This window comes from Corythoichthys intestinalis, chromosome 9, assembly GCF_030265065.1.
Source record: "Corythoichthys intestinalis isolate RoL2023-P3 chromosome 9, ASM3026506v1, whole genome shotgun sequence".
NCBI lineage: Eukaryota > Metazoa > Chordata > Actinopteri > Syngnathiformes > Syngnathidae > Corythoichthys > Corythoichthys intestinalis.
In genome coordinates this window covers 6,734,621-6,985,603 of record NC_080403.1, presented here as the reverse complement: position 1 = coordinate 6,985,603, position 250,983 = coordinate 6,734,621, and the positions used below count along the sequence as shown (strand labels likewise).

At 39.6% G+C, this 250,983-nt stretch overlaps 3 protein-coding genes across 5 annotated transcripts; 1 reads left to right on the top strand and 2 right to left on the bottom strand.

The window, feature by feature from the left end:
* Positions 1-5,887: 5,887 nt before the first annotated feature.
* On the top strand, positions 5,888-31,505 carry stau1 (staufen double-stranded RNA binding protein 1). 2 transcript variants are annotated; one of them, XM_057846716.1, is made up of 15 exons: positions 5,888-6,093; positions 8,164-8,402; positions 11,789-11,910; positions 12,001-12,145; positions 12,262-12,412; positions 12,496-12,667; positions 14,312-14,407; positions 14,486-14,698; positions 25,727-25,870; positions 26,322-26,468; positions 26,552-26,627; positions 26,705-27,024; positions 27,104-27,226; positions 30,617-30,696; positions 30,793-31,505. In XM_057846716.1, the coding sequence occupies exons 2-15, from the start codon at positions 8,216-8,218 to the stop codon at positions 30,878-30,880; spliced, it is 2,064 nt and encodes a 687-aa protein (XP_057702699.1). In that variant the 5' UTR covers positions 5,888-6,093; positions 8,164-8,215; the 3' UTR covers positions 30,881-31,505. The 2 variants fall into 2 exon arrangements, with proteins under 2 accessions (XP_057702699.1, XP_057702698.1); XM_057846715.1 differs by having other exon boundaries at positions 12,001-12,157.
* A 3,913-nt stretch (positions 31,506-35,418) lies between these two features.
* Positions 35,419-48,986, bottom strand: rdh20 (retinol dehydrogenase 20). The gene is made up of 5 exons (XM_057846931.1): positions 48,439-48,986; positions 37,741-37,839; positions 37,495-37,640; positions 35,886-36,017; positions 35,419-35,818 (listed from the first exon to the last, which is right to left on the bottom strand). The coding sequence occupies exons 1-5, from the start codon at positions 48,889-48,891 to the stop codon at positions 35,698-35,700; spliced, it is 951 nt and encodes a 316-aa protein (XP_057702914.1). The 5' UTR covers positions 48,892-48,986; the 3' UTR covers positions 35,419-35,697.
* Positions 48,987-68,473: 19,487 nt separating this feature from the next.
* On the bottom strand, positions 68,474-242,246 carry kcnb1 (potassium voltage-gated channel, Shab-related subfamily, member 1). 2 transcript variants are annotated; one of them, XM_057846929.1, is made up of 3 exons: positions 241,940-242,246; positions 235,824-236,478; positions 68,474-84,099 (listed from the first exon to the last, which is right to left on the bottom strand). In XM_057846929.1, the coding sequence occupies exons 2-3, from the start codon at positions 236,397-236,399 to the stop codon at positions 82,186-82,188; spliced, it is 2,490 nt and encodes an 829-aa protein (XP_057702912.1). In that variant the 5' UTR covers positions 236,400-236,478; positions 241,940-242,246; the 3' UTR covers positions 68,474-82,185. The 2 variants fall into 2 exon arrangements, with proteins under 2 accessions (XP_057702912.1, XP_057702913.1); XM_057846930.1 differs by lacking the exons at positions 235,824-236,478; positions 241,940-242,246 and adding exons at positions 111,005-111,059; positions 111,201-113,519.
* Positions 242,247-250,983: the final 8,737 nt, after the last annotated feature.

Below are 250,983 nucleotides of genomic sequence, written 5' to 3'. Positions count from 1 at the left end.
GGTCTGAATAGCACTGTCTATTAGTGTGAGTTCGCGTCGACATATAATCACGTCAGAAAAGCGCGCCGAAACCCAAATAATCAGCTGCACTGAATCGCCAGCAGAGGGCGACATTACGCCACATAACATATGCAAGTCACACCCAAGCGCCAGCAGAGGGCGGAAAAACTCCATAAAACACAATTAACAAGTTGGCCTTTCACTGTACTGACATTTAAATCTGTCTGAGCGGGCCTAGTGCGTTAATTGCGTCAAATATTTTAACGTGATTAATTAAAAAAATTAATTAACGCCCGTTAACGCGATAATTTTGACAGCCCTAGTTTTAATATAACATTTCTATAACTTGTACTAATATTCATCTTTTAAGAACTACAAGTCTTTCTATCCATGGATCACTTTAACAGAATGTTAATAATGTTAATGCCATCTTGTTGATTTATTGTTATAATAGACAAATACAGTCCTTATGTACCGTATGTTGAATGTATATATCCATCTTGTCTTATCTTTCCATTCCAACAATTTACAGAAAAATATGGCATATTTTATAGATGGTTTGAATTGCGATTAATTTTTAAGCTGTAATTAACTCAATTAAAAATTTTAATCGTTTGACAGCCCTAATATATATATGTATGTATATATATATATATATATATATATATATATATATATATATATATATATATATATATATATATATATGTATATATATATACACACCAGTGTATGGCGGAAAACACTCAGTTGACTTAAAGTTCCGCTCTGAGACCCCCAATTTGGCCAAATTTCAAAATTTTCCTATATGCATTTGTGATACATCATTGGAAAGCCTAAAATCTCAATTTTCTGGGGGAAGAAAAATTTTGAACAGGAGGGCATTAAAAAAAAAAAAAAAAACCTAACTGGAGGTGAGAGCATGAAAGAGCATAATTAAAGACTCCATGATTTTAACGAGATATTATCGCGTACTTACCTTGTTTCGATCCAAAAAGTCCATGTAGCATGTATCACCGAGAGTCACACAAAATTACACAAAATTAGTCACTTGCATATTTTAAATTTTTAAACAAATAACATCACAATGAAAAAAATGGTATCTGTAAAATGGATATCTACCTCATAACTATCGCTTAGCTGTATTTTTTTTTTTGTTTTTTTTTTGTTACTGTCGCATTTTCTCCGATATGTTAGATGATAAATAATCGATCCAAACAAAGAAAAATTGTTTAAAAGAGTAAATATATGAAAAAGAAAATCTCGACCACTCCTTGATGTCTGCGATTTCTGCATCGCTACCCTTGTTATATTACCATGTTTCACCCATAAAATCCCCCTAAAATCCAGCTCTGGCCATTCACAGCTGTGTCTTGACACTCGGTAATACAGTGGGGAGAACAAGTTTTTGATACACTGCCGATTTTGCTGGTTTTCCCACTTGCAAGCCATGTAGAGTTCTGTAATTTGTATCATAAGTTCTCTTCAACTGTGAGGGACGGAATCTAATACAAAAATCCAGAAAATCACATTGTATAATTTTTAAATAATAAATTTGTATTTAACTGCATGAAATAAGTATTTGATACATTACTAACTAGTAAATATTTCGGTTCTTAGTTCTTTTTTAAGAACCCATCCTTTTCTCCACTCATTACCGGAAGTAACTGCACCTGTTTGAACTTGTTACCTGTATAAAAGACACCTGTTCACATGCTCAAACAAACAAACTCCAACCTCTCCACAATGGCCAAGACCAAAGAGCTGTGTAAGGACATCAGGGATAAAATAATAGACCTGCACAAGGCTGTGATGGGCTACAGGAAAATAAGCAGCTTGGTGAGAAGGTAACAACTGTTGGAGCGATTATTAGAAAATGGAAGAAGTTCAAGTTGACGGTCAATCTGCCTCGTTCTGGGGCTCCATGCAAGATCTCACCTCGTGGGGCATCACTGATGATGAGGAAGGTGAGGGATCAGCCCAGAACTACACGGCAGGACCTCGTCAATGACCTGAAGAGAGCTGGAACCACAGTCTCGAAGAAAACCATCGGAAACACATTACGCCGTTATGGATTAAAATCCTACAGCGCACGCAAGTTCCCTCTGCTGAAGCCAGTGCATGTCCAGACACGTCTGAAGTTTGCCACTGACCATCTGGATGATCCAGAGGAGCAATGGGAGAAGGTCATGTGGTCGGATGAGACCAAAATTGAACTTTTTGGTCTAAACTCGGCTCGTCGTGTTTGGAGGAAAAAGAACACCATCCCAACCGTGAAACATGGAGGAGGAAACATTTTTTGGGGCTGCTTCTCTGCCAAGGGTACAGGACGACTGCACCGTATTGAGGGGAGGATGGATGGGGCTATGTATCGCTGACAACCTCCTTCCTTCATTGAGAGCGCTGAAGATGGGTCGTGGCTGGGTCTTCCAGCATGACGACACAAAGCACACAGCCAAGGCAACTAAAGAGTGGCTCCGTAAGAAGCATCTTAAGGTCCTGGAGTGGCCTAGCCAGTCACCAGATCTGAACCTGATAGAAAATCTATGGAGGGAGCTGAAAGTCCGTGTTGCCCGGCAGCAGCCCCGAAACCTGAAGGCTCTTGAGAAGATCTGCATGGAAGAGTGGGCCAAAATCCCTGCTGCAGTGTGTGCAAACCTTGTCAAGGACTACAGGAAACGTTTGGTATCTGTAATAGCAAACAAAGGTTTCTGTACCAAATATTAAGTTTGATTTTTGTGATGTATCAAATACTTATTTCATGCAATTAAATGCAAATTTATTATTTAAAAATAATACGAGATTTTCTGTTTTTTTTTTTTTTTTTTGTGTGTGTATTAGATTCCGTCCCTCACAGTTGAAGAGAACTTATGATACAAATTACAGACCTCTACATGCTTTGCAAGTGGGAAAACCAGCAAAATCGGCAGTAGAGGTGTGCATCGACACTGCCCTCACGATCCGATTCGATTACGATTCGGAAGGCCACGATTCGATTTGATTCGATTCAGAGGGTCACGATTCGATTCGGTTCGATTCGGCAATGCATTGCGATGCATTAAAGCCTAGGATGCATTTAAATTCTAAAGCAAAACATTTTTCGTCAATCATGAGCCAACACAAGCGGACAGACATTAAACAACTTTTTATTGGCTCTTGTGTCACTCCTGGTTGAAGTCAAATGAAAATAGTATACTTTCATATATATATATTTTTTTTTTACACACAGTAGCAGCCTTTCACACAGTGCAACATCTGAACTCCTGTGCAAAATCAGTAATAACAGTCACTGTATTTTAGTCACAACGACCCATCAATAAAAATATTCAAGTAAATATTAAAGAAAACGACAAAGAAAATATTGTAGTGCAGCAGCATCTTTATCGCAATATCAATCCAGGGATCAGTTCAGTTGCAAACAAAACATCAACTAAATTGCAATGTAGAACAAAAGTAAAATGTAGGCCTAGCCTATCTTATATCTATAATATTTCTCGCTCCTTCTTTCTCCGTTTCAGCCATTGTTATGTTATGTCCTATCTCTCTGCTCTCTCGATTACAACTGCGCTTGTCTGTGACGTTACTCCGGTAAGGAAGCGGATTTGGGTTCCTCCTCCCCCCTGCATAGAGGTTAGATCTTGTGCCCGAACCCGACCCGACCCGAAATGTTAAGCATTCACGTTTCGGTGGGTCGGGTCGGGCCGCCGCGCCGGACTAAAATAAAAAAAAAAAAATGCGCAGAGGGCTGTTGCACAGCCCTCTTTTTCTTCTTCTCCTCCCGTTATTTTGTTGTGTGAATGCTTTTATAAGTCTCATAAAAATATGTAGACTATTTAAATATTGAGTAAACTTGATTTTTTTTTTCTGCCAACTGAGAATTCGTTACGAAAGACACTTTTATTTATGCACACAAAGGCAAATGTGATCCTTTCGAATCTTCTCCTCTGTGTGTCTGTAAAACCGTGTTTTTTTTTTTTAAATATTAAACTTTCCAAGAGTTATTTTGTTGAGTAAATGCTTTTATAAATCTCTTAAAATTATGTAGACTATTTAAATATTGAGTAAACTTGCGTTTTTTTGTCTGCCAACTGAGAATTTGTTAGGAAAGACACTTTTATTTATGCACACAAAGGCAAATGTGATCCTTTCGAATCTTCTCCTCTGTGTCTGCAAAACCGTGTTTTTTTTTTATATTAAACTTTCCCAGCGTTATTTCGTTGTGTAAATGCTTTTATAACTCTTATAAAAATATGTAGACTATTTAAACAGTAAGAAAACTTGAAGAAATGAAAATAAATGGCTGCTGCTGCTGCGTTTTTTTTTTCCGCATCACTCGGCTCAGGCATGCAAATCTATTGTTAATTGATCTGGCCGGTCGGGCTTCAATACCAGCGGGCCGTGTCTGGCTGGGCTGGAATTTTTTGGGCCCGATCTAACCTCTACAGCAGGGGTGGGCAAACCGGTCCTCAAGGGCCGTAGTGGGTCCTGGTCTTTGCTCCCACTGATCCAGCAAGGACAGTTTAACCAATGAAGTTTCTGCTGAAACAAGAAGCACCTGCCTGTGATCAACAGATTGGGCCTGCAAGACACTAGATTGGTAAAAAGGTTTCCTCTTGATGAGTTGGAACAGAAACCCGCACCCACTGCGGCCCTTTGTGGAATAGTTTGGCCAACCTTGCTCTACAGGCTTGCTTTGAATGTAAAGTAGCTCTCTTTACAGGTAAACATGAGAATAACAATACAAATGGGGAAACCAAATCCATTGCATCACCGGAATTGCGCAGGGAAGATTTTTGAACGTACTTATATATTTTAAAATGCGCTAAATCGATTCAGCGTGTTGCCCGCATCTAATCGAATCGTCCCCGCCCCGCATCGGGATGCATCGCCGCATCGATTATTGTTGACACCCTTAATCGGCAGTGTATCAAATACTTGTTCTCCCCACTGTACATGCTACATGGAGTTTTAGGATCGAAACAAGTACGCGATAATATGTCGTTAAAGTCATGGCGTCTTTAATTCTGCTCTCGTGTGCTCTCACCTCTAGTTAGGGTTTAGTTGTTGTTGTTGTTTTTTTTTTCTTTTTCAAAAATGCCCTCTTGTTCAAAATGTTTCTTCCCCCAGAAAATTGAGATTTTAAGCTTTCCAATTATGTATCACACGTGCTTATCGGACAATTTTGAAAGGTGGCCAAATTTGGAGTCTCAGAGCGGAACTTCAAGTCACCTGAGTGTCTTCTGCCATATATACGCTATACTATGTATTCTTACAGATTGAAAAGTTATGTCAATAAGAAAATAATACAAAAAATAATAGTGAACTAATTTTCTGTTTATTATATACAGTATGCCCTTGAGCTGTTTGTCAGTCTGGAAGCTGAAGTGCCATAAAACTTTGGCCTCGTTGCTCTCAGCCACCCTCTGTGGTGCAGCCCATTGAGATCTGGGCACTTCTATGCCATACTAGATACAGATGTTCCTGCATATACTATCCCAGACATTTGGTTTTGCATCCCCATGTGTGCTGATTCAGCTTGCATCTTACATCCTGCTACAATGTCTGTCTGCGGAGCATCTTTGCACAGCTTGCACCTCGGGTCTGATCTGCTCTGTTAAATCTTGACCTCTAGGGCCCTTGTACTTAAGGCCTATTCTTGTGTGATGGAATGACACAATTCCTTGAATATAGTAACATATTATTCAAAATGACAGTGGATTTTGGAAATGTGTTAGTCAGTTGCATTTCATCATTACATCAAATCTGTAAAGGTGTGGTGTTCTTGTTCCTATCCAGTCCAGACAGTTTGGGACTCGCACGTGTCCGTTATTTTGAAAGCACTTTGCTCTTTAGAGCGAATTCTTTTGGAAGTAGTTCCTCTTGCCGGTGCGACGTCACTTCCGGAAGCGGACTCAAGCCCAGGCCATTCTCTTTAGTGTTTGCCCTGTCTCCCCATGGTCATCTCCACCGCCCACAATTTGATGTAAAAGAAAATGAACAAATAAGCCCTGGAAAGTGGCCATATTTAAACTGGAACAACATTTAAATACTGCGTCCTATTGAGCAACGTCAATCTTTCCACGAGGACGAAAGGTGAGGCGCTGCATTGTGCAGACTTTTTCTAAGCTAATGTAGCTAAGCTAAAATTGTCGTCGGCTGTCCGGCGTTGTCGAGGAAAAAAACACGACTATTACCTGTTTCGGTGGAAAACAATGCAATCTGCTGTAGCTTTTTGGATGGCAGTTCTTTGCGTTGACACAATCCACCCATTTTATCATTCGACAAATGGTGTATTAAACAAAAGGCGCTGAAGTGGTTACCTGCGCTAGCGGTACTACTGAATAGGTAGCTCAGACGTGGTCTATTTGGAATTCATTACTATTTTACACACGCAGTGACAATATTTGTTTATCGTGATTTAAAGTAGACATTCGTGCTTTCAAAGACTAGTATTTGCATGCAATTGAATGAAACGGAATGTTAAAACGTTCTGGGTAGCTCGACGTCTCCAGAACCTACTCAATGACCCTCCCCCCAATTTGAGTTTTTCTTAAGTTTAAAAAATATCAGAAGTTTAGGATTTCTTAGGATTTTACAGCAGCTAAAGATTGGTCTACCCCAGCTTCCCAGAACAAAAACTGAACTCCATGTTGTTCCCTTCTAAAAATAACTAGGTGTTTTTGTTTACAGAAAACACGTTAGTGTGTGTGCATATAGTATTTGTGGTGATTTTGTCGGTACATATGGGATCGGTTTGGAAGTCCAATTGAAACCACGGAAGACCAGACTGACTGGACATGTTTCTTGTCCATGGGAAAGTCAAGATTGCTTGCCTGGCGATGTCAAATGCAGATTATGGATCAAATTAATGAATGACATGACTGTTTTTTGATGTTGTGTTCAGGGGTGGAAGTGGCAAAATTTTATTTATTGGTGGCAGGTGTCAAACCTCCTATATCCACTGAAATGCAAAGAAAACTGCTTTTGGCATAGTTATACCTAGGGGTGAAAGTGGGCCGGCCGGACCAGCGTTCTGGCATGAAATTCGGAGGCGGAACGCCATTCCCTCATATGGTGCTTTGATTCCGAAAATATGACGGCAACTTTCAAAACCCCGTGTTCAAAAAAAACAAACAAAAAAAAACAACAACTCTGCAATAAGAACAATCTACTAATGTCAGATTTACATAAAAAAAAAAAAAAACCTGGGCACAGCTGTCTGTTCAATTGGCTGACATACTGACATGTGATCAGCATGGATAGTTAGCTCTGATTGGTTCAAATGAACATGAATTTTTTTGGAATAACCAATAGAAGGGGGGTGGGGCTTGTTGAATTAAAGGGAAAATGCAACGGAAAATTGATCACATCTTTAAGAGAAAGGATGATGAGGTTTAAAACTGTGCCTAAAGCAGTTTTAGCATTTCAATGGTTTTAGGAGGTTTAAGCCCCCCTCCCCCCAAACCCCCACCTGTCAGATAAAAAAAGTGGGGGGTCCGTGCCGAACGTTACTTAGGGAATTCTGGCAAGAAATTCTAGCCACTTTCACTCCACATTATGCAAAGTGGATCCCTTCAGGGATTTGTTTTATTTCCTCTTATCAAACAGTTTGCAGTGTCTATCGGCTTGACCAGGCTGTTGAACATGTAGTCAACATTCTTGTCATGCTCATAAAATTTGCCACCCACTTTGTTTACAGATTTTGAGGGGGAAAAACATGCTAAAAAGTGGCATAATTCTGTTTTGAATGATGTTGTATTGTACATATTTAGAACAAACACAGCATGCAGAACTACAGGTCAGGCAAGGTGACCTCGGCAAGATATTTGTGACTTGGAAGTACATACCTCAGGTCAAACTCAAAATGTTTTGGCATGTTGCTAAAGCACTTTCTTTACAACGGATTTTTCACTGTCTCAGTGTTTGGTTTCATTTAGAAACCTGTTAAATATACAATGTGAAATTGATTGTTTCCTATCTAGAATGTGTTGGTAAGTAGCTACTCCTGAAACGTAACTTTTTTGTGTTACATGATTTTTTTTTTTTTTTTTTTATCAATGCCCTAAGAGAACTGTGATTCCTCACTTCTGTGTTAGAGATACTCTTATTTCTCATATATAGAACAACTACAACTGTGATTATCTATCCCTTTTCCGTCAACAGTTCCCTACATTTCCTATCAAAGGCATCCCCCGACAAAGTTAGAAAAGCAAGGATGTCTCAGTTCCAGTGTCCGGCTGGTCCCATGCCTGCCACCCCTGCTCCACTGCAGCTGGGGCAGCCTCAGCCAGGCTTTAGCATCCCCTGCGCTGCAAGCACGTTGGCATCTGAGAGCGCCAGTCAGCCTGTCAGGAGCTCCGCTCTCCCTGCCGGCTCAGCCACTCCCTACTCTACAGTCAATGGTTTGTTTGCATTTGGTTTACTCAGGAAGAATTTTTTTTTTTCATTTAAAATGATCCAAGTCAAAGGCAAAAGTTGCAATTTGCACACATTTCAAAATGTAATACAAACTATACTTTAAAGAATATTTTACTTGTACAAAAAGATGACCTTAATTTTATTTTCCTTCATCAATAAGTGACAATGGGCAAGGGACAACTTGAAAAAAAGTACTAACATGATTCTTAAAAAATTGGGACGCGACACAAATTTTGAATGAAACCTGAATGCAATGATGTAGCAGTGCCAAATTTCAATAGTTTTAATAAAACTGATGACATTTCAAAAGTTTAAACTGGGAAAATGTATAATTTATGAGGAATATGTTGATTTTAAATGTCATGGCGTCAAATAATCTCCAAGAAGTTGGGACAAGTGAAAAGAGGCTGGAAATGTCAATTGCATGTGTATATAACAAACAGCTTAAAGACCAATGACAACTAATTAGATGGCCAATGAAGCTTAGCTTTTGAGAAGCTCCGACCCACTTGGGCAAATTGCTTCGAAAATGGGTTCAGTACAGGAAGCTTCATTACCAGGGACCTCTCCTGGCAAAAACATAAACTGCATGGGCTCTTTATTCATCTTTCCTTAGAAGTTTAATGCACGTGGAAAACTGATCTTGGCAGTCAAAACTACTGAAATGCAAAGATGACTGTTTTGGTCAGTTATGTCAATAACACATACAAAAACTGATTTTCATTCAAAATTGTATTTTTTTCAATGATTTGCAAAATAAAAGTTAACAAAAAAAGCTACAACCCCAACCTCAATCTCCTAATTTTTATTTTCCCTCATTTCCTCACATACTAAGTGCCAAATCTCAATTTTAACTACCTAAGAACATAGGATGTATATTAAAATTGAAGATAATGTAAACATCTACTTTTTATTGTTTTTCAATAGCAAAGATATACGTAACATACATTCAGAAAAATAAGTACAAATGACATATTATGCAGAGTGAAATGGAATATATTTTGAAAATCGTGCAAACATTGAAGAAATGAATAAGGAAATGAATAAGTAGCCTAACATAAATTAACAAATACAAGTCCAAAGTGCAAATTGACAGCTAAGATGTTCTGAACCTCCCCATCAGAGCAAATAAAACTAAATATGATAAATAAGCCACCTTAACTCTTTCCTTGCTCTTAAATATTTGATCCATTTTCTGTTGCATTGCCTTTTTTTTTTTTTTTTTTTTTTTTTTTTTCCTGTTTCAGAAAACATGCACATTAGAACCAATCAGAGCTAACTATCTGTGGTGATCACATGTCAGTATGTCAGCCAATTGAACGGATAAACGAGTCCAGGCGTTTTGATTTGCTGTGTGCTTTCGCACACTGACGTCAAGGGCGTAGGCTGCATAGGGACAGTAGGGACATAACACTACCAACTTTTCAGGATGCTAAAATGATCCCCAACAACTTTTAAACAACCTTATTTGCATTATATACTGACTTCAGTTCTATCAATCATTTAGATTGTCTTCCTATATGTTGTAAGGATAGAACTGATCCTACCATTATTAACTGAATTACAGTACTTTCATTATGTTCAGACTTACACTGACTCCTTTTCACTTGCTGAATGTGCCAGTCCATTTTTTCCCCCTCAAACGCACGTTTGATTGGCTGATGACTTGAACCCCCCACATCCCCCCCCCCCACACACACCCTTTCACAGCCCGACAGAAATACAACATGCCGCCTCCCCCGTCCCCTTCAAAGACGAGGGATATTAATTTTTTTTTTTTTTTTTTCGCCAGTGGCAGCCACTGTAAGTAATGTAAAAAGACGTCAATGGTGGGGAAAACTCTACTAATTTTGCTACTGCTACTGTGCTTCAAGTCGATTTTACTCGGCGATTTCTTGAAATAAAAAAAGCTAGCTGAAAATAAGCTTAACAGACTTATTTTAAGCAAAAAGTTTGTATATTTAATCTTAAAAGAAAAACTTGTTGGTCAGAAATGTTTTTAATTCAAGAATATAGTTCAAACCATTATTTGAATTTTTTTTTCTTAGGTGAAAAAATGACCAACTTTTAGATGTATGGGCTCAATACGAACAAATAGTAATATTAAAGTAAGTGGAAGAATCTGACACATGAATCTGTTAACTAGCCTTTAACACTCAAAAAAAGATTAAAGGTAAAATTAACCAAAAAATTATTAGACTAGATTTAACAAAAACTATCAGATTAATACGTTATAAATTTGCCGTGTGAAAGTTAGTATAGGTCAATACAGATTTATTTTTGCATTAATAATTAAGCCTATCAATTAATTAGGTTCATATTGGCGAGAAATGTAGCCCTGACCCCCATTCACCAAATATGTTTGGTCTTATTAATGTCCCGTCCCCAGCAAAAAGTGTACATGCAGGTTATGCTGTTATATAGTCCCTACCAATATTAAGACCAAACCAAACCTTGATTGACGTGACTCGTCATCGTCAGACTCTGATAACTGCTGTAGCTTGGGAAACCTCCATGCCGTCCGTGGAATAAAATAAATGATAAATATCGGTGGAAACGGATTACGCTACACAAGCACTTTATTATGCTTGTTGTTAACACTTGTGTATGTAAAGCTGATGTCGGTAGATTGTTTTCTTCTTGGAGATGAAATGCATCTGTGGCAGCTTTGTATTTTTTTTTTACATAGCGTTTGGCCGTTGCCGTCATATTTTCGGAATCAAAGCGCCATATACGGGAACAACGTTCCGGCCCTGAATCTTAAACCGGTACTACGTTCCTGACCGTTCCCGCCCACTTTCACCCCTGCGTATACGTCACAAGTCACATGATTTGAGGCAAGCTCCGGAGCAGTGGTTCATTGAAAATATGTCATCGATTAGACGCAAGTTTTTACGTTTCAGTTTCAAGCTGCCATCACAACTGATTGGCAAAATGACTGAGTTTGAAAAGAGTTGGTCAGAGTGGCATTGTTGCTCAGAAGCCATCAATCCCCCCAACGTTGCACAGAAAGGTAGTGCAGCAGTATCAGAAAAGTGTTTCCCAGCAAAAAACAATGCAAAGTGTTTGAAGGTGTCATCATTCACAGTGCATTACATAATCCAATAATTCAGAAAATGTAGAACAGTCTCTGTTAATTAGAGTCTAGGCCGAAAAACCATACTGAGTGCCCGTGATCTTCGAAGCCTTCAACGATGCTGCACCACAAACACGAATGGTACAGTAAACAAAATCCCAGAATGGGTTCAGCAATACGTCCAGACACCATTGTAGGTTGACGCAATCCACCGTGCAATATGCCGTTGGCAGGTGAAACTACAGTGCAAATGGAGATTTTTCAATTGGCTATTGTTTTTGCTTTTTTTTTCAGTATCTAACATGGCAAACCCTAAAGAGAAGACTCCAATGTGTTTGGTGAATGAGTTAGCCCGTTTCAACAAGCTCCAACCTGAGTATAAGCTACTGAGTGAACAAGGACCAGCTCACTGCAAAGTATGTTAGGAGAATTGTTCGCCATCAAGCTTAATTTCTAAGTATTGTAGCATAAATGGAGTTTGCCATTATGTTGCTTGCCCCTGACAGATTTTCTCAGTACGGCTCACGCTGGGAGATCAGCACTGGGATGCCGAGGGGACCAGCATCAAAAAGGCCCAGCATTCCGCTGCCACATCTGCCTTGGCTGAGACTGTACTTCCCAAGCCCACCATCAGGACACCACGTAACACAGGCAAGAAGCCAGGTGGACATTTACCACTGCACTGATGACAAATTTATCAATTCCTATTCTTGTTTGTTGTGTATACTGCATGTCAGGATTGATAGTTTTTTTTTCACCCCTGCCAGACGGTATGATTCAAATAATGGAGTTAAATGCATTATGCGCAAAACTTAATAAAAAGCCCATATACAAACCCTTCGACCAATACCCAATGAGACCACCAAACATGAATTACGGTGTCCGTATCCCGGGGCCCTATCAGCGCTCTATGCACCAGTAAGTTTGGCCTGTCCTTTGTCCATTTTCCTCCCTCTATTTCATTAATATCTTTTTTTAAAACATGTTAATCCACTCTCCAGTTACTACTACCCGTTTTCCGCCATGGGACCAATGTTATACCACATGGAACTATCTATCGGAGGTCAGCGCTTTGTAGGCAGAGGGCGCACGCGACAGCTTGCCAAACAGGATGCTGCTGTGAAGGCTTTAAGAGTCCTACAGAAAGAGCCTATATTGCAGCAGATGCCAGAGGTGAGAAGCGTGCACTCAACATTCTAGTTGACAAAGTCTGAATGTACAGTTGTATGAAAAAGTATCTAAACCTTTTGGAATTCCTCACATTTCTGCACAAAATCACCATCAAATTTGATCTTTGTCAAAATCACACAGATAAAAATACAGTGTCTGCTTTAACTAAAGCCACGCAAACATTTATATTTATATTTTAATGAGGATAGCATGCAAACAATGACAGAAGTGGAAAAATAAGTCAGTGAACCCTCTGCCTAAGGAGATTTAAAGAGCAATTGAAACAAATTTTAACCAAACATTTTAAGTCAGGTGTGTGCCCAATCACTGATGAGTGGTTGAAAGCTGCCCTGCCCACTATAAAACGCACACCGGGTAAGAATTGTCTTGATGAGAAGCATTGTCTGACGTGCATCATGGCTCGGTCAAAAGAGCTGTCTGAAGACCTGTGATCAAGGATTGTTGATTTGTATAAAGCTGGAAAAGGATACAAAATCGACAGTCAGAGAAGTTGTCTACAAATGGAAAGAGTTTGGCACTGTTGCTTCTCTCCAAAGGAGTGGCCGTCCACCAAAGATGATGCCAAGAGTTCAGCGCAGAATACTCAGAGAGGTAAAAAAGAACCCTAGCGTGTCTGCTAAAGACTTAAAGAAATCACTGGCACAGTCCAATATCTCTATGCACACATCAACTATATGTAAAGCTATGGCTAACAATGTTTTTCATTGGAGGACTCCACGGAGAAAGCCACTGCTGTCTAAAAAAAAATTGTTGCTCGTTTAATGTTTGCAAAAAGCTACTTGGACACTCCACAGACGTTTTTTTGTGGACTGATGAAACCAAAGTTAAATTGTTTGGGAGTAACACACTACGTCATGTGCGGAGGAAAAATGGAACCGCTCACCAACATCAACACCTCATCCCCACCATGAAGCATGGTGGAGGGAGCATCATGATTTGGGGCTGTTTTTCTGCTTCAGGGCCTGGACATCTTGCAATCATTCACGGAAGAATTAATTCAAAAGTTCATCAGGTTATTGAGCAGGAAAACTTGAGGCCGTCTGTCAGATAGTTGAAGCTAAAAAGAGGATGGATGCTGCAACAAGACAATGATCCAAAACACAGAAGTAAATCAACTTCAGAATGGTTTCTAGAAGAACAAAATGCACGTTTTGGAGTGGCCAAGTCAAAGTCCAGACTTGACCCCCATTGAGATGCTGTGGCATGACCTAAAGACAGCGATTCATGCCAGACAAACCAGGAATCTGACTGAACTACAGCAGTTTTGTAGAGAATAATGGGCCTAGATTAGTCCTGATCGATGTGCCAGACTGATCTGCAGCTACTGGAAGTGTGTGATTGAAGTTATTGCTGCCAAACTGGGTCCACAAAGTATTAAATGTGATGGTTCACTTACTCATTTTTCCCCCTTCGGTCATTGTTTGCATACTATCCTCATTAAAATATGAAAACCTATAAATGTTTAGGTGGTTTTAGTTAAAGCAGACACCGTTTTTTTCACCTGTGTGATTTTGAAATGTGATCAGATCACATTTGATGGTGATTTTATGCAGAAATTTGAGAAATTCAAAAAGGTTCAGATACTTTTTCATACCACGGTATATTCATTGCTTTCACTTATTGCAGGTGAAAGAAGAGCCTGAGGAAGAGAACCTCAACAAATCAGAAATCAGTCAAGTTTTTGAGATGGCATTGAAGCGCAACCTACCTGTAAATTTTGAGGTACTACATTTTTAACTGGAGGCTGATAACCAAAGTGTTGTTCGAGCGCCTTGCAACTGTTGATGGTGTGTTGTCCAGGTGTTAAAAGAAGAAGGCCCACCACACATCAAGAGCTTTGTGGTGCGTGTTGTAGTGGGAGAGTTTACTGGAGAGGGAGAGGGTAAGAGTAAAAAGATTGCCAAGAAGTTGGCAGCTGCTGCTGTGCTCGGTCATTTGAAGAGTTTACCTCACATACCCAGCGTGGAGAAGACGCTGCCACGTATCAAGAAGAAAACCAAATCCATCATCAAGGTACTGCACAAATGGGAATGATTTTAATTAGTGGCGTATATATGGACCGATTTATATCACGATTGCTATACAATAAACATACTTGTCAATATTGTTTGTCTCATGCACAGATGACAAACCCGATCCTAAAAAAGGGCCGTAGTGGGTTCAAGTTTTCATTTCAACTGACTCAGCAGTTTAACAGACGAGGTTTCTGCTAAAACAAGCAGTATCTGACTGTTCTCCACTGATTACACTTGTAAGACAACAGAGGGGTGAAAAGGTTTCCCTCTTGATTGACTGGAATGAAAACCGAAACCCACTGCTACCCCTTGTGGAATCATCATGTGTCCTGTAGTGCTAAGTTTAAAAGTGATATTCAGTATTGACTGTTACTGTATATCAATCATTTATAAGCCAATCAATGGCAATAATGACAAAACGGTATACAGTATGTAAAAACTATTATTATTTTCATTTATGTTTCACTAATATCATTAGTCGTAGTAGGGTCTGGTGCATTTAAGTCACAAGCTGTAGTAGTATATTCCTTCTCATTTGGAGTGGCCAGCTAAAAACACATTGCAAAAAAGTCATTGTATATTAAGATATTTCTTCACTGTGAGTGCCTGTTCATGAATACACTGAATATAACCAATAATATTTTCACTTTCACTTACCAAACATCTATCCAGGAAGTAAACAAAATTGATGTGAGGTGACATTTTAAAATGCCAGAACTGTTTTAACCAATCAAATGCAGGTATTTCAGATTGTATGTCAATGCTCATGACGTGAGTTACACCAAAAATTTCAAATTTCCTAGGCTTTTGCGATGGCGAAGTTGTTTACATGCGAGTTGACACTTGAATGAGGAAAAATAAATAGCGAATGTTGTGTATTTTCTTGCTCTCCTGTAGCTGTAGGTTAATGTTACCGTAGCTTGTAGCATATCTGCAGCTTCCAGTCTGCTGCTCCGCTGTGTGAGTATGCTCCCAGTTGCGTAGTGTAAAGTTCTTTCGTACACTAATTTCATATGCGGATTTAACCCTGGGGGGGGGGGGCAAAGGAAAGGGGAAGGCCGATGTCAGGAAGTTTTAACGGAAAAGAAGTAATTCAGGTGACTTTAGTTTGCAGCTAGCATGTGTGTAAATCTGTCCAACATAAAGACTGGAAAGTTTGCTGTGACAAACCTAAGCAGAGCTGACAGATGTTTTTTGTATGCACAGCTTTGTGATACTCTTCTCCCTGTAGCATGGGGTTGGGTGAGCAGTGGCTTATTTGCATGGGATAGGACATTAGACAGTGGGGTACTCATTTTATTTGTGAAAAAGAAATGTTATTACAAAATTCACAAGTATTAAATGGGAAACTTGGTTAAATTAGAGTAAATGGTGATGAATCATGTTTAAACCCAAAAAATAATACCGCTTGCAAACACAGCCATTGTGTGACTAATGTGTCGTGCACACAGCACAAAAATGCTGATATTCAAAACAGCTAAAAAAAAATAGCTAAGCAAATAGTCACACACTCTTTATAGTGTGCAATAAAAAGTTCACGTGTTATTGTACCTTTGCAATCTGTCTCGATCTTTCTTCATTCCCGGTGTGGGATTTAGGCGAAGCCAACTTGACTTCCTGGAGCCATTAGAGCTTGTTTCTCCAACAGTGGATAGCCAATGAGTTATGGGTAGGTAGGAAAATCTTAAATACTTGCTAATGATTGGCAAAAATAGTATTGGCATTTAAAAATTTCTGACAACAGATATTCTGGGAAATATGGGCTTTTACTGATGTTTTTCATAATACACATATTTTTCTTCAAATTGGTAAACAAGATTGCTTCCGCTGGTATGCCCTTGATTTTCATACATAAGGAGCATCTGATTAAGGCGCATTTAATGCATCATTTTATAGCATTTGTCATTTGGTCTTACCTTTTTAAATTGTATTTGTTTCATTTATTAAAGTATCATTTATATTTTTGTTGTATTTATGGTTAAATGCTAAATGATGCATTTTACTTACACTTTTGCTTCAACAAAATAGGTTCGAGTTCATTAAGCACAACTTGAATTCACTGCATTCATTACCGAATTCACTACATTCATTACCGAATTCACTCAAAAGTCACACTGTTACACTGTCACAAAAGTCACGCTGTCAATTAAAAAAAAAAATATATATATATATATATATATATCAGAGGTTGCGGTAGACATTTTCGTTGTCTGTCATTTTGACTGACAGGGTCATAAAAATCCGGTCATAGTCTATTTTTACCCGTCACTTAAATTTTTAAAATGATAATGATGACATATTCAATAGTATTTAGTATTCATTCATTTTTAATTAATATTGTAACGCTTGCTTGGCGGCGAAAAATTAGACACGGAAGTCGTGGTATTTTTCTCCCTTTTTACTCTGCTTACCGCCAACAACTCCGCCCGCAAAGAAAAAGAGGCAACGATATAGACCCCAATCACCAACGTCACACAATGATCTTAATTGTGGTTGTCAGCCCAAAATCTTCTAAATATATATTAAATGCATCTTACCAGATATAAAAAGACTACTACATAGTCTGTGGTGATCGTTTGGTGCCCAGATTTCTTGTCGAATTGCAGCAGTCCATCTCGCTCTCATCTTCGGGTCTCTCAGAATACGGTAGAACTTCAAGTCTCTCCGTCTATCTTCTCTGTTACAGCAACCAACCGCCACACACGCCTTCACCATTTTGATTATTAATATTAACGAGCAGAAAAACACGCCGTAATAGGAGGCATGTACGTAGCGGTAATGTGTAAACATGACGAGCTGACACACAATATGGCGGCTCCGGTCAGGGGGGCGGAGTTGTGACGTCATGTGATTGGGGTCTATACACAGGCGGCACTCTTGTCCATCAATTGGATGACGCGCTGGCACACCGGGTGCACCAATAGGAACCTCGTGTTGATGTGTCAATCAAGGTGCCGGTGTAGGTGCACTATCCTCATCCCCTCACTATCCACTCGCGGGGGCCTGCGCTTGTCAATGACGTTCCTTATTCTCGCTATATGTTTATACAACTTTAACATTTGTTAATAATACGCTCTGTGTGGAGTATCATCCATCGTTTTTGCTTTTTAAATGGGCACTTTTAAGCGAACGCAAGTAGTAACAACGGGAACATTTTTAAACAGGCATTTCACGGGACAGCATTACACGGGACAGCATTTCGACTCTTCAGCCAATCATATAGCGAGAGCGGGCGAGAGCGAGTGGATAGTGAGGGGATTAGGATAGTGAACCTACACCGCTGCCGGACCCCGGTGACGCTACAATATTCTGACAGAAGAGCCAACGACGTCATTAAGAGAGACAATAGCTAATTAATATGCTAACTCGCCACCCTGTGGTCTGGGGTGTGAATTGCAACCTGTCAAAATGACGGACGGACTTCAGTTTTTTCCGTCACCGTTTTAAAAAACCGGTCAACGACGGAAAATATCCGGTTAACGCGACCCCTGATATATATATATACATATATATATATATATATATATATATATATATATATATATATATATATATATACTGTATATAGATATATATATATATATATATACTGTATATAGATGTAAATATGTCCACACACACACACACTAAATATGATTAAATTATCGTTTAAGCAAAATGAAAAAAGAAACTTGAAATGTCAGAATGGAAAACGAAGCGAAACGCATGACTCCAGGCTAAATTTCCTCACGTTCAAGTGCACAAACCAAGTGTAATAGAATAAAGTAACTAGAGCATACTGATTCTTGATGAGATGTCAACACGAGAAATAAAGCAGCCAAGTAACAAGCAGTTCCGTCCCACTTGGTCTGTGTTGTAACCTAGCATTTACTGTGTGCTAGGCAATTTTTATGAAAAAAAAAACAAAATTCTGGTAATTAACTCATTAGCTGCCATTGACGGCGATAGACGTCAAATCCATTTGAACCTGGAGGGTTTGCAGCGAATGTGAAAGTATTCACTGCAAGCCCTCACAGGTAAGATGAATTGGGCGTTAGGCCTGAACGATATATCGTTTAAACATCGCCATCACGATGTGCGCATGCGCAATAGTCCCATCGCAAGGACGTGGGATAGTTTTTTCATTTCATTTTTTTAAATCCACAAACGTTTGTTTTGAGCAAGGAGCGAGAAAGAGAGTGCAGTCTCTCATTCTCTCCAGCTCGCAGTCATCGGCTCCTCCCCCTCCCCTGCTAGAGCGGAGTGGAGGGAGGAGGGGCCGAACAGCAGAGCGGAGGGAGGAGGGGCCGTTTTCAAAGTGAAAGCAAGCAATCAAGCAGCACGTTGAATAGGGAAGACTGTCTCCAAAAGGAGTTTTGGAAGTATTTTGGCTATCGACAAGAATATAAGGAACAAAAAACAGCCCTGTTGACAGTGCCTCGCCATGGTTGCCTCAACAAGAAGTAATCCGTCGAACATGTGGGACCATTTAAAACGCAGGTATCTATGCATTCCTGCTACGAGCTTCCCATCAGAGGCTTTTTAGTACAGGTGGGAACATTGTTACGTGCCAACGTTGTTGTCTCAAGCCTGCAATGGTGGATAAACTAGTAGTCTTGGCCAAAAACCTATGAGACCCAGTTGAGAATTGCTGAGCAAGGAAGGTGGACGATATGCAGATAAATACATAAATTTGGGAGTTAAAATGGTTCTGTTATTCATCAGTTATTTGCTGTTATTCAGTTCAATTATTTACAAGTTCAATTGAGTTTCTGTTTCTTTTATATTTAAATTAACTGTAAATCGTATTTTTCAAATAACTATAGTACAGCTGCACATAAAGTTTTGATACTTAATATTTTTTAAATATTTTTACAACTTTGTTGCAGTTTTGCAGTTCTATATTGTTATATTTTGTGTAAACAACTCAGGGGACTAATGCACTTGCACTTTTATTTGACAGATTTAATATTTAAGTTCAAATATGTTGACAACTTTATTGTTTTACTGAGGTTCTTATTTATTGTTATAGTTTGTGAACAACTCTTATTTGTCATATTTAATATTTTTGTTCAAATATGTTTACAACTTTGTTGTTATTTTACCGAAGTTGTTATTTATTGTTATATTTTGTCAAAAACTCAGGGGACGAATGCACCTGCTCTTTTATTTGTCATTTAATGTATTTGCTGCTGTTGAAGTGTCAAATATTGTGTTCAAGAAATTATCTATTTTGTGCAGACATGGCTTCCTGGATCCCTTCATAATAATACAGCAATCTTAATCATTCACAAATGAAACCGTATTATATGAATACACTGTGGTCACGGTGTGTCATGCAAAGTATTTCCAAACAGCTATTCAAGTCATCTAGTGAATACTTCTTTAAAATTATTTATTATTATTATTTTTTTTTACTATCGCAATATAATATCGCAATATATTGCACACCTAAAAAAAATCGCAACAATAGTTTTTTCCAATATCGTTCAGGCCTATTGGGCGTCCATTAGTAACTTTTTAAATTCAATTTAATTTCACTGTAGAATGATGAAAGCGTGTCATGATTGGACGTCAATCATCGGCACTGAAAGAATTGGGGGGAAAAAAAGGTGACCTATCAAGTTTTAATTGAAACAACTGTTTTTTTCTGTCAGTGGAAAGCTTTATCATCTTTTACCCAAAACATTTCTTTAAAGTAATTACCGTATTTTCAGCACTATAAGGTGCATCGGAATAAAGGACGCACCTTCAATGAATGGCCTATTTTAAAACTGTTTTCATATATAGGCATGGTACCCGCGGGTTATTAAAAGTATTAAAAAAGCATTGAATTTAGTTTACCATTATTTAATGTATTAAAAGTATTAAATTAGCTGTTGTAAGTCTGGATTTTTTTTACTGTGGTCTTAATTTTCAAGAACATCTCAGTGCAACCTGAATTATATCGGTGACGAAGTTTTGAAATCCATATCGAAGATGACGCATAGAATTTTTACGATGCACTGCACTACAAATCGAAATGCAACTCGTGCGTGCCAAATGGATAATCGATCCACCTCTGCATCGGGAATGCGTCTATTTGTCAGTGGAACGAAAACCCGGCAGCTTGAAGTATTGTGGATTCTGAACACCAAAACAGTCCACCATTCATATACTTGAAATGAGTCCATTGGTGATCTGTTTCGGATATTACGTCATTTTTGGTCGGCATCGGCTGTCACAATGTTGGTCATATTGCGTTTTGTTCCAGAGGGAGCGTTCCCGATGTCATAACTGTTTTGTAATAAATTTTCAGTTGGCAGGCAAAAAAACGCATATTTTCTTAATTTTTAAATAGTCTACATATTTTTATTATCATGCATTTACACAATGCAGGCATGAAAATCTCTCACCCTTCGGCGAAATTCGCCGTTTTGAAGTCAAAAAGGATGACCTACGTGAATCGTGTAGATCCGAGGAGAAACTTTTTAAAGGTGGTTGGGGGGGGGGTCAGGTGTAGGCATGTGCCGGTTACCTTCACGGTTTACCATGCTACGAAAACGTCGCGGTTACAAAACCACTAAAATTTTCTGTCATACAGTAGTACGTATTCGTTATTTTTCATGTGTCAAAAATGCAGCCAGAAGTGGCTTGGCGCGGCAGCGCGTATCCCTTCCCGTTTGATGCTGCGTGTGTCAGTGATGCTATTCCAGCAAACCCCAAAACAAACACTCCAAACACAAGGCGTACTTTTCTTCAATTTATTGAGCTCTCAAATCGTGGTAACTGAAATATACCAAATGAATACATTTAAAACTTTGTACAACCGTATTTTCAACGTGTGAGTAGCTTCAACAGTTTAGCTTCATGAAAAAGTTCGCTAAAAATAAAACACACATTTTCCTTTCAAATTCAATACACAAAGTTACTAAAAACTTACAAAGACGAATGATAGGCAAGGCTTAGCTAGCCTGGTACACCAGACTCAACGCTGTTCCAGCTATTGAGTCTGGCCACCCTTCCCACGGAAACAATTTCCAGGGCGGAGCAAGCCACAGCATACAGACAGCGGAGTGGACCAATCAGCGACGGGCAGACGTGACGTTAGTAAAATGGCGACTTCAGGATGACGGACTTGCGCGCGGAAGTAAACATATGAAGAGAGCGGAGTTTATTCGACATGGCTAGCGCGAGACAGATTGTTGTCAGTGACTCGTGTCGATGTGTTTTTGGTCATTTAAAACTGATTTTACCGTGGATTGGAACATATTCTCGGCTCTGCCGTTCACCGTCTGTGTTGCTGAAGGGACGACTTTCGACGCGCAAGAGTGACGTTGCTCGTGAAGAACACGTCACGCAAATAAACGAATCTGATTTGTCGATTGATTTTGTATCTGCTCGAAAAGGCCGTCAATGGGATGGGTCCCAGACTATTTCTCTCTGTTTGAAAAATACAGGGAGAATAGTCTGGCAGAGCCAGGCTAAGGCTTAGCTAGGAGAGCAACTTCATTGAGGTTAATCACAGCCGCTGAGAGAGGAACAGGAAAGCAGGGGGGAAAAAAAGAGAGCGTCAAAGATCGCTAATTGCGACAGATGATCTTGTCCTAAGCACAAAATCATGTTCGCTGGACGAGGGGAGGTCTCACTCCCAATTTTTTTTTTTTTTTTTTAGATCATTTGCCAGCATATTGAATTTGGCGAGTAATGGTTTCAATCGTTTTCATATTTTGCGGTATGACAGCTAGCCAAATCTTCGGTGAAAAAATAGCTCCTGTTAAGTTAGCGTCAAGCTTGTGTATTTAACGGTAATATAAAAGCAGTGTTGTCAGTAACGCGTTATGTGAGTAATGCGTAGCTGTAATCTGATTACTTTCAGTAAAGAGCAATGTAACGCGTTCATTTTTCTAAATCAGTAATCTAATTAAAGTAACTTTCCTTGATGCCTGTGCGTTACTATTTTGTCATTGCCCCATTATGTATGTAGAAAGAAGAATACTGTAGTCATGGGAGTGACATCACATGTCACATTTTCTAATCGGGGATGGAAAAAAAACGGGTCACGTGTATTACCATGATGCGTGAGCCATGAGCGCTGGGAGTTTGCGGCCAAAACAACATAGCCTTGCTACCTCGCCAAGATGCAATGAAATAGGCTGGAGATACACTACAAACGGCTGCATTTGCACACTGGAAACACAGCCATTACTTCACATTTTTGTCCAGTAAAGATGACAAAAATATCTCCGTGCGCTGCGAACTTTGCGCTGGCTCAAAAAGACCGTCGACCGCTAAAAGCATCCAATTCAAGCACCACTTGGAATGACAGAACAACAGGTAACAAGACAGTCAGGACTTTTTGATACTGCTCGTGCTCAATCCTCTGTTCAAGCTCAGTTGATGTTGAAGGTTTTGAAAGCTTAGGTTTAAAGAAATTCTAAATATCCATCTTGCCTCCTCAGCTGTAGTTTTGGCTAAGCAAAGCAAACGGCTGTCTCTAAGGTGTTATAGTCACATGATCTGTTCGAAAAATAATTTGGACCCATTATGAAATACTTTGAACAATTCTTGTTCATTTCATTCATTTTTGTTGTTTTATTGCTCTAAAACTTTTATAGACGAGATTTTAATGGCCATATTCAATGGTCTTTCTTTTAAAGGGGAAGTTCAGAAATTTTTACATTAGGCTTAATCTTTGAGTTAGCCGGGGTTTAATTAGTCGTTGGAGTGGATTTGAACAAATTCTGTGCAGTTTGCATGTTATTTGTTAGTTTCAGGGCTCCGGAGTGGCTAAGCTAGCACGAGTCAATGGTGGTTGAAATCAACTCAACTAATTAAACCCCCACTAACTCGAATAATAAGCCTTATGTGAAAAATTTAAATTTTCAAATTCGCCTCATGTAGGACGTTTTGCCGACGGAGGACAATTTGGCAGAACGCCGGAACATATTTCCTCGACACCCTACTCACCTTTTTAACCCCTGACCCATTTTCATGCCTGACAATGAAATAACGCTGGAAAAGTTTGTTAAACATAATGTTGGTCAAATACTAATACAATTTAAGCTCATCAAGACTTTAAGATAGAGGTAAAATCGGGCCTAAAAAATCCAGCCCGACCCAAACTGGTCCGCGGGTATTCAAGCCCGACCCATGTTTTGTGTGATAACATTTGTGACAATGTCTGTATAAAAGCCTGTCTTTTATAACGAATTCTCAGTTGACAGAAAAAAAACGCACATTTTCTTAATGTTTAAATAGACTACATATTTTTATGATCATTATAAATTCATTTACACAACGAAATAACGCTGGAAAAGTTTGTTAAATATAAATAAAAGATGCGGTTTTGCGGACTCGCAGAGAGGAAGATTAAAAAGTGCGTATAGGCACGCTCTGGCTCTGCAATGACCATACAGCGCCTTCTTTTTTATCAAATTATTTATTTTATAACAAGTATTCCTTAGTTTATCATTCATACATCGTTAATATATAGTTTTTCAAAAAGTTAGCGAGAAAGAACCCTGGCCCGGCCCGACGTAATAATTGACATTTTCATTTTGGTCATGTTTTCAGTTTCATTTAGCGGTTTCCAGCTTGCTATGTTTATAATTACGATGTTTGTTTACCGCTTTTCCTCTTACTGCGAAGAAGGAGGAAGTTACATCGGCCGCCGCTATGATATTTAAGTCATCAGCCATCTGCTGTGACCCGGGAATTAAACACCTGCTTTCACCCACACTGCTTCCCATGTCGGTCGACACGGGAAATTGTTTTCACATACAACTGCTGCACTGTTAAGTCCCGCGATATTCCCGTTGTTTTCGAATATGTGATAGGGGCTCAAGTTACATCCAGATACTTTAGGTTGCAGTTTATGGGTCATGCGAAGGCAGTGGACCTGCTTAAACATTTCGGTTTGCCTTTCGAATGAATGTGAATTTCGTCGTTTTAACTCAAGAGTTAGCCATGTTCACTGGAGTCTTGGCAGGTGCACTAGTGGCTAGCCTGTTACAGAAGATGGCTGGTCTGAGTCCTGTCCTCCTCCTCTTTTTGTCCATAATTATTGTGTGCGTGTGTGTTTAAAAAATTCTGATAGAGTTTATAATGTTACTTTAAATTTGTTTTAATTGTATCTTCAATATATGTGCATTCTTTTGTCAAACACGCTTAGTAATTGAGGTTAAATTTGATGTTCAGTGCTTTATTTAATATGATTCAATATGATCTAAATAATGGGTGCGAGAAAAGTATTAATTTTCAGTTGAAATGGCATTAAAAAAAGTTTTAAAAGTCTTGAATTTAGATTTATCAATCCTGGGGAGACCCTGATAGGGCACACCGCGTTATAAGGCACACTAGTAGTTGTTGGGGTTGCATCAATATGCATCCACTAGATGAAGCTGCGCTAAAGGGAATGTTATGCCATGATTGACCAATACTGATCCATATATAAGGTACATCGGATTGTGAGGTTTACTATCGTTTTTTGAGAAAATTGAAGGCTTTTAGGTGCGCCTTATAGTGCACAAAATACGGAACCTCACATTGCCCTTTTACTAGGGCTATCAAACGATTAAAATTTTTAATCGAGTTAATCACCGCTTAAAAATTTATCGTAATTAATCGCAATTCAAACCATCTCTGAAATATGCCATATTTTTCTGTACATTATTGTTGGAATGGAACGATAAGACACAAGACAGACATAAACATTCAACATACTGTGTCCACTTGCATTTCTCTGCCTTTTCGCTCTCAGTGTCCTTAAACGGCGTCATTGTAAACTGTTTGAGGAAACACATGAACGGGTCATTCCATCCATGCGTTAATTGCGTCAAATATTTTAACGTGATTAATTAAAAAAATTAATTACCACCCGTTAACGCGATAAATTTGACGGCCCTACTTTTTATGTTACGTGACTTTGGCTTTCCTTGCCAAGTTGTGCAGTTATTTTATGCCTGGTATTGCATCAATTCATACTGACAAGATTACTAAAGCTAAAAAAAAAAAAGCTTCAAGTGAAACTACTGTAAGTCATAAATGCACATGTTGCTGCTTACAGCTGCAGACCAGCCCAGAATACGGCCAGGGAATGAATCCCATCAGCCGTCTGGCCCAGATTCAGCAGGCCAAGAAGGAGAAGGAACCAGAATATACCTTGGTGATGGAGAGAGGGCTGCCGAGGCGTCGTGAGTTCGTCATGCAGGTTAGTACAGACCTCAGCTCTCTGCCTTGGTAAATTAGCTTCTTTAAATGCCAATTCCAAACCTGTTTTTAATGTTGGGAGAAATCATACTGCTTTCGCAGTTCACACAAGTCCGCAAATTTCTTCCCAAATATTTTAAGCGAAAGATTAAATTTCAAAGAGCTACCAATCAAGTGTCATTTCTTTCAGTCGAAATTCATTGGTCCATCCAAAGGTTTCGGTTGGTGATGACACTAGATTTTTTTATTTTTTTTTTTTAAAACAACTTTAAGATCTGCTAAGCCTTACATCCATTTTGAAGTTCCCCTCCACACTTGCGTGTTCTGCATAAACTCTGTACAGTTTCACCGTCAGACGTAACCTTTTTATATCCGCTATCATCTCACATTATTTGTGCCAATAAATTTGGGATACCTGCTGATGCATGCCGCCTACATTGCCTGTCTTACAGGTCAGCGTCTGCGGACAGTCTGCCGAGGGTATGGGGCCCAGTAAAAAGGTGGCCAAGAAGAATGCAGCGGAAAAATTATTGGAAATACTGGGATATAAAGTGCCTCAGCCTCAGCCCCCAAAACCGGCACTTAAAACTGAAGAGAGGGTATTTGTTTGACCTTTTTAGGTAATGCAAAAGCGCAGTCCTGTTTGTATGTTTAATCTTAATGTCAATTGTGAAATCTTCAGGCCCCAGTAAAAAAACCTGGTGATGGGCGTAAAGTGACATTCTTTGAGCCCGGTTCAGGGGAGGAGGTACCACTCGGTGGGTTGTAGTGGTTGGAATTTACAATTTGTTTATCCCTTCCTCTTTAAGTCACATCCGCTCATCATATCTCCCAGGTTCCAAGGACGAGGAGTTCCGCCTGCCTTACTTGAGCCACCAGCAGCTGCCTGCAGGCATCCTGCCTATGGTGCCTGAGGTGGCTCAAGCGGTCGGGGCCTGCCAAGGACCACAGGCCAAGGACTACGGCCGAGCAACACCAAACCCAGGCAAGGCCAACGTCACTGCCATAATTGCCAACGAGCTATTGTACGCCGGCACGTCCCAGACGGCTGAGGCTATCCTTAAGAACAAAAATATCCTGAACCAGACGCCCCACGGGCCCCTCACCAGGTCCTCGGAGCAACTCGCTTACCTTGCATCTGTGCAGGGTCTGCAGGTAGCCATTTTCAATGCTTTCGACCACCCAGTCCATTTTTTGTCGCGTGTGAAGACTGAAAAAAATGATTTGCTTGCAGGTGGAATACAAAGATTTCCCTAAAAATAATAAGAATGAGTTTGTATCATTGATTAACTGCTCTTCTCAGCCACCACTCATCAGCCATGGAATGGGAAAAGACATAGAATCCTGTCATGATAAGGTAGAGAAATCAATACATTGCATTCACATGCTAGGGCTTGTACAGTGGAACTTCCAAGTTTAATGGTCAATAGAGGAACACTGACAGAGTTGGTTGCATAATACTCTTTAGCTGAAAACACTACATGTTCACAACTGCATTTTCATATTTCTAGTAGCATTTTTTATTGAATTTCCTTCAAATTTTAGTCTGACTGCCGTTATTGATTCTGTGGGTTTAATCTGCAAAATAACGATAGAAAATTCAGCTGTCAAAGGATTTATGCATTTTTATGTGAAACCCTGTATCTTTATCAAATGATGTGCTGGGCTGTGACTAAGTGCGACGTCATCTCTCAGGTAGCAATCCCAGGTTTTGGCTTTGCGGTCTAATCTGCCGTGTCAACAACCTTTGAATCTTGGTATTATATCCACTGCGTCATATATTTTGTTAGCGCATGGGAAGCTTTCTAACCATTTTTATTTACGGTGCTGTGCCATTTTGTCTTCCTCACTGGCCCTGTTATTCCTGTGACTTTAGGGCTTCTCATCAAAAAGAGACCCATTACTGCCATCTAGCAGCTGTAGTTCATAATTTTTGTACTTTGCCATTTTATGTTAAATGGCTAATGGCCAAAAATCTACTCTGCCCAGTAATTTATACACATGGCGGGAAGTTAATATGGTAGCGATTAGGTCAGGGGTCGCGTTAACCGGAAATTTTCCGTCGTTGACCGGTTTTTTAAAACGGTGACGGAAAAAACTGAAGTCCGTCAGTCATTTTGACAGGTTGCAATTCACACCCCAGACCACAGGGTGGCGAGTTAGCATATTAATTAGCTATTGTCTCTCTTAATGCATGACGTCGTTGGCTATTCTGTCAGAATATTGTAGTGTAACCGGGGTCTGGCGGCGGCACCATGATTGACACATCAACGCGAGGTTCTTATTGGTGCACCCGGTGTGCCAGCGCGTCATCCAATTGATGGACAAGATTGCCGCCTGTGTATAGACCCCAATCACATGACGTCACAACTCCGCCCCCCTGACCGGAGCCGCCATATTGTGTGTCAGCCCGTCATGTTTATACATTACCGCTACGTACATGCCTCCTATTATGGCGTGTTTTTCTGCTCGTTAATATTAATAATCAAAATGGTGAAGGCGTGTGTGGCGGTTGGTTGCTGTAACAGAGAAGATAGACGGAGAGATTTGAAGTTCTACCGTATTCTGAGAGACGCGAAGATGAGAGCGAGATGGACTGCTGTAATTCGACAAGAAATCTGGGCACCAAACGATCACCACAGACTATGTAGTAGTCTTTTTATATCTGGTAAGATGCATTTAATATATATTTAGAAGATTTTGGGCTGACAACCACAATTAAGATCATTGTGTGACGTTGGTGATTGGGGTCTATATCGTTGCCTCCTTTTCTTTGGGGGCGGAGTTGTTGGCGGTAAGCAGAGTAAAAAGGGAGAAAAATACCACGACTTCCGTGTCTAATTTTTCGCCGCCAAGCAAGCGTTACAATATTAATTAAAAATGAATGAAAACTAAATACTATTGAATATGTCATCATTATCATTTTGAAAATTTAAGTGACGGGTAAAAATGGACTATGACCGGATTTTTATGACCCTGTCAGTCAAAATGACAGACAACGAAAATGTCTAGCGCAACCTCTGGATTAGGTAGATACGTTTTTAATGATTCACTGGTACTATTGTAATGACGAGCCGGGAAAGAATTTTAAAGGTATTCACACATTGCTACCTTAGTAGAAAGGATGTCAGTTTGAGAAGCAATGTTAGATGATGGATCAGTATGTATGGTTTGATATTCTATTCTTAAAACCTATTTGTACTTTTAGAATGCAGCATAGTGCCAGTTAGAGCTAGTTTCACTGACTCACCCATCTTCACACATTCGCTAATCACCATGCTCCTGATCTGCTCTGTTGATAATGGTCACAAAAGGCTAAAACATTACTCTGTTTCAAGAAAGTAATGGCGTTGTCCTGATAACGGTGAAAGCCAAATTCCATTCCTTGTTCGTTATAAAAACTAGCCAGCCACTGGTCAAGCGAGCATAATCTGCCAAATCTTTCATCATAACCTCTCCGCCGTCTCATCAGACCATAGGACATGGTTCCAGTAAACCATGTGCTTTGTTGACATGTCTTCAGCAAACTGTTGGCGGGCTTTCTTGTGTACCGTCTTCAGAAGAGGCTTCATCCTGGGGTGACAGCCATGCACACCAATTTGATTTAGAGTGCGGCGTATGGTCCGAGCACTAACCGGCTGCACCCCCCCCCCCACCCCCACCACCACCTCTTCAATCTCTGCAGCAATGCTGACAACACTCCTGTAACGACTCACGTGACATTTTGAATGGAAAATGACAAGCAGTACTGAATTTGGACATTTAGAGATGTACGTAGTTTCAAGGGGTGTACTCACTTTTGTTGCCAGGGGTTGGGTGTACTCACTTTTGTTGCCACGGGGTTTAGATATTAATGACTATATTTTGAGTTATTTTGAGGGGAAAATAAATTAACTCTATTATATAAGCTGCACACAGACTACTTTTCATTGTGTCAAAGTGTCATTTTGTCAGTTTTGTCCCATGAAAAGATATACTTAAATATCTGTATAAATGCGAGGGGAGTACTCACTTTTGTGATACACTGTATACATGTTTTGTTTCTGAATTGGTACTAACTCATTTTACATCCTTTACTCTATTGGTACCGTTAGTTCTCACTGAAAGTGGCAGCATCGTACGTAGCATACAGAGCTGTGGCAACATGGACAAAGACGAAGAACTGATCTCGTAATTGGTTAATGCTGGAGGGCAGAAGTGGGCATCCGTTGTAAACAATGAATCAAAACCGTAACAAATTTGCGCGTCGCAAAGGTCTTTTAAAATGGGGAAATCTCGGTTTAACCATTAAGATCCGTGTTATATATTTAGTTAGCGTATTGTGTGAATGTGTATTCCCCCAAAACATGCTTCTTTTTAATGTCTATTGAAGTAATAGGGCCATTAAATGAATAATTGAAGTGCAAATCTTACATATTGCTCCTGTAAAGAGTGTTGAAGGGGTAAAACTAGTTCAGTAATCAGAGGTTTACTGTAATTGCACTGTAATAATGCACTGGATTATCAGATCCTTTCCTTGCTGTAAACATCATCTGTGGTTGTTGGCCTTCTGTCCTCGCCATTCTTTCATGGCATCATGAAAAAGCAAAGGAAAAATGACTACATAATCACAATGTTAATAATTTTAGATGCTTAGGAGCTTCCACTGCATAAGACAACTACTTGAATCCATTGTGCTTGCTACATTTGCTGGTAACCTGCAACTAACAGCATATCGTTTAAATTGCGAAACTGTTCACCTCCACAGGCTGCACTTAATATATTAAAACTGCTGTCTGAGTACGACCAGTTGTCAAATGAGCGAACAGGAAATGGAGCAGCTTCTGGGTAAGACACCTTTCTTTATACTGCATGTAGTCTGACTCAGTCATTTGTAAGTAAACCACTCCGGTCATACTCATGAACTACGCTCCTTTTTTACAGGTGTGGCAAACAGGATGTTGAGGGCGAGAAGCACCCCAAACCGGGTAATTCAAGCACAATGGCTTCGCCCCTGGACGGTGGCATTTAGACCATTATATTAAATTGACTGTAAAAGCACTAGTGAAAACTTGAAGACACTGTTCCAGATTTGCTGCAAGACATTTTTTCGTGGCCATTCAAGCGTCAGTCATGCTAACCGTTGTACCCTGCACGCAGTTAAACAGGATTGAACTGAACGTTTTGGTTTTGCTTTTCTTGATGTTGTTTAATTGTATGTTCTTTTGTTGCTCCCTAGTGGGAATAGCTGCATCCTAGTTAGTGATTCGGGGCTTCACTTGGATATAAAAACTGTGAAAAATGTCATTTTAACTCTTGTTTTTAAGTATTACTATGTTTTACTAGCCAATTGAGGTTATTCATTTAAAACAAAAAGTCCCATATCTTTTTTTCAACTTTGTCTAGGGTGCAGCTTTGGATGTTTGAGTTTTTTTTTTTTTTTTTCCCCATTAAAAAAGTGATGTGTTACCGACATTTACCATGCAGACCTGGGAAGAAAGTATGTTACTTTAAATGTAGCGTGTAATGTAACTTGATGTTGTCGCCACTGTAGGTGGTGGAGCAGTCTTAACTCCTTTTCCCTCCTATGTCGGCCTCTCATCTCTCTCTGCTTCTCAGTAATTAAACATGCGTGTTCCTACGCTATCAACAAACAATTGACATATCGTCTTTTTGTTAGTCAGTGACTGAAAATGATTTTTTTGGGTCAATGGACAGCAACCAAATGGAAAGAATCCTGCGTACTCATTTTAACAATTAAATGTTATTTTTTCGCACATGATAATGAAAGAATTGTTGGGTTTGCTTACTGTGTATAAAACGTGTATGGAATACTCCAGCATGATTAACACCGCAAGGTGTTGCTACAGGGCAGTCCAAAAGGCTGGAAAATACAAGAGTAGAAAAAGTTTTGTTAAAGGCCACTCCACTCAGTTTCCAATATTTTAAACGGTTTCATGCGTACGGTACTATAGGTCGAAATGGGAGTGTACCCTTGGTTGAAGTGTTATCCTAGTGTTAATTAGATTTATCACAATTGCAATCCTGCAGAAGCTATACATATATATATATATATATATATATATATATATATATATAATATACACGTCACACTTCAGACATTTATGCAAGTACCCACCTTCTTCATATGTCACACCCACTATTATCAGGAGCACTTAGCGATCTGGAGGTTGCCACTACATACGGTATATAAATAGTACATTATTTAAATCCATACCTGTGCTATTGCGGTGTTTTAGTGCAATACTTTGATTGCACGACCATTTCCTGTTACTGTCATTTTTTCTTCCCATGACCTCAATCCCTCAACGCTCTCCGCTATTTATCTGGCTGAGAAGCACCTGTGCCGGTGTTCTGTCAAGGTTTGCACCCCATCAAAAATTGTAACTTTGTGCCTCTGCGCATGCACGTAATGAAAAATGGAGCAGTTCCAAATTAAACACAACAAACTTTCTTTAAAGAATGGAAGACTTACTTGCGTTTGATCATGGATGGACATGTAGAAAAGTTCTCAGACACATCCTGCAATATTAGCGGTACAAAACAACTGCACGCCGGTCTGTCACTGTTAAGGTCTTCGCCGTGTCCCTAAGCATTATTTTACGCCATTTTCATGTTGCACAAGTATGTTTATGATGTAACTTATTTATTTAGCACCCTTGGATAACATTGAGAGTCCAAGTGAATGTAAAAAAGGAATTATTCACCTCCGCAAAATATTAGGGTAAAAAATTATATAATGAGAGGTATGCCCATATGATGGGAATCCTGATGTGTTCGAACACCGGCCTCCATGCCGGGATGGGTGTATAGCCCCCCCCCACACCCCCCGTCGCTTCTGCGACGTGACTTGGAAGCGACCGGCGGCCGGTATTTTAAAACATCAGGATGCCTGTCATATGAGCATACCTCTCATTACAGCGCATGCGAAGAAGGAAATTGTACATGAACTAGCTTTCCATTCATCATGATGAAATACCGGAGATTACGGGGAAGCAAAATAATAATTTTAACAATTGTTTCATGCTACATTTGATTGTATACATTTTTTTTTTAATTTACTTATAAATTCTTAACACTTTTTTGCCCAACGTATCACATTTGATACACCTAAAATTTCATGATTTTGAGACTCAGAATTTTGACAATTCTTTTTGGAAAAATGATGGATGCAAGTCAACACATGCACCTGCAGGTTCCATGAGAAGAACAGACAGGATTTAGCAAGGGTTGTAGATATCAGAGCACTTATTACACATATTCGTTTTGACTTTTCACAAATTTTAAAAAAAGGTTTCATTAGGAACTTATTTTTCAAATTTTGGGATTCTCTAATGATTGCGTCATGTTGCAGGTATTTAAGGGTTAAATGACCCACCTAATCAAACATCGTAACATACATAGAATGATACTGTGGTTACATAAACTCGCACAATAGACATAGTTGTCAGAGTGGCATGCTGGTATGCTATTCTGATAAAGTATGCTGGTCTGGCAGAACACCGGAAGTTCAGAGCAGAAATGATCAAAGATGGCGCCGCCCATGTTTCACTCAGGAAAACTTGTCTGTAACCAGGAAGGCGTAGTGAAATCTGGCGTCCTGACTGAAATACACCTCTCTGCCCACACAGAACCCTGTTGAAGCCAGAATTGTAAAGTGAGTTATTTAATTTTGTATAATTATGAAATGTGAAGCTTGGTGTCATTATCAGAATATTGTAGTTCGCATCTCCATGATGTGTAAGCCACCAAACGCATTTCCAACGCTCGCAAGCTTCCGACTGGCACACCTCCACCGACTGCCAATCAGAGCAAAGAGTATACAAATTAGCCCCAGTCAGCAGCAGATTAGTGAGAAACAGGATTTTTGTAGAGGTACCAGAAAAGGACCACCTATTATGGTTTAGAAAAAGACATTCTGAGCACTTTCAACGCAAATTGTCACGCAAACCTGGTAATAATAATGTAAAAAAAAAAAAAAAAAAAAAAACTAAAGTGTATACTTTTTACAACTTATATTTTCCAAAAGTGAATCAAGAAAAAAATAATTCTTGGAGAAAACCCATACAGGTAGGAGGAGAACATGCAAACTCCATACATGAAGGCCGGAGCCCAGGTTTGAACCCTTGATCTCAGAACTGTGAGGTGGGTGTTCTAACTACTCACCATACATACTATGGTGTTAAATCAAGGCAAAAAGTTTTGTAATCCGAAAAAAGAAACAAATGAGAAAAAAAAATTTGAAACAATGTTTAAGTTTTGTTCTTGAATCTTTCAAAAGCGAAAAAAAGTTTAGATTTTTTCAGTTACAAAGTTGGTATTTTCGGGTTCAAAAATTTTTTTTTCACATTGAGATCTTATATTTTCAGTTTCAGATCCTATTTTTTCAGTTTCAATTTTTTTCACATTCAAATCTTTTTTTCACTTTTGAATCTTATTTTGCTTTCAGATTTTTTTTTCAAAACTTTTGGCTGTGTTTTAACGTGGGGGGGGGGGGGGCGTGACCTCGACGAGAAAAAGATTTTGAAAGATTCAAGAACAAAACTTAAACATTCAGTTTCAATTTTTTTTTTTTTCTTTCTCGTTTCTTTTTTTCAGATTACAAAACGTTTAGCCTTGATTTAAGACCATACTCACCCACCCTGTTGTCAATATATAGTATTGATAATTGAGACCTAGGCCAAGTTTATCCAGAAACGATCTGAAGCAAAAGTGCTGTTTTATTTGTAACTGAGAAGCATGTTCTCTGATGTTTTAGGTGCTGATTCTCTTCCAACATCTTCACACTCTGCAGCGAACCGTTCCTGTGACAGTTGAGGATTGCAGCTTGATGAGGTGAACAAAACTACATCATCTGCAAAAAGCAGAGATTCAATACTGAGGCCACCAAACCGGACACCGTCAACACTTCGGCTACGCCTATGTTCTGTCCATAAAAGTTATAAACAAGTGGATTCAGCAGTCACTGGAAATGAACCAAGTTAACTGCTGGCTAAGCAGGCCAAACTTTGGCGCAAAGGTCGTACAGGCGGGATCCGGTACCCAATACTCCTGAAGTACACCCAAAGGATACGGTAAAACGCTTTTACCAAGTCCAAAAAAACACATGTAGACTGGTTGGGTGAATTTTCATGCCTCCTCGAGTACCCTGCTGAGAGTATAGAGCTTGTCCACTGTTCCATGGCCAGGAAAAAAAACAAACTGACGGACACTCCTCTCCAGTACCCTTGAATAGACCTTGCCAAAGAGGCTGAGGCGTGTAATGCCCCTATAGTTGGATCTTGGAAGATACCCGCCAGTCCACTCTTAAAACAAGGGCCATCCCGGTCTGCCAATCCAGGGACACTGTCACTGAATTATTCCGTTAATAATAGTAAGCATCCCTGAGACAAACATTTTTTAATCAAAAATCTTACTCCGAGGATCGATGTCTATACATGCATAGAATATGCCAAGATACCTACCATTCTGAACGATCCACGATTAACAGAGGAGTAGCAATTTCCCTGCCTAAGAAGAGCAACAATGACAAAGTGTGGGCATTTTAAAAGAAAATCACAATCACTGTTTTAGACACTAGAGGCCACTTTAATTGGATGAACACATACACAGCACTTAGTTGTCATTTCTTTTTTTCTTTTTGGTGATTGAACAAAACTGCAGAGATTATAACCACTTGTCTGAGTCGTCATGTCACCTGCATTTGTTCGGACCCTCAGTGTTTGAGTGAATCATGCAAGAGCTGTTGTTTTGTTTGTTTAATTAGACAGTGCAGAAAGACATTCCGTGTGAAATGTGTTATATTTTTATCTTGCCGACATGAAAAATCTATGCAACCGAGTTGACACCATTTAACATGTGTTTCTTCTTGGCCTCAATGAAGGGATACATGCACTTGTCAGAGCCCATGAAACGATAGGAAACGACATTGGATTCCCATGGTAGCAACCTAAAGGATGAAAAATATGTATCAGCAGAGTTCCAATAGTACGAATCAGAAGATATTTTATACTGACGCTCTGAAGAGGACAGGCAGGTAGGTTAGACGTGGTATGCACACTAGGGGTTGGTCAATAAGGATGGCGTTCATTGCTTGCTCTACGCAGTACTGAGGCTCCAAAGGGGGCAGGACCAGCTCCATCTCCTCTCTGCAGTCACACAATTTAGTAGGAAATAATAGAATATGCGCATATCACAACAACCCATGGCTTCTATAGCAAGTCAAATACTATAGGAATGTAATCGAGTGGTGACTTGAGATAGTTTTATATTTTTCCCCCCACTGAAATCATATTTAAAAGATTAATCTGTTTGCTCCCTTGGCCCTACCCCAGAAAGTAGGTATTTTATACAATATGAGAAAAAAAAAGGAATATAGAACTTGTCATAAATACAATCAAGCCCTTTGTACATCAAATTAATTTCATTCTGGTGCGTAATACTTGGCCACAATTGGCAGCATTATATAGTAAAGTGGAGAATTACTGTAAATTAACAACAACGGATGATTTTGTAATCTGCGCAAATTTTAGTCATTCGATCTACAGTACATGTGATCATGCATTGTGAGTTCAAATATTTTTTGCTTTAAGTGTAATCATACCGCCTCATACAGTGCTGGCCGAAACACGCCTCATTCAATGCAACACATATGATAGTCTCAACCGCATTGATAACGCAAGAAATTCCAGTAATAACCAGAGAAGTGTGAACCATTATAGGTGACAACCTCTCGAAGCTCATCAAGGGACTCCCAGGGGTTTTCAAAGCAGTAGTCAGAGCAAAGGGTGGCTACTTTGAAGAAACTAAAATATGAAACAGTTTTCAGTTATTTCACCTTTATTCGCCATGTACAGTATGTAATTCGACGCATGCGCATTCATAGTTTTGATACCTATAATGAGAATCTGCATTCTAAATAGTGAAATTATGAAATCATAAAAAATAAATAGAAATTTGATTTCGTTTTAGTCAGCAAATGTAAATGAAATTCAATCGGTCACTGAGCCATTTTGCCATTACGATGGTGCGAGGTAGATGCCTCTAGCTTGCTTAGTTTCTCACCGATTGTAATAATTGGAAGGCTTAGTCATGATAAATACAACTATGACTATTCTCCAAGAAAGTATTGGTTAGTTCATGCACAGAGTTAATGGGTCACCCTCTGCTACTCCACATCAGGCTTATTGGCGCACCTCTCCTAATGGAGTCAGTGTACTGGACGTCAAAATTTGGAACGGTGGCTTTATTTAAACTGTGCCAAAATTGGGCAAAAATGATGAATGGCAATGAGAGAAAGTAAATATTATAGTTGCATGACATTTTGATACATTTTGACAAATTATTTTGTTGAGCGAAAACATGGGTTAACTTTAAACAAACAGCCTAACACTTAAAGTCGACCAATAGTAAACATTTGAAAATTTTATTACTTTATGGCGTTTTGTTTTTCTTGTTAGTGTTAATACAAGTGGGCAAAGATGTGTAGTTATTTAAAATACACTAATTATTGTAGTTTAATGTATACTTTGGCTGTCAATTTGGACTGGAGACAAACAACAATTGGGTTACTCATATCTTGAGACACCACTGTGCACTGTTGTAAAATGAACTATTTTGCCTAACCTTATCTTGCAGCCTTCAAACATCCCTGTGTCCACAATGTAAGGACACACTAGAGTGGTCTTCACCCCCTCCACTTTCTCAGCCAACAGCTCATGAGCCAGCGATTCATGGAAACCCACTGCAGCAAACTTACTGGCGCAGTAGTCCTGTCTCAGGTAGAATAATCACACATTTACGTTGGATTTGTCTGGACATACCTCTCAGATTGCTGTATTTTCTGTTATAAGAAAACTGCACTGGGTTCACCTCAACGCAGCCTGTGCTGAAGAGCCCTAGTACGCTGGCGATGGTCACAATGTGACCGTGATCTTGGGCCTTCATCTGAGGCAGGAAGGCCTTTACTGTCTGGGGTGAACACACAAATGCACACACACAGAGTGACGTTGGGGTACGTAATGTTGAACTGTGACTCAACAGAAAGTTGCTTAACATGAAGGACGCTTTTGTTCTGTTACTGAGCAGTAAGAAGATTGTGAGCAATGCTGGAAAGTAGATCGTGTTAGCTTGCTTTATTTATTTTTAGCAACAATAACATGCTGTGTGCTAGTAGCTGAGGATGAAAAAGCTTAAAAATATAAAATGAAATACTCTGGTCCAACCTTACCCAATTCTCAACACCACGGGAAACAGAGTTTTCAGTCCCTCTGCTCCCAAACTCAAAACTTCTTACATTTTTTTTTTTTAAATACTTCATGGTTCTTTCATATGCATGGATTAGTAAGCTGTTCTATTTTAATTTGTGTGTGTATATATACTGTATGTATATGTGTACAGTATATGTATATATATATATATATATATATATATATATATATATATATATATATATTAGGGCTGTCAAACGATTAAAAATTTTAATCGAGTTAGTTCCAGCTTATAAATTAATTAATCATAATTAATCACAATTAATCGCAATTCAAACCATCTATAAAATATGCCATATTTTTCTGTGAATTATATATATATTCTGTAAAATAAATTGTTGGAATGGAAAGATAAGACACAAGATGGATATATACATTAAACATACGGTACATAAGGACTGTAGTGGGTATTTCACTCTACTGTCATTTAAATCTGTCTATGCTGTCCTCACTCCAAAGCGTCTACTTTTTCCAAAGCTAGACAGCTAGTGAACGACGCCTTAATAATCAGACTTCTTCCTTTTTCATCTGATTTATTAATAAAATGGCCTCAAACCATTGTCCTCTTTAGACCGTCGTAAAGCTACAAAAAATAAGTACACAAGCATTGCATTAGCAACAACGTTAGCTTAGCACGCTATACAGGTTCACTAAACATAAACAAAAAGCGTCTCATACAAAAAATATAACATTTCGCTTACTAACATAATATGTACATTCTTTACAACAACCATACTTACGGACAAATCTTGTCCAAGGATCATATAAGCACAACATTACAACGTAGGCGTCAGCCCGAGACGTCGTGCAAGCATATTGAACTGGCAAGAAAACAATGAACCATGTCGCAAAAGCGACCACAAGAGTTCGCTGTTAGACAGCACAAAAAGCCTTGCTGTAAAATTTACCAAAAGGCAGAATACTGTCTGAGCGAGACATGTGCGTTAATTGCGTCAAATATTTTAACGTGATTAATTTAAAAAATTAATTACCGCGCGTTAACGCGATAATTTTGACAGCCCTAATATATATATCTACATCTATATATATCTATATCTATATCTATGTATGTATATATATCTATATATCTATATATCTATCTATCTCTGTTGACCGGGTGCATGGCGTTATGAAGTCTGAAGACTGCCAAGACTGCATAATGTACGGCCCAGCATTAGAAAGCTGGGTATCCCTCAGAGGTCATGGGTCTTCCAGCAGGACATTGACCCAAAACACACTTCAAAAAGCACTAGACAATGGTTTGAGAGAAACTCTGGAGACTTCTAAAGTGGCCAGCAATGAGTCCAGACCTGATTCCCATAGAACACCTGTGGAGAGATCTGAAAATGCATGGCAGTTTAGAGAAGGCACCCTCCAAATCTCAGAGACCTGGATCAGTTGGCCAAAGAATAATGGTCTAAAATTCCAGAAAAGCATTGTAAGAAACTCACTGATGGATACCGGAAGCGGTTGTTCGAATCGCAGTTATTTTGTCTAATGGTTGCGCTACCAAGTATTAGGCTGAGGGTGCCAATACTTTTGTCCGGTCCATTTTTGGAGTTTTGTCTAAAATGATAGTGATTTTATTATTTTTTTACATTCTCTTTTGTGTTTTTTTTTCATTGCAAGCAAAACAAATGAATATATTGCTACCAAAGCATTTGTAATTGCAATCATTTTCTGGGAGAAATTAAACATTATCTGACAGAATTGCACGGGTGCCAATTCTTTTGGCCAGCACTGTACTGTATATATAAATTTTACATGTAAAGTGACCACTGGTCTAAAATAAAAATAAAACATTATTATTATTATTATTTAATAATGGTGACCAGCCTGGACACCTACCTCTAAAGCTATGGTAGCTCTAGCGTTACTGATGGTGGTATAAATACACATGAGTTCAAAAAGCTTTGTGTTGATCATAGAACTCTTAAAAACGAAAAAAATAAAACATGTCAACAGTAGGATGTGCTCTGAAGTTCCTAACATCTTCTTTAATACAGTTAAATAAAGGACTGGCTGCTTATTTTGGCTGTTGACTAAGTGTTTTGAAAAATGTCAGCAAATTATGTTTCTAAATGTTGTTTATTTCAGAATATAAATTTATGTTAATAATTCAGAATACCATAGTCAATTTAATTTAGGAAAAATCCAATTACTAGCTAAAGTACAAATTAAAAGTCCTGATTTTCAAAATGATTTCTCATGTAATGTAATATTGTAATTTCTCGACTACTTTGTAAAACAACTTCAAGTCAAAAAGTATGTATATTCAGTTATTCTTGAATACCTGTATATAAAACAATATTCTTATTTAATTGTGGTGATTGTTTTTGTTAGCTCTCAGCTGTAGTTGCCAAACTATAGGAAATGAAATAATTAACTTTTCCACTGTGTTTGTAGTGATTCTCTGACACCATGCATGAACATTAAACTTTTCTACAGGTTTCCAATGTATCAATAGCAAAATATATATTTTTCCCTACTAGTGATCAGTGAAAATAAGTCTGCACCAGTTATGTTCAAGTACCATATTTGTTGCAGAGATGAAGTCAGAAATGTGCCTAGGATGCTCAGTTTAAGACCCAACAGAGAACATTTCAAGTTTAAGTGTACAAGTTTTTAAAAAAGCAAAAGAATCCAATTTTCACAGACGAGAAGGCACTTTCAATTAATGCAGTATTAACTGTTTTTAATTGGATCGTCTCGAAGAGTCACTGCTTCAGGAGCAAGGAAGCAATCGTACATAATATGCATCTCAATATTATTTTGACATTCGCATGTCAGGACCTTTTGTGATTGGCAGCGTAGATTCCGGTGGCATTTAAACAGCTTCTCAATTATAAAAGGCCATTTATGGATTTATGGCATAACAATTCAGACTGTGTCTGCTGTTTTGGTCTTCATTCTTAATCTCCTAGAAAAGCTAGCAAACTCTTAATATTGCATCCCTAAAAAGATTAAATAGTATTTTTGCTGATTCAGTTCACATGTCCGTCCTTAATTACGGAGTAAGATTCTCTAAACGACCATTTTAACATGTAAGCATGCTTATGCTTTAAAAATATGATATACGGTACATATGTATATTTTAAATACTTATTATTAGAGATGTCCCGATCGATCGGGTCCGATCACGTCATTTTCAAAGTATCGGAATCGGCAAAAAAATATCGGCCATGCCTTTTTTAAATTATATATATATATATATATATATATATATATATATATATATATATATATATATGTGTATATATATATGTGTATATGTGTATATATGTGTATATGTGTGTATATATGTGTATATATATATGTGTATATGTATATGTGTATATATATATATGTATATGTATATATATATATGTGTATATTTTTTAATTCGTTTTCTAATTGTATTTAACGTTACAGACATAACATGTTACACTCATTCAGAGTCTTTAGTTTAGGCTTTAGGTAGGGTTATCAAATTTATCCCGATAACGGCGGTAATTAATTTTTTAAATAATGTATCACGTTAAACGCAATTTTAATGCAATTAATGCATGCGTTGCACGACCCACTCATGCATTGTCGCGCTCAATCTGTAATGGCGTCGTTTTACCTAAATAGAGAGATAAAAGGCAGCGTAAAATGAGTAGAGTGAATTTTGGCAGCCTTTGGAGCCTTTTTTTTAGTTGGCTAAAGCCTTACAATCCCTCTCCCTACGATTAGAAATATCATGGGAAGCAATATGGGGAAGCAAGGTAGCAATTGATCTTTTTTTTAAAACCTTATGTTATTTCCCAACGCAGAGAAGATATATCAATGGCGTACCGCACGCAGGCTATTTTTAGACCGTGACGTCGCATCGTAAAGCGGAAGTAAAGCCGAAGTGGGACATTATAGACCCGCCCTTGCATAGACCCAACGTAAAAAGTGCTACTTTTCGCCGGTAATCTTTCAAAAACCAACATGCCGATCACGCATTGCTTTTTTGGAACTTGTAGAAACGACTCTAGACATTACGACCATGAAGGATGTTTTCTTCATACGTTCCCGGAAACCAAAAACTCGGGAGGAAAAAATGTGAAGACCGAATCAACTTGCGCGGACTTTAACACCAGCTCGGCGAATCCATTCACGTTTCATATGCAGTAAACATTATGTTGGGTTGGCATGGTCTTTCAGAGGACAATGAGGTAAGCCATTTTTATATTTTTAACTTATTTTTTTAGCGTAACGTTGTGCCGTACTGCTTCTGTCTGACAATGAATGACCTGAAAATAATTATAATGGTATCTGACTGCCACTGTTACCGTTTCTGTTATATATATATATAAAAACAACTTTAGTAAGGGGGGAGTGTAAATAAATTATAGGATTAAGATGTGTTATCAATGAAAAAATAAAAGTGTTCGTTGGCTGTCACTGAGTAGCATTTGCGATCGCTACACAAAGCTAACTAAATTACCCCCAAGAACGGTAAGAGACGTAGGACAACCAGAGGATATGTAAGAAAGACAGGGCTGATGGTAAAGGATAGCTTGTTGAAACGGGAGAATGTCATTGTCAGTCGCGTCGATAAAAAAGCTAAAGCTATGCTTAGGTCGGCTCGTTTTTTTTTCGTCTTTTTCAGCCTTCGACACTAAAGCCATCTCTTTAACTGAATATTTTTATGTTCTTCCACATCTATGCCAGTCAATTTGGCACCAGGCACATCATTTTCGGAGAGAATTGGTAGGTTTAGCGCTGTAAACATCTCCTTCGTACAGGAGTTCCATTCATTTCCTATTAGGGACAAACGATGGCTTGTCCTCGGTTAGCAACGGTAGCTAATGTCATGAATATTAATGAGCGGAAGTGACGTGTTGCTTGCGGTACGCCATTGGTAGCACTATGCAGAGTCATGGTTCCACTTCCCATCATGCATTTGGGCATGGCTACAGTATCATTTACTGAAAGCTCAACAAATACACTAGATGGCAATATTTAGTCACAATATACAAAGTCACAAGTCTTTCCATCCGTGGATCCCTCTCACAGAAAGAATGTTAATAATGTAAATGCCATCTTGAGGATTTATTGTCATAATAAAAAAATACGGTACTTATGTACTGTATGTTGAATGTATATATTCGTCCGAGTTTTATTCATTTTTTTCTCAATGCATTGCCAAAATGTATATGATCGGGAAAAATTACCGCGAATGATTGGAATTGAATCGGGAGCAAAAAAAAAAGCAGTCGGATCGGGAAATATGAGGATCGGCAGATACTCAAACTAAAACGATCGGGATCGGCTCGAGAGCAAAAAAACCTGATCGGCACAACCCTACTTATTATGACTATTATTAAAACGTCTAAAAATGTCTAATTTAATGGAAAATTGCAGTGTGTATTAAATTTCCAAAAGATGCGGTTAATGCCAGGGAAATCACTGTAGTCTTGCCGTAAAACTTTATAAGATGTGTATTTGTTTTATCAATGGCCGTGCACTAATTACTAGAGTTTGGGATTAATATATGTTATACGATACATTGTCCGCAACCATAGTATATGTCAGCAACTTGAGTTATCGCCACGACGCCATTTCCTGGTTATTTGCAGTTGTAGAAGTGGGCAGGGATATGCAGAGATGGGGAAGTGTTGAATTTAATCAAAAAATAATGAAAGATGGTTTATTTAAGAGTTGATTGGCCTCTGATTAAAATATAAAAACAGTGCCCTGTTCAAAGTACGGATGTGCCAATATATCGAAAAGGTAATATATTGCAGTACTTTGTAGCCCAACAGGTTATCCATATGCTCCCACCAAGAATCGATAGATCGTTTTAAAAAGATGTCACCGATTCCTTTTTTTTTTTTCATTTAAAGGAACGAGCAGGTTGCTACCAAAATCTTCCATTAGAATAGTGTCAACGTTAGCTCATTCGTTGCCATTGACGGCGCTAGACATCCAATTCATTTTGACTAGATTGGACATTTACGGCCGTTAATGGCAATGAAACTAGAGCATTCACAGCAAATCTTTTGTGGGCATTTACAGATCACTTCCTGTTCACTTTAGGGCATTTATAGGTTACTTCCTGTTGATTTTGAGTCGGTTCCTATTCTTCTGGGAACATTCTTGAGTCATAAACTTCATAATATATTGACGGGGCGCGGGGCTGATTAATAGGGGGCCTATCTCTGTCAAAGCTGACTGAGTGGGAACACAGAAAAAGAGCTTTTTACGGGGAAAATTCTTTTGAATGAATTCTTAAATCCCTGAATTCTTTATCGATATGGACGTGAAAATGTCTTGATTCTTGGTTAAAAGCAAAAAAAAAAAAACGAGCTGTTAGCTTTTATTTCAAGTAAATATGTCGAATGTGCTGACTTTAAGCCTCTGTGGTGCCACCTTATCACCACAAAGAGCTTTTTACGTTGAAAATTCTTGTGAACAAATGCGTAAATCCCTGAATTCTTTATAGATATGGACGTAAAACAGTCTCGATTCTATGTTAAATGAGCAAAGAACTGGGCAGTTAGCATTTATTCTACGTAAATATATCGAATGTGCTGCTTGTCTTTAAGCCACTGTGGCGCCGCTTATCACAGCAAAGAGGTTTTTACGTTGAAAATTCTTGTGAATGAATGCTTAAATCCATGAATACTTAATAGATAAGAACGTAAAACAGTCTCGATTATTGTTTAAAAGCAAAAAAACGGGTAGTTAGCATTTTTTTGTAGTTATGTCATATGTGCAGTCGAATGTGCTGCTAGTCTTTAAGCCACTGTGGCGGCAGCCTTACAAAAAAGAGCTTTTTACGTTGAAAATTCTTGTGAATAAATGCTTAAATCCTTAAATTCTTTAAATATATGAACGTAAAACAGTCTCGATTCTTGGTTTAAGAAACAAAACAAAATAAAAACCAGGCAGTTAGCATTTATTTTACGTGAATATTGTAAATTATGATGCCAATGCCGTAGTGGTTAAATGCCAATGCCGTAGTGGTTAATTTCTCCCATTGATTTTTTTCACAACATTTCAAAATGCATGCATAGTACGAAAAATATAATAATAGCCTTGAATCCTTGAACAAATCACTCCTGAGACAATCCTTCCTGTTTGTATGCGTTACAACTTTTGGACTTTTTCAACCTAAATCCGGCGTTGGATCGCTGCATGTGTTGAATAACTGCGACCTACTGCGAATAACGGAAGCGGAGTGTGGGATGGCCCCCTAATTGAAGGTGTGGTGCAGTGTCTGTGGAGTGTGTCCCGTCAATATAATTATGAAGTCTATGATTCAGTCGATTCCTTTCCTTTTCAGTAACCGAAAATCTACAGCAAGTGACCCGTAAATGCCTCAACAGGAAAAGGAATTGACCGAAAATTAAAAGGAAATGGCCAAATATTAACTCGTTGCCTGGCATTGGCTGCCTCTGACGGCCATAGACGATGTTCATTTGCTGCGGCCCTCACACTTCAAATGGATAGGACGTCTCCTTGTGGTAAACTCATTCCAATTCACAGCAGAAGGTTGAAAAGAGCTTCTTTCTCTCTTCATTAGTTGTTTTGTGGAATATCCTAGAATGATTTCCTCACCTATGTACGTATCGATAATTGTTGTATCACCATATCGTGAGATAATCGTTATCGTGAGCCTTGTATAGCTGATCGAATCGTATGGTGAGGTACCCAGAGGTTTCCTGCGAAAGTCTGCGAAAAGGCTTTCTCATTAGGGACAATAGGGGTCAAAGCACATGAGAGGTGAAAAAAATAGTGGTCTGTGGCAGCAGCTGTGTTTACAGTCAAATAAAATGTTTTTTTTTCTTCATCAGAAATTGTTGCAACATGTGTTGGTCTTAAATGATATTTTTAAGTTCTTAAAAATGTCTTAAAAAGCATTAAAGTTGACTTTTAAAAGAGTGCAAGAACCCTGTAACTATAGCAACAACAGAGAAGTGCAAGTCGCATAATGACAACTGCTGAGGGCTAGTTGTCTAGGCATTATTATTGTGGTTAAAAAAGTGATGACTTCTTTTAACTCAATAAGGACATAAGTGACGCTAAAATGTATGAATGGAAGCATATTGATTAGCAACTTGAGATGAGTTTAATTAGTTTCTCGAATTTGTCTTACAATTTCTCTTCTTCATTAAAATGAACACAAATGTCATTATTCTATCGTTTTATGTCTCCGTGTGATGCTCTAGCTTTTGTATCATTTATTTGAAAATTTATAACACCATGAAACATGCCACTAACGCTACTCGTTAGTTAGCATTATGCTAAACTGGCTTTCATGAGGCAAAGTTATGTGGATACTTCAAATGCACAACATAAAATTTGCAATCTCTTATGTTTAGTTGACAGTACATTAAACTGGGGGTGGCAATAAACCGCTAGAAGCCTTTTATTAAACAATTTTTCACCCTGAGCAAAATTTATGCTTTTTGTGAAGTCAGAGAGTTACAGTACCTCCACTGCCATCATTAAGCATTTGTATCTAAAACATTTCCTGTCCTGGCAAAATAAATTCTCTAAACGAATACTAGTATCTTGCAAAAAACTCAAGACACTGCAAGGTACTACTGTCCTGTATGTACAAACCCTAGCAAAACGTATGGAATCACCAGTCTCAGACGAGCACTCACCCAGACATTTAATCATGTAAAACAAACTCAGATAAAAAACTTTAAAAAATAATAAATTAATTCAAAAGTGCAACTCTTTAGCATTCAGAAACACTAAAAGAAATGAATAAAAACATTGTGGTCAGTAAATGTTACTTTTATAGAGCAAGTGCAGGGAAATATATATGCAATCACTCCATTCTGAGGAAAAAATATGGAATCATGAGAAACAAACAAAGAAATAGCAATCAAAACACATCTAGTATTTAGTTGCACCACCTCTGGCTTTTATGACAACTTGCAGTCTCTGAGGCATGGACTTGATGAGTATTCTTCATCAATTTGGTGCCAGCTCTCTTTGATTACAGTTGCCAGGTCATCCTTGCAGGTCGGAGCCTTGCTGTGGACCATTTTTTTTTTTTTTTTTTTTAATTTCAAAGGTTTTCAATAGCGTTGAGATCTGGGCTATTTGCAGGCCATGACATTGACTGGATGAGTCTTTCTCCAAGAAATGCTTTAACAGTTTTAGCTCTGTGGCATGATGCATTGTCAACTTAGAAAATAACATGTTTTTAATTGAAGTGATAAAAAAGCTGTCTAAAATTGAAATGTTAACTTGTGCATATATTGAATATTTAACCACAGCCATATCCTCAGTGCCTTTGCCTGAAGTGCAGCCCCATATCATCAAGGACTGAGGAAATTTTTATGTGTTCTTCAGGCAATAATATTAGGTAAATCTCACTGGAACAGCACCAAACCAAAGTTCCAGTATCATCACCTTGTCAAGAGTCAAGAATCTGCATTGGACAAGGTGTCAAGAGTCATGAACATGGGGATGGTGTGGCTCAGTGGTAGAGTAGTTGTCCCCCAACCCATAGGTTGTGGGTTCGATTCTCTGCCCTGATGAACTCGCCTAAGTATCCTTGAGCAAGATACTGAACCCCACATTGCTCCTGGTGCTGCGTCACCAGTAGGTAGATGGCGATGTAGTGTAAAGCGCTTTGAGCGCCTTAAAAGGTGGAAAAGCGCTATATACGTAAGTGTAACACCATTTACCATGAATCTGCATTGGACCTGCAAGGATGATCTGGAAACTGCAATGAAAGAGAGCTGGCACCAAACTGATGAAGAATACTCATCAAGTCCATGCCTCAGAGACTGCAAGCTATCATAAAAGCCAGAGGTGGTGCTACTAAATAATACGGATGTGTTTTGATTGTTATTTCTTTGTTTGTTTCTCATGATTCCATATTTTTTTCCTCAGAGTGGAGTGATATATTTCCCTGCACTTACTCTTTAAAAGTAACATTTACTGACCACCACAATGTTTTACTGTATATTCATTTCTTTGAGTGTTTATGAATGCTAAAGAGTTGCACTTGTAAACTACTACTAATTCATTATTTTTTCAAGCTTTTTATCTGAGTTTTTTCTACATGATAAAATGTCTGAGTGAGTGCTTGTCCGAGACTGGTGATTCCATACTTTTTGCTAGGGGTTGTAGTTTTGTTTTCATGGAAAACATGACATTTTCTCAGTGATCCCAAACCTTTGGACAGTAATCCAATCTTATAGAATTAACAGTAAGTAATGACAGCATACAATGACCTGTTATTTCCTGCCCAATGTTGTATGGACTGATTCAGAATCGTGTTAGGAATCATTTTGGTGATTTGATTTGAGATGTATCTCACCCAGAAAAGTGCAAGGCAGTTGACCTTCAAGGTCTTCTCGATGAGCTCGTCTGGACAGTCCAGCACTCGTTGGCCAGCCACCACTCCGGCATTGTTCACCAACATGGTGACATCCCGGCCCAGGTCCTTCCGCACCTGATCCGCGTTCTGATACACGTCCTCTCTTTTCGTGACATCCACAGTGTAGGTGTGCGCCTTGCCTCCCAATTCGCGCACCCACTTGGCTGTGCGTTCATTGGCCGCAGTGTCCACATCCCACAGCACCACCTCGGCACCTTGCTTTGTAAACTCCTGGGCGAAGAGTCGACCTAGGCCTCCTCCTGACCCGGTGATCAGCACCAGCTCGCCATCAATGGGCTTGATGCGTGGCCGCAGCACGATCCGCAGGGTGTTGCGCAGGATAAAGTAAATCATGTCCAGCAGCATCATCTGCAGGTCCATGAGGAATATCATGGTTGCTCTGCTTTACTGTTGCTGATGTTCACGGACTGCAGAAGTTCATACAAAGAGCCCAGCTCCTGTTTGAGCCATCTGTGGCCCTCGACCTCCATCATGCCGGTTTTAAACACTCTCTTGCCAGATTAGAAGAAATACTTTGAGCTGCTCATTAACACTGCTCTAAGCTGTCAATGAATGCACTTCTGCCACGGTAAATAACCTGAAAGTACATGTACGCGGAATGGAATGGAAGTCTTTGTAAACAGGAGGTAACCCCATTTTGAGTGTATTTGAAAAACACAGTAAATTTAATTTACTTAAACTTAATTAACTCACAGGCTCACAGCAAAACCAGGGTTTGTTCCCGTTCATGTGACGTTAAAATAAGCAGGTTCTAACCTGTATGGGAGAATTTCTCCGGAATCATGTTCTTCGAGACTTACTTCCTCCTGTCATACATACATACATACATACATACATACATACATACAGTGGGGCAAATAAGTATTTAGTCAACCACTAATGGTGCAAGGTCTCCCACTTGAAAATATTAGCGAGGCCTGTAATTGTCAACATGGGTAAACATCAACCATGAGAGACAGAATGTGGAGAAAAAAAAAAAACAGAAAATCACATTGTTTGATTTTTAAAGAATTTATTTGCAAATTGTGGTGGAAAATAAGTATTTGTTCAATACCAAAAGTTCATCTCAATACTTTGTTATGTACCCTTTGTTGGCAATAACGGAGCCCAAACGTTTTCTGTAACTCTTCACAAGCTTTTCACACACTGTTGTTGGTATTTTGGCCCATTCCTCCATGCAGATCTCCTCTAGAGCAGTGATGTTTTGGGGCTGCTGTTGGGCAACACGGACTTTCAACTCCATGCACAGATTTTCTATGGGGTTGAAATCTGGAGACTGGAGAGAACACATACTCCAGGACCTTGAAATGCTTCTTACGGAGCCACTCCTTTGTTGCCCTGGCTGTGTGTTTGGGATCATTGTCATGCTGAAAGACCCAGCCACGTCTCATCTTCAAAGCCCTTGATGATGGAAGGAGATTTTCACTCAAAATCTCTCGATACATGGCGCCAGCCATTCTTTCCTTTACACAGATCAGTCGTCCTGGTCCCTTTGCAGAAAAACAGCCCCAAAGCATAATGTTTCCACCCCCATGCTTCACAGTGGGTATGGTGTTCTTCGGATGCAATTCAGTATTCTTTCTCCTCCAAACACGAGAACCTGTGTTTCTACCAAAAAAGTTCTATTTTGGTTTCATCTGACCATAACACATTCTCCCAGTCCTCTTCTGGATCATCCAAATGCTCTCTAGCGAACCGCAGATGGGCCTGGATGTGTACTTTCTTCAGCAGGGGGACACGTCTGGCAGTGCAGGATTTGAGTCCCTGGCGGCGCATTGTGTTACTGATAATAGCCTTTGCTACTGTGGTCCCAGCTCTCTGTAGGTCATTCACTAGGTACCCCGTGTGGTTCTGGGATTTTTGCTCACCGTTCTTGTTATCATTTTGACGCCACGGGGTGAGATCTTGCATGGAGCCCCAGATCGAGGGAGATTATCAGTGGTCTTGTATGTCTTCTATTTTCTAATAATTGCTCCCACAGTTGATTTCTTTACACCAAGCATTTTACCTATTGCAGATTCAGTCTTCCCAGCCTGGTGCAGGTCTACAATTTTGTCTCTGGTGTCCTTCGACAGCTCTTTGGTCTTGGCCATAGTGGAGTTTGGAGTGTGACTGACTGAGGTTGTGGACAGGTGTCTTTTATACCGATAATGAGTTAAAACAGGTACCATTAATACAGGTAACGAGTGGAACTTCTTTAGACCTCGTTAGAAGAAGTTAGACCCCTTTGACAGCCAGAAATCTTGCTTGTTTGTTGGTGACCAAATACTTATTTTCCACTGTAATTTGGAAATAAATTCTTTAAAAATCAAACAATGTTATTTTCAGTTTTTTTTTTCTTCACATTTTGTCTGTCATGGTTGAGGTTTACCAATGTTGACAATTACAGGCCTCTCTAATCTTTTCAAGTAGGAGAACTTGCACAATTGGTGGTTGACTAAATCCTTATTTGCCCCATTGTACTACAACTACAGCTACAAACATACTATATATATATATATATATATATATATATATATATATATATATATATATATATATATATATATATATATATATATATATATATATATATATATATTTATGTGTATGTATATATATGTATATATATATTTATGTGTATGTATATATATGTATATATATATTTATGTGTATGTATGTATATATATGTATATATATATATATGTATATATATATACATCATCAGTTTCCTCTATGCAGAGGCAAACTGCCAAAAAATGATTTTTAATGCATTATTTCAACATAATTTTATAATCATGAATTTGTGTGAGTTTTTACAATTGATTTTCTAATACCTTTTGACAAGATTCAATCATTTAATTAGTGTGGGAAAAAATGTGACAGTGGGACTTTAGGATCAAAACAATAGACAAAATAAAGTTAAATTTAATCAATTGGTAGTATACCTTAAAAGCTTGGATTTCTGTATTAAATGGGCGACTTTTTTTTTTTTCTTTTTTTTTTTTTTTCAAAGACACTGCTCTCTTGTCAAAATGTAAACTTGCCCATGTGAAAATAAAATTCGTTAAATTTATCAATTTAAGAGGTTTGATATTAATACAAGGTATCGAAGTTACTGGAGCATAGATACTAAACGTATCTAGATATGATTTTTAATAGCAAAAGTATCCATTTTCATTTTTTATTTGTTTTTGTACTGCCACAGGTCACCAGAAATTTGTTGTCATGGGGTAAATTTGATTTTGCACGATTCAACAGTCACGGAGGATATCCCCCCCCCATTTTTTCATGTTATGTCATTGGCTGCCATTGAGGGTTCTAGACATCGAATCCATTTGACCTCGGAAAGTGGCAGCGAATACATTGGCTCCCAGCGATAAAATCTAAAATGGATTGGATATCTCTTAATGATGAATTCAATTAAAGAGTTTTAATTTATTTTCAAGAGCCACGTCATTGGAAATCCATCATCCATCAAAGGGTACGAGGGAAGCCGTGGTTGGCATGGCATGACTTGGCCTCCAATCCGTTCCTAATATGGCGAGGAGATCATTTTGACAAATACAAGACAAGACACAAATAAGGCAGCAGATTCCCCCCCCCCAGTTTATCAAACAGTAAAACATTTCTCGGCAACCACCGATTTTTTTCCTAGTTGACCATCAGAGGTACGCTTGAATTTCCTTCAATTTTAAAATGCGCTACATAAGGTGAAATTGTTAGTAAATTTTTCTGACATTTTAGGAGTGAAATGTTCCCCAGAATTGGCATTAATTTACATTGTAAGTGCTCTTAAAATACCTTAAATTTCACTTGTTGAAACATACAAGAACCCCAAATTCGGTAAACTGCTGCTTTGAAACAAACAAACAAACAAACAAACAAACAAACAAACAAACAAACAAACAAACAAACACAAAAAGATGTTACAGTACCTGGATTCCTACCTACTCATATATTTTTATTGTCTACTATACAGTGAAGAAAATACGTATTTGAACACCCAGCTATTTATATATATATATATATATATATTTAAGTTCTCGCGCTTAGAAATCATGGAGGAGTCTGAAATTTTCATCGTAGGTGCATGTCCACTGTGAGAGAGATAATCTTAAAAGAAAAATCCAGATATCACAATGCATTATTTTTTAACAATTTATTTTTGTGATACAGCTGCAAATCAGTATTTGAACACCTGTCTATTAGCTAGAATTCTGACCCTGAAAAACCTGTTAGTTCCCCTATTAAAAGTCCACCTCCACTCCATGTATTATCCTGAATCAGATTAACTTTTTTGAGGTCGATAGCAGCATAAAGACACCTGTCCACCCCAATACAGTCAGTAAGACTCAAACTTGTAACATGGGCAAGACCAGAGAGCAGTCCAAAGACAACAAAGACAAAATTGTTCACCTCCACAAGGCTGGAAAGGGCTACGGAGCAATTGCTAAGAAGCTTGGTGAAAAAAGGTCTGCTGTTGGAGCAATCAGTAGAAAATAGAAGAAGCTAAACATGACGGTCAAACTCAATCGGAGTGGACACCCATTAAAGATATCACTTCGTGGGGGCTCAATGATCCTACGAAAGGTGAGGAATCAGCCCATAACTACACGACAGGAGGTGGTCAATGACCTGAAAAGAGCTGGGACCACTGTTACCAAGGTTACTGTTGGTAATACACTAAGACATCATGGTTTGAAACCATGCATGACACAGAAGGTTCCCCTGCTTAAACCAGCACATGTCAAAGGCTGTCTTAAGTTTGCCTATGACCATTTGGATGGTGCAGAGGAGTCATGGGAACAGGTTTTGTGGCCAGATGAGAGTATAATAGAACTTTTTGGTCATCATTCCACTAACTGTGTTTGGAGGAAGAAAAATGATGAGTACTATATCAAGAAGAACACCATCCCTACTGTGAAGCATGGGTGTGGTAGTGTCATGCTTTGGTGGTGTTGTTTTGCGCATGGGACAGTACAAGTGCACTATATTAAAGAGAAGATGACCGGGGCTCTGTATTGTGAGATTTTGGGGAACAACCTCCTTCCTTCAGTCTGAGCATTGAAGATGGGTCGTACCTGGGTCCTCCAACATGACAACACCCGAAGCACACAGCCATTCTACCGCCATTCTACCAATGGTGACATTCTACCGCTCCACCATAGAGAGCCTGCTGACCTACGCTGTGTCAGTGTGGCACTCAAGCAGCACAGTGGCAGACAGGAAGAGGCTGCAGAGGGTGACCAACACTGCACAAAAGATCATCGGCAACCCCCTGCCTTCGTTGACTAACATCTACAACTCCAGATGCCTGAACAGAGCAAAAAGCATCATAAAGGACAGTACACACCGCAGCTTCCACCTATTCAACCTGCTACCCTCTGGCAGGCGATACAGGTCCATGACAGCAAGAACAAACAGACTCAGAGACAGCTTCTTTCCTAAAGCTGTCACGATACTGAAACCCTAGTTTGCACTGAAAAACTGATATATTTGCACTGGGGGTCACCTGCACCTCTTGACATAGGACACTTTAACTCAGACAGAAAACTGCAAACTGCCATTTGCACAATAATTGTAATAAACTATTATTCTAAACTACTATTCCGCACTGCTAACAACCAATATCATTACTGAATGCTAGCACATGTCACTTTACCTATATCACTGCGGCAGTCTTCAAATGGACGCATACTGCTGACGAGATCAGTTTTACTTGTTTTGCATTGTTAACAATCAACATTTATTGCTGACTTTTTGCACTGTTAATAACCAATACTCATTACTGACTGCTGCTATCACCTTACCTATACTACAAGAGGACCACTGTTACAAGTCTTTTTATGGTGTTTTTATTGTGTACATACTTTTTAATCCATTTTGTTTGTGTGGGTGTATGTGTGTGTGTGTGTGTGTGTGGGCGTGTGTGTGTGTGTGTGTGTGTGTGCGTGCACTCTATTGGGCAGCTTTGAATCTCATGACACTTTGTGTAATGACAATAAAGGCGTTCTATTCTATTCATAAAAACCAAGGGGTGGCTCCGTACGAAGCATAACAAGGTTCTAGCATGGCCTAGCCGGTCTTCAGGCCTAAACCACATAGAAAATCTTTGGAGGGAGCTCAAACTCCGTGTTTCTCACCGACAGCCCAGAAACCTGACTGATGGGTGGGCCAAGATTGCAGTGTGTGCAAACCTGGTGAAAAACTACAGGAAAAGTTTGACCTCTGTAATTGCAAACAAAGGCTGTACCAAATATTAACATTCGTTTTCTCAGGTGGTGAAATATTTATTTGCAGCCGTATAACACAAATTAATCGTTAAAAAAATCATAAATTGTGATTTTAGGATTCTTTTTTTTTTAAGATTATCTCTGTCACAGTGGACATGCATTTACGATAAAAATTTCAGAACCGTCCATGATTTCTAAGTGGGGGAACTTGCAAAATAGCCGGGTGTTAAAATACAGTACTTATTCTCTTTACTGTATGTAGGTATGTAAAAATTATACATTTTATGGGCAGTTTGAGAGCATAAAACCATAAGCAGCTTGTTTTTGAACTGTAATCTCTGTAGTGTTCTACTCCAAGAAGGATTTTCTCTCCCAACAATGGCACCTTGTTTTTTTTTTTACCAGGAGTGTTTGGCATGTGAGCCATATATGTAATCATGCTAATGACTCTTTATTTACTCATGAAGACTGGTGGGAGTGGCATACTTTTATTCCTCCTTATGTTGTAAATATTGTACAGAGTGTCTTCCACAAAATGTACTCTATGATCGGCCATTGTACCCTTTATTTTGTGTTAAATGATAGTTATTTATATGTATCTATCTCTAATGTTTGCTTGATATAACAACCCATATTTTGAAAAAGGTGCAGGACTGCTCTCACATAACTCAAGGCATCACTGTAGAGTATAGATACATATTTCATTGTCATAAGGATGCCTGTACCTGAGAAAGATAAAGATAAGGGAAAACAACAGCAATACGTTATTTGCCAAATGTCATATTCAATGAACTCAGGTCCTTTATCAAAGTGATCTTCATTTCCTCCTTTTGTCTTTATTGTTTGAGAAGATTGTCCCATTAAGGGCTGATTTCAATGTCCTTTGTGAGTCAGTATTGCAGGACATGCTCATAATTAATGTTATTATCATGGATTCTCCCTGGGCAGTTCCAGCTCTTATTACCGCTGGTGGCTATGGCAACGCCAGGAAGGAGCGACACGTCACCGATGGCAACGACAGAATTGGGTAACACGTCTAGACAGTTCGTGCAAATTGTTGACCTTTTTCCGACATTTAAAATGTAGCCTGGCTCAAAGTGCTTTTGTGTGTGAACCATATTTAGTATTATGTGGAGTTTGAGATGAGCTCCGTGACCAAAAGATGTTTGCAAATTGCAGGCCCGAACCCCCGCTGGATGCAGTGCCTAAGGGTGGGCCAATAGTTGTGTGCGGAGTCCGAGCTGCTGGACAATAGCACTGTGCTGGAGATGGAGGGTACCGTAGTCCAAATGACCATGTACTATCTCTATTGGCCCAGAAACTGTACTAGTATATGGGTTGAAAACTGAGCCTGCATAAACCAAACCGCATCAGCTCTTTCTCATCAATCTGCAAAGAAAATTAAATTTACAGTATGTTTTAAAGCAGGCGAACCCAGTCAAGGGGCCCTCCACATCTGTGTTCTGCAAAGATCAACTTGAAGCACAAGACAACAACTATTATAAAATAATGTCATGTGAAAGACAGCTGCTATAGGAATGGAAATATGCAAATCATAAATTTCTTAGACCTCTGGCAATACAAAGATTATCGATACTTTGGTCAGGAAATCATTCTACAAAACAAGTACTGTAATGAACAGAAAGACAAGCTACCTTAATCCTTCTGCTGTGTGTTTATCCCTTGTAGACGTCCAATCCATTTGAACTGGGAGGGTGGCAGCGTATGAAACCCTCCCACTTCAAACAGGACCCTCCCACTTCTATGTCGGTCAGTGGCAGCCAGTGCAAGGCAATGAGGTCACTTTGGGCCATTTCAGGTCAATACCTTCCTGTTGATTTTGGGGCATTTTACACTGCCGGCCAAAAGTAATGGCACCCCTGCAATTCTGTCTGATAATGCTCAATTTCTCCCAGAAAATGATTGCAAATACAAATGCTTTGGTAGCAATATCTTCATTTATTTTGCTTGCAATGAAAAAACAAAAAAGAGAATGAAAAGAAAAATTAAATCATAATCATTTTACACAAAACTCCAAAAATGGACTGGACAAAAGTATCTGCACCCTCAGCCTAATACTTTGTAGCACAACCTTTTGACAAAATAACTGCGAACAACCGCTTCCGGTATCCATTAGTGAGTTTCTTACAATGCACTGCTGGAATTTTAGACCATTCTTCTTTGGCCAACTGCTCCAGGTCTCTGAGATTTGAAGGGTACCTTCTCCAAACTGCCATTTTCAGATCTCTCAACAGGTGTTCTATGGGATTCAGGTCCGGACTCATTGCTGGCCGCTTTGGTGGTCTACAGTGCTTTCTCTCAAACCATTTTCTAGTGATTTTTGAAGTGTGTTTTGGGTTATTGTCCTTCTGGAAGACCCATGACCTCTGAGAGACCCAGCTTTCTCACACTGGGCCCTACATTCTGCTTCAAAATTTGTTGGTAGTCTTCAGACTTCATAAAGCCCTGCACACAGTCAAGCAGTCCAGTGCCAGAGGTAGCAAAGCAACCCCAAAACATCAGGGTACCCCCGCCATGTTTGAATGTGGGGACCATGTTCTTTTCTTTGAAGGCCTCGTTTTTTTTCTTTCTGCAAACTCTTATGCTGATGCCTTTACCAAAAAAGCTCTAATTTTGTTTCATTTGACTGGAGAACATTCTTCCAAAACGTTTTTGGCTTTCTCAGATAAGTTTTGGCAAACTCCAACCTGGCTTTTGTATGTCTCTGTCTCAGAAGTGGGGTATTCCTGGGTATCCTACCATAGAGTCCCTTTTCATTCAGACGCCGACGGATAGTACGGGTTGACATCATTGTATCCTCGGACTGCAGGACAGCTTGAACTTGTTTAGATGTTAGTCTAGGTTCTTTATCCGCATTCCGAACAATCTTTCATTGAAATCTCTCATCAATTTTTCCTTTCCATCCACATTTAGGGAGGTTAGCCACAGTGCCATGGGCTTTACACTTATTGATGACACTGCACACGGTAGACACATGAACATTCAGGTCTTTGGAGAACTTGTTGTCCTGAGATTGCCCATGCTTCCTCACAATTTTGCTTCTCAAATTCTCATAGTTTTTTTTGTGTTCTTTCGTTTCTCAATGATCAATGTGGTATACACAAGGACACAGGACAGAGGTTGAGTCAACTTTAATGCATTATAACTGGCTGCAAGTGTGATTTAGTTATTGCCACCACCTGTTTTGTGCCACAGGTAAGTAACAGGTGCTGCTAATTACACAAATTATACTTCTGTCTGACCTATTTTGGGAGTTTTGTGTGAAATGATTATGATTTATTTCTTTTCCCCATTCTCTTTTGTGTTTTTTCATTGCAAGCAAAATAAATGAAGATAATACTACCAAAGCATTTGTAATTGCAATCATTTTATTGGGGAAATTGAGCATTATCTGACAGAATTGCAGAAGTGCCAATACTTTAGGCCAGCAGTATCTCTTTCCAATGCTAAATCTGAATAAATACAGTGAACACACAAAAAAAAAAAAAAAAAAAAATGGGGGGGCGCTACTTTGCAGCTTTTCACTTATCACGACGGGTTCCAGTCCCCATTAACCACGAAAAACGAGGCATCACTGTATTTGTACAGTACTGTATGTACTTATTTAAACAAATTCCCTGTATGTGCAACTATTCAAGTGATGATTCAAGTGTAAACAATATCTCCATCGGAATAGCCATAGGCTATAAACGTATTATAAAACAATAAAATAGGCTACGTATATATTATTAAAATACAATAATTTATATAAACATATAGCAAAATATAGATGTATAAGTGATGTCTTAAGCAATGGCAGACTGTCTGAAATACTCACGTTTGATTGACTAAAACAGTTCTGGCATAAAACAAAATTTTCAGCTCACAGCATTTGTGTCTACTTCCTGGAAATGTTGGCCTTTGTTTGTTTTTATTAACTATATCAATTTTAAATAATGAAAAAAAAAAAAAAAAATAAATTAATCACACCATGAATTCTTTCTGAGATGCACACGATCAAGGTGTTGTCCATCCCTTTAAAGTTTTCTGAGAATTATTTTAAAATATTTCTTATTTTGTCTCACTTGTGTGAAGTTTGGGGTTTGAATTTTACCTTTTGGCATTTGAATCTTGGCTCTGTGTGTGGAGTTTGTATGAAATTTTAAGATAATATTCCATATCTTGCATACTGGATACATAATGGATAGTTTTGCAGTCAAAGAGTGAAAGTCAGATACAAAGTTGTAAAATTAATAAAAAAAAAAAAATAACGACATTAAAAGAAAAAATGCATGACAAAAAAATCTAATGGACCGGTAAATAAAATGTATTATTCTGGTGATTAAGTTGTTAGCAAGTGTAAAAACTCTTCTACAGACAACCAGAATGTAAGGCCAGTCTCTAAAGTCTTTCACTTTCATTAATTTTTTTTTCTCCTCAGTTTTGAAGAGAAAAACAAACAACTTTGGTAGTGATAGGACAAATCCAACTAAAACCATTTCAGTTAGTCTACGCTTAGAAATATACAAACCATGTCACATTCAACCTGCTTGACAACAAATTGTGTCTACCACTAGATGGCGACATTGTTTAGCTTATAGGAAGTAAAGTTGAAGCAAAGGTCTTCTCTCCCAAAGGGCTGCCTCCTACAATAGTGCTTACTACTAGGTGGCCACAATACATTGTTTGGTTTATTGGATGTAAAATTGAAGCAAGGCCTCTTTTCCCAAGGGGCAAACTCTTGTGTGGGGAAAATGAGCTTCCGAAAGTGTTTTAGAAACCTATAGTAATGTAGGTTCCCACTGAAGGCTGGCTTCAAAATAGGGCAAATCATTCACTTCATTTAAAAAACATTCAATTAAACATCAACATAAACATTTTGAGCGCATGGTACAAACTTTGAATTTGGTCTGCATGGTAATATTGTTCCTACATGTATACTTGTCAAGTGTGTTTTTGGATGCATTCGTCTTCTTTCGGCTCTTTCGGTGACACTAGCCGTCATCACTTTCGCAGTAGTGTGAGAAGCTCAGTTGTAATTTTGCATTAGTGTACTGTATTAAAATCTAGCTCATGTAAATAGCGTGTAAATAAAGTGTCAGATCTTCAAAGAGTCCTTCAGTTTCTGTATCCCAGTAAGTGAACATTGTTTGAGGCCTTTTTTATTTTGTTAGGTGCCGCAAATGCTGTCAATGTGAATAACCTGGCCTCACCATACTAATTTATGCTTGTTGTTTACTGACGTCATGATTGTCAAGTGACCATCCCAATGAGAATCATCATCCATTTTGACCGTCTAACACACAAGGACCAAAATGGATAATATAGTGTCAGAGGACAATACAGGTGTGTTAACAGGCATCCATATAGTAGAGAGCAATTTATTTGCATATTAAGCAGATTCTCAAAGCATACAAAAGCTTTGATGCCTACAAGTACTTTGCGGCAGGATTTGCAAGAGAGGCTTTATTGATAGAAAACCTCTCAGACTCATTTCGCTCACTTAAGTTTAGATAGCGCCGTGTATTATGAGAAGGATATAAAGACATCTGCTGTATGTACATTAACCCCATAGGCAGAGTTTGACTTTTGGGGCACAGGGGACACAACATGTTAATGACCCCGAAACCAGTGTCAGCAATAAAATTAACTTACAAGAATATTAATCTTAATTTGAAAATGAGTGTTTTTTTTTTTTTTTTTCCCACCATTTTCTGAGGGGAATTCTAAATCAGGTTGCTTAGGATAGCTATACTTTTTGCCAAGATTGTCATCCATTGAATATGGTACGCCCGCCGGTGTTCTGTCAAATTCTGCACCCCATCAGAAATTCTAACTTTGTTTTAAAAAATAGCTGCGAATACAGCAGTTACAAAATGAACACTACAAATTTTCTTTAAATAAAGGAATATTTACTTACGTTTGATCATGGATGGACATGTAGAAAAGTTCTCCTCAGACACATCCTGCCAGGTTGGCTGCACACAACAACTGCATGCCGTTCCCTCACTGTTTACGTCTTCACTGTGCAGTTAAGCATTAATTTACGCCATATTTGTGTTGAACATGTATGTTTATGATGTTGTTTATTTAGCACCTGTGGATGTCATTGAGAGTCCAACTGAATGTAAAAGAGGACTTATTCAACCCCACAACAGCTTTGGGAGCAAGATATTATACGGGTACAAAGTTATCAGAACACAGGTGGTGGCTCTGTTGTACAATTAGCGTCTTAAGTGGGGCAAATTGAAACTCCACTCATTATTTTGGCGGTACTCTCATGGCATTTCATGGTCCACAATTTTAATCCTTGGTTCTTGCTCAGTAGTTGCTGTCGCTTTTGATTTGAGGTTTGGAAAAATTACATATAACCATCTTGCTTCTTCGCTCCTCAGGTAGTTTTGGCTAAGGACAGCAAATGACCATCTAAGGTGCTAGTTACATGATCTGTTCGAAAAAATTTTTTTGACGCATTATAAAAATTTATCGTTTTGTTCATTTCATTCACTTTTGTTGTTTACTTTATTGTTTTACGACTTTTATAGACAATATTTTACCGGAAAACTCTTAATTTTAAAATCATATATAGGAAAGTCAATTACATGAAATGCCACTTTTCGGCCACCAGGGGGCCATCATCTCTGATGAAGGTGGAAGTGTTCGCCGAAACATGACACAGAGCAATGTGCATAAAATGCACAGCCATAACACTCTGCACACAAACATAGGCAGGTTTTGCTTCATATCCCTCATTAAACACCACTTTGTACAGAGAAACCGCCATCAACCCTATTTGTACCTGATGTGAAATGGACATTACAGTACATAACCTTGAAGCATCATTTGGAACAAAGTTTTTCTGTTGGATTTCAACAAATCATTTTTCTAGCCGTTCATTCTCTTTTATTATTATTATTACTAGGTATTTGATAAAAGCGCATATTTTCACATTTATCAACACGATTTGTGCACCCAAACGCAACACAGTTATTCCCACTGATCCAGTTTAAGGGCAGGGGTTACAAAAGTTGAAAGCTACTAAAAAAAAAAAAAAAAAACTTTTTAAGAACATCTTTAAATCATAATCAAACAAACAGGGTCCTAGGAGCCTGATTTAAATTTTTTTGTCTCAGAACTGATTAACTCATTGCAGACTTATTGTTGCCTGTAAGTTCCGAGTTTGCCAGTAGAGGGCATGTGCACTCTATGGATGTGCTTATGATGTCTCTGGGCAGTTGAAAATTCCTTTCCATCTTTTCATCGATTTTTAATTTAGAAAAGTGTACAGTGGACCCTCATGATTAATTCACAACGGGTTCCTCGACCAAGCTCGTAGTTAGGGTCCGCAAATGCGGAAACAAGGTTGGACCTCAAAGCAGACAACAACTGAAGGATGGGTTGAGGGGTTTATTAAATACAAACAAAAATATACGCGATCGCGGGAAAGTGGGAATAACAAAATCGGTCCATGACAATAGGTTGACAGGGATCAAAAATACTAACCTAAGCGGTAGGCGGAGACCCAATAAAACACCAAAATAAACACACTCAAATACCCGCACAAGTAGAGGATTTAAAAACAAGGGCGGAAGACTCGGGAGTACAAGGTGTCACATGGCGACCAGCAAGTCAATATCTCGGCACCCTTCTGTTGGATCGGCTGCGTTTAAATACGAATGTTGATGAGCTGGAATTGGATTACCTGGTATACCAGACTCACCACTGTTCCAGCGATTGAGTCTGGCGACCATCCGGCGGATCAAATTCCGAGGGCGGAGCAAGCCAAAGCAAACAGACAGCGGAGTGGACCAATCAGCGATGGGCAGACGTGACGTTGTTAAAGCAACACGTAATTAGCGTGAGCGGAGAATGGAGAAGTTTATTCAACATGGCTAGTGCGAGCCATGTTGACTGTTGTCAATGACTTGTTTCGATGTGTTTTCGGTAATTTAAAACTGGTTTTTACCGCGGATTGGAACATATTCTCGGCTCTCCCGTTCGCCATCTGTGTTGTTGTAGACACGACTTTCAGCGCAAGAGTGACATTACTCGTTAAGAACACGTCACGCAAATAAACGAATCTGATTGGACGATTGATTTTGTACCTTGCTCGAGAGGCCGTTAATGGGCTGGGTCCCAGACTATTTCTCACAGTGTTTGAAAAATACAGGGAGAATAGTCTGGCTGTGCCAGGCAAGGAATTGGATGCAGGTACAATGTCGGTAATGGTCCCACAACCGGCTCTGTAACAAAACACAATCTGAGCAGCAGCAGAATGTGATACTCGTAACGTGAATGTGCTTGCATCATGAATATATATTTTCTCAATAAATTTCGGTTAATACATGCAACACTTCCCATGTTACCCCTAAATAATAATTCAAGGCATTAGTTTTTAAGACTAAATAATCTGAAAAAGAAAAGAAAAGTATAACAAGATTATTAAAAACACCATGACTCACTATAACATTAAATGAAATGATAGATTAAATGAACAAAACACATCTTTTAATGTAAGTAAACTAGGGGACATGGTTAATGTTCACATGTAAGCACAAATGATTCATATGCACTTCGATACAAAATTCTATCACCGGAGACAACAAGGGTAAGTGGCAGAAGGGCGATTCTGTTGACGCGAGATGCTCGTATGCCACCTAGCGGGATGGGGAGACAAAGCAAAATAGAGAGCTCACCTGTTACCTGGCAGGATGTCGAGGCACTCAGACTTGCCAAGCGACAGAGGCTTTTTCTAGATTTTGCCCTTTTTATAAACATTCGCTCACATATTGAGACTCATTTTCTCTCGTGACAATCCTCACATCATCAAGGTCCACTGTAACAGGGCTGATTAATTAATTGCAGACTTATTGCCCTTATTGCCTCTATGTTACGACGTAGCCAATAGAGGGCGTGGGCACACAGAGAATTTGTAACTGAAGCTTGCCTGTCAAGTCGGCACTCAAATAGATATTATTGTTGTACTTCTTGTGAACATTAACTTTGAAGTCCTACTCCTCCATTATACGAAAGGGCTTCTCCAGTGATGGGCTGCAGGAAACCTTGAATGTATAGGAGTGCGGGGAGATGTAGGCCTGCTTTTCCTGTTCCAAGGTCCTCAGCCTCCTATACAAATCTTCTTTTTGCTCCTCCTTTCCTGTCACCCCAATGCACAACACTTCAACTAAAAACCTTTTATTCCTGTTAGTTACTGTCACTGACATTGTCGTTTGGTTTTTGCATGCTTTTTTTTCCTTTAAAAATGCCTCATGTCTCAATTTATGTTTGAAATGGCACCTGCCTTTCTTATGCACTTACACAACAGTAATGATTCGTGTCATATGAGTCATCCTTGTGGAGGCCAGGGGCGTCACTAGACCTAATACAATACTGAGACACAGTGGGGCACTGGTGAGCTAGCAAAAAAAAAAAAATTAGCACTTATCTATCATAAAAAGTCAGAAATAGCGCTTTGAACTACCATATTGGCCCAAATATACGACAGTGTTTTTTTGCATTGAAATAAGACTGAAAAAGTGGGGGCCGTCTTATATTCGCAGTCTAGACACTATCCCCATTCACGACGCTAGATGGCGCCAGATATCATTGAAGCGATGTTCTGTCATGACAGATCTCAGCAACTCTCAAGTTTAACCAGTTTGCATTATTTTATTGCAATGTTTTTCCTTATTCAGATTTGTTTCAAGACTAGTTACAGTTAGACTTCACTTTGATGGTTAATGCAGTTATTGCAATTTTGTTGTTTTATCACAATAGATTGGTTTATTTACATTTCAAAAACCAGAAGCCATTCATTTACAAATGTGATTGCACTTTAATTTACATATTTAAATGTTCAGATATTAAAATTTGAATGAGGCAAAATAACATGCTTTTTCTCTCAAATATATTGTTATACTCATTTGTTTCAGATGGACTATAATTATTTTCTGTATAAAAATTAATTTGGTGTTCAAAAAGTCTTTTTCAAACTTGAGTCTTGAAAAAGAGGGGGTCGTCTTATAACCAGGGTCGTCTTATGTTCAGGCTGATACGGGTATATATAATCAAACCAAAATACAAGTTTCTGCTGCTCTACTTTGTCAGGACGGAACTGGGGATATATCACTGTAACTCTTATGCAATTGATCAGTGTTTCTCAACTGGTAGGTTGTGACCTAAAAGTGGTTTATGTTGCCTTGGTGGGTTACCTAGCTTACCTCCATTATTCCTTGTTGCTGATTTATCCTTTGCAAGTGTAATTCTGTTTGAGTCAAATAGAATAAAAAAAAATAAGATATCTTCACAAGGACTGCAGTAACAAAATGCTTGTAAAACAGATGGATGGAGCACACATACAAAATTGTTAGCAGTTATAGCGCAAAGATAGGCAATTCATTCATACGGATTGATTCACTTTGGTCATATAAACAAATAGCCATACATACCGTCGATACAGTTCAAATATCACATATATTAACACAATATTGGACAAAGCTCTTGAGTGAAAGCCTCTCACTCAAATAGCATGTAATTGCCATTGTATTTATAGCCAGTTGGCTAAAAGACGACGGCTAATCTGCTACTTCAATTGGCGACCAGATTAGTTTACCCCAGTTAACTGCCTGATACGTAAAGTTGAACCAATTTAATTCATAATTCGTGGAATAGGCGACCAAACAATCATCAACACAGAGGTCAAAACGAACATCAAGGGCGGGCAGTTTATCTTGCACTAACCTGTAAAGCAGGTGGGAAGATGTGATTTGCACCATCGACTGTATGATTGGCAGTTTGGCACACGCACCGTAATATTGATGCTGCATTGATGCGTTGTTGGAGTAATCGAAAAAAAATAAATAAACAAAAATTCTCTATTACATTGTGTGCATTAAAAGCGCCAAACAGTTACTCAATTTGTGATGTATCGGTGGAGCATGAAAATTGGCGACCCTCCTTTGTAGCAACCATGTTTTTATCCACATTACGACCATACAACACATCAGAACGATTTACCAACTTGAGATCTCAGATCTCCCGATACACATGAACACAGCATATATCCTGAAAGTGCTTCGTGGAAGTATTAACTCATATGCCTATCACAGCCAAAGTTAAGTGCATAAATTACCATCTTAAGAAGCCATGTGCAGATTGTGTATATGGAGTGAATAAAGTAATATGAGCATATTAAATAGGCACATTTTGTAGATTATGCTATGTAGACTTCAAACTCCAAGTATTTTATTTTTATATATTTTTATTTTTTTATTTATTTTCTTTTAGTCTACACTTATAGATTAGTCAACTTTTTGTTTTATCCCAGACAATAGTTATAAGTGGTTTAATTACCTGAACTGACATGTTTCGGCAAACACTTCCGCCTTCATCTGAGTGTCACTGGTGTTGGTGTGACGCGTCTTTATCAGCTGATGGATGTCAATATGACAGGTGAGTCACGCCCTCTGCTGACCATTCACTCTTCCAGGATGCTGGTCCAGGTAGTAGAGAGCATGTAAGCTCCCAAGTCCCTGTTGATGGTCCTCAGGCCCCGCTTGCGGATCTCAATGGCTTCCCTGATCCAGCGCTGATGTTTGTTTTCTTCAGTGCGGATGCCTCTGGCCTTTTCTAAGTCCATGATGTGGTTTTCCCTTTATCAGTGATCGGTGATGGCTGATTTGTGATCTTGTTGTCTGCTTTTCACATCTCTTCATGTGTTCTGTTTTTCTCAATGGCCACCCACCGCTGATTCACCCATGAAGACGAAACAGATCAATCTATAGCCTTTCTGGACATAAACATACATCACACATACATCAAAATAGAAGAACACAGGAAACCCCCACACACCGACCATTACCTCCTATAGACATCGGAACACCTTAATATCCACAACCTGTCAGTAGTTAGAACTAGGGCTGTCAAACGATTAAAATTTTTAATCGAGTTAATTACAGCTTAAAAATTAATTAATCGTAATTAATCGCAATTAATCGCAATTCAAACCAACTATAAAATATGCCATATTTTTCTGTAAATTATTGTTGAAATGGAAAGATAAGACACAAGACGGATATATACATTCAACATACGGTACATAAGGACTATTTGTTTATTATAACAATAAATCAACAAGATGGGATTAACATTATTAACATTCTGTTAAAGCGATCCATGGATAGAAAGACTTGTAGTTCTTAATAGAAAAATGTTCGTACAAGTTAGAGAAATTTTATATTAAAACCCCTCTTAATGTTTTCGTTTTAATAAAATTTGTAAAATTTTCAATCAAAAAATAAACTAGTAGCCCGCCATTGTTGATGTCAATAATTACTTACTCAATGCTCATGGATGCCTATAAAATCAGTCGCACCCAAGCGCCAGCAGAGGGCGGCAAAACTCCATAAAACACAACAAGTGAGCGTTTCAATGTGTACTGTCATTTAAAACTCTCTGAGCGGGGCATGTGCGTTAATTGCGTCAAATATTTTAACGTGATTAATTAAAAAAATTAATTAACGCCCATTAACGCGATAATTTTGACAGCCCTAGTTAGAACACTACATGAACGTATGGCAATAATAACGGACCCGGATGACAGAACACAGGAAGAAAAACATATACAACATGCACTAAAAAGGTCAGTATCCACAGTGGGCAATAACAAAAGGTGCTGGACAGGTTAACAACAAGAACAACGCAACACAGGAGGGAAAGAAAAAACAAAGAAAACAAGAGCACAGAGATTTGATGACGCTGCCGTATGAAAGAGGAGTCACGGAATGTATCCAAAGGGTCATGAAAAAATACAACATAAACACAACGTTCAAAACACACACAACACTCCGCCAGATATTGGTCCATCCAAAGGACAAAATCCACCCAGAAAAAAAAAATTATTCCATTTATGGAATTTCATGGAAATTATGCAATAAATCATACATCGGGGAGACTGGGAGGAGCTTTATTACAAGAAAAACAGAACACAAGAAGGAATATGAAAAGCAGACAATGAGACAAACAAGGGCAATAAAAGAACAAGCACAACAGGAACATCACAAATCAGCCATCACCGATCGCTGCAAAAGGGAAAGCCACATCATTGACTGGGAAAAGTCCAGAGTCATCCACACCGAAGAAAACAAACATAAGCGCTGGATTAGGCAGGCCACTGAGATCCGCAAGCAGGGCCCAAGGACCATCAACAGGGACGAGGGCGCATACATGCTCTCTACTACTTGGACCAGCATCCTGGAAGGGTGAATGGTCAGCAGAGGGCGTGACTCACCTGTCAATCTGACAGGTGAGTCCCGTCTTCATCCATTAGCTGATAAATACGCATCACAGCAACACCAGTGACTCTCTGATGAAGGCAGAAGTGTTCGCCGAAACATGTCAGGTAATTAAACCACATATAACTATTGTCTGGGTTTAAAAGAAAAATTGGACTATTTTATTTTTTTACCGTCGAAATTTATACTGAGCTCGTACCCCAGTGAAATATGTCTTGCGACGCCCATGGTGGACAGTTGTGTTTATACATGGTGTATACAAAAACTAATAATTAACAGTTTCATTGCTCCCCAGGGTCAGTGGCAGATCCTTTGTGTTGTTCAAACGCACTGGTGCTGCAAACCCAAGTCGCCACCGGTCGGGAGTCAAGTGCTCTAACCGCTGAGCTAAGCCATGAGTAACAAAGTTATTTTGGAAGTGGTCTCATGTCTGTCTAAATGATTCCTGAAATGAATTAGAGAATAGGAAGTGCATAGTGACATTTGGTACAGCCCGTATATTACCAAAAGAATAATGAAAGTCAGCCATTCTTAATCAAAATGTAAAGTGATCTGCTTTATTTCATTTGGAGTCATCCGAAGGGGAAATTTCGCTTTTCTCAAGAAATAGAAACATCTCAGGACATAGAGACAGTTTTTTTTTCATACAAGACAATAACATGGATGGCTCCGTGTGAGTCACAAGCAGCCGCAACGCCAAGGGATTACAACATGCACCGAACGATAGAACATTTATATACAGAAACAACAGCATAGAAAGTCAACAGGTAGAAATGTTTGTGTGTTTTGTACAAAACAGACAAGCTGGGGGACCTAAAAACAACATTGTATAAGAGCTTTCCTTTTTCTTTTGTCTATTTCCCTGGTATACAATACTTTACAAAGACTGATGGCTTAGGCAAGGTTGGGGTCAATTCCACTGAGAGCTTAAATTGTAGAAAAATATAGGGTTTCTTGTAATTTGTTCTCATTTTTATTGGCCTTATTCTCCTATGGTGCTTTTTTTTCATTGTGTTTTGTCTGTTCTCCTATATAAGTATGCCCTGAATGGACCCCAACCCTGTGATAGAGCGATAGAGGGGCTTTAGAATGTTTGTACTCTCTGGATCAAGTTCTTCATGACAATACAGTACACTCCTGTATTATTTTATTTCTAGCAGCTAACACCACAACCAAACCATTCAGAATGTTAGAATCTAAAACACATACGTGAACTATACCGTAGGGGGCGACCTGTTGGAAAATTTGGTGGATCTGTGCTATTCATTTTTGCTATAAAATGTCCATAAAAAGTCACTTGGTCATGTTTTCTGATTTGAATTTCAGCCTAATAATTATGCAGGGGGTTCCAAGATACTTTGTTTCGAAGCGACAAATTGGGTGCTTGCTTTGCAGTGTACTGCCTATTTTTCATCTGTTAATTATAGGGATGCACAATAATTATCTGACTGATGTTTTTTTCATCAGAATTATGAAGAATTTATCATACTGATAAATTAATAAATAAAAGAATGAATCAGTGTGGTTTTCGTCAACAATGACAAAAACGAAAATAGTTCCTTGACGAACATTTTTTTCAGGACGATGACATGACAAGCTAAAAATGTGGCTTGGGAGACTAGAACATCACAAGCTGAATGCAAGTTTTCGTCTGACGAAACGACAATGAGATGAAAATCTGACATCGTTTTTTGTCATATGTTCACAACGCGTGACATTTTCATATTGTACGTGGCGTACATCAGCTTGCATCGTAGCACCGTTTGGGCCGTGTCTCTCACGTGGGATGTGCTGCCCACCCGAGTTTAAGATGCACCTCAAGCTAGGCTGAGCTCCATCTTGCTTCTTTGGAAACTCGGTAAGATTTGTTTGCTTATCTTGGCAAGAGAGAATATGCAATGTTGCTTTAGCCTATTAAAGATCTGAGCTGAGTGATCATCATACGCTAAACGTAAATCCAAGTGTTTGAGTAGCATTCGCGTTAACATTAGCTTCATAATGGCCAGCATCCTCTGAAAACACTGGCCAGTCTAAAACAGAGCCACTTGGCTTTTCTGGTCAGTAAGTCTGGAGTTGGGGTCTGCAAGTCCGGTCCTCAAGAGCCGCTATCCAGCTTGTTTTCCATGTCTCCCTCCTTTAACACACCCGAATAAAACGATCAGGTCATAAGCAATCTCTGCAGGACCCTGATTACGATCTTGATTGTTTGACCCCTGCTCTAGATGATGTCAGGCTACGTCTACACTAGGACAGATAATTTTCTTCAGGGTAGTCTGCCGACTGTTTTTATACCTGTCCACACTTACGTTTAAGGTGCGTTTAAGGCTCCCCCGCTTCTGCGAGGTATGCCTGCATTTGCGCAAATTACGCATGCGTAGAAAGGAGCAGTCCCATATGTTACGTCATCGCCCGCGCGGTTTACCTCTGAACCGGAAACTCATTACTCGTCGGCGGCAAATTTCAAAATTACTAAACCTTCTAGACTGTCATTCTTTTGTGATCACTGTTTTTTTCATGAACTCAATTGAACGCATCACGCAGGAGCGAGAGTGAAGGGAGAGCTCGCTCGTTTTTTACGAGCAGTCGCCAAGTTGTGATTGAAATAAGCCTGACATCATTACTTGGGATGTAATAATCAATGCTCAGTTGCGCTCTGACCACTTGGAAAATAACAAATAGAAGCATATGGTGTGGCGCTGCGTATATTGCCTGGAAGCCGCAACCAGGTGTGCTTGTGTATAACATTAGCGATCCTGGAAGTGGCGACAGTTTTGACAGGAAGAAATGTCATGGAAAAGAACTGATCGCGTGCCTCTTTGACTGGGGGTACAACGCAGGTCACTTTTCGGGGTTTAATTTTGTTCTACGCATTTTTATATAATCATGTTCGGTTGGCATTGAGTTGGGAGGGGCCATCCCCGCAGCTGGCTGATCGGAGACAACGCAGGAGACGAACTCTGTAAAAGGGTTAGAGTTCATCTCCATGTCATCTGCGATGGGAGGACCACAAATGGCCCTGAATTGAAGCATATTATTGCAACGTAGTTTGAAGGTTCAATTTTTGGACTAAAACTTTGAATTTTACAGATTAAAACATTTTGAGTAACTGTCGATTAAAATTGAACAAAATTTGTACAAGATTTCGTCTACTAAAACTAGACAAAGATGAAAACATTTTGAAATGACTAAAATATGACTAAGATTAATAAGTTTTTTTGCGTCCAAAAGACAAAAATTGAATGGGACTTCCAAAAACAACACTGGAATGAATAAAAAATAAGTTTAGAGAATAAAAAACAAGAACGAAGATGGGAACCATACTCAGCTTTTGGCATCCACAGGCAGATAAATCATGCACTCCATTATTTTGAATGTGCTCTTTCATGACGTAATTAAAAAAAAAAAAAAATCTTTCAAACAGCTTGAAAATACTTTCCTTGGGTTTTTACACCCAGCCGGCCTTAATGCTGCCGTCCTAAGATATGGAATTACGATATACAGTATACAGTGCAGATGTATTGTTATAACAATACACTACTATTTTCATGGCTTCAAGTGAACCCAGGGATAACATATTAAAGTTCGTTGCCAAAATACGTACACGTGAGCGTAAGTATGGAATTGGGAGGTTCATGAAACTACAGTGGTACCTCTACTTACGAAATTAATTGGTTCTGGAAGTAGTTTCGTAACTTGAAAACTTTGTAAGTAGAGACGCATTTTCTATGTAACTGCCCTAATCCGCTCCAAACCCCCAAAATTCATACATGAATCTTTCATGATGCAAAAAATGCTTGAAAACATGCAACAAATACATGTTCTATTTAGATTATTGCAAAACAAACATAAAATCTGAGTTGTGCATTTGGTGAAAAAAACCAAGAATAAAGAATAAAAATAAATACACTCATGTAAAGCTGTCGGAACACGAGAGGCAAATGAAGAGGACGCTGGGATACATACTGTACATACACATACAATAGAGGTCCCTCTTAGCCAATTGGATGCCAGGAATGCTAGGCAATAGCCAATGTCAGAGCAGCTATAAGTATTTTAAGTCCAGTAAACTCTGGGAGCTGTGAGTACCAGCTATACTGTGTTTTTGCCTTTTGTATCCTGAAATTTCTTTCGTTATTAGAGGCGAGGCCTTTGAGGAGTGTCTTAACCTGAAAATTCTGTATGTAGAGACGTTCATACGTAGAGGTACCACTAAATATGAACGTCTAGAAGAGAGGGGCCTTAATACCGTATTGGCCCGAATATAAGACGGCCCTGATTATAAGACGACCCCCTCTTTTTCAAGACTCAAGTTTGAAAAAAGACTTTTTGAACACCAAATTAATTTTTATACAGAAAATAATTACAGTACATCCAAAACAAATGTTTATAACAATATATTTGAGAGAAAAATATGTTATTTTGCCTCATTCAAATCTTAATATCTGAACATTTAAATATTTAAACTAACGTGCAATCACATTCGTAAATGAATGGCATCTGGTTTTTGAAATGTAAATAAACCAATCTATTGTGATAAAACAACAAAATTGCAATAGCTGCATTCACCATCAAAGTGAAGTCTAACTGTAACTGTAGTCTTGAAACAAATCTGAATAAGGAAAAACATTGCAATAAAAGAATGCAAACTGGTTAAACTTGAGAGCAGCTGAGCTCTGTCATGACAGAACATCGCTTCAATGATATCTGGCGCCATCTAGCGTCCTGAATGGGTATAACGTCTAGACCGCGAATATAAGACGACCCCCTCTTTTTCAGTCTTTATTTTAATGCAAAAAACACCGTCTTATATTCAGGCCAATACGGTACATCAATGACAAGATTGTGTCAGTCGATCGTGCCTCGTTTGGGGGGCGGGTCAGGTAGTCCATCCACCCTCTCTTGCTATTGGATACATTTTCGATTGACACAGAGGTAAACCAGTCTATCTGCGACTGAGAAAGAAATGTCGGAACTCCTTTAGCCTATAAACCTCCCACCACCCTCACCCTAGTTATCGGTCTTGAGAAGCAGGCATTTATCAGTTTGAGGAATAAAAATATCGTGCATCCCAGTTTTGTATTTTTTTGCCAAAATGTGTTTTTATATAAAATATTTACTTATGTAACCACTGGACAATCTCGTAAACCAAAGACACCCGAGGTATGTTATTGTATCTTCAAATACAGTCTTGAAGTGTCTTGAAAAAGAAAAACTTAAAACAAAAATTCACAGTATTACAGTCTAGGTATCTTTCTTTTTCTTTTTTTTTAACCACTCATTAATACTGGTGTCACGAATCAGGACAAGAAAGAGTGTAACAAAACACACTGAAATGAGCAGAAAACTAGTAATAATAAAAAAAAGGACAACTTTTACATTGACTAAGCTGTAACTAACAAATTGCCACATCGATAACCTTCCTACTGTCGGATCCGCTTTAATTTTAGGTCATAAATTAACACTGTCTACCAGTGACAGTGCTAGACATTTGGACTGAGAGACTGACAATGATTACAAGTCCAAATGAATTGGATGACTAGCGCCGTCTATGACACCGGTACATGAGAATTCAATCTCAAACCTCCGTGAAGTTGACCCCCATTAGACGCATATAGAAATTGATAGAAAAAATATGTCATTCGTTTGTGCTAGGTTTGTGCTCGTTTGTGCTGAACATGTTATTGTTTGTGCTGCTGTCTTTTTGCAGTAAATGGGGGGCTGCAAGTCACGTCATCACTCGAAATTCATATCACAAGCCCCTCATTTACTGCAAAATGGGCCCAAACGGGTGCCATTCGTTTGTGCTACATTTGCGCTAGTTGTTCGTGAACTACATTTCCACACAAATGCTTATGGAGGTACCATTAAGCTTTAGTATTTAGTAGCATTTAGTAGGGTTACCAACTGTCCCTTGAAAAACGGAATTGTCCGAAACAAAAGTACGCGTCCCTTATAGAGCTTTCAAAGGATGCGCTTTGCTACTTATTATCATCTAACTCAAAAGTAGTATCATTATTCGTAGAACGAACAAATACTGGTATGGTGCTTTACAAGAACATGCAGGGAAACACATTCCCCTGCCTATCCTGCTTTTTGACCAATGAGCTGACGGAACAATGACAATACAAAATCTCACTCATGTCATTTGTCGAGGTACTGTCGCTAATGGAAGACAGTGGAAGATGAGAGGTTTGAGTGAAGCCAGAGTAAAAAGCATGTTCAAGATGATCATCATCTGTTTTCTTGTTCTTCTCTGTGTATTCCATTTTCACTAATTGTATTATATTTTTGTGTTCTGTCAGATTCATTAAAAAGTGGTACCTCTACGTACGAAGTTAATTCATTCCAAAACCGTGTTTGTAAGTCGAAATGGTTGTATGTCGAGCAGGATTTTCCCATAAGAATATATTAAAATTCCATTAATTCATTCCACAGCCCAAAAACCTATACAAAATCCTTCATCAATAATGCTGGTACTATTACAAAAGGCAATTACACATTGCAAAACAAATAAATTATTAATAAAAACCGGATTGATAAAATAATAATGTTATAAATAATAATATTGTACCTGAAAGCACCGCGTCGCTGACGTGACAGACAAGAGGAGTGGTGCGGTAGACATTTTCCCTTCTCTTTTAATGTTTTGTTGAGAACACTGTCAACTGCGGAAAACAGCAGGTGTGTTTTGTTTTGCACAAGTTCTGAAATAATTGATAAAAACCTGACGAAGCTGGCGATTTCTTTGGCGATGTTACAACAATAATAATTGTCACCTTAACTTATACAGACTGGCGAACAGAGGTCGGAGGAGGACCGAGGAGATCGTCGACATTCTACGGCCATATTGTCGAGCCAGTTCAGGTGCAACCCCACGTTCATATTTTTATATCATTTTTCCTTGTGTCACCACCTGCACTAACCTCCTTGGAACCTGTGACGATTTTTCTCACAAGAAAATCCACTGTGCGTCCGTCTGCGGCGTTGTCATGTCGTCGTATTTCGAGCATGTTGTCGGATGTAGAAACAAATGGCGAGTCAAATTTTACGTCGGATGCCGAAAAATCGTGTGTCGAAGCGATCATATGCAGAGGTACCACTGTATTTGATTTGATCATTTGCGAAAATGTTATCACTAGTTTTTGGGACACCCTTCTGTTATTGAGAGAGTTGGTACGCTTCGTCAGCAGCGATGGAGGTGCTGCGGTTCACGTCATCACTTGAAATTAATTTCTCAATATCTATAAAATGATTGCAGCACAAACGAAAATTTTTACAGCACAAACGAGTACAAACGTAGCATAGCACGGCACCATTTCGGGTCCATTATGCAATAAATAGGGGGGCTGCGTGTTGTCATCACTCAAAATTAATATCTCAATGTCTCCATAATGCACAGTAACGCACATAAAGCACAAATGACATTTTTTACAGCACAAACCACCACAAACGATTGACACCACTTTCAGCTATTTTTTTTTTTTTTTTTAAATGGGGCACTGGTTGAATTTAGATTGACCTTTAAAAGAATTGTTAATATCTCAAAAACGATAGCAGCACAAACAAATAAAATTTTCAGCACCAACGAGCACAAACCTTGGACAAACGAATGAAGTAATTTTTCTACAGTATCTATTGATATAAATACGCCTGATGGGAGGCCAACTTTACGGAGGTCAATCTCAATGGTCCCAATTAAAATGGATTTGAAGTCTAGCGCTGTGAATGGCAGTGAATGAGTTAATCAAAAATAAACCTCATGCTGTATACGTCGGTTGTTGCACTCATGCCATTTTAAAATAGATACATTTTGTTGGATACCCTACTAAAATCAAGTCAGAAAGCAATGACCATCAATATTAAGTGTATGTATGTGTGTTTTTGTATATGTCCAAGCGTAATAATGTTAAAAAAACCACCGACTATGGTGTTTCCTGTTTAGCCATGAAAAATTGATTGTCATCGTAGTTGAAATAAATCAGCCAAAATGCTCCCTGACAGCCTTTTTTATTGAAAGCCTACATGACTGGAGAGATGATGCATGGTGACTGCTTGTAAACCCTAAATAACCTATAGTCACAAAATAAAATGCCCCTCGGCCACCATGTGATTGATTTATATTAACGATGATGTCGCTTATAACTGACAGTCGACAAGAAATTACTTTATTATGATTGACATATATTCGTCAATGAAATTTATGTGTCCAAGTTTGACGTTGGCGATGAAATGTTCGGCATACATTGGCCTTCAATTTGATTAATCGTGCTCCTTGAGCAAAATCCAATTAAAGGTGCATCTAGCAGCTGAGCTGAATGCTGACGAGGCAATACTACCAGGAATATGTTGGAAATGTTTCTCTAGTGATTTTTCTTGATTTTGTACAATTACCACCTCATTAAATTTTATTGGACAATTTAATAAGACTAGAAAGAGTCTGCCATTTTTAAATCAGATTAATTGCTCGTGCTTTCAAATGAGATCATATAGTATTTAGTATTATGCCTTTTTCAAGAATAATTGTATCCTGAAAATACTAATACAAACGGTTGCATTTAGGGATGTCTCAAATGCTTTCACGCTTTGACGCTCACGCTGCTCTCTCACTTACACAATGAGTTGCCACAGCACACTTATGACTGAGCTGCAAGTTTAACAATGATTGAAACATTTGTGCCTTTGACAGTAGAGCTACCAAGCTTCTCTGTCAAGATCAAAGCTACAAACCTGTGAATCATCATTAACTTTAAGTCCCAAACGCAAGCTACGCTGGATAGTTTGGCCGCACTGCTTAGCAGGAGGGAGGGTGTGGCAGTGTATGAGCATGAAGCAGATAAACAATTATATTTTTTTGAATTAAAAATCAGATCCTCTGAAAAATGGCGCAATCAGCCTGATTTCTGATCATGTGATGAGATCAGGACATCCCTAGTTGCATTTGCTTTCAGTGTTCAAAGTATTTTGTATGATGTGTTAGATCAGGTTGCTACTGATTAAATGGAATAACTTCTAGTTTGATTCACACTCCTGAAAATGTTCTAGGAAGAATTACGTAAGTCTATACCATAATTTTCTATAAGGCGCACCTGACTATAAGCTGCCACCCACCAAATTTGACACAAAAACTGCATTTGTTCATAGATAAACTGCACCGGACTATAAGACGCAGCTGTCCTCAGTGTATTATGCGATATTTACACCAAAGGATATCAACACTTTATTTGACAGCAACGTCATAAGACTGTCATAAGACCGTCATAATTATGACATGACACTGTCATGAGCATTAGTAAATGCTTATTACAGATGTCATTTAGGGAAATTATCTCACTTTTAAATGGATGTAAAAGAGCCGAGCTGGACTTAAATGGAGTTAGTGACAAAATTTGCTGGATGGCATTTAATGACATCTGTCTTAAGCTTTCATTAATGCCCATGACAGTGCCATGTCATAATTATGACAGTCTTATGACAGTCTAATGATGTTGCTGTCAAATAAAGGGTTACCTATTAATAAATTAAGAAATAACCCGTACCGGACTATAAACCACAGGATTCAAAATGAGGGATAAAAGTAGCGACTTATAGTCCGAAAATTATGGCAATTAAATCTATTTGAAACCACTGATAGTGATTCATCACAATTATGAACACTTGGAAACAGATAAATTTCAATATACCATACATGTAAATCTACAAAATGTCTTCTAGTGTTCACATTTTCAATCATTACATCCACAACATTTCAAGGAAATCTCAGTCCAGTCACTTGTAAGTTATTTTTAGAAAAGGCCTGCTGGCTACTTGTGTGGTCCATGGGGGTTACCTGCTCTCAGGCACCATACTGGTGACACGTGATCTAGAGGTTATTATGGAAAAAAAACACTGAAATATGATCAATGAACAAAATGAAAACAACCATGAAAATGCCAAACAGCCTCCAAGGCCAAAATGTGTGTGACTAATTTTGGGCTTAACTGTATGTAATATTAAATTTATTCCAGTGTGGAACAGGCAGATGAATTAATTTAAAGCAATTTTTCCTCATTATCACGGCTAGTTGGTGGATGCTCATCCACTCCATTTATTAGGAAAATCAGGAAGCAGAATTATCTTTATTATACAGTATATTGTAAAAAATAAATACCTATTTGTGTGTGTGTCTCAGAAGGGGGGCTGTGTTGCTAGGGCCTTTCGTATTTCACACATGCAATGAAGGCTTCCCCTGTGATATGCATACAATCATTTGGGAAATTCGTTTCTATTAAGTGTCACACCCGCCTTCGCTTTAATACACACTTACACCCTCATTGCTATTCCTTTCACACGCTAGCTTCTCTGACTACAAAACACAATATGAAAGCAGAATTTGCAACTTCAAAACAGGAAATAATGACAGCCACTCAACAACGTCAAGGTGACTTGTATTATACTGTATATGATTGACTAGACCTATTTTCCCTGCAGGTCTAAAAAAACAACAACAATCTGTTAGATCCAAATTAACATAATTAATCAATTATTTCAAGGTTCTGGGAAATTCCACATACCTTCATTCTTAAAGGGCTTTAAAAGGCAAATACATTTTATCTCAATTGAGATGAAAAAAAAAAGATTGTTTTCTCTATATGACTGATACATTAAAGTGCATGTTTATTCTTTTAACATTACAATATGTATATTTCTGCAAATGTTGCCGTATTCTGCTGTAACAGCAACCAAAAATATACTATACATACATATAATAATATGTCCTGCTACATAGATTGGTCATAAACGTGTCAGGTCGTGAGATATTCACAACGCCGCATCTGTGAGTCATGGCTACGGGTGGTGACTGGTGAATAGTGACTATGCCAATGTGTGACTACATGCATAAACGCCATTCTGGTGCACTCTTGTATATGTGTATTACATGCAGTCAGACCTTCCCACCCCAATTAAAAGGCTAAGCAACGGTATCCGTCACCGTGGCAACCAAGCAGTGAGAGACTTTCTATATTGAAGTTGTGTCTTCTGTGGGTGCCTTTGCACTTGTCAAATTTGACTCGCGCAGTTTCCGTATGTGCAGTATGACTTATCAAAGCACCAACACTTCCACTGTAGATCCTATCTCAACCTTTATTCAATCAGACCAGTCTCTTTGGTTGCTTTTCTGTTGGTAGAAATAAGGCCAATGCATGTTGAACATTTACTGCTAATATCTTAAATTCATTATTGGGAAAATGCCTCAAATAGTTCTGATATAAACCCCCGGTTTTCTGTATCCATATACTGTTGTTTGAATGTATACGTGAGGCATACAGTACATCCGCTCACTGGCTACATCATTAGATACACCACCACTTTTTTTTTTTTATAATAGTGTACGAGTGGTATGACCCAATTTCTTCTTTCATATTGCTCAGTTTGAATTGCGGTATTCATTTAACAAGATACTTATGCTGAAATTCGCACTGAATACCACTTAAAGACACACCAACCAATTAAACACAGCGCATCTAAAATGCAACAAAAAAGTTGGGCTCTGTAACAGTTTCTAAAAAATACAACCGCAATATTAAATGAATACCTCTCCGCTCATCAGTTGTTGTGTTAATCCTTTTTTTTTTTTTTTGTTACATTAATCCTGACACAATGTACGGTGGTATGGAATTTCTCACATTTTTGCATAAAATCACCATCAAATGTGATCTGATCTTTGTCAAAATCACACAGATGAAAATACGGTGTCTGCTTTAACTAAAACCACCCAAATGTTTATAGGTTTTCATATTTTAATTAGGATAGCATGCAAACAATGACAGGCGGGGGAAAAATAAATAAGTGAACCCTCTGCTTAAGGAGACTTAAAGAGCAATTGAAACCAATTTTTACCATTTTAAGTCAGGTGTGTGCCCAATCACTGATGAGTGATGTAAAGCGGCCCTGCCCACTATAAAACACACACCTGGTAAGAAATTTCTTGATGAGAAGCATTGTCTGATGTGCATCATGGCTCCGTCAAAAGAACTGTCTGAAGACCTGCGATCAAAGATTGTTGATTTGTATAAAGCTGGGAAAGGATACAAAACCATCTATAACAGTGTTCATCAATCGCCAGTCAGAGAAGTTGTCTACAAATGGAGAGAGTTTGGCACTGTTGCTTCTCTCCCGAGGAGTGGTCGTCCACCAAAGATGACGCCAAGAGTTCAGCGCAGAATACTCAGAGAGGTAAAAACTAATCCTAGAGTGTCTGCTAAAGACTTACAGAAATCACTGGCACAGTCCAATACCTCTGTGCACACATCATTCTATGTAAAACTATCGCCAAGAATGGTATTCATGGAAGGACTTCATGGAGGAAGCCACTGCTGTCTAAAAAAAACATTGTTGCTCGTTATATGTTCACAAAAAGGCACTTGGACACTCCACAGAAGTTTTGGCATATTTTGTGGATTGATAATACCAAAGTTGAATTGTTTGGGAGTAACACACAACGTCATGTGTGGAGGAAAAAAATGGAACAGCTCACCAACATCAACATCTCATCCCCACCGTGAAGGATGGTGGAGGGAGCATCATGATTTGGGGCTGTTTAGCCGACTCAGGGCCTGGACAACTTGCAAACATTAATGGCAGAATGAATTCAAAACTTTATCAGGGTGTTTTGCAGGAAAACCTGAGGCCATCTGTCAGACAGTTGAAGCTAAAAAGAGGATGGATGCTGCAACAAGACAATGATCCAAAACACAGAAGTAAATCAACTTCAGAATGGTTTCAGAGAACAAAATACACGTTCTGGAGTGGCCAAGTCAAAGTCCAGACTTCAACCCCATTGAAATGCTGTGGCATGACCAAAAGACAGTGATTAATGCCAGACATCCAATGAATCTGACTGAACTACAGCAGTTTCGTAGAGAAGAATGGGCCACGATTAGTCCTGATCGATGTGCCAGACTGATCTGCAGCTACAGGAAGCATCTGGTTGAAGTTATTGCTGCTAAGGGGGGGGGGGGGGGCACAAAATATTAAATGTGATGGCTCACTTACTTATTTCCCCCCTTCTGTCATTGTATGCATACTATCCTCATTAAAGTATGAAAACCTATAAATGTGTGGTTTTAGTTAAAGCAGACACAGTTTTTTTCATCTGTGTAATTTCGACAGAGATAAGATCACATTTGATGTTGATTTTATGCAGAAATGTGAGAAATTTCAAAAGGTTCAGGTAATTTTTCATACAACTGTACATATAACATTTATTAGGTCTCATGGAATTGTGTGGGTGTGCCTTATAAAGTAGCCTGTGAGCTCACGTTTGACTCTGTTAGCTGCCCATGAAAAAAACTCTTGGAACACTAATTTCATCTATGATTAAATAACAGAGATGCGCATATGATATTCATCATTGGGAAGATGTAAAGGTATCACCCATCCTCCTTGTGATGTAAAGGGACAAACTACTGTGGATGTTGGGCTGGAACCTTCAATATCAGAAGCCTCTGTTCCATGACACTGATCCTTAATGTGAGATTACTTGTCACGAACTATGATAAAACAGACTATCAAATAGCCAATATCTATAAGGTATTTTTCTTTATAAAAATAAATCAGAATAGACTGTCTTTGACATGTGTATACATGAATTACCATCAGATCATCCATCAGTGGTCATCTTCACATGCACACACTCAAATGCAGACATGCATACTCCCAACAACTGCAAATTACTAAGGCCAGGTTAGGGAATGGAGGGTATGATGAAGTAGCTTATAGGCTTTTAGGTTCTCTCTTATAGCTCTAAAATTACGAAACTAGTTATAATGCGGCTGTTGTTAACAAAGAATGTAGAGAAAACCATCAGCCTCAACAATTCTGTCAAAATGACTCATGGTATCGCTGAACCGACCTGCTGGCTACACTTGGGTGCTTCTTTGCTTCGAGGTTGTGGTCAACTACAGTACCTCTTGATTGGAATGAGTCGAAAGGGAGGGGGCAGTGAAATTTTCCAAATGTTTCTCCCAGAGTATTCGGCTCTCGCGTTTTCCCTGAGCACATGGCCCAATGGCATGCTCAGGTGATTTGTAAAACGTGATTTCTATCCTGTTTGAGTGTGTGATGTCTCTGTCACAAGCACTCCAACTCTGGTTTATCATTCATACATACACACTCAGACCTCAGTGGCTTTTGTCCAAAGTATTTTGACGCCCTCTTTCTCCCTTTTGTCTGCGTCCCATCTCAGGACCCACGTGATTCTCATGAGGGAGCCCGCAAATTCCTTCTCGTGGGAATAGACAGTTTTGTCCCAGCATTTTCTGGGCTGTTTCCAAATGGTTAGTGGCTCTCTGGTAGTTGATGGTGATGCTGCGTTTGGGGCTGGAGCCACGCAGTAAGCAATCTGTGGGACTGGCATCGGAAATGTCACGTAGGTGCTCATCATCATCAGTGTCGGCGTCGATGTATTTGCTGATGGAAGAGTCGTGAAAGGTGAAGACTGTTGGGGCCAGGGTGGCGCTTTCTGGGGATTTCGGCGGCGTCCTACTGCTGGCTGTAGTGTAGATGGAAACTTCAGGGCTCAGCAGAGAGTGGTCAGAGAGGACGGAGCTGTCTGAGAGTGGGGATGGTCCTGGCTCTTTCTCATTGCGACAGACACCTTTGGAGAAAAGGCTTTTTGAGGCATGGCCAGAGAATAAGAACCTCTTTGCATTTTCCGAGCATGAGGGTTTGGGAATGGTGATGGGGGTCAACACAGGTGCACCGGTGTTATGCCGGCCTGTTTTTGCCTGAGAGTGCTGGGGAAGGGCTATAGAGGGACTATGTGAAAACTGGTTGCTTTCGTTGTGGCAAAGGTCCATTGCTGTGCTATGAGGGAAGCGTGGATTCTCCTGGAAGTCAGTAGCACAACTAATATAGCTGTCAATGCTAGACAAACTTTTTATGTCACCTACACCGTCTCTGGTTGCCAGCATTGGTGGACTGTGATCCTGTATAGCTCCCAACTCTATCTCGTCAATTTGCTTTCCAACCCTGGAACCTTTAGGGTTGAGGTTAGGTTGTGACTGGGTCTTGGCCATTTGGGTGTAGATCTCCTCCAGCTTCTGAACATTCAGCTTTTGGGGGCTGCTGTTTCGGCCTTTGGTTGGAGATCCTAAGTCGTGGTGATTGAAAGAACGGTTGGAGCTCGTTTCTGAAACGGCTCTCTTTGGAGTCCATTTCCAACGGCTCGGTGATAGGTGGTTATCATGAGGCCTCTCATTCTTTTCCACCACTACATCCATCAGTTCTGCACTACGGGCAAAAGCTTCCTTCAAGTTCATGGAAACAATGCTACCATTTCTCTTTGCCCTCTCCAGGGCCTCCCTACGTTTAAGTGCTTTTTCCTGTCGTTTTTGCTCCTTGTAGAATTCTGAGAAGTTGTTTACAATAATGGGAATAGGGAGAGCTATCACCAGCACTCCTGCTATGCAGCATAAACCCCCAACTATCTTTCCGAGCAGAGTTTTAGGGTAAATGTCTCCATAGCCTACAGTGGTCATCGTGATAGTTGCCCACCAGAAAGAAGCTGGAATGCTTTTGAACTTTGTGTCCTCCTCATCCTTCTCGGCAAAGAACACCAGACTTGAAAATATCATGATACCCATTGCAAGAAAAAGAATGAGTAGACCCAGCTCGTTATAACTTCTTCTAAGGGTGAAGCCGAGAGACTGAAGTCCTGTGGAGTGACGAGCAAGTTTGAGAATGCGCAGGATTCGCATGATGCGGAAAATTTGAACCACTCGTCGCACGTTCTGGAATTGCAACACACTCTTATTCGATTCCGTTAGGAAGATGGTGACGTAGTATGGTAGGATGGCCAGCAGGTCGATGACATTCAGAGGACCCTTGAAGAACTTCCACTTGTTGGGAGAAGACAGGAATCGGAGCAGGTACTCCATGGTGAACCAAGCAATGCAAACTGCTTCCACATGGGCCAGCTGTGGGTTGTCGGTGGATTGGCCAAACTCATCTGTGTCCTGTAGCTCTGGTAGAGTGTTGAGAGACAATGCGATGGTGGACAGCACGATGAAGAGAATGGAGATGATAGCCAGGATCTGAAAGGCAAATTGAAATAGTTAAGTGAAAGTGTGCCATGGTCTGACTCACTGCTTTTGCCCTCTCCTACCCTGTTCTGTCCCCTCCTGCCGTGTACTGGCCCTGTTACTCGCTGCAAACCTTTCTTACAGCATGTTGGACAGGGGTTTTCAATGAATATTTAAGGAAATCTACTTTGAGAAAATTTGTTGAAGCAAAGGTCGGAAGATCATCATGTCTTACAATAAATTGTGCTGTATTGTACATAGCACAATCCCTGGCAAAAATTATGGAATCACAATTCCAGGAGGATGTTAACTCAGTTGTTTGTGTCAAGAAAAAACAGATCATAGACATGCTTTAAATCTAGTTATTTCAAATCACAAGTTGTAGTGAACACTAAAAGAAAGCCTGAAAAAAAAATTGTGGGAATTATGAACAGTTACGTTTTCTGACCAAAAAGAGGGGAAGCAAGCTCTAATTTAATTTTCAAAACAAAACATCTCGATAAGAATTGATAAGTTTGTTTAGTCTGCAGTTAAAAAGGAGCGCTGTTGTCCCAAGTAGACTGACCGGAATTATGACTCCTATTCAAGAGATGCCATTTCAAACAGACATAAGGATGATCAGCAGTGGTGATGTAACCAGGTGTGCTGATCCTTCCAAGTGTGTGTCGAGTGATAGTGAACGTTTCTGCGAAGTGCGTACCGAGGCTCGCTTCATTTAGGGGAGGTGTCAAAAATGATGACGTCTGAAGCCTTGCTGCCCAGCTGTGCCACATGATTGCTTCAGGAAGTGGTTTAAATTTTGGTGCGCAGTTTGACAGCTAGCAACAGTATAGAAATAGCTCAAGCTACATCCAAATTTGGGTGTTTGATGAAGACTTGTGATCAGGTGAATGTTTGGATAGTTTGGAGGTTGTTTGGAGAGTTAGGGAAAGAGAGGTTTGGGAGTGAGGAGAGTAGGAGTAGTACAGTAATTTATAGGATGGAGCAAGCATGAAAGAGGACTTCCCCTGTGTGGAAAAACTAGTTTTTTTAATAGAAATGAATAAAAACCCCTTCATCCTGTAAATCAATGGTCAAGTTACACAAGTTTAATCTGTGCCCTCTTTGAAGTTACACAAGCACTTTTACTGTCCTCTGCCTGATTATGCTCTTGTGCCCACTGCCGTCAGACTTATAATAGCAGAGGTCTGTGCTCACAATTAAATGTACATTAAGCATAAGAACAATAACAGGTACTCTTTTGTTGTACTGTATGTTTCTGACATAGTGCCGATCTGCAGTAATGTCAGATTCCATTTTTACTTTAGTCATAGGTCATTTTTACAGGTATATACCATTTATATGGTTCTTACAGTTTGTCTATATGTTATAGTGTGCATTTGATTGAACATTGTCTGAGCTTCTACAATGCCTGAATTTCCCCTATTAGGGATTAATAAACTCTTAACTTATTTTACCGTATTTTTCGGACCATAAGTCACAGTTTTTTTCATAGTTTGACTGGGGGTGTGACTTAGTGGCTTATGTGTGAAATTATTGACATATTATTATATAATTTTACATATTATTTTGGTGTTTTGGAGTGACACTGATGGTTTGGTAAACTTGTTAGCATGTTCTTTATGTTATAGTTATCTGAATAACTCTTAATAGCTATGTTACGTTAACATACCGGCCACATTCGCATTTTGTTGTTCATGCATCATGTACCATTATCATACTGTACACTTATCCCAGCATGTTGTTCTCTATTGTATTTTTACCTAAAATTGCCTTTCAAGATGACATACTGTATCAGTTCTATGTGTTGGATTTTATCAAGTAAATTTCCCCCCCCAAAATTGCCTGACATGCAGCCCTATATCATCAAGGGGGAAGGGAATTTTGAGGTTTTCTTTAGGAAGTCATCTTTGTAAATCTCACTGGAACAGCACCAAACCAAAGTTTCAACATCATCACCTTGTTCAATGCAGATTCTTAACTCTTGACAAGGTGATGATGCTGAAACTTTGGTCAAGTCCATGCCTCAGAGACTGCAAGCTTTCATTAAAGCCAGAGGTGGTGCTATTAAATACTACAGAAGTGTTTTGATTGTTATTTCTTTGTTTGTTTCTCATGATTCCATACTTTGTTTCCCCCCTCAGAATGGAGTGATTCCATATATATTTCCCTGCACTTGCTCTATAAAATTAACATTTACTGACCACCACAATTTTTTTATTCATTTCTTTTAGTGTTTCTGAATGTTAAAGAGTTGCCCTTTTAACTAATTCATTATTTTTTCAAGCTTTTCATCTGAGTTTGTTCTATATGATAAATGTCTGAGTGAGTGCTCGTCCAAGACTGGTGATTCCATACTTTTTGCTAGGGGTTGTACAGTGCCTTGCAAAAGTATTCGGCCCCCTTGAATCTTGCAACCTTCCGCCACATTTCAGGCTTCAAACATAAAGATAGGAAATTTAATTTTTTTGTCAAGAATCAACAACAAGTGGGACACAATCGTGAAGTGGAACAACATTTATTGGATAATTTAAACTTTTTTAACAAATAAAAAACTGAAAAGTGGGGCGTGCAATATTATTCGGCCCCTTTACTTTCAGTGCAGCAAACACTCCAGAAGTTCAGTGAGGATCTCTGAATGTCCTAAATGACCGATGATGATAAATAGAATCCAACTGTGTGTAATCAAGTCTCCGTATAAATGCACCTGCTCTGTGATAGTCTCAGGGTTCTGTTTAAAGTGCAGAGAGCATTGTGAAAACCAAGGAACACACCAGGCAGGTCCGAGATACTGTTGTGGAGAAGTTTAAAGCAGGATTTGGGTACAAAAAGATTTCCCAAGCTTTAAACATCTCAAGGAGCACTGTGCAAGCCATCATATTGAAATGGAAGGAGCATCAGACCACTGCAAATCTACCAAGACCCGGCCGTCCTTTCAAACTTTCTTCTCAAACAAGGAGAAAACTGATCAGAGATGCAGCCAAGAGGCCCGTGATCACTCTGGATGAACTGCAGAGATCTACAGCTGAGGTGGGAGAGTCTTTCCATAGGACAACAATCAGTGGTACACTGCACAAATCTGGCCTTTATGGAAGAGTGGCAAGAAGAAAGCCATTTCTCAAAGATACCCATAAAAAGTCTCGTTTAAAGTTTGCCACAAGCCACCTGGGAGACACACCAAACATGTGGAAGAAGGTGCTCTGGTCAGATGAAACCAAAATTGAACTTTTTGGCCACAATGCAAAACGATATGTTTGGCGTAAAAGCAACACAGCTCATCACCCTGAACACACCATCCCCACTGTCAAACATGGTGGTGGCAGCATCATGGTTTGGGCCTGCTTTTCTTCAGCAGGGACAGGGAAGATGGTTAAAATTGACGGGAAGATGGATGCAGCCAAATACAGGAACATTCTGGAAGAAAACCTGTTGGTATCTGCACAAGACCTGAGACTGGGACGGAGATTTATCTTCCAACAGGACAATGATCCAGAACATAAAGCCAAATCTACAATGGAATGGTTAAAAAATAAACGTATCCAGGTGTTAGAATGGCCAAGTCAAAGTCCAGACCTGAATCCAATCGAGAATCTGTGGAAAGAGCTGAAGACTGCTGTTCACAAACACTCTCCATCCAACCTCACTGAGCTCGGGCTGTTTTGCAAGGAAGAATGGGCAAGAATGTCAGTCTCTCGATGTGCAAAACTGATAGAAACATACCCCAAGCGACTTGCAGCTGTAATTGGAGCAAATGGTGGCGCTACAAAGTATTAACGCAAGGGGGCCCAATAATATTGCACGCCCCACTTTTCAGTTTTTTATTTGTTAAAAAAGTTTAAATTATCCAATAAATTTTGTTCCACTTCACGATTGTGTCCCACTTGTTGTTGATTCTTGACAAAAAATTAACATTTTATATCTTTATGTTTGAAGCCTGAAATGTGGCGAAAGGTTGCAAGGTTCAAGGGGGCCGAATACTTTTGCAAGGCACTGTATATATAATATAAAATTAAATATAGTACCCCAAAAATAAAATGGTAACTCCACACAGTACCCGTGCTTGAGCCCTTGATTTCAGAACTGTCATGCTAACTACTCTTCTATCCTGCCTCCTTTTTTTACAGTTATTTGGGGAAAATTCATGTTTAATTCATCTTTACAAGTGTAAAGTAAAACTCTTTTCTTGTTTAAATGAGGCTTAAATTTGATGTAAGGCAAGCACATTAAACAACTCCTGTGCTAATAGGTGTACTTAAAAAATGAAATATATAATTTATTCATTCAAAAAAAATGCCACTAATCACAAGTTTACTATTGACAGCATGCGATTAATCGCAATTAAAAATTTTACTCGCCTGACAGCACAATTATTATTACAATATTTCAATACAGTAGGTCAATATATAAAGTGGACCGGTCTGTGGCATCAAACTCCCGAGTCCCACTCAGGCCCTGTATATACATACAGGATTTGGTCAGAAAATGTTTTGTCAATTTATTCTAGACCAGGGGTGGGCAAACTATTCCGGAAAGGGCCGCAGTGGGTGCGGGTTTTTGTTCATACCCATCATGAGGACAGCCTTTCACCAATCTGGTTTCTTACAAGTGCAATCAGTTGATTGCAGTCAGGTGCTTCTTGTTTCCACTGAAACCTCATTGGTTAAACTGTCTGTGCTGAATCAGTTGGAACAAAGACCAGGACCCACTGCGGCCCTCGAGGACCGCTTTGCCCACCCCTGTTCTAGACAGACACACACAACAAACGTCACCAAATCACTTACAGTGGGGCAAATAAGTATTTAGTCAACCACTAATTGTGCAAGTTCTCCCACTTGAAAATATTAGAGAAGTCTGTAATTGTCAACGTTGGTAAACCTCAACCATGAGAAACAGAATGTGGGAAAAAAAAAAAAAAAAAAAAAGAAAATCACATTGTTTGATTTTTAAAGAATTTATTTGCAAATCATGGTGGAAAATAAGTATTTGGTCAATAACAAAAGTTCATCCTCCTCCAAATGCGAGAACCTGTGTTTCTACCAAAAAGCTCTATTTTGGTTTCATCTGACCATAACACATTCTCCCAGTCCTGTTTTAGATCATCCAAATGCTCTCTAGCGAACCGCAGATGGGCCTGGACGAGTACTGGCTTCAGCAGGGGGACACATCTGGCAGTGCAGGATTTGAGTCTCTGGCGGCTCATTGTGTTACTGATAGTAGCATTTGTTACTGTGGTCCCAGCTCTCTGTAGGTCATTCACTAGGTCCCCCCGTGTGGTTCTGGGATTTTTGCTCACTGTTCTTGTTATCATTTTGACGCCACGGGGTGAGATCTTGCATGGAGCCCCAGATCGAGGGAGATTGTCAATGGTCTTGTATGTCTTCCATTTTCTAATAATTGCTCCCACAGTTGATTTCTTTACACCAAGCATTTTACTTATTGCAGATTCAGTCTTCCCAGCCTGGTGCACGTGTACAATTTTGTCTCTGGTGTCCTTCGACAGCTCTTTGGTCTTGGCCATAGTGGAGTTCGGAGTGTGACTGACTGAGGTTATAGACAGGTGTCTTTTATACCGATAATGAGTTAAAACAGGTGCCTTTTATACAGGTAACGAGTGGAGCCTCGTTAGACCTCGTTAGAAGAAGTTAGACATCTTTGACAGCCAGAAATCTTGCTTGTTTGTAGGTGACCAAATACTTATTTTCCACTCTAATTTGGAAATAAATTCTTTAAAAATCAAACAATGTGATTGTTTTTTTTTTTTCCCCACATTCTGTCGGTCATGGTTGAGGTTTACCCATGTTGACAATTACAGGCCTCTCTAATCTTTTCAAGTAGGAGAACTTGCACAATTGGTGGATGACTAAATAATTATTTGCCCCACTGTATGTGGTTGACAGACAACTGACAGTGATTATACACTTAACCAGTAGGTGGTACCGTGCGCATATGAAGCTTCATGAAATTAACCGTTTGTCGAACCAATTAGGTCAAGAGGTTCAATGCTTCATGAAACTTCATCTCACCATCACTAACAGAACGCAAATCATCACAATGTTAAAAAATAATGTGGTACCTCTACATATCAGTTTAATTCGTTCCAGGACCTGGTTTGTATGTTGAAATTGTCATTTGTTATAATTTGATCAATTCATTCCACAACCCAAAAACCTATGCCAAATCCTTAATAAATACTGCATGGATAATAAAAAATAGCAATTACATTAAATTAAATTATGAATACAAATCGGAACAGTAATAATGTAATGAATTGGTTTCTAATATGGCGGTTGTGTTTTGCATGATGCTCCTGAACGCACTGTATGACTGTCGAGAGAGAGAGAGGTGCAACAGAGATTTTACTTTCTCTTTCCGTGTTCTGTTGTAGTTGTCGTCGGCTACGGTGAACAGTATCCATTTTGTGTTGCACAAGTTCTGAAATGAATGGTTAAAAAGCTGACGAAGCTGGCTACTTCCTTGCCGATATTAAAATGATAATATTGAGAGTCGTCCTCGAGATTGTAGACATATTCACTAATGTGCACACCATGCTCATATTTGCCATCATTTACGTCCTAATTTCAATGGTAAGCGTCACCTTTTTCCTTGAGACCCATGTTTATTTCTCTCACGAGAAAATCTGCCGTGCGTCCATCTTGCGGGAAAACAATGAAATTGCGACCCTGTCATAAATCGTCATATTTCGAGCACATTGTCGTATGTCGAGACAAATGACGAGTCAAATTTTACGTCAGATTTTGAATGGATCGCATGTCGATGCGTATCTCGAGGTACCAATGTATGTTGGTTTTTCACAATTAGCAAATGCTAATTTCTAAATGTAGCACTAACCTCTCTCGTCTTCCAGATTCCCCACAAGCAATCAGGTCATTCCCATCCCCTGTGCTCCCAAATTTACCTGCTGTTTATCCCTAATCAACCTGGAGCCAATATATTCTCCCTTGAAACCATCACACCCTTGCCAGATTGTCATTATTCTGCTCTCTCATTCCAGCCTTCTATGCCTCCTGTGTACCTGACCTGCCTCTTCTCGGATTTACTGCATGCCCGCCTGCTGTTTGGATTTGTCTTCCTGCCCTTTCTGAACTCCTGGTTTGCGACCCCTGCGTGCCTTCTGCAACCACCTCACCACCTGCCCCAATTCTGATTTGTCTGCTGTTCTTTAACAGACTCCTGGTGACGGAAAAATAAAGCTTGTTTTCTGGACACTCCTGTACACTGTTGTGCATGTGGGTTCTCATCTGCTTGACCCGTGATATTATGTTATGATATATTTCTTGCGATTGCTACTTCAGATATTCCAAAACCTATTGTAAATCTGCTGTGGAAGTTGAAGAAGATGGTCTAAAACGGGGATCGGCAACCTGTGTTTTGAGAGCCACATGCGGCTCTTTAGCACTGCCCTAGTGGGTCTCTGGAGCATTTTTAAAAATGTTTGAAAATGGACAAAGATGGTTGAGGGAAATATATTTTTTGTTTTGATATGGTTTCTGTAGGAGGACAAAAATGACACACACATTCTTAACGTTTTCCATTGCTGTAAAAATGTGTAAAATAAATATCAAATTTCAACATTTCTGTCAACGAAGATTTGGCTCATAGCCAGCGACACACGTTTCTATCAGCAGGGCGGATGCCAGGCAGATTGTAAACACACCGGCAGCAGAGTATCCAGTTGGGAGTGAAAGAAAAGTGTGATTCTATTACTTCTGAAGAACTAAGGCTAGGTTCATACTGCAGGTCTTAATCCACGAATCTGATTTTTTTGTGTTTTTCCGACTGGAGTGAGGCATTAACTGGACGGTCTTAATGGGACAAGTCGCATAGAAGTTGACCATTTCAAATCCGATCTGGGTCTCTTTCGTATGTGGTTCAAATCCAATCTGGGCCACATTTTTCCAAAATGTTGCATTGATCTGAACTGTCAAGTCTCCCAAATCGGAATTCATGCAGAGATTACGCCATCAAAGAGCGAGAGAGACAGGGCGCTACGGTAGCGGTGCAGCTGTGCGTTAGTGCCTAGCTTGCCTTGAACACGGCTTTTGGGGAAGGGTCGGGCTTGACAACAGTCATAAAACAACAAAATGGGTTGAGGATAAGTCTGAAAATGCTCAGTTTTCTCTCTGCTCCATATGAGCAATATTTCAAGATTGCTTACACAGCCAAGAGTCAGGGCAAACCTCCGTATGTGTGTGTGTCATGCACAGACAGTGCGTGCATGCTATTGATCCATATAAACTTTGAATATAAGACTAAACGGGGATTATTTATGTCTGTTATTTGTGTCCTCTTTTTGGAAATCAAAATATGATGACCTTTGAATGACGTTTAGCCCGCATGTGTGGTCATTTGTTTTGATTCTCCTGCGTATCTCGGACTGCGAATTAGTGGGCATGCGTGATACTCCACCGGGCTCAATGGACAAAGGCAGTCTGAATGGGAATGCCAAAAAAACATATGACAAAAGAATCGGATTTGTGCATTAAGACCTGCGGTATGAACCTAGCCTTAGGAGTGCAAAAATTTGATTTTAGAAGTGGATTGCATTGCCAAACTCCACTACTGCTGCATGTTTTGTTGCAACCCGGGGAATAATAATAATAATAATAATAACCGTTCAAAGATGTTCTTCTGTTGATTTCCAGCAGACTCGATGCCTACTGGCACACTACTACCTTTCTCAATGTTGTCAAATCTCGTAATGACGTTTATATCCACCTCAGCCCGGAGGCAACTAGAAAGTTCGCCAAAGCTCTTATTGCTCCATCCTGCCCCTTCATGGGCCACAAAAAATCGTTCAGAGTCACAGCGCCTTGCGGAAACGGCCCACTTTTTTTAAAAAAGCTCCCGTCTCTGTTCACTGTACATTTGGACGCTCCATTAGTACGTTTCACCGTTTGATCTTGTTTGCAGTGTTCACACTTTCCATCAGAATGTTTACCCATTCACAGATGGTGAGTACATGAAGGACACATTCATCAACATATAAGAATACCTATTTGCAGACTTAAAAAACAAAACCGAGATAATAAAGAAAATCAAAGACATGCCCAGATAAGGGGCATGTTATGCACGTTGCATTTTGTTGTTTTTCGAAACCTCAAAATAAAAACAACATCAAAAATGTAATTTCTTTATTGCATTTCTATAATTTTATAAAAGCAATGAAACAATTCATTAATATTGTAATGAAGTTAAACTTGATGTGGCATCATACAACAGAATAGTCACGTGGTGCGTTGGTAGCACTGTAGGGAAAATAAACATTGAATCATGAAGGCTCATTATGTATTTTTAGCCGGCTTCGTCATTTTGATAGTAGGCTAATATAGCTAACACAGATACATACAGCATGTGTTGCCTTCATTATTAGGCTTATTTAGGGCTTTTAATTTTTTGCGGCTCCAGACATATTTGTTTTTTGTTTTTTTTGGTCCAGTATGGCTCTTTCAACATTTTGGGTTGCTGACCCCTGGTCTACAACAAGGCTCCAAACTACAAAACTGACCTGTGTTAGGTTTAAAATATACCTGTTGTGAGGGTCCGGGACCCTATTAAGGGTAAAGACACCGGATTACTCCTCTGTCCTAACTTTACTCGTGTTCGTTACTCAGAAGCTAGGTATACTAATAATTGCTACAGCAATCTGGGAAAGTTGGTCACATACTCCAAGCTAAAATAAAACAAGACTAGTGGTACTGCAAAGTTTTAGCTCCGTTTTAACTTAAGTTTTCTCAGAGTTGAGTGACTCGGTATTTTTCCCGTGTTTGGTCTGAAAAAGCGACCATTACTGACTTACCAGCTGGGGTGAAATTGGGCCGGAACGGTCCGGTACGCTGTTCTGGTGTCAAATTTGAACGGTACTTTGATCTCAAAAATATGACGGCAACAGTCAAACCTCCATGTTAAGGGAAAAAAAAACTGTCAGGCTGTCACACACACATCTCCAAGAAGAAAACAATCTATTGACATCAAGTGTTACTAACAAACCTAATAAAGTGCTTGCGTAGCGTCATCCGTTTCCACCGATATTTATTTGTTCCATTGAGTTCTATCAGTGTGTGTATCTGAGTCCGATGTGACAGTCAACTTGCGTTGATATGCGCATCAAACCGCACTGCCTGGACTCCAGCTGTCTTTTTAATTGGCTGATATACTGACATGCAGTGTTGTTAATCTTACTATCCATCCATCCATCTATCCATCATTAAAAAAGAATTAGTTACAGTTACAAATTCCTTCTCCCAAAAAGTAATTGAGTTAGTAACACAGTTACCTTAACGTAAGAGTAATTAGTTACTTGGCAAAGTACCTGACGTGACTTTTCATGTTTTACACATTATTGCATGATCCATTCTACAACATATTTCACATCAAATATGTTTATATTAACTGATTGAATTCAACTGTCTTTTTCATTCCCCCAACAAAACATGTCACCCGTTTTACATTTTTTAAAATATCACCTATATAAGAGTGTAGTGGTATACAAACTTTAACTTTCAAATGCTGTGAGAAATAAAGCCTTTTTCCTGTTGGACTGAACCGTGATTTGTGTGTACCGTCACACCCCATATATATATATATATTTTAATATGCAGGTGAGGTCTGAATCTTTTCCCTCTTCCATCTTTGCTCTGGTTGTATTGATAAAAAAAAAAAAAAAAAAAAAAAATCACACACAGTTTATGGATACGTCATTCAATAAAAGTTTAGGGCATGTGACTATTTTTGGTCATAAAAAACAAAATAAAAAAAATATTACATTGAAGCATCTACAAGGACAACACCCACTTGGTGACGATAATGCATACTGAACAGGAAAACAGTCCATTATTTCCGATTAATTGTACCCACCTGAATGCCACGAACTGCATCTGAAAAAAAAAAAAAAAAGGTTTCCTAGCGTTTAAGTAGACGCTTGCCATGCTAAATGCTAATTCTAGCGAGAACGCGAATGCTATCCTAACGCTCCGAGCCATCTAGCATTGAGTTTGCAATGGTGTCAGAAACACCTTCCGCTCCTCCCCTCTCCTGCTCTGCACTCTCCGTGTCTCTCAGCCATCTCTCGTCATTCAACCAAATTGTAGTAACGCATGCCTTCACGTCCTCAGTAACGGTAACAGCTTTGCAAAGATGGGAAAAGTAATCGGTTAGATTACTAACTACTGACAAAAATAACGCCATTATACTCTAACACCGGTATTAAAAACACGGCTGACATGTGATCGGCATGGATAGTTAGCTCTGATTAGTCCAAATGCACATGTTTCCGGGACAACAAAAAAAAGAAAAAAAAAAGAACAGGCTTGTTGAATTAATGCGACAAAAAGGCCAACGCAACGGAAATTCATCAGATCTTTAGGAAAAAGGAAAGAGTTGAAAAGGCTTATTTTATTTTATTTGTTCTGTTTGGGAGGTTCAGAACATCCTCCATGTTATTATGCCTGACTGCAAAATAATAAACAGAAAATTGAATTTTTTCTTTAAATCTGAAAGCTTTATGTGGTCCTTAAATATAATGTAATACAAAAAAAAAAAAAAATTAGATATATGAATGTAAATTTGTATCATGAATGATACATTAAGCATTACATGCAGTTCTTGTGGTAAAACATATATAACTAAAATGAGATTGAACACAATAAGGTTTTAAACAAAATTGTTTCACTGCAATAAGGTCCAGAAATGCTTGTCTCAAATGTGATACATTTGGCAATACAGTTAATGTGCACTTTAGACTTATTTCTGTTCATTTACCTAAGTTAGGCTATGTATTTATTTCCTTATAATATAAAAAGGCAATGTTTGCATTAGCTTCAAAATATATTCCATTTCACTATGCATAATGTAAGTCATTTGTACTTATTCGTGTCAATGTATGGTACTTTAAAAAAAAAAAATATATATATATATATATATATATATATATATATGTCAATGACACAATGTTTACATTATCTTCCATTTTAATGTACTGTCCATCCTTTGTTCTTAAGTAGTTAATATTGAGGTTTTGCATTTATATGTGAGGAAATGAGAGAAAATAAAATTTAGGAGACGGAGGTTGGGGTTACTGTATCATGTTTTTATTAACTGTTATTTTGCACATCATTGAAAAAATACAAATTTGAAAGAAAATCAGTTTCTCAGGTATGCCTTGTTACAGTACTGTAAAAGTAATGCAGTAGGCCTAGTGCATGTGTAAAACCTGTTGTGTTTTATTGTCTGTTATAGATATAACTCCCAAACGCAGCTTTCTCTTCATTTCTATGGCTTTAGGAGGTTTGACCCCACACACCGCCCTCAAGAAATTCTGGCTCCGTGGCGACCTTATTGTCAAGGAGTTCCGGCAAAAATTTCTAGCCACTTTTACCCCTGCTTACCAGGGTTTTTATTTTATTTTATATTTTTCTGTTTTTCTTAGAGCCCAAACTTGCCATTTGAATTGACTGAAGTTTTTGTCATCTCTTAAGATTTGCTTTTCTACATTGGGTGAACATCGACCATAACTGGTGATTCAAAATGTTTTTGCAAGGGGTTATAGAATTACAAATAAGCCACTATACCAAAATTATATGTGTAATGTAACAAAATAAGTACAGAGAGCATGATGATATAAAAGTAGCATCAAGTAATAGTGCATGGCCAATATGGTTTAGGGGGACTTTTTTTTGTGTTCCACACAGCTAAAATAAAAGGACCAATTTTAGTATATTTGCATTTAAATGCCAAACAGCAGACATCAGATTTTATTTTTCCTCATCATGTCTGCTTATGTATTGATCAAATCTCACCTATGATTGGTAAAAATAATTGGCAAGCGCATGAGGCAGAGCTTTTATCTAAATTGGAGGACATCAGAGCAGGGATTGTGAAGAGGGTGATTGACAACTCGGGCTTTGATGACAGCCTAATAATTTGTTCACTCCCACAAACAAATGTGGTCACAGCCAAATCGTTCAAGAGGCAACCTTATCTATGACCAGTCAGAGCGAGAGGACACTGTTGCCATAGCATCGTGGCAAACATGAATTATGATCCTATCTGTATGTTTGCTCCTTTATGTAGTCTACCCTTCCTCCCGCCTTAGAGGAAATTCAGTTTGGGTCCACCACGTTAAGTTGCTGGAGTGAAGATGAGATCTGTATTCCAAAAATAATGACAGTTAAATCACTGCCTGCCACTGATGGTGATAGACGTCCAATCTATTTGAACTGGGAGGGTTGACAGTGAACGATCACTGCCAGCCCTCCTAGTTCAAAGAACCATCCCTATTAAATATTTTTACAGGCTAAAGGCCTGTCAATGCGCTGCTCATGTTGTTGTTGGGGTGTGTGTACACCATCATTTTAAAAAATCTATTCCTCCATTTTTTGTGGCTGGATCACAATGAAATTTGGTAGGTATATTCTAGGGATGTGTAGAGATCAGTCCTCTGAGCATGATTTTTTCAATATATTTTGTATATGGGCTGATTAATTAAACAGACCTATAAAAGGGTACGTAATGTTTTCATTTCAATAAAATTTGTAAAATTTTAAATTAAAAAAAAAAAATAAACGAGTAGCTCGCCATTGTTGTTGACGTCGCAGGGTGTTGATGTCACATGGGTTCCCTGTTGTACTTCCACAGTGTCACTCTAACTATGTAAGGTAGTGATTTAAATACACCACAAGGTGTCAATGGCGAGTTTTAAATTAATTAGAGATCAAGCCAATGAGTGTGTTTTTTCCCCTTGACTGACCCCATAGTCTTGACTGACGCCATAGTACCCTGTTTACTGCGGGTCTTACGTTCATTTGAGTCTTGTCTTGACAATGTACATACAAGACTCCTGATAATGGCTCCCCCGGCATCATAGTTTGTATATTGTGACTAAATATTGTCATTCAGTGTATTTGTTGAGCTAAACAAGTTGCTAAAATGTTTAAAAAGAGTTTGACCAAAGTCCGAGTAAGTTTTATGTGTATTTTGCAAATCTACTTTGATTGTAGACGGCATGGTGGCTGAGTGGTTAGCACGTCTGCCTCACAGTTCTAAGATCAAGGGTTCAATCCCAGGCTTTGGCCTTCCTGTGTGGAGTTTGCATGTTCTCCCAACCCGGGCTTCGGCCTTCCTGTGTGGAGTTTGCATGTTCTCCCCGTGCCTGCGTGGGTTTTCTCCAGGAACTCCGGTTTCATCCCAAAAACATGCATGGTAGGCTGATTGAACACTCTAAATCAGGGGTGTCCAAACTTTTTGCGAAGGGGGCCAGATTTGGTGTGGTAAAAATGTGGGGGGCCAACCTTGGCTGACGTCCTTTACGCAGAACAATATATTTAAGCAAATTTTAGCAAGCCATTCTGGGTGTTACATTTGCTTTTTTTTTTTTTTTTTTTAATTAATAATTTTAACAATAATAATCTCGCAACTAGCCTTTGTGGCGTTCTCTTTCGACTCTTGGGCTCTTGCAAAATACTGCTGTTGTGAAGTTAACTTCAAGTTGCTTCAATTTCTCGATGCGTATCTTCCCTGTAATCTTGTCGTACATGCCGGCATGTCTTGTTTGGTAATATCGCCTCACATTGAACTCTTTAAAAACAGCGACTGCCTTTTTTGCAAATGAGGCAGACACAGTTGTTGAGTATTTTAGTGAAGAAATAGTCCAAATTCCACCTATCCTTGTAGCGTCGGCCATCACAGTCAACTTTCTTTTTTTTTGTTGTCGCCATTTTAGAAAATTGAAAGTAAAGGGTCACACGGGGTGATGTTGCTCAGAGTGCTGCTGCCTTTTAGTGGGTAAATGAGGAGCAGCATTTAGTGCAGGGGTGGGCAAACTATTCCACAAAGGGTCGCAGTGGGTGCGGGTTTTTGTTGCAACCCATTAAGAGGACACCTTTTCACCAATCTGCTATTTTACACGTGCAATCAGTCGATTGCAGTCAGGTGCTTCTCATTTCTGCTGAAACCTCATTGGTTAAACTATCTGTGCTGGGTCAGTTGGAACAAAGACCAGGACCTACTGCGGCCCTCGAGGACTGGTTTGCCCACCCCTGATTTAGTGTGTAAGCTACTTCATATGCTGGTAGCAGTACTGCTGACCAATTTATCAAGTCTGTGTGCGGGCCAGACGTTATTGATTTTATGACAGAGGCTGGGGGCCGGATGAAATTTGACCACGGGCCGCATTTGGCCCCCGGGCCGGACTTTGGACATGTCTGCTCTAAATTGACCGTAGGTATGAGTGTGTGCGTGAATGGTTGTATGCCTCCTTGTGCCCTGTGATTGGCCAGTTCAGGGTGTACCCTGCCTACTACCCGTAGTTAGCTGGGATAGGCTCCAGCACCTCCGCGACCCTCGTGAGGAAAAGCGGCATGAAAAACGAATGGATGAATGAATACTTTGATTGTGAATGTCAGTTCTCTTTGCATTGTTGTTTAACTGGGTGATAATAGGGCCTCATTAATACAGATTGAAGCGCTTTTCTTTTTGTGAACATTATTTTTTTGAGAGACATATTATTTTTGTTGTATTCTCACTAGGGGTGTGACATTACAAGTTGCTACCAACCAGAAACCAGAAGCATTTACAGTTATTCTTGGCATTTACAGGTCACTTGCTGTTCATTTTGGGGCATTTACAGGTCATTTCCTGTTGAGTTTGAGTCACTGCCTATTGAATTGGGTGATTCCCAGGTCATTTCCTTTTCTGTAACTCAAAATAAACAGGAAGTGACCAATAAAAGACCCCAAAATCAACAGGAAGTAACTGAAAATCAACAGGTAAATGACCTTAAATGGCGCAAAATTACCTCATTGCCTGGCATTGGCTGTCAATGATGGCCTTAGATGTTCAATCCATTTGAAGTGGGAGGGTGGCAGCGAATCATTCGCTGCTATCCCTCCCACTTCAAACGGATTGGACGTCTACAACTGATAAACTCATTCCAATTCACAGCAGAAGCTTGTTTTTCTGTTCATTAGTTGTTTGTAGAATATTCTAGAATTCTTTCCTGACCAATGTATCGATAATCGTTGTATCGCCATATCGTCAGATCATCGTTATCGTGAGCTTTGTATCGCAAATCGTATCATGAGGTACCAAGAGGTTCCCACTCCTAATTTTCACAATATAATATTTATGTGTGTTGTGAAGGAGTTGCTGAAGCTTATGCCTATAAACGGCGCGGTCCAATGAATGCCTGTGTCCACGCGCCTTTCTCTGCCTCTTAAATCTCAATGTACAAAATAAGGCACCATTGTAATCTGTTGGGCATTAACACATTTATTCGTTTTCCGCGCCGCTTATTCAACGGGAAGCAACCGGCAGGGTGATCAACAATCTGGACATCTGCTTTTATGTGACAAAAAAAAAAAGGTAAGACGTCATTAGACGCTTCGGTAGAGGCAAACGTTTTCGTGTGTTGTGATGCACAGCCCCAGGTGATCAGCAAAAATAAACTGCTGTGTTTCACTGTATACCCTAATCATATGCAGTGTTGTTAATAATAGCATTGGAGTATAACGGCGTTACTAACGGAGTTATTTTTTTCAGTAGTGAATATTTAATTACTTTTCTCATCTTTTCAACGGCGTTACCGTTACTGAGGCTGTAATGGCGTGCGTAAGTTACTATGTTGGTTGAATGACGCGAGAAAAGTGAGAGACACGGATTCGCGGAGAAAGCAGAACGGGAGTGGGGAGGAGGAAAGGGAGTTGTGACGCCGTTGCGAACGCGATGCTCTGGGTGGCTCCAATAAGACCTGACTGCAGCCGATAGCCTACAAACTACGCCCAAATGATGCTACGATAGATATCACATATACAGAGAACTAGATGCGAAAAGCAGTAGACTTCTCATGAAGGATCTGTTGTAGAGAACCTTTCTAGTGAACCTAAGTAACTTTTTATCTAAAATACTCCTAAATCGGCAAAATCTTGACTTGAATCTATCTTTTAAATGATGAAATAGGTTTAAAACTTTCACATGTCAAAAGTAGACAGGAGGGAACTAATGCAATAACAGGAGCAATTTTAACAACTTCAACGGTTGATTCACAACATTAAATGACTTCCAAACATAGCAAAGGTTACTATCTGGTTATCGCAATATCCGCAACACCCCTGCGTCTAGTTAAGTTTAGGGTAAAGAACTGGGCTAGGCCCAATTGTGCCAAAAACCCATTTTACTCACATAGTGTGACCTATGGGTTTTTTTTTTTTTTTGGAATGGAAAAACAAAAAAAGAAAAGTAACACCAGTTACTTTGCCAAGTAACTAATTACTCTTACATTCAGGTAACTGTAACTGTATTTAATTACTTTTTTAAAGTAAAATTAACAACACTGATCATATGTAACGCACACAGCAGCTCAGGATGCTAACTATTTCCATAATAAAATTGGAGTAAGCTGGATCACACAATAGTTTACCGTGAAGATTTGCAAACAGTTTTTGACATCAAACACTCTCCTGCTCTCGTCACTAGAGCAGGGGAGTGCTGTCACTAGCGAACTTGACACATGAACACTACTCGACTCATCCTGTCTTTACTTGTCATTTTGCTTGTTGTCCTTCACAATAATATGCCACTCGGATTCAAATTGGAAGGACAGAACCGATGACATGTTAATGTAGTTAAAGAGTGACACGGTGGAATGCCGGCAGCGTGGCCATGTGACGTCACCGCCCTGCGACATCAAAAACATGTGGTGGTCCTTGCCCATACTCCCCTCTGCTGGCTTTTATTGTTATAACACTTCCTGTTTTGATGTATGGAATCACTGCAATCTTGGCTCACCTTGGAGCGCACCTGCTGCTCATCAACAATCAACACTGCTCATAAGGATTGGCCTGGGCAGCAAGCAGGTGCCAGATGATTCTGCAAGTCACCATTGGTACATCGGCCAACTAAGCCTGTAGTTTATGACTCTCGTATTTGTACTCTTAACTTATTCTGTCTTTTTGCCATCAGGACACCCACCCATCAAAGCCCTCGCTGCCACAGCCACCGCCATTGTAGATTCAACCCACCAGCCGCGCAACACCTTGCCCTTGTACAACAAATATCACTTCACACTTCATGTGTTTCTGGCTCGCATTTTGGTCCACATAAACTTTGCCATCCTTGCCCTAACAAAACAATGGCGACCTACTAATTGAAATAATTTTACAAATTTTGTTAAAACAAAACATTAAGAGGGGTTTTAATATCAAGTTATTACAACTCATACTAACGCTTATCTTTTAAGAACTACATGTCTTTCTATCTGTGGTACCCTTTAATGATGTAAACCTTTCAGTGAAATTGTGTAAATTCAAGGTTAATTTATGAACCATTAAAAATTTTTTTTTTTTTTTTTTAAATCAAATATACACCAGTGGTGAATGAAGTACTCACCTTTTTTTTTTTTTTTACTTCAGTAAAAGTTCAGATACAGGTGAGAAAAATTGCTTAAGTAAAATTACAAGTATCTGAGAAAAAAAATTACTCAAAAGTAGAAAAGTATTTGCTTTAAAATTTACATGTAAAACAATTTAATTTCATTTTAAGTATTATTTTTAATATTCTATTGATGATTTAATGTGATTTTTATGTATAATTTTATTTGTTTCAGTTATCTTTGTTTTTAACTTTTGATTTAATGTGATTTAAAAAAATATATATATATTTCGATTCTCACAAATAATATACAGTATATTGTACTTACAATAGTGACTGACGATAGTCCATTTCTCGATTTATTTTAAGGGAAACAAAATATAAGATTATTATGATTTTTACAAAGCATTTTATCTCTGCTCGTGAATAATCATATTCATGTGATGTAAAGCACTTTGAATTGCCTTGTGTTGAATTGTGCTATACAAATAAATTGCCCTGTCTAGCCATACATAGAGATCTGAGTTAATATTCAAAGAAAGAACCAAAAAATTAATGATTGATTGTAGTTTTATTTAAAACTGTGTAGAATGAAAAAACAAGCAATAAAATTGACTGCACTGTAAACAGTAGCTTAACAAGCTGAAAAATGTTATCTTAATGGCGGATTGCAAGCAACTATAAGGTGCATACTGCTACCTACTGAACAAGAGCAATACACCTGTACACACAATCTTCTCAAATACACATACATGTTCATACTGTATAAACATTTTTACTCTCCGACATGTCCAAAGACGATAACACATCTGAGTCAACCTCTTCATCAAGATGTTGAAATGAAGACAAATTCACTTACTCCAAATAAAAGTGATGACTTTTCAGGGAACAGTAATAAGTCTATATCCGTATGGGACGATGGATATTACTGTCCTCATGAATATGGGCGGGAACAGTGGGAAAAAGTAAAGCCAGAAACATGTTGACACTGTGTGAGTAGAGTCTGTGGGCTATCAGGAGGTGGATTGAAAATACTGTAAATATTACAAATATGATTGTAAATATCACAAAGAATTTCATATAGAACCACCTTTCCGAGCATTTTTGAAAAACACTGCATTAAGGCTGTTTCAAACTAGCGGCAACCCATTCATTGTGTATGTGGGAGGGGACTTCTTGGCGAAAGTAATCGGCGGCGGTCGTTTTGGATGGAGTGGAAGGTCTTGAGTAAATTTTAGCCGAGGGGCGGGGCCCAAATTAGACACTTGTTCTATTTTCACAGTGCCACCGTCAACAACGCATCCAATAGCAGAGGGGCAAGCATACACTGCTGGCCAAAAGTATTGGCACCCCTGCAATTCTGTCAGATAATGCTCAATTTCTCCCAGAAAATGATTGCAATTACAAATGCTTTGGTAGTAATTTCTTAATTTATTTTGCTTCCTATGAAATAACACAAAATAGAAAGTAAAAAAAAAATTAAATCATTATCATTTTACACAAAACTCCCAAAATAGGCCGGACAAAAGTATTGGCACCCTTTAAAAAAAATCATGTGATGCTTCTCTAATTTGTGTAATTAACAGCACCTGTGGCACATACCAGGTGGTGGCACTAACTACAGTGGGGAGAACAAGTATTTGATACACTGCCAATTTTGCTGGTTTTCCACTTGCAAAGCATGTAGAGGTCTGTAATTTGTATCATAAGTTCTCTTCAACTGTGAGGGACGGAATCTAAAACATAAATCCAGAAAATCACATTGTATAATTTTTAAATAATAAATTTGTATTTAACTGCATGAAATAAGTATTTGATACATTACCAACAAGTAAATATTTCGGCTCTTAGTTCTTTTTTAAGAACCCCTCCTGTTCTCCACTCATTACCGGACGTAACTGCACCTGTTTGAACTTGTTACCTGTATAAAAGACACCTGTTCACATGCTCAAACAAACAAACTCCAACCTCTCCACAATGGCCAAGACCAAAGAGCTGTCTAAGGACATCAGGGATAAAATAATAGACCTGCACAAGGCTGGGATGGGCTACAGGAAAATAAGCAAGTAGCTTGGTGAGAAGGTAACAACTGTTGGAGCGATTATTAGAAAATGGAAGAAGTTCAAGTTGACAGTCAATCTGCCTTGTTTTGGGGCTCCATGCAAGATCTCACATCGTGGGAAATCACTGATCATGAGGAAGGTGAGGGATCAGCCCAGAACTACACGGCAGGACCTGGTCAATGACCTGAAGAGAGCTGGAACCACAGTCTCGAAGAAAACCATCGGAAACACATTACGCCTTCATGGATTAAAATCCTACAGCGCACGCAAGGTCCCTCTGCTGAAGCCAGTGCATGTCCAGACACGTCTGAAGTTTGCCACTGACCATCTGATCCAGAGGAGCAATGGGAGAAGGTCATGTGGTCGGACGAGACCAAAATTGAACTTTTTGGTCTAAACTCGGCTCGTCGTGTTTGGAGGAAAAAGAAGGATGAGTACAACCCCAAGAACACCATCCCAACCGTGAAACATGGAGGAGGAAACATCATTTTTTGGGGCTGCTTCTCTGCCAAGGGTACAGGACGACTGCACCGTATTGAGGGAAGGATGGATGGGGCTATGTATCGCCAGATCTTGGTTGACAACCTCCTTCCTTCAGTGAGAGCCCTGAAGATGGGTCGTGGCTGGGTCTTCCAGCATGGCAACGACCCAAAGCACACAGCCAAGGCAACTAAAAAGTGGCTTCGTAAGAAGCATCTTAAGGTCCGGTAGTGGCCTAGCCAGTCACCAGATCTGAACCCGATAGAAAATCTATGGAGGGAGCTGAAAGTCTGTGTTGCCCGGCAGCAGCTCCGAAACCTGAAGGCTCTGGAGAAGATCTGCATGGAGGAGTGGGCCAAAATCCCTGCTGCAGTGCGTGCAAACCTTGTCAAGGACTACAGGAAACGTTTGGTATCTGTAATAGCAAACAAAGGTTTCCGTACCAAATATTAAGTTTGATTTTTGTGATGTATCAAATACTTATTTCATGCAATTAAATGCAAATTTATTATTTAAAAATTATACAATGTGATTTTCTGGATTTTTGTATTAGATTCCGTCCCTCACAGTTGAAGAGAACTTATGATACAAATTACAGACCTCTACATGCTTTGCAAGTGGGAAAACCAGCAAAATCAGCAGTGTATCAAATACTTGTTCTCCCCACTGTAAATCACACTTGCAGCCAGTTAAAATGGATTATAGCTGACTCAACCTCTGTCCTGTGTCCTTGTGTGTACCACATTGAGCATTGAGAAAAGAAAGAAGACCAAAGAACTGTCTGAGGACTTGAGAAGCAAAATTGTGAGGAAGCAATCTCAAGGCTAGAAGTGCATCTCCAAAGACCTGAATGTTCCTGTGTTTACCGTGCGTAGTTTCATCAATAAGTGTAAAGCCCATGGCACTGTGGCTAACCTCCCTTGATGTGGACGGGAAACAAAAATCGACGAGACATTTCAACAAAGGATTGTGTGGATGGTGGATAAAGAACCTCGACTAACATCCAAACAAGTTCAAGCTGTCTTGCAATCTAAGGGTATAACACTGTCAACCCGTCCTATCCGTCGGCGTCTGAATAAAAAGGGACTATATGGTAGTATACCCAGGAATACCCCACTTCTGACCCAAAGACATAAAAAAACAGGCTCGATTTTGCCAAAACTTACCTGAGAAAGCCAAAAACGTTTTGGAAGAATGTTCTCTTGTCAGATAAGACAAAAGTAGAGCTTTTTGGGAAAACGCATCAACATAGTTTACAAGAAAAAAAACAAGGCCTTCAGAGAAAAGAACACGGTCCCCAGAGTCAAACATGGCGGAGGTTCCCTGATGTTTTGGGTTTGCTCTGCTTCCTCTGGCACTGGACTGCTTGACCGTGTGCAGGGCATTATGAAGTCTGAAGACTACCAACAAATTTCGCAGCAGAATGTAGGGCCCAGTGTGAGAAAGCTGGGTCTCCCTCAGAGGTCATGGGTCTTCCAGCAGGACAATGACCCAAAACACACTTCAAAAAGCACTAGAAAATGGTTTGAGAGAAAGCACTGGGGACTTCTGAAGTGGCCAGCAATGAGTCAAGACCTGAATCCCATAGAACACCTGCGGAGAGATCTGAAAATGGCAGTTTGGAGAAGGCACCCTTCAAATCTCAGAGACCTGGAACAGTTGGCCCAAGAAGAATGGTCTAAAATTCCAGTAGATCATTGTCAGAATCTCATTAATGGATGTCATTGATGGATACTGGAAGCGGTTGTTCGCAGTTATGTTGTCTAATGGTTGTGCTGTCAAGTATTAGGCTGAGGGGGCCAATACTTTTGTCTGGCCCATTTTTGGAGTTTTGTGTAAAATGATAATGATTTTTTTTTTTTTCATTCTCTTTTGTGTTTTTTCATTGCAACCAAAATAAGTGACGATATTACTACCGAAGCATTTGTAAGTAAATCTGCTTGCCGTTTTTCATTTCCTGACAGAGTCTACGTCAGGTTACGTGGCTCCTCTCATTTTGTGTTTGCCGTAGACCGCTCTTCACACTGGGCTGACGCTAGTCTGAAAAGGCCTTTGAATTGGGCAAGTGGTCATGATGTGGTAAGTTTTTCATGCATAAACATATTCAATTTCTTTCAGTATGCTAAATCTAACAAAGTAAAAGTGGTGCTCCCGATGGAATAAATTTTCGGGCCTTCTTGGTTGGCAAATATCTAGTGCTTATTTATGGTAATAAATTAACCGTCCACAATATTGACCCGCAGCCAAAGTTGCTAATCACATTCACCAAGGTGCCGCACACAGCACATTTGTAATGAGTCAGAGAAAGAAAAGAATCACACTCTTAAGAAATACCTCATTTAAATCTGCAGGGGATTGTCGCTACGACGGGGCAGGATAGAAAAAAATGGCCAAGGTAATAGGATTGGGACGCTATAAAAAGGTCACTAATGAAGACACGCCGGCGCTGCTGTGTAAGATTATGGCTATGAAGTCAAGTTCCACTCGGAGACCCTGCACATTTCCCACTGGTCTATATCGCTGCGGTGACTGCATGCTCCCTCCCTGTCGTTATGTGCCACCCGCCTGCCTTCCTTTCTTCCTTCCTGGCAGCTTTATTGTCATTGGCCGCTAATTTCATCAAAGCATCGCACTATATATCAACCCACTAAAAAGGCAAACAAATGCATGTCGAGGAAACAAGGCTGAACAGAGAAGCAGACATAATTGGAACATCAACCAAATTACTGACTATTTATAGCATCTTGGAGGAACTGATGTTACAAATAAAAGATTCTAATCATTGGCTGTGTATTAGTATTTCACGTATGCAAATGATATTTGACACTCAAATGTATTTTTGGTCGCTTCGACAAAAAGAAAAGAAATCCTGAAGCGGATATTTTTATCCAGAGGAGCGAGCAGACTGACAGGAAATCCCACTAGGGACCTGATACATCACACCATGGAGTGTCTCATCTCATGTGGCTCAGAAGATACAATATTACATTTTTAAGGGAAAAAAAAAAGACAAGGTTACACCAGTCCTCGGTGGTTGTTTCATGAGATGTCCACCATTAACTCCATGGGGATCATTTTACTCAAAGTGCATATGACACCATAAAAAATCTTTAGCATTATTATTGGATTTAAAATAATATTTAAGACGATTCGACTATATACAACAATTTGGCAAAGCGCAGATGATGAGAAATGAGTCTTTAAATCTGCTGTTTAGCTCCTCCTGTCACTAAAGCGCTCTGGCGCCTCCATCTGGTTGATGACATCAGAGAATGAACTATTTAGGCGGATTTAGCATTGAGCCCAATGGGGGAGGAAGCGTTTTTCAGCTATTCTGGTTCAGGTGTGGATTTTTTGAATAATATTGTCGATCCAGGGGAAGTTTGTGACATACAGCCATATATGTTTGAGTCCTATGTCATGGAGGAGGAGTAAGATTCAGAACGATAAAAAGGTGACAGAAAGACTACAGAATGTCATCATTGTTTTGATCTCTCTGCTGCATTATTTTTTAAAGGATATTCTTTGAATCTAAGTATTTTTCCCCAATTTCTAAATAAATTGTATGGTCATGACAAATAAAAATGGAATATAAAATATTAAAAATGCATTTATTCAATATGACAGGGTTAAATTACTGCATAACGGTCCAAACCGATGACTCTTTTCATGCCATCGGAGTTAGTCCAGCTCTTGTCATTTCCCTGCGGGGACTCAGACTAAGAGCTAGGCTACATGCTAACCCAAACCGAGCAGCTTTTCCAAGTCTCTTCCTTGCCTTGCGAACAGGAAAAGAAAAAAAAAAAAAAAAAAAAAAAAAAAAAAAAAAAATCACACAAAACTACCCCGACTCATGTCACACACAGTGGCGGGGGTGATTGTATTCACCGATCGGCCAGCCCCCGGGGTGAGCAAGTTGCTGCTCGTCTTTCCCCTGCAGCAGCCCCGGCATGCAGGCAGTGCTCATCGCGGGGGACGCAGCAGGGGAATAAACACCGAAAATGGCACATTCTCCGTGGACAAACCGGCCGACTCTGGAGCGCTTGGCTGCTCGAGGCCAAGTCGAGTATAGCGCTCTCTAGGCGGGCAAGCGAAGAGGGCTGAGGGAGGTAGAAGTCTCGACACAATTGAGAACCAGAGATGAGAGTGCGTGCCTACTCGAGCACAGGCGCTCCCGCCTCATCGTCCGGTGACCATGGTGTGCGACAAGCCGCCGGTCATTGGCCAGTCCCGCCTTCCCGGTGGATAGGGAGCATTGTCACCCACAAAATGCAGGCCACATCCTTTTTAAAATGTGTGCCATAATCCCAGTATTTGACATTATATAAAACACGTTGTTTACCTACTTCCTTATTCGTCCAATGGTCCCTGGGTTGTCGAACTTGTTTTGCCCATTCTTCGCGGTGAACAGCATCTTTTGTAAACCCAGAACGGCTCACACCACTCTCCCTGGTGTAGCAACAAAAGCCTGCTGCTGCTGCAGTGGGCTGGCGTGACGTGAAAAGTAAACGATTCAATCCATAAAATCAGCGTTATCCGTAGTCCTTTTGCATACAACAGTATGGCTGTAAAGTTATGATGATGTCACCCTTTTACGTGACATCCGCCTTCCAACTCAATCAGAGACTTTGTCCGGAAGTCTGTCATTTCCGTAGCGCGGGATTAAAAAAATTGAATGAAAGTATCGATCACTTCAGCACACATCCAAGTGGTCCATTTCATTTAGGCGCATAAAATACTGCGTGTCATATGAAATAAACATGCTTTTTTTAAATCACAGGCACTCTAAAGTCCCACTGTCATCATTTTTTCACACTAATTACATGATCGAATCTTGTTAAGGTATTCAAAACAATTTTCAATCATATGTTGGACATTGCATTCTCGAGTAGAGACGTGTTGATTTTGTTATGAGACTCGTCGGCATACAGAGGTGAAAGTAAATGTACTGTTCATGTTGTGGCAGTCTGTGGTGAAAAAGTCATAATCATGAACTTTCAATCTATTGCTAACTTAGCTATTGTGCTGACAGATCAATGAATGGTAAGAATAACTATGCATTTTATGCCACTTGATTCTAGACTACATCTAGCATAGCAATTGAAAAATCATTTCTTATCTGAAAATGTGAGGATCAGAAACATTTGTTTTATAATAGCTTCATACTGTGCTGGAGAAATTTTCTACACAGCAGGGAACCATTGTTTCTGTACAAAATGAGTAAAGTGCTTAGAAAAATAGCATATTAAATAATACAATAAAACGGGTGTTAAAAAAATGTCAAACGTGCTTTGAAAGAATATTTCAAGTATAAAAAAAAAAATTAAAAAAAAAAACTTCAACCTGGGTCACTTAATTCCAACTAATGCCGCAGGCAGAGAAGTCCATTCTATTGATTCAGAAGGGGGTCCTCTCACACGACAGTGGGACTTTAACCCTTGGGTGCATAGTGGTCACTACAGTGTCTGATGTGCATCATGGCACGGTCAAAACAGCTGTCTGAACACCTGTGATCAAGTATTGCTGATTTGTTTAAAGCTGGGAAAGGACACAAAACCATGTCTAAAAGTCTGAATGTTTATCAATCAACAGTCAGAGAAGTTGCCTACAAATGGAGACAATTTGGCATTTTTGCTTCTCTCCCAAGGAGTGGCCATCCACCAAAGAGTGGAGCGCAGAATACTCAGAGAAGAGACTTAAAAAAGAAACCAGGAGTGTGTGCTAAAGACTTACAGAAATCATTTGCACAGAGTGTGCGCACTTCAACTATATTTAAAACTATGGGCAAGAATAGTGGTCATGAGAGGAATGCACGGAGGAAGCCGCTGCTTCTTAAAAAGAAACATTGTTGCTCGTTTAATGTTAGCAAAAAGGCACTTGGACATTCCACAGAAGTTTTGGCAAAACATTTTGTGAACTGAGGAAACCAAAGTTGAATTGTTTGGGAGTAACACACAATGTCATGTGTGGATAAAAAAAATGGAACAGCTCACCAACATCAACACCTCGTCCCCACCGTGAAGCATTGTAGAAGGAGCTGTCATGGACCTGTCAGAGGAGGACCATAAATGCGTCAAGTTTTCAACAATTTATTGACAGGACCAACAGGGCAGGTGAAAAGATGGCAGGAGTACAGACAAGGGCTAGGCAGAAGTCAGGTTTCCAAAAGCAAAAGGCAGGTCGAGTTACCAGGGTAGGAGAGAAGGCAGCAGTCGGGCAGGTTCAGATTCGGCAACGAGAGTCAGATTCATAGAGCTAGGCAGGCAGGTAACAGGCAGGCTTCGCAGACGGTCTGACAGAGTGGAAGTGAAAATCAAGACTTTAAATACACAGGTTGATTGCTGAATGAAAGCAGTGCTATTGGCTGGGCTGTGAATAGGTGAATTGAGGACAGGTGGGGATATTTGAAGGCAATTAGGCAATGCTGCAGCAGGGGCTGAGGCCATGACAGGAGCATCATGATTTGGGACTGGTTTGCTGACTCAGGGCCTGGAAATCTTGCAATCATTAATTGAAAAATGAGCTAAAAAAATTATCAGGATGTTTCACAGGAAAACCTGAGGCCGTCTGTCAGACAGTTGAAGCTAAAAGGAAGATGAAGACAATGATCCAAAACACAGAAGTAAATCAACTTCAGAATGGTTTCAGAAGAACAAAATACACGTTCTGGAGCGCCCAAGTCAAAGTCCAGACTTGAACCCCATTAAGATTCTTTGGCATGACCTAAAGACAACGATTCATGCCAGTCATCCCAGGAACTGACTGAACTACAGCAGTTTTGTCGAGAAGAATAAGCCAACATTAGTCCTGGTCAGTGTGCCATTCTGATCTGCAGCTACAGGAAGCCTCTGGTTGAAGTTATTGCTGCCAAAGGAGGGGCCACAAAATATTAAATGTGATGGTTCACTTACTTATTTTTCCCCCTTCTGTCATTGTTTGCATACTATCCTCATTAAAATATAAAAACCTATAAATGTTTGGATGGTTATAGTTGAAGCAGACACTGTATTTTCATCTGTGTGATTTTGATTTGATGGTGATTTTATGCAGAAATGTAAGAAATTCCAAAAGGTTCAGATACTCTTTCATACTAACGTAACCTCTAAATCCAAGATAGCTGACAACCTGCCACCCGTGTCAATACTTCTATGCCCGAAGAACTACAGTGGTAGGCTGAGGGCTAACTTAAGCACTGTCCCCTCTGGTAGTGTCCACTCTGTTACATCTAAATGGCACCCTATAAAAAATGACCCACACATATTTGATTCACTAGAGTATTTTTAAATTTGACACATTATTATGAGGACATACCATGTCATATGATGGGCTGCATACCATGAGAGAAAAAAACTTTTTGGCGAGAAGCAGGGTGCACTCTGAATATGTTGCCACTCAATCGGAGGGTAACCAGAACTAACAACCATTTACACAGATATTTACACCTATTTAAGGAAAAAAAATAATGTTGGAAGAAGATGGAGTACTTAAACAAGTACTGTAGATGACATGAAGAACATGCCAAATGGAAGCCAAAAATCAAGGCTCAGAACTGTGCCAACGTGCTAACGACGAAAAGACCATGCTGTTCCCTTCCGATTGCTTTTCCAACAGTTATCCCAAGGTGTTGTTGGTGTGATTTCCCCAACTCAACAGTGCTAACATTTATATTCAGCCAGCAAACCAAACTCTGCTCTGAGATTCTTTACGCGTTTCACTGAGAATGTTCTGCTAATATTTGCTAACTTCTTCTGGTTTTTCTATTTGCTGGCGGCTTTAATGGCTTTATAGCAGGCATTTTGTTCAAAGCTGCTGTGCTTGGAGCAGTGAAATAGGAAACCTTTCTCTGAACAGTAAAGTGAAGTACTAATCTAACAACGTTTATTAAAGTGGATGTAGTTTTCAGTGCAGTTCTTACATTACCTTATTTAGTGTTGTGAGTGGGTCATATCATTGAATGCAATTCTCTCTGCATGAACAGACTGTAAAGATGAGGAATCTGATTATTCAATGACTCATCGATTAAATAGATCTTGGGTCTCAATTTTATTTCAACAATGCAACTGAAGGAGCTTTTCTTTCATGTTATTATTGCTCACTACTTTTTTTTCAATATCACCTATTGAATTGAACAATCTGAAAAAGCATTTTATACTTGGTTGACAAAATAATACATTAAATTGTTAACCCTTTAAAGGGCACTCTTGAAATACCTGTACTGTACTTGGATATGTACAATAATTAATAGATTTACTTTAAAAAATTAGGTAATTAAACACATTTTACAATAAAAGACAACATAAATACCGTAATTTTTAGACTCAGCTGCCACCCACCAAATTTGACACGAAAAAGGCATTCGTTCATAAATAAGCCGCTCCGGAATATAAACCACAGCTGTCCTCACTGCATTATGTGATATTCACACCAAAAGATATTAACCGGTAACACTGTATTTGACAGCGGTGTCGTAAGACTGTCATAATTATGACATGACACTAGCCACGTTTACATGCTGACTTTTATTCATACCGATTCAAATAATTCCGAATGGAAATTTCAGATCAGCTGTTTACATGTCACTTCATCTATTCCGATCCAGCGTTTACATGTGTCTGCCTTTATTCCGAAAGGACGTTTGACAACTGCCGTCTGACATGCGCAGATTAATCAAAACAAAGCGTCGCGTTGCAAAACATGGAGATCGATCGTCAGAGTGCTGCTGTTTTAACTTTAACCCACTTGTTGTGTTTGTGGGGTCGTATCCGCTTCTGCTGTTTTGCTCTTTTGCCTTGTAGTAGCCGCTTATCAGCATTTTCCACCGGTTTCTAATCTGGTCAACGCTCCGGTCTATTCCAGCTTCGTGGAACCTCTCGTGAACTTTTTTAAATAGTTCACTGTTCCTCGTTTTACGCCCGTCTAAGCGAGCAATTATATTCAATTCTTTGAAAGTTTGAATTAAATACAATCTTTCCGCCGGACTCCAATTAGGTGTGCTGTGCTTGGAAGCCATGTTGCAAGTGACGTTACTTACGTCACCAAGTGACGTCACCACGCCAGTACGGAGCATGTGCAGAAAGAACGCAACCAGACACCATTCTGCTTCCCTGTTTACATGATATAATTTTACTTCTAATCGGTTTGGGAAAAAGAATATTCCACCCCTGTGAATCGGAATGAAATTCCATTCGGTTTGGGCCTGTTCATTCCGAATGAGGTGTTTATATGGAACACATTTATTCGGTTTGAACATCTAAACCGATTGTAATTGGAATATTTGGCTCCATGTAAACGTGGCAACTGTCATGAGCATGAATGAATGCTTTTGACGGATATTATTTATAGGGCTGTCAAACGATTAAAATTTTCAATCGAGTTAATCACAGCTTAAAAATTAATTAATCGTAATTAATCGCAATTCAAACCATCCCTAAAATATGACATATTTTTTCTGTAAATTATTGTTGGAATGGAAAGATAAGACAAAAGACGGATATATACATTCAACTTACTGTACATAAGTACTGTATTTGTTTATTATAACAATAAATCAACAAGATGGAATTAACATTAACATTCTGTTAAAGCGATCCATGGATAGAAAGACTTGTAGTTCTTAAAACATGAATGTTAGTACAAGTTATATACATTTTATATTAAAACCCTCAACTCTTAATGTTTTCGTTTTAATACAATGTGTAAAATTTTCAATTAAAAAAATAAACTAGTAGCTCGCCATTGTTGATGTCAATAATTACACAATGCTCATGGTGCTTAAACCCATAAAATCAGTTTCACCCAAGCGCCAGCAGAAGGCGAAAAAACACAAGTAACAAGTGGACATGACACTGTGCTGTCATTTTAATCTGTTTGACACTGTTCTTCAGTTGTTCACATTTTATTTACATGATAGGGATTTCTTTGTGTCAATCGGAAACCATCAGACAGAACGAACCAAATTCACGTGTGGCATCCCTCAAGGGTCAATTCTTGGACCACTCTTATTTAACATCTATATGCTTCCCCTAGCTCAGATCATGGAACAGTATGACATCTCCTATCACACCTATGCAGATGACACACAACTCTACATTTCTGTGTCCCCACATGATTATAGTCCTTTAGTCTTCCTGAGTAAATGCATTCATCAAATCAATGAATGGATGTGCCAGAATTTTCTCCAGTTTCTCCAGAGAAGACAGAAGTGATCATTTTTGGGCCAAAAAAGGAAAGGTCAAAGATAAGCAGGCACCTTAGCACAATGTCACTTACAGCTACAAATCAAGTCAGAAATTTTGGCATAATAAAGACCTAAAATTTGATAGCCATCTGATTCTGAAGTCCGTCACTAAATCTGCTTATTACCACCTAAAAAATATAGCCAGAATTAAGGGGCCTGTGACTCTTCAAGACATGGAAAAACTTACATATGCATTCATTTTCAGCAGATTGGACTATTGCAACGGTATATTTAAAGGTCTTGATAAAAAAAATCAGTCAGGAAGCTGCAGCTAGTACAGAATGCTGCAGCCAGAGTCCTCACAAATACAAGGAAACTGTACCACATTATACCGGTTTTGAAATTGTTACACTGGCTTCCAGTGAGTCAAAGGATAGACTATAAAATACTACTGCTCGTCTACAATACACTTAATGGCCTTGGACCAAAATACATGCTTGATTTGTTAGATTCCTATGAAACATCTAGACCAGGGGTTCCCAACCTATTCCACTAAGGCACACTGTGGGTGCAGGATTTCATTCTTACCAAACAAGATGACAACACTTTTTCCCCAATCTGGTGTTTTACAAGTGCAATCAGTTGATTGCAGTCAGGTGTGGCTTGTTTTAGCAGAAGCCTCATTGGTTCAACTGTCTCTGCTGGATCGGCTGGAACAAAAACCAGGACCCACAGTGTGCCTTGAGGACTGGGTTGAAAACCCCTGATCTAGACCACTAAGGTCATCTGGAACCGGTCTCCTGTATGTTCCAAGAACAAGAACCAAGCAGCATTTAGTTATTATGCTCCTCAGCTTTGGAACGAGTTACCTGAAGGTCTGAAGTATGCTAAAACTGTTAGCTCTTTAAATCAAGGTTAAAAACACTCTTGTTTAGCACAGCATATCCATAACTCTATACTGTATATTTCAATCTATTTGCTTTCTATTCCTCTTGTGCTTTATCTCCATTGCTGATTTCAATTATTATTATTATTATTAGTAGTATTTTTATTTATCTATTTATCTATTTATTTATTTATTTATTTATTATTACTTTTTTTATTCTATTCGTGAGTAAATGCGATTTTTATGTATAATTTTATTTCCTGTTTCGATTATCTTTGTTTTTACGTTCTATTGATTTATTGTGATTTTTATGATCTTCATGTGATGTAAAGCACTTTGAATTGCCTTGTGTTGAATTGTGCTATGTAAATAAATTTGTCTTGCCTTGCCTTGCCTTGAATATCATTGAGTTTTGTAGGTGCTAAACAGAGTCACAATTATTGGACAAAAGTGACAGGCAATAAATGCTATGGTGGACGTGGCAGCCCAAAATAGATGGTATTGAAAAGAGGCTTTAAATCTGATAAATATATAAAGAGTCCAGTCAGTTGACAGCCTAAATCCTTAAAATTGCCACCAACTGGCCGATCCGGCCAGAAATGCTGGTATCGGAATCGGCAAGTACCAGCAAACAGGACGCCGATGTCATTTACCAGTCCTGTGACACTGAACGCAGCCTTTTTTCTCCTGACACTCACTATACTTTGTGTTGAGTGATTACTGTGCATGCTAAGCAGCTGTCGCTATTGACCTGCTCCAGACCAATGAGAGCGGTCTAATAGTTTTTCTTAACTAATGCCGGGGCAGCTTTTTTCATATGGAGGAAAAACAAACTAGTAGTAGGAGAAGAAAATGTCGGCATTTTGGGATATTTCAGCATCGAGTGCAATAGCTGGGGATGGACCGCAGCAACAAATCCTGGGCAGTGGGACGGAAAGAGTGAATCATCAAGACAGATGTTCGAAAAAAATCACTAAAATGACTTTTGTCTGTAACCTGCCACTTGCTTCTGTTGAAAGCATGGGAATCATGCTTATTATGGCTCACGCATTACCGAAGTATACTGTCCCAAGTCGCAAATATATTAAGGAGACAACTATCCTGCACTAAAAAATAAAGTACCGAAACATGTTTTTAAAAAGCAGGAGAAGACAGGGACCATAAGCTTTTCAACCGACGTCTGGAGCAGCCAAGTCTCCCAACTTTCCCTGTTTAGCTTGACAGCCGACTGGAAAACATAGTACTTCATGCAAATGAATTCAAGGGATCACACACACCGGCCAAGGTATTGCTGCTCAACTGGAGCATCCCGAAGTCAAAGGTACTTTACTTTTCTTGTCTTTTACAGAAAGAAATACCGCAGTAATTTGAGACCTGTTTCAAAAGTGCTGTAGAAGTAAGCAAAGTAAGAGTGGCCAAGTGGCTAAGCTGTGTGTTTGTGTGTGTGTGTGTGTGTGTGTGTGTGTGCTGTTTGCATTTGTACGTTGCTATAGATGGAGTTGAGTTATGTTGCTGCTGGTGCAGAAAGAGGAAGGCTAATAGAGAGACAGGATGCTGTGGTCAATTATTATTATTACTTATAATTTCATGAAAGTGCACTGTTTGGCCTTTGAGAAGTATAAAAAAGTTGATTCAGTTCATTCAGAATTTATTATTATGAATGTATTTTTACTTTCTTACTGTTGGGCTATTTTATACATGTTTTAATTTCATTAAATTAGCACTATTTTGGCCTTTGAGAGCCAAAGGTTTATCCAACTGAGTGGTGTCAGTATGGTAACGGCCGATACTGCACAGCCAGGTATCGGTATCGAGGTCAGAAAATGGTATCGGTGCAACACTAGTCACGACTTACCCGACTTACATGATTTTGACTTTACGATGCCAGAGTCTCGTCTGCCATTTTGTCTCGTTTTTTTTTTTTTTTTTTTTTTTTTTTAACAATGTTGACTTTTTTTTGTGATGCATGCTTTTATTTTTGGTGCAGGAAGCGTGGAGCAGGTAGTACTTCCACATGCACATTTGTTACTTCTCAAGAATCCATAGAGGCAACACCTGTATATATGACACCATTTGTACTGTTTATCGCGCTTTTTCAATTGTGGTCAAATACTTAAGGCGAGTTTTTGTGATTTTTTTTTTTCTTTTTTGGATGATGTTCAGATGCTGATACAACCTAATTGCTAGTGTGTATTATTATTGCTGTATTAGCAGCTAGTTATGAACGTAAATTTGAATTGATGTTATTGAAGATGAACTGATATAATTTCATTTTTTTATTTTAGTTTCATACTGCAAGTATTGATGTCATGAGCAGCTAAGTAAAGTGAGCAAACCACATGGCAGTCCGGTCTAGCTAGGACTTAGCTCCAACGTTTTGGCGAGGACAGTACAATAACGTATAATACTCCCCACCAGTGTTGTTAATAACGGCGTTAGAATGTAATGGCATACTAACGGCGTTGTTTTCTTCAGAAGTGAGTAATCTAATTAATTGCTTTTCTCATCCTGGCAACGCCATTACCGTTACTGAGGCGGGAAATGCGTGCGTTACTATGTTGGTTGACTGACGCGAGAAAAGTCTGAGAAAGACGGACTCACGGAGACAAGACAGCAGAGCAGGAGGGGGGAGGAGGCAAGGGAGTATGACGCAGTTGCAAACGCGATGCTACTATGCTAAGTGGCTCCAATAATACCTGACTGTAGCCGATAGCCTACAAACTACGCCCACATGATGCTTCGGTAGATATCACATATATACAGAACTAGATGCCAATGATGGACACGGCGGCATTCGAAACATGTATGATAAAGAACCAGATGCGTTAGTAAACAGCCGCCATCTTAAAGCAGTAGACTTTCAGAAAGGCTCTGTTGTAGAGAACCTTCCTTGCAAACCTAAGTAACTTTTTATCTAAAATGCTCCTAAATCGGCAAAACTTAACTCAAATCTATCTTTCAATGATGAAACAGTTTTAAAACTTACACATGTTGAAAATAGACAGAAAAGAACTAATGCAATAACGGGAGCAATTTTAACAACTTTAACGGTTGATTCACAACATTAAATGACTTCCACACATAGCAAAGGTTTTACTCTTACATTCAGGTAACTGAGTTACTAACGCAATTACTTTTTGGGAGAAGTAATTTGTAACTGTAATTAATTACTTTTTTAATGTAAGATTAACAACACTGCTCCCCACTATATAAGTTTCGACCATGGAACTTGCAAAAGAAGCTGGCCGGTAGAACGAAGAGTCCTGCCAGAGTTGTGGAGGGTTAAAATTTCCGATAAATAAGAAGCAGCCTGACCATTAATAGAATTAAAAACAAACAGTAAAAGTTTGAAATAAATTTTAAAATGGACTGGGGTAATATGTTCACGTCTAGCGGTACCTGTTAAAAATCGAGCAGCAGCATTTTGAACAAATTGCAGACGAGAAATAGAGGACTTGGGAAAACCAACATTAAGTGCATTGCAGTAGTTCAGCCTTGAACTAATAAAAACGTGAATTTCTTTTTCAAGGTCGTGGCGATTAAGAAAAGACTTCACTTTGGCCAAGTGACGGAGCTGGAAAAAACTTGCTCTTACAACAGAACTAATCTGCTTTTGAAAGTTGAGCCTGCTATCGAATATCACTCCGAGATTTTTATCGTGTGTCTTAAAAAGGGGAGCCAGAGCACCAGAGCATAGAATTCATAATTGTATTGATGGGTCAATTCGGCCAGCCACTGCGCAATGCCTTCAAGCAGGGGGCCCATCCCACAATTTGCTTCAGTTATTCGCAGTGGGTCGCACCGACACATGCAGCGACTAAATGCCGGATTTAGCATAAAAGTACGAAAGCTGTACCGCATACAAATAGGAAGGATTTTCTTGGGAGTGATTTGTTCGAAGATTCAAGGTAATTATTATGTTTTTTGTACCATGCATGCGTTTTGAAACGTTGTGAAAAAAATCAATGGGAGAAATTAGCCGCTACGGCATTGGCATTAGAATTCACAATATTTACGTAAAATAAATGCTAACTGCCTGGTTCTTTTCTCTTTTGACAAAGAATCGAGACTGTTTTATGCCCATATCTATAAAGAATTCAGTGTTTTACGCATTTATTCAAAAAAATTTCATCGTAAAAAGCTCTTTGTTGTGGGAAGGCGGCGCCACAGTGACATAAAGACGAGCAGTACATTCAATATATTTACGTAAAATAAATTATACTGCTGTTTTTTTGTTTGTTTTTTTTTTTGCTTCTAACCAAGAATCCAGACTATTTATAAGGGTTTCAAGCATATATTCACAAGAATTTCAACATAAAAAGCTCTTTGTTGTGGTAAGGCGGCGCCGCAGTAACTTAAAGACGAGAAGCACATTCGACATATTTACTTAAAGTAAATGCTCTGCCCGTCTTTTTGCTCCTAACAAAGAATCGAGACTGTTTTACGTCCATTTCTATAAAAAATTGAGGGATTTACACATTTATTCACAAGAAGTTTCAACGTAAAAAGCTCTTTTTCTGTGTTTCCACTTGGTCAGCTTTGACGGAGATAGGCCCCTTACTAATCGCCCCCCCGCCCCGTGTCCCGTCAATACCATTACGAAGTCTATGGCCAGAGTTGGGCTCAAGGGCATTCATCATAGAAGGTGTGCCAAAAGTATGATATTCAGATTTGCTCTCGTTAAGATGTAAAAAGTTTTGTGCTAGCCACTGCTTCACATCGGATACGCACTCCATCAATGTAGAGAGAGCAGTTTGTTCATTGGGTCTCAGGGGCAGATACAGCTGCAGGTCATCAGCATAAAAATGAAAAGAGCTATTATGTTTTTTTTTTATAATTGATCCTAAAGGTAGGAGATAAAGTAAAAAGAGAACAGGCCCTAAAATAGAGCCTTGTGGCACCCCGCAAGACAGAGACGTTTGTGAGGAGGAAAATTCCCCAATCAGTACCTAGAAGGTCCTATGCTCCAGGTACGATTAAAACCATTGTACAGTGTTACCACGGATACCAATGAAGTGTTCTAAACGAGATAACAGGACTGTATGGTCGACTGTATCGAATGCTGCTGTGACATCTAGTAAAACAAGGATAGCTGGGTTTCCAGTATCTACAGAAAGGGCAATGTCGTCGTGCACTTTTAACAGTGCTGACTCAGTGCTGTGTCTGGACCTGAAGCCTGATTAAAACTTGTCAAGGGTGGAGTTTGTCTCGTTTGTCTCCAAGAATGTTTGCAATTAAATGAAATTAACTTATTCTAAAACTTCGGAAAGGAAAGACTAATGGGAGACGGGTCTAAAATCGGACAGTACAGATAAGTCGAGATGTTGTTTTTTTTTTTTAGAAGGGGTCTGACTACAGCCTGTTTGAAGGCAGCTGAGACAGAACTGGAACTGAAAGGACGACTTAAAAGAGTTTTCAACAAATAAAATCTGAATTGGCCTTCCTACCTTGCAGTGTAACCGTAATCAAATGGAATCCAAGATTTGAAAGATGGATATAGGCCGTTTTACATAACTAGTGTGAAAACACAAGCTTTTCAAGACAGAAAACTACTATTAATATTCGCCAAACAAATGTTGATACTTGGGTGCGCTTCAGTTCTGACTTACCCTGTCCAAAACAAGCCCATTAAATTTGTTTGTACTTGTATGTGAGCCACTCACTCAATTCCAGCTGGAGCAAGTCACCGTGCTTTGACTTTTCCTTATTAGTAAGCATCGGGAGGAACACCGTGCACCATGTGGAATCAACCTGTTCCTGTGATTCCCACAGGAAGCCGCTGAACCAGCCAGGAAAACACACAAGCCATGCAACATGAACGTGAAGTGCTACGAGGCAGATCCATTTCCCCCGATGCCTTGCCAAGCCCACCCCCTCGTCCCCCTTCATCTCCTTTCACAGTGAGGCCAAAGAGATGCCGCGCAAACCCTCCGGCAGCCCGGGCTGGGTTATATATCGCCATGACAACCCTCTTGAAGCTCGACAGGAGGCGGTTACGTGGACCTGCCTGCAAGTCTGACACCGTCTTGCCGACTCTTCCTCCCTTGCTTCTTATCTACCCCTCATTTACACCTTATTAGACTCCACCTCAACCTTCAACACTTTCCTCTCACTCGCATCAATCTTCCACATGGCTCTCTGGCTGTATTGTTTAAAATGTCACAGTTCACATCGCGCAAACTCCATAAATGTCCCTATCTGTTATTTTAAGTGCTGGCAGGCATCCTCAGCTGCAGATGTTTTCCCCACACGCCGCGCCAGTCGTTCATGGCGCCAGCGCCGGTGATAAACAGCGATAAAGTCGTAATGTGAGCATTGAATAACGGGGAATAATTCACACCCCTGATTCAGAATATAGAAGGGCTCTGCCTCTGAGCCTGTGAAAGAGAAGGAGTTTCCATGGAGACGGGAGGAGGAGACTTTGGAGCAGCAGAAGCCGGTTTATCTTGGTCTCGCATATCTCTTACTTGATAAATATGTACAGTCGTATCAAACATGTAGATTTCAAGCAGTGACCTCTCAGGCACATCTCATCATAAGCTCTGGTGTTGCTTCACTTCTGTTTATTTTAAAGATGGAAAGCTCTCCCACACAGGTCTTAAAATAGCATCAACATATAAATATACAAGCAGAGTCCAAAACCTATCAATTTATCTATTTGCTTACCGATTCCAAATCATTAATACGTATGACTACAACATGTATAAATTGACAATGTAAAATGTAATCACATTCTATAGGCAACAATTTAAATCAAACTAGCAAATACATGAATCAGCTACACATTTATTTGTATGACTCACACAGCTTTCAGACATGACTTTAAGCCACGTTTACTAGGAGTGTTGTTTTATAAAAAATTCATTTCCTGCCAAAAAGACATTTTTTGCGGGCTGGCTTCCTACCAGTTCCCAAAACATGCAGGTTAGGCTATGTGAAGACTCTAAATTGTCCACAAGCTTAGTTGTTTTTCAATCTGCAGTGCGTGCCCTGCAATTGACAGGTAACCGGTCCAGAGTGTGCCCATCTTCTCTTGCCCAAAATAAGCTGTGATCGTCTACAACTTTAATGTACAAAGTAATTGAAAAAATGAACAGATTAGTGACGGGATCTGTCATTCACTTGAGGAAACGAATCCATTCCAGTTCGTTCAGTAAAAAGACTCGTCCAAACAAATCGTTCAACGAATCGTTCGCCCCCCTCATCTCCCTCCCCGCCCAAATGAATCGTTCGGTTAGTGAACGGGAAGTGACGTTGCCGAACGAATCACCAAAGACCGCTTCGCAGTATAACTGAACGGGAAGTGACATTGCTTGGTCCCACCCTCTCTTGCACACAGACTCCTCATTGACCGCTCGTCGTAGTTTCAGAAATGAGTGACAGGCGATATCATTCTGCTTTCACAAACAGCCTGGTCTCCCTCCCGCTGCTGCAAAAGCGAGGGAGAACTTCCGCGTCGTCTGTCCTATTTCTATGGGATCAAAGTCATGACTCGTGCTTGCATTTCAATTTAGGACACGGTTAAACATTTTCCTTTTGTGGGGGGAGTGGGGGTTTGGGCTCGGGGGCGCACGGACTTTCTTTAGCATGATCTTGATCACATATACAATGCTGCTGCTACCAGCTAACGCAGCATGCTTGCTGTCACGAAAATAAAAATAAATCGAAAGTTTAATTTCTAAATATGTAACGACCAACACATCATATTTACCTAGAAAAGTAGTACACCAAACCATGCTCGCTAGGTTTGTGTGGTGTTTTTGTCTGTTTGAGCAGCATATGATAGGCTCCACATTAACAAATATGTGACAAAGTCATTTCCTTTCATTTTTTGACTCGTTCACCGCATTTCTGGAAAGTCAAGTTAGCAGCAAGCTAGGTCAGGAACCGGAGGACCGAGTCACTGAACGGGAAGTGACGTAACTCAGTCTTGCCCCCCTGCCTGCACGCTGGCTGCTTACTGGCCACATGTGGAAGTGAGTGACAGACGCCCTGATTCTGTTTCCGCTCCCTCCCCTGCCCGCGATGAGGCTGGCGTCTGATTGGTCGTGTGCGATGTCAGAAGACTCTGCCGCTTGCTCGACGCCCTCCCACGCAGCAACCCCGACTTCATAGAACGAATCAGTGCAGATGGTGATTAGTTCGGTCTCGTTCACCCAAACAATTCGTTCAAAAAGAACGAATAGTTCGCGACCGATACAACACTAGACAGATGAGGATTTTTAAGTCATTGATAAATGAATCTGTATGCAGAATGTGGAGTATCAAAAAAAGGCTTACAACTTCATTCTAATCCAAACTTCAATTTTTTTTAAATGCCAGTTTTGGAGAAAGTCTGTGCTCTATTAAAATCAACTGTTGTTGCCTCATCCCAGATGGAAATAATTAGCTAGTATGCTATAGTTAATATTTTTCATTTGTGAAGATAAATCTTTTTGATTAAGTAAACATCTGGATAAAGGTAATTCTCCACGATTTACTATAGTTATCTGGACTCTTTAAAGTGGAAAACAACACCGAGTATAAAAATACCTTCATGTGAAAGCAGGTTTCTCTAAGTATTTACAGTTAGTATGCAATTGTGCATTTATTAGACATCTGATAAAATAGAAAATGTTTAAACAGAAAAAATGCCAGTTTAGAAGCACAGCCTTTGTGTGACAAGCGTGACGTACAGCCATGGGCTTAGGTTTGATCTCAACATAGGTCGACATGATATAACATAACCTGCATATACACTTTTTGCTCGGGATGGGACATTAATAAGACCAAACAGATTGGGTGAATAAGGTCAGGGCTACATTTCTCATGAATATGAACCTAATTAATTCATATGCTAAATCAGGGGCGCTCATTACGTCGATCGTGATCGATATATATATATATGGCGGAAAACACTCAGGTGACTTGAAGTTTCGCTATGAGACCCCCAATTTTGCCAAATTTCAAAATTGGCCGATATGCATGTGTGATACTTCATTGGAAAGCTTAAAATCTCACTTTAACGAGATATTATTGTGTACTTACCTTGTTACGATCCAAAAACTCCATGTAGCATTTATCACCGAGTGTCAAGACACAGCTGTGAATTGCCACAGCTGGATTTTGGGGGATTTTATGGGTGAAACATGGTAATATAACAAAGGTCGCGATGCAGAAATCGCAGACATCAAGGAGTGGTCGAGATGTACTTTTTCATAGCTATAACGTATATATCCGTGACTTTTTTACAGACACAATTTTTTTTCATTGTGATGTAATTCGTTTAAAAGTTTTAAATATGTGAGTGAATAATTTTTTTAAGTCTTTTTTTTTTTTTTTAAACGAAACATTAGACATCAATTAATTATTCTAAGCTAAAAATGACAGACATGTTGAATAATAAATATAATTAATTACCTTCATTTTATGGCTGGGTTGAAACAAAAGCGGTTGCGCGACGTCTGTAAACGAGGGTTTCCAGGGTTAAACAGACAAATTAAAAATAGTTTGGGGGCTTAATGCGCCAAGAATCTGCTATGGCAGCATATAGACATATTGTTCTATCAAACACAACAGTTCTTTTGGGTTAAAATACAGCAGTTTCTTTTCAAGAGGAGCGCAAGAGCAGAAACTGCTTTTTCAGTCTTGTCTGTGTTTTCCGCCATATATATACTGTACACTATATATACTAGTAAATATATATATATATATATATATATTTAATGTACATAGCTAATTATGATTATGTTGTGTGTATGTTGTGGTGTGTGAGGAACATATGAGATTATCCAGCACCCCCCTCTGTCTCTAAGCAGCTTCTTTCACGTTTTTCTAGTTCTATAGTTTCCAGCAGAGTTCACAACAATTTCTCACAGTTTATTAACATTCACAGTAAAAAATACACGTAAGCAGCTTCCTACTCGACTTTTTTTATGTTAGCAAGTTCACAGTTTAATGTTATGTTAACTCTGATGCAGGCCGTACTTTCAGTAACAAAATTAGTTGTGTGTTTCCCACCTCCGCAACATTATCGTCTTTTTAAATTACTTACAGTGGCTGCTGCTGGCCCAAAAAAAGTTTCTAATATCCCCCTTCTTCGAAGGGGGCAGAGGAGGCAGCATGTTGTCAACATGTATTTCTGTCGGGGCTGTGTGATCGTGAGCGTGTATGTATGTGTGTTTCGGGAATAGGTCAAGTCATCAGCCAATCAAACGTTTGTTAAAGGGGGAAAAAAATGGGGAAAAACGTGAAAAGGGGTAAATGTAAGTTTGAACATAGTGAAAATAATTCACATAATAATGGTAGGGTAAATTCTATCCTTACAACATATGGCAAGGCAATCTAAATGTAATATAGAACTGAACACATTATAAAATGCATATAAGATTGCTTAAAATTTGGTGGGGACAATTTGAGCATCCTGAATAGTTGGTAGTGTTATCTCCCTACTGCCCCTATGCAAACCTACGCCCTTGTGTACAGCACATAAATGGTGACACACTCGTACCAAGTTTAAAGTTGCAATGGATACACTGCTCAAAAAACAAACAAACAAAAAAAAAAAAAAAATGGGAACACTAATGTAACATGTTGCAAATCTGAATGAATGAAATATTTTTATTAAATACTGTGTTCTTTCCGTAGTTGAATGTGCTAACAAAAATCACAAAAAAATTATCAATGAAAATCAAATGTATCAAACCATGGAGGTCTGGATTTGGAGTTATTTTCAAAATTAAAGTGGAAAAACACACTACAGCCCGATCCAACTTTGATGTAATGTCCTTTAAACAAGTCAAAATGAGGCTCAGTAGTGTGTGTGGCCTCCGCGTGCCTGTATGACCTCATGACAACGCGTGGGCATTAGGCACTTTATTATGCTTGTTTTTAACCCTTGTTTATGTAAATCTAACATAAGTTGATTGTTTTCTTCTTGTAAATGACTTATGTGTGTGGCAGCCTGCAGGTATTTTTTTTAACACAGCATTTTGACAGCTGCCGTCATATTTTCTCAAAGCACTGTTCCGCCCACTTCCTGCCCCGACTCTTTTACTGGAACGGCGTACCGGGCCGTTCCAGCCCACTTTCACCCCTCCTTTTATTCATATTGCTCTTCTCTGTTACACATCAGAAAAAATGAACTCTTTTAATTTTTATTTGATTTTTTTAAACAATATTCTATCCACTGGGATGCACATGATTAAGGGATTTAAATTTGATTTGTTTGAGAGTTTACAATGCACGTTATGGCCACTCACAGGACCGGAATGAAACAATAACTCAGTTCAGAGTTCTGACAATGGAAAATTGCTGAATTATGAGGGAAATCAACCAAGTGGACTTTAAACAAAAAGGTATTTTCAATTTCATTTTTTGTCTTGGAATATTACACTGCTGTGAATTTTTCATTATGCATTATACACGACGCGTGTATTTATTGTGTATTTTTTGTGTACATTTTATAAATTTTAAAAACCTAGTCATTTTTTGGCCTTTGCTTAGATATGCTCTCCTTTTGTTCGTTTGCTGTTATCCATCATCTGGCCCAATTGGTGCATTTTGAGGTCACAGAAAAACCTTGCAGTTGTCCTCCAGAAGCAATATTTGGGGGGCAAACTTTTCCTGAACTCATACATTATAGTGCTTTCTTGCTCAGAGTGCAGAGCAACCCCATTCAAGTAAACTGCGAATGTAGGATGGAAATCTTTGCTGGATCATCCATCTCCTGAATGAATACCACCTCATCTCCTCACCTTCTCAATTATTCATGATTTTCAGTTGAAGAAGAGAATCCAGACTCAGCATCTAAATTTAAAACATGGCCGCTCCACAGTGGCCTTATAAATAGAAACAGTATACAGTATAGGGGGTCTGGGACACCGCAGGAGCACGCGCTTGCTGGGAATTTCATATGTCTGACATCATGCTGTTTTTAGAACAACTGGAAAAAGTACAGGAAATGGCTGTTTAATTGTTGTGAAAATGCAGTTCTGGTTTGCGGAAATAGGTAGCATGGGAAGGAGGGAGGGGGAATGACCTGAATTTGCATCCATGTGAGGATTCCCGTGTAAAACTCCCGAAGCTATTACACAAATAACAGTTGTTTATGGAAATGCATGGAAACTGACCTTTTCTATTTCTCAATAACACACAGGCAAACACATTTACATACATACATATGAATGTATGTATGTACAGTGGTATGAAAAAGTATCTGAACCTTTTGGAATTACATTTCTGTATAACATCACCATCAAATGTGATCTGATCTTTGTCAAAATCACACAGATGAAAATACAGTGTCAGCTTTAACTAAAACCACCCAAAAATATTGTTATTATATTTATAATTATATATATATATATATATATATATATATATATATATATATATATATATATATATATATATATATATATATATATATATATATATATATATATATATATGTGTGTGTGTGGGGGGGTGGGGTGGGGGGTGTGTATAGTATATATGGTATTATATGTGTATATCTACATGAATACATTGAAAAACAACTGTATGTATGCCAGGCTTGAGAAATTACAAAGAATGTTGATTCACATGTGGATTCACAAATCCGTTTAGAATGAGATAATAAATTTTTTTTCAAATTCAAAACCGATATATTTAAGCTAGCAAGCTAATCTTTTAGCAAATTACCGTTCAAAATTCTTCTCATTTGACAGCATGTTTTCTAAACAGGTCAAAATTAAAGACCACATTGCTCAATGGTCTGTTGTATTCCTTCATACCAAGTGTGAGTCAACCTTCCACTGAGCAAACCAGCTCCTCCCGTGAGATCCAGGACTAGCAGTTAAAAGAAACGGATTAAGCCTGTAAATTGGGAGCAAACGAGTCCAAAACCTAAAAAAACACTTTGTCTAGATTTAATCAGCATACAAAAATAGGGCTCTGCGCACCTTCGCCAAACCCTTTCGACTTACTCACCGAACCCTGGGGGTTCAATCGAACCCAGGTTAAGAACTACTGCGCCAAGTTAGTGAACATGGCAACCAGACATACCATTTATTCTCCAAATGCATTGGATTTATATATTCCCTTTTCAAGACACTGAAAGACACTTTAAATTACATTATTCATTCTCTCCACTCCAGGTGGTGATAGAATACTATTGTAGCCAAGGCTGACATGGGGCAGACTGACAAGGCAGCCAATTTGCACCATCAGCCCTTCTAAACACCACCAACCACTTACTCTTGCGGATTTGAACCCCTGACCTTTCAAAGGATGACCTGCTCAAACACCACAAAACTATTTGCACAAATTTGAGGGAAAATTAATACATATTTTATTGCTGCTTAAAATACAAAAAAACCTCCACATCCTTCATCTAGCAACAGAGCGGAAATGTTATTACCCTTTGACGCACACATGCACATGCACACTGACTGACAAGCAGCCAACAATGACGCCTGAATAGGCGGCTGCAAGTGTCGGCGTCACACGGATGACATGGTTGCCATGGCTATAAAGACACATAACTTTTCAGTGTATTTCACAGGAAGCAAAATAAAAAAGAAAAAAGGCTGGGGAACAAAGGCATTAAAAAGAGAGAATGTAAGATGTGCGTGCTACATGTTTTATTCACACACTAGGAACACTCTCGACTGAGAATTTTCCGCCAGTCTTCCTCATGCTTATTACACATACTCCAGCAGGGTCCAACAGCGTGTACAATTGTTGAACTCAAAGGGCAGTGGCTGGTCACTCACAAGTGGTGTAAAGGGCATCCGTACATATACTTCTGTAAATCTTCTTTTTCATGTTCACAGCTGTGCATGCAGGCGATTGCCTCTTAATGTGGTCCTTGTTGTGTTTCTGAAACACTACGAACAAAAGACGGGGCTTTTATTCCGCAGTCAGGCTCATTATATGAAGCTCATTATGTATTCTTATTGTAACAATTAATCTTTCATAACAAAGGGGAACAGGCTTTTGCCAGTTAAAATGGCAGTTATCTAAAGGCTGATTTATGCTAGCCTGGAACTCCAGACTCACCGCTGTTGCAGCTATAGAGTCCGGGACCCAGCTCCTTATTGGCCTCTCGAGCCCAAACAAAATGGTCCGTGCAGTCAGATAATTTTATTTGCGTGACGTGTTCTTAACGAGCAACGTCACTCTTGCGCTTCGGAAGTCGTCTCCACAACAACACAGATGGCGAACAGGAGATCAGAGAATATGCTCCTATCCGCGGTAAATTCAGTTTTAAATGACCAAAAACCCACTGAGTCGCTAAAACCAACAGTCTGTCTCACGCTAGCCATGTTGAATAAACGTCTCCGTTTTCTGCTCTCCTCATATGTTCATGTCTTCCTCCTAAAACCAACGAAATGCAAAAGCTTTTGGCACAGTTATAAATACAACACAGAATAAAACAGAAGTTTGACACACACAGTGGTTAGCACGTTCCCCTCACAGTTCTGAGATTAATCCCGGGCTTCGACCTTCCTGTGTGGAGTTTGCATGTTGTCCCCGTGCTTGTGTGGGTTTTCTCTGGGTACTCAGGTTTCCCACCACATCCTAAAAATATGCATCATAGGCTAATCGAACACTCTAAATTTTCCCAAAGTATGATTGTGTGTGCCCATCTTCTTGTGCCCTGCGATTGGCTGGCAACCGATTCAGAGTGTACCCCGCATATTGCCCATAGTTAGCTGGGATTGGCTTCAGCGCCCCCGTGACCTTCGTTAGGATAAGCGGCTCGGAAAATGAATGAATGAATGAAAGGTTTCACACATTCGTTAGGACGACTGGAAAAAGGCATAAATAAGATACGGATTTCCATTCAAATTTGTATTTTTTCACTGATTTACAAAATTCCATCTAAAACTCCATCATTTTATATTTTCCCTCATTTCCTGAAATCTAAAAGAAAAACCTCAATTTTAACTACTCTAAAACATAAAATGTGCTTTAAAATTGAAGATAATCTAAACATTGACTATTTTTTGAAATAATAAAGACATAAGTTAAATACATTAAAAAAATAAGTACAAATGACTTACTTTATCCACAGTGAGATGGAATACAGTATATTTTGAAGACAAAACAAACATTGACTTTTTTTTTTTTAATTATAAGGAAATAAATAAGTAGCCTTACATGAATGAAAAAAATAAGTCCAAAGTGCACATTAAAATGGAAGATGTTCTGAATCTACCAAATAAAATGAAATAAAGCTCATCAACTCTTTCCTTTCTCTTAAAGATCTGATCACTTTGCCGTTGCATTGCCCCTTTAATTCAACAAGCTTGTTTTTTTCCCTCTATTTGTTGTTCCAAAAAAACATGCATTTGAACCATTAAATGCTATCCATGCTGATGAGATGTCAGTACGTCAGCCAATTGAACGGACAGCAGAGTCCAGTTTTCTTTTTTTGTGCTGCCTGCATGTGCAGGGCGACGCGACTTGTCAGATACAGAGAGACGATGCGAAGAACTAAGGAGAATGAATAAATGAATAATAAATATCAGTGGAAACAGATTACACTACACAAGATCTTTATTAGGCTTGTTGTTAAGACTTGTGTATGTAAATCTAAAGTTAGTAGATTGTTCGTATTGGAGAGGCGTGTGTGGCAGCGTGGCAGTTTTTTTTTTTAAACATTGGGTTTCGACAGTAGTTGTCATATTTTCGGGATCAAAGCACCGTATGCCGGGACAGCGTTCTGGCCCCAAATCTCATGCCAGAATGCTGTTCCGGCCAGTTCCAGCCCACTTTCCCCCCTGTTTACGACCCTACGCTGTAGCCTGACGTGCACCTCCAAAAAATCCTGACTACGCTTCACGTCAATGGTGTGACGTACACGTCAAAGAACTGTGATTGGTACGCTCAGAACGTTGTTTCCGGTTCAGCACAACAACATTGCCGTTTTCAAGGTTTCGAAAACGTCTTTTGTGTTGCCTACGCTTCAACATTTGTATTAATAACATCTATTGTTCAAAATTGATTAGCTGCAGCTGCAAATACACACCTTCCATCTCTGTTGCTATTGCTGTCACATCTCAATGACCTGAGGAAAACTAAAGGGATTCGACAAGAGTCCTTCAAAACCGTATAAAGACAAAGCCACATCCCTCTAGTGGCATGGCGGTGAATTACAGAGCAACGGGTTCCATTGACGCAGAACTTCTACGCCGTAACTCCCCCGTCACTGGAACGCAGAAGCATAAATCAGCCTTAAAGTGCCTGTGACACGAAAAAGCATGTTTATTTCATAATACACGCGGTATTTTATGCCCCTGAATGATATGGACCGCTTGGATGTGTGTGGAAGCGATCGCTATTTTTATTTAGTTTTTTGAATCTCGTGCCATGAAAATGAGTGACTTCCGGCTTCGGTCTTGCATTGAGGAGAAGGGCGCTGTGACGTGTACGGTAGAAGACGTCCTCTTCACGCTACAGTGTACTGTTGTGTATGAGGACGAAGGATTCAGCTGATTTTGCGGATTAATACATTTATTTTTCGCATCACGCCAGCCAAACGGCTGCAGAAAAATCATTCTGTATGAGGGAGAGGCGTATGCACCTTTTTGGAGTTTCAAAAGGTTCCCATTCACCGTGGATATTTACTGTGGGACCATTGGACTTACGAGGAAGTGAGTAAACATCTTGTTTTGTATTATGTCAAATACGAATACAGCGATTACAAAGTAAACACTTCAAACTTCCTTTAAATAAAGGACTACTTACGTTTGATCATTGATAGCTCATTAGCAGCAGCACGATAGCTGCACAACAACTCCTGCCACCCTCCTCCAGGAACGAACTGTAAATTGCTCTCCGCCGGGCGGTTTGCCGATCCACAAAGACAATCGACAACCGGGTCGTCATGTCAAATAATCCAGGCTAGTTATGTGTGATTTTCCGCTTCGAAGACTTTGAACCATCACTCGGTCCGGGATAGTATGTCGGCTAGCTGTCACGCCTTCTGGTTTGTTTACATTCTCCAAAGCCGGGGAAGGGAAATGACATATGTCCGATTTAGGTGTCATAAAATATCGTTCGGGAGGTGCGACAGTAAAGGTGAAGTCGACAGTTTTGACCATTATGGAGTAATTTTGCCATGTCGTCCTGAATAAATGCATTTTTATTATTTCATATTCCATTTAGCACAAGACTTTTATTTGTCATGACCATGCCATTTATTTAGCAATTGGGGAAAATACTTGGATAAAAAAAACATCCTGTAAAAATATTGAAGTAAAGAGACAGAAACACTGACATTTTGCCGCTCTCTTCGTCGCGTTTTCCTCGTTGATAATAGTTCCCCCTTGACGGGCTGACTGGTCCTTCTCAAGCCATTTATATAGCTATTGGGGAAAAATACTTGGATAAAAAGAATATCCTGTAAAAATATTGGAGTAGAGAGACTGAAACAATGACATTTTGCGGCTCTCTTCGTCGCGTTTTCCTCGTTCTGAATAATTCCCCCTCAATGGGCTGAATAGTAAAACCGATGAGCCCAGTCTACCGCTGACGTCATCCACATGTTGGGGACGCTAAAGCCCTATAATGGTAGGCGTGGCCAACCGGCAGATTAAAAGACTAATTTCTCGTCATCTGTGCTTTGCTAAATTGTTGTATATAGTCGAATCGTCTCAAAATATGATTCTAATTCACATAATAATGCCATTTAAGACTTTTTTTCTCGTGTCATATGCTGTTTAAGACTTTACCTTGCAAAGCCAGCCCCTCTTTGGAAAACTCTTTTACGTGACTATATGCCGTTGACAGTGTTGTGCATAAATGCGTTCACAATGAATTCTTTTCATCATTTCTGTCTCATGAACGTTAACTGTGAACATGCTCATTCTAGCGCAAACTATTCCACAAAGGGCCGCAGTGAGTGCGGGTTTTTGTTCAAACCAATCATGAAGACAGCCTTCCACTAATCACTTGATTGCAATCAGGTGCTTCTTGTTTCCGCTGAAACCTCATTGGTTCAACTGTATGTGCTGAATCAGTTGGAAGCAAGACCAGGACCTACTGTAGCCCCCGAGGAACGGTTTGCCCACCTCTGTTGTAGTGGTTGTGAGCGGCGTTCATAACTTCACTCATGAGTTCAGAATTTGAGCCTCTCAGACAAAACTGCAGATATGCCATAGGCTAAAAACACAATATCAAAAACAAACCTTAATAGCGGAAAACTATCCAATCTGGCAGCCCAAGCTGCCTGTCATGGCTGTGTTGTTTTAGCAGATATAACAGCTTTTGCTCCCAAAGCTTTTATGGTGGCAAAAGGGCATTCTTTTACTTTCAGTTGGACTCTCAATATTATCCAAAGGTGCTAAATAATCAATTTACATTATAAACATACACGAATACTGCGTAAATAAATACTGGACGCACGGTGAGAGAAGGAGGTGTGTGTGAGGAGAACTTTCCTTCGTGTGTGTTTATGCCCAAACATAAGTACATATTCCTTTCTTTATAGAAAGTCTTTGATGTTTACGTCTGTAATCTTCCGCGCATGCGCAGAACCACAAAGTTGCAATTTCTGAAAGCGTGAAAAATCTGACGAAACACTGGCCCAGTAACAACAAATAAGTGTTTCACTTAAAGGTCAGTAGCAAATATGACGACGAATCTGACACAGTTTCAGTGTTAGAGTGGATAAAATAATTGCTGTCTGTGGTTGCAGCAATTATTGAGGAGAACAAAAGAACAAAACTACAAAGGTTTAAAATTGAGAATTATGAACTATGAACTGAACATTTGATTTTAAAATTTGTGAACTGCAATTTGTTCATGTAGAAAATGAACTTTGCCAACACTGACTGTTGAAGGCACGTCAAATCATGTCATCATGTCGCTAATGCTAACAACATACTGTAGTTCTCACTAAATCGTGAGATTTATGCTTGATTAAATGACAAATTAGCATCCTTTGTAATAGCGGGTATTCTGTTTGAAACAAATCATCACAAGGGTATTTTCAGTAAACTAAGGCAAGAAGATGATGTAACATCTACATACTAATGATATGTAGAGGTTACACGGTCATTAAGTGACTACCAACTAACTGTGCACCAATGCATAATAGAATGAGCCTAATATGGACATGGACATGTCCATTCAAGACCATAATTACAGTTTAACTATTCATTATACACATATGGAACTACTATTGTGAAAACTAATTGCTACACATTTCTATATTAGCTTTGCTTGTTTCTTATGTAATAATAAAATCCAAACTGCCTTTTGAAGAACCAAAAGAGGACTACTGCAGATATGACCGAAATGGATGTGTAATCTTAACCACCTCTGCTAAAATAAATCAGCATATACTGGTTTCTGTACCAGACCAGTTCCAAAAGTCCAGCAAAGTTGTGTTTGTTGTGTTTTTATACTGCTCTTGTTGGTACATAAATTCGAATATGCTGGATTTCTCAGAAGGGACAGATCTCTTTTGTTTATTTCAAAGCATGTTGTCATTATCGAACAATTTTCACAGGAATTTCATTCTTTATTCTCTGATAAAAATGACTAGTTATTCATTTTCAGGGTTAGGGTTTCATCATTAAATCTACAGTATGTGTATTATGTCTTTATGAATGCCAATGCATGCACACCAATGAAGCAAAAGCCTAATGAATTAACATGATACACAAAGTTTTAAAACTTTACGTAATGGTTATTATTTCATGGTTTTATAAGATATACTATTGTGGTACGGAAGCGTATTGCTGCCACACCCAAATACATAATAAATGAATAAAGTCAAATATCACATTTATACTTGACAATTTTCACCTTTTTACGTGACAATGATCACTTTTTTTTTACATATTATCGTGTAAAAACGTAATATCACCATTACCATGTTTTTACATATTATGGTGTAATAACGTAATGTCTTGTAAAAATGTGACAATTATTGTGATAAAAATGTATAAACTATCATGTAAGATGTAATAATTATCATATAAAAATGTGATAATTATGCAAAAACATGATAATTGTTACATCTTTCATGATAGTTTTTACATTTTTATCACGATAATTGTCACGTTTTTACAGACCCGTGCGCTCCATAAGGCGAGCTAGGCTAATGCCTAAGGGCGTCTCAGCATCCAAAAGGGCATCAAGAAAAATGTTCAAATAATACTCGATGATAGCATTATTCACAATATTATACAAAACAATAAAACAAAAGAACAACAAAACATATCGTAATAAGTCTTTAAATAATAATGAAATTATTTTTCTAGTGTGCATTCTGCCCATTTCACTGTTTCTTGTGATGCGGTAATTTCACCACAGACCCTAGTCTCACTCACCGCCCAGTAGACCAGCGAGCTACATGAAGGTATTATTTTTCGAAGAAAAAGAAAGAAGAGGAGCATAAAAATTAAGAAAAACACAGGTTTGTTGTGATAAAAAAACTTTTTTTCAACAGCATAAGCACGTATACTTAGCGCAAGTGTCGCCTAGTGCAAGCTCGCGGTTATCTACAGAGTTTATAAAAAATACTGCTAAAGCTAAACTATACTGTATCATTAGTCAGACTGTTGTTTTAGAAATATTTTCAGTATTCAGCCAGCTGTGTATTAGTTTCAGTTAAATTTACCCCCCCTCCCATTTTAGAAAAAGTTGGACTGTATAGGGGACTAAAATTGTCTTGCTTATTTTCATGTGAAGTGAACCACTTTTACCTTGTGTTAAATTATGCTTTTCAAATAAATTTACCTTGCCTAAAAGTGCCAGGGTTAATTAAATAAAGATACCATTAAATATGCAATCAATAATTTCAAAGTTCTGTGGTATGGTGGACTAAAAGTTCCATGGATTTAAAAGCAAACATTTGTTATTAAACGTATCATTAATTCATTAAAATGGTGATCACGTTTATGTAAAAAAAATTCAGTTCATTTATTTTTTTTTGCTATCATATATTATTTAATTAATTATTATTGGATAGTCCTGTGTTGTTGCAGTGCCTGAAGAATTTATTTTCTTTTAACTACGCCCATCAAAGATAGTGGCCAGATCCAGTAGACAGGTACAGTAGACTGCAAGAATCTAGGCGCTATTATGGTTATATCATGCTGGTTTCACAATCAACAGCTATTTGACTAATATACTGTAATGTAACATTCCACTTTCTTCTCTTTGTAGATGCTCTTCTGAAATATTTTCCTTCCACCTCTGCAATGCTGGGCCATCTTTTACAGCCAACTTATCCACATCAGCACCAAGTCAAAGCCCACCAAGTCCAGTACCTTCCCACATACAAACTGCCAGTGGAAAAAGAAGTGCACCTTGCAATATGATATATGATCATATGATAGTGCGATAGATGCTTTTTCATCTGTGGAGACAACATGAGTAAGGTTATAGGTCAAGGTAAAAAAAAAAAAGTTGCATTTTGCTTTGTGTCCTTATATAGGTTTGTGCAGGTGAGTGTTAATCATATTGTAATAACAATTGTAATTTATTTGATTTATTTATGCTTTTGAAGTGCTTTTGATTGGTGTTTTTGAATAGTTATTGGAGCATTTTTCCTTTAATTTCTGCACTTGTTTGTTGTCTTTTTTATATAATAAATAATAAAGCAATAATGTGCTTTTTCAGTGTGAGCGTTTAAATATTTGTGGTGAAAATAGGTTGGCGGGGGGCGCCAACTAATATGTTGCCTAGGGTACAAAATTGGTAAGGAACGGTCCTGCGTTTTTACATGACATGATAAGTTTTAGTTGATTCTTGGGTTGAGACATTGCAAGATTTTACAGTTTTGTATTAGGCACCATGGATGGTGTTAGAGTAAGCATGCGTACACTCAGATGGAATTTAAAGTGCATGCATTTCACCGATTTACGTGATCGTTTTACATTTTTACATGATATTTATCACGTTTTTACATAATTTTCACGTTTTTACATAAGACGATCATTGAAAAACGTGGTAACTATCATGTGAAAATGTGATACTGGATTTTTTTGTTTGTTTGGCATCAATACGCTTCCGTAACTGTGCAGGGGTCGCGTTAACCGAATATTTTCCGTCGTTGACCGGTTTTTTAAAACGGTGACGGAAAAAACTGAAGTCCGTCCGTCATTTTGACAGGTTGCAATTCACACCCCAGACCACAGGGTGACGAGTGAGCATATTAATTAGCTATTGTCTCTCTTAATGCATGACGTCGTTGGCTATTCTGTCAGAATATTGTAGCGTCACCGGGGTCTGGCGGCGGCACCGTGATTGACACATCAACGCGAGGTTCTTATTGGTGCACCCGGTGTGCCAGCGCGTCATCCAATTGGTGGACTAGATTGCCGCCTGTGTATAGACCCCAATCATATGACGTCAAAACTCCGCCCCCCTGACTGGAGCCGCCATATTATCCGTCAGCTCGTCCTGTTTACACATTACCGCTACATACATGCCTCCTATTACGGCGGGTTTTTCTGCTCGTTAACATTAATAATCAAAATGGTGAAGGCGTGTGTGGCGGTTGGTTGCAGTAACAGAGAAGATAGACGGAGAGACTTGAAATTCTACCGTATTCTGAGAGACCCGAAGTGGAGAGCGAGATGGACTGCTGTAATTCGACAAGAAATCTGGGCACCAAACGATCACCACAGACTAATTAGTAGTCATTTTATATCTGGTAAGATGCATTTAATATATATTTAGAAGATTTTGGGCTGACAACCACAATTAAGATCATTGTGTTACGTTGGTGATTGGGGTCTATATAGTTGCCTCTTTTTCTTTGGGGGTGGAGTTGTTGTTTTGTTGGTGTTGTTGGTGGTAAGCAGAGTAAAAAGAGGGCGAAAAATACCACGACTTCCTTGTCTAATTTTTTGCCGCCAAGCAAGCGTTACAATATTAATTAAAAATGAATGAAAACTAAATACTATTGAATATGTCATCATTATCACTTTAAAAATTGAAGTGACGGGTAAAAATAGATTATGACCGGATTTTTATGACCCTGTCAGTCAAAATAACAGACAACGAAAATGTCTAGCGCAACCTCTGCTGTGGAGTGCTTTTTTCCCCCTATGATACATACAGTATATGGCGGAAAACACTTAGGTTACTTGAAGTTCCGGTCTGAGACCCCCGATTTGGCTAAATTTCAAAATTTCCTATATGTATGTGTTATACATATTTGGAAAGCTTAAAATCTCAATTTTCTTGGGAAGGAAACATTTTGAACAAGAGGGCATTTAAAAAAAAAAAAAGTTTAAACCCCTAAGCCCTAACTCGAGGTGAGAGCATGGAAGAGCATAATTAAAGACACCATGATTTTAACAAGATTTTGTCACGTACTTACCTTGTTTTGATTCAAAAACTTTGTAGCGTGTCTCACCGAGTGTCAAGACAAAGCTGTGAATGGCCACAGCCGGACTTTTTGGGGGATTTTATGGGTGAAACACAATAATATAACAAGGGTGGCAATAAAGAAATTGCAGACATCAAGGAGTGGTCAAGATTTTCTTTTTCAAATATATACCCTTTTAAACTTTGGTTTTCAATTTTTTTTTTGTTTGGATCGATTATTTATCATCTTAAATATCGGGGAAAATATACGGAGCCCCCCCGGGTGCCAGGATAGAAAAAAATAAAAAATCATAGCTAATCTGTACCCACAGTTTACTAAACTGTACCCACAGTTTACTAATCTGTTCCCACAGTTTACTAATCTGTACCCACAGTTTACTAATCTGTACCCACAGTTTAGCAATAACCCGGAAACAGTAGTCACCAATGTTTGGCGGGGACTCCGAGTCCAAACGCCGAGGGACCGACCGAGCAACCATCTGCACCATCTGTCCCATTTGCCCTCGGCGAACAAAGGGGTTTTAAAAGGTAACCCCATTTGTTAAAAAAAAATAAAATAAAATAAAAAAAAATACTATTAAGCAATAGTTATGAGTTAGATATCTGTGACCTATTTACAGACACTATTTTTTTTCATTGTGATGTAATTTGTTTAAAATAAGTTTAAAATATGCAAGTGAATAATTTTATAAGTTTTAAAGTTTTTTTTAACTAAATATTAGACATAAATTAATGATTCTAAGCTAAAACTGCTATATATTTCGAATATTAAATATAATTACTTACCTTCTTTTTGTGGCTGGGTTGAAACAAAAGCGGTTGCGCGGTGTCTGTAAATGGGGGTCTCCAGTGTAAAACGGACAAATCAAAAATAGTTCGGGGGGGCTTAATGCACCATGAAACTGCTATGGCAGCATTAGGGATGGGAATTGATACGATTTTTAAGATTACAATTCCATTATCGATATTGCTTAATGATTCGATTTTTTATCGATTCTCTTATTGATTCTAATTTGGGGAAAAAGAAGAACCAACGTTTTGATTGGCATCAAGTTTGTTTGATCAGAAGTCACAACCTTACACAACGAGGTCAAAAGAGGCCCAAAGCCTCAATGTTAACTGTGGCAATAAGTGGCAAATGCGCAAGAATAAGTGGCAAATGCGCAAGAATGTGTAACATTTTACTGAAACAATTTTCTAATAGAAATTAAAAAAAATATTAGTATACATTGGCATATAGGTCATTGTTCTGCCTTTGGCAATATGTGTTAAAGCAGGGGTCCCCAAACTTTTTCCTGTGAGGGCCACATAACTTTCCCCTTCACTGATGAGGGGCCAGGGTCAGTTTGTAACAGAAACGATGTGACGATTGCAGGAGTGCCTAAATGTAAAATTATTGTTTTTCAGAAAGCCAAAATCAAATAACCCTTTCTAGATTCTTAACGGAACAAAAGTAAATAAAATAAAAATAATAATATAATTTAATAACAATAAATAATAATAACACTATTAATTAAATAGATATGGTAATAACCAAGTAACCCTGTCTGAGTTCTTTACAGAAAAAGACCAGGAAATAAATAACACTATTGAGAAAAAAACAAAAAAAAATTCAAAATGCTCTCTGGTATTGTCCAAATGTGGAGGTGGCCCGTATCCGGCCCGCGGGCCGTAGTATAATACACTTTAACAGTTAAAGTGTATTATTTACCATTATATTGAAATGCATGCCTTTTAGTTTTTATGGTGCTTTCACGCTCAAGTGGGGGCGCCCTTGCGCTTCCTCACACGAAGAAGAACATGCTCACGTGAAGAAGAGGGCGCTTACACGCGAAGAAGAAGTACCGCATCCAAGCGAGTGAGCGAGTTAGTGAGAGAGGGAAACACTGCTACGAGCCTACGTTCTTTGTTAATGTTTGTAAAATATCTACAGAGGCAACGCCTGTATGTATCATCTTTTGTGTTGTTGTTGTGTGTTTCCACTCGCGATCGGACACTTAAATCCAGTCGTGTAGTGGTTTGAACGATGTGCTAATGCTAGCGAACGCATGCTAACCATTTGTGTTATTACTGTATTAGCAGCTAATCATCGCTGATTTACGTTGATGCAAACCTGTTTGTTATTGGGGATGAAATTGATTTGTTTCATTTCTATTTTTAGTTTCACTCTTCAAGTGATGGTTGAATAAAGTCAGCAAATTATACCAACGTCTTCTGCATCGTCATTTGGGAGTTTAGCTAGCTGTGGAGCCAGGACTGAGCCTTAGCGTCTCGGTGAGGACAGTGCAGTCGTATTCCTCACCGGTGCAGTTATCTACACCTTGCAATGACTGCAAGTCGCTTTGTTGTAATTTTTCCTTGTGAAGTGAAGACACACTTTCGAGCGTTTGAACCTACGTGCTGTCATTGTTATGTTTACGGCTGCAATGCTCGTGCTAAACCATCGTAACCTTTCAATTTCACCCTTTCCTAATGAAGTGTAGCCAAACTTTGGAGCGAGTGGTTCTTGGCGCCATGCTAGTTTGATGCGTCTGGACAACAAGACATGTCACGACGCAATATGCATCTTTAGGAATCGTTAAAGGGATCTTTAAGGCTTTTTCATTGTGATGTCGAGGCCTCGAAACACTAGGAACCGGTTCGGAATTGGAATCGGATTTCGATTCCCATTCCTAGGACGCATAAAGACATATTGTTCTAGCAAACACAACAGTTCTTTTGGCTTAAAATACAGCAGTTTATTTTAAAGAGGGGTGCAAGAGCAGAAACTGCTTTTTCAGCCTTGTCTGTTTTTTCCGCCATATATTGAAAAAATGTTACAAATATTTTTGTTAGTGTTAGAAATATTTTTGTTTGGTGGCTGGAAAAGATGGAATTTATTGCTATATGAATGTTTTGAGTTGCAAATGTGGTCACAGAACGCATATTAAAATGGTGATTCAGCACACCACTTTGTTCCAGTATGTATTTATAAACACCTCGTTAATATGTTTGTGACATTGGTATTTTGGAACAATACACTGTTTAGAGTCAGTGGTTGCTAGCATGCGGGAAACATTTACAGCCTGAATGTTCTCTTTTGTGGTTTTGACAGATTTGTGCTTGTATTGAATTGATGCGGCACAGCGTACAATCCAGGTCATGTGCCCGTCAAGGTGAGAGGCTTACCGGCTCCCTAGTCAAGAGCTCTCTCCCGCTCCCACAATCAGGCTTTGGCTTGATGAATGTTTCTCCTTCGCTTTAGTGGATTCTATTTCTGCCTCTGGCCTTGAGTCTCTCCTCAAAGTCATTTATTCACCTTTCTAGCTCGAACTGCCGAGTGGAGAGAAATGGGGCCTTGTCGCCGAGCCCGGCAGCCTCCGGGGTGCTGCAGTTGTGATTTATAAAAGCTTTTTATTCTGAGCACACGTCCATGTCAGTGTGAAGCTCACTTTGTGTGAGGCTATAGGCGCCTGCTCATCAAACTGCTGCCAACATGGCCTTACTGCAGACCTGTGGCCTGCGGACACCTTTGGGGTCAGTCCTCTATTGTGTGTGTGTTGATATAGTGCAGTGCTTCTCAATTCTTTTCTGTTACGACCCCCTCTCCCCGCCCCCCAGGAAGACGTAAATGTTTCACATTCCCCCAGCTCTCTGCCGCCACTGTAAATAGTATCATTTGTCAATAAAATTATTATTATTATTATTATTATCCACCAAGTCCACCTCTGCATAACATGGTGTCCTTTTTGGCATTAAAGAAAAAAAAGTAATATAAATCACCTTACAATAAAGTCTAACTTTATTAACATTGTTTTGTTTGTAACAGAAAAGATTTAAAGCGCGTCACTTTGCCTCAGGGGTTAATTTGAGCCAGATCTTGCCGGAACAAGATCCGGCACCTCTTGATTTTGGCCACCCTGTGTTTCGGGACTTATTTTGGCAGATCCAGCACCTCTCGTGCATATAAAATAATAATAATGATATAAAAACGTTGGGGGAAAGAAGGAGAGGAGTCGTTGATGGCTTTCTCCACTTTTATTGTGGCAACAATAAGAAAACAATAATCAAAATAATAGCGGACTGCTGCCACATTCGACCGTGAACCTTTGCTTCTCACTAGTTCCCCCCTCGCTTCCTACTACTCACAGCTCTCCAGTCCCAGCGTCTCTTAAACGGATCGTGCATAGTGTCTTGTTCTGAGCTTCATCTTGACAAAGGTATCGAACACACGACGTGCTGACAACTTTGTTTCACGAACACAGCTTGGGGCTCTCGGCAGGCTGTGCTTCTCGATCACATTCCCGCATCACGTGATCAAAACAACAGTAACGGTGCGTGCACTTCAGGGTGCCTCGGAAAACATTATATCAGAATATTACACATAGTCACAGACATTACAGTATAAAATAAACCCTGAAATTAAAAAAGAAAAAAAAAAAAAACTTGAAATTTGCGGCATGCAGCAAGCAGCCAGGATCAACCGGTATTTCAACATGCCAAAAAGACAGTTGTATTTACTGTCTCATTCAAAAAGAAAGAAGATGGTTCAAAACGAGTCAGAAAAGCACATAGAAAAGAAAGAAAAAAAGGAAAGTCCCACCGCATGGCAAGTGGGCATTTGTGTTTTGTTTTTAGCACCATTTTCTGCATATGTTCCGGGACCTGTCCCCGTGCCGTCATCCCTGCACTGTCATATGTACTTTGTGTTACGGCACCATATGATTTACAAATTAAGCACTGCTTTGCCTGAAATAAAAAAGTCACATCCAAACTGTAAAAATACAGTCAAGGTACATTTTTTGATAAATTAATAATTATACATTTAAATTGATTAGCAATGAGGGCAATATGCCAAACAAGTTGACCGTAAAAAGAAAAATTAGAGCAAAAACGACAATGTCATTGGACAGAGTGACAGTTTTTTATTTCTGCTGCAGGACGTATCAGCTCCTTTGCTATGGTGTTCAGTTATTTTGCACTCAGCAACTAGTTATGCCAGTTTATATGATGCCAACAGTGCTTGCTGGTTTACTGATGTAACACTCACAAAGCAGGACGATTTTTGGCAATATTTAGCATTTATTCGCTGTGAAAAAAATCAAGCTATCAGCAATGTGATTGGGGTCTAATTGACGTCTTAATTGATTAATTTTGCTTCCTGCTGTCTGCTGCAAACATTTTTAGACTCAGTAAATAGACTGGTGTTTTCTCATCTCCCACTGTATTAAAAGTCAAAGCCAAACGCTACATATGCTTTCTCATGTTTCATCGTCTGAGCTCTTCATATCTCCAATGCTCTTAGCTATGTGCTCTTGTTTGGTTCAACAATACGGCACACACATCTGAAAATCAGAGCGCCACTGCAACCCAATGAGTGGATTTGCAATTACACTTTATTCTAGTACAGTTAAAAATAGTATGTTAAAATAGGCATAGGTTCAAGCGCCTTTGATAGATTTAATATATCATAAGCACCAAGGGCGTACACTGCCAATTTATTAAGTCTTAATCAGATTATTTTTCTTAAAGCTAGTGAAGTAATTTTCCCCGTCTTGTTTTGAGTGTTAAAGACTAGTTAACAGATAAAGGCATCAGATTATTCCACTTAAATATAGCTCATTTTTCTTATTAAGCCCATACATCTGAAAGTTGGTCATTTTTCCCCTAAATCCAGAAAAAATGCTTCCAAATGATGATTTGAACAATATCTATTTTGAATTAAGAACATTTGATATTTTAAAGTTTTTTTTTTTCAAATTTAATTTACTAATTTTTTGCGAAAATGTAACTCTGTTATGTTTATTTTCAGCGAGCTATTTTTCTTATTTCAAGAAATCTGAGTAAAATTTACTTGAAGCACTGGCAGATAATGTCACTTATTTCTAGTAAATTGACATTGAAAACAAGGGAATTTAAGTAGTTTTAAGGAGATGTATTTTTCAGTGTAGGTTTAGTCTCAAAAATGGTAGGGACAATAAAACAGCATAACCTGCATGTACACTTTATGTTAGGGCCGGGATATTAATCAGACCAAAGTTTTTTTTGTTGAAAACTTCTAGAATAAATGTCTGGATTTTATTAGCAGATATAAATTGCAATATTTGAACATGAATTATATACATATACAACAAATGTAAACTTTCTAATAATCTCTTAACTATGCAGGCATGCAAAAAAAATAAACTTTTTTCTTAAGACCATTCAACATTGTCTGTCTAAATAGATTAGACTGACAATGATTAGAGTCAGGGTATATCAAAACTAAATAAAAATGGAGCGTTCCATCAGGTAAAACACTACTGCTTTTGTCCAAAAGACCAGCTAAACGCTACAAAAATGTTTTACCTTTTTACCTCGAGTATGATTCATGTATGATTATCTGAAAAAAAAAAAGTCTGCATAGGCAGCAAATAAAAAAAATTATAAAAAAAATAATGTAGAAAATAAAGAAATACATTTTAAATAAATGCAAGTCATCAGCCAATCAAACGTGCGTTTGAGGGGAAAAATGGACCGGCACTTTCAGCAAGTAAGAGGTATACATCTAAGTGTGAACATGATGAAAATATTACACTTAATCATGGTAGGGTCAATTCCATCCTTACAAAATATGGGAAAACAATCTAAATTACCTACCTATATAACTGAACTCATTATAAAATGCAAATAAGGTTTCTTAAAAGTCGGTGGAGACAATTTGAGCATCAGGAAAAGTTGGTAGTGATATGTACCTTCTGTCCCTATGCAAACCTACACCCCTGATAAGCACATACAACACAATAATTTCCATTTTAACTCAAGCAAAAAAATACAAGGCAGTTTAGATTATTTAGACTATTTTGTTGCTTAAAGATTACACACATTTGAATGAAGACCTTTTTAATTACTGTAGCTTCCTTGACCAGTAGGTGTATGAAAGCCTGTTTTTTCACAATCTGCACATTTTAAAGGCATCAATCTTGCTTATAACTAGGGGTGTGTATTGCCTCACATCTGGCGATACAATTCGTATAATGATTCAGAGGTCACAATTCGATTCGACCCCAATTAATCATGATACTACACTTGAAGATGACTATTGTGATATTTGTATATCACTTTAGAAATCAAAATAGACATAAAAGCATAGGTGGAGTAACTGGAGTTTGACCTTTGTGGTGGGTGGGTGGGGGGCGCAAAACACGAAACAAAGAAATTCCAAATATCCATCTTGCCTCCTTAGGTGTAGTTACTGTATGACTAAGCAAAGCAAAGGACCGTCTCTACAATGCTAGTCACGTGATCTGTTCGAAAAATAATTTTTATGCATTATGAAATAATTTGTAGGATTCTTGTTCATTTCATTCCTTTTTTAAAAAATGATTTACAACTTTTTTCGAGACAACATTTCACCAGTTAGGTCTTTATCTTAAATTCATATACACAGTAATCCCTCGTTTTTCGCAGTTAATTTTTTTTTGGGTGTGTTCAATGTATTTATTCAGATTTTATTGGAGAGAGATACATATGACGTTTTTCCCATTTTTTCCCCAAAATAAAATTCGTTATTAAATGCTTCCTTGAGTGAGTCCTTTCAAATCCACTCACGCTGCTTAGAGCAGCACACCACACACTACCGCCAGTGTTTAACAAGCTAAACGACTCGGCGCCTTTGAAAGGTAGTGCGCCCAAGCTTTTCTAGCAAGTTCAAAGCAGCACCCTTGTCACTCATCATTAACTTTAGCAAGCTGCAGCTGCCTGCTGAGCAAGAAAAGCAGGAGGAGGGAGAGTCAGAAGCTGTACGTGATCGGATCAGGACATCTCTATAAAATAGTGTATTTATTTATTATTCTTTTAATTGAAAAAAAATCCGCGACGGACTGAGGGCGCGATGTTTGAAGTGCCATTTTGAGCGAGTAGATGCCTTTGGCCATCCATCGAGCCCGGTGGTACGCCCCAGGCCGGTTGAAGCAAACAACTTCTTTCCCGGGGCCCGTGAGGAAGAAGCGGGTGAGGAGGAGGAACTCACGGTAGTCGTCCCTGTGGTGGGTGGTCTCCAGCTGGCTGTCGATAAACCCGACGACTTCGTCCTTCTTGAGACGCACCCACTCAGAGAGGTTGTCGTTCGGATTGTCGTCAAAGGGAGATGCCTTCGAGTGGTCCAGAAAATTCCATTCTGCTTTGAAGCGGACGAACAGGGAAATATCAGGGCCAGAGGATCAGAAGAAGAGGTCGAAGACAGCCGCATGACCAGTTCCATGCTATGATGGCGGCAGGCGAGGAAAGTTAAAAAAAAAATGCTTGAAAGTGCGATTTTCTCGAAGTAAAGTCACATTCTATCAGAAAAAGACTTGCTTAAACCACCTCCCACGTGGTAAGCTTCCCAAATCCGATGAGTTTTTCAAAATCGGTGATATTTTGGGGGGAAACCCCCCCCCTTTCGAGTTTCAGATAGCTTTTCTGGATCGGCCACTGTCAACACCAGGTCAAGGCAACACCGCATACGTTCTATGCATGTGAGTGCAAATGGACAGTTGAAAACAGATCAGGATGACATCCCTACCCGGCTGCCCCCTGTATACGGCATAGCAGACATTACATGTGCTCTGAGGGAACCCTAAATATTAAGCGATCATTGTGAATTTTTTCTCACAGTACTTTGGCAAGAAGTGGAATGCATTGAGAGGGTGTGTGAGATTAGTTTCCTGGATTTACTTTTTTGGGACACCCTAGCGCCCATCGCCCTCGTCTGCAGCCTCAACTGGGTGGTTCTGCTCGTCGCACGTCTCAACATCGTGCTCAACCGCAGCTGAGCAACGCGTGCTTCTCCGGCCTCGCCTGGGCGGTGCTGCACAAAGCGCTCCTTGTCCTGGAGGAGGCCTGATTGTCCTGCTCGGTCGTCCACCGCCTTTCGTCCCGGACGTCCTCCTGAACGTCGCTTTCGGTCGCCTGCCGCCTGGCATCCCTGGTGTCCTCCAGACTGTTCTGCTCGGTCGTCCCGCATCTGGCCGCCTGATCGTCCGTTCGGTCGTCTTCCATAGACGCGACCCGACCGTTCCGTTCTGTTGATTCGGGTTGCGCCTGGCGTCCTGTGTGGGTGAATTCTGGGGGGACCTGTGTGGTGACCCTTTATTTTGGAACATAATTCACACACGGAAGTTGTGTGTACGTTTGGCCGAGCCCGTTACCGGCTACGTCACAGTCACGTGACATATACTAAATAGCCGTGCGCGTTCTGGCTGAGTTCAGAGTTCACGAGAGTTCACAGAGAGCAGCAGACTTACAAGTGCCTGGACACAGTAACACGAGCTAGCGAGACTCTTAACATTTCATACCGCTACAATACCATTGTTTAAGGAAAACAAGCAGAATATACAGTGCCTTGCAAAAGTATTCAGCCCCCTTGAACCTTGCAACCTTTCGCCACATTTCAGGCTTCAAACATAAAGATATAAAATTTTAATTTTTTGTCAAGAATCAACAACATTTAGGACACAATCGTGAAGTGGAACAAAATTTATTGGATAATTTAAACTTTTTTAACAAATAAAAAACTGAAAAGTGGGGCGTGCAATATTATTCGGCCCCCTTGCGTTAATACTTTGTAGCGCCACCTTTTGCTCCAATTACAGCTGCAAGTCGCTTGGGGTATGTTTCCATCAGTTTTGCACATCGAGAGACTGACATTCTTGCCCATTCTTCCTTGCAAAACAGCTCGAGCTCAGTGAGGTTGGATGGAGAGTGTCTGTGAACAGCAGTCTTCAGCTCTTTCCACAGATTCTCGATTGGATTCAGGTCTGGACTTTGACTTGGCCATTCTAACACCTGGATACGTTTATTTTTGAACCATTCCATTGTAGATTTGGCTTTATGTTTTGGATCATTGTCCTGTTGGAAGATAAATCTCCGTCCCAGTCTCAGCTCTTGTGCAGATACCAACAGGTTTTCTTCCAGAATGTTCCTGTATTTGGCTGCATCCATCTTCCCGTCAATTTTCACCATCTTCCCTGTCTCTGCTGAAGAAAAGTAGGCCCAAACCATGATGCTGCCACCACCATGTTTGACAGTGGGGATGGTGTGTTCAGGGTGATGAGCTGTGTTGCTTTTACGCCAAACATATCGTTTTGCATTGTGGCCAAAAAGTTCAATTTTGGTTTCATCTGACCAGAGCACTTTCTTCCACATGTTTGGTGTGTCTCCCAGGTGGCTTGTGGCAAACTTTAAACGAGACTTTTTATGGATATCTTTGAGAAATGGCTTTCTTCTTGCCACTCTTCCATAAAGGCCAGATTTGTGCAGTGTACGACTGATTGTTGTCCTATGGACAGACTCTCCCACTTCAGCTGTAGATCTCTGCAGTTCATCCAGAGTGATCATGGGCCTCGTGGCTGCATCTCTGATCAGTTTTCTCCTTGTTTGAGAAGAAAGTTTGGAAGGACGGCCGGGTCTTGGTAGATTTGCAGTGGTCTGATGCTCCTTCCATTTCAATATGATGGCTTGCACAGTGCTCCTTGAGATGTTTAAAGCTTGGGAAATCTTTTTGTATCCAAATCCGGCTTTAAATTTCTCCACAACATATCTCGGACCTGCCTAGTGTGTTCCTTGGTTTTCATAATGCTCTCTGCACTTTAAACAGAACCCTGAGACTATCACAGAGCAGGTGCATTTATATGGAGACTTGATTACACACAGGTGGATTCTATTTATCATCATCGGTCATTTAGGACAACATTGGATCATTCAGAGATCCTCACTGAACTTCTGGAGTGAGTTTGCTGCACTGAAAGTAAAGGGGCCGAATAATATTGCACGCCCCACTTTTCAGTTTTTTATTTGTTAAAAAAGTTTAAATTATCCAATAAACGTTGTTCCACTTCACGATTGTGTCCCACTTGTTGTTGATTCTTGACAAAAAAATTAAATTTCATATCTTTATGTTTGAAGCCTGAAATGTGGCGAAAGGTTGCAAGGTTCAAGGGGGCCGAATACTTTTGCAAGGCACTGTAGTATAGGGCATAAATTATACATGACGCCTTCTTATCACGGAAGCCCAACGTGTGCGTCATGCAACTGACTGAGCAAGATTGACGCTGACAAGCCCACGTCTGCACCGCCAACTCTCGCAATTTGTTCTCCTGGACAGTCCAGAACAAAATGGCTGGATGCCCTGTCCCAACACAAGAAACACCGGAGAACGCCCGATATCCAACTGGTAAGACGCTGAGGTGGCAAAATCCACAACCCCCCTTTCCCTGACAACAATAAATCCTGAATCCTCCTGTCCAATCCACAAACAGACAATAATCCCAAACACACCCTTCTTCCTGCCCATGGCCTGCCCCGCGGGAGCCTTCAAAAGACTGAATGTTTAACTAAGAGTTAAAGAGAGTTTTTCTAGCGAACCTTTTGTTGACGTGTGACAGGTTGACCTTGACTCCCCGCCTGAGTGTTTCTGTTTCGCCTTGCCGTTTTGATCGCTGTCAACCTGAATAAATTGTCAACCTGTTTTCAGTGAGTCTTCTTTAAACCTTTCAAAATGCAGTCAGTAAAAAGGGTTAAGACTAAAGTGAACGCGCATATTTTAGATTGTCTCGCCGCGGCTCGGGTCGTTGGAGCTGCGCCAGCGCAGGTCTGGCGGTTCGGCTGGCGCGATTCTGGCGGTCTGGCTAGATGGTCAGATTCCTTCATTTTGTTTTATGTTTTAACAACATATGGCTTACATTATAACATTTTCTCTTTTTTAGTGCAAATGTGCTTTAGTCAAAACCTGCTTAGATATAGGATTCTAAAAACTCCATGCCTCTGTTTTTGCAATTAAAGCCAAAATGGGCCCAAATTTCAGATTACTGATCCGAGCAAAACGACCGGAAGTTCCCCGTCCGCCATTGTTGAGTTGTGCTGCCCGCTGCACACAGCCAACAGCAGTTAATGTTACTGTTTACATTGACTGACGCTGTGCTGCTTTAGGTATGTAAATACCCTTGTAATGGCGGTCAACCACTAAGGAGCAATCTCTAGTCGGATTAGTCCAATGTTGTTGTTACTTCAGCAGACTGCAAGCCAATGCTGCTGCGCGGCGCCAAATACTGGACAGGAGTACAAGTTTGGACCCTGAATTGTTTATTTCCACCCAAAGCACACGTGCAAGGATCAATACAGATGGATTTTGAATCGATACGAGAATTGCGTGACGTAATATCGCGATACATCTCAGAATCGATTTTTTTAACACCCCCTACTTATTTTTTTGCATGCACTGCTTTTTCACCTTGTACAAGTGCCGTTCTCATTAAGCAGCCTCTCTTTGAACTCTGCTGTACCAAGATTGACCGATTCAAAGCGAGTGTGACTGAAAGTGTGTTAGCCACCAGCTCAATGTGCTGGATGTGGATGTGTTGTTCCCAAACAAATATCAACTTTAAAAGTCCATTTGCTCCTCTGCGTCTCCGTGGATCCCTTCCAAATGAGTTCACAGGCTCAAATGCTTATTTGCTACTTCACTGACCAGTGTGGATTGTTCATCACATGGCATAAAATTGCTTTTGTCTCCACGGATAAAGCTAGGCAAGAAATTTAATTTATTTGCATTATAATCTAAGAGGGGAGATTTTGTAGGGCACAGATTATTACATGCTTGAAAGGGACCCTTAAGGCTTACATAATTGTCTTTACATTATGTAGCTTCATAAACAGAATTACTGTCACAGCACTAATTCTCCAGAATGAAAAGGAAAAACAATAATGAAGGGTAGAAATGATCACATAATTTGTTTGGCTGACTTTATGTCCCTGAGGCAGGAAGCATTATTTGGGACACACTGTTAAAAAAAAAAAAAAAAAAAAAAGTTGCAAAATTAAAAAGTTACAATTCGGCATGATTTTTTTCTTTGGAAATGAATAGATTATGAGAGTACACATTGAGTACTGCCTCATTTGTGCAATTAGTGAACTGTCACAGCACTAATTCTCCAGAATGAAAAGGAAAAACAATAATGAAGGGTAGAAATGATCACATAATTTGTTTGGCTGACTTTATGTCCCTGAGGCAGGAAGCATTATTTGGGACACACTGTTAAAAAAAAAAAAAAAAAAAAAAAGTTGCAAAATTAAAAAGTTACAATTCGGCATGATTTTTTTCTTTGGAAATGAATAGATTATGAGAGTACACATTGAGTACTGCCTCATTTGTGCAATTAGTGATAACTTTAACACTCTTCATTTTCATACATACAATTTTATATCTTTTGTTGGTATTATTTCAAATTTAATCATCATCATCATATATTTTATTCTTAATTAAAAAAAAACAAAAAAAAACATCCCCTCTCCTACTTTATTTTGTCAAATGCTGTTTTTCTTTTCTTGTACGATTACATTATATCTATATATACATATGTCGTATCTATCTACAGTATATACAGTACATATATATATACAGTATATATATATATATATATATACAGTATATATATATATATATATATATATATATATATATATATATATATATATATATATATATATATATATATATATATATATATATATATATATATATACTAGGGCTGTCAAACAACAAACAAAATTTTTAATCGAGTTAATTACAGCCTAAAAATTAATTAATCGTAATTCATCGCAATTAATCGCAATTCAAACCATCTATAAAATATGCCATCTTTTTCTGTAAATTATATATATATTTATTCTGTAAAATAAATTGTTGGAATGGAAAGATAAGACACATGATGGAAAGATACATTCAATATACGGTACATAAGGACTGTAGTGGGCATTTCACTCTACTGTCATTTAAATCTGTCTATACTGTCCTCACTCCGAAGCGTCTACTTTTTCCAAAGCTAGACAGCTAGTGAACGACGCCTTAATAATCAGACTTCTTCCTTTTTCATCTGATTTATTAATAAAATGGCCTCAAACCATTGTCCTCTTTAGACCGTTGTAAAACTACAAAAAAAAGTACACAAGCATTGCATTAGTAACAACGTTAGCTTAGCACGCTATGCAGGTTCACTAAATATAAACAAAAAGCGTCTCATTCAAAAAATATAACATTTCGCTTACTAACATAATATGTACATTCTTTACAACAACCATACTTATGGACAAATCTTGTCCAAGGATCATATAAGCACAACATTACAACGTAGGCGTCAGCCCGAGACGTCGTGCAGCCATATTGAACTGGCAAGAAAGCAATAAACCATGTCGCAAAGCAACCACAAGAGTTCGCTGTTAGACAGCACAAAAAACCTTGCTGTAAAACTTACCAAAAGGCAGAATACTGTCTGAGCGGGACATGTGCGTTAATTGCGTCAAATATTTTAACGTGATTAATTAAGAAAATTAATTACCGCGTGTTAACGCGATAATTTTGACAGCCCTAATATATATATATATATATATATATATATATATATATATATATATATATATATATATATTAGTATTTGCACCCCTTGTGATTTTGCAAGTTCACCCACTTAGAAAATAGCTAAAGGTCTGAAATTTCAATCATAGACACATTTCCACTTGTTGAGAAATAATCTAAAAAAAAAAAAAAAAATGCGGAACTCACATTGTATGCTTTTTCAATGATTTATTTGTAATTTACAGGGGTTCGTAAGTATTTGTACCCCTGAGAAAATCAGTGCTAATATTTAGTGCAGAAGGCTTTGTTTGCAATTACAGTGGTCAGACGCTTTTCGTAGTTCTTCACCAGGTTTTCACAGACCGAAACAGGGATTTTGGCCCATTCCTCCACACAAATCTTCTCTAGATCTGTCAGGTTTCGGGGCTGTTGTTGAGAAACACGAAGTTTCAGCTCGATCCAATTATTTTCTATTAGATTGAGGTCTGGAGACTGGCTAGGCCCCTCCAAATCCTTGATATGCTTTTTAAGTTGCCACTCCTTGGTCAGCTTGGCTGTGTGCTTCGGATCATTGTCATGCTGGAAGATCCAGCCACGAATCATCTTCAAGTCTCTGACTGATGGAAGGAGGTTGCGGTTTAAAATTTGACCATACATTTCACAATTCCTCCTCTGCTTTATACAGTACAGTCGTCCTGTCCCCTTTGCCGAAAAGCAGCCCGAAAGCATGAGGTTTTCAACCACATACTTCACAGTGGGCATGGTGTTCTTGGGATTGTACTCATCCTTCTTTTTCCTCCACATATGACAAGTAAAGTTGCACCAAAAACTTTGGTCTCATCTGACAGCATGACTTTCTCCCATGACCCGTCTGCATCATTATTCAGATGGTCCCTGGCAAACTTCAGATGGGCCTTCCCATGTACTGGCTTCAACAGAGGAACTTTCTGAGCTATGCATTATTTTAAACCATTGCACCGTAGTGTTTTACTGACAGTAGCCTTTGAAACTGTGCATCCAGATCTCTTCAGGTCATTCACCAGCTCTTGACATTCACCAGCTCTTGATGTTTAGTTCTACGCTGAGCCCTCACTTTTGTCATCATGAGTGATGCCCCACGACGAGAACTTTTACACGGAGCCCCAGTTCGAGGTAGAATATCAGTCATTTTTAGCCTTATCCATTTTGTAACAATTGCTGCAACTGGTGATTTATTCTCACTAAGCTGCTTTCCAATTTTCCCATAGCCTTTTACAGCTTTGTGGAGCTCAACATTTTTTTTTCTGGTGTCTTTTGAAAGCTCTCTGGTCTTGCCCAAGATAACAGTTGGATTATGACTGACTATGGGGTGCACATGTGACAATATAGAGCTCGAACGGGTGGTTGGACTATTTTTTTAAGGTAAACTGACAACTCTTTGAGTGTCAAAATTATTGCTGATTCTCAGGGGTACAAATACTTATAAACTCCTGTAAATTACAAATTTTAAAAATCATACAGTGCGATTTCTGGATCCCCCCGATTATATCTCTGTGAGTGGAAATGCATCTATCATTGAAATTTCAGACCTCTACCTATTTTTTAAGTGGGTGAACTTGCCAAATCACAAGGGGTGAAAATATTAATTACTTAATCAAAAAATGACTTAATTTTGGATTTTAATGACCAGTATGGGGCACGTTGAGGCGATGTGAAGATTATAAACCTGCCATGCTCATTTTCGAGCATGTTTGAATGAAAACACAGCGATGAACCTCGAGGCGCCATGTGTAGCTCTACTGTCTATCTGTGCAAAAGCACACGGAGGATCGGGGTGTATTCTCTTTGTCAGGCACAACATAACTTTGGCTGTTTCAGCCCAAAATGCGGCACTCTATGACATTTATTGTCATTTTTTCAGCTGCAACACGCATGTAGATCTAAATCGACATGTGGAATAAAAGAATGTGGAAATTATTGAGCACTTCCAGCACAGAGGATCCGGGCGGTTCGCACTCCTATTGCGGCCACCCGAAGCTCACTGTTATCAGACACGAGGACACGGGAGGATCAGGGCAATATCCATGATCTCAGCCAAAACATAACTTTGGTGTTTTAACCCAAAATGTGGCTTTCTGAGGTAGATTGACTGGCACAAATTCCCCTAAAATGCACAGATGAAGTATATAAATGTTTTGGAAGACAGGCATTTGGGTGAGTTATTTATTTCATCTCATTTTTCAACTCTTTGGGGAATTTTATTTCATAAATAAAATTAAAGCAATGACAACAAAAGTTATATTTCATGAACGTATATATGTTTATAAAAATGTATATTACATAAAATAAAGACATACAATTCAATACAAGTGTACTAGATTGTACCAAAAAAATACTCCACGCTTTGAACCTTCGATGTCAGAACTGTGCTCAGACATGCTTTTATTTATTTGTTATTTTAGTTAGTTATTCGGGGGGGAAAATGGATGTTTAATTCATCTTTACAAATGTAAAGTTGCCCAAACCTTTGTTTCTAATGAGGCTTACATTGGAAAGATGTAAGGTAAGCACAATGGTAAACCCCTGTGCTAATAGGTGTATTTAAAACTTTGCTTAAAACAAAAAAGATTATTAAAAAAAAAAAAAAAAGTTAAATATGGAATGCATTTATCATTTAACCGCTTGACAGCACTAGTATTAAAATTTAAGAAAATAACGAGACAGAAACCCATGATTTTTTTTTTTCATGTGAGTTAACTACAAGTTAATTATGCAAAAATGTGATTAATTGCGATTAAAATTTTTAATCACTTGACATGTACATACTAATATTTACAGGGCATCACTTTACAGCATTTGTCATTTGTTGTTTTCTTTTTAACATTATAATCATTGTTTTATTCAATAATAATGTTATTTTTGTTTTGTATTTATATTTATGGGTTTGATAAATGATGAATTTGTGTCTTAAACACTTTGCTGGAGTAGTATAATACAGTTATCCTTCGACAAAATATGGTTGAGCTTACTAAGCACCAGCAAATTCATGCATCTATCCATACATCCTTAATATTTACTTTTTTGTAACAAAACCATAATGTTTTATATCTTATTATGTTTCTCTATCGAAAAAGAATCCTCTTTATGTGTGTCTTCCTTGTTCCTCTGTATAACATTACAAAGTTGTTGTTCAGACTGGCAGTCAAATTCTGATTTAGAGCCCATCCAGATTGAAAATGGATGGAGCTTTTGTTGTGTGAACAGTCACAAAGTACAGAAATCGGATTTTTGTGAGACGGATTGAAACAAAATGCAGGAAGTAGTTTCATATCATATACAGTGATCCCTTGTTTTTTTTTTTTTTTTTTTTTTTTTTTTTGCGGTTAATGGGATCCCCACATGCGAAAATCGAAATTGCAAAGTAGAAGCGAAGCTTATTTACAAAAAAAAAAAAAAAAAAAAATCCCCAAAACACTCCAAAAAGGTTTTTTTCTTTTTGAGTGTTCAATATATTTATTCAGATGTAACAGCACTGGAAAGAGATACATATAAGATATGTTTTTTCCCAAGGTATAATATTATTAAAAAACAAACAACAACAAAAAAACCCTTATATGGATATGTATATTTTTATAAATGGTTTTTAGACACTGCAAATGTATTAATTATTATATAAATGAAACATATAAAAGAAAACAATGATTTGTACATGTATACATGCTTATATCTTAACGTTTGAAATAAAGTACTGTATTTATTCATTTATTCTTAATTGAAGTTTGAAGCGCAAAGTAGCGTGGGGTCACTGTATGGACAAGATGCTTCTCAATCTGAGCAGATCAGATAAGTTTTGAACTGCATGCTGGATGACGCCTTCATTGCCAAAGCAACCTGTCAGATGTGTCAAAAATGTGACCCAGTCTGAACAAGCCCAGACCTGATTTGGACACTTGCTAAAAATAGTGTGAACATTCAGCCCTAAATATCAGATTTGAGGAGAAATCCAATAGAATGAGATATGCCTGCAGTCTGAATGAATATAATATGAGAGAATCTTTAAGACTTGATGGGCTCCAAAACAGTAATCCCACAATGGACTTTAATATTTACAGGATAAAGGGCACAAATGATTCATAGCAACTCGACAGCCAGTGTTACACCGACGCAGCAGAATCACATCCCATTCTTATAGTTGAGAGAACATTCAGGGACCCTGGTTTGGCCGAAGTTGTAAAGCTGCTTCATGTTTTGAAGGAGAAACAGCCCACATGTGACATGTCCTTTCTCATGTTTACAGTCTACAATTTCTTTTCTTGATGTCTCTGCTTCCTCCCTTGTGGCATATGCCTGACTTTGACTCCCTGCCGCAATCCAAATTGAATCATTGTTGTGCGCGCAATACTTGGCCACCTCCAGTTAACATAGCGTCACTGTTCTTTTATATGAAGGTGCTACTTATTTGCATTTTAACTGCGTTTCCCGAATGTGTTTCGGCGGAGCCAGAATTTCTATTCTCTGAAAAACAGAAGGCAACGTAAGGGTTCACTCTGTTATCTGGCCCACTGAGCATTATCAAGAGTCCTGCAACATTTGTGTTATTATTATAGCATGAAATGAATTAATTAATGCATTCATTATTTGTACCGCTTATTCTTGCAGGGTCGGGGGGGGATGCCAGAGCCTATCCCACCTGACTATGCCTGACAGGACACGGGGTACACCTAGACCTGGATGTCAGCTGATCAACGGGGCATTGATAAACAACCGACCACTAACATTAACACCTATGGTGAATTTAAAGATTCCTGTCATCCACTATGCGTGTTTTTGGGGCACGGGCAGAAACAGAGAACACTTAAACTCATATATTTCACATCCACACATTTTTTTATTTCTATTTTGTACGTTATGTACTAATGACTTCGCACATCTGTCTGTTTTTGAAACTCAAATGTTGCCCGAGAGAACAAAAGTTCACCCAGCCTTGCTCTAAAACAATTGTGCATAGTGGAACGTAGCAAGGCTGCAAAGCCTGACAAGCTCAGCTGACAAAAGCCTCAGCAATCCACTACAAAATGCATGACATGACTCTCACCAAAACTCACAAGCGCCGCTCGGCTGTGCTGCGGACGCACATTAACAGTGCATGAGAATGGGAACATGTCAGAATGAGAAACACTGTCAGACATTCACCAAGCCTCCAGTCTACCACATACTGTAGACTGCATGACACGGTGGATGTCATGTTTGTTTTTTTGGGAGTACATTGTTGGTAAAGAATAAGGGTGGGTGAGTCTGAGCCGAGATTATGTACTTAACGAAATACAATATAAAAATGCATTATTTAATTATTTAAAGTTCTACTAAAAATGCATTTGCTGGCTTTCAAATCAATGCCAGAACAGTAGATAACCCCTTTGGGCATTTTATGCAGTTAGAAACTTGAAGAAGGGCGACAAATAGTGGAGAATCAAAATAGGTACATTGTGTACATTATCAATAACACAGCTTGTATATTACCATCCCTCTGTCAGTCAACCATCCATCCATCCATCCATCCATCCATCCATCCATCCATCCATCCATCCATCCATCCATCCATCCATCCATCCATCCATCCATCCATCCAATTTCTGTATCTTTTCTCATTAGAAACTGAAGCCTATTCTTACTATATTTTGGTGAGGTAGGTGAGCTCCAACTTAGACTGGTGGCCTGCCAATGTAGGGTATATATACAGTAGATAAACTATTATCACCAAGGCACAACCCCCCTATCCCCCCTTTTTTAACCTGTCCTGTTAAGCTGTTTTGACATGGAGAGTGGGAATCTGAATGTCCTTATGGTCTGATCAGTTTTAATGTATCACACGAGAGTATGATATACTGTATTTTTCGGACTATAGGTTGCAGTTTTTTTCATAGTTTGGCAGAGGGCGTCTTATACTCTGGAGCGACTTATGTGTGATTATTTACGGTCGGGTCGGGCTGACTTCTCTCGCACTTTTTAAAAAAAAAATAAAGATATATTCATATACTTATACTAAAACGATGTATGGATGTTAAATAAAATAAATAATTTTGATAAAACAGAGAAGGCGCTGTGCATGCCTGTGCACGTGAACGCATTGTCTGTCTTTTCAATCGTCCCCTCCCGCACCCTGGCGCCTTCCACGAGCATCCTGGTATTTCCTTTTCGATGTGGAGCAGCTATAGGAGTGAAAAATAAACTATCATATTTTTCCGACTATAAGTCGCGTTTTTTTTTTCATATTTTGGCTGGCGTTGCGACTTATACTCTCGAGCAACTTATGTGTGAAATTATTAACACATTATGATATCATTTCACATGTTATTATGGTGTTTTGGAGTGACACTGATAGTTTGATGAACATGTTAGCATGTTCTTTGTGCTATTTTTATCTGAATAGCTCTTAATAGCTTTGGCCACGTTCGCGTTCTGCCTTTGGCAATGTGTGTTCAATTGTATTATTGACTTTTTTATATTGAAATGCATGCTTTTAGTTTGTGGCACTTTCACGCCCACTTGGGGGCGCACTCGCACTTGTTTACGTGAAGAAGAGCGCTCTCACGCAAGAATGAGAATAAGAATAAGAATAAGAATAAGAATAAGACCGCTACGTAGCTCCGAGTGAGTGGGCGAGTTAGCGAGAGAAACTCGGCTGCGAACCAACGTTCATTGTTTATGCTTGTAAAATATCTCTACAGAGGCAACGCCTGTATGTATCATCTTTTCTGTTGTTGTTGTGTGTTTTCCACCCGCGATCGGACACTTAGAGCCAGTTGTGTGGTTGTTTGAACGATGTGCTAATGCTAGTGAACGCTAACCGTTTATGTCAAACCTGTAATAGCACCTAATTATCATTTATTTACGTTGATGCAAACCTGTTTGGTATCGAGGACAAAATTCATTCAGCAAATTACACGGACGTCCAGCATTCTCATTTGGCAGTTTACCTCGCTGTATAGCCAGGGCCGAGCCGTAGCGTCCTGGTGAGGACAGTATATTCGCATTTTGTTGTTCATGCACTGTACACTGTACATTTTTGTTCAGCATGTTGTTCTCTATTGTATTTTTATGTTAAATTGCCTTTCAAGATGACATATCTGTTCTATGTGTTGGACTTTATCAAGTAAATTTCCCTCAAAAATGCAACTTATACTCCGGTTCGACTTCTATATGTTTTTTTTTCTCTTCGTTGGGCATTTTATGGCTGGTGCGACTTATACTCAGGTGCGACTTGTAGTCTGAAAAATAAGGTAAAGACATGGGAATTGAAAAGCAAACAACTGCGGTTGGAGTGGGATATGGAAAGGATTCAAATTGATTGTTGAAGATGCTATACGGAAACCTGTGTCGGCTTCGCTGAATGTAAACGAATGTGGCGCTTTGGTCTCATACGAGAAATATATTTAACAAACTTTTCCAGCGTTATTTCGTTGTTTAAATGAATTTATAATGATCATAAAAATATGTAGACTATTTAAACATTGAGAAAACCTGCGGTTTTTTTTTTGCCAACTCGAGGAGATATAAATAAATGTCAAATCCACTATCCGCCTGTTAGAACAGACACGCAAATATAAAAGATATACCATACTGTAAATGTTTATTGAATATCCATGTTACAGTCTTGTATAACTGGGAGAATTCGTTACAAAAGACTTTAATTTGTTATCATTATGCATATATGCACCTGCATCGTCACAAACGTGATCACACAAAATGCAACCACACATCGCATCCCCGCATTTCCTCCTTCTCCCGAGTCCCCACAAATAAAACATACCATATTGACCCAATTACAAGACGTGTTTTTTGCATTGAAATAAGAGTGAAAACAAGGGGGTCGTCTTATATTCGAGGTCTATACACATTCACGACGCTAGATGGCGCCAGATATCATTGAAGTTATGTTCTGTCATGACAGATCACAGCTACTCTCCCCATTCACGACGCTAGATGGCGCCAGATATCATTGAAGCGATGTTCTGTCATGACAGATCTCAGCTTCTCTCAAATTTAACCAGTTTGCAATTTTTTATTGCAATGTTTTTCCTTATTCAGATTTGTTTCAAGAATACAGTTACAGTTAGACTTCACTTTGGTGTTTAATGCAGTTATTGCAATTTTGTTGTTTTATCACAATAGATTGGTTTATTTACATTTCAAAAACCAGAAGCCATTCATTTACGAATGTGATTGCACTTTAGTTTACATATTTAAACGTTCAGATATTAAGATTTGAATGAGGCAAAATAACATGCCTTTTTCTCTCAAATATATTGCTATAATCATTTGTTTCGGATGTACTGTAATTATTTTCTGTATAAAAATTAATTTGGTGTTCAAAAAGTCTTTTCAAACTTGAGTCTTGAAAAAGAGGGGGTGGTCTTATAATCAGGGCCGTCTTATATTCGGGCCAATACGGTAATATATATTTTTTTTTTTTTTTTTGGGCTCGTGCCTACAAATAAAACATAAAATTTCGTTTTTTTTTTTCGGGCAAGCAAATAAAGTGAATTGATCGGTCTCGGCTCGCGTCGGGCTTTAATACCCGCGGGCCCGCCGGGTCGGGCTGGATTTTTTTAGGCCCGATCTAACTTCTAGCGTCATGTAATGTTAGCATACCGTACACCTATGCAGCCTGTTGTTCTCTATTGTATTTTAAATGGCCTTTCAAGATGACATGTCTGTTCTTGGTGCTATGCTGCCTGATCACTGATCCTGGCACCAACAATCTCTACCTGAGTGTGTCTAATTGTGTCATGCGTGAATCCCATCAGACGTCTGATAATCCTGCAGACAAGTGGAAATTCACGGGGGCCGCCCAGGGCCACGGCACCTACCCAGCCAATCGGGGGGGTGGGCAAGCACAGCCCATCCCTCCTCCCGCAGCTCCGGCAAAGGGGCCACTGCCATCCCCCCGGGTCCGCGGCCCCATTCGAAGAAGGGATAAGGGGACGCACCACAGCAACCCACACCCACGAGCCACCACCGCAACCCCTAACCAACACACCACACCGTGGGAACCCCACAGCTTGCTAGGCCTGAGGCAAGACAGGATCCCCACCCGGGGGGGCGACACCCTATTGACCCACCGGCACTCAGGTGGAGACCCGTGCTGGGGCCCAAGGAGGATACCTGGGTAGAAACGAGAGAGGAAGGCGGAGAAGCAGGAGAGCGCCGAGAAGTCGTCATGGGGCTGTGCAGTACCAGAGCCCCATACCCCCCCACCTCCGCAACTGACAACCTAGGTGAAGAGGAGGCCCCGCCCCTGGAGCCCCACCACACCTAGGAACAATTTAGGGTCTTTAAGGAACGCATGCATACTAAATGCATATTGCTGGCATTTACATTTAGTAATATCACAAAAGGGGGGCTCATATCCAGTGCAACCTCAACGCTAGTGTGGGTAGATCGGTGGCTAGATTTTTTTTTAGATTTTTTTGTGTTGGCAAAAATTAGTAGCTCGCAACAGCAGGGGTTGGAAAAAATAATGGAAACACCTTAAAGCATCAACAAAAACTAATTTAATATAGTGCAGGTCCACCTTTTGCAGCAATTGCAGCCTGAATTCTCCGAGGTATTGAGTCATACAACGTGTGAATTGTTTCCAAACGAATTTAAAGCCAATCTTCAGTTAGAATGCCCTCTAAGGGCCCAAGTACACCAGATGCATGATCGTTGTGGTTCCGGTCCGACTCCGGTAAAAAATAGCGCCGGAGCCAATCCGTTCCCATTATATCCTATTGTTCAACGTATACCGGCCGCGTCAGTGCTCCGGATTGCCTGCGGACTATCTCCGGCATGCCGCTGCATGGTATAGGCTATTTTCTATTTTTGCCGGACACGCATCCGACAAAATGGGCGGAGCTGGGCCTGGACGTAACAACCCAGTTGCTTATTCACGGTTTAAACGCCAGCAAACATGGACGAAGAACGTTTTATCATGGAGGTGGAAAATCACAAAGTGCTATACAATGCAGCAGATCGTTATCATAAGGACAGCATTAAAAGGGAAGCTGCAAGGTGTCCTTTTATGTGTGTTTTTCTCACAATGATATCAAACACACGACGTGCTGACAACTTTGAGCGGAAAAAAAAAAGTGTATCTGGAAGTGGTTCCACCGCAGAAATTCTCGTGCCCGGCGCATACACAATTTCGGTTTGTATACAGTGTCGAGGGGAAAAAGTAAGAAAAAGAATAGAGACACCCACAAGTTTCGACCTGGTGGTCTATTCAAGACGTTTCTCTTTCTTTCCTACATTTTACTTGACTTTTCATGGAAAAACCAACAGTTTGCGCTGGGCACAGGAATCTGCAGTGTTGAGACACCAATTCCAAGTACACAGTTTTTTAGTTCGTGTAGTATATAATTCGCTATCCATTTTATAAATATTACAGATTATTTAACAGTTGTTTATAACAGATCTATGAGATGTTATGCGCCATAAATTTTAAATGTGCACAAAGATATAAACCCACCGACACAACCAAGGGCATAATAGGGCGCCGCCCCCTTCCCCCCACACACGGAGCCCTGATCTCAACATGATGCAGTCAATCTGGAATTAAGAGACAGACATAACTAAAATATCAATATGCACAGAAAAAATGTGCTCTCACTCTGCTTCTCTGATGAGTATAGACTCCGTGTGTTTTTCGTTGTTTTAAATTGCACATTATAGCGCGCGATCACACGAGCGCTCAAGAGGGAACGGAGTTGGCGGACTGCAGCCGTGCGCAGCCGGTATGATTTGCCTGTTTTTGACGTACTGCGTGGCACGCAGTCAACACTGAGCCGGACCGGAACCGCAACGATCATGCATCTGGTGTACTTGGGCCCTAACTCTTTTAGAGATGATGGCGGTGGAAATGGACGTCTTAATTGAATCTCTAAAACTGAGCATAAATGCTCAATAATGTTGAGGTCTGGGGATTGTGCTGGCCATACGAGATGCTCAACTTCATTAGAATATTCCTCATGCCATTATTTCACAATTATGTTCAATGATTATGATGCCAAAATGTTAGATGTTTCCATTACCTTTTCCAACCCCTGTGCATTGCTGTTTTTCTAGGCAACTCAACCCCCTCAAGGTCAAGGTAGACCGCGAGAGGTAGTTCAAGCAAAAAATAGTGATGTACAATCTGGACAAGTATAGACTTTATTATATTTTGAGTGGGAGGACATCAGCAGTTTTTATCTTTAAGGTCTTGTCATTGCACAATTTTCTAAGCACCCATTACTCATGAATGTTCAATACAGACAGGTCTGCAGCAGCAACAGTTATAAAAGGGGAATTTAATGCATTGCATGGGCAGGCACTTGTTCAGGTGCTTCCTGCCCGTGCGGACTGATGGGTGATGGTGGGCTGGGAGCGGACGACTTGTGAGTTCATGCATGCATGAATGCATGAGTAGTATAGAAAACTGTTGGTGCCAGGATTAATGATTTAAAAGTAGGATGTCGTTTGCTCACAGGTTATTTGTCCTACTACTGGGTTCTCCACTACACATTACTAAGATTGCTTGTGCACTCACCTCACCCTTTCACACTCCTATCTGACCTATCTTTCCTTCGGTATCCCCTCCATATGTGGTGTCCCCTTGATAAGATTAGTCATGCAATGCTGCTTAAATTATGTAGCATATGCCGTACATTCAGGCGTGTAATTGCATCACTATTCTCTCTGTTCTTTTTTTCTCTTCGTCCCCCAAAACCCTTTTCTGTCCAGCTGCATTCTCTGAATAAACAATACAATGGGAGCACACCAAACTCCTAAGTGGCACATTAAAAATATTTCAGCCCTTAAAGTGCATGTGACACGAAAAAGCATGTTTATTGCATAATACACGCGGTATTTTATGCTCCTGAATGATATGGACCGCTTGGATGTGTGTGGAAGCGATCGCTATATTTATTTAGTTTTTTTAATCCCACGCCATGAAAATGAGTGACTTCCGGCTTCGGTCTTGCATTGAGGAGGAGGGCGCTGTGACGTGTACGGGTGAAGGCGTCCTCTTCACTAAACAGCCGTACTGTTGCGTATGAGGACTAAGGATTCAGCTGATTTTGCGGATTAATACGTTTATTTTTCGCATCACACCAGCCAAACGGCTGCAGAAAAATCTTGCTTTATGAGGGAGAGGCGTGTGCGCCTTTATGGGGTTTCAAAAGGTTCCCATTCACCGTGGATATTGGCCATGCCCTACTACTGTGGGACCATTGGACTTATGAGGAAGTGAGTAAACATCTTGTTTTGTATTATGTCAAATATTAATACAGCGATTACAAAGTAAACACTACAAACTTTCTTTAAATAAAGGACTACTTACGTTTGATCATTGATAGGCATGTAAAAAGCTCTCCTCGTGTACATTAGCTGCACATTAGCTGCACAACAACTGCAGCCGCCCTCCTCCAGGGAATGCACTGTAAAGTGCTCTCCGCCGGGCGGTTTGCGATCCACGAAGACAATCGACAACCCAGTCGTCATGTCAAATAATCCGGGCTAGTTATGTGTGATTTTCCGCTTCGAAGGGTTTGAAACGTCACTCGGTTCGGGTTAGCATGTCGGCTAGCTGTCACGCCTCTTGGTTTGTTTACATTCTCCGAAGCCGGGGAAGGGAAATGACATATGTCCGATTTAGGTGTCATACAATATCGTTCGGGAGGTGCAACAGTAAAGGTGAAGTCGACAGTTTTGACCATTATGGAGTAATTTTGCCATGTTGTCCTGAATAAGTGCATTTTTATTATTTCATATTCCATTTAGCACAAGACTGTTATTTGTCATGACCATGCCATTTATTTAGCAATTGGGGAAAATACTTGGATAAAAAGAATATCCTGTAAAAATATTGAAGTAAAGAGACAGAAACAATGACATTTTGCAGCTCTCTTCGTCGCGTTTTCCTCGTTGTGAATATTTCCCCCTCGACCGGCTGACTGGTCCTTCTCAAGCCATTCATTTAGCTATTGGGGAAAAAATACTTGGATAAAAAGAATATCCTGTAAAAAATATTGGAGTAGAGAGACTGAAACAATGACATTTTGCAGCTGTCTTCGTCGCGTTTTTCTTGTTCTGAATAATTCCCCCTCAATGGGCTGAATAGTAAAACCGATGAGCCCAGTCTCCCGCTGACGTCATCCACCTGTTGGGGACGCTAGAGCCCTATAATGGTAGGCGTGGCTAACCGGCAGATTAAAAGACCAATTTCTCATCATCTGCGCTTTGCTAAATTGTTGTATATAGTCGAATTGTCTCAAAATATGATTCTAATTCACATAATAATGCTATTTAAGACTTTTTTTCTCATGTCGTATGCTCTTTAAAGTCACTTAAACACTTACGTCTGTGTCTAAACAGCTGAAAAGGACTAGAAGAAAGAGGATGATTGCATCACATGGACAGGAGTTTGGTCTTACAATTTAGACAGGCAGACGCAAACTGTGCAGTATTTACTGTGAAAGTGATGTCATAGTGTCAAGTGTGATGTGACAATGTTACATAGGCCACTTAGTGAGGCCTCCACATTCTATGAGTACTAATATAAAGCTATGGATCGTTGGCAATTACAGTTCTCATTCTTTTTATACTGCCTCACTGTAAATACAGCACGTGCCCACTTCAAGCTTTCTTTACAAGCAGGAAAATTCGGCCTGCTCATGTGCGGACTGCTTTTTTATCTGTCCTTTCTCCTCTCCATCACCAAGGCCACCTGATGTGCGCTGAGTCCTTGGGACATGGTCGGCACAATACGTTGCCTCAAAGTGTCAAGTGACTAAATGTTTTATTTTGGGAGGAATTCATCCGCATTTCAGAACCAGTGTTTTACAACATTCAGACCCATTTCATGGTACAGTGGTATGAAGAGGTATCTGAACCTTTTAGAATTTCTCACATTTCTGCATAAAATCACCATCAAATGTGATCTGATCTTTGTCAAAATCACACAGATGAAAAAACAGTGTCTGCTTTAACTAAACCACCCAAACATTTATAGGTTTTCATATTTTAATGAGGATAATATGCAAACAATGGCAGAAGGGGGAAAATAAGGAAGTGAATGATCACATTTAATATTTTGTGCCCCACCTCTGGTAGCAATAACTTCAACCAGACGCTTCGTGTAGCTGCAGATCAGTCTGGCACAACGATCAGGACTAATCTTGGCCCTTCTTCTCCACAAAACTGCTATAGTTCAGTCAGATTCCTGGGATGTCTGGAATGAATCACTTTGTTTAGGTCATGCCACAGCATCTCAGTGGGGTTCAAGTCTGGACTTAGACTTGGCCACTCCAGAACGTGTATTTTGTTCTTCTGAAACCATTCTGAAGTTGATTTACTTCTATGTTTTGGATAATTGTCTTGTTAGAGCATCCATGCTCTTTTTAGCTTCAACTGTCTGACAGATGGCCTCAGGTGTTCCTGCAAAACATCCAGATAAACTTTTGAATTCATTCTTCCATTAATGATTGCAAGTTGTCCAGGCCCTGAGGCAGAAAAACAGCCCTGAATCGTGGATGCGCCCTCCACCATGCTTCACTGTGGGGATGAGTGGGGTGTTGATGTTGGTGAGCAATTTCATTGTTCCTCCACACATGACGTGGTGTGCTACTCCCAAACAATTCAACTTTGGTTTTATCGGTCCACAAAATATTTTGCCAAAACTTCTGTGCAGTGTCCAAGTACCTTTTTGCGAACATTAAACGGGCATCAATGTTTTTTTTTTTTGGCTTCCTCTGTGGACTCCTCCCATGAACACCATTCTTGGCTATAGTTTTACATATAGTTGATGTGTGCAACGGGATATTGGACTGTGCCAGTGATTTCTGTCTTTAGCAGACACTCTAGGGTTCTTTTTTACATCTCTGGGTATTCAGCGCTGAACTCTGTCCATTTGTGGACAACTTCTCTGACCGTCGATTGATGAACATCCAGCTTTTAGAGATGATTTGGCATCCGTTCCCAGCTTTATACAAATCAACAATCCTTGATCATAGGTCTTCAGACAGCTCTTTTGACCGAGCCATGTGTGTTTTATGGTGGGCAGGGCAGCTTTAAACTAGGGCTGTCCCAAACGACTAATTTTCTCCTGATTAATCAGCCAACTATTTTTACGATTAGTCGACTAATCTTTTAATTATTTTATTTTATTTATTTATTTATTTATTTTTTTTTACTAATTTAGCAATGAAATTTATGTTGACGCTTATCACTTCACAAAAACATTTTTTTTTTGTTTTTTACTAATTTAGCAATGAAATTTTTGTTGACGCTTATCAATTCACAAAAACATTTTGGAACACTTAAATTCTTTATTAAAGTACAAATAAACAGATAAATAACAATAATAAATCACAAACAATGAGTTCAAATGCTGATAGAATTAACTTGTGCAAAAGAATGGAATGTAAACAGATTCAGAACACTGACTTCACCTTTCCAGCATGATTCAAAACAATTCTTAAAAAAATACCTAGCATTAATATTATAGTATACTGTAGTACTATACATAATAGTATAATAATAATTATTCATTGCCAATCAGACTTTTCATAAAGGGTGTCATTTTAAAGGTATTCTTAGTGTAGAATCTGAAGTATGTGGGATTAACACCAGAAATTGTTATTTATATGACGAACATGACATGCTTTTATTTTGAAATGTTCACCGGAAGTACGCTCGCTAAACCGCTAACTTATGCTTTACATTCCGCAAAAAAAACCACTTTTTGTCATTGCATGCGTTGTCAGTAATAGATTTTTTTTCCTTTTTTAAATGCTGTTAACCAGCGATTTTTCATGTTAGAAGTGTCACCTTTTAACTGCAAGTTTTGGACAAGGCTGCCTGTTTTATAGCCGGCTAAAGTAGGTCGTCTTTTTCCCCATTCACCTCAATGTAGCAATGCTAACGTATATAGTGTTTAATATAAATGTTTTTTCTTATTTTGTATGTCTGAACTTTAATTCTACAGCGTGTTGATGACAGAAAAGAAGTGGAGTCTCATATGCTATCAGCACGCACGCACAAATGCATGGACGCACGCGCGCGCAGCGATAAAACGCAGCCGTGAAAATGACCGCCCTCATTTTTATTTACCATGCGATAAATGGAATCATTGCATATCGCGACAGGCTTAGCAACTTCAATAAAACATATCATTAGTTAGTTAGATGGACTTACAATCTCCTGTCGTTATCAGTCACGGCCGACGTGCAGCCAAGCTTGGCATTGAAGAGACAGGACACAACAGTGTACCCTCCTTTGTTTCTTTAAAAATAAGTCAATGTTTTGGACTCTCTGGTGCGCTTTTTTTGGCTTTGTGCCAATTTCCCCGCTTGCATACCAAGCGTCCGACATTCTGAACATATATATTTTTTTAACCCTTCATTAACCGTCGACGGGATGTTGTGCTCGTCGACGGATTTACGTTATCGATGACGTCGACAATGTCGACTAGTCGGGACAGCTCTACTTTAAACCACTCATCAGTGATTGGGCACACACCTGACTTAAATTGTTTGGTAAAATTGGTTTCAATTGCTCTTTTAGTCTCCTTAGGCAGAGGGTTCACTTACCAGTACTTATTTTTCCCTCTTCTGTCATCGTTTACATGGTTTCCTCATTAAAATATAAAAACCTTCAAATGTTTGGGTGGTTTTAGTTAAAGCAGACACTGTTTTTACATCGGTGTGATTTTGACAAAGATAAGATCACATTTGAGATGAACGTGAGAAATTCCAAAAGGTTCAGATACTTTTTCATACCATTGTATATGTAACTATTTCCTGGAACGGTATGGGGAGAGTGGTGAAGTGTTGGAACATAAATTTAGTCTTTAACATACTACCACTTCAAGCAAATATCAATGACATGGAAGATAGTACAACTGCTACAATCAACAAGGTTTACTGTTACTTGCTGAGGCGCATTTTGGAGAAATTCTCATATGGGCTTGATATTGTCCAGGCCCCCATTGGTGGCCACATTTGAGCACTTTTAAAACATAAAATAAAACTTGAGGTTATGTTCATCACGTTCAAAACTAGAGTTATGTAATTTTGTAGTTGTTTTTGACATATCATGGGTTGTTTTTGGCGCATTGTTTTTGAACCACCTGGTATAAACACTTGCCACTTACATGCCCACTAGTTTAAAACTGAAATATTACATTTTTAAATTTCATTCATGTCAGCGGTATATTAATGAGACTATCTGTTAGCGGAGGCTTGCAAAAATGACGAGCTAAATTATTGAAAAAGGACATTCTGGGCATTTTCAGTGCAACTATTTTGCAAACCTGATAACATGACATTGAAGGTTGTGAAAAATAATGTGAAAAAAAATAAAAAGAGAGGGAGAAAGAGATGCCTTTAAAATTCTCCAGCAGAGCTGTTAGTGAGAGATTGGGGTCTTTCAAAATATTAATAAATCATCTGCAAACAGTGATATTTTATGCACTACTCCCAACCTCATGTTATTTTCTATATTTGTTGATTTTATCTAATTAATTCAGCCAGTGGTTCAATAATTGCAAACAGCAGTGGACTCTAACAGTCCTCTTGCCTAACTCCCCTTTGGAGACTGAAGAACTAATTGTAATAACCATGAACTCTCAGCTGAGAATTAAGATCTCTGTAAACAATTTTCACCCATTCTAAAAATTCCAGGGGAAACTCAAAAGTTTTCAATGTTTGAGTTCGTTGCCCGAATGCTACACGTATCTGATATTTACATGCAGTATGAAGTCCGGTTCCTATCTTTTCTTTTTGGATATCTATCGGCTATACAGTGATCCCTCGTTAATGGGTCCATAACCCACCACGATAAGTGAAAAACCACGAAGTAGTGCACCCCAGCCAAATATTTGTGTGTGTGTGTGTGTTCAATGTATTTATTCAGATTTAGCATTGGAAAGATATACACATAAGACATGTTTTTTCACTTTTTTCCAAAGTATAATAATAATAAAAAATGTATCTAGCAGAAAACACTCAGGTGACTTGAAGTTTCGCTCTGACACCCCCAATTTGGCCAAATTTCAAAATTGTCCTATATGCATGTGTGATGTATCACACTTGCATGCATGTGTTTTGGTGCATTAGAAAGCTTAAAATCTCAATGTTCTGGGGGAAGAAAAAAATTTGAACAGGAAGGCATTTTAAAAAATTTAAATAATTTTCAAACTGTAAAACCCTACTGGAGGTGAGAGCATGCGAGAGCAGAATTAAAGATGCCACGATTTTAACAAGATATTATCCCATACTTACCTTGTTTTGATCCAAAAACTCTAGGTAGCATGTATCATCGAGTGTCAATACACAGATGTGAATGGCCACTGCTGGATTTTGGGGGAATTTTATGGTCGAAACATGATAATATAACAAGGGTCGCGATGCAGAAATCGCAGACATCGAAGAGTGGTCGAGATTTTCGTTTTCATATATTTACCCTTTTAAATGTTTTTTTTCCCAATTTTTCTTTGCTTGGATCGATTATTTATCATCTAACATAACGGGAAAAATGCGACAGTAACAAAAAAAAAAAAAATTAAATTAAACCATAGTTATGAGGTAGATATCCGTGACTTATTGACAGACACCATTTTTTTCATTGTGACGTCATTTGTTTAAAAGTTTAAAATATGCGAGTGAATAATTTTTTTTCCTAAAACAAAATATTAGACATCAATTAATGATTGTAAGCTAAAAATGACAGACATTTTGAATAAGAAATATGATTACTTATTTTTATGGCTGGGTTGAAACAAAAGAGGTTGCGTGACGTCTGTAAACGGGGGTTTCCAGGGTAAAACGGACAAATTAAAAATGCTTCGGGGGCTTAATGCACCATGAATCTGCTATTGCAGCATGTAGACATATTGTTCTATCAAACACAACAGTTATTTTGGCTCAAAATACAGCAGTTTATTTTAAAGAGGGGTGCAAGAGAAGAAACTGCTTCTTCAGGTTTGTCTGTTTTCCGCCATATATACAGTACTGTGCAAAAGTTTTAGGCAGGTGTCCTGCCTAAAACTTTTGCACAGTACTGTATATATATATTTCAATGAATGCTTTTTTAAGCACTTCAAATGTAATAATTATGATAAGTTTTAAACATGTTACTGTCCCACCGAATTTTTTAAAACAAGAATAAAGTAGTAGTAGGAAAATGCTTGGCTTTATTAAATGCTTCACTATGTGAGTCTACTCAAATCCGCTCATAGCTGCTCACTTACACACAATGAGTTGCCACAGCAACTGTTTAACAAGTTAAACGATGATTGATGCATGCGGCTCTTCAGAGGTTTGTGACTCTGGCAAGATCAAACAAACTCATCTGTCAATCATCGTTACCTTGAATAAACAACTCCAGTGCACGTGCACTGCCTGCATGAGGAACAAAGAGCAGGGAGAGGTAGGGAGTGAGAGGGAGACTGCGCGATCAGATCGGCTCGGAACAGCTCATCTGTATATATTTTTTTTTAATTGAAAAAAAAATCAGCGATGTACTGAGGGCGTGAAATTTGAAGCGCAAAGTAGCGAGGGATCATTGTATATCCAATATCTCTGCACAATGAATGCTCATCCGTACACATCCAAACAATAAGTCATCAACAAGTGAAATACGTTACCACTGTTTGACAAAACAAAAAACAGACACAAACTAACAATGGCGGATAAATGCGCAAAAAATACATTTTGTTTCTTTGTACCGCATATGAAGCTTGAATTCCTCAAAAAATGACAGCAAAGCGTAACAGCTGAGACCTCTTGAAATGTCACAGTGCGCATGTGTGTAACCGATGTCATGGAAGGGTTCCTTTCACACTATGAGTCTCATACACAGGTAGCAATCACAACCGGCCCACTTCTGGTTCAGTGCTGTCAGTGTCGGCTAAGATCTGGCTTGGCTCACAACCCAGTGGTTTTTTTTTTTATTGTGTGTTATTTATTAGGAGAAGTAGTGAGCAGGTTATGGGGAGACAAAAAGGAAAATAATAGACGAGCAACAGAAGAGGACAAAACCCAAACAACAACAAGAAATACATTATACGCCTACGCTACGTATGGACATAGTGGTGCTATCGTTAGCTAATTGTATTTCCTGTGGACACCCTGTGGGCAGCCTGATAACCGAGTAGAAAAAGGCGGGAGGGTGAGTGAAAAGGAGATGTGATTAGGCGGGCTGGAGCATACACAAAACAGCAATGTGAGGTGTGGAACCCAGTATTATGTGAATCACATGTAAGTGTAGATACAGTCTGTCGACATCCTATTCTGTGCCGCCTGATCGCTAATCTTGGCACCAACAATCTCTCTACTTGAGTGCATCTATGGAGCGGTTTACATGGTGCCGCTGCGACACCAAGACGCAACGATTGTGTTGCGGAATGGCCTCGCCTTTTTTTGGTGACGGCGAAAACGGAAGGCGAAGACGCAAACTTATGATTCCAGCCTCCAGAGAGGAATGATTTGATTGCGGAGATTGCGCAACAACCATATGAATGGAAAACTCTCGCTCCAATGACGTCAGCACTAGCACACGTTACTTTGGGCATGCGCAGTTGCTGCTACTAAACATTCAAAAAAGTAAACATGGTGGAACGTCACCTTTAATTTACTATTTTTATAATATTTTAAATTCACGTTTTTTGTGTCTTTTGAAGCAAAAGAAAAAGGGACCCAGCACCTCCCCAACCAATCGGGAGGGTTGAGCCCATCCCTGCCCCAGCTCCAGCAAAGGGGAAACTGCCATCCCCCCCGGACCCAGGCCGTGGGCTATCGGTGCCCCCATTAACCGGCCTTCATCAAAGGGGTTGCTGAGGAGGTTAGGAGGAGCCTTCCTATTCTTCCCGTTCTACATTTCACCAGCTGACACCTCACCTAGAATGGGTGTGGCGTGTTTAATTTACCCCAACCAAGAGCTTTCCCCAGCACTGAAGCCAACACAGGAAGGTAGTGGAGGCAATAAATCTAAAACATGGAACAAATATCGTATTTTTCGGACAATAAGTCCCAGCTTTTTTTATTATTATATCATTTCACATTTTATTTTGGTGTTTTGGAGTGACACTGATGGTTTGGTAAATTTGTTAGCATGTTCTTTATGCTCTCGTTATCTGAATAACTCTTAAAAGCGATGTTACGGTAACCTACCGGCCTCGTTCGTATTTCGTTGTTCATACGTCATGTAACATTATCATACTGTACACTTATTCAGCATGTTGTTCTCTATTGTATTTTTATTTTAAATCGCATTTCAAGATAACATATCTGTTCTATGGATTTTATCAAGTAAATTTCCCCCCAAAATGCGACTTATACTCCGGTGCGACTTATGTTTTTTTTTTTTCCTCTTCATTGCGCATTTTATGGCTGGTGCGACTTATACTCAGGTGCGACTTATAGTCCGAAAAATACGGTACATGTTACAATGAGATTACTGCACAATAAACATTAAATCAGAGTTGTGCATAATGTAAAAAAAAAACAAGAATAGAGTGAAGAATGTAAGTCAGTACACTCATTTAAAGCTGTCGGAACACAAGAGGCGAATGAAGAGGATGCTGGGACACATACATACACATACTGTAGAGGTCCTTCTTAGCCAAATAGATGTCAGGAATGCTAGGCAATAGCCAATGGCAGAGCACCTGTAAGTCTGTTACGTTCAGTAAACTCTGGGAGTTGTGAGTACCAGCCATACTGTAATTTTGCCTTTCGTATAGTGAAATTTCATAACAAGAGGCAATATTTTCCCGTTGCGGTGTGTCTAAACCTGAAAATTCTGTATGTACAGATGTTCGTAAGTAGAGCTCCCACCTTATATTTTTACCATATCAGTCAATTGGACGAAGTTGGAGATGTTGGTAAGTTGTAGACGATCCCTAACACGGACGGCAGGAGAAACACGACTTCTAAGGCTGTTTTTGTATAGAAATTTGAAAAGGCAACAAATGCAAATGCATTCTTTTGATGGACAGATTCTGTTAATGTACTAAATTTTTCATATGGTTGCAAATGCACCTTTGAAGTAGCATATATGCTTCCGTAGTAATTTACGTAACTTCTCTGGCGGACTCCAGTGCAGCGAATGTATGGTGAGTGATTTTGTCCACTAGAATACTCACTGAATTCTTGAAAACAAAACACTTGACATTCTCACAAAGGTTTTGGTGCATTACAAACTTTATTAACATGGCTATGATTTTGTCTAGACTTTATGTTGCTGTGAACAAAGAGTGTAAAAAAAATTTTAAAAAATCGATCCTTGAATATGCTGCTTTGAAGGGTATGTATAATTTTAAGTTTGGTGGTTGTTATTGTGGTATCTGAACAGGTATTTGGCAATTATTTATTAAGTTACTACTGTGGACTTGATGTGCTATTTGTAAACACATTACTTTACACAGAGAGATACTGCAGGGGCAGCCAGTCGGTAACACGGAGGGGCACCCCACTTTTGAGTGTGGGGGCCACTCTCCATTCCATTGGCAAGGTTGTAGGAACAATGAAAGTTCAGGGGATACAAGTAAAAATTGTGGTTGGGGACGGCTGCCTCCCTTCTGGATTCCCTACACTGTAAATGCTAACATTCAAATTAATTAAATGTGATAAGTGAACTAAACTCAATTTTCATCAACCTGTTGTGAACACTACTTTTAAATAAGTAAGTAGTAATTTGGGGTTGGAGAACTTGCTTAACTTGATATATCCCAGTTAAGTCAAATTAGAAAAAATAATTTCTTGTACCCAGTGTCCTTTGGGCGTTCTATCAGACATGCGCAGATCTGCCCTGCCCACTTTCGCGCTCTTTCCAACACCTTTCTCAGTTATTTTCGCCATTGTGGGTTTACTTGTCCTCAGCACACTGATTTGGTAAGTACATATTTTACTCTTTTATAAACCGTCGATTTGTCTTGTTGTAGTGTAGTAGCCTGTGTGCTGCCAGGGAGGAGAAGTGTCAATTACATCAAATATCACCGCTAGCAAGCATGCTATATGACCGTGACAGGAACCTCATCATTTTCAGAAACAAATGTAGACTACAGTTTATGGTAGACTCCCATTTTATGCCGGCCGGCGTTTTGAATTCTTGACAGACGGGGCTCGTAACGTTTTTAGGCGATGGGAGAGGTTTTTAAAACCGATTTAAAACAGTTACCGAGCGGTTTTAAGTTAGCTAGACCGAGGGGAGGTTCGCTTCCTGTTTTAAAAATAAAAACACTAATTCTATCGTTAGCGGGTGTTTTATTTTGTGAAACTAACAGGAAGTGCCTTAATCACTACGGCTAGCTTGAGTAGCGCCGAATTTGCACGTTGTGGATCTAAACGGCTACTTTCTCACGTAAAAATGTTAGAAATGTCGATAAAGTGATTTATTTACAGAGTTAGTGCTAGAATTAAGTCAGCTTCAGCCTGTCTATTTCGGCTCAGGTAAGAGCTAAATGCACAGTCAGACCTTATGTGCGCCAACGTAATCGGTTCTTGCGTTGGAGCAGGGGTCCCCAAACTACGGCCCGCGGGCCGGCCGGATACGGCCCGCCTCCACAATTGGTCCGGCCCCCTGAACCCCCCCCCCCCCCCCCCCCCCCAATAGTGTTATTATTTCCTGGCTTTTTTCTGTGAAGAACCCAGACAGGGTTATTTGGTTATTATCTATTTAATTAATTGTGTTATTATTATTCATTATTATATGATATTATATTATGTTATAATTATTTTTATTTTATTTTGTTCCAAGAAGAATTCAGAAAGGGTTATTTAATTATGGCTTTCTGAAAAACAATAATTTTTTTACATTTAGGCACTGCTGCAATCGTCACACTTTTTCTGTTACAAACTGACCCGGCCCCTCATCAGAGAAGGGAAAAGTCATGTGGCCTTCACAGGAAAAGGTTTGGGGACCCCTGCTTTAGAGTGTTTGTCATCTGCCCTTCCATTTGCTTTTCTTCATGTGCAGTGCTCCCCCTCCATGTTTGATCAAACTGCACTGATAATTTGAAATTGTTTTAAAATGCATTAATCGCAAAAATCAGAGGACTAGATCACATTTCCCCCTGTTATTTCACCACTTTAACTTTGGTCTAACCTAATATAGGAATACAGATAGAAAGAGTGCAGAGATCACACTCGACGCCATAACAACCTGGTGTGTTTAAGGTTGGTCATTTATGTGCCTATATTTTGAAATTGTTGCCTTAATTTTGTGTTCTTTTTCACCATCCCCCAATCAGGCTGAAGCAAATGGTCAAAAGTCCACACATACCTCAGTCTCAGCAATTACAGGTATGTTTCATACACTGATCAATGAATCATTTAATATTTGTATTTGTTTCATGGGTTGGGATAACAAACATGCATTAATGTTTTTACAGATGGATTAAGAAATTAATTGTACATCTCAATTTGAATGTTCAAAAATAATCAATTACGTTAATTTAAAAATAACTCATTGTTAAACATTTTAGTTTGTGAATATTAAAATAATTTATTGCAGATTTTAATTTGTGATTAAAAATAATTGGACATTTTAATTTGTGACTGTTAAGAAAAAATTTAACTTTTTTTTTTTCTAACAAGTTCTCAATGCTGAAATTATCATGTCTTTTCAGGTCAACCAAAGCAGTATTCTCTAATGCAGTGGACTTGCAAGTACTGCACATTTTCTGCTGAAAAGAGCCTACTTGCTTAAGCATTACCGCTTAAAACATGGATACCACACTCGGACATCCCTACTCCCATGTCTTCATAAGGACTGCCTCTGCACATTTAAATCTTTTAATGCACTCAAAGTACACCTATCGACATGGCACTCTCAAAAAGATGCAGGCAAAAGTGGAGAAACTGCATTTGACCGTCAGTTGTGCAACTTTGTGGAGCCCTGCTCAGAAGCAGACTTCTTTACCCATTTGCGAGGACATCTTAAGCTGAGGCAAATGGTTACTTGCCCATATCAAGACTAGCTTTCAGAGCAGTATTTATTCGACCTTCACTGCACACAAAAGCAAAGAAATGTGAAATGTGTTTGAGCCATAGTGTGGGTAGGACATTTGTGTCTAAATCATTCAATCCCAATAAAAGTTGCTTTAATAAAAAAAAAAACTTATTTTTAATCAAAGAAAAAGAACCTTTTGCAAAAATATATTTTTTTGAAAATATATATATTTTTAAATATATATTGTTTTTTATTGACGTGTCACTTTTTTTTTAAAGGAAAAAGTTTAAAACTTTTTTTTTAAAGTGGAAAAAGTTTTGAACGCATTTCTTTTTTTCTTTTTGAAGTGGAAAAGGTTTTAAAGGCACTTTTTTTTCCGATTGAATCATTTTGACACAAAGATACGACTTCAACGCTACTTCCGACATGTTTGAGTGGCAGGTGACTACACCAATGGCATAAAAGAATGACTAATGGCCACCAGGGCTCCATCAAGCCATCGGACTCTGCTCGAGTCCAAGCCGAAAATAGGGCACTGGTACGGGGGGGTGACATCGGCATCTCACCGGAGTGCCCGCGCTGGTATGGTGCGCTGCTGCTTAATGTGATTCAAGAGGGGAACTTCACCCACTGCCCTGACGTGACGGTTGGCAATCGGGGTCCAACCGCAGTGTCGCGACGCGCCGGTATGGGAGTGGCCGACGAGTGGCCCGACACTAGCCTGCCCAGTAGCCCGCGCCGGGAGCCCCGTCGCTTCAGCTTTGAATGAGTGTCGTGTCAGTCGCGGGCCGTCTACTCAACAGCCGGCCTCCGCGCCGGGGTAGTGATATCGGGGTCCGCCAGTGTGCCGCAACAGGGCACCGTACCATCGCCGGCACACCGGTGAGATGCCGATGTCACACCCCCGTACCGGTGCCCTATTTTCGGCTTGGACTCGAGCAGAGTCCGATGGCTGGATGGAGCCCTGGTGGCCATTATTTTTGCTTCCTGCTTTTATGCCATTGGCGTAATCACCTGCCACTCAAACATGTCAGAAGTAGCGTTGAAGTTGGATCTTCGTGTCTAAATGATTCAACCGAAAAAAAGTGCCTTCAAAACTTTTTCCACTTCAAAAAAAAAAAAAGTGCCTTCAAAACTTTTTCCACCTTAAAAAAAAAAAAAGTTTAAAACTTTTTGCTTTTCAAAAAAAAGTGACACGTCAATTAAAAAATAAAAATTAAAAAAAAAATTTTTTTTCAAAAAAATATTTTTGCAAAAGTTTTTTTTTTCTTTGATTAAAAACAGTTTTTTGATTGAAGCAACTTTTATTGGGATTGAATAATTTGGACACAAATGTCCTACCCATAATATGGCTCAAAAACAAAAAGGATTGCTTCGATCAAAGAAAACCGTTTCAATGAAAAATAAAGCGTACATTTCTGAGTCTCAAATATTTTTTCACATTCAAACCTTTTTTTCTACAATTGTTTTTTTTTTTTTTTTTTAATTGAAGTGATTTTATTTTGAAAATATACATTTTTTGTTTGAAGCAACTTATTTTTGGATTGAATAATAAAGACACAAATGTCCTAGCCAAAATGTGGTCCAAACGCAGAATTACATCAATCAAAAAAGTTGTTTCAATAAAAAAAAAAGAATTAAATTTTTTTAAAAAAATTTCAAAGAAAAATAGTTTTCAAACATATTTTTTGACTTACAAATTTATTTTTGCATTCAAACAAATTTTTTTGATTGACATGACTTTTTCTTTGATTGAAAAAAAAATAATAATATATATATACTAATGAAATATTTTTGAATAGAAATTACTTTTTTTTTTTTTTTTTTTTTTTTTTTTTGAGGAAAAAGCTTAATATGAAATTAGAATTTGAATAAAAATAAGACACATATTCTTGGTAAGATTTTAGGTTTCTCAGGTGTATAACTCCAGTACACGTTTTGCATTTACTCTTTTAGTGATGTGAAAAAAACAAAGTATCTTGTTTACTGTATCAGGTGTTAAAGTGAAATTTGAATTTGAACTGAGTTGTGTGTTTTAAAAAGAGTTCTGTATTTTTATGTTTATTTTATCACTGCTGCGCAGTTTAAACCATGGCACAATGTTGATTGTAGTTCCAGTTTTGATCACTAATATTGTTGGAGAAATCAGAACTGTTAGCTTTACCAGAGCTCAAGCTCATGTTGTAATGGGAAACTAGTTTGACGCCATGTCTTCAATGCTGAGTTAATGTCCTGAAATTATGATAATAGGATCTCGCCTGTTAGTCTTTGGAAATTACAGGATAGGAGTGGACATTGATGCAGTTCAGGTATTATTCAGTAATTTCTGTAGCAAAAGGTTATTTTAGGTACTTATACTTTGTATGAGGTGCAAAATGTTTGCAAAAGTAGGTTTATAATTAATCCACTGATTGTTCATTGATACTGAGCATTAACCAAACATCGTTCAGCCTGCCAGGAGCCAGTGTCTCTCATTAAATGCACTTTTGAGCATTTTAAAGTAAATTTTAATTCCATTGAATTAATCCAATGAGTGTTCTCCATTTATTGTGTTTTGGGGGTCATTACTGTTAGATAATGTGTTTTTAATGAAATTAGTATGTGCAGATGTAATTTCTATTGTGGAATTCTTTTAGGTCAAGAAAATTAAGTTGACCTGAATATGATGGGAGTACTGTGCACTCAAAATAAACAAGTTACTGTAATCCAGTTATTTTAGTTAGTTTGAGTACTGCCAACTCAATAAAAACAAGTGACTATAATCCAAATTTTTTAAGTTAATTTGAGTACTGCCAACTCACAATAATTAAGTTAATCAAATCTAATTCATCTAAGTCAACATAAATTAATTTTTTTAAGGCAGCAAGTTTGCATATATTTTTTTAGTAAAGTCAACTTTTAATATTTTACAGTGTAGAGAATAACAGTTGTTTTATTTGGAGACATGAGAGTTCTGCAAATTAAGTTTCTATTTGTTCAACCAGAATGATCGCATACTCTCTTTTTATTTCTACATTACCTCTCCTTGGGGACCGGAACCCCAACATGCTCCAAAAAAATTAAAAAAAAAAAAAAAAAAATACACAACAATATTCCGCTATTTATCCGAAAGACTCAATTCTTTTGCTATAGTATACTTTTTAAAACTCTAGTGTTATTTAGTGCTTGGTCTCATAGAAAAGTGGCCATTTTGTACTGTGTTGAAATCCTCCACCGACCTTCACCAATCAATATCATTCCCGTGTGTATATTGGTTATTGCTAGCTAATAATTAGAAGAATATCCCCTTTTCTTCAAGTGGTGCATAAACTGAACATTCAGTATTGATATATCCAGCACTTTCTATTGACCCTACAATCATTACATATCGACCCATATTGTCCTATATGTCTTTTTTCGACCTTGAATGCAACCCCTTTCCAATTAGAATTGCTGCCCACCTCCCTTTGTTTACCACACAAGCCATGAAACACATTTCGCTCATTCTGTTTTTACCTTTTTTTGCTTCAACTCTGTGAAATGTGCCTGTCGCAGTAAGGCTATTGAGCAGTTAAGCTTTATCCGTTGATAAAGCTTCTTCCTGTTCATAATTTGATTCAGCCTTTGTACTTTGTATAATGTACATGACAAGATTCAGATTATTCATGTTTTCAGAGAGGAAATATTGTTAAATAATAAATAATATTGTTTGGCCTAGTAGAAAACAAAACAAACCATATACAACTCCTTCAAACCCATAGCAAGCAACACTAAAAAAATGAAAAGCAACATGTGTCTTCTTAAAGGATTGCCATTTTTCAACTGGGAAAAATCACCATGTGCTTGAATAATTACTGTCCAGTTGTCCTAACTTATTACTAATTTAATATTTCAGTGTATCGCCAAACAATACAGATACTTTTAAACTTAACAAGTAGTGACCTAACTACAGTGGTATAAAAAAGTATCTAAATCTTTTGGAATTGCTCACATTTCTGCATAAAATCACCATCAAATATGATCTGATCTTTGTCAAAATCACACTGATGAAAAAACTGTCTGCTTTAACTAAAACCGCCTAAACATGTGTAGTTTTCATATTTTAATGAGAATAGCATGCACACAATGACAGAAGGGGGAAAAATAAGAAAATGAAACATCACATTTAATATTTTGTGGGCCCCCCTTCGGCAGCATTAACTTCCTGTAGTTGCAGAACAATCTGGCACATCGATCAAGACTAATCATGGCCCATTCTTCTCCACAAAACTGCTGTAGTTCAGTCAGATTCCTGGGATGTCTGGCATGAATCGCTGTCTTTAGGTCGTGCCACAGGATCTCAATGGGGTTCAAGTCTGGACTTTGACTTTGCCACTCCAGAATGTGTATTTTGTTCTTCTGAAACCTTTCTGAAGTTGATTTAATTCTGTGTTTTGGATCATTGTCATGTTTGCAGAATCCATCCTCTTTTTAGCTTCAACTGTCTGACAGATGGCCTCAGGTTTTCCTGCAAAACCCCCTGATAAACCTTTCATTCTTCCATTAATGATTGCAAGTTGTCCAGGCCCTGAGGCAGCAAAACACCCCCAAATCATGGATGCTCCCTCCACCATGCTTCAAGGTGGGAATCAGGTGTTGATGTTGGTGAGCTGTTTGTTCCATTTTTCCTCCACACATGACATTGTGTGATACTCCCAAACAATTCAACTTTGGTTTCATCAGTCCACAAAATATTTTGCCAAAACTTCTGTGGAGTGTCCAAGTGCCTTTTTGTGAACATTAAACGAGCAATTTTTTTTTAGACACCAGTGGTTTCCTCCGTGGAGTCCTCTCATGAACACAGTTTTTGGTCATACTTTTACACTGAGTTGATGTGACCACAGAGATATTGGATTGTGCCAGTGATTTCTGTATTCTTTAGCAGACACTCTATGGTGTGTCATCTTTGGTGGAGAGAAGCAACAGTACCAAACTCTCTCCCTTTGTAGAAAACTTCTGTGACTGTCAATTGATTAACTTTCAGACTTTTAGAGATGGTTCTGTATCCTTTACCAGCTTTATACAAATCAATAATCCTTGATAGCAGGTCTTCAGACAGCTCTTTTGACGAGGCCAAAAACAATTCTTACAAGGTGTGTATACTATAGTGGGCAGGACAGCTTTAAACCACCCACCAGTGATTGGACAAAATTGGTTTCAATTGCTCTTTAAGTCTTCTTAGGCAGAGGGTTCTGTCATTGTTTTCATGCTATCCTTATTAAAATATGAAAAGTTATAAATATTTGGGTGGTTTTAGTTATAGCAGACACTGTTTTTACATCTGTGTGATTTTAACAAAACTCAGATCACATTTAATGGTGATTTTATGCAGAAATGTGAGAAATTCCAAAAGGTTCAGATACTTTTTTATACCACTGTAGGTAGCTTTTATTAGACTCAGGGGTGTTGGTAAAAAAAATAATAATAATATCATAGAAAAGTTGCTTGATTTCAGTAATGGACTTCTCGCTAAACAACGCCATGCCTGTCACCAAGGACACTTATGCTTGCTCAAAGGTAAGTTAATGATAAATTTGTAAAAAAAAAAAAATTAAATAACATATAATCTATACATATATATGTATATATACGTATGTATGTATGTATGTATATATATATATATATATATATATATATACACATATATACATATATGTATATGTGTATATATATACACGTATGTGTATATGTATATGTGTATATATACACACGTATATGTATGTGTCTGTGTGTGTGTGTTTATATATATATATATATATATATATATATATATATATATATATATATATATATATATCTTCTGCCCTCAGCCGAGCGTATGGCTACTCGACTTTGGCAGCGAGCTAAACCAACAAAGAAAAATGGAGGCCCAAACTCCTTCCTCTCATTTATTTCTTCGCGTGAACGTGTGCGCGTGTGTGTGTGTGGTAAAACTGAAACATACATAAAACACAAATGTTATACACAAAATAAAAGGTTCTATACAATAACATGTTTATGTAAATAACAGAAAACTGGCTCCATTATGAGCAAATGAAATGAAGTGGCTACTTTAGCTTAGCACAAAAACGTGTGGGTTCGCGCCACATAAATAACAACAAAATAACAGAATAGACACACCAAAATTACATCTAACCCATTGTTAAAACGTACAAACTTACAGATTTTGTTTTGTCAAGGGTTCCCAACGATGTATGGTGCAGAGGAGGTGTGTAACGTCTTAACACCTCAAGGCCTCTTTTCCAACTGAAATAAAAAGTTCTTTCTGCCTGCTGCTTACAGCAAGTCGCCACTAGGGGAAGCCGAGCGCAAACAGCAATACCAAAGAGAAACTTAAGATTCTGAGTTAGAATAGCGACATCCTGTGGACGGATGAACAATGTACAATCTTAGAAAGAAATTAAACCCAAAAAGTAGTCAACATAAGACCAGAGGACATAACACTCCCCGCCTGACATCTGCAAGATGTCAGCTCTTAACTAATGAACGATACAAAACAACAACTCGTTTTACATGCTATCCTTAGACATCAAAAGCACAACTTCACGAATTGGGCGAATGTAAAACCTATTCTCGCCGTTTCGGAAAATCTTAACCTCAACTTTTCTGACATTACCGTCCTCACTTGGGAAAGATTTTGTGATCAGTCCGAGTGGCCAATTATTCCTATGTTCTAGAGACTCCCTCATTAAAACAACGTTGCCCATTTGAAGGTTTGGCTTTTTTGTTTTCCACTTGTGACGAACCTGCAGGCCTGCGATGTATTCTTTCTGCCAACGACTCCAGAAAACATTAGCTAAGTACTGCACGCGCTTCCATTGGGCTTTGAATAGGTCACTGGTCTGAAACTGCCCTGGTGGAATCGGTGGTGTGCCAACCTTTTGCGTGAGTAGCATCGCAGGAGTAAGAATGACTGGGTTTTCGGGATCTGTAGAAACAGCTGTTAGCGGACGGGCATTTACAATTGCGGTGACTTCAGCTAACAATGTTACGAGTACTTCATGTGTGAGCTTCCCATATGGATGTTCAAGGAGCATTGCATTGAGGATTTTTCGGGTGACGCCGATCATGCGTTCCCAGGAACCAGCCATATGGGATGCATGTGGAGGATTAAACTGCCATTTGCACGCACTGTCTTTCAAGAATGTGCCTATTTTGTCATTGTGACAGCCTAGTTTGTCTATTTGGAGCTCTTTGCAGGCACTCACAAAATTTGTCCCACAATCAGATCTCAAGAGTTTGGCACCACCTCGGATGGCAAAGAAACGACGCAGTGCATTAATGAATGACGATGTGTCCATTGACTCAATCACTTCAATATGAATTGCACGTGTACTCATGCAGGTGAATATGACTGCCCATCTTTTAGCATCTGCATTAGCACCACGCGTTTTTCTCACTGTAACGGACCAGGGACCGAACACATCAAGGCCTACATTTGTGAAAGGAGGGTCCGTGGACAGCCTGTCCTCAGGAAGTTCAGCCATGATCTGTTCAGGTTGCCTGCCCCTTAATTTGCGGCATGTGATGCACTTGAAAATCACACTGCTTACTGCTCTTTTTCCTCCCACAATCCAAAAGCCCCCTGCTCTGACTGCTCCCTCCGTGAAATGCCTTCCCTGGTGACATAATTTTTCGTGAAAGTGTCTTATTATGAGCTGAGCAAGATGATGCTTTCCAGGGACGAGTATGGGATTGGTTTCTTCTGCAGACAACTGTGCTTTCTTTAGTCGGCCTCCAACTCTAAGGAGCCCTTGCGTGTCAACAAATGGATTCAGTTTGCTGAGTGGACTTGAGTTTTTTAAAGCTGTGCCTTTTTCAATGCATCCAATATCTTCTGCGAAGACCTCTCTTTGAACGGTGCGAATGATCGTGGTCTTGGCTAGTTGCAGTGACTTTTCAGTTAAATGTTTGTTGCAGTTGTGCCAGCCACGACAGGAAACCTCAGAGTTGTTCTTAAATGATTGAGCTATATGTTGGAGTTTGGCAATAGCCTTTTGCAGCACCTTCCAACTTGAAAACCTTTCAAATCTGGCACTATTAAACTGGCCTTTTGATAGGGTGGTAGTGCAAGTTGTTACCTCAGGACGCAACTCACAGTCAGTCTCTGGGTCTATGAGATCGAAGGTTTGACTTCGAACTTGACTTTGGTCCAACCTGGAGAGGAAAGCTGGGCCTCTGAGCCAGGTGGAGCTGGAGAGCTGCTCAGCGGGCAACGCTCGTGTGGCATGGTCTGCCGGATTTAAGTGTGTGGGCACGTAATGCCACTGGTGAGTTTGTGCAAAGCGCCTGATGCGTTCGACTCTGTTGTGCACATAAACGTGAAAGCGTCTCTTGGTGTTTGAGATGTACCCAAGCACTACCTTTGAGTCTGTGTAAAGATTCACCTGATCGACTGTGACATCCAGCTCCTCTAGAACCAACTCTGCTACTTCCACGGCCAGGACTGCTGCACAGAGTTCAAGTCGGGGTATGGTGATGTCTGGTTTAGGAGCTAAACGTGCTTTGCCGAGGAGGAATCCCACTTCGCTGTGTCCGTCCTCATTTGTGAGTTTGAGGTATGCTACCGCACCTACGGCTTTTGTGGAAGCATCACAAAAAACGTCAATCTCTATTCTTTGGGCTGCAGACAGCGGTATTGAAGTGTACATTCTGGGAATTTCAAGATGTTGTAGGTGTCCGAGGGAACTTTTCCACTTTTGCCACTGTTCTAATTTGTCTTTTGGCAGTTCAGTGTCCCACTCTGAAACATTTGTGGAAATGTCTCTGAGTATGGTTCTACCCCCTACGATTACTGGAATAGCAAAACCAAGTGGGTCGAACACACTGTTGATAACTGACAGAACTCCCCTTTTTGTGAACGGCCTTTCATTTACTCTTACTTGGAACTTGAATTGGTCAGTCAACAGCTCCCATCCTAAGCCCAAACTGCGCTGCATTGGTGGGGTAGTCTGCCCAATGTCAAGACCTTGCATGCCTACAGCACGATCTTCGGTTGGAAAGGCTCCTGTTATGAGAGGACAATTGGATGAGATTTTGTGCAGGCGTATGTTACACTGAGCCAGCATCTTCTGTGCCCTACTAAGAACATCAATGGCCTGCTCTATGGAAGAGAATGACTTTAGCCCATCATCTACATAGAAGTGCCGTTCAATGAATTCTTTTGCGTCACTGCCAAATTCCATTTCTCCTTCTATGGCTGTTCTTTTCAGTCCAAAGATGGCGACTGATGGGGAAGGACAATTACCAAACACATGGACAGTCATCCTAAATTCTTGCACTTTTCCATCAAGGTCATGATTTTGGAACCACAAGAAACGAAGGTAGTTACGGTGGTCTTCTCGGACTACAAAGTTGTGAAACATATGCTCCACATCTGCCATGACGGCGTATGGGTCGGACCTAAACCGCATCAGAACTCCTACGAGAGTGTTGTTAAGATCTGGTCCCTTGAGGAGCACGTCATTGAGAGAAACATTGTCAAGTTGAGCACTCGAATCAAAGACTACCCTAATTTTTTCTGGCTTTTGCGGGTGGTAAACGCCAAAACTAGGGAGATACCAGCACTCTTGATCTGGCGCCAGTGCGGGCGCTGGTTCGGCATGGCCCTTGCTGAATATTTTCTCCATAAACTCAGCGTAATGCGCTCTCATTTCAGGTTTTCTTCTCAGCGTTTTGCGGAGCGACATTAAACGATTGTAGGCCTGCTGCCGATTGTCAGGTAGGCGCCGCCTAGGTGAGCGGAATGGAAGTGGAGCTACCCAGTTATTCGCCTCATCTTTAGCAAAGTTGTTGTGCATAATGTCTAGGAACAACGCATCTTCTGCCGAAAGTGCAACTTTGTCGTCATTTGTTGTTTGTTGGAAAATATGTTGTCCTAGTTCCGCTTGTGTGTTTAGTGGATCGTTTTTGGTGTATTTCTCTTTGATAACGATTGTGTTTTCGCAAGGACTGAGGAACGTGGGACGTCCACTGTTTAGAACGTTCGTCTTAAATGAGTTCAATGTGGGTTTATGAGCTCCAGAGAGACAGACATCACCTATGACAACCCATCCTAAATCGAGACGCTGGGCATGAGGTGCATTGTTTGGCCCATTTACCTGACCACGAACTTTATGAGCCTGAATGATGTCCCTTCCCAGGAGCAGAAGAATGTCTGCCGATGGGTCGAGAGGAGGAATCTGTGAAGCGATTGATCGCAAATGAGGGTGAGCTGCTGCTACCTCAGGGCTGGGAATTTCGTCTCTATTATCTGGAATCTGATCACATTCTGTTATTGTAGGCAGCATCATGGAGACCTTACCATCTACATCTTCTACAACAAAGCCATCAGCTTTACGACCTTGTGTCTCTGATAAACCTGCACATGTTCTCATGGTGTATGGGAATATGGTACCTTGCACATTAAACATGTCAAAAAACGCAGATCTGGCTAAGGATGAATTGCTCTGATCATCCAACATGGCATATACCCTCTTTTTCTTTTCTGGAGAAGTTCGGCGATATACATTAACTAAACAGATCTTTGAGCATGATTTTCCTTTTACGCCTTGCCCACATACTTCTGTGCAACTGGCTGTGTTCACAGGATTTGGGCCCTCAGACTCCCCGCCGTGACTCTGGGTTGGGGGATTAAAGTCTTGAGGTGTCCATGGAGGTGGACCGACATGCATGGCAGACACATGAGCATCGCTATCACATTCTGAGCATTGGATAATAGCTTTACAGTCTCGAGCCCTGTGATTTGTGGACGCACAACATTTAAAACAAATGGCGTGCTCTTTGAGAATGTTCTTTCTTTCGTCTAGTGTTTTCATTCTAAACCCCCTGCATTTGACGAGTGAATGTGGTTTTTTGTGGATAGGACATTGTTTGTCTGGATCGAGTGCTGTCAATTTAGCCGGACTGATCTCTATTTTATTCACCGCCAATGGAACTCTGTATTTGTCTCGTCTTACTGATGTCTTATCAACCCTTGGATTTATTACGTTTGAACACTGTAACATAAAGCTAGGGTCTGTTCTCATTTCAGCGTAGTCATTTACGAACCGCACAAAATACGAAAAAGGTGGATAGACTGCACCGTTTTCCCTTTTGTATTTGGTACCTTGTGTAACCCATGACTCCTGGAGTCCATATGGGAGTTTTTCAACTATCGGGTTTATGCCCCTTGGTGTGTCGAGAAAGCTAAGACCCGGCAAATAACTTTCACTTTTGGCATACGATAGCTCTAACAGAAGATCAGCAAGCTCCTGCAGTAAGTGAGTGTCTTTGTTGGAGATTCTTGGAAAAGTCTGCAACCGTTGGAAGAGTGAGGATTCAATTACCTCTGGAGAGCCATAAGTCTTGTCTAGCCGCTGCCACAGACGTTGGAGACCTGCCTGTGGATTACTCACGTGGACCGCCCTGATCCTCTGAGCGTGTTGAAGAGACTCCCCGCCGAGCCACTTGGTGAGAAGGTCGAGCTCTTCGCTGGGCTTGAGATTGAGGCCTTCCGTCGCGTTGCAGAACATGGACTTCCAGGACAGGTAGGACTCTGGCCGGTTGTCGAAAACCTTGAACCCCGATGTCAGCAGATCACGCCGTGCTAGATAGGCTGCTAAATTGGACAGTTCACTTTGTGGGGTTGCTGAAGGTGTAGGCTGGTGTGAGATGTCCGTTCTCGCACGATGAGATTGGAGATGCTCTTCGTCAGCGATGTCGATGTGACGCACATGTGGAAAAGCACCAGCTGATTTTGGGCTATTTTCTGGTTGTTGAGAGTCATTGTGCCTAACCAGGTGCTCATTGTTTGGCGTTTGTGTGCCATCTGCTTGGACACGCTGGTCGTCAAAGTGAGCATGCACATACTCTTGTGCACGCCTGATGGAGGGGGGTGTCTTGGAAAATACCCCTTGCTCGCTGAGGTCGACTTTGGCGCGCTCCTCTTCTTCGAAAGTCGCCTCCCAAACTTTAGCTGCGGCGAGCGCTGCTTCTGCTTCACCTTCCGTCTTCAGAGCGTGTAGTGTTGCCTCGATGCGTGCCTTCTCGACCTCCATGTCGATTTGGCGTTTGGCGTACCGTGCTCTGGCGTAGGCAGCTTCGGCGTCTGCTCGTGCTTGTGCAGCAGCTTGACTCGTTCTGGACCGGCGTGAAGAATGAGAATGACTGGCCTCCGACCTGGTGACCACTTGGCTGATAGGTGGTGAAACTTCTTGCTGAGACATCTTGGGTGCTTGATGTGTTGAAAATCTTTTTACTCTTCTGCCCTCAGCCGAGCGTATGGCTACTCGACTTTGGCAGCGAGCTAAACCAACAAAGAAAAATGGAGGCCCAAACTCCTTCCTCTCATTTATTTCTTCGCGTGAACGTGTGCGCGTGTGTGTGTGTGGTAAAACTGAAACATACATAAAACACAAATGTTATACACAAAATAAAAGGTTCTATACAATAACATGTTTATGTAAATAACAGAAAACTGGCTCCATTATGAGCAAATGAAATGAAGTGGCTACTTTAGCTTAGCACAAAAACGTGTGGGTTCGCGCCACATAAATAACAACAAAATAACAGAATAGACACACCAAAATTACATCTAACCCATTGTTAAAACGTACAAACTTACAGATTTTGTTTTGTCAAGGGTTCCCAACGATGTATGGTGCAGAGGAGGTGTGTAACGTCTTAACACCTCAAGGCCTCTTTTCCAACTGAAATAAAAAGTTCTTTCTGCCTGCTGCTTACAGCAAGTCGCCACTAGGGGAAGCCGAGCGCAAACAGCAATACCAAAGAGAAACTTAAGATTCTGAGTTAGAATAGCGACATCCTGTGGACGGATGAACAATGTACAATCTTAGAAAGAAATTAAACCCAAAAAGTAGTCAACATAAGACCAGAGGACATAACAATATATATATATATATATATATATATATATATATATATATATATATATATTTAAGCATGTAGTAGAAATGTGGACTTAACTATAACTGTACTATAATTACAGTGGACCAATACCAGCAGATGACATTCACAACTTTCACTTGCCCTCAAGTAACATGGATTGTTGTATGGATTTACTGGATCTCTTCCTTATGACTCTGGGACCTTGATTTCCGAAATCGACTGTCATCAGAGAACTTAGGACAATTTCTCTTGTTCAAGAGTGTCTTGACGCAAGGAATGCAACAGTTGAAACTTGCCTACGCACTGTATGTCTGTATGTGGTGGTTCTTGAAGCACCGACTCCAGCTGCAGACCACTCTTTGTGAATCTCCCCGTCATTTTAAAATGGGTTTCGTCTCACAATCTTCTCCAGAGTTCGGTTATCCCTATTGCTTGTGAACTCTTTCCACATCTTCATCTTCCCTTTGCTTGTCTATTGATGAGCCTGGACACAAGGCTCTGTAGACTGCTAGCCTCTTGACCTTTTGTGCTATGCCTTCCTTGTGCAAGGTGTCAGTAGTTTTCTTTAGGACAACTATCAGGTCGGCAGTTGCCCCCATGGTTATGTACGGTGTATCACAAAAGTGAGTACACTCCTTGCTTTTCTGCAAATATTTAAGTATACAGTGTCTTTTCATGGGACAATACTGACAAAAAGACACTTTGACACAATGAAAGTAGTCTGTGTGCAGCTTATATAATAGAGTTAATTTATCTTCCCCCAAAATAACTCACAATATAGCCATTAATATCTAAACCCCTGGCAACAAAAGTGAGTACACGTCTCATCAGACCATAGGACATGGTTCCAGTAATCCATGTGCTTTGTTGACATCATGTCATCAGCAAACTGTTTGCGGGCTTTCTTGTGTATCATCTTCAGAAGTGGTTTCCTCCTGGGGCGACAGCCATGCACACCAATTTGATGTAGCGTGCGGCGTATGGTCTGAGCACTAACAGGCTGACCCCCACCTCTTCAATCTCTGCAGCAATGCTGACAGCACTCCTGTAACGAGTCACATGACTTTTTGGAGGGAAAATGACAAGCAGTACTTAATTTGGACATTTGGGATGTACGTTTTTTCATAGTGGTCTACTCACTTTTGTTGCCAGGGGTTTAAATATTAATGGCTATATTTTGAGTTATTTTGAGGGGAAAATACAATTTCTACAATAGTCAAATTTTATGAGATACTCAATTTGCCGTTTTCATTGGGTTTCAGTTACTTGTTTTAGTCACAATAAAAGATATAAACACTTTAAATATGTCAGGACATGTGTAATGACTGAATGTAAAATACAAGTTTCACTTTTTTAATGGAATTACAAAACATTTTGTGATCTTCCAATTTTTTGAACTGGTCCTATATTTATCAGTTAAATGGCAGCTGAAGAGCTTTTCAAATTATGGTGTAATTTTACGAATATAAACTATGGACGAGTTCCTCAAAATAATGATGTCATATTTAAAGAGCATACGACACCAGAAAAAAAGTCTTAAATGGCATTATTATGTGAATTAGAATCATATTTTGAGACGATTCGACCATATACAACAATTTAGCAAAGCGCAGATGACGAGAAATTAGTCTTTTAATCTGCCGGTTAGCCACGCCTACAATTATAGGGCTTTAGCGTCCCCAACAGGTGGATGACGTCAGCGGTAGACTAGGCTCATCGGTTTTACTATTCAGCCCATTGAGGGGGAATTGTTCAGAACGAGGAAAACGAGACGAAGAGAGCTGCAAAAGGTCATTGTTTCAGTCTCTCTACTCCCAATATTTTTACAGGATATTCTTTTTATCCAAGTATTTTCCCCAATAGCTATATAAATGGCTTGAGAAGGACCAGTCAGCCCGTCGAGGGGGAACTATTCACAATGAGGAAAACGCGACGAAGAGAGCGGCAAAATGTCATTGTTTCTGTCTCTTTACTTCAATATTTTTACAGGATATTCTTTTTATCCAAGTATTTTTCCCCAATAGCTATATAAATGGCTTGAGAAGGACCAGTCAGCCCGTCGAGGGGGAACTATTCACAATGAGGAAAACGCGACGAAGAGAGCGGCAAAATGTCATTGTTTCTGTCTCTTTACTTCAATATTTTTACAGGATATTCTTTTTACCCAAGTACTTTCCCCAATTGCTAAATAAATGGCATGGTCATGACAAATAACTTGTGCTAAATGGAATATAAAATAATAAAAATCCATTTATTCAAGACATGGCAAAATTACTCCATAATGGTCAAAACAGTCGACTTTACCTTTACTGTCACACCTGCCGAACGATATTTTATGACACCTAAATCGGACATATGTCATTTCCCTTCCCCGGCTTCGGAGAATGTAAACAGACCAGAAGGAGTGACAGCTAGCCGACATGCTAACCCGAACCGAGGGATGTTTCAAAGTCTTCGAAGTGGAAAATCACACATAACTATTCTGGATTATTTGACATGACGACCCGGTTGTCGAGTTTCTTTGCGGATCGGCAAACCGCCCGGCGGAGAGCAATTTACAGTTCGTTCCCTGGAGGAGGGTGGCTGGAATTGTTGTGTAGCTAACGTGCTAACAGCTAACTGCTAATGAGCGTGAGGATAGCTTTTTACATACCTATCAATGATCAAACGTAAGTAGTCCTTTATTTAAAGGAATTTTATAGTGTTTACTTTGTAATCACTGTATTCGTATTTGACATAATACAAAACAAGATGTTTACTCACTTCCTTGTAAGTCCAATGGTCCCACAGTAAATATCCACGGTGAATGGGAACCTTTTGAAACTCCAAAAAGGCGCATACGCCTCTCCCGCATACAGAATGATTTTTCTGCAGCCGTTTGGCTGGCGTGATGCAAAAAATAAAAGTATTAATCCGCAAAATCAGCTGAATCCTTCGTCCTCATACACAACAGTACACTGTAGCGTGAAGAGGACGTTTTCTACCGTACACGTCACAGCGCCCTCCTCCTCAATGCAAGACCGAAGCCGGAAGTCACTCATTTTCCTGGCGCGGGATTCAAAAAACTAAATAAATATAGCGATCGCTTCCACACACATCCAAGCGGTCCATATCATTCAGGAGCATAAAATACCGCGTGTATTATGAAATAAACATGCTTTTTCGTGTCACAAGCACTTTAACGCGTAACTGCGAGGAAATGCACTTGTTGATGCCAGAGGTCAGAGGAGAATGGCCAGACTGGTTCGAGCTGATAGAAAGGCAACAGTGACTCAAATAACCACCCGTTACAACCAAGGTAGGCAGAAGAGCATCCCTGAACGCACAGTACGTCGAACTTTGAGGCAGATGGGCCACAGCAGCAGAAGACCACGCCAGGTGCCACTCCTTTCAGCTAAGAAGAGGAAACTGAGGCTACAATTTACACAAGCTCATCGAAATTGGACAATAGAAGATTCGAAAAATGTTGCCTGGTCTGATGAGTTGATTTCTGCTACGACATTCGGATGGTAGGGTCAGAATTTGGCTTCAACAACATGAAAGCATGGATCCATCCTGCCTTTTATCAACGGTTCAGGCTGATGGTGGTGGTGTAATGGTGTGGGGAATATTTTCTTGGCACTTTTTGAGCCCCGTTGGAATGCCACAGCCTACCTGAGTATTGTTGCTGACCATGTCCATCCCTTTATGACCACAATGTACCCAACTTCTGATGGCTACTTTAAGCAGGATAATGCACCATGTCATAAAGCTGGAATCATCTCAGACTGGTTTCTTGAACATGACAATGAGTTCACTGTACTCAAATGGCCTCCACTGTCACCAGTGGAATGGGAGATTTGCATCATGGATGTGCAGCCGACAAATCTGCACCAACTGTGTGATGCCATCATCTCAATATGGACCAAAGTCTTTGAGGAATGCTTCCAGCACCTTGTTGAATCTATGCCACGAAGAAGTGAGGCAGTTCTGAAGGCAAAAACGGGTCCAACCCATTACTAGCATGGTGTACCTAATAAAGTGGCTGGTGAGTGTATGTACAGTGCCTTGCAAAAGTATTCGGCCCCCTTGAACCTTGCAACCTTTCGCCACATTTCAGGCTTCAAACATAAAGATATGAAATTTAATTTTTTTGTCAAGAATCAACAACAAGTGGGACACAATCGTGAAGTGGAACAACATTTATTGGATAATTTAAACTTTTTTAACAAATAAAAAACTGAAAAGTGGGGCGTGCAATATTATTCGGCCCCTTTACTTTCAGTGCAGCAAACTCACTCCAGAAGTTCAGTGAGGATCTCTGAATGATCCAATGTTGTCCTAAATGACCGATGATGATAAATAGAATCCACCTGTGTGTAATCAAGTCTCCGTATAAATGCACCTGCTCTGTGAGAGTCTCAGGGTTGTGTTTAAAGTGCAGAGAGCATTATGAAAACCAAGGAACACACCATGCAGGTCCGAGATACTGTTGTGGAGAAGTTTAAAGCCGGATTTGGATACAAAAAGATTTCCCAAGCTTTAAACATCTCAAGGAGCACTGTGCAAGTCATCATATTGAAATGGAAGGAGCATCAGACCACTGCAAATCTACCAAGACCCAGCCGTCCTTCCAAACTTTCTTCTCAAACAAGGAGAAAACTGATCAGAGATGCAGCCAAGAGGCCCATGATCACTCTAGATGAACTGCAGAGATCTACAGCTGAGATGGGAGAGTCTGTCCATAGGACAACAATCAGTCGTACACTGCACAAATCTGGCCTTTATGGAAGAGTGGCAAGAAGAAAGCCATTTCTCAAAGATATCCATAAAAAGTCTCGTTTAAAATTTGCCACAAGCCACCTGGGAGACACACCAAACATGTGGAAGAAGGTGCTCTGGTCAGATGAAACCAAAATTGAACTTTTTGGCCACAATGCAAAACGATATGTTTGGCGTAAAAGCAACACAGCTCATCACCCTGAACACACCATCCCCACTGTCAAACATGCTGGTGGCAGCATCATGGTTTGGGCCTGCTTTTCTTCAGCAGGGACAGGGAAGATGGTTAAAATTGACGGGAAGATGGATGCAGCCAAATACAGGAACATTCTGGAAGAAAACCTGTTGGTATCTGCACAAGACCTGAGACTGGGACAGAGATTTATCTTCCAACAGGACAATGATCCAAAACATAAAGCCAAATCTACAATGGAATGGTTAAAAAAAAAATGTATCCAGGTGTTAGAATGGCCAAGTCAAAGTCCAGACCTGAAATCTAATCGAGAATCTGTGGAAAGAGCTGAAGACTGCTGTTCACAAACACTCTCCATCCAACCTCACTGAGCTCGAGCTGTTTTGCAAGGAAGAATGGGCAAGAATATCAGTCTCTCGATGTGCAAAACTGATAGAAACATACCCCAAGTGACTTGCAGCTGTAATTGGAGCAAAAGGTGGCGCTACAAAGTATTAACGCAAGGGGGCCGAATAATATTGCACGCCCCACTTTTCAGTTTTTTATTTGTTAAAAAAGTTTAAATTATCCAATAAATTTTGTTCCACTTCACGATTGTGTCCCACTTGTTGTTGATTCTTGACAAAAAATTACAATTTTATATCTTTATGTTTGAAGCCTGAAATGTGGCGAAAGGTTGCAAGGTTCAAGGGGGCCGAATACTTTTGCAAGGCACTGTATATATATATATGTGTGTGTGTGTGTGTGTGGGTGTGTGTGTGTGTGTGTGTGTGTGTGTATCTATATAGTATGTATTTAGATGTATTAAATTCACATGAATAGACAACCTGTCAGCTGTCTTATGACAGGCAAGCAACAACAACTAAAAAAAAAAAAAACAGGCTTCGATTAAGTAAAAATGTGCTAAATTGCCAGTAAGGGTCGACTTATGTCTTTGAAAAATCAAACTTTTCAAATCAGTTGTCGCTGAAATGTTGAAAACAAAGATGCGATTGAGGAGCCAGTGTCCTGTCAATCGCGCCGTATGGAGCGGCGGCGCGCGGTGTGTGGCGGGCGGCCGGAGCGTGCCGGCTGGCGTACGGAAGGCCGCTTAGCCCAGCGCTGCTCGGTGGGCCCGAGTCCTTCTGATGGAGGCTCTGCCCGTGGACGATGTGATGCCGGTAGTGGCCCCCGGCGAGCCAGGCGTGGCCTTCCCGGAGTCGGGTTCATTCCGGCGACGAAACCCCGAGGCGCAAAGAAGGTGAGGGCCGCCTCTCGGCAGCCGGCCCCGCTGGGTTTAAGAGTCAACCAACAACCAGGCGCACCACCAGCCCGTCTCGCCCTGATATGTTATAACACCGGGTAGAAATGCTTTGCTTAACTCTCACAAAAGATCCTCTGCAAATTCTTGCAGAAGGTTTTTTGGGCCACTCATAGTCTCAAGGCTTCGTTTGAGCAATTCATTGCTACACATCGAGATGGCATGAAGAATCTCACGAGTAAAACCCAGAAAATGTTTGCAATATATGGTGAGGATAGTGTGGTGTTATACTTTCGTATTAGAGCCCTGGCAGGGTCCTCTAGATTTGACGTCATCGGTTAGCTGCCATCAGCGAGGTGTGTCCCTTGTTGCTAAGGTGTTGCAATGGCAGTAAATCATAAACTATGGGGTCAGTTAAAAGAAATTTTAGTAATGTGAGTTTTGAGACAGCGAATGATGCATTCAGGCCAATTTAACTGGGTAAAACGCTCATCCGAAAAGCTCTTCAGCTGCCCTTTAAAGAAAAGTAGATACGGTCATTCTTCATACCAGTGCTCAACTGCCCATTATTTACTCCAAGAGGAGAAAAGTTCTGTGATAAACGGGCACCTCGGTTTCCCTCACTGTCCTGTTGCCGTGGTACACGTCATCATTCTCTGTCGTGTTTTCACCCTGTCTTTCTCGATCCGCATATCCTTTAAAATTGGTGCAAGGGTTAAAAAAAAACAACAACAACAAAAAAACTTTCAGCTTGGCAGAATACGGGGACTGGGCCTACAGGTCTTTATCTTTCAACTTATTGATGATGCCAACCGGTTTTTCTATTTTCTAGTCTTAGTTGATTGATTGATTGATTGATTGATTGATTGATTGATTGATTGATTTTTTTTGCAGGAAGAGGTTATGGGGGACAGAAGAAAAGAAACACAAGAGAAGAAAGAAAAGAAACACAAACTACAGCAAGAAATACATTGAACATCTACACTAACTGCTAATATGTTGGTGCTATCGTCAGCTAGATGTATTTCCGTTTGACACCATGTGGGGGGCCTGTTGACCAGGGAAAGAGGGGAAGGGGGGTAGGGGAGTCTATAAGCTAAGTGACTGAGCAGCCCAGCAAAGGAGCCATCAAGGAGTCTTGATTTAAATAGTCTTATTTTTTAATGTAGTCTCCATGTTGGCATCATCATGCACTGTTTTAGTTTGTACTCTATAAGAAGCGGACAATAGACACATACTCAAGTATTTCCTTGCGCTCTCTTGTCAGTATTTTCAACTTGTTAAGACCCATATGAAGCCAACAGTATTGCTTTTCTTGGCACCCTACGGGATGCCATAGATTTAAATGCTATTGGATTTCCTTCTTGACTGCAAATCATCACATTTCATGGACAATTTAGCAGTTTGTTGGAAGGAAGAAGACGGAAGGCGGCTGAGCATTCGAATTGAATTGTCTGGTCCTTTGTATTTGTGATTGTTTCACCCATGAGGCCCATCCTTTATGGCAACAACACAGTTTTTTTTCACAAGCTCTTTGGTGCTTTTCTCGGGTCGAGCAATGGTTGTCTTGTTACTTCAGCATGCTCTTGCCTTAATTAAACATAACTCTTTGAGTATGGCCGAGTCATGTGTGCTGCTGAATGGAACAGTCCCCTCAGTTGAGGTGGCACATTTTTACAGTTTTAACCATCAGGGTTATCCTTTATGAACATATTTTCTCAGAAATGTATAGCTCACAGGTTTGCTCAGTTTCTGTCATGTTTTCTGTTGTAAATTGCTAGCTTGAGTTTTGCAAAACCTGCATCCTTAACGCTGAGTTTTGCTTCTGCAACAGACGTACGCAGTCAAGGCAGACGCGATTTACGACCCTCCTCCGTAGCCTGACATGCACCTCCACAAAATTCTGACTTGGTGGTCAGTGGTGACGTGACACAAATGGACTGTGATTGGTCCGCTCAGACTGTTGTTTCCGGTTCAGTGCGAACTCACCGCCATTTTCAAACATTGTTGTGCTACACGCAAAAATGGACCATGCGGACGAGAGTATCATCGAAGAGGTCCGCAAGTATGACTACCTCTACAAAGTCTCATCAAGACATTACAAAGATTGACAAATGGCAAGCACTTCGTGGAAGGAGATTGCTGAAAATACGGAGTGGGAGGTCAGTAATTGCATAAAAAAATGGAAGAACCTCCGAGACAAGTATGTGTGTGTTTTGAGGCGAATGGCCACACGAAGTGGTGACACAGTCGGCCAAAAACTGCCAGCTTTATATCACTTTATGTCGTATTTTTGGTTGGTGCCCATTTATCATTTATTGTGTACATATGTTTGCTGTGAGTCTGTGACTTATTTGCATTTTAGACTTCAAGTACTGTATATGAGGTATTAAGTACAGGTTTGGTGTCAAAAGAGTTGTTTTGATGTTTAATTTTCAACAACAGACAGTTCACATACTTGATACATCATCACTGACTGAGAGTGCCTCGGTGCTTTTATTTTATATTATACGTGTTTACAGTCAAGACTTCCAACGCAGTTTGGGAATTTCTATAGCCGGCAGAAATCTGCTATGGCTTCCCACTGGGTGGTTGTAGGACACGCCAAAGAAATCGGACAAAACGCTGGACAGCGCAGCTTGCTGGCTTTCAATGCTAGAATTCATGATGTGACTGCCAGTCTCTGTGCGTCATCAACAGTCGGACAGACCACCTTTGCAATGGTCTTCTGCGTCACTTACGCCTCAACATTATTATTATCAACATTTGTTGTTCGATATTGATAAGCTGAAGATCCACATTCAAGCGTTCCCTCTCCGTTGGAATTGTTGTGTAACCGGAAGAAAACTAGAGGAAGTCGACAAGAGTTCCCCTTAACCATACAAACACAACGCCACACCCCACGAGTGGCTTGGCGATGTACAGAGCAATGCTCATTGACGCCGTAGGGTCTACATCTTCGCTATGCTGTCACCGCAATGCAGAAGCCTAACTCAGGCTTTACTGCCTTTTTCAACATGGCTCAGAGTAAAAACACAGTTTTCTAGTGGTTTGAATGTCTGCCCCACAGTGGCAGTTCCTGTAGTTCAGTTTCTCTTGTCCGGAGTTTTTGTCTTTCTGGGATATTCTTAGGATATGCTTGAATTTCTTCCACATACCAAAATATGCATGTTTGTGTCATAAAGGAAGTGCTTATAGATGTAAGTGAAAGTGTATAGTTTTTTTTGTCAACATGAGCAATGTGATTGGCTGGCTCACCTTATACAAAATTGATGGATGCAGCACACATTCAAACACACTTAGAACCTGAAAACACAATTCGTTAAAAAAAAGTGTCTATGAACCAAAGTTTTATTTATATATAAAGGTACTCTCCATCCCTACTCTTCCTTACTTCTAACTTTGATGATCACAATGAAAACATTTGGCAAAGAACCTTGAATTATTCACAAGGTGCGCTCTGAAATGTAGGACGACATCGTTGTTTAGAGATCAACAATGTTCTCTTCTTTCTTCACTTAAATATGTATGATTCTAAATTAGACTTTATGCTCAGCATGTAGATAGTTTACTTTGTTACAGGTACTGTGTATTAAATGAGGAGCACAGTCTATAAATCAAAGAGATCAAAGTGATCTGTCCCTATATACCAATGGATCAGTCGCGTGGGGTTCCGGACACATTAAAAGTCCCCAATCAGACAGCAGCAATGCCGGTGCGTTGCATACCGTGTGTGCACTCACAATGCGTGTTCCATTTGTAGTGCAACACAACACTAATTTATGATGTGTCTTGACAAGGAAATTTCTTAATTAGAATTTGGCAACCCAATAGCCTACGTGAGGCAACGCTTTGCTTTACGCTGATTGATCAACTTGAGTTTGACCGAGGCATTGCTGATTTTGCGACATGTATGGATGTAAGTGAGAAGCATGTCAAGAAGAAAATATCCATGGGGAGCAGATAGACGAGAGGAAAAAAAAGATGAACAGCAGAAACAACCTTGTTAAGGAAAGTTCAAAGCAGGTTGGTGCTGTGTAATTTGGGGGAATTAATTTGAAGAAAGCAAGTTAAGTCATCTTTCTCTGTAATGCACAACAACAACGTTCGTGTGTCAAGTAGTCAGATATTCCCATCACGAAACATGCAATCTTCACTATTGCCACACTGTTGTTTTTTTTTTTTTTGTTAAGAACTGTATTTCTGTTCTGTTCGGTCCCCGTACGGCCTGTGTCAGAGTTTGGTCCACATTGCCGGCAGTAAGTGGAATTCGTTCCCACTGAGTGTTGGACTCTGCCAAGGCTGCCATTTGTCACAGATTCTGTTCATAATTTTTATGGACAGAATTTCTAGGCGCAGCCGAAGCGTTGAGGGGTTCCGGTGTGGTGACTTCAGCATTGCATCTCTGCTTTTTGCAGAATGTGGTGCTTTTGGCTTCATCAGGCCTTGACCTCCAACTGTCACTGGAGCGGTTTGCAGCTGAGTGAGAAGCGGTTGGGATGAAGATCAGCACTTCCAAATCCGAGACCATGGTCCTCAGTCGGAAAAGGGTGGACTGCCCTCTCCAGGTCAGGGATGAGATCCTGCCCCAAGTGGAGGAGTTCAAGTACCTTGGGGTCTTGTTCACGAGTGAGGATAGGAGGGAGCGGGAGATCGACAGGTGGATCGGTGCAGCGTCTGCAGCAATGCGGACTCTGCACCGGTCCGCAGTGGTGAAGAAGGAGCTGAGCTGAAAGGCAAAGCTCTCCATTTACCGGTCGATCTACGTCCCTTCCCTCACCTATGGTCACGTGCTGTGGGTCGTGACCGAAAGAACAAGATACCGGATTCAAGCGGTCGAAATGAGTTTTCCCCGCATGGTGTCCGGGCTCTCCCTTAGAGATTGGGCGAGAAGCTCAGTTATCCGGGAGGGACTCGGCGTCGAGCCGCTACTCCTCCGTGTTGAGAGGAGCCAGGTGAGGTGGCTCGGGCATCTGCTTAGGATGCCTCCTGGACGCCTCCCTGGAGAGGTATTCTGAGCATGTCCCACCGGCGGGAGGCCCCGGGGAAGACCCAGGATATGCTGGAGAGACTATGTCTCTCGGCTGGCCTGGGAACGCGTTAGGATCCTGCCGGAGGAGCTGGTGGAAGTGGCTGGGGAGAGGGAAGTCTGGGCTTTCCTGCTAAAACTGCTACCCTCGCGACCGGCCCTCGGAGCAAGCGAAAGATGATGGTATGGTATGGTACAACTGTATTTCACATTAAAAAAAAAAAAAGTAAAATACTACATTTAACCATCTGAATATGAACAATGTCAACAATATTGATCTTTCGAGCCGCTTATCCTCCCAAGTCACAAGGGTTGTGGGGCTGCTGAAATCTATCCCATCTAACTATGGACAGTAGGAGAGTTACATCCTGATTTGGTTGCCAGCCATCACAGGGCACAAGGAGACCAACAACCATTCACGCTCATACACATTCATACCTAGTCTACCATGCATGTTTTTGGGATGTGGGAGGAAACCAGAGTACCCAGAGAAAGCCCACGCAGGCACAAGAAGAACATGCAAACTCCACACAAGAAAGACAGCGCTCAGGATTAAACACTTGATCTCAGAACTGTGAAGCAGATGTACACTTACTCACCGTGCCACCCCCCACAAAATACAGATATTTGATTTTTTTTTATTACTATTACCTACTATTAAATTAGATAGACAGACAGAAGACATACAGACAGATTTAATTTATAATAATAATAATCATCATAATTTCTGGACTATTGGGCGCCCAAGATTACAATCCTCACCCAGTGCATTTTTAAAGGAAAAAAACATTTTGTACATTCATAAGCCTCTCCTGTCTATAAACCTTATTTTTATAACATACCTAATGTTTCTCTCCAAACTGCGCCAGCAACACGGCAGTACAGCACTAACTGGGCTGGTTATTTGAAACATTCATTCATTTTCTTCATTTTCCATGCCGCTTTTCCTCACAAGGTAACTATGGGCAGTAGGCAGGGGACACCCTGAATTGGTTGACAGCCAATCGCAGGGCACAAGGAGACATACAACCATTCACGCACACACTCATACCTACGGACAATTTAGAGTGTTCAATCAGCCTACCATGCATGTTTTTGGGTTGTGGGAGGAAACCGGCAGGGGTCGCGTTAACCAAATATTTTCCGTCATTGACCGGTTTTTTAAAACGGTGACGGAAAAAACTGAAGTCCATCCGTCATTTTGACAGGTTGCAATTCACACCCCAGACCACAGGGTGGCGAGTGAGCATATTAATTAGCTATTGTCTCTCTTGATGCATGACGTCGTTGGCCTTACTCGGAAAAATGTCAAGGCAACTGAGCGTCCGAACTTGAACTACTGCTACGTTCATACTACAGGTCTTAATGCACGAATCCGATTTTTTCGTGATTTTCCGACTCGAGTGAGGCATTAACTTGACGGTCTGAACGTGACAAGTCGCATAGAACGGGACCATTTCAAATCCAATCTGGGTCACTTTTGTATGTGGTCTAAATCCGATCTGGGCCACATTTTTCCAGACTGTCGCAGCGGTCTGTACTGTCCAGTCCCGCAAATCGGATTTAATGCAGCAATTACGTCATCAAAAAGCGAAAGACGGTACGGTAGCTACGGTAGCGATGCAGCAGTGCGTTATTAGCGCCTAGCTTGCCTTGAACACGGCTTTTTAGGAAGGGTCGGACTTGACAACAGTCATAAAAAAATAAAAATAGGTTTGAGGATAAGCCTGAGAATGATCGGTTTTCTCTCTGCTCCATATAAGCAATATTTCAACATTGCTTACACGGTCGAGAGTCGGGGCAAACTGCCCATATGTGTGTGTGACATGCACGAACAGTGCGTGCATGCTATCGAGCCATATACTTTGAATATAAGTCTAAACGGGGATTTTTTTATGCATTTTATTTGTGTCCTCTTTTTAACAGCAACAAGCCTATGGCTAAGTTCATACTACAGGTCTTAATGCACGAATCCGATTTTTTGTCATATCTGCGCACTAATTCGCAGTCTTACATGCGCTGAGCAAGACGACCCGCATGCGCAGAAGCATCAAAACAAATGACCATACAATCACACGTGCTGGCTGTCATCCGTCATTCCAGGGATATCATATTTTGCTTATTAAAAAGAGGATACAAATAACAGGCATAAATAATCCCTGTACAGGTTTATATTCAAAGTATATGGATCGATAGCATGCCCGCACTGTTCGTGCATGTCACACACACATACGAGCAGTTTGCCCCGACTCTCGGCCGTGTAAGCAATGTTGAAATATTGCTTATATGGAGCAGAGAGAAAACCGATCATTCTCAGGCTTATCCTCAAACCCTTTTTATTTATTTATTTTTTTTTATGACTTGTCAAGTCCGACCCTTCCTAAAAAGCCGTGTTCAAGGCAAGCTAGGCGCTAATAACGCACAGCTGCTTGATGTGTGATGGCGCGGTGTGGATTCTCTGTTAAGCTTGTTCGGACAGAATATTAATTAAAGATGAATGAAAACTAAATACTATTGAATATGTCATTATTAACATTTTAAAAATTTAAGTGACGGGTAAAAATAGATTATGACCGGATTTTTATGACCCTGTCAGTCAAAATGACGGACAACAAAAAGTCACAGGAAGGCCGAAGCCCGGGATTGAACCCTTTATCTCAGAACTGTGAGGCAGACGTGCTAACCACTCAGCCACCGTGCCACCTATTTGAAACATTCATTTATTTATTCATTCATTTTTCATGCCGCTTTTCCTCACGAGGGTCGCGGAGGTGCTGGAGCCTATCCCAGCTAACTACGGGCAGTAGGCAGGGGTCACCCTGAACTGGTTGCCAGCCAATCGCAGCCTATTTGAAACATAAAAGTCTTTTTTTTTTTTGTGATTTTCATCTTCCTTCTCTGCACTGAAACCATAGAAGTCTTCAACCTCAGTGTCGGATATGAATAGGCTTCACCGAACACATTCTCAGTCTCTCTTTTGTTGTCTCTTTCAATGTCTCCCATAATGAGGTAAATTCATTCCTGAACTTGTGCCATCCTCTTCGTCACGCAGCAGACCGACTTTTCGAAACCCGTTGGTGATGGTGGATTTTTTTCACACTGCTCCACGCTGTCAGGATCCACTAGCAGACTTGTGAAAAAGTTGTTCTTCACATGCGGCCAGTTTTGGTAAACGATTGCTCGCCGCTGGTCACCCAAGCCTCCCATTCATCTCGGAGTGCCACTTTAAATGCACGATTCACACTAATGTCAAATTGCTGCAAACACTTTGTTGTGCCCCCAGGAATCACAGCTGGAATGGAGTTTGTCCTCTTGATGACTGCTTACATCCAGCAGCTGTTTTCTTCTTGATCAGCCACTTCGGTTGCTTTTAACTTAAAAGCTGAGTTATATGCATTTTTTCTAGCATTTTCCATGATGTGGGTCTGCTAATTTTACTCATGCACAAAGATGAGGGTCTGGTACATTTATTCATGCACAAAGCACAAAGTTACATTACCGGTAATAGTGCAAACTAGCGTCTTCCTCGACACATATATTTCACCTGTCTCACTCTTACATTTTATGCTCGAGCGCCCCTAGCGGCCGTTAAAAAAAATGTAAAAATTGGCCACATCATTGCACACGCCGCAGGATTCAAAATGAGGGGAAAAAGTAGCAGCTTATAGTCCGGAAATTACGGTCGGTAGATAGATGATGGATGGATGGGTGGGTGGATGGATGGATGGATGGATGGATGGATGGATGGATGGATGGATGGATGGATAGATAGATAGATAGATAGATAGATAGATAGATAGATAGATAGATAGATAGATAGATAGATAGATAGATAGATAGATAGATAGATAGATAGATAGATAGATAGATAGATAGATAGATAGATAGATAGATAGATAGATAGATAGATAGATAGATATGTCGCTTTCATCATATAATTCATAAAAAGATCAACTCTAACACTTCTACATCTACAACTGTCTATTTGTGTATAAGTATTAATAATCAGTTTACATCACTTAATGCAATTGCCATCATCAAACCCAACCTGACCAAATTAAAATGAATGAGGAAGAAAAATAACAAAATAAGGAAAATAACAAAATAATAATGTTTTCTGGGTGCCTCTACAGTGGCTGCTGATGGCGAATGATCCAATGTTTACATAGTGCCGAGAAATTATTCTTGGATTTATTAATCTAAAGCACAAGAACCAGACTCTAGGAACATGGAATGACTTAATAATGAGAAATGTTTAATGGTACTCTGCAGAGTTGAACAGACACAATGAATGGACAGTCCTGCATCAATCTTAACTGAGCAGCCAGTTTTTGATATGACATTAAAGGGATGGGCATCCACTGTTTTTTACAGCAAGAGGACACGACACTAGCGCTCATTAGCCATTTTCAACCAGCAGTCAGAGTACTTTATTGCCCAGGATGTTTCCGGCTGGTGCCTGATCCCATTAAAGGTGAACAGTTTTAGGCTAGCCCTGGTGTTTTGCCTTTGTTTTGATTCAAAAAGAAAGGCCTGTCACAATGTGCTACAACAAAGCCGTTAGCCGTTAGTCTTGGGTCTGAGTTTATCAGATGCTATATCAGGGATTTTTATGACAACTTTGTCCACTTAAAGCTTAGAAGGCAAGGTAAATTGGATTATATTTTGTCTACTTTGTAAATGTAGCGACCTGTTACCTGTTATCTATAAAAAATAAAATAAAATAAAATAAAAATTCAGGGAACACGAGTTGGACTTAGTATCTCATATTATTACATTGACGCCTGCAGTTTATAGACAGGTGCTCTTTATAGTCTGGAAAATCTAGTAATCACAGTGATTACTAGATTATTATTATTATTTTTTTTTTTAATGTACATATTTATATTTCTCCTACTGGTCAGCAGTAACAGCTAGAGAAACAGCCAATTAACATTAATGTGGATGTGAAACTCTGTTACCTTCAATCCTGTGTGGGTATGTTGTAAATATCAAATTGAAAATATTATTACATATTTACTGTATATATGGTGCAGAAATCCAGATGAGTGAAGGCTTATTTATCAAACATTTTGATGCCAAAATGGAGTGAGAACATGTCAGGCTTCCTGGCATACAAGCAGATGAGGAGACCCCCTAATTTAAAACAAAATGTTTGACAAACATATATGAGATAGACACTTTGGCTGCTAATTTCCCACTCTGTCTCGTAATACCACCCCAACCGATGATCCAGCCCTTGAATTCATGTGTATACAACCCCTTATACCTTATCATACATCTGACTACCTGCGCCTTCCCAGCTCTCAGGAGCTCTGATTGATCCTGCTTCTGCTCCCTTGTCTTGGATTGGTGCAGCCGACTGATTTATGAGCAGGAATATAGCCGCGCCACATCTCTGTGTCATCATAAGTGTGACATGAGTGCGACGTAATTGGAATTTGTCGCCTCGTGTCTGATGCACAATGCAAGCTGACAGCCGTGGTCACCATCGCATCTCTCCACTGACGACAGAATAAACCGTATGCTAAAGAACCCAGCAAAGAACTCGGAGAGGGACATACAGTGGGCAGAAATGCCTGGTCATCAAGACCAACATAAATGATAACAAGCTAGTTAAAAAGATTAAATCTTATACTGTAATGTGCACACTACTTTATCACTGAGACGTGGCTGTGTTTAGTTATTCAATCACATTAATATTTATGTTAAATGGGAGTCACCCATACCGGCTACCATTTAAATTGCCTCTAATTAATCCCAAACAGTTGTCAGGTGTTCAAGTTAGACTAATCCTGACTTAAATTAGATTTTTTTTTGCTTTCTGACAAACCTTTCCATAAGGCATTTTCTAGCATGCATTTGTGGAATTTTGTGAGCTGTAACTGTACATTGGTCTCAAGACGCCACTAGGTCTTGTCTTAGTCTGGGACTCGCCGGAATCTAGGTGTGTATTCACATCCCAAAAGTCCATAGTTTGCTTTCTGTGGTCCGCACCAAAATATATTTTGGTCCGGACTTTTTTGCATGGTTCCTTTTCACGTTGCAATTTGTACAAGCGACTCAGGATTTGACAACAAACCTACGCATGTGCCAAAATCGTTCAATCATTGGACATAATGGTCTGTGCAGGTAACACAATAAAATAAGGAAGTAAACAATCACTGAGCTCCAGAGCAAGGCCGGCCCAGCCTATACGCAGACTATGCAGTCCAATCCAATCTGGCAACCTCATTTTATACGTTGTTAATAAAGCATCATGAATAATGTGGCGCGCATTGCTGTTTATCTATGCAAACATCCATTTTCTTGTCATTACAGTCCGGCAACCTGGGGAGTGACACTGAACCTGCTTTGCGAGAATTGGTGCTCAAATGTGCTTGGAAAATAGATGCACGAATATGTCGAAGAGAATTTATCCTTCTGGAGCAGAGAAACGAAAGACGAAGAAAATCGGAGAAGAAAAGAAACAACAGTATCAAGGTAATGGAGCATGTTGTTGATGTTGCTGTTGTTGTGCAAGACACTCCAACTTGAACGTTGATGTCAGCTGGGCTTGTCAAGCCGAGCAAATTGTCACCTGTCTGCAACGGCAAATGTACGGCTTCCGCTGAAATTGGCATAATATGCATTTGGACTGGAGAGCGTATGGCAACTTCTAAACTAGGACGGATAATGGCCTTTGATGCCACGTTCATATTACAAGGACAGTCGCCATTCCACTCCTCATTGCTCCACATTGAACCCCAACTCATATTAGCAGACGTAATGCTAGCCACGGACTGTGATGCTAGCTAAACAACATTTCCTTGCTACGGAAGCCTGTTACGTGCAAATTGGTATGTGATTTCAGCTATGGTCCAGACCACGGTGAGCACCACGATCCTCTTGGAAGTGAACCGAGACTACCTGTCTGGCGAGGTCTCAGACCTGCTGTTTTGTTTGCACCAGAGTTCGCTGGTTTGTTTTCACACTAGGCATGTGCCGGTATGAGATTCTGACGTTATGATAACCTTAAGTCAAAATATCAGTTTCACAGTATTAAGGTATAGCATTTACAGCTCTAAAATGTGTTACTTTGAGATATCGGTGTTGAAAAAAAAAAATCTAAACATATTAGCAAATTGGAACATACAGTATAACACAAAAGTGAGTACACCCCTTGCATTTCTGCAGATATTTAAGTATATCTTTTCATGGGACAACACTGACAAAATGACACTTTGACACAATGAAAAGTAGTCTGTGTGCAGCTTATATAATAGAGTAAATTTATTTTCCCCTCAAAATAACTCAATATATAGCCATTAATATCTAAACCCCTGGCAACAAAAGTGAGTACACCCCTTAGAAACTACGTACATCCCTAAATGTCCAAATTTAGTACTGCATGTCATTTTCCCTCCAAAATGTCATGTGACTCGTTACAGGAGTGCTGTCAGCATTGCTGCAGAGATCAAAGTGGTGGGGGGTCAGCCAGTTAGTGCTCAGACCATACGCCGCTCTCTACATAAAATTGGTGTGCATGGCTGTCACCCCAGGAGGAAGCCTCTTCTGAAGTACATAAGAAAGCCCGCATGTCAACAAAGCACATCGATTACTGGAACCATGTCCTATGGTCTGATTAGACGAAGATGAATTTGTTTGGTTCCGATGGTCTCAAGCATGTGTGGCGGCGACAAGGTGAGGAGTACAAAGATAAGTGTGTCTTGCCTACAGTCAAACATGGTGGTGGGAATGTCATGGTCTAGGGGCTGCACAAATGCTGCAGGTGTTGGAGAGTTACATTCCATTGAGGGAAACATGAACTCCAACATGTACTGTGAAATACAGCAGCAGAGCATGATCCCTTCCCTCCAGAAACTGGGCCGCAGGGCAGTGTTCCAGCATGACAATGACCCCAAACACACCTCCAAGATGACCACTGCTTTACTAAAGAGGCTGAGGGTAAAGGTGATGGACTAGCCAAGCATGTCTCCAGACTTGAACCCAATAGAACATCTTTGGGGGATCCTCAAGCGGAAGGAGGAGGTGTGCAAATTCTCAAATATCCGGCAGCTCCGCAACGTCGTCATGGAGGAGTGGAAGAGCATTCCAGTGGCAACCTATGAAGCTCTGGTCAACTCCATGCCCAGGAGAGTAAAGGCAGTTCTCGATAATAGTGGTGACAGTTGACATGTTGTATGTTAACATTGACAACTTTCACTAAGGGGTGGACTCACTTTTGTTGCCAGGGGTTTAGATATTGATGGCTATATTTTGAAGTATTTTGAGGGGAAAAATGAATTAACTCTATTTTATAAGCTGCACACATACTACTTTTCATTGTGTCAAAGTGTCATTTTGTCAGTGTTGTCCCATGAAAAGTATACTTAAATATCTGCAGAAATGTGAGGGGTGTACTCACTTTTGAGATACAGTATAATGATAAGTATAGATAAGTATAATGTTAAGTTAAAATAACATTATACATTTTAAATAAAATTACAAACAAACAAACAAAAAACCAGTCCCTTAGGCGAGCCTAAACCCACAGCCACACAGCTCAACATTATTTCCATTAGAAAAAAAATAATGGAACTATTTCCATCAAAAGCATGTGTGTATGACTCGTATCATTTTTACATTATGTACACAATCTCTTTCTAAACACAGACAGTTGCCAGAGAGAAAAAAAAACACCACCTCTAGACACACTAAACACACTGGAGTTAACTCTCATAGCTGGTGGGAAACGTTCCTGACAGTGTTTCCTAACCTTTAATTTTGAATAAATGCGAAATCATATTGGCGGTATTGCCTGCTCAGCAGCCACCCTCCGCAAACATTTTTACATGTCAGTTGGCCCTCCTCCTAGCTGCGGCCGTCTGCAACTTTTCTGTATCCGAAGTATTCCCATACCAACAATTTTGTTTTCTTCTATGGGAGAAAAAGTTCATGAGTTTCACCTCCTCCAGCAATCATGTAGCAAAGATGACTCAATGACACTGAGCAACAACTGGTGGGGGAGGATTGAACCTTGCAGCTCCAAGCGAGGGATTTCTCCCCGCAGTTTTGGAACATAAAAAATAGCTAATACCTTAGAGGCGGTATGACTGAAAGTTTTTGAGGTTTTGAAACTGTGACATTTTCATAGTATACCTTGAAATCGGTAATCGGCACATGTCTAATTCACACCAGCCCAAACAGTGTGCATTACAACCTTTTTTGGTTTGGTCCAGATCAAACAGGGCTGGGGTGAATACGCATTAGATTTTCTGTCAAGACCGGTGAAGAACAGCACTGATCTGCAATGTCATATAGTAGTTCAGCATCAAAAAGTCAGGTCTAAAAATGAGACAATAGTTTCTTAATTCACATTTTTATCCAGATTTTGAGTTCTCTTCAGTAGTAATTTTTGAAAATCGTACACTTAGTTAGTGGCATAAACCTGCTAACTATGCAACCAAACCAAGATAAAAAATTTTGCAACCTCACACATATATTTTCAATTGTAAATATTGAATGGGTTTAACATTTACAGCCTGACTATTTTCTGAGCAAATTGGGGAGTCAAAATCATTCTTATCACACCCCACACCGTAGAATAATGGCTCAAGATAATCTCTTATAGACATCCAATAATCAGGTATTGCCGCTTTGACCAGAAGGGAGAGAAAACGCTTGAATTAGCCTTGACTGTCACTACGTATAATTACATTCAAGCCTTGCCATAAGCTACGCTTTAGATGTCCAAAATTATTGTACGTAAAAAGATTCAGTTCTGATAATGACACAGCAAAAAGTACAAAACCACCCAAACGTGTTATGTGTTGCAAGCAGGTAGTTAGAAAAATAAAAGGCTTTTCTTGGCGCCAACTTGACAGCCGTCATCATGCTCACGCACAAAATCCAATTTGATTGGTGGCACGAATGTGATTTGAGTAGGAGACGGACGACAGTGTGCCTTCCAAAGAATGTAAACAGAGAGAGGAGCTCTTCAGATTGGCCCTCTTGGAGAATAATTAATGTGACATTTCCCTGACATTTAGTCAGAGGTATACAAGAAGAAGCGAAGAAATGAACTGCAAAGAGGAACAATGCTTTCCCTCTTCTTGAAAATATTTCCTCTTAGTTATGCTGCACTGCTTGCTTGGTCAACATATTAAACAGTCATGTTCTCGTTTGTTGCTAGGTAACCTTTTGTTTCGTGCTTGGATCTATCATCAAATTCCCTTGTGTTTATGGCCTGTTACTGTCTCTGACCCTTACTGATGAACCGTCGCTGGGACTTGTTGTGGTTGATGCAACAAGCCCACTGGCAGGAGTTTTATTTTTAGTTTAGTAACGACTGATACACAAAGGGGCACATTATTAGGTAGATTTGCACAATCTAACGAGAAAAAATCAATTTTTACAAAGGCTTTAAAGTGCAATCCCCCCATTATTACAATCGCGGAAATATGTGAGTGATTGATGCCCTCCTCGATAAGATTTAGAATTGCTTTTAAATGCCACAAAATGGTAAAAAAGCCATAATTTTGTGTCCTCATTTCATTTCATATCTTATCTATTATAGTTCCTTAGCAAAAACATGGAGATGAAGTACAGTGATCCCTTGCTACTTTGCGCTTCAAACTTCTCGCTCTCAGTCCATCGCAGATTTTTTTGTCAGTTAAAAGAAAATACAGATGAGCTGTCCCCAGCTGATCACGTCATCTCACTCTCCCTCCCTTCATCCCTCCCTCTCCATGCTTTTTGTTCGTCAGGCAGTTACTTATAAAAATTCACGATGATTGACGTATGAATGAGTTTAATCTTGCCAGAGTCACGAGCTTCAAAAGTGCTGCATGCGTCAATCATCGTTTAACTCGTTAAACAGTTGCTGTGGCAACTCATTGTGGGTAAGTGAGTAGCTCTGAGCGGATTTGAGTAGACTCATTCAATAAGGCATTTAATAAAGCCAAGCATTTTTCTACTATTGAATTCTTGTTTGAAAATAATTCGATGGGACAGTAACATGTTTAAAACTTAATTAATATAAATAACATAATTATTACATTTGAAGTGCTTAAAAAACATTTATTAAAATATAAGGCCGAAAACACAGACAAGGCTGAAAAAGCAGTTTCTGCTCTCGCACCCCTTTTTAAAATAAACTGCTGTATTTTAAGCCAAAAGAACTGTTGTGTTTGATAGAACAATTTGTCTAAATGCTGCCATAGCAGTTTCATGGCGCCTTAGTTAATTAACTATTTTTAATTTGTCTGTTTTACCCTGGAGACCCCCGTTTACAGACATTGCGCAACTGCTTTTGTTTCAAGCCAGCCATAAAAAGAAGGTAAGTACTGTAATTAGCGGTATATTTATGATTCAAAATGTTTATCATTTTTAGCTTAGAATCATGAATCAATGTCTAATATTTAGCATTCTCCTGCTTCCGCCTCCCCTGGGCATGAGGTTTACTGAAGGCTGGTGTGTCCCCTCTTTCCATCCCTGAAGGCCAGTTGACAGGGGCGCAGGTGGCCCGGGGGAGCACCCTGGGTCCCTGGGGGGTGACGATGGCCCCTTTCCTGGGCTGCAGTAGCAGGGATGGGCTGCGCTGGCTCGCTCCCCCGCCCCCTGGATTGGCTGGGGAAGGGCCGTGGCCCTGGGGTGGCACCCACGCGGCATCTGTACTCGTCTGCGAGACTATCACGTTAGATGGGACTCACGCATTACTAGGTGAAATTAGACGTACTCAAGTTGGAAACCTCTGTGTCAGGATGAGCAATGAGACAGAATAGAATAGGATGCAAACATACTCACACTCACGAGGGATTCACACAAATACTGGGTTCTAGACCACATACCGTACCCGTTTGTAACCGTTTCCCTGAATACAAGGCGCATCCGTGTATAACGCACACCCCAAATTTACTTGTAAAATCTAGGGGAAATTATTATACCGGTGTATAACGCGCACCCTAATTTTAGCACCAACAAATAGAAGAATACAAGAAAACAGAGCTTGTGTACAGATACAGAAATGTCATTTTACTGACTGGTGAAACACAGCACAAGCATAGCATATTGGTAGTTCAAAGCATTACCGTAAACCGACAATATGCACGGTAATAATATGATCTGACAACTTCTCCAGCTTAACAGAATCCAGGTGAAAACAAAACAAATGTGACTTTTCTTTTAAATGCTGCTGTATAACTTGCTCGTTTCATCATGATGAATAAATGTTTCTTCCAAGGATTGATACGGTAAAATAAAAGTGAGGACTAAAGTCGGAAATCGGAAAGAGCACATCGCTGTAGACGGTAACAAGAGGAACTATTGTTATTTGGGTTTGAGTTTCCTGAGGGACAGATATAGTTGACTGTCGCAGGAAGCCTGTGTTGTGTTACGTTTGTTATGGTCCGAGTTGCCGAGTTGCAGTAAATGTTGACTCAAATGAGTTCAAGAAACTAAATTCTGTGCTTTATGATGAGTTGAAAAAGCAGAATTTAACACAGACGAAACCATTCGACCAATTAGAGTGAAGTATTACCGAAATAAAATGGTGACGTCACGTACCGTAATGGTCTGCAACGGATCGCCGCATACGTTTTCTTCAACACAACATGGCCGTGTCAATAAAAAAAAAATCGGTCTTTTTATAAAAATATTTTATATATATATATATATATATGTCTCCATCCCTATACCCATGAATAATGCGCACCATGATTTTACAAGTTGATCTTGGGGAAAAAAAGTGCGCGTTATATTCGGGAAATTACGGTAGCTGATTTACGTACACTTCGCACTTCCCAATCAATTATCTCTCAGAGCCCCTCCTATTTCTTTGGTTATCATGTCCCCCCACATGGTGTCAACCAGAAATACAACTATCTAAAGATAGCACCAACATATTCATAGTTAGTTAGATTGGGTGTTTCTTCTTGTTGTTAGTGCTTTTTAACTCTTTCTCCCTCTTTTCTTCTGTTCCCCCATAACCGTTTCTTGTTCGCTGCGTTCTCCTAATAAACAAGGAATGTTGATGATCACAATGGATGTATGCCATACTCCCATGTGATACATTAAAACTGTTTAGATCAGTTGGACACTCAGATCTCCGTGTCAAGCATCAGGTTAAAAAAAAAAAAGTTGACATAACATTTTAACAGCACTCAGTAGGATGGAGCCTAGTTATACACTGCGATGACAAGTATGTTTTTAAACCATTACCACTCAGTCAATCAAAACTGATCGTTATTATCTTTGAAAAGGCACAATTGTCCTCGTTAAATTGTGCAAGTGTTTGATGTTTTGGTAGATGGAGTGTTAGCTAATTAGAAATTGATTCCGAACTGTTTTTTTACCTCAGCTGATGCAAGTCTTAATGCATCTACTTATCAGTGGGTGGCTTATTGATCGAAGCATTGGATTTAGCGAGAACAATATGCACGTGCGCAAGGGACATTGTCCCCCGCCGTTATCAGGAGGCAACAATTGAGCGAGACACCGCAAAGCTTCGACTCCCGGGTGCTCGTGTCTTTTTTTTTTTAAGACGACGGTGCTTTCTTGGCTGCAACACAATAAACATTGATTTTTACATCGCTTTCATTCACATGAAGAAGAAGAAGAAGAAGACTGTTTGCCTATGGATTCAAAGCGCTCATTTTGAGCCCCCTTTTTTTTCCCCAAAAAAAGTGCTGACGAGTTCTGGTCTGGTGTATTCTCCAATAAGCTAGCCATTAAAGGCAAAGCAAGTCAGCATTTTCAACATTTGATAATGTCAAATTCATTCTAGGAGGAGTGCTATTAAAGGCCATTCAGTCACAATATTGTGTGTTAATGTAGATTTTACTAAAAAGTCAAAAACCTTTATGGACTTGTGTTTTCATGCACTGACAAAGTCTGACATACAAAATTGTCTTATGACAAAGAATCAATATTGATGCTCTGTGACTAATCTCCTAATTCATTAGTTGATTGAGGAGGAACATCTAAATTGGAAATCTCTTGCCATCAATAGCACTTAAAGATGAGCATTTACAGTAACTTCTCCAGTTTCACTGACTTGGATGTCTATCGTTTTCAATGGCAGGCAATGAGTTAACTTACTATCTTATCACTAACTTATAGGGCAGTAACCTCACATCTCTAAGACATCAGTTTTTGTTTCTGTGTGCAGTTGCCTTATCAACCAGCATTTCTATCAGCAGGACATCTAAACCAGTGGTTTAAGAACCAGCACCCTATTTTCATACGTGGACTAAAGGCAAAGTGTCATTTTAGACTAGGTTTTGGACTTGTGTGCCCCAAATTTACAGGCTTCATTCTGTTTCTTTCAACTGCTAGCCCTTTCTCTAATGGGAGGAGAAACTGGTTTGCTCAGTGGAAGGTTGACTCGCACTTGGTACGAGGAAGTATAAAAGACCTTCAGGCAGCGTGCACTGCGCAGATGATAAACATTTGCATCACATGGAAATAGTAGGTGTTGCAAGGATGCGCCAATAAAATGAAAAAGTAGACTTCAAAACAAACAAACAAAAAGGCAACAGTGTGAAATGAAATGACGTTCATTTTATTTTAGGTCTGAATGCCAGTGTTGTTAATAACGGCGTTACCCCGGTAACACACCAGGCACGTCGACGGCGCGTCAACGATGCCAGTGCGTCAGCGCACAAGTGACGCTCATTGTCAATTTCCATGGGACGCGTTTTACGAGTAGAGCGTCTGTGGCGCAGCTCAATTGGTTCACGCGAGGATTGCAAGATTGTGCGAGAATAGCGGGCATTTAAAGATAATAATACAACAGCCATTTGCATTTCAGACCCCGCGTGTTGGTCAGCTTTCTTTGTGAAAGAAAGAAGAAAAAAACAGTCCTGTGCTCAAGAGAAAAGCAATCCCATTGACCAAGATTTTACAAATGAATCTTTTTTTTTTCTTATGAACTGTTTTCAAAGCTTTATTGATGGATTTTCTCAACTTAAAGCGCCACGCAGACATTTATAAATTTATTTGTGTAAGCAAGGTTAGTGTATTATTATTTAATTATAGGTGGTTTAGCTCATTTCAATTTATTTTATTTATATGGGCTATTATTTATTTTATCATGTATTAATGTTTTACAAATGTGATGTAGAATTCATTTACAGTATATTCTATATTTTGTGTTGTATAATTTTAGTTCCTATGTGAATATTAGTTCTTGCGTGTTTTGTTGTGGTAGGAGGGTTTTGTATTGAACAAGGGGGCACTGGTGCGCCGAGATTAAAAGCAGAGTTGATACTGTCTTGCCGTGTTGGTTATTATTATAGCAGAGAAGACAGCATTAAATCAACCACAACAAGTAAACCATATTTTTACACGAGTGACTTCCAGTCTGCCCAATTCTACCTAGTAGTATTCACGCAGGAGGGTAATCAAATAATAAACTCTGCCGTTTTTTTCGCATGTGACACGTTGAGTCGCTTCTAGGATGCATCTAAAAAGTGGCCGCACTGTGACTGGTGTGCACTGGTTGATTGACTTAGCGGCCGTGTTTCACTGCATCGAAGTGGCGGCCACGTTGTCACGCCGTTGATGTGCCTGGTGTACTACTGGGGTTAGAGTATAATGGCATTTCTAACAGCGTTATTTTTTTCGGTAGTGAGTAATCTAAATAATTACCTTTCCTATCTTTGCAATGCTGTTACCATTACTGAGGATGTGAAGTGGCCCGTTAGTACAATTTGGTTGAAAGAAGTGCGAGTTGTGCAATTTTGTAACACACAAGCTGCCTGCCTGGAGAGAGCTGAGTAAACTGACCCGCATGCGCAGAAGCATCCAAACAAATGACTACACATGCTGGCTGTACGTTATTCTAGGGTGATCATATTTGGATTTCTAAAAAGAAGACACAAATAACAGACATAAATAGCCCCCGTTTACTCTTATATTCAAATTTTATATGTATTGATTGAATGTATGCATGCACTCTGCATGCATGACACACACGTACAGTTTGCCCCAACCCTCGGCCATGTAAGCAGTATTGAAATATTGCTCATTTGGCGTACAGAAAGAAAACCATGCATTCTCAGGCTTATCCTTTTTACATTTTATGTTTTCATGACTGTGGTTAAGCCTGCGTCCTCCCAAAAAGTCAAGCTCAAGCTAGGCGCTAATTCACAGTTCCATCGCCGCCATTCTCCCTGCTCCTGTCTTTGCTGACATAATTGCTGCATTATTTAGGAGACTTGAGAGTTCAGACCGCCGCAACATTTTGAAAAATGTGGCCCAGATCGGATTTTAACCACACACGAAAGTGACGGAAAAACATGAAAAAATTGGATATGTGCATTAAGGCCTGCGGTCTGAACCCAGCCTTAAATATGTGCTTGCTATCTTAGCTATATTGGTTTTGAATTTGGAAAAAAAAAAGCTTTATTATTAAATTACGAAGGGTTCGGTGAATGCACATGTGAAACCTGTGGGCTTCAGTAACTTTAGTAAGGTTAAGAACCACTGATCTAAACACAGTAAATATGAGCTGAGGTTAAAACAACACCAGGTAACTTTTCAGTTTAGGTCGATTTTAGCGACGCTGGTGGACAAAAGTGGTAGTGTTTTGCCTTAAAGTGCGTATGTCACCAAAAAGCATGTTTATTTCATATTTCAGGTGGTGTTTTATGCTCCTGAATAAAATGAACGCGGGTCAGTATCTCACAATACAGCATTGCTTTATTGCGTGTAGATGGACTGCGGATTCAGCTGAATTTTCGGATTAATTTGTTTATTTTTCGCATCACGCCAGCCAAACGGCTGCAGAAAATTGTTGCTGCACCAGGGAGAGGCGTGTGAGGCTTTTTGGGTTTCAAAAGGTTCCCATTCACCACGGATATTGGCCAAAACAAGCCCTACTACTGTGGGACCATATGACTTACGAGGAAAAGAGTAAACATCGTATTTTGTATTATGTCAAACACTGGGATGATTGCACACGTTTTAATACGTAGGCGGCTTGCATTTTGTGGCTGATTGTCCACCGAGAATGACACTCGGCCAACGACTGGCGGCTTGTTTGCACACCCCCCTCTATACAGCGATTACAAAGTAAACACTACAAACGTTCTTTAAATAAAGGACTATTTACTGATGTTTACATGGACGGACATGTAGAAAAGTTTTCCCCAGATACATCCTGCCTTGTTAGCTGCACAACAACTGCACGCCGCTCTCTATTTACGTCTTCGCCGTGTAGTAAAGCATTATTTATGCCATATTTGTGTTGACCATGTTGCAGCTACCCTCCGGGCGGGTTGCCGATCGGCAAAGGCAATTGACAACCCCTCCGCCGTGTGACATGCCCGGGCTAGTTTTGCGTGATGTTGCGCATCGAAAAATGAAAATAAGACTTTGAAACTTCACTCGGTTCAGGTTAGCATGTCGGCTAGCTGTCACGCCTCTTGGTTTGTTTACATTCTCAGAAGTCGGGGCAGGGAAATGACAAAAACCTGACTAACTACGGTGGCGTAAAACATCGTTCGGGAGGTGCGACAGTAAAGGTGAAGTCGACAGTTTTGACCATTATGGAGTAATTTTGCCAGGTCGTACTGAATAAATGCATTTTTATTATTTCGTATTCAATTTAGCACAAGACTGCTATTTGTCATGGCCATACCATTTATTTAGCAATTGGGGGAAAATACTTCGATAAAAAGAATATCCTGTAAAAATATTGGAGTAGAGAGACGGAAATAATGACATTTTGCGGCTCTCTTCGTCGCATTTTCCTCGTTCTGAATAATTCCCCCTCTGTGGGCTGAATTCTAAATCAGATGAAACCATGACCCCGCCGACGTCATCTTCCTGTTGGGGACGCTAGAGCCTTATACACTCACCGGCCACTTTATTAGGGGACACCATGCTAATAACTGGTTGGATCCCCTTTTGCCTTCAGAACTGCCTCAATTCTTTGTGGCATAGATTCAACAAGGTGCTGGAAGCATTCCTCAGAGAGTTTGGTCCATATTGACATGATGGCATCACACGGTGCAGATTTGTCGGCTGCACATCCATGATGCGAATCTCCCGTTCCACCACATCCCAAAGATGCTCTATTGAATTGAGATCTGGTGACTGTGGAGGCCATTTGAGTACAGTGAACTCATTGTCATGTTCAAGAAACCAGTCTGAGATGATTCCAGCTTTATGACATGGCGCATTATCCTGCTGAAAGTAGCCATCAGAAGTTGGGTACATTGTGGTCATAAAGGGATGGACATGGTCAGCGACAATACTCAGGTAGGCTGTGGCGTTCCAACGATGCTCAATTGGTACCAAGGGGCCCAAAGAGTGCCAAGAAAATATTCCCCACACCATTACACCACCACCACCAGCCTGAACCGTTGATACAAGGCAGGATGGATCCATGCTTTCATGTTGTTGACGCCAAATTCTGACCCTACCATCCGAATGTCGCAGCAGGAATCGAGACTCATCAGACCAGGCAACGTTTTTCCAATCTTCTACTGTCCAAATTCGATGAGCTTGTGCAAATTGTAGCCTCAGTTTCCTGTTCTTAGCTGAAAGGAGTGGCACCCAGCGTGGTCTTCTGCTGCTGTAGCCCATCTGCCTCAAAGTTCGACGTACTGTGATTTCAGAGATGCCTACTTTGGTTGTAACGGGTAGTTATTTGAGTCACTGTTGCCTTTCTATCAGCTCGAACCAGTCTGGCCATTCTCCTCTGACCTCTGGCATCAACAAGGCATTTCCGCCCACAGAACTGCCGCTCACTGGATATTTTTTCTTTTTTGGACCATTCTCTGTAAACCCTAGAGATGGTTGTGTGTGAAAATCCCAGTAGATCAGCAGTTTCTGAAATATTCAGACCAGCCCTCCTGGCACCAACAACCATGCTAAGTTCAAAGTAACTCAAATCACCTTTCTTCCCTATACTGATGCTCGGTTTGAACTGCAGGAGATTGTCTTAAACCATGTCTACATGCCTAAATGCACTGAGTTGCCGCCATGTGATTGGCTGATTAGATAATAAGTGTTAACGAGCAGCTGGACAGGTGTACCTAATAAAGTGGCCAGTGAATGTAATGGTAGGCGTGGCTAAATGGCGGATTAAAAGTCTAATTTCTCGTTATCTGCGCTTTGCCAAAATTGTTGTATATAGCAAAATCATCTCAAAATATGATTCTAATTCACATAATAATGCTATTTAAGACTTTTTTTTTTTTTATCCTGTCGTACGCACTTTAAGGAAGACTGCTTTTCCCATGAGGACCAGCGCACACCCACACAGGTCGTAAAATCATCAATCAATCAAAAATCAATCTCCAGGTCGCCTGCAGATGAATTAAACATTTCTTTTTCCAGCGGCTATGTGAAGGATGAATAGTAATAAGGTAATGAATCCGGTTGTGGCTGAACAATAACATATGACTGTTAGCAACCGTGTGGCTTAGTGTGACTAACCCCTCCAACCCACCTGAACTCGTCAGCGCTGACGAGTTCGGTTGAAGTGGAGGGTGCGTCACGCCAGCGAGAGAGGCGCGTCACGCCAGCGAGTGAAAGCCGGGCCAATGTTTTTTTCTGTATATCCTGGTGGCCTGCCATTTATTTCCCTCCTCAGACAAAACTTTTTGTCTCTTTTGTTGCACTGCCATCTTTGCAGAGTTCGCGCAAAAGCATTCACATCGACTTCTGTCTTTGTAATGAATGGGGAAATGGGGAAGTGATGTATGTGCTAAAGCAGTCAGAACATTTTTAGTTTTTTTGTGTGGCAGGGTTCCTGCCACCCTCCTCAAAGTTAATTAGTGCCTGCGAAAGCGATACAGACCCCTCAAGATATAAAAGAGGTGTCACTCAACTAGTTGTCAGTCAACATATCATCACAAATGTGGTGAAAATATTTTATAAAGTTTGAAAAGTTGCCTAATGTTACTTTAATTGTGAAAATGTACTTATAAATAAACTTATTTTGGTGCAATAGACAGATCTTAAAAGCACTTTATGGTGTTAGTATCTCATATATTTCAGATTCCTGGGAGGGCTGTCTAACATATTGTTTAGCACATGCTGCTAATAAGGTAATGGTGTGCACTCGGCTAAGACTTTTGACGTCTAGTGCTTGAAGGCATTGACCAAAATGTAGGTCTGACATGCTTACTCAAGCAGCTAGCGAATTGTGGTATATAATTACCGGCTGGCTAATAGCAGTCTCTACTGATGCAAAAACACTGATCAAACAGCATTCAACAAAAGCAAAAGCATACAACAAAAGTCGACTATTTTTTACCTGTTTACTCGCCGGCAAATAATCTATTTTGAATCCCAGGATAAAAATACTCTGATTTGATTGGCACCAAAGGGAAGCAATTCAAAAACATGTTCATTACTGTGCTTGTATTGAAAAGCAGTATGCAGAAGTGCAAACCATCTTGATGGGGCCCATCTGAAAAGTTTTGCTTTACTAAAGTCATAGACTTCATAATGCTACTGACGGATCTGGTTCGACCTTCAGTGCGCTAAGCCTTCAAGGAGGGGGCCATCTCATAATCCGCTTCAGTTATTCGAAGTCGGTCGCAGCGACACATGCAGCGATCCAACGGCGGATGAATGCTGAAAAAGTATGAAAGCTGTACCACAAACAAAAAGGAGGATTGTTTCAGGAGTTATTTGTTCAAGGATTCAAGGTAATTATTATATTCTTCATACCATGACGCTACAGCATTGACATTATACTTTGCAATATTTACCTAAAATAAATGCTACCTGCACGGTTTATTTGCTTTTGACAAATAATTGAGACCCTTTTACGTCCATATCTATAAAGAATTCAGGGATTTAAGCATTTATTCACAAGCATTTTCATCGGAAAAGCTCTGTCTACATATGGCAGCCGCCACATTGACTGACAGACTAGCATCGTGCTTAGACATATTTACGGAAAATAAATGCTACCTGCACATGTTTTTTTTGTTTGTTTTTTTTTTGCTTGTAACCAAGAATCAAGACTGTTTTACGTCCATATCTATAAAGAATTCAGGGATTTACGCATTTATTCACAAGAACTTTCACCGGAAAAGCTCTGTTTAGATATGGCTGCCGCCACGTTGACTGACAGACTAGCATTGTTCTTCGACATATTTACATAAAATAAATGCTACCTGCACGTTTTTTGTTTTTGTTTTTTTTCCTTTTAGCCAAGAATCAAGACTGTTTTACGCCCATATCTATAAAGAATACAGGGATTTAAGCATATATTCACAATAATTTTCACCGGAAAAGCTCGGTTTTCATATGCCGGCCGCAACATTGACTGACAGACTATCATTATTCTTCGACATATTTACGTAAAATAAATGCTACCTGCACGATTTCTTACCTTTTAACCAAGAATCGAGACTGTTTTACATCCATATCGATAGAGAATTCAGGGATTTAAGCATTTGTTGACAATAATTTTCACCGGAAAAGCTCTGTTTACACATGACGTCCGCCACATTGACTGACAGACTAGCATCGTACTTCGACATATTTACATAAAATAAATGCTAACTGCACGTTTTTGTTTTTATTTTGGTTTTAACCAACAATCGAGACTGTTTTACGTCCATTTCTATAAAGAATTCAGGGATTTAAGCATTCATTCATAAGAATTTTCACCGGACAAGCTCTGTTTACATATAGCGGCCGCCACATTGACTGACAGACTAGCATCGTGCTTCGATATATTTACGTAAAATAAATGCTAGCTGCACGGTTTTTTTTTTTTCTGCATTTAACCAAGAATCAAGACTGTTTTACGTCCAAATCTATAAAGAATTCATGGATTTAAGCATTTATTCACAAGAATTTTCACCGGAAAAGCATTTACGTAAAATAAATGCTACCTGCATGTTTAGTTTTTTTTTTTGCTTTTAGCCAAGAATCGAGACTGTTTTACGTCCATATCTATAAAGTATACAGGGAATTAAGCATATATTCGCAACAATTTTCACCGGAAAAGCTCTGTCTACGTATGACGGCCGCCACATTGACTGACAGACTGGCATTATTCTTCGACATATTTATGTAAAATAAATGCTAACTGCACGTTTTTTTGCTTTTAACCAAGAATCGAGACTGTTTTATGTCCATATCTATAAAGAGTTCAGGGATTTACGCATTTATTCACAATAATTTTCACCGGAAAAGCTCTGTTTAATATGGTGGCATTGACTGACAGACTAGTCTCGTATTTCGACATATTTATGGAAAATAAATGCTAACTGCACTGTGTTTTTGCTTTTAACTAAGAATCGAGACTGTTTTACGTCCATATCTATAAAGAATTCATGAATTTAACCATTTATTCACAAGAATTTTCACCGGAAAATCTCTGTTTACATATGGCGGCTGCCACATTGACTGACAGACTAGCAGCGTAATTCGACATATTTACGTAAAATAAATGCTAACTGCACGTTTTTTGTTTGTTTGTTTCTTTGTTTTTAACCAAGAATTGAGACTGTTTTATGTCCATATCTAAGGACTTCAGGAATTGAAGCATTTATTCACAAGAATTTTCAACGAAAAAAGCTCTTTGTCTGTGATTCCACTTGGTCAGCTTTGACGGCCACGCCAACAGTGCAGACCCCCAATTAATCGGCCCTGCACCCATTGTCCCGTCAATGTCATTATGAAGTCTATGGTAAAGCATATGTTATAAGTTAATTAAAATAATAGCACAAGCACACTTCACAACACTAATAAAACGTAGTATTGTAATATTCACCAACAAGAATACATTCATTCAACAAATTGATTCAGGTGTGACAGTAAAATTATTCCCTTTTTAGTGAGTTCTGTGTAAAACATTATACCAACACCAGTACTACTATATTTTGAATTCTATTTTACAGGGGAAATAACCTATATTTAACTCAAGTAACCACCCTTTTTGTTCCACCCAGGCTCAATATGCACTTGCTGGAGGTTTGTTGCCATGGTTACAATCCTAACATGAAGCTGGAATTGCACAGCAGTCTCCTGTTCGGTGCTCTCTTATGTTTCTATGCGGATGCAACAAAAGCATTTTACAAAAGCGACGACCTTAGTTAGATTGTAAATACACGATATCACGCAAGAATATTTTCAGTCTCGATCCTGTACCAAAAATAAGGATATTCAACACAACATTAATTTTACCTGATTCCATCTATAAATTTAAATATTCTCGCTGAAATAATTTCCCATTTGATTTAGCTCTTTTTCAATTTTATCAAAGTAGAAAGGAAACATTAATGGCCTGTTTGAAATCTAGATCTGTTTGTTGGAAGCACGAACAATTTATAATAGTCACGAAATCTAGGAACACAGTGCTGCAGGAGTCATAAAATAATGATAGTGACAAAGACAGTCAATCTCACACAAGTCAGTTATAGAGCATCTCAATGTTATGCCAGAGAAACAGAAATCTAATGATACAGTGTAAATCGTACTTCAATGTTTATGAAACATTTTATGTTTATGAGTTATGTTTTAAGTGCTTCTCAAAAAAAAACTTAAAATCAACTATTAATTTTAAAATACCTTGTTAACCCTTTCATGCACAAAAAATGATTTTTTTTTTTTTTTCAACCCTTACACGGCACCTTATAGAACGTATTGGCTGCTACTGACAGTCCTATCCATTTTGACTTATTTAAAGTTATAATAAGTACAGTAATACAAAAACCAATGATGATTCATAATTAAAATGAAATATATATATATAATTATTAGGGCTGTCAAAATGATCGCGTTAACGGGCGGTAATTAATTTTTTAAATTAATCACGTTAAAATATTTGACAAAATTAACGCACATGCTCCGCTCAAACATTTAAAATGACAGCACAGTGAAATGTGTACTTGTTGTGTTTTTCGGAGTTTTGTCGCCCTCTGCTTGCGCTTGGGTGCGACTGATTTTATACGCTTCAGCACCCATGAGCATTGTGTAAGTAATTATTGGCATCAACAATGGCGGGCTACTAGTTTACTTTTTGATTGAAAATTTTACAAATTTTCTTAAAACGAAAACATTAAGAGGGATTTTAATATAAAATTTCTATAACTTGTACTAACATTTATCTTTTAAGAACTACAAGTCTTTCTATCCATGGATTGCTTTAACAGAATGTTAATAATGGTAATGCCATCTTGTTGATTTATTGTTATGATAAACAAATACAGTACTTATGTACCGTATGTTTAATGTATATATCCATCTTGTATCTCATCTTTCCATTCCAACAATAATTTACAGAAAAATATGGCATATTTTATAGATGGTTTGAATTGCGATTAATTGCGATTAATTACGATTAATTAATTTTTAAGCTGTAATTAATTCGATTAAAAATTTTAATCGTTTGACACCCCTAATAATTATTAATAATTGCTAATATTGAAGTTTTTAACCCTTTAAGGGTTAAAGGTCTTAATTGTCAACTTTTGAATAGCTGTCTACTGTAACAGACTCTACTTTCCAACAGACAATGCAGTATTTATCGGGTCAACACGGTAAGAGGAACAATTTTTTTTGGCATGCTACTTATGACAGTGTCATAAGACTACCATAATGATAACATGACACCTGTCATGAACATGAATAAATGCTCACGACAGATGTCATTAAGTGTCCGTACATTAACCCAAAACACTTACCCTAACCCTTACCCCAAAAAATTTGAAACAATGTCAAACTTTGTATCACATGGGACATAGTTTTCTGAATGACAATTAATGACATCTGTCATTAGCATTCATTCATATTCGTGACACGGGTCATGTCATGATTTGACAGTCTTACGAAACTATCATATACTAGTAACGTATTCGAATAAAGTGTAACCAGTAACAGTCATAATCTTCAAGCGACCTGTTCTGCACTCGTGCGACTAATTTCACAACAACCACCCTCAACAACTTTCTCCTCCAATGAGATGATCATTTAGGTTGGGTGACGATCCAGCGCTACTTTTAACTCTTGTATTGTGTTCGGTTCAAAACTGACCCATTTTCAAGTTTGGGTATGCAAAATCAATGGTACTTTTTAATATATATTCAAATCTGAAAACGGGACAATCTTGACCAAAAAAGAGTATATACAGCAGAGGTTTAATATTTAAATCATATTCAAATTGAAGGAATAGTATCTTTTCTCGTACAGTATTTACTGTTTGACTGTTTGTATAACTCTAATGTACCTAATATAAAATAAATAGCATTTATATCATAGTTTAAGGGAAACTATGATATAATATATACAGAATATATTTGACATAGGGCATGAGCGATACATGACATCTTCTGACCACGGAAGCCCAACGCGTGCATCATGCAGCTGACTGAACAAGATTGACACTGACTACCAGGTGATAGGCAAGACATCTACAAGCCCACGTCTGCAACACAATCCTTGCAATCAGTTCTTCAGGACAGTCCAGAACATATGGCGGGACGTCCTGTACTACCACAACACCCGATAACAAAAAGAAGTTTGATAGCTCAACGCCTCTCAGACAGTGAGGTGCGCCAAAACTCCCACCTCAGTTGCTTCATTAACCATGACCCAGCAATGGTGACACACAAATTTGACCGCCCAAATCTGCAACAGGAGTAGACCCAAACACACACCTCCAGAGGTTGTGCTAGACTTTTTCGTTGTCTGTCATTTTGACTGACAGGGTCATAAAAATCCGGTCATAATCTATTTTTACCCGTCACTTAAATTTTTAAAATGATGATAATGACATTGTGGTGACCCTTTGTTTGGCATAATTCACCTTCCGTACTTGTGTGTCCATTTGGCCGAGCGCGTTACCGGTGTAGGTTCAAGCGCCTACACCGGCTACGACAGCCACGTGACAGAGACACTTAAGAGCCGTGCGCGTTCCCCTCACTATCCACTCGCTCTCGCTATATGATTGGCCGAAGAGTCGAAATGCTCTCCCGTGAAATGCCTGTTTAAAAATGTTCCCGTTGTTACTTCTTGCGGTCGCTTATAAGTGCCCATTTAAAAAGGAAAAGCGATGGATGATACTACACACAGAGCGTATTGTTAACAAATGTTAAAGTTGTATAATCATACAGCGAGAATAAGAAACGTCACTGAGGCCCCAGTAAGTAGGTAGCCTACCATATGTAGCATATGGAACAATGAAATTAACAGTTCAGTCTCACACTTTCCTCCTGGTGCGCATGGACTTGAATTGCGTGCCCGCTTGTGCAGTCCCTGTTTTTTCACCTCTTTTATCAACACCATCGTCGTTTTGGGGCTTTTTGAAGAAACTTCGGACACTCAGTTGCCTTGACATTTTTTCAGAGTAAGGCCAACGACGTCATGCATCAAGAGAGACAATAGGTAATTTATATGCTCACTCACCACCCTGTGGTCTGGGGTGTGAATTGCAACCGGTCAAAATGACGGATGGACTTCAGTTTTTTCCGTCACCGTTTTAAAAAATCGGTCAACGACGGAAAATATTCGTTTAACGCGACCCCTGCACACCTCTTCCTGCCCACGGCCCGCCCTGTGAGAGCCTTAAAAAAGACTGAATGTTTAACAAATATTTGTCATTTTTTTGCTCGGGAATCTTTTAGTTGACTTGTGATATGGCGACCCTGGAACCAGTCTGCCTCCTCGCCTGGGTCTGTTGCTGTTTTGCCTTGCCGTTTGATTGCTGTTGACCTGAATAAATTGTCAACCCTTGTTTTTAACCCTTGTCCTAGCTTTCAAAATTGAGTCATTACAAGCGGTTAAGATTAAGGTGACCTTTTTGCCAAGTTGTCGGGATTTCGCTGGCTGGGTCTTTGGAGCTGCGCCAGCACGGGTCTGGCTGTTCGGCTGCCGTGATTCCGGCAATCTGGTTAAAAGGTCAGATTCCCTCAAAATTAAATATATTAAGTTAAACTTAAATCACAGAACCAATTTGATACAAAATATGGGCAGATTTCTACCACAATACAAGAGTTGAAGGTGTTATAAAATACTACAGCAAGTGACTGTTACATGAACCGTACACACCGTATTTTCCACACTGAAAGGCATTATTATTAAATTTGATCCTAATTAGTCTTCCTTTCTCAGCTGCCTGTGCCCCACCCACCCTCAAAAAAATACAAACAAACAGAAGGTGATTTCACACCCAGAATGAGCTGCAAATTTTCGCACTCTTTTAGCATGCATTCTGTAGGCTTTCTATTCTCTTGTTGCCGTGTGACCAGACTGTCATTCTGTCATCATGTACTAGCTGGTGCAGCATTAGAAAGATAGACATGATCATCAATTATGGTCGTGAAGGTGGCCGTTCCCTGTTGCATTATTTGGCTGGAATAACTATGTAATGGTTAAAAAAAATAATGACGGAAACAGCCAGATTTGACTGCCAAATTTGTTTTCCACATGTAAAATTACATGAGTGCAGTCATTTTCATTTTTTGACGTTACCATTTCCTAGCATCACTAAGTAACTGTCTGCAACATTGTCAATCACTATATTCCACCAATACTAAGTATGCTACTCAATGAATTTAATGGAAGTGCTTGCTTGCTGTTATTCAGTGGTCACCAAACTATGGCCTGTGAGCCTGCCATGGCTCTTTGACCACCCCTTGAACTGGCCCTATGTGGCCCCCTACTTCTATCACAATTTAAGTGTTTTTAACATTTGGGTTTTCGCAAGCAAACCGCTTCACACTAAGGGCAAAGGTGAGGAGGGGACTACTTATGGACTGTCGACGGGTGGTAGTCTTTCAAACTCACACCAGAACAATCTACTGTGGAAATGGCCTCCTTGTCAATATATTGTTTCCGTCACCTTCAACACCTGGATTGACATGAGAGCTGGCTAGTTAATCTATCACTCATTCACTGCAAATTTTTAATGTTTTAATCAGATTATTTTTCTTAAATCTAGTCCAATTACTTTCCCTATATTATTTTGAGTGTTAAAGACGGGTTATTACATTAATGTGTCAGATTATTCCACTTACTTTAAGTAAATATTGCTATTTGTTCTTATTAAGCCCAAACATCTAAAAGTTGGTAATGTTTCACCTAAATCAAGAAAGAATTGCTTTGAAATAATGTTTTTGAACAATATCTATGCATGAATTAAGAACATTTCTGACATTTCAAAGCTTTTTTAAAGATTAAATATACTAATTTATTGCTCAAAATAAGTCTGTTAAGCTTATTTTCAGCTAGCTATTTTTCTTGTTCCAAGAAATATAAGTGAGTGAAACTTACTTTAAGCACTGGCAGAAAATTTTACTTATTTTTAATAGATTTATGCTGAAAACAACAGAAATTAACTAGTTTTAAGGAGGCGTGTCTTTGCAGTGTACTACAACGTCAGTGTATCAGTGTTACATTTTATTTTATTGATTTCATCCTTCTATTTCCTAGGCTTTTATTAAAATTGATGTAAACAATTAATAATAATTGAAATTGTTAATAGTTTTAATATTGATATCAACTATGTACATTTTAAATTTTTTCACTCAACTTTGCTAGTGTCGAAACTGACAAATTGGAACATATTTTAGGAAAAATACAACAGTCTTTTGTGATTTATTATTGCAGATTATATACTCAGCCCCCAATGGATGCGAACAAGATGTTTCCTAACCTCTCTTGATTTACCTTCAATTGGTACGGAGCAGAATGAGATGTTAGTACGATAGATAACAAAGGAGGAAATTTAAAAAACTTTGTCGAACCTGAAGGGGAATAAAATGGCGGGGTCGGACGACTATCCTTCTGAATGGTACAAATGTCTAAAACACTCTATTACACCTTTGCTAAAATCATGTTTTAATCACGTTTTAGGAGGTGGCACTCCACCACCATCTTGGCAACATGCACGTATTTCTTTGTTACCAAAATCAGGGAAAGAACGGACAGAATGTAGCTCATACAGACCTATTTCAATACTAAACACAGATTATAAAATATTTGCAACGATAATGGCTAAACGATTGGAAACTATCGTCCCCTTTTTAATAAACACCGACCAGACAGGTTTCGTGAATAACAGACAAATTCATGATAATGTGCCCTATATGTTATTGATCGAATGACAACGATGGAATCAGTTGTACTTAGCTTGGATGCGGAATAGGCGTTCGATTCTGTTGGTTGGGAATTTTTAGTCCTAACTGTAAAACGGCTGGGTTTTGGGGAACAAGTAATCAGTTGTCTTAGGTCGTTATATAAAACACCTAAAGCCAGAATTAAGGTAAATGGGGATTTGTCCAATACAGTTAAACTTGAGCGTGGCCGTCGACAAGGCTGCCCGCTAAGCCCAGCACTCTTTGCGCTCTTCATCGAACCATTGGCCCAAGCTATTAGAGGAAGTGAGGATATTACAGGAGTTTCCATATATAACTTTGATTATAATATTTCCCTATACGCAGACGATTTGTTGGTGACCATCACCAGACCGGAAAAAAAGCATACCAGTATTAATATCCATTTTAAACAGGTTTGGCTCTCTCTCCGGTTATAGACTTAATTACCACAAAACCCAAATTCTTTCATTTCAGTATAACCCTAGTAAACAAGTTAAAGCACTACTAAAAGGTAATTGGAGGAATGACAAGTTTAAATACCTGGGAGTCTGTATACCTAAAAACCTAGATGATATTTATAGGCAAAATTTTGTTTCCCTTACAGGTGATATTAAAGCTGATTTGAACCGATGGTCCATCATGCCAATTAATTTATATAAAAGAATTGATTTAATAAAAATGATTATATTCCCCAGGTTTCTATACCTCTTTCTGGCTCTCCCAGTCGAGGTGAACACTAAATAATTTACCGAATGGAATAAATTAATCTCTAATTTTATTTGGAACCATCGGAGACCTAGAAAAAAGTATGCTACACTTCAGTTGACTAAAATGGACGGAGGCATATCTTTGCCATGCTTGGAAAATTATTATAAAGCTGCACAACTTAGAAGGTTGATTACATGGTGTGACCCCGCGTACGATGCTAGGTGGAAAGAAATGGACCAAGCACAAATTCACATTCCTATCATATCTATACTGGGGAATAAGGTATTACTGGCTTTTTATTTGGATAAAGTTTCTACTTGGTCTAGAGTGCCACTAAAAGTATGGCTTGGTATACTTAAAACTATTGAAAAGGATGCAAATGTTTTACAGTGGCCGGCGTATGACACTGACTTTACTCCCACAAAAACTGACGGTGGTTTTAAACACTGGTGTAGCATAGGCATCACCGCATATTGGTCATTAACATCAGGAGGTAACCTTTACTCTTTCCAACAACTTGTAAACAAATATGGTCTGGGGAAGACCGACTTTTTTCGATATCTTCAACTACGCCACTATTTTAACACAAGCATTTTAGACAGAAACCCAATAACTACTATCTTTGTGGATGCTTCAAGAGGCACACTCACCAAAAAACTGATCTCTAAAACATACTTAGCACTACACAGGATGAGAAACCTCACCACTACATACATCAAATTCAGATGGGAAAGGGAGGCGGGAATAGAACTTTCCAATGAAGAATGGTCAAACATATGTAAAACAGTGGCTACTACCTCTAGCTCTGATTTATGGCATGAATTCACATGGAAGAATACTATGCATTTTTTCATTACACCAAGAATAAAGGAACTCCAAAGCAAAAACTCTGAATATGGTAAATGTTGGCGGAAATGTGGAAGTTCATCTGTGGGCCACTTCCATATCTTCTGGGAGTGTCCCAAGATCTCCTCTTTCTGGAGACATGTAGCGATGGTTTCTGAGAAGATTTTGTGTTTAAAATTAGTAGCAAGTTTTAATATGTTTTTTTTTTTTTTTTTTTGGTAATATCCCAAATGGTTTTACAAAACGAGACAGGCACCTCCTACAGATATTGCAAGCTGCAAGCAAGAAAACAATAACTCAAAAGTGGTTAAAAGAAATACCACCTATTGTCACGGAATGGATGGACATAATACACGAGATTTACATTATGGAGCGGATGGCTTTTTCCTTAAGAAACTCAGCCGAAAAATGTGAAAGATACTGGGAGAAATGGAAACTTTTTTTTAACTAAGGATGGGATACCTATGTTCGTATACCCCTACAGACAAACCCTGGATGGCTCGCTCCTTTTTTTCCTTTTTTTTTTTTCTTTTTTTTAAAATTTTATTTGTGTCGGTCATTTTGTTATGTTTGATGCTCTACACTGTTACTGCTGGAACGCAATAAAAACAAAGTTTAAAAAAAAAAAAAAAAAAAAAAATGCTCGTGTCAATCACCAGATGTTTCTTTCCTTTACAGTTTCTTACCAAGAATGTTATTGTTATTAGAAAATAGACTACAGTGGGATGAAAAAGTATCTTAACCTTTTGGAATTTGTCACATTTCTGTATAAAATCACCATCAAATGTGATCTGATCTTTGTCAAAATCACACAGATGTAAAAAAAAGGTGTCTGCTTTAACTAAAACCACCCAAATATTTATAGGTTTTTATATTTCACTGAGGATAGCATGCAAACAATGACAGAAGGGGGGAAATAATTAGGTGAAACCTCTGCCTAAGGAGACTTAAAGAGCAATCGAAACCAATTTTTACCAAACAATTTAAGTCAGGTGTCACTGTCAATCACTGATGAGTGGTTTAAAGCTGCCCTGCCCACTATAAAACACACACCTGGTAAGAAGTGTCTTGATGCGAAGCATTGTCTGATGTGCATCATGGCTCAGTCAAAAGAGCTTTCTGAAGACCTGCGATCAAGGATTGGTGATTTGTATAAAGCTGGGAAAGGATACAAATCCATCTGCAAAAGTCTGGATGTTCATCAATTGACAGTCAGAGATGTCTATAAATGGAGAGAGTTTGGCACTGTTGCTTCTCTCCCATGCAGTGGCCGTCCAACAAAGTTGACGCCAAGAGCAGAATACTCAGAGAGGAAAAAAAAAACAAAAAACACTAGAGTGTCAGCTAAAGAATTACAGAAATCACTGGCACAGTCCAATTTCTCTGTGCACACATCAACTATATGTAAAACTATGGCAAAGAATGGTGTTCATGGGAGGTCTCCACGGAGGAAGCCACATCTGTCTTAAAAAGAAAAACATTGTTGCTCGTTTAATGTTCGCAAAAAGGCACTTTGACAGTCCACAGGTTTTGGCAAAACATTTTGTGAACTGATGAAACCAAAGTTGAATTGTTTGGGAGTAACACACAACGTCATGTGTGGAAGAAAAATGGGACAGCTCACGAACATAAACACATCATCCCCACCGTGAAGCATGGTGGAGGGAGCATCATGATTTGGGGCTGTTTTGCTGCCTCGGGGCCACGACAACTTACAATCATTAATGGAAGAATGAATTTAAAAGTTAATCAGGATGTTTTGCAGGAAAACCTGAGGCCGTCTGTCAGACAGTTGAAGCTGAAAGAGGTCGGATGCCTCATCAAGACAATGATCCAAAACACAGAACTTAATCAACTTCAGAATGGTTTCAGAAGAACAAAATGCACGTTCTGGAGTGGCCAAGTCAAAGTCCAGACTTCAACCCCATTGAGATTCTGTAGCATAACCTAAATGTGTGAAGATGAAAACCTATAAATTTTGGGGCGGTTTTAGTTTAGTGTAGCTGTTTTTTCATCTGTATTATTTTGACAAAGATAACATCACGTTTGATGGGGATTTTATGCAGAAATGTGAAAAATTCCAAAAGGTTCTGATACTTTTTCATATCACTGTATCTCTGGTATTTAACATTAAAACAAAGTGTAAAGTACTTTTTGTATTTGCAAACGTCTAGTAATGATAAACAAATATGTGCCAGGAACTGTGCCTACGTTACTACCCCCCTCCCCACTGAATCTCAATCATAAGCAATAATGTGGACCCCAGACAAAAAAAAAACCTGTTTTTGGACATCTGATGAAGTTCATAAACCATAACAATATTTGCTGTATCAAAATTCAATACATTAAACTATTGGTATAATTACACACATTGATCTCTGATTATTACCTTTGCAGCAACAGAGGAGCTGGGTTTCTCCAGGAGGTCCCACAGTTTTTTACGTTTCTCCGCACAACATGTGTTGTCAAATTCTTCCCCCTCTCTGTCTTTTAAATTATCCGCCTCTCTTTTGAGCTCTTCGTTCATCTGCTCCTTCTTCTGGTGATACCGGGCCTGACAGCAGGACTCTAGGTAGATCTCGTCGATGCCCCAGTAGTCCAATTCTTGGCTGAAGGACAGGGCGCACATCTCCTCCATCATGTGCAGCTTTCCCGTGCGGTAGAAGTTGAGGATGGACGTGAAGGCTCCCGGGTGTCGATCAAAAAAGTACTCGTTCTCGTCCAGGTTGTAGTCATCGCACACTTCCATCAGAGACTCATGGCTGCTACAGTCTTGCAGTTTGCCCAGACGCGTCCGTGGGAGCCTGTCCAGCGTTCGCCACAGGACCTCATGTGGGAGGCCGCCTACGTTGAGGCGGACCCTCCTGAAACACGACTTGCTGCGGACGATGTCCACCGGCTCAGGTGGTAGCGACGACATGGACTGAGACCCAGCCTTGTTGAACTCCGCCAAGGACTTCTCCATGATACCTTGCAATTGGCAAAGCAGGTGAGAACCCACGACTATGGAGTCCCCTTGGCCATGTTTTCTGTCATATTTGTATCTAAAAGGAATTTTAAAAAGGTCATTAGTGTGTACAATGTTTGTCACTAGTGCGAAACTGCAACAGATTTTTTAAACAAATGATGACCGTCTGGCAATGAGACAATGTTGAAGTAGTTTTTTGAATCATGAGGATAAATATTGCACACAATTCTTCTTTTTGGCTCTAAACACCAGAAATATAAATTTGAATGTAACAAAGAATATATGCTTCAACTTAAGACATTCAGCTTTCATTTAATTGTCTATACAGCCATATCAAGTGACTGGTGGAGGAATTACAGCTGTTTGCATGCAATGTTTGTCCCCGTTTTAAGAGGAAAAAGAGGTAATGGGACAATTTACCGTATTGGCCCGAATATAAGACGACATTTTTTGCATTGAAATAAGATTGAAAAAGATGGGGTCGTCTTATATTCGTGGTCTAGACATTATACACATTCACGACGCTAGATGGCGCCAGATATCATTAAAGCGATGTTCAATCATGACATCTCAGCTACTCTCAAGTTTGCATTATTTTATTGCAATGTTTTTCCTTATTCAGATTTGTTTCAAGACTACAGTTACAGTTAGACTTCACTTTGATGGTTAATGCAGTTATTGCAATTTTGTTGTTTTATCACAAGATTGGTTTGTTTACATTTCAAAAACCAGAAGCCATTCATTTACGAATGTGATTGCACTTTAGTTAACATATTTAAATGTTCAGATATTAGGATTTGAATGAGGCAAAATAACATGCTTTTTCTCTCAAATATATTGTTATAATCATTTGTTTCCGATGTATTGTAATTATTTTCTGTATAAAAATTAATTTGGTTTTCAAAAAGTCTTTTTTTCAAACTTGAGTCTTGAAAAAGAGGGGGTCATCTTATAATCAGGGCCAATACGGTAAGAACAATGAATAAATGTTGTACTTTGTAATACTTATTTGAAAAAAATTGGTAATACTTTACAATAACGTTTATTAACATGAGTTAATGCATTTCGACAATAACTAAAGTTAAAGTAAAATTAAATTTATAATAATTCATATAATGCCCTAACATTTGTTAATATATTAATTAAGATTACGTAATGCATAATCAGACAGTATCTAAAATAATTGTTAAGTATCATTTTAAAAATTAATATAATGCAATACTTAACATTAATTCACATCTACATTAGTACATTAAAACAGTTATGGTAATGTATATTAGTCCAAGTAAGTGAATATATCCTTCCAAATTGGGAAACATCAGCTCTGTGAGTCATTGGGTGCTACAAACCCAACTTTAAGTACAGTATTATTTAACGTTAATTACCTAAGTATTACTTACTTACTAGTACTGAATACTGTTTGGACCCTTATTGTAAAGTATAGCACATGTGCCCCTTAAATAAGAAATTATAAACTTGTAAAGTGCCTCCTCTTAACAATAATTAACCATTACTGAATGCTTGGGTAACAGATAAGCTGAACCATTATTAGTTCAAATGAATGAAGTTGAAGTAATCACAACCAAAGACTTGTACATATTTTATTGAAAACAATAAATCATTATTCGAGGTGACATCTTAACTTCAACAGTTACATGCAAAAATGCACTTTTAGCACCATTAGTTACTATCTGGTTAAGCATGAACTAATGTTAATTAACACATTAATAAATGTTAGATAAGAAATTATATGAATTATTATAGTGTTACTTAAACATTAGTTATTGTCTGAAAATGCATTAACTAACAGTGGCACTGGAAGTGAGGTGCTGAGAGTGCTGCAGCACCCCCTGGTGTTGGGGAGGAAAAAGTGCGTTTTGGTATTTTTTTTATTTTATTTTATTTTATTTTTTCAAATAAATAAATAAACAGAACATATTGAAACAATATTGTATTTGACTTCGGGGAATAAATATAAATGTTGAAAAAGGTTTTTTTTTTTTTTTTTTGTTAATAAGATGGTCACCACCTTACACCCTGCTTGCTACCAAGTCACGTTGAATAAGGCGCTATTGGAACAGAAAAGTTAACTGCTGACTGAGGAGGCATTAATATTGTGAAAAAAGGATTTAGCGATATTTTCTTCATTAAAAACAGCAAAAATTTCCAAAATTAAATTCGAGGTCAAACATGAAGATGATTATGAAAGTTTATAATAGTGCCAAGTGAGGAAAGAAATTGCTTGTTGTTGCTGTAGAGCTGCCGCTGTGCAGAGCACTGCTGGGTATTTGTGTGCAATTTATTTGAGTGTTGTGAAAAGTGGGTGTTAAACCAAGGCTTATTGTATACAAATGTGTTTGTGTGTCATTAAGCCGTCTAGCTGCAAGGATTTGCATAATAAAACATGGGTGCTTTCCAATACAAAAACTCCAACACACACTGTAGGTAAAATCGAACGCTGTCTTTGTAGTAGCCTAGCACTAGTACGTCAACTATCCAGCATGGGTGTGTACTGCCATTGTGCACAACTTGTACAGAGAAAAAGCGCGAGCATGACAAATTTGGACCAAAATGGCTGTTTTTGGATGGGAAAAATAAAATAAGATCCTCAGCACCCCCTGCTGTGAGTGATTTCCAGTGCCCCTTATAACTATTGTTAATTAAAGGACCCTTTTTGTAAAGTGTTACCAAAAATTTGAGTCAATTCCAACTAGAAGTCTGGGACATATTGAAAACTCCAAATGCTAATGGTGTTTTCTACTACTTCTCAACTCCAATTGCTATTTGTTCTTCATCCCTTCAATTATCTCATAAATAAGTGAAAAACATACTCTATTAGATTTAGGTCAGTTGGTTAAATTGGCCCATACCGTCCACTTCTTTGCCTTAGGAAAAAAAAAAAAATGGTTGGGTAAATATACTTTGGTCATTGTCGAACTGCGCTTTGAAGCATTTAAGCAATTATAAGATTGCCCTGGAAAAACTTCTGAATTGATCTTGCAGGGTTTGTCAGCAGTCATAGGGAACCAGTTTTCTTCCTCCTGTTATCTATTAAGTGTCAAAAAGGAAAAGCGTGATTTAGGGCTGTTGCTCTTGGCCCTTTAAAACGATGGAAAATAAAATAAAAACTATTGTATTTTCTCACAATGTTCATCAGATTTGGAACGTCAAATTAAAGCTCCAAGACTGCAGTTACAGTGGTATGAAAAAGTCTCTGAACCTTTTGTAATTTCTCACATTTCTGCATAAAAACACCATCAAATGTGATTTGATCTTTGTGAATAATGAAATGAAAACACAGTGCCTGATTTAACTAAACCACCCAAACATTTATAGGTTTTCATATTTTAATGGGGATAGCATGCAGACAATGACAGAAGGGGAAAAAATAACTGGGTGGGGGGTGGGGATAAGTGGGGGGCAAAACATATTAAATGTGATGGTTCGCTTAGGCTACGTTCATACTACAGGTCTTAATGCATGAATCCAATTTTCGAGTGGGGCATTAACTTGACGGTCTGAATGAGACAAGTCGCATAGAACTGGACAATTTCAAATCCGATCTGGGTCACTTTCGTATGTGGTTCAAATCCAATCTGGGCCACATTTTTCCAGAATGTTGCGGTCTGTACTGTCAAGTCTCCCAAATCGGAATTCATGCAGCAATTACGTCATCAAAGAGCGAGAGAGACGCTACGGTAGCGATGCAGCTGTGTGTTATTATCGCCTAGCTTGCATTGAACACGGCTTTTGGGGAAGGGCCGGGCTTGACAACAGTCATAAAAAAATAAAAAGGGGTTGAGGATAAGCCTGAGAATGATCGGTTTTCTCTCTGCTCCATATAAGCAATATTTCAACATTGCTTACACGGCCGAGAGTCGGCGCAAACTGCTCATATGTGTGTGTGACATGCACGAACAGTGCGTGCATGCTATCGAGCCATATACTTTGAATATAAGCCTAAACGGGGATTATATATGCCTTTTATTTGTGTCCTCTTTTTGAAAAGCAAAATATGATATCCCTGGAATGACGGATGACAGCCAGCATGTGTGGTCATTTTTTTTTTTTTTTTATGCTTCAGTGCGTGTCGGACTGCGAATTAGTGCGCATGCTTAATACTTGAATGGTCAAATGGACAAAGGCAGTCCAAATGGGCACTCCAAAAAAACATGATAAAAAAAATCAGATTTGTGCATTAAGACCTGTAGTATGAACCTAGCTTTACTTATTCTTCCCCCTTCTGTCATTTTTTGCATACTATCCTCATTAAAATGTGAAAAACTTTAAATGTTTGGGTGGTTTTAGTTAGTTAGTTAGTTAGTTAGTTAGTTAGTTAGTTAGTTAGTTAGTTAGTTAGTTAGTTAGTTAGTTAGTTAGTTAGTTAGTTAGTTAGTTTAGTAAAAAGCAGACGCTGTTTTTTCATCTGTGTGATTTTGACAAAGATCAGCTCACATTTGATAGTGATTTTATGCAGAAATGTGAGAAATTCCAAAAGGTTCCGCTACTTTTTCATACCAGTTTAAAATTTAATTTTAAATACACCATGAAAAAGTGAAAAATGACTATTTGTCTTCAACACGCAGGTTTAGAGGCATGTCCAAATGCGAATAAAATATAACGCAATGCTTTTTGTGCACCATTTTAAATCACACTCATGATACTCATATTGTTAAGCTACTGTCACTCTAGGCTGAGTGTTAATATTTTTGTCAAGACCGAAAGACTGATACATCTCTCATAATGGATGTCATTAGATTGTGCAGGTGTACATACAGAATGTCACCTTGGTTAAATACACTGTCTGCCCAATCGTACATCAATTTGACGCCCCATCAAAAGTATGCCCAAGGGAGAAATAATAGTATCTGCTACAATAAATCTGCTAAATGCGCTCCGTGCCATGCATGGCAGCCCAAGAGGAAAACAGCTTCATCTTTCTTGATTTTTCCTCTTTTAATTGTTTAGGAGCCAGTGGATCTTTTTCACAGTGCGTGGGTGGGGACGCTCAGTGGAGCTGTCCAGTGCTGAAATTCCACACGTCCGTTTCATTACATTTGGTACATCCTAGATGTTGCTTCTCTGTTTCCTTCAAGGGGCTGGACGTGGTTTGTTTTTAAATGCCCGTTTTTATGCTGTTTATACTTGTTTCGAGCAAGTAAAAAGTGCTTCCGGCCTGCAAACGCGATCGTCCATCACAGTCATACAACTTTCACACACTTGAGCTTCATTCTCTCACGTATGACACTACGAGGCTCCGGCAAAGTGTTTGCACGCAAATGCGTACTCACTAAGGCGCACGATGATTATTTTTGAAGCAGCCTTTTCCCGCCTGTTACACGGATTATAAGCTTACGATAGCAATAACCGCCCATGTTTTTGTGTTTTTTAGTGTCAAATGGTCATAATGTTATGGATCCGTATAGTCTCCGATGCGTGTTTGCTCCATTTGGCGCATCGACCACACCAGAGCTGCTATACGTGTGTAATGGTGATGTAAGCCTAGACAAGAATAATAAAAATAGTCATGGCAGTACCGTGGGGAGGTTTTGCTGTTGCTGTTCGCGTCGGGCTCAAGAAGAGATGGAGATGATGCCCAAAAATCAAAGGAGGCGCCGTCACTGGTCTACTCGAGCCAGGTTGTGATGCCATCCATTCACGCCCTCCTCAGCCTCCGACATGTCATTCACGTCTAGCGACTTCCTCACGCGTCAGTGCGCCGCATTCCTCTCCCCGCTGCGCAGCCCGGCCCCGAGTTCAACAAGTACCGAGGGGTTGGTCATCCGGAACCGGACCGGTGCTCCCAGTCCGCCGCAGCAGCAGCAGGAGGAGGAAGAGAAAGAAGAGGAGGAGATGGAGGAGGTCTTCTCCAGCAAGGCGGCGCACCGCTCTCTTTGCCACAACACATTGGAGTTAACTCTTTCGCAGCCTCACGCTGACACCCGAACGCACCACAGGTTCGTGTTGCAATGGAAGTCAGGGGAAAAAAAAAAAAAATAATAATAATAAACAAGCCTAATTTTGTAATGTAGCGTTCAGTGGCGCCTCCAGAAATTTTTCATAGGGGTGACCAGATGGGGCCACTTAAAATCTTGGGGTGGCTAAAACTAAAAGCCATAATTTCAGGTTTTCATTATATTATTGCAGTAAAAAGGTAAGGGGAAAACTATCAGAAAGACTTAAGGACATGGCTACTGATATACTTTGGTGTATTGTCTAATATTTGATGTTACTAATGATTTAATGTGCATAGTCCATAACTGTCCAGTCAACATTTTGAGTTCCACAACAATTCGGTTTGATTGTGTTATGTATATATTAGGGCTGTCAAAAGTATCGCGTTAACGGGCGGTAATTGATTTTTTGAATTAATCACGTTAAAATATTTGAGGCGATTAACGCACATGCCCTGCTCAAACAGATTAAAATGACAGCACAGTGCCATGGCCACTTGTTACTTGTGTTTTTTTTTGTGTTTTGTCCCCCTCTGCTGGTGCTTGGGTGGGACTGATTTTATGGGTTTAAGCACCATGAGCATTGTGTTATTATTGACATCAACAATGGCGAGCTACCAGTTTATTTTTATTTTATTAAAAGGAAAACATTCAGAGGGGTTTTAATATCAAATTTCTATAACTTGTACAAACATTTACCTTTTAAGAACTATAAGTCTTTCTATCCATGGATCGCTTTAACAGAATGATAGTAATGTTAATGCCATCTTGTTGATTTATTGTTATAATAAACAAATACAGTACTTATGTACCGTATGTTTAATGTATACATCCATCTTGTATCTCATCTTTCCATTCCAACAATAATTTACAGAAAAATATGGCATATTTTATAGATGGTTTGAATTGCGATTAATTGCGATTAATTACGATTAATTAATTTTTAAGCTGTAATTAATTCGATTAAAAATTTTAATCGTTTGACAGCCCTAGTATATATTAGGCATAAGGTGTACGTTTAGCTAGGGCTGTCAAACGATTAAAATGTTTAATCGAGTTAATCACAGCTTAAAAATGAATTAATCGTAATAAATCGCAATTCAAACCATCTCTAAAATATGCCATATTTTTCTGTAAATTATTGTTGGAATGGAAAGACAAGATAAGACGGACATATACATTCAACATACTGTACATAAGTATTGTATTTGTTTATTATAACAATAAATCCTCAAGATGGCATTAACATTATTAACATTCTTTCTGTGAAAGGGATCCACAGATAGAAAGACTTGTAATTCTTAAAGGATAAATGTGAGTTTGTATATTGTGACTAAATATTGCCATCTGGTGTATTTGTTGAGCTTTCAGTAAATGGTACTGATGATACTGTAAATGATAACTGTTCTGCCCAAATGCATGATGGGAAGTGGTGCAACCATGACTGTGTGTGGTGGCTGCAAATTATACAGTATATCTTCTCTGCGTTGGGTACACTACAGGGTGTTAAGAAAAAGATCAACTCCTGTCATTCTTCCCCACGTCGCTTCCCACAATATTTATAGTTACTGTGGGAGAGATGACAAAGCTTTTGCCAATTAAAAGCACGGCCCCAATGAATGCTTGTATCTACTCCACTCACTTGACACTGCCTCTTATCTCTGTATATAAGTAAAACGGCGCCATTGTAGGCTGTTTGCGGCAATGCGTGAATGAGTCGTACCGCGAATGCGTTAATTGCGATAAATATTTTCACGTGATTAATTAATAAAATTAATTACCGCCCGTTAACGCGATAGATTTGACAGCCCTACATTTGACAAAACAAAATAAATGCATTCATTTGGGATGAAATGCATAACTGATGCTACAACAATCTAACGATATACTGGCAAGCGGGGTGGCCAGTGGGGTGGCCAACCAATTCATAGGGGTGGCCGTGGCCACCCCTGGTGGCGCCACTGGTAGCGTTCATGAAATGTAATTTCGACTCCAACAATCATCCTGTCAAGAGTGTTTATTTTCTATACCACATTAAAATAAATGTATTTATTTATTAAGACTTCTAACCCACATCTAGTACACATAATAGGTCTATCATAATGCAGGTTTTGACTCACGTACAATCAGTGTTGTTAATCTTACTTTATAAAAGCAGGGGTGAAAGTGGCTAGAATTTCATGCCGGAACTGCCCGACGTGAAATTTGCCACGGAGCCAGAAATTGTATTATTTTATTTATTATTATTATTTTAGTTTATTATTATTTATTTTCTCTTAAAGTTAACAAAAACAGCTATAACCCCAACCTCCATCTCCTAATTTTTATTTTCCCTCATTTCCTCACATATTAAATGCCAAATCTCAATTTTAACTACTTAAGAACATAGGATGTATATTAAAACTGAAGTTAATGTAAACATTTACTTTTACTTTCTTTTTTATGATAAAGATTGTCAGGACGAGATGAAGAGGCGGACTCAGCTGCGGAGGTTCAGGCAAAACTTTATTTTGAAAACAGAGGTTCTTCCGCTGACATGCGGGGATGAGAAAAAGTACAAACAAAAAGCGTTCCAACGGAGGAATGAGTCAGGATGACTAGAAACAAAATAAGGTTTCAAACACAAAGCACTCCAAAAGGGAGGTCAGGCAAAAACAAAGCGCTCCAAATGGAGGAAAAAGTCAAGCTGGCTAGGATCAAGAAGGTTCTAACACAAAGCGCTCCAAACGGAGAATAATGTTCAGAATAACTATGATAGCTATGGCGAGAGGTTGACGTGACTGACCTTAGATGGAAGACATTTCTGCACAAGACAAGGGGAATTAGGGCATTATATACACACACAAGGTAATGTGGAACAGGTGGAAACAAGAGGTGGTTAGCTGACAAGGGGAAGGGCAAATACGCGACTATGAAGAGGGTGAAGCCTTCAAAATAAAAGAGGAAGCGATGTGGCATGACAGAACACCCCCCCCCCCCCCCCCCCCCCAGGAGCGGCTGCCAGTCGGTCCAGGCAGGTCGGGGTGGTCCCTGTTAAAGTCCTTGATCAAGGTGGGGTCCAAGATGAACCGCGAGGGAACCCATTGTCTCTCCTCCGGGCCATAGCCCTCCCAGTCCACCAGGTACTGGCGGCCACGACCTCGGGGTTGCACCGCCAGCAACCTCTTGACCTGATAGGCAGGGCCACCATCGAAGTCCAGAGGAAGCGGAGGGCGTGGCATAGGTACCATGGAGCTCTCCACCACAGGCTTGACTGGGCTGACGTGGAAGGTGGGATGTACCCTCAGGGAGCGTGGAAGACGTAGACGTATCGCTGCTGGGCCTATGACCTTCGATACGGGAAATGGACCCACAAAGCGGGGGCCAACTTCCGGCAGGTGGCCCGGAGGGGAAGGTTTCGGGCGCTTAGCCACACTCGCTGTTCCACCCGGTAGGCGGGTGCTGAGCATCGATGGCGGTCTGCGGCCTTCTTCACTCAATCCCCTTGGCAGACGAGGACTTGGTGAGCTGCTTCCCAGATGCGTCTGCTTCGGCGGACCAAGGCATGGGCAGACGGGACAGAGACCTCCCGCTCCTGTGCGGCAAACAAAGGCGGATCGTAGCCATGGACGCATTTGAAGGGTGACATACCTGTAGCAGAGGTGGGAAGCGTGTTGTGGGCATACTCGACCCAGACCAGGTGGTTGCTCCATGTGGATGGGTTCTGGGATACCAGACACCAGAGGCCGGTCTCCAACTGTTGGTTGAGGCGCTCGGTCTGGCCGTTGGACTCCGGATGGTATCCCGACGTGAGACTGGCCTTGGCCCCGATGAGGCGGCAGAATTCCCTCCAAAAGAGTGACACGAACTGTGGCCCCCGGTCCGAGACAATGTCCCGGGGAAAGCCATGAATGCGGAATACCTCCCGCATCATGATCCCTGCAGTGTCTTTTGCAGAGGGAAAGGCACGCAGGGCTATGAAGTGGGCTATCTTGGAGAAGCGGTCGACGACAGTCAGGGTTGTGGTTTTCCTCTGGGATTCAGGAAGCCCCGTGACAAAGTCCAAGGAAATTTCAGCCCATGGTCTGGAGGGAATCGGGAGGGGTTGAAGAAGGCCCATGCGTGGTCTGATGGACGTCTTGTTTCGGGCGCAGACCGAGCAAGCCTCGACGTACTCCCGGACCTCCGGCTCCATGCCTGGCCACCAGAACCTCCGGGAAATGGAGTGCATGTTGCGCCTGACTTCCGGATGACAGGAAAGTGGCGTGGAGTGGGCCCATTGGATCACCCGGGGGCGTAGGTTAGCCGGGACGAAAAGTAGGTTCTCAGGGCACCCCCGAGGTGTCCGGACCCCCCCTAATGCCTGCTTGACCTCCGTTTCTATTTGCCAAGTTACCGCCCCTACCACACAATTCAGTGGCAGGATGGGTTCAGGTTCCTTGGCTACAGGCTCGGGGTCGTAGAGGCAAGAGAGGGCGTCTGCTTTGATGTTCTGGGACCCCGGCCTGTAAGAGATAGAGAAGGAGAATCAGTCAAAAAAGAGCGCCCACCTGGCCTGGTGAGAATTGAGTCTCTTAGCTGTCTTGCGATACTCTAGGTTGCGATGATCTGTCCAAACTATGAAGGGTTGCTCCACCCCCTCGAGCCAATGCCGCCACTCCTCCAGAGCGGTCTGGATGGCGAGAAGTTCTCGGTCACCCACGTTGTAGTTACGCTCTGCTGGAGACAGGCGGCGGGAGAGGAAGGCGCAGGGATGCATCTTCCCATCATGCTTCGCTCGTTGGGACAGTATAGCCCTAATGCCCTCACTGGAGGCGTCGACCTCCACCACAAACTGACGACAGGGATCAGGCATGGTCAGGATGGGGGCTGTGGTGAAGCGGGTCTTCAAGGCCGAGAAGCCACTTCAGCTGCAGGGCTCCATTCAAAACGCACCTTGGTGGAAGTAAGAGTGTGGAGAGGGCCTGCAATCTTACTAAAACTGCGGATAAACCGCCTGTAAACGTTAGCGAACCCGAGGAACTGCTGAAGCTTCTTTCGACAGCCCGATGTGGGCCAGTTAACTATTGTTTCTACTTTAGCAGGGTCTATATGTGGTTAGTGCTTGCTGAGCCATGAGAGACCTAAAACCAATGTCTGGGCTTGGGCAGAAAACAAATGGAAAGAAACTGTCTCAGTGTGTCCTTGGACAGTGACTTCTGTAGGCTCGCAAGAGTGGGTGATAGAAAACAGTCTCTCACCGTTGAGAGATCTGGCCACCACGGTCTGTTCTAGAGGGATAGCACGAAGGCCCGTGAGATAGCAAACCCCCCAAGGCATCAGACAGTCGTCCGCACCGGGGTCTATCAGGGCAGCGAGTGCACATGACAAAGCTCTGTGCTTTACCTGGACGGTGGTGGTAGAGCGGTGGGTGGGGTTCGCTGGTTGACTGGCATGGCTCGGTCTGGGCCTGCGGGCGGCGCAACCTGCCACAAGGTGTCCTGAGCTCCGGCAGTAGAAGAATAGCCCCTCTAGTTGTTGGCGCTTGCGTTCCTCAGGGGAGGTGCGTGTGGGGCCAAGCTGCATGGGTATGTCATCGTTAGAATCCTGAGGAGGTGAGGCCGGTAGGGTGTGGGTGCGGTGAGGTCCCGCCTGCTCCAGCGACTCGGGGGGTGGTCTTACAGCTTGGATTGGCCTGCTCCTACTCAACTCCTCAAGAACAGTAAGAGACGTAGGACAACCAGAGGATATATAAGAAAGACATGGCTCATGGTTGTTGCTCATGGCTTGTTGAAACAGGAGAATGTCATTGTCAGTTGCGTCGATAAAAAAAGCTAAAGCTATGCTTAGGTCGGCTCGTTATTTTCGTCTTTTTCAGCCTTCGACACTAAAGCCATCTCTTTAACTGAACATTTTTATGTTCTTCCGCATCTTTGCCAGTCAATTTGGCACCAGGCACATCATTTTCGGAGAGAATTGGAAGGTTTAGCTCTGTAAACATCTCCTTCGTACACGATTTCCATTCATTTCCTATTAGGGACAAATGGTGGCTTGTCCCTACTTAGCAACAGTAGCTAATGTCATGAATATTAATGAGCGGAAGTGACGTGTTGCTTGCGGTACGCCACACAGCAAACTTTTTTTTTTCTTTCCTGTTCCAGAAAACATGCACATTTGAACCAGTCTGAGCTAACTATCTCTGCTGATCACACATCAGTATGTCAGCCAATTGAACGGATAAATAAGTCCAGTATGTCAGCCAATTGAACGGATAAATGAGTCCAAGCGTTTTGCTTTAATGCGTGCTTTCGCACATTGACGTGACTCATCATCGTCACACCCAGATAACTGCAGCAGCTGGGGAAACCTCCATGCCGTCCGTGGAAATAATTAATAAAATAAATATTGGCGGAAACGGATTACGCTACACAAGCACTTTATTATGCTTGTTAATACTTGTGTATGTAAATCTGATGTTGGTAGATTTTTCTTTGAGATTAAATGCTTGTGTGGCAGCTTTGCATTTTTTTTTTTAAATAGCGTTTTAACAGTTGCCATCATATTTTCGGAATCAAGGCATCGTGTACCAGAACAGCATTCTGGCCCCGAATCTTACACCAGAACTGTGTTCCTGCCCTGAATCTTATACCGGAACTGTGATCCTGACCGTTCTGGCCCACTTTCACCCCTGTATAAAAGTAATTAGTTACAGTTACAAATTACTTCTCCCAAAAAGTAATTGAGTTAATTCAGCTAATTGTAAGAGTAATTACTCAGCAAAGTAACTGATGTTACTTTTCATGTTCTACACGCTATTACATTACAACATCTTTCACATAAAAGATGTTTATGTTAACTGATTGAATTGAACTGATTTTTTTTTCACCCCCCCCCCCAAAAAAAGGTAGGTCACACTTTTGACATTCTATTTTTTTTTTCTTTTTTTAATTTCACCTACCAGAATTCTTGGACTATAAGGCGCACCTGACTATATTTGTTCATAGATAAGCCGCGCTTGTCTACAGCCCGCAGCTGTCCTCACGGGTATTATGGGATATTTTTACCAAAAGGTATTAACCTGTAACACTTTATTTGACAATCGCACCATAACACTGTCATAAGACAATCATAATTATGACATGACACTGTCATGAGCATTAATGAATGCTTATAACAGATGTCATTAAGTGTCATCCTGCAAATTATCTCACTTTTGAATGGATGTAAATGATCAGAGCTGGAAATAGATGGAGTTAGTGACATAGTTTGCTCATGGCACTTAATGACATCTGCTATAAGCATTCAGTAATCATCATCGCGTTTGCAACAGCGTCAAACCCCCCCCCCCCCCCCCACCTCCATCCCTGCTCTCTCCCAGGAAGCTGTGACAAAATCAGACAACTCGCGCTTCATTCAACCAAATTTTACTAACACGCCCCATCAATCCTCAGTCACGGTTAACGGCATTGCAAAGATGGGAAAAATAATTGATTTGATTACTCACTACTGAAAAAAATAACGCCAATAGACACGCTGTTCTACTGTAACACTGTTATTAACAGAAATGCGTACAGTACGTTTTGAAGCCTACTTCAGTAATTGTGTAGTAACGTTTTAGTACATTGCAGTAGATTTGCATTAATTCTTGAGTTTGTGAACATTTATGAAAGTAAAAATTTTATTCAATTTTTAGTTAGCCTTTAGCCAGTTAGCCAGAGTTTAGGGGGGGGGGTCAAAAAGTGTCATTGCATGTAATTGACATTCCTATTTATAATTTAAAATTAAGAGTTCTCCGGTAAAATATTGTCTATAAAAGTTGTAAAGCAATAAAACTAAAAAAAAAAAATAAAAATATAATATTTTGCACCCAATGCTGTTGTGGTGGTGAATAATCCATTTTTTACATTCAGTTGGACTCTCAATGTTATTCACAGGTGCTAAATATACAAGTAACAAACATACACGTTCAACGGCGTGAATGGCGTAAATTAATAACTACACGGCGAAGACGTAAACAGTGAGAGAGCGGCGTGCAGTTATCTGTGCAGTTAACATGGCAGGATATGTCTGAGGACACCTCTTCTACATGTCCGTCCATGATCAAACGTAAGTAAATATTTCCTTTATTTGAAGAAAGTTCGTAACGTTTATTTTGTAACCGCTGTATTCACGGCCAAGTTTTTGTTCTGTAAACTCAAGGTTTATTTTTTATAGATTTTATTTTTTTAAGTGATGCAAAATATTTCCAAAGTGATATTTTTAACCAAGTTGTTAGCTGGCACGTAGAAATAGTAAAAAAGTAACAACAAGTAGCAAAATAACATCTGTTACGCCATGTAGACTACTGCAGAGATAGGACACCAACAATAGGGACAATGTGACATGTGCTGTACTGCATTGCTGCCAAGTACTCAATATGAAAATCAATCAATTATGACAAACTAATGTTGACAAACACTCAGAATAATGTCTATAACTATGCAAAGAAGTGAAAACCTAGCTATTGGGTGAAAATTTGAGACTATGTATAGAATAATAATACATAGAATTATATAATTTCAAAAATGTCAATGGAAATAAAATAACAGCATACAGGAAAAAAAACTGATGACAGATTTGAAATGAGAGGCCAGAAAAGTATATTATCCGTTTAAAAACAAAATAAATAA

What these genes read in the sequence shown, in the direction of transcription:
- stau1 (XM_057846715.1), top strand. Translation starts at nt 8,216, where the DNA reads ATGTCTCAGTTCCAGTGTCCGGCTGGTCCCATGCCTGCCACCCCTGCT. An exon ending in GTCGTGAGTTCGTCATGCAG is followed by an intron (nt 25,871 to 26,321) that starts GTTAGTACAGAC and finishes CCTGTCTTACAG; the next exon opens with GTCAGCGTCTGCGGACAGTC. An exon ending in GGAAATGGAGCAGCTTCTGG is followed by an intron (nt 30,697 to 30,792) that starts GTAAGACACCTT and finishes CCTTTTTTACAG; the next exon opens with GTGTGGCAAACAGGATGTTG.
- rdh20 (XM_057846931.1), bottom strand. Translation starts at nt 48,891, where the DNA reads ATGATATTCCTCATGGACCTGCAGATGATGCTGCTGGACATGATTTAC. An exon ending in ACTGCCTTGCACTTTTCTGG is followed by an intron (nt 37,840 to 48,438) that starts GTGAGATACATC and finishes TGTTCACCCCAG; the next exon opens with ACAGTAAAGGCCTTCCTGCC. An exon ending in TCAGCACAGGCTGCGTTGAG is followed by an intron (nt 37,641 to 37,740) that starts GTGAACCCAGTG and finishes TACCTGAGACAG; the next exon opens with GACTACTGCGCCAGTAAGTT.
- kcnb1 (XM_057846929.1), bottom strand. Translation starts at nt 236,399, where the DNA reads ATGGAGAAGTCCTTGGCGGAGTTCAACAAGGCTGGGTCTCAGTCCATG. An exon ending in GCTCCTCTGTTGCTGCAAAG is followed by an intron (nt 84,100 to 235,823) that starts GTAATAATCAGA and finishes TTTGCCTTTCAG; the next exon opens with ATCCTGGCTATCATCTCCAT.